Below are 288,358 nucleotides of genomic sequence, written 5' to 3'. Positions count from 1 at the left end.
GCTGCAATATCATCGGCCATGGCTGGAAACACTGATGTGCCCCCACCCCACCCCACCGATCGCCCCCCCAGTCCTCCGATCTGTGCTCCGCTCCCCTCCGTCCTGTGCTCCACTCCCCTGTCCTCCTGCCCGCTCCCCCCGTGCTCCTATGCCACCCCCCGTGCTCCGACACCCCACCGTGCCCCGATATCCCCCCCCTCATACTTACTGAGGCTCCCGGTGTCCATCCGTCTTCTTCATGGGCACCGCCATCTTCCAAAATGGCGGGCGCATGCGCAGTGCGCCTGCCGAATCTGCCAGCCGGCAGATTCGTTACATGTACATTTTGATCACTGTGATAAAACCTATCACAGTGATCAAAATAAAAAAAAAGTAAATGAACCCCCCCAATATCACCCCCATAGGTAGGAACAATAAAAAAATTAAGAATTTTTTTTTCCACTACAGTTAGAACTAGGGTTAGGGTTAGGGAATGTGCACACATATTCTGGTCCTCTGCGGATTTTTCCGCAGCGGTTTTTATAAATCCGCAGTGCAAAACCGCTGCAGATATATCGCGGATTTAACGCGGTTTTTCTGGTGATTTCACTGCAGTTTTCTATTGGAGCAGTTGTAAAACCGCTGCGGAATCCGCAGAAAGAAGTGAAATGTGCGGAATGTAAACCGCTGTGTTTCTGCGCAGTTTTTTCCGCAGCATGTGCGCAGCGTTTTTTGTAAACTCATGGGAAACTGCTGCGGACCCGCAGCGGCGGAAACGCTGTGGACCCGCTGCGTTTTCCGCATCGTGTGCACATACCCTTAGAATTAGGCTATGTGCACACGGTGCGGATTTGGCTGCGGATCCGCAGCGGATTGGCCGCTGCGGATTGGTAGCAGTTTTCCATCAGCTTTACAGTTCAATGTAAATCTATGGAAAACCAAATCCGCTGTGCCCATGGTGCGGAAAATACCGCGTGGAAACGCTGTGTTGTATTTTCCGCAGCATGTCAATTCTTTGTGCGGATTCCGCAGCGTTTTACACCTGTTCCTCAATAGGAATCCGCAGGTGAAATCTGCACAAAAACACTGGAAATCCATGGTAAATCCGCAGGTAAAACGCAGTGCCTTTTACCCGTGGATTTTTCAAAAATGGTGCGGAAAAATCTCACACGAATCCGCAACGTGGGCACATAGCCTTAGGGTTAGGGTTGGAATTAGAGTTAGGGTTGGAATTAGGGCTAGGGTTGGAAATAGCGTTAAGATTAGGCTTGTGGTTAGGGTTATGGTTAGGGGTGTGTTGGGGTTAGGGTTGTAGTTAGGGGTGTGTTGGGGTTAGGGTTTGGATTAGGGCTAGGTTTATGGTTAGGGTTGGGATTAGGGTTAGGGGTGTGTTGGGGTTAGGGCTGTGGTTAGGGGTGTGTTGGGGTTAGGGTTATGGCTAGAGTTGAGATTAGGGTTATTGGTGTGTTGGGGTTAGTGTTGGAGTTAGAATTGAGGGGTTTCCACTGTTTAGGCACGTCAGGAGTCTCCAAAACAGTGGTTTACCCCCACATACGGGGTACCAGCATACTCGGGACAAACTGGACAACAACTATTGGGGTCCAATTTCTCCTGCTACCCTTGTGAAAATAAAAAACTCCTTGCTAAAACATCATTTTTGAGGAAAGAAAAATTATTTTTTTATTTTCATGGCTCTGCGTTATAAACTTCTGTGAAGCACTTGGGGGTTCAAAGTGCTCACCACATATCTAGATAAGTTCCTTTGGGGGTCTAGTTTCCAAAATAGGGTTACTTGTGGGGTTTTTTACTGTTTAGGCACATCAGGGGCTCTGCAAATGCAATGTGACGCCCGCAGACCATTCCATCAAAGTCTGAATTTCAAAACGCCACTACTTCCCTTCCGAGCCCCGATGTGTGCCCAATCAGTAGGATACCCCCACATATGGGGTATCAGTGTACTCAGGACAAACTGGGCAACAATTATTAGGGTCCAATTTCTCCTGTTACCCTTGTGAAAATAAAAAATTGCTTGCTAAAACATCATTTTGAGGAAAGAAAAATTACTTTTTTAATTTCACGGCTCTGCGTTGTAAACTTCTGTGAAGCACTTGGGGGTTCAAAGTGCTCACCACATATCTAGATAAGTTCCTTGGGGGGTCTAGTTTCCAAAATGGGGTCACTTTTGGGGGGTTTCTACTGTTTAGACACATCAGGGGCTCTGCAAATGCAACATGATGCCCGCAGACCATTCCATCAAAGTCTGCAATTCAAAGCATCACTACTTCCCTTCCGAGCCCCGACTTGTGCCCAAACAGTGGTTTACCCACACATATGGGATACCAGCATACTCAGTGCAAACTGGACAACAACAATTGGGGTCCAATTTCTCCTGTTACCCTTGTGAAAATAAAAAAATGCTTGCTAAAACATCATTTTGAGGAAAGAAAAATTATTTTTTTATTTTCACGGCTCTGCGTTGTAAACTTCTGTGAAGCACTTGGGGGTTCAAAGTGCTCACCACATATCTACATAAGTTCCTTGGGGGGTCTAGTTTTCAAAATGGGGTCACTTGTGGGGGGTTTCTACTGTTTAGGCACATCCGTGGCTCTGCAAACGTAACATGATGCCTGCAGACCATTCCATCAAAGTCTGCATTCCAAAACGTCACTACTTCCCTTCTTAGCCCCGACGTGTGCCCAAACAGTGGTTCCCCCCCACATATGGGGTATCAACGTACTCAGGACAAACTGGACAACAACTTTTGGGGTCCAATTTCTCCTGTTATTCTTGTGAAAATAAAAAATTGCGGGCTAAAAAATAATTTTTGAGGAAAGAAAAATGATTTTTTATTTTCACGGCTCTGCGTTATAAACTTCTGTGAAGCACTTGGGGGTTTAAAGTGGTCACCGCACATCTAGGTTAGTTCCATGGGAGGTCTAGTTTCCAAAATGGGGTCAAATGTGGGGGAGCTCCAATGTTTAGGCACATCAGGGGCTCTCCAAACGCGACATGGTGTCCACTAACGATTGGAGCTAATTTTTCATTCAAAAAGTCAAATGGCGCTCCTTTCCTTCTGAGCCCTGCCGCGTGCCCACACAGTGGTTTACCCCCACATGTGAGGTATCAGTGTACCCAGGAGAAATTGCCCAATAAATTTTAGGATCCATCTTATCCTGTTGCCCATGTGGAAATGAACAAATTGAGGCTAAAAGAATTTGTTTGTGAAAAAAAGTACTTTTTCATTATTACGGATCAATTTGTGAAGCACCTGGGGGCTCAATGTGCTCACTATGCATCTAGATAAGTTCCTTGGGGGGTCTAGTTTCCAAAATGGGGTCACATGTGGGGGAGCTCCAATGTTTAGGCACGCAGGGGCTCTCCAAACGTGACATGGTGTCCGCTAACGATTGGAGCTAATTTTTCATTCAAAAAGTCAAATGGCGCTCCTTCCCTTCCGAGCGTTGCCGTGTGCCCAAACAGTGGTTTACCCCCACATGTGAGGTATCAGTGTACTCAGGAGAAATTGCCCAATAAATTTTAGGATCCATCTTATCCTGTTGCCCATGTGGAAATGAACAAATTGAGGCTAAAAGAATTTTTTTGTGAAAAAAAGGTACTTTTTCATTTTTACGGATCAATTTGTGAAGCACCTGGGGGTTCAAAGTGCTCACTATGCATCTAGATAAGTTCCTTGGGGGGTCTAGTTTCCAAAATGGGGTCACATGTGGGGGAGCTCCAATGTTTAGGCACGCAGGGGCTCTCCAAACGTGACATGGTGTCCGCTAACGATTGGAGCTAATTTTTCATTCAAAAAGTCAAATGGCGCTCCTTCCCTTCCGAGCGTTGCCGTGTGCCCAAACAGTGGTTTACCCCCACATGTGAGGTATCAGTGTACTCAGGAGAAATTGCCCAATAAATTTTAGGATCCATCTTATCCTGTTGCCCATGTGGAAATGAACAAATTGAGGCTAAAAGAATTTTTTTGTGAAAAAAAGGTACTTTTTCATTTTTACGGATCAATTTGTGAAGCACCTGGGGGTTCAAAGTGCTCACTATGCATCTAGATAAGTTCCTTGGGGGGTCTAGTTTCCAAAATGGGGTCACATGTGGGGGAGCTCTAATGTTTAGGCATACAGGGGCTCTCCAAACGCGACATGGTGTCTGCTAATGATTGGAGCTAATTTTTCATTCAAAAGTCAAATGGCGCTCCTTCCCTTCCGAGCCTTGCCGTGTGCACAAACAGTGGTTTATTGTTATGAACAGGTAATTCAGAACCAAAATGGACATTGAAGTTCAGAGCACACAAAGTGACCTGACAATTACCAAAAACAAAGGACGAGCTCTGAGACGTGGGAACTCTGCTGACCGCAATCCCTAATCCTAACACACCACACTAGAGGTAGCCGTGGATTGCGCCTAACGCTCCCTATGCAACTCGGCACAGCCTGAGAAACTAACTAGCCCTGAAGATAGAAAAATAAGCCTACCTTGCCTCAGAGAAATTCCCCAAAGGAAAAGGCAGCCCCCCACATATAATGACTGTGAGTAAGATGAAAATACAAACACAGAGATGAAATAGATTTAGCAAAGTGAGGCCCGACTTACTGAATAGACCGAGGATAGGAAAGATAGCTTTGCGGTCAACACAAAAACCTACAAACAACCACGCAGAGGGGCAAAAAGACCCTCCGCACCGACTAACGGTACGGAGGTGCTCCCTCTGCGTCTCAGAGCTTCCAGCAAGCAGGAGAAACCAAATATAGCAAGCTGGACAGAAAAAATAGCAAACAAAAATAAGACAAGCAAAACTTAGCTTATGCAGGATAGAGGCCACAGGAACGATCCAGGAGGAAGCAAGACCAATACTAGAACATTGACTGGAGGCCAGGATCAAAGCACCAGGAGGAGTTAAATAGAGCAGCACCTAACGACTTAACCTCATCACCTGAGGAAGGAAACTCAGAAGCCGCAGTACCACTCTCATCCACCAAAGGAAGCTCATAGACAGAACCAGCCGAAGTACCACTCTCGACCACAGGAGGGAGCTTGGCCACAGAATTCACAACAGTACCCCCCCCTTGAGGAGGGGTCACCGAACCCTCACCAGAGCCCCCAGGCCGACCAGGATGAGCCACATGAAAGGCACGAACCAGATTGGCAGCATGGACATCAGAGGCAAAGACCCAGGAATTATCTTCCTGACCATAACCTTTCCACTTAACCAGATACTGGAGTTTCCGTCTCGAAACACGAGAATCCAAAATCTTCTCCACTATATACTCCAATTCCCCTTCAACCAAAACCGGAGTAGGAGGATCAATAGATGGAACCACAGGTGCCACGTATCTCCGCAACAATGACCTATGGAACACGTTATGGATGGAAAAAGAAGCTGGAAGAGTCAAACGAAAAGACACAGGATTAAGAACCTCAGAAATCCTATATGGACCAATGAAACGAGGCTTAAATTTTGGAGAGGAAACCTTCATAGGAATATAACGAGATGACAACCAAACCAAATCCCCAACACGAAGTCGGAGACCCACACAGCGCCTGCGGTTAGCGAAACGTTAAGCCTTCTCCTGGGACAAAGTCAGATTGTCCACTACATGAGTCCAAATCTGCTGCAACCTATCCACCACAGTATCCACACCAGGACAGTCTGAAGACTCAACCTGCCCTGAAGAGAAACGAGGGTGCAACCCAGAATTGCAGAAAAATGGCGAAACCAAAGTAGCCGAGCTGGCCCGATTATTAAGGGCGAACTCAGCCAAAGGCAAAAAGGACACCCAATCATCCTGATCAGCAGAAACATAACATCTCAGATATGTTTCCAAGGTCTGATTGGTTCGTTCAGTCTGGCCATTTGTCTGAGGATGGAAAGCCGAGGAAAAAGACAAATCAATGCCCATCCTAGCACAAAAGGCTCGCCAAAACCTCGAAACAAACTGGGAACCTCTGTCAGAAACGATGTTCTCTGGAATGCCATGTAAACGAACCACATGCTGGAAAAACAACGGCACCAAATCAGAGGAGGAAGGCAATTTAGACAAGGGCACCAAATGGACCATCTAAGAGAAGCGATCACAAACCACCCAAATGACCGACATTCCTTGAGAGACGGGGAGATCCGAAATAAAATCCATAGAGATATGTGTCCAAGGCCTCTTCGGGACCGGCAAGGGCAAAAGCAACCCACTGGCATGAGAACAGCAGGGCTTAGCCCGAGCACAAATCCCACAGGACTGCACAAAAGAACGCGCATCCCGCGACAGAGATGGCCACCAAAAGGATCTAGCCACCAAATCTCTGGTACCAAAGATTCCAGGATGACCAGCCAACACCGAACAATGAACCTCAGAGATAACTTTATTCGTCCACCTATCAGGGACAAACAGTTTCTCCGCTGGGCAACGGTCAGGTCTATTAGCCTGAAATTTTTGCAGCACCTGCCGCAAATCAGGGGAGATGGCAGACAAAATTACCCCCTCTGTCGTGATCCCAATGGCAGGGGATCACAAAAGGACAAGCACAAAAACAAAACAAGCTCTAGGGTGATGGAACCTGAGCTGACCGCGATCCTGAACCTAAACACACAACTAGTAGTAGCCGGGGAACGTGCCTACGATGATTCCTAGACGTCTCGCGCCAGCCGAAGGATTAACTTCCCCTATAAGAAGAAACACAGACCTCACTTGCCTCCAGAGAAACACCCCACAGAAATAACAGCCCCCCATATGTAATAACGGTGAAATGAGAGGAAAGCACATACGTAGTTATGAAAATAGAATCAGCAAAAATGAGGCCCGCTAAAACTAGATAGCAGAGGATACAAAAGTGAACTGCCTGGTCAGCGAAAAACCCTTCAAAAAAACCATCCTGAAATTACTTGAACTCATGTGCCAACTCATGGAACATGAGGAGTAATTTCAGCCCACTAGAGCAACCAGCAGCAAGGAATCACATATCTGCAAGCTGGACTAAGACAAAAATTAAGCAAAAAGTGGAACAGGAAAATAAAAACTTAGCTTGTCCTGAAGATAACAGACGCAGGGAGCAGAGGTAAAAAGACACGCTGATTACATTGATAGCCGGCGAGGAAATGACAAAAAAGCCAGGTTAAATAGGAAACACCCATAACCTGATGGATCAGGTGGACACCAGAGACCGCAGAGAACACAAGTCACCCAGTACCATCAGTAACCACCAGAGGGAGCCCAAAAACAGAACTCACAACAGTACCCCCCCCTTGAGGAGGGGTCACCGAACCCTCACGAGAACCACCAGGGCGACCAGGATGAGCCCTATGAAAAGCACGGACCAAATCGGCAGCATGAACATCAGAGGCAATCACCCAAGAATTATCCTCCTGACCATAACCCTTCCACTTGACCAAATACTGGAGTTTCCGTCTGGAAACACGAGAATCCAAGATCTTCTCCACAACATACTCCAATTCACCCTCCACCAGCACCGGAGCAGGAGGCTCAAGCGAAGGAACGACAGGTACCTCATACTTCCGCAACAACGACCGATGGAACACATTATGAATAGCAAACGATGCCGGGAGATCCAAACGAAATGACACAGGGTTAAGAATTTCCAAGATCCTATAAGGACCGATGAACCGAGGCTTGAACTTAGGAGAAGAGACCTTCATAGGAACAAAACGAGAAGACAACCACACCAAGTCCCCAACAAGAAGTCGAGGACCCACGCGGCGACGGCGATTAGCAAACTGCTGAGCCCTCTCCTGGGACAACTTCAAATTGTCCACCACATGACTCCAAATCCGATGCAACCTATCCACCACCATGTCCACTCCAGGACAATCAGAAGGCTCCACCTGACCAGAGGAAAAACGAGGATGAAACCCCGAATTACAAAAGAAAGGAGAAACCAAGGTAGCAGAACTAGCCCGATTATTAAGGGCAAACTCGGCAAGCGGCAAAAAGGAAACCCAGTCATCTTGATCAGCAGAAACAAAACACTTTAAATAAGTTTCTAAAGTCTGATTAGTTCGTTCCGTCTGGCCATTCGTCTGGGGATGGAATGCAGACGAAAAGGACAAATCAATGCCCATCTTAGCACAGAACGTCCGCCAAAATCTAGACACAAACTGGGATCCCCTGTCAGAAACGATGTTCTCCGGAATGCCATGCAAACGGACCACGTTTTGAAAAAACAGAGGGACCAACTCAGAGGAGGAAGGTAACTTAGGCAAGGGTACCAGATGAACCATCTTAGAAAAGCGGTCACACACAACCCATATGACGGACATTTTTTGAGAGACAGGGAGATCCGAAATAAAGTCCATGGAAATGTGCGTCCAAGGCCTCTTCGGGATAGGCAAAGGTAACAACAATCCACTGGCCCGAGAACAGCAAGGCTTAGCCCGAGCGCAAACTCCACAAGACTGCACAAAAGAACGCACATCCCTCGACAAGGAAGGCCACCAAAAAGACCTGGCCACCAAGTCTCTAGTACCAAATATTCCAGGATGACCTGCCAACACAGAAGAATGGACCTCGGAGATGACTCTACTGGTCCAATTATCCGGAACAAACAGTCTTTCCGGCGGACAACGATCAGGTTTATCCGCCTGAAACTCCTGCAAAGCACGTCGCAAGTCTGGGGAGACAGCCGACAAAATCACCCCATCCCTAAGGATACCAGTGGCCTCAGAATTTCCAGGGGAGTCAGGCACAAAACTCCTAGAAAGAGCATCCGCCTTCACATTCTTTGAACCTGGCAGGTATGAAACCACAAAATTGAAACGGGAGAAAAACAGTGACCAACGAGCCTGTCTAGGATTCAGACGCTTGGCAGACTCAAGGTACATCAGATTTTTGTGATCAGTCAAGACCACCACACGATGTCTAGCACCCTCAAGCCAATGACGCCACTCCTCAAATGCCCACTTCATGGCCAAAAGCTCCCGATTACCAACATCATAATTCCGTTCAGCGGGCGAAAATTTTCTAGAAAAGAACGCACATGGCTTCATCACTGAGCCATCGGAGCTTCTCTGTGACAAAACCGCCCCCGCTCCGATCTCGGAAGCATCAACCTCAACCTGAAAAGGAAGCGACGTATCAGGCTGACACAACACAGGAGCAGAAGAAAACCGGCGCTTAAGTTCCTGAAAGGCCTCCACAGCCGCAGGAGACCAATCAGTAACATCAGCACCTTTTTAGTCAAATCCGTCAAAGGCTTAACAACACTAGAAAAATTAGTTATGAAGCGACGATAAAAATTAGCAAAGCCCAAGAACTTCTGTAGACTCTTAAGAGATGTAGGCTGCGTCCAGTCACAAATAGCCTGAACCTTGACGGGATCTATCTCAATAGTAGAAGGGGAAAAAATATACCCCAAAAAAGAAATCTTCTGGACTCCAAAGAGACATTTAGAACCCTTTACAAACAAAGAATTGGCCCGCAGGACCTGAAACACCTTCCTGACCTGCTGAACATGAGACTCCCAGTCATCAGAAAAAACCAAAACATCATCCAAATACACGATAATAAATTTATTTAGATATTCACGGAAAATATCGTGCATAAAAGACTGGAAGACAGAAGGAGCATTAGAAAGTCCAAAAGGCATCACCAAATACTCGAAATGGCCCTCAGGCATATTAAATGCGGTTTTCCACTCATCACCCTGCCTTATCCGCACAAGATTATACGCACCCCAAAGATCAATCTTAGTGAACCATTTAGCCCCCTTAATGCGAGCGAACAAATCAGTCAACAATGGCAAAGGATACTGATATTTGACTGTAATCTTATTCAAAAGACGATAATCTATGCAAGGCCTCAAGGAACCATCTTTTTTGGCCACAAAAAAAAAACCTGCTCCCAAAGGGGACGAAGATGGACGGATATGTCCCTTTTCCAAGGACTCCTTAACATAATTCCGCATAGCAGTATGCTCTGGCACTGACAGATTGAACAAACGACCTTTAGGGAATTTACTGCCAGGAATCAAATCTATAGCACAATCGCAATCCCTGTGAGGAGGAAGCGAACTGAGCTTAGGCTCCTCAAAAACCTCCCGATAATCAGACAAAAATACCGGAACCTCAGAAGGAGTAGATGAAGCGATAGAAATCGGAGATGCATCATCATGAACCCCCTGACATCCCCAGCTTAACACAGACATTGTTTTCCAGTCCAGGACTGGGTTATGAGTTTGTAACCATGGCAGACCAAGCACTAAGACATCATGTAAATTATACAGTACCAGGAAGCGAATCACCTCCTGATGAACGGGAGTCATACGCATGGTCACTTGTGTCCAGTACTGAGGTTTATTCATAGCCAAAGGTGTAGAGTCAATTCCTTTCAAAGGAATAGGAACTTCCAGAGGTTCCAGACTAAACCCACAGTGATTGGCAAATGACCAATCCATAAGACTCAGGGCAGCGCCTGAATCCACATAGGCATCGACGGAAATGGATGATAATGAACAAATCAACATCACAGACAGAATGAACTTAGACTGTAAAGTACCAATGGCAACAGACTTATCAACCTTTTTTGTGCGTTTAGAGCATGCTGATATAACATGAGCTGAATCACCACAATAAAAACACAATCCATTTTTCCGCCTATAATTTTGCCGTTCACTTCTGGACTGAATTCTATCACATTGCATTATCTCAGGTGCCTGTTCAGAAGACACCGCCAAATGGTGCACAGGTTTGCGCTCCCGTAAACGCCGATCAATCTGAATAGCCATAGTCATGGACTCATTCAGACCTGTAGGCGCCGGGAACCCCACCATAACATCTTTAATGGCCTCAGAAAGGCCATCTCTGAATTTTGCAGCCAGAGCGCACTCATTCCACTGAGTAAGTACCGACCATTTCCGAAATTTCTGACAATATATTTCTGCTTCATCTTGCCCCTGAGAGAGAGCCAATAAAGCTTTTTCAGCCTGAATCTCTAGGTTAGGTTCCTCATAGAGCAAACCCAATGCCAGAAAAAACGCATCCACATTGAGCAACGCAGGATCCCCTGGTGCCAATGCAAATGCCCAATTCTGAGGGTCACCCCGCAGGAAAGATATAACAATCTTGACCTGCTGAGCAGGGTCTCCAGAGGAGCGAGATTTCAAGGAAAGAAACAACTTGCAATTGTTCCTAAAATTCAGAAAACTAGATCTATCTCCAGAAAAAAACTCTGGGACAGGAATTCTAGGTTCAGACATAGGCGTATGTACAACAAAATCTTGTATATTTTGAACCTTAGCAGCAAGATTATTCAGGCTGGAAGCCAAACTCTGGACGTCCATAATAAACAGCTGAGGTCAGAGCCATTCAAGGATTAAGAGGAGGAAAGAAGCAGTCAAGCTGCAATTAAGGCTAGGCAGCAAACACTGAGGAGGAAAAAAAAAAACTTCCTCAGACTACTTTTCCTCCTACTTCAGCCAAAACGATGACCAATTTTTTAAGGCCGGCTATACTGTCATGATCCCAATGGCAGGGGATCACAAAAGGACAAGCACAAAAAAAAAACAAGCTCTAGGGTGATGGAACCTGAGCTGACCGCGATCCTGAACCTAAACACACAACTAGTAGTAGCCGGGGAACGTGCCTACGATGATTCCTAGACGTCTCGCGCCAGCCGAAGGATTAACTTCCCCTATAAGAAGAAACACAGACCTCACTTGCCTCCAGAGAAACACCCCACAGAAATAGCAGCCCCCCACATGTAATAACGGTGAAATGAGAGGAAAGCACATACGTAGTTATGAAAATAGAATCAGCAAAAATGAGGCCCGCTAAAACTAGATAGCAGAGGATACAAAAGTGAACTGCGCGGTCAGCGAAAAACCCTTCAAAAAAACCATCCTGAAATTACTTGAACTCATGTGCCAACTCATGGAACATGAGGAGTAATTTCAGCCCACTAGAGCAACCAGCAGCAAGGAATCACATATCTGCAAGCTGGACTAAGACAAAAATTAAGCAAAAAGTGGAACAGGAAAATAAAAACTTAGCTTGTCCTGAAGATAACAGACGCAGGGAGCAGAGGTAAAAAGACACGCTGATTACATTGATAGCCGGCGAGGAAATGACAAAAAAGCCAGGTTAAATAGGAAACACCCATAACCTGATGGAACAGGTGGATACCAGAGACCGCAGAGAACACAAGTCACCCAGTACCATCAGTAACCACCAGAGGGAGTCCAAAAACAGAACTCACAATACCCCTCTTTGAGAATACCCGCCGGCTCAGGCAAACCCGGAGAATCGGGCACAAAATTCCTAGACAGGGCATCCGCCTTCACATTTTTAGAGCCCGGAAGGTACGAAACCACAAAGTCAAAATGGGAGAAAAACAGCGACCAACGAGCCTGTCTAGGATTCAACCGTTTGGCAGACTCGAGATAAGTCAAGTTTTTGTGATCAGTCAAGACCACCACGCGATGCTTAGCTCCTTCAAGCCAATGACGCCACTCCTCGAATGCCCACTTCATGGCTAGCAACTCTCGATTGCCAACATCATAATTTCGCTCAGCAGGCGAAAATTTCCTGGAAAAGAAGGTGCATGGTTTCATCACCGAGCAATCAGAACTTCTCTGCGACAAAACAGCCCCTGCTCCAATTTCGGAAGCATCAACCTCGACCTGGAACGGAAGCGAAACATCTGGTTGGCACAACACAGGGGCAGAAGAAAAACGACGCTTCAACTCCTGAAAAGCTTCCACAGCAGCAGAAGACCAATTGACCACATCAGCACCCTTTTTGGTTAAATCAGTCAACGGTTTAGCAATGCTAGAAAAATTAGCGATGAAGCGACGATAAAAATTAGCAAAGCCCAGGAACTTCTGCAGACTCTTCAGAGATGTTGGCTGAGTCCAATCATAAATGGCCTGAACTTTAACAGGGTCCATCTCGATAGTAGAAGGAGAAAAAATGAACCCCAAAAATGAAATCTTCTGAACACCAAAGAGACACTTTGACCCCTTCACAAACAAAGAATTAGCACGCAGGACCTGGAACACCATTCTGACCTGCTTCACACGAGACTCCCAATCATCCGAGAAGACCAAAATATCATCCAAGTATACAATCAGGAATTTATCCAGGTACTCTCGGAAGATGTCATGCATAAAGGACTGAAACACTGATGGAGCATTAGAAAGTCCGAATGGCATAACCAGGTACTCAAAATGGCCTTCGGGCGTATTAAATGCTGTTTTCCATTCATCGCCCCGTTTAATACGCACAAGATTATACGCACCACGAAGATCTATCTTGGTGAACCAACTAGCCCCCTTAATCCGAGCAAACAAATCAGACAGCAGCGGCAAGGGGTACTGAAATTTGACCGTAATTTTATTTAGAAGGCGGTAATCAATACAAGGTCTCAGCGAACCATCCTTCTTGGCCATAAAAAAGAACCCCGCTCCCAATGGCGACGATGACGGGCGAATATGACCCTTCTCCAAAGACTCCTTCACATAACTCCACATAGCGGCGTGCTCAGGTACAGATAAATTAAACAGTCGACCCTTAGGAAACTTACTACCAGGAATCAAATCGATAGCACAATCACAATCCCTATGCGGAGGTAGGGCATTGGACTTGGGCTCATCGAATACATCCCGGTAATCAGACAAGAACTCTGGGACCTCAGAAGGGGTGGATGATGAGATAGACAGAAATGGAACATCACCATGTACCCCCTGACAACCCCAGCTGGACACAGACATTGATTTCCAATCTAATACTGGGTTATGGACTTGTAGCCATGGCAACCCCAACACGACCACATCATGCAGATTATGCAACACCAGAAAGCGAATATCCTCCTGGTGCGCAGGAGCCATGCACATGGTCAGCTGGGTCCAATACTGAGGCTTATTCTTGGCCAAAGGCGTAGCATCAATTCCTCTCAATGGAATAGGACACTGCAAGGGCTCCAAGACAAACCCACAGCTCCTAGCAAACTCCAAGTCCATCAAATTCAGGGCAGCGCCTGAATCCACAAATGCCATGACAGAATAGGAAGACAAAGAGCAGATCAAAGTAACGGACAAAAGAAATTTCGACTGTACCGTACCAATGGTGGCAGACCTAGCGAACCGCTTAGTGCGCTTAGGACAATCGGAGATAGCATGAGTGGAATCACCACAGTAGAAACACAGCCCATTCTGACGTCTGTGTTCTTGCCTTTCAGCTCTGGTCAAAGTCCTATCGCACTGCATAGGCTCAGGTTCATGCTCAGATAATACCGCCAAATGGTGCACAGATTTATGCTCGCGCAAGCGTCGACCGATCTGAATGGCCAAAGACATAGACTCATTCAGACCCGCAGGCATAGGAAATCCCACCATGACATCCTTAAGGGCTTCAGAGAGACCCTTTCTGAAAATAGCTGCCAGCGCACATTCATTCCATTGAGTGAGCACGGACCACTTTCTAAACTTCTGACAATAAATCTCTATCTCATCCTGACCCTGACACAGAGCCAGCAAATTTTTCTCTGCCTGATCCACTGAATTTGGTTCGTCGTACAGCAAAATTGCGAAATTTTCAAAATTGTAGCCAAATTTCCATTTTTTTAACAAATAAACACAAAAATTATCGACCTAAATTTACCACTAACATGAAGCCCAATATGTCTTGAAAAAACAATCTCAGAACCGCTAGGATTCGTTGACGCGTTCCTGAGTTATTACCTCATAAAGGGACACTGGTCAGAATTGCAAAAAACGGCCAGGTCATTAAGGTCAAAATAGGCTGGGTCATGAAGGGGTTAAATTCACAGTTTCCACAAAGCAATCTGCCATTATTAACTCCACGGGTTATCTCAGGATCACACCATAGATCCATACATCCTATTAGGCATTTGTACATTGTATGGAGGAATCTTTTGTTGGGAACCACCTTTATGTGGCAGAATCTCGAGCCACTTAGAAAAAAACAGATCCAGTCCATTCATTAAGCCCAATACAGGGAAAATATGTGCATAAGAAAAAAAAAAGATAGACTTGCATTGATCAGCTGATTGGCTGCGGGTTCACTCATGTGTGAAAAGCCTCTGATCTTGGTTTATGGGATAAATCTTGCCCTAATAGAGAGTACAGAATCGGCCCTAGTGTAGAGTGCAGAGACTTATAAATTATGCAATGTTCCTCATTGTCCTGACGCAAGGGTCCGTAAGTCCCTCAAATGTGTGAACCTTCTACTAATAAAAGTTTGTATTACTAATAAGTAGTCCAAAACTATTATTCTTGATTAGCAACGTAGCATGTGAATCTCTATTTTACATCTAATACATTATATGCAATGCTCCTCAGGCACTCTACACAAGGATAAACTTTACCCTTCATATCCCCATCAGAAAGTTATCACCCAGCCAATTCAATTCTTCTGATTTTTACTGATGAGGGACACACATTCCAAAACACATCTGAAAATGGAGTTTCTAGTTTGGCTGTATCCCAAGTTATCTGGCAAGGTGCGTTAAAGGTTCAATACTGACTTATAGGATTGTTACTACTAATAAGTGGCACTAGATTTCAAGACCTCTTCTTCCCTGAAAAGGCAATTTGCATATTTCATTTCCCAGAAGAGCATTGTTTCACCTGTAAGATTCTTCTTATCGACATGTTGAGCACGTCACCCTACAAAAGGAGAACTATCAACCCTTAGACCTGTCTCAGAGGCTTCTCATTGAGCCAAATCAGATCTCTAGCTTTGCATTGATGATGTGCAAACACCCTGAAAAACGTCTGCAAATAGCCAAACCAGGTACTCTATTATCCTAAGTCATGTGGCAAGACTCGTTAAAGGGTTGTTATTGACTATTAGGATTGTTATTTCCAATAGGTGGCACTGGAGTTCCTCTCCACTTCCTCTCTAAAAGGGCTATTTGCATATATATATTCCAAGAGAAGCATCGCATGGCATATAAATCTCCTTATGTCATCTTGACATTCTCCAAAAGGAGAAATTTTACCCCTTAGACCGCCTTTGTAAGAGCACAGAAAAAAGTACTCTGAAATAAACAAATACTAGAAAGGAGAAGGTAGAGCTAAAAAGTAAATGTGAATAGGAAAAAATGGTAATGACCCTTACACTAAGGTATGGACTGTGATTGAAATTCAGGCCTGGCATTTGACTCTTAACAGTATGGGGGTCTTGAGAACGTAGATTCTGTTAACAACAAAGCAGACAATGTGGCCCACAACCAGACAGGTCCTTCTGGCATTTGCCGGAATTGCCAGATGGCCAGTCCGGCCCTGCTTACAGTCATAGAAATACACAAAAACACAGTCAAAAATGAGAAACCAAACCAGTGGCTTGATTTCTGATATATACATCAATAGAACAACATTTTCAAGTTCACATCAATGATCTGGCAGCAGCATGGAACACACACAGCTCAACAATCTACTGTGTAATAATTACAAGCTCCATTGTGGAGGAGTACAGATGAGTTGAGCTCTGTTAGAAACCAGCTACGCTGATGAAGATGTCTGAAGGTAAAATTAGTCAGGCCTGGTACTGTACAAGAGCAGAATGCACAAAAGCATAAGGTGACTTCTACACTTAGATTAGCTTGATGATAACTCAGAGTGGAGCTCAGGGGAGGGAGTGTACTGCAGCACTGAGGAGAAGCAGTGTGCTACTGGGAAAGGTAGTTAAGGAGGTGTAAGAATATGACCAACCATTCTTGTATGGAAGGCTGGAAGTATGGAGGGGCAATTAGAGATTTAAAAAAAGACACAAAGGTGCAAGAAAGAAATGTTTCACAACAATTACAGTGCAGTTAGTGCAAGGCATTTATGCTATCCTGTAAAATCCATTGCTATATTAGGGCCAAACAATCTGATAAATTCAACATTAAAACATTGAAGCCAGTCTTCAGAGGGCGCTAGTTTCTCTGTCACTCTTTTACAGTACACATACAGTTGTGCTAAAAAGTTTACATACCCTGGCAGAATTTTTGCTTTCTTGGTCTTTTTTCAGAGGATATGAATGATAACACCAAAACATTTTCTCCACTCATCATTAGTGGTTGGGTAAAGCCATTTATTGTCAAACTACTGTGTAAACTTTTTAGCACAACTGTATACTTAATTACATAAAAACAAGCAAAAAAAACCTAAACAACCTACAGTACAGACCAAAGTTTTGGACACACCTTCTCATTTAAAGATTTTTCTGTATTTTCATGACTCTGAAAATTGTTCAATCACACTGAAGACATCAAAACTATGAATTAACACATGTGGAATTATATACTTAACTAAAAAGTGTGAAACAACTGAAATTATGTCTTATAGTCTAGGTTCTTCAAAGTAGCCACCTTTTGGTTTGATGACTGCTTTGCACACTCTTGGCATTCTCTTGATGAGCTTCAAGAGGTAGTCACCGGAAATGGTCTTCCAACAATCTTGAAGGAGTTCTCAGAGATGCTTAGCACTTGTTGGCCCTTTTGCCTTCACTCTACGGTCCAGCACACTCCAAACCATCTCGATTGGGTTCAGGTCTGGTGACTGTGGAGGCCAGGTCATCTGGCGTAGCATCCCATCACTCTCCTTCTTGTACAATGTACAATTTTCATAGTCATGAAAACACAGAAAAATCTTTAAATGAGAAGGAGTGTCCAAACTTTTGGTCTGTACTGTGTATAACCTACTCTACACTATGCTGCCACCAGTTTGGAATACATGTTCAATTTGGTGGATTAAGTTGTACTATAGTTTGATATTGATGACTTATCCATTGAATAGATTATCAATATCTGATCATTGGAGTCCAACACCCAAGACCTCCTCAGATCAGCTGTGGTTAGAAGTAGAGCTGTGGTTCTCAGATGCACCCACTAAACAATGTATGGAGCTGCACTTTTCTGGCTCTGTATATGGTGTACATTCAGCCACCATTTGAAACTGATAACAGCTGATTGATAGTGGTGCTGGGTGTTGGACTGCTACTAATTTAATATTAATATCCTTTCCTAATAATATGATATCAGTTTTAAAGCAGTGGAAAACCCCTATGGGTAGGTGAACAACAAATTAAGCAATTTTCCGGTTTGTCAAGGTCTACATGACAACAAGTCTCAGAATGGTTGCACTGCCAACACATTGGTGCTCCTTGTCAGCAACTTGAGGAAAATCACTAGCATTTTCATAACTATATTTTATTGGTATAAATGGTTACACACTTGTCCTTGGCTCCGCTTCCTTCACCTTGCACCGCTTCCCTTTGCTGTGCTCCACGTCGGGATATGTAGGTTGCCCGACGTGCCTCGATGAAGTTGTTTGTCTAATGCTATTTAAAGCGAATTTGTCAGCAGGATTTTGCTAAGTAACCTGCAGACACTGTCAGGTTGGTGATGTTAAACTGATTTAAATGGTACCTAGGGTGAAGAAATCCGTCTGGTGGTTCTTGTGTAATTTGTGTAAGAAATTTTCAGGTAATGAGATTCTCGAGTGGGCCTGTGGGCAGGTCTTTCCTTGGTTTCTCTGGCTTAGAGCAGGAAGATAAGACTTTGTCTACTGTTCTGCCCTGGAGCATGGGCATCTCATTAACTGTAAAACTTCTAACCCTGATTACACAAGAACCACAAAATGGATTTCTTCACCCTAGGTATCATTTTAGCAGCAGCAACCTGATAGTGTGTGTAGTTTACTTCCAAAAATCCTGCTGACAGTTTCACTTTAATGCCCATTATGACTCTCAAATATGTCTTAGAATTGAGAATGTAGACTTCTGTTTGGAGTTCTTCACTTTCTGTGCCTCTTTTTGCTTACATCCTTGCTGGGTTTCATTTCATGCATCCTGCTGCTCTTGAGATTCCCTAGAGTACCAATTCCTTGCTTCCTACCTGCTTTCCTGTTGGCTGCACCAAAGCCTGGGGTCTGATTGCTGCACTCCTGGTTTTGGCTTACAAATACTGATGTAAAATACTGACCAAATACTAAACATATGAATGTAGGCTTAGTGGAATATCAGGGGAACAACTAACTATATGTGTATGGAAAAGTCATTTTTGCTATATTTGGTTTATAGGAAGTGGATGTTATATTTTTGGGGGTATCTTATGTAGTACAGATTCACCGCCAGATGCTGTTGTTATTGACATACAGGAGCTTTTCACAAAATTAGAATATCATCTAAAAGTAAATTTATTTCAGCTCTTCAATACAAAAAGTGAAACTCATATATTATATAGAGTCATTACAAACAGAGTGATTTATTTCAAGTGTTTATTTCTGTTAATGTTGATGATTATGGCTTACAGTCAATGAAAACCCAAAAGTCATTATCTCAGTAAATTAGAATAATTAACAAAAAATACATGCAAAGGCTTCCTAAGTGTTTATAAAGGTCCCTTAGGCTGTTTCAGTGGGCTCCACAATCATGAGGAAGACTCCTGACTGACAGATGTCCAGAAGGCAGTCATTGACACACTCCACTAGGAGGGTAAGTCCCAAAAGTTTATTGCTAAAGAAGCCGGCTGTTCACAGAGTGCTGTATCCAAGCATATTATTGGAAAGTTGAGTGGAAGGAAAAAGGGGGTTTAAAAAAGGTGCACAAGCAACCGGGATAACCGCAGCCTTGAAAGGATTGGTAAGAAAAGACCATTAAAAAATTTGGGGGAGATTCACAAGGAGTGGACTGCTGCTGGAGTCATTGCTTCAAGAGCCACCACACACAGATGTATCCACGACATGGGCTGCAAGTGTCACATGCCTTGTGTGCCTCTGTGTTTGGTACTGTAACTCCAGTAAGCCTATATTCTTATTGAGGTGATTGACTACACAGTACAATACAATGCCACAATTTATCTGCGTACTTTCCAAAGGCAGCCATTATGGTACATTATGGGTCCAGACTATGGGTGGTGCAACTGTAGTCACAGCGACAGTCGTTCAAAAGATAAAAGGAAATTATATATATATATATCTATATATATAATTGTCTAAGGGTTTTTCCGTCTGTCTGTCTGTCTGTCTGTCTGTCCTGGAAATCCCGTGTCTCTGATTGGTCGAGGCCATCGTCACCATGGCAACCATTATGACATCATCATCACCATGGCAACCGTTATGACATCATCAGCACCATGGCAACCATTGTGAGATCATCATCGCCATGACAACCATTATGACATCATCATCGCCATGGCAACCATTATGACACAATCATCAAATGCAACCATTATGACACCATCGCCATGGCAACCATTATGACATCATCACCATGGCAACCATTATGACATCATCACCATGGCAACCATTATGACATCATCATCACCATGGCAACCATTATGACATCATCATCACCATGGCAACCTTTATGACATCATCACCATGGCAACCATTATGACATCATCATCGCCATGGCAACCATTATGACATCCTCACAATTGCAACCATAATGACATCATCGCCATGGCAACCATTATGACATCATCGCCATCGCAACCATTATGACATCATCATCACTATGGCAACCATTATGACATCATTATCACCATGGCAACCATTATGCCATCATCATCACCATGGCAACCTTTATGACATCATCATCACCATGGCAACCATTATAACATCATCGCCATGGCAACCATTATGACATTATCGACATGGCAACCATTATGACATAACTGTCACCATTGCAACCTATTATGACAACATCAACGCCGCGGCAACCATTATGACATCATCATCGCCATGGCAACCATTATGACATCATCATCACCATGGCAACCATTATGACATCATCATCACCATGGCAACCTATTATGACATCTTCATCGCCATGGCAACCTTTATGACATAACCGCTACCATTGCAACCGTCAAGATGGCAACTATTATGACATCATCGCCATGGCAACAACTTTGACATCATCATCGCCATGGCAACAACTGTGACATCATCATCGCCATGGCAACCATTATGACATCATCATTGCCATGGCAACCTATTATGACACCATCGCCTGGCGGCCTCGACCAATCAGCAACGGGCACAGCGACGATGATGTCATAAAGGACGTAGAAATCCCACGTTTCTGATTCAGCGACGGGCACAGTATCGACGATGTCATAATGGTTGCCATGGCGATGATGATGTCATAAAGGTTGCCTCGACCAATCAGCGACGGGCACAGTCTGCCGCGAATTCTGGAATCATCATTGTCCATATACTACGGGGACATGCATATTCTAGAATACCCGATGCGTTAGAATCGGGCCACAATCTAGTATATATATATATATATCTTTAGAGGGACTGCAACTAATAGACTGTTAAGGACCAATAATGTATTCCCTTGTGCAGATTTTCCAAGGTTCGTAGATACATTGTCCATCCAGCTCTGGTAGACATGTCCTGAACATACACTACCTGGTCACCTGTTTATTGGAATGAGCATCATATTTTAGTACATATTCCATGCATGTGGACCCTGTGGGAAACTAGCTGTAAACTTACAATATATTGACTGAGAGATCCTGAGGACACTTTCTGGATGACTTTTCGTCGGCATGCAGTGAACATCCTGTGTAATATCCCGATATATAGCAATAGTAAGGATAAACACTCGCAATGTGTCAGATTTGTCCCTCTTACACCGGGAGATGATGACGTAGGGTTCTGGCAGGATCAGCCGCCTGTGACACCGTCTCCTTGATACTAGACCCTCTAGTGGTTAACATGCTAACATTACTCACAACTACAAGAGATTAACCATGAAGAAATCACAATCGCAGCCGCTCCTTCCTTGTGTAACAGCAGGTTCCTTCAAGCAAAATGACATTTCCCAACCTGGCAGACAAAAGTCCGGCCACCTCAGATGTCTGGTTTGTCATTATTGTCCACATTGTTGCTTGTTTGATCTACTCAAATTATGAAATGTAGGTCAGGAGAAAGCCCCAAATCAGGATGTCTCATCATGTCCAACCCTATCAGGGTACATAGACATTAGATGTCTTGGTTACCTGTGCAGGGACTGTAAGGCGAAGTTTCCACCATGAGTATTTGGCGAGTTTTTGATGTTGCAGATTTTCTGCATTTATTAGCTAAATCCGGTTACTAGTGTTTTTCATTGCTTTTTTGCTTGTGTTTTTTAGTCTCTTTTTGCTCTTTCATGTTTTCGAAAAAACATTTTGCTTTTGATATGTCCTGATATTTGGCTTTGATAATAGTATAAATACAGCCATGTGCGGCTTACCCGCGTTTTCAGTACGTTTCCAATGCGGAAGTATATGATTTTTATTTTTTATCTGCATATTTTCCTTATTTTGTTCAAATCTTTGAAGAAAATCCACAAATGATATACATTTTTGCAGCACGAGAAATTGACATGTTGAGGATTGAAAAAACTTTCTGCAGCATTAAAATAGCACATTGGGCATGAGATTTCCATAAATCCCATCCACTTTGCTAGAGTTTTAATAAGCTATGTTTTTTTGTGCAATCAAAATACTCAGCTTGGGGCTATGTGCACACGTCAGGATTTATTGCGGATTTTTTGCATTTTTTTCGTTATGAAAATGCTGTAAAAACGCTTAAAATATGCATACATATGCATCCCATCATTTAGAATGCATTCCGCAGTTTTTGTGCATATGTTGCATTCTTTTACGCGAAAGAAACGCATCGCGGAAAAAAACTCAGCATGTTCATTATTTTGCGCATTTTTGAAGATTTTCCACTATATTATTGCATCCCAGAACCTCCGGAAAAATCCGCAAAAAATCCACAAAAAAAAAGTGCAAAAAACGCGAGAAAAACTTGAAAAATCTGCATGCGGATTTCTTGCAGAAAATGTCCGGTTTTGGTCAGGAAATTCCTGCAAGAAATCCTGACGTGTGCACATACCCGTAAGAACACATCAGATACTCATTGTGTGAACTTAGAATAAGACCTTATTAACAAGGTGAGTTATTTTTGCAAAAATTGTGCAGTTTTTCCATAATTTACAGTATAAATTGCTACTGGCAAATATTCGCCATATGTTAATAGAAATAAGTATAATGCTCTATAAAGAGTGCACTTTTCATGGCTCTTTTCATATTTTTGGTGCATTTTTTTGAGATTTTTTTCATATGTTTTCCAAAACACCATGCTAACAAAAAAGTGCATGAAATTTATGTTTTTTTATTTATTTCTTTTTTATTTATAAACAAGCAAAAAATTCTGTGTGGAAAGTCTTAGGATAAGCTTTCACTATGAGTATTTGCTGTATTTTTTTCCAGACTTACAGTTCCAGAAAAGTGCAGTGGATTTTTAAAAATGTCATGCCCATTGTGGGTTTTTTTGTGCTGTGACAATTGAACTCTGGTGCATTTTTCAAGTCAAGTCAATTTCACTTGCGGTAAATAGGCGTTTTGTTTGCAGATTATTTTTCCATAGACTTGAATGAGATTAAGGGCTTGTTTTCACTTGCGAGGAACACGTCCGTGTCTCGCATGTGGAAACGAAGCTCTGGCGCCGGCACTGTGGAGCGGAGCGTGCGGCCGCATAGCAACACATGCAGCCGCGCGCTCCTCGCATGTGGAAACGAAGCCAGAGCTTCGTTTCCACATGCGAGACACGGACGTGTTCCTCGCAAGTGAAAACAAGCCCTAAACAAAATTAAAAAGTCTGAAGATAAAAAACAGCATAAACGTTGTTAGTGCATTACCATGGTGGAAGCATGTAATTCATGCATAACTAGCAATAAAGTTTTATAAAAGTTAAGTAACAATAAGTATCCTAAATAAAGCTGTTTAATTTAAAACCTTACCAAAAAGAGAAAAATTGCAACAGAAAAACGCAATAAAAATGCATTTTAAAAATACACACTCAAAATGTAAAAAAGTAACCTATAAGTGCAAATTGCCTCTTCAGTAGTGTTGAGCATTCCGATACCGCAAGTATCGGGTATCGGCCGATACTTGCGGTATCGGAATTCCGATACCGAGATCCGATACTTTTGTGGTATCGGGTATCGGTATCGGATACATAGAGATGTGTAAAATAAAGAATTAAAATAAAAAATATTGATATATTTACCTCTCCGGCGGCCCCTGAACTCAGCGCGGGTAACCGGCAGGCTTCTTTGTTCAAAATCAGCGCTTTTAGGACCTGAGAATCACGTCCCGGCTTCTGATTGGTCGCGGGCCGCCCATGTGACCGCCACGCGACCAATCACAAGCCGCGACGTCACCGCAAGCTATTAGCGCGCTCTTTTTTGAAAAATGAGCGCGTTAATGACTTTCAAAGACGTAGCGGCTTGTGATTGGTCGCGGCCACGCGACCAATCACAAGCCGCGACGTCACCGCAAGCTATTAGCGTGCTCTTTTTTGAAAAATGAGCGCGTTAATGACTTTCAAAGACGTAGCGGCTTGTGATTGGTCGCGGCCACGCGACCAATCACAAGCCGCGACGTCACCGCAAGCTATTAACGCGCTCATTTTTAAAAATGAGCGCGTTAATAGCTTGCGGTGACGTCGCGGCTTGTGATTGGTCGCGGCCACGCGACCAATCACAAGCCGCTACGTCTTTGAAAGCCATTAACGCGCTCATTTTTAAAAATGAGCGCGTTAATAGCTTGCGGTGACGTCGCGGCTTGTGATTGGTCGCGTGGCCGCGACCAATCACAAGCCGCTACGTCTTTGAAAGCCATTAACGCGCTCATTTTTCAAAAAAGCGCGCTAATAGCTTGCGGTGACGTCGCGGCTTGTGATTGGTCGCATGGCGGTCACATGGGCGGCCCGCGACCAATCAGAAGCCGGGACGTGATTCTCAGGTCCTAAAAGCGCTGATTTTGAACAAAGAAGCCTGCCGGTTACCCGCACTGAGTTCAGGGGCCGCCGGAGAGGTAAATATATCAATATTTTTTATTTTAATTCTTTATTTTACACATCCCTATGGATCCCAGGGCCTGAAGGAGAGTTTCCTCTCCTTCAGACCCTGGGAACCATGAGAATACCTTCCGATACTTGATGTCCCATTGACTTGTATTGGTATCGGATATCGGTATCGGCGATATCCGATATTTTTCGGGTATCGGCCGATACTATCCGATACCGATACTTTCAAGTATCGGACGGTATCGCTCAACACTACTCTTCAGAGAAAAAGAGGATTTGAACTCTATAGCGCCACCTGTTGGAAGTAGCGATCCTACACGTCATAATCAACCCTTTAACGAGTCTTGCAATATGACTTAGAATAAATAGCCAAATCAGCACCTATAGGTGCAGAAATGCTGCAACATCAAAAATGCACCAAATAATAATAATAATCTTTATTTTTATATAGTGCTAACATATTCCACAGCGCTTTACAGTTTGCACACATTATCATCGCTGTCCCATTGGGGCACACAATTTAAATTCCCTATCAGTATGTCTTTGGTGGGAACCTAGGCCAAAGGGTTTTTATTGTGTGTCAATCAGATCAGATGTGTACAAACCTCAGGACAGATGTTGACCTCAATGGGGGGTCCAATTCATTTATTTATTTTTTTAATCAGGAGATGGTGGCAGCTAATCTTGAGCAGTTACTTCTATAGGAATAAAAGGGAGTTTAGAGTCTGAACAACCATCTAACAGAGAAAAAGCGCTCAGCATATATTAGGGATTGGTAGATGCCTCTAAAAATCTGACTTTTAGGACATGTCTGACATAAATATCTGGTGTTGGAAAAGTTATACAGTGCAGTATTAAACTCATTACTATTGTATGAAATCAATATGCTGCCCTACATATATTTGTCATCTATAATGCAACTTTTGAATACAAGGATGCTTCATTATTGAAGCATGTCTTAATCATTAAAATCAGGTTTTTCATCCAGTTCCATTACCTCGATGTATAACATCCAGGCCCTTCAATCCGGCGTATAACATCCAGGCCCTAGCCATGCTACTTGCCATCAAAAATGTGACAGAATGGATGGTGGTAGAGAGGTCACTGATACCAATGCGGTCCTGTATTAGGAGCCACCAATGTATCAAGTCTGCTCATGTCATGTCTTCCCTCATAAATATTCCTCCCTCACCTGTAAGAGACTTTATTGAGAAGTGGAAGGAACTGCAGCAACTCAGACATGAAGTGGAGACCCTGTTACGCTACAAAGCGTGGTCACCGATAAGCCCACGTTTGGTCAAAGCCAGGAGAAAGTTACCCGCCTGACTGCATTGTTCTTGCTGTACAGTTTGGAGGCGGAGGAATAATGCTATGGGGTGTTTTTCAGGGGTCAGCATCAGCCGTTAGTTCCTGTGAAATGTTAATGTTAAGCACAAGCCATTTTCGTCAATTGTAGATTCACAACTTTGTAGTAACAGTTTGGAGAAGGCTCTTTTCTGTTTCCTATGACTGTTCAAAGTATGTAAGAGGAAGTAGTGATACCCTTGGGGAATCCTTGCAGGCTGTGGCCATAGTGAGGATGGACCGCCATCTACTGGCCAGGTGTAATCAAGTGGAACCAGTTTGGACCGGAAGGGTTTGAGGGGGTGGGCAGCTTAATGTACTGGTCCTGGCCAGGTGACACACGGATCAAAGTGCTGGGGTATAAAAACCTTGCTCACCAAACAGTGTGTTTGAGTCAGTGTGACTTCATCGGGAAGTCTACACCACCAGTGTGCTTGCCACTTCCTGTTAAGGGTCAGACCATGCTTGAGAGGTCCCAGAGACTGGTCTTTTGAGTCGCAGTCCTCTCCGCTTCAGGTCTGGCAGATATTCATCGAGGGTCAAGCCGCGAGGATCTGCGAGGAGATGATGGCATCTGCAGTGAGGCAGCGCGAATGAGCAGGGCAGTAACTTCCACCTTGGGCACATGATTCTGGGGTTGGACAATGTAAAGATGACAGGTTTGGAGGGGGCTGTTTGAGACACGGAATGCTCAACGAGCATTAATAGACTTGAGACCTAGCGGGAAAACCCGGTGATCCCTGCTAGGGCCAGAATTCCAGAGAGAGAGCGAGAGCACCTACGTGGTAAATCCCTTCAGAATTGCACAGTGAAGAAATTCTGTTGCTTATCTACTCATAGCAGTATCTGGTTTATTGTTCGATTTACCTTGTTACTATTACAAACTGTCCAAGATTACTGTACATTACTGTTGCATTTAAAAGCAATGTTATATTGTTCACTGACTGTCCCTGCCTTGCGTTTTCTGTGTGTTGCGGTCGGTCACCTGCATCACAAGTGCACAAAGCAAGTTTCATAAAGACATGGTTGGGGGAGTTTGGTGTGGAAGAACTTGACCCACCACATAGAAACCCAACCTCAACCCCACCAGAAGCTTTTGGTATTGAACTAGAACACATGTTGTGAGCCCGGACCTCTCCTCCAACATCAGTGTCTGACCTCACAAATGTTGTCCTGGATGAATGGGTAAGAATTCCCAGAGACACCTCCAAGATCTTGCAGAAAATCTTCCCAGAAGAGCGGAAGGTGTTATAGCCACAAAGTGGAGTTATTAGGGTTTGTCGGAGGCTTATACTGCACTCCACTAAGTTGTTGTGTGTCTGCTTCTAGGCGATATCATAATCTGCTACAGGATGCAAAAGTTGCAGACCTTGGTTACTATTGTAATTAACAGAGGGGTCCAAAAACCCTCCTATCAGCTCAAGGTGCCTTACCATTTCCATCAAAAGTTTATATTGCATAAAAGTCTGGTCAGGATCTTTGGAATCCCAAAATCTGATAACGAAGTTCCTAGTGAAGAGCTTGCTTTTTGCTCTAGAGTATGCTGCCAATCCTATAGCCTAGGGGGGGGGGGACCCATTCTTCCAAGTCCTATACGAAGTTAAAAGCACCGTCATTGACATGTCATCTCTAGGGGTATTTACAAGTTTTGTCTATGGTCACCCCTTATAGTAAAGATGAAAGGAGTTCAATGTGATCCCATTAATCGGACTCCCAATTTATACCATAGGGAAAAAAACATGAGGATCACTTTAATATGGCATTGAAGTGGAAAACTTTATATCCATCAACCCATTTAAGAAGTCCTTTTTGCATGTCCTAGGGGATGAGGTAAGATCCAATTTTACATAGTGATATCACCTAATCAATTCTGTACAAATGCTGACTGCATCACTGGAGCGATCAAAATCTAATGTTCTGTAATATATCTAATATATTTTACTACTCCAGAACAAACCCCTTCAGCTTCCAAATGAGCCTCACTTCTCCTGTGTAGCATCCATTAAATTTCCTCTTAGTTGCCCAGCATTGAGGAAGCAAGCTGATTATACCACCCCGAGCCTTTGTCATGCTCTATAAACTTAATTCATTAACATCCACTCTTTAAAACACTCCCCAAATGCTGCTTAAATGCTCAGATGTTGATGTGGCCGCGATTGTTTCTTTTACCTACGAGTGTCCGTTGCTTAGTCTTGCAGGGATGTTTGTATTTTCATGTTAATCCAATTATATGGCTGCGCACAATCTAACGCTCATTTACATAATAAAAATAGGCATTGAAAAGCGTTGCTTATGTAAACAAGACCTCCATCTCCGCTGTGGAGTGGGGGGGTGCAGGCTCCTCAATGCCATGGCCATGCTTGGAATTAAAGGACTAGCCCAAGTGGATGGACTTATGTTCTCTGGTAATGGTAATTTATCAATTCTTCCTTTGAAGACTGGATTCACATGTTGCAGTTGGGATTTATTGCAGCATTCTGCATGCCATCATCTGGACTTTGTTGTGCAGCAATGTGTGAACTCAGCCTGAACAGTAGGTTTTCCAACAAGAAAATCTTCTTTCGTAGAACCTGCAGCAAAATTTGACCCTGACTGCTAATTTGTCACATGCAAATCAGTAAATGCAATGAATTTCACTATGACTTTTACCTTCTGCAATACATGGGTTGATATTTGGGTTCAGGCTTAGCCAGATTTAATGTTTTTCACAGATAGCACTCTCGTACAGGGTTAGTTCACATGACTGATTTTTCCTAGGACCGAGTGGTCCATACAACAGCTCGGAGACTTGTCTGATATTGATCCAAGAGTAAGATTGAATTCACCAATGCCAAAAGGATCATCTCGTTTATGGATCCATGACAAAAAAAAGCCGAAAAACTGGACAGCACCCAAATGCCTTCCGTGTGATGTCCACTTTTCATGGACCATTTGAGCGGACAACCTTAAGAAACCTCCATCAGTTTTGTTTGTTTTTTCATCTGAGAAAAACTGATGAAACCCTGACCAAATTCTAATGGTAATAATTGACAGTGACCGAACTTTGATGACACTCTGATAAAAAACACTGATGAAACTCAAACCATTTTTGGGGTCTGAAAGAAATCACCGATGTGTGAATGATGCCCTAAGTTTGCTCAAGATGCTGAAGTCAAATGCTGGTGACTACCTTGCCACTCTTGATTTCACTGCTGATTTGCCATTAGAATAAGTGAAGTGTAGATGTGAAAGTTTTTTGGTCTCATCATGGTCAATAGTCATCCATATGGTCTCCCAGAAGAGAAAACTCGAGTCTTCCGAGCATGTTTGGGTGATCTCCGAGTATCTTGGGCGTGCTCGTAGATTGTGTTTGAGTCCCCACAGCTGCATGATATGAGGCTGCTGACAACCTCAATACATGTAGGGATTCCCTAACAAACAGGCAATCCTTGCATGTGTTCAGGTTGTCTAACAGCAGCAAATCATGCAGCTGCGGGGACACAAACATAATCTACGAGCACGCCCAAGATACTCAGAGAGCCCCTGAGCATGCTTGGAAAACCCGAGGAACAAGCACACTCGCTCATTGCTAGTGATGACCAAACATGCTCGAATAAGGTGCTAACTTGAGTGCTAACTGAGTGTCTTCGGCGTGCTCGAGAATTACGGTATGTTTGAGACCCTGCTGTTGCATTGCCTGTTAGTTAGGCAATCCCCTGCATGTGTCGTGGCTGTCGAACAGCCACAAGACATGCAATTCCGGGGATTCGAAGATATTTTTTGAGTACACTGAAGACACTCCGTTAGCAGCTTATCTGAGCACGCTCGCTCATCACTATCACCTAGTAAAAGATGAGTGAAACAGATAGTAGATGAAGGTTCTTAGAACTTTCCTGGCATTACTGCTATTTTTATGCAGCCATTATCTGGGGTAATGAAGGTCAGTGGTATATGCTAGTAATACATTACCAATGTTTGTGATGACACAACTGCACTAAGGCTCCTTCACATGATGACATGGCATATTAAAAAGCTTTGTTTTTTTTATGAAATATCCATTTGTATGCCATTTTTCCAAGTGTTTTGGTAGCCTTTTCGAGGTAAATTTCTGGAGAAAAATACCATAGCCACAGCCTGATATGTTTTGCAAAAAATGCCACAAACTAAAATAATGGGAAAAATTTATTAAGGGATTTTTGTGCCAGCCATCAAAATGTTTTGTTGCCTAAAACGTCTGACTCTTTTAGCTTACATGCGGGTGAAGTGGTAGAGCTGGGGCCACCGTAAATCCGATGTTATCCGTGTGCCCGCCGTATCTTAATGGGTAGGAGAAGCTAGGGATTTTTCTTCTTCATATAATAAAAACAGATGCAACAAGGTTTGTAAAAACTTAAAGGAAGGCCAAAAATGGATTCAGGCTGGCGTCACACTCAGCGTAGGGAAATATGGTCCGTTTTTTACAGCCGTAATACGCAGAAAAAATCCAAAAATAGTGTTCCGTATGTAATCCGTTGGCAAGGTGTGGTCGCGCATGTCATGTTGCGTATGTAATCTGTACGACATCCGTAATGCGTTTTTTCCACGCAACCTGACAAAATGGACATTTAACGGTTTTGGAGGCTGAAATTAATTTAAATCAGCATCAGCAACCCTATTTAAGGCCTCTACAACAGGTGGCACACTCCACCACTCCAAATGGTCATTTTGTGATTGTGCATCTGTTGGTGTGTTGTGGTAACGTTTGCACCATGTCTGACCTACTGCACTTCACCCCAACTCAGCGGGTTTTGTTTAACTGGGTCTTGTCACGTCGGTTTGCCAGCTATACCCTGCGATTGTAGATCCGCGAAGGAGGAGAAGAAGAAAGTGGGTGATAGGGTTTGGCGGAACGCACTGAATATATTTATTAGCTGAGAAAGGTGCGTTCGCAACCCGGGATCTACCGTGCAGGAAAGAACCTGCTGCTAAGCAAGGCGGCGAAGCAAACTAGTACAAACGGACTCTGTTACTTCACAGAGCCCGTAGTAAAGAGAACGCTGTGCCCTGTTTAGCTCACAGGCGACACAGCTACTGTGTAGAGCCGACAGTGGTCATGCAGTCCAACCAACATGCAGCTCCTCTCCGGTGGAGCCGGAATTCTAATGACTTATTTCAGCCGGGTCCCTGACTGCATACACAAAACTCCTCGCCAGCATTCTAGGGGTTTATTTAAGCCGGTCCCTGACCACACACACGACCACACTGGCGCTGAGCTCGTACATATTTGATACTAGCGCATGGCCATGCGGTCATGAGAACCTTTTATAGCTGTAGCACCTACAGGACCTTCCAACAAGGACCAATGGAAGGCTGCCACAGAACTTGATCAGGTACAGGGCCTTCCTGGAGGACTAATGGAAGTTGCTGCAGTACCTGAGCATGTGACCCTTGATCTCCACTGAGAGGTCTTACCCTGGGCATGCTCAGTGTGGGCAAAGCAGGACTTAGTCCCAGAAAAGCCTGCTCGCAGCAGACCAGTGCAGGGTACAATAGTAGAGCCTGGAGAGGCAGCAGTAACTCTTTGCACAGTATCAGATTCAGTGAGACGCTGGGACCGACGTCTCTGCTGAGCAGGCTCCACTGCGGCCGATGCAGAATGGGAGACCGCAGCAGACATGGTTCGAGATTCCCCCTGTGCAGCGGCGGGAACTCGACTCCTAACAGTGGGTGCATCCTCTTTTGACCCAACACCTCACTAAAGGCCATTTCCAGAGGCTCTATACAGCTCTGCGTGCACATCCTGATAAGTTTTACCTATACTGTCGAATGACAATACCAACATTTGATATCTTGTTGGAGACTCATGTATCAGGACACCAGGATGCGAAAAAGCATATCCGCAGAGGAGCGTCTTCTCCTTACCTTATGGTATGTATTCAACATCTTCACATACTGTATGTTGATGATGATTTTTTTTCAGGGTTGTTTGCTAGCAGCTATTTTAAAATATATGTGTTACTTTGGAGAAAACCAAAATGAAAATATGTATTTTTAATGTTCTACTTATGTACACTAGGTAAATCTCGATTAATTTCTATGATATTACTGTGTTTTTTAGTAAACAACATGCTTGCGCTTTCTCATGTTTTATCAAAACTATTGTTACATAATTAATATGATTTTTTTGTGTCCTTTTAGCTTCCTGTCAACTGGATTGTCTTATGCGGGACTACACCTGGAGTTTCTCATTGGTCGCTCCACGATTTCTGGCATTGTTCACTCAACATGTATTGAAATATGGGCGAAACTACATGATGTTTTCATGCCTGAGCCAAAAATGGCAGATTGGCTCAAAATAGCCCGTGGGTTCAATGACACTTGTGACTTCCCACACTGCATTGGAGCCCTGGATGGGAAACATCAGGGTACGTAAGCCGCCGAACTCTGGGTCCCAATTCTACAATTATAAGCAGTTTTTCTCTGTAGTTCTGTTAGCTGTAATTGACAGTAACTACAGGTTTATAATTGTAGACATTGGGGCCTATGGGTGAACAGGAGACTCTAGGGTGTTCAATTCCTCCATTATGGGTCGGCGGATACGTGACAACCAGTTAGACCTCCCACCACCACAACAACTCCCAGGCTCCAATGCTGAAGCAGTGCCATATGTTCTTGTGAGAGATGAGGCCTTCCAATTGACAAGGAATGTCATGAGGCCTTATCCCAGGCGCAACCTGGATCACCGGCAGCGTGTTTTTAATTTGAGGCTTTCCAGGGCGCGTAGACTGGTGGGGTGTGCCTTTGGGATTCTGTGTGCCAAATGGCGTCTCCTCCAGTCTGCCATTCAGCTGAGTGAGGCTACTATTAATGACATGATTAAAGCGTGTGTTGTTTTGCACAATTTTACTAGACTTCATGATTGCCCATCATCTGTTATTGGTAAAGAAATGTTGCCCAATGTGAGTAGGCCTACACCACATCGCCTTCCTCCACGCCGTCCCCTTTCTGGAATAAAAGTGAGAGATATTTTCACAAATTATTTTGTTTCTCCTCAGGGTGCTACTCCCTGGCAAGATAATGCTATTTCTCAGTTGTGATTTCCTTATTTTCAAAATATATTATCACCATAAAATATTTTATGCCTATAGAAACTGTACTCTGTGTGTTGTATTTACTTAATTACCAGATGTTTATGAACAGAGCATATGTGTGTGTGATGTAAGAATGATTGTCCCACAAACGTCAATTGGCTTTTGACAACATTTTTTACTTATTGCAGAAGCCCTTTGGTCTTAACTTTAAACCATATTTGTTTCATATGGTTTTTTGTTTTTGTTTTCGTTTTTTTTTAAACCACAACAGAACAAAGTTCAATTACAGCACAAAGTTAAGCAAAACATGGTTATGCTGCAAAAAAATAAACAAAAATAACTTTGGCTTACAGATTTCTGTAAGTTGGTGGAGGTGATGGCGGCAGCTCAGGGTCCTGCCTTTGTTGGGCCAATTGTCCTTCACCCTGTGTGGATGCTGTATGTGGCGGATCTAAATAAAGGCCTTGCTCATATTGGCCAGTTGGGTATTGGCCATAAGGGAATTGTCTTTGCCCCTCATGCTGCTGAACATATTGGCTGGATTCATAGCCATCCCCAATATGGCCATGTCGTCCAAACCCAGATTGGGACCAGCCTACAGCACTGGGTCTGGAAAAGTGGCCATATTGGGAAGGTTGGTTGTAGGCTGCCATATAGTATGGTGCTGGCCTTGGTTGATTATGGGTGGGGAGGGGTTGAGGTGTAGGCACACGTGGAGGAGGTGCTTCAAATCCTGATTGACCATGCACCTGTTGAGGTCGTGGAAGGCGCAAGAGGTTATGTGGTGAAAGCTGCCTTCTCTCAATAAATTCCAAAACTTCATAGGGGTCATTTGGGGAGGTGCATAAATCAATCAGGATTTGAATACACCCTCTCACACGTAGCCTCACCTCACAGGAAGGGGATGAAGGTACCGGGCAAGGCTGCGAGCAAAGGCCTCCTCTCCATCATCCATGGCTGCCCTGGCCAAATAATTGAGGACCCCAGCATCCACATCCCTCCTATTGGCTTGCAGCTCTCTCCTTCTGCGGCCTCTGCGTAAAGGCCCAGCTGCCTGTGGGGAGGACTCCAGTGGGACAGTAGGGCTGCTGCTGTGACCATGCTCTTCCTGGCTTCCAGAATCAGGTGCTGCTGAGGGTGGTGGTGCTGCATCTTGGACACTTGCTGCTGTCTCTTGTGATGCAGAAGCCGATGGTCAAGGAAGGATGGAGGTAGAAGAGGTCAAAGATGGACCTGCCACCTCTTCTTCAACACCAATGGGATCGATGAGACCCTCCGACTCCGACCCGGTCTCCCTCTCAGTGAGGTTGGACTGTGTTCTGTTATTAAACAATAAACCAAAACAAAAAAATTAATAGTTGAGTCATTTGCTGACATAAGTTTATTATACATCTGTGACCTCGTCTCCCGGTAATTACCTACACACAACCTCCGATCCTCACAAGATCTCCTTCTCTACTCCCCTATTATCTCCTCTTCCCACAATCGTATACAAGATTTATCTCGTGTATGAATCCTACTCTGGAATCCTCTACCACAACACATCAGACTCTCGCCTACCATCGAAACCTTCAAAAAGAGCCTGAAGACCCACCTCTTCCGACAAGCATATAACCTGCAGTAACCACCGATCAACCAAACCGCTGCATGACCAGCTCTACCCTCGCCTACTGTATTCTCACCCATCCCTCGTAGATTATGAGGCTTCGCGGGCAGGGTCCTCTCTCCTCCTGTACCAGCTATGATTTGTATTGTTTAAGATTATTGTACTTGTTTTTATTATGTATACCCCTCCTCACATGTAAAGCGCCATGGAATAAATGGCGCTACAACAATCAAAAATAATAATAACAATAATAATATTAATAATAATTGTGTTGTGATGTTTTTACTTACGGTCTTAGTTCCATACTGGGATCCAAAAAGGAAAGTCGATGTTAGTATATGTACTTTCGCTTTTTTGGTGGAGCTGCTGACCCACTTCTTGCCCGCTGCTGCTTTTCCCGGCGATATTGGTCTCTGATGCTGCGCCATCGTGTCATAGAATCTTCCACTACAATGACATGGTAAAAAATATTCTATAAGCTCATTCTGCACATTGCTTTAAAAAGTTGGCATTGATTGATCATATTTTAACGATGTGAAAAAAATGCCTTCTTAAATGAATTTCCTAAAGTTTAAATTGCTTAAAAGCAAAAAAGCATTATACACAATAAAATGAAACAACACAAGGCCAGGGTCCACGCCCCTCTGTACTAGTCTGGCGCTAACAAAAATAGTACCCAACGCAACATCTATATTATGTATGTACGTAAACACTTTCTCATGTTCAGCATCTTTGTTTTTGTCAAAAAAATGTAAAAAAAAATACCAGACTAAGCACCCCAAAAATTGGCATGAAATCATGTAGGTCAAGCATTTTTTAAGGTTAATTAATGTCGCAACATGAGTGTACTTACAAAGTTGTTTCTGCTCCGCACGTGTGCGTTGGTCAAAATCTGGGAATAGGTTCCCACAGATGGTCCTCCAAGCTGCCTCTTTCCTGGCCCGGTTGGAGTAGTTTGGATCCCGCTGGTCCCAGATTTCTGGCCTTTCTTGGACCAGGATGAGGAGCATATCCACGTTAATGATGGATGCCATGCTGCTTGCAACTCCCTGGAGGCGAGTGCCAGACTTCCGGGATGTCTGTCTGGCTTTTTCAGCTAATTAGCATGTCTGAGCTTCCTGATTGAGGGCTTGGCACATTTCCTGGCACCTGGAGATGTCTGGCGTATTTCTCGCAAGTCACACTGCTGGTCCGTGTGTAATCCGTATTTTTCTCACCCCCATTGACTTTCATTGGTGGATTTTTTGCGCAATACGCTGACAAACGCTGCATGCTGCGATTTTCTTCGGCCGTACAAGACAGCATAATATGGATCCTTAAAATACGGCAGGTAGGAGCTGGGCCATAGAGAATCACTGTACCGTATGCAATTCGTATTTTCTGCGCCTCTCATACGTCCGTAAAACTCGCTAGTGTGACGCCGGACTAAAAGTGCTGAAAAAACAAAACAAAGAAAACCATAGACCGAATGAGAAAAAAGTGATGCGTGAAACCAACTATAGGCTGAATTCCTAGGTCAGTGATTTCTCTCGTTGGGGAAAAACAGACTATTTTTCATCAGTGCGATGGATCTGATCAGTCTTCGCGTTTGGACCACATGTCCATTTTTACCACCCACTTGTCATCCATTTGCATCGGGATGCCATCACTGTGCTGTCCATTTTTTTTCTCCGACCCAGGAAAAAAAAAACAAGTGAATGGCCACATAGAACATAACAAAACACTGACAGACAGGACACTACTCTATGTGAAAAACTGTCATGTGAATGGGCCCTAAGCTGAAGTTTTCATATTGGTACCTAGAGGTTTAAAATATAACTGGGAGCTGAAACTTTAGCACCACAATAATGGGCAGTAATTGGAGTAAAGCAATGTGCTGTAGGTCAATGAATGGACAGGGAGGGCTGAAATTTATAGTTATGACACATGTATATAAACCACCACCCAGACCAGCAGGCACGGAGCACGGGAGTTCGTCCTGACCCAGACGTCCAGCAGCAGCAAATCCAAATAGAAGATAGATACTCCAGCTCCGATAAAAATGTGAAATCTTTATTAACCCCTATCTGACCTCGGACGGGATAGTACGTCCGCGGTCAGATCCCCTGCTTTGATGCAGGGCTCCGCGGTGAGCCCGCATCAAAGCCCGGACATGTCATCTGCTTTGAACAGCTGACATGTGCCCGTAATAGGCGCGGGCAGAATCGCGATCTACCCGCACCTATTAACTAGTTAAATGCCGCTGTCAAACGCAGACAGCGGCATTTAACCACCGCTTCCGGCCGGGCGGCCGGAAATGACGTCATCGCCGACCCCCGTCACATGATCGGAGGTCGGCGATGCTTCAGAATAGTAACCATAGAGGTCCTAGAGACTTCTATGGTTACTGATCACCGGTGGATGTGAGCGCCACCCTGTTGTCGGCGCTCACAGCACACCTGCAATTCTGCTACATAGCAGTGAACAGCAGATCGCTGCTATGTAGCAGAGCCGATCGGGTTGTGCCTGCTTCTAGCCTCCCATGGAGGCTATTGAAGCATGGCAAAAGTAAAAAAAAAAAAGTAAAAAAAAATGTGAAAAAAATAAAAAAAATATAAAAGTTTAAATCACCCCCCTTTTGCCCCAATCAAAATAAATCAATAAAAAAAAAATCAAATCTACACATATTTGGTATCGCCACGCTCAGAATCGCCCGATCTATCAATTAAAAAAAAGCATTAACCTGATCGCTAAACGGCGTAGTGAGAAAAAAATTTGAAACGCCAGAATTACGTTTTTTAGGTCGCCGCGACATTGCATTAAAATGCAATAACGGGCGATCAAAAGAACGTATCTGCACCAAAATGCTATCATTAAAAATGCCAGCTCAGCACGCAAAAAATAAGCCCTCAACCGACCCCAGATCACGAAAAATGGAGACGCTACGAGTATCGGAAAATGGTGCAATTTTTTTTTTTTTTTTTTTTTTTAGCAAAGTTTGGAATTTTTTTTCACCACTTAGATAAAAAATAACCTAGTCATGTTAGGTGTCTATGAACTCGTACTGACCTGGAGAATCATAATGGCAGGTTAGTTTTAGCATTTATTGAACCTAGCAAAAAAGCCAAACAAAAAACAAGTGTGGGATTGCACTTTTTTTTGCAATTTCACCGCACTTGGAATTTTTTTCCCGTTTTCTAGTACACGACATGGTAAAACCAATGTTGTCGTTCAAAAGTACAACTCGTCCTGCAAAAAATAAGCCCCCACATTGCCATATTGATGGAAAAATAAAAAAGTTATGGCTCTGGGAAGGAGGGGAGTGAAAAGCGAACACGGAAAAACGAAAAATCCCAAGGTCATGAAGGGGTTAATCCAAATGGTTAAAATAGAAAATCCTTACATGCGATGGACCAAACAGGTGTTTGCAATGGTATTGCCAATACCGTTGCAAACACCTGTTTGGTCCATCGCATGTAAGGATTTTCTATTTTAACCATTTGGATTAATAAAGATTTCACATTTTTATCGGAGCTGGAGTATCTATCTTCTATTTGGATTTGCTGAAATTTATAGTACCACATTTAGGCCGGGATCACACATGCGAGAAACATGTCCGTGTCTCGCATGTGAAATCCAAGCTCTGGCGCCGGCACTCCAGAGCGGAGCGTGCGGCTCCATGTGTTGCTAGGCGGCCGCACGCTCCACTCCACAGTGCCGGCACCAGAGCTTGGATTTCACATGCGAGACACGGACGTGTTTCTCGCATGTGTGATCCCGGCCTTAATGGGGCAATATATGCTGCCCATTGTAATGCTGTAATAATAGGCATTTATAGGATTTCCCTACCTGCAGTACTGGACACAGATTTCTAACCAGCCAGTATCACATTAGCAAAAACCACAAAAACTGGGAAATTGGTAAAAAATGTAACGGAAAGAAAGTAGTTAAATGGAACCTGTCAGCACATTCCCCAGCATTTAGCTGCAGTGGTCTGACTGTGTAGGATTTCACCCCCGCCCCAATAAAAATAATCCCTTTTTTTGGTAGAGATCCGATGTGCTAGTGACAAGAAATCTAGTTTAGAAGCCATATTCTAATGAGGTTGCGAGTGGGGACGGTCCATAGGCCTTGGCTGCTATGCTCCCCTGATTTGGAAATGGCTTCTTCTCTCTCTCTAAAAAAAATTAAAAAATTAACATATAAGACTGGGGCTTGAAGGACACGTGTCACACCGCCAGGGCTTGTCAGGTGTCACTGCCAATTCACAGAGCAATAGAAGTGAATGGCGTTGCATTGTGACCAGCAAGTCGAAAAAAATCTAAACCGGTTTGATACTTTTGCATCTTGCTGATCACAGTCCCCTTGGGGTCCCATTACGGCTCCATCCACTTGTATTGCTGTGTGAAGTGGCAGTGACGCATAGCAAGCTATGGTGGTGTGACCTGTGTCACGGCCAAAGAGGTCTCTTACAGGCGTCCGTGAAAATTGGTCCAAGTATGGAGTGCAATGCATTGACTGTTTGGGGGTCTCCCAACCCAAGCTCAATAGCCTCATAAGCATATATGAGGGCGTTGTGGTCCGGTCGGGAGACCCACGGACAGTCCATGCATTGAAGTCCGTGCTTGGCCCGTGTCTCACAGACGTCTATATGAGCCCTTAGACTGCATTCCTACCATGAGCTTTTGATGTTGCAGATTTTCCGCACCCATTATGTAAGATAGGTTACTTGTAGTTTTTAAAAAAAAAAAATACGCAGTTTATAAAAAAACTCACTAAAAACTCATTGTGGGAATATAGCCTAAAGATTTCTGGGTGATGAGCGTCTATGCAGCTGTACCGCTACTAACATATGTCAAAACTCGTTAACAACTTCCTTGATCTCCTTCACACATCCATGTTTAATCACATACGTGAAAAACTGGTACCAGTGCCATCAGTGTTTGCCATCAATGTGTCACCTGTGTGGCTGTGTATACCATCAGTATGGTCAAAGAAAGAAATTACAAAACTTCTTCTATACTTTGCAATGTTAAACACAGACAACACACTGACGACACTATCGGCATATGGATGACCCACAAACAACACACTGACGGCACACGGGTTACCCACTGATGACACACGGATGACCCATTGATGACACACGGATGACCCACTGATGACACACGGATGGCCCACTGATGACACACGGATGACCCACTGATGACACACGGATGACCCACTGATGACACACGGATGGTACACTGATGACATCCGTGTGCTGTATGTGTTTTTCATGGACCCATAGACTTGTATCGGTCGTGGTCATCCATGCTGCTGAAAAAAATCAGACGTGCACAGCAACATAAGTGATAATGTAATGTAATCTGTGAACAAAAAAACAGATGACATATGTACTGGAAACACGGATGTGTGAAGGAGGTCTAAGGCCATGTTCACACGGTCAGTATTTGGTCAGTATTTTCCATCAGTATTTGTAAGCCAAAATCAGGAGTGGAACAATCAGTGGAACAGTACATTAGAAACACATCACCACTTCTGCATTTATCACCCACTCCTGGTTTTGGCTTATAAATACTGATGTAAAATACTGACCAAATACTTCAGTGTGAACGTCGCCTTAAAGCTATGCATGGACGCAATTCATGTTGGAACGTTTATGCTGTGTTCCCACAATGAGGTTTTGGTGAGTTTTTCATGCTGCAAGTAACCTATTTTGCTTATTAAGTGCAGAAATTGCACAGGAAATCTGTAATATCAAAACTCCCCAAAATCTCATCATGGGAACATACTATTAGAAATGGTGACATATGATGAGGGTACTGTACTATCAGAAATGGTGACATAAGAGGAGAAGACAGCACTATCAGAAATGGTGACATATGTTGAGAGGAGAGCACTATCAGAAATGGTGACATATGATGAGTGTACAGTACTATCAGAAATGGTGACATATGATGAGGGTACAGCAGTATCAGAAATGGTGACATATGATGAGAGTACAGTACTATCAGAAATGGTGACATATGATGACGGGACAGTACTATCAGAAATGGTGACATATGATGAGTGTACAGTACTATCAGAAATGGTGACATATGATGAGCAGACAGTGCAATCAGAAATGGTGACATATGATGAGCGGACAGTACTATCAGAAATCGTGACATATGATGAGCAGACAGTACTATCAGAAATGGTGACATATGATGACGGGACAGTACTATCAGAAATGGTGACATATGATGAGTGTACAGTACTATCAGAAATGGTGACATATGATGAGCAGACAGTACTATTAGAAATGGTGACATATGATGAGGGTACAGCAGTATCAGAAATGGTGACATATGATGAGCAGACAGTACTATCAGAAATGGTGACATATGCCGAGCGGACAGTACTATCAGAAATGGTGACATGTGATAAGCGGACAGTACTATCAAAAATGGTGACATATGATGAGCGTACAGTACTATAAGAAATGGTGAAATATGATGAGCAGACAGCACTATTAGAAATGGTGACATATGATGAGGATGCAGTACTATCAGAAATGGTGACATATGATGAGCAGACAGTGCAATCAGAAATGGTGACATGATGAACGGACAGTACTATCAGAAATGGTGACATATGATGAGTGTACAGTACTATCAGAAATGGTGGCATATGATGAGCAGACAGCACTATCAGAAATGATGACATACTGTATGATGAGCGGACAGTACTATCAGAAATGGTGACATATGATGAACAGACAGCACTTTCAGAAATGGTGACATATGATGAGAGTACGTACTATCAGAAATGGTGACATATGATGAGCGCACAGTACTATCAGAAATGGTGACATATGATTAGTGTACAGTACTATCAGAAATGGTGACATATGATGAGCGCACAGTACTATCAGAAATGGTGACATATGATGAGCATACAGTACTATCAGAAATGGTGACATATGGTGAGCGGACAGTACTATCAGAAATGGTGACATATGATTAGTGTACGGTACTATCAGAAGTGGTGACATATGATGAGCAGACAGTACTGTCAGAAATGGTGACCTATGGTGAGCGGACAGCACTATCAGAAATGGTGACATATGATGAGCATACAGTACTATCAGAAATGGTGACATATGATGAGCAGACAGTACAATCAGAAATGGTGACATATGATGAGCAGACAGCACTATCAGAAATGGTGACATATGATGAGTGTACAGTACTATCAGAAATGGTGACATATGGTGAGCGGACAGTACTATCAGAAATGATGACCTATGGTGAGCGGACAGTACTATCAGAAATGGTGACATATGATGAGCGTACAGTACTATCAGAAATGGTGACATATGATGAGCAGACAGCACTATCAGAAATGGTGACATATGATGAGCATACAGTACTATCAGAAATGGTGACATAGGATGAGTATACAGTACTATCAGAAATGGTGACATATGATGAGCAGAAAATGGTGGTCACCAACACCGGAGCTACCACCTCACCAACACCGGAGCTACCGCCTCACCAACACCGGAGCTACCGCCTCACCAACACCGGAGCTCCTGCAACCCTCAACCTACTGTCTCCTTCCCCATAATCCTGTAGAATGTAAGCCCGCAAGGGCAGGGTCCTCGCCCCTCTGTATCAGTCCGTCATTGTTAGTTTGCTTACTGTATGTGATATTTGTAACTTGTATGTAACCCCTTCTCATGTACAGCACCATGGAATCAATGGTGCTATATAAATAAATAAATAATAATAATAATAATGGTGAGCGGACAGCACTATCAGAAATGGTGACATATGATGAGCATACAGTACTATCAGAAATGGTGACATATGATGAGCAGACAGTACTGTCAGAAATGGTGACCTATGGTGAGCGGACAGTACTATCAGAAATGGTGGCATATGGTGAGCGGACAGCACTATCAGAAATGGTGACATATGATGAGCGGACAGTACTATCAGAAATGGTGACATATGATGAGCGGACAGTACTATCAGAAATGGTGACATATGATGAGCAGACAGTACAATCAGAAATGGTGACATATGATGAGCAGACAGTACAATCAGAAATGGTGACATATGATGAGCAGACAGTACAATCAGAAATGGTGACATATGATGAGCAGACAGTACAATCAGAAATGGTGACATATGATGAGCAGACAGTACAATCAGAAATGGTGACATATGATGAGCAGACAGTTCAATCAGAAATGGTGACATATGATGAGCAGACAGCACTATCAGAAATGGTGACATATGATGAGCAGACAGCACTATCAGAAATGGTGACATATGATGAGCAGACAGTACAATCAGAAATGGTGACATATGATGAGCAGACAGTTCAATCAGAAATGGTGACATATGATGAGCAGACAGTACAATCAGAAATGGTGACATATGATGAGTGTACAGTACTATCAGAAATGGTGACATATGATGAGCAGACAGCACAATCAGAAATGATGACCTATGGTGAGCGGACAGTACTATCAGAAATGGTGACCTATGGTGAGCAGACAGTACTATCAGAAATGGTGACATATGATGAGCGGACAGTACTATCAGAAATGGTGACATATGATGAGCGGACAGTACTATCAGAAATGGTGACATATGATGAGCGTACAGTACTATCAGAAATGGTGACATATGATGAGTGTACAGTACTATCAGAAATGGTGACATATGATGAGCAGACAGTACTATCAGAAATGGTGACCTATGGTGAGCGGACAGTACTATCAGAAATGGTGACATATGATGAGCAGAAAATGGTGGTCACCAACACCGGAGCTACCACCTCACCAACACCGGAGCTACCGCCTCACCAACACCGGAGCTCCTGCAACCCTCAACCTACTGTCTCCTTCCCCATAATCCTGTAGAATGTAAGCCCGCAAGGGCAGGGTCCTCGCCCCTCTGTATCAGTCCGTCATTGTTAGTTTGTTTACTGTATGTGATATTTGTAACTTGTATGTAACCCCTTCTCATGTACAGCACCATGGAATCAATGGTGCTATATAAATAAATAAATAATAATAATAATAATGGTGAGCGGACAGCACTATCAGAAATGGTGACATATGATGAGCATACAGTACTATCAGAAATGGTGACATATGATGAGCAGACAGTACTATCAGAAATGGTGACATGTGATAAGCGGACAGTACTATCAAAAATGGTGACATATGATGAGCGTACAGTACTATAAGAAATGGTGAAATATGATGAGCAGACAGTACTATTAGAAATGGTGACATATGATGAGGGTGCAGTACTATCAGAAATGGTGACATATGATGAGCAGACAGTGCAATCAGAAATGGTGACATGATGAACGGACAGTACTATCAGAAATGGTGACATATGATGAGTGTACAGTACTATCAGAAATGGTGGCATATGATGAGCAGACAGCACTATCAGAAATGATGACATACTGTATGATGAGCGGACAGTACTATCAGAAATGGTGACATATGATGAACAGACAGCACTTTCAGAAATGGTGACATATGATGAGAGTACGTACTATCAGAAATGGTGACATATGATGAGCGCACAGTACTATCAGAAATGGTGACATATGATTAGTGTACAGTACTATCAGAAATGGTGACATATGATGAGCGCACAGTACTATCAGAAATGGTGACATATGATGAGCATACAGTACTATCAGAAATGGTGACATATGGTGAGCGGACAGTACTATCAGAAATGGTGACATATGATTAGTGTACGGTACTATCAGAAGTGGTGACATATGATGAGCAGACAGTACTGTCAGAAATGGTGACCTATGGTGAGCGGACAGCACTATCAGAAATGGTGACATATGATGAGCATACAGTACTATCAGAAATGGTGACATATGATGAGCAGACAGTACAATCAGAAATGGTGACATATGATGAGCAGACAGCACTATCAGAAATGGTGACATATGATGAGTCTACAGTACTATCAGAAATGGTGACATATGGTGAGCGGACAGTACTATCAGAAATGATGACCTATGGTGAGCGGACAGTACTATCAGAAATGGTGACATATGATGAGCGTACAGTACTATCAGAAATGGTGACATATGATGAGCAGACAGCACTATCAGAAATGGTGACATATGATGAGCATACAGTACTATCAGAAATGGTGACATAGGATGAGTATACAGTACTATCAGAAATGGTGACATATGATGAGCAGAAAATGGTGGTCACCAACACCGGAGCTACCACCTCACCAACACCGGAGCTACCGCCTCACCAACACCGGAGCTACCGCCTCACCAACACCGGAGCTCCTGCAACCCTCAACCTACTGTCTCCTTCCCCATAATCCTGTAGAATGTAAGCCCGCAAGGGCAGGGTCCTCGCCCCTCTGTATCAGTCCGTCATTGTTAGTTTGCTTACTGTATGTGATATTTGTAACTTGTATGTAACCCCTTCTCATGTACAGCACCATGGAATCAATGGTGCTATATAAATAAATAAATAATAATAATAATAATGGTGAGCGGACAGCACTATCAGAAATGGTGACATATGATGAGCATACAGTACTATCAGAAATGGTGACATATGATGAGCAGACAGTACTGTCAGAAATGGTGACCTATGGTGAGCGGACAGTACTATCAGAAATGGTGGCATATGGTGAGCGGACAGCACTATCAGAAATGGTGACATATGATGAGCGGACAGTACTATCAGAAATGGTGACATATGATGAGCGGACAGTACTATCAGAAATGGTGACATATGATGAGCAGACAGTACAATCAGAAATGGTGACATATGATGAGCAGACAGTACAATCAGAAATGGTGACATATGATGAGCAGACAGTACAATCAGAAATGGTGACATATGATGAGCAGACAGTACAATCAGAAATGGTGACATATGATGAGCAGACAGTACAATCAGAAATGGTGACATATGATGAGCAGACAGTTCAATCAGAAATGGTGACATATGATGAGCAGACAGCACTATCAGAAATGGTGACATATGATGAGCAGACAGCACTATCAGAAATGGTGACATATGATGAGCAGACAGTACAATCAGAAATGGTGACATATGATGAGCAGACAGTTCAATCAGAAATGGTGACATATGATGAGCAGACAGTACAATCAGAAATGGTGACATATGATGAGTGTACAGTACTATCAGAAATGGTGACATATGATGAGCAGACAGCACAATCAGAAATGATGACCTATGGTGAGCGGACAGTACTATCAGAAATGGTGACCTATGGTGAGCAGACAGTACTATCAGAAATGGTGACATATGATGAGCGGACAGTACTATCAGAAATGGTGACATATGATGAGCGGACAGTACTATCAGAAATGGTGACATATGATGAGCGTACAGTACTATCAGAAATGGTGACATATGATGAGTGTACAGTACTATCAGAAATGGTGACATATGATGAGCAGACAGTACTATCAGAAATGGTGACCTATGGTGAGCGGACAGTACTATCAGAAATGGTGACATATGATGAGCAGAAAATGGTGGTCACCAACACCGGAGCTACCACCTCACCAACACCGGAGCTACCGCCTCACCAACACCGGAGCTCCTGCAACCCTCAACCTACTGTCTCCTTCCCCATAATCCTGTAGAATGTAAGCCCGCAAGGGCAGGGTCCTCGCCCCTCTGTATCAGTCCGTCATTGTTAGTTTGTTTACTGTATGTGATATTTGTAACTTGTATGTAACCCCTTCTCATGTACAGCACCATGGAATCAATGGTGCTATATAAATAAATAAATAATAATAATAATAATGGTGAGCGGACAGCACTATCAGAAATGGTGACATATGATGAGCATACAGTACTATCAGAAATGGTGACATATGATGAGCAGACAGTACTATCAGAAATGGTGACATGTGATAAGCGGACAGTACTATCAAAAATGGTGACATATGATGAGCGTACAGTACTATAAGAAATGGTGAAATATGATGAGCAGACAGTACTATTAGAAATGGTGACATATGATGAGGGTGCAGTACTATCAGAAATGGTGACATATGATGAGCAGACAGTGCAATCAGAAATGGTGACATGATGAACGGACAGTACTATCAGAAATGGTGACATATGATGAGTGTACAGTACTATCAGAAATGGTGGCATATGATGAGCAGACAGCACTATCAGAAATGATGACATACTGTATGATGAGCGGACAGTACTATCAGAAATGGTGACATATGATGAACAGACAGCACTTTCAGAAATGGTGACATATGATGAGAGTACGTACTATCAGAAATGGTGACATATGATGAGCGCACAGTACTATCAGAAATGGTGACATATGATTAGTGTACAGTACTATCAGAAATGGTGACATATGATGAGCGCACAGTACTATCAGAAATGGTGACATATGATGAGCATACAGTACTATCAGAAATGGTGACATATGGTGAGCGGACAGTACTATCAGAAATGGTGACATATGATTAGTGTACGGTACTATCAGAAGTGGTGACATATGATGAGCAGACAGTACTGTCAGAAATGGTGACCTATGGTGAGCGGACAGCACTATCAGAAATGGTGACATATGATGAGCATACAGTACTATCAGAAATGGTGACATATGATGAGCAGACAGTACAATCAGAAATGGTGACATATGATGAGCAGACAGCACTATCAGAAATGGTGACATATGATGAGTCTACAGTACTATCAGAAATGGTGACATATGGTGAGCGGACAGTACTATCAGAAATGATGACCTATGGTGAGCGGACAGTACTATCAGAAATGGTGACATATGATGAGCGTACAGTACTATCAGAAATGGTGACATATGATGAGCAGACAGCACTATCAGAAATGGTGACATATGATGAGCATACAGTACTATCAGAAATGGTGACATAGGATGAGTATACAGTACTATCAGAAATGGTGACATATGATGAGCAGAAAATGGTGGTCACCAACACCGGAGCTACCACCTCACCAACACCGGAGCTACCGCCTCACCAACACCGGAGCTACCGCCTCACCAACACCGGAGCTCCTGCAACCCTCAACCTACTGTCTCCTTCCCCATAATCCTGTAGAATGTAAGCCCGCAAGGGCAGGGTCCTCGCCCCTCTGTATCAGTCCGTCATTGTTAGTTTGTTTACTGTATGTGATATTTGTAACTTGTATGTAACCCCTTCTCATGTACAGCACCATGGAATCAATGGTGCTATATAAATAAATAAATAATAATAATAATAATGGTGAGCGGACAGCACTATCAGAAATGGTGACATATGATGAGCATACAGTACTATCAGAAATGGTGACATATGATGAGCAGACAGTACTGTCAGAAATGGTGACCTATGGTGAGCGGACAGTACTATCAGAAATGGTGGCATATGGTGAGCGGACAGCACTATCAGAAATGGTGACATATGATGAGCGGACAGTACTATCAGAAATGGTGACCTATGGTGAGCGGACAGTACAATCAGAAATGGTGACATATGATGAGCGGACAGTACTATCAGAAATGGTGACCTATGGTGAGCGGACAGTACTATCAGAATTGGTGGCATATGAGCAGACAGTACAATCAGAAATGGTGACATATGATGAGCAGACAGTACAATCAGAAATGGTGACATATGATGAGCAGACAGTACAATCAGAAATGGTGACATATGATGAGCAGACAGTTCAATCAGAAATGGTGACATATGATGAGCAGACAGCACTATCAGAAATGGTGACATATGATGAGCAGACAGTACAATCAGAAATGGTGACATATGATGAGCAGACAGTTCAATCAGAAATGGTGACATATGATGAGCAGACAGTACAATCAGAAATGGTGACATATGATGAGTGTACAGTACTATCAGAAATGGTGACATATGATGAGCAGACAGCACAATCAGAAATGATGACCTATGGTGAGCGGACAGTACTATCAGAAATGGTGACCTATGGTGAGCAGACAGTACTATCAGAAATGGTGACATATGATGAGCGGACAGTACTATCAGAAATGGTGACATATGATGAGCGGACAGTACTATCAGAAATGGTGACATATGATGAGCAGAAAATGGTGGTCACCAACACCGGAGCTACCACCTCACCAACACCGGAGCTACCGCCTCACCAACACCGGAGCTACCGCCTCACCAACACCGGAGCTCCTGCAACCCTCAACCTACTGTCTCCTTCCCCATAATCCTGTAGAATGTAAGCCCGCAAGGGCAGGGTCCTCGCCCCTCTGTATCAGTCCGTCATTGTTAGTTTGTTTACTGTATGTGATATTTGTAACTTGTATGTAACCCCTTCTCATGTACAGCACCATGGAATCAATGGTGCTATATAAATAAATAAATAATAATAATAATAATGGTGAGCGGACAGCACTATCAGAAATGGTGACATATGATGAGCATACAGTACTATCAGAAATGGTGACATATGATGAGCAGACAGTACTGTCAGAAATGGTGACCTATGGTGAGCGGACAGTACTATCAGAAATGGTGGCATATGGTGAGCGGACAGCACTATCAGAAATGGTGACATATGATGAGCGGACAGTACTATCAGAAATGGTGACCTATGGTGAGCGGACAGTACAATCAGAAATGGTGACATATGATGAGCGGACAGTACTATCAGAAATGGTGACCTATGGTGAGCGGACAGTACTATCAGAATTGGTGGCATATGAGCAGACAGTACAATCAGAAATGGTGACATATGATGAGCAGACAGTACAATCAGAAATGGTGACATATGATGAGCAGACAGTACAATCAGAAATGGTGACATATGATGAGCAGACAGTACAATCAGAAATGGTGACATATGATGAGCAGACAGTTCAATCAGAAATGGTGACATATGATGAGCAGACAGCACTATCAGAAATGGTGACATATGATGAGCAGACAGCACTATCAGAAATGGTGACATATGATGAGCAGACAGTACAATCAGAAATGGTGACATATGATGAGCAGACAGTACAATCAGAAATGGTGACATATGATGAGTGTACAGTACTATCAGAAATGGTGACATATGATGAGCAGACAGCACAATCAGAAATGATGACCTATGGTGAGCGGACAGTACTATCAGAAATGGTGACCTATGGTGAGCAGACAGTACTATCAGAAATGGTGACATATGATGAGCGGACAGTACTATCAGAAATGGTGACATATGATGAGCGGACAGTACTATCAGAAATGGTGACATATGATGAGCGGACAGTACTATCAGAAATGGTGACATATGATGAGTGTACAGTACTATCAGAAATGGTGACATATGATGAGCGGACAGCACTATCAGAAATGGTGACATATGATGAGCGGACAGTACTATCAGAAATGGTGACATATGATGAGCGTACAGTACTATCAGAAATGGTGACACATGATGAGTGTACAGTACTATCAGAAATGGTGACATATGATGAGCGGACAGTACTATCAGAAATGGTGACATATGATGAGCGGACAGTACTATCAGAAATGGTGACATATGATGAGTGTACAGTACTATCAGAAATGGTGACATATGATGAGTGTACAGTACTATCAGAAATGGTGACATATGATGAGCGTACAGTACTATCAGAAATGGTGACATATGATGAGCGGACAGTACTATCAGAAATGGTGACATATGATGAGCGGACAGTACAATCAGAAATGGTGACATATGATGAGCGGACAGTACTATCAGAAATGGTGACATATGATGAGCGTACAGTACTATCAGAAATGGTGACATATGATGAGCGTACAGTACTATCAGAAATGGTGACATATGATGAGCGGACAGTACAATCAGAAATGGTGACATATGATGAGCGGACAGTACTATCAGAAATGGTGACATATGATGAGCGGACAGTACTATCAGAAATGGTGACATATGATGAGCGGACAGTACTATGAGGACAGACAGATTGATGCAGGGAACGCTGGACTATTCAGTCTGCTGCACACTATGGAGGTCAGTGCGCAATGCAAGGGGTTCCTAGGGTTAACACATGCAGTCATTTAATGATAGGACAGATGGGCTGCTCACAGGCAGGGTGTGCTGAAAGCTGTGGTACTACAAGGTGAAGGGTGGAGTGGCTCCTGTTCCGATCTCCTAGACTCGGTGCCAGTGTGGGCATTAGAGGGTTAAAGTGGTGAGCCCGGAGCAGCTGCCGGGAGTTGTGTAGGTGCAGGCTGTGCACACTGTGCTGGCTCAGGCAGGGGAGGGAGCAGGAGCAGGGGGAGGATCACTGTGCCGGGCATTGCTTTATTTAGGACTCCTGGATGCTGTTTGCGGAGGACCAGAGGACTTCATACATTACTGGAGCATCAGAGCTGCCTGCAGATCACCACAAGTCACACAAGACCTCACTGTCCACCAGCCACTGCTCCCTCTTTGGATGGAAATTGTCAGGATCCCAAATTGTTGCACCTCCAACTAGGATCCCAACCTCTGGACCTCAGCTGGTCTCCAAACTTTCAGCACCCCATGTGCCACCCACTGATGTGACCCTCAGGTCCCCGACTACAAGGTGAGTCCAGCCTTTGGAGGAAGTGTCGCAGGTGGATGACTTTCCCTGGGACCCTTTAATGACTCCCCCCTCCCTAATTAGGCAGATTAGCGCTATAAAGACATTTGTCCCAAGTGCTTAATTGGCTGAGGGTGGGATAATGGGAGTGCAAGTGGTGGAAAGGTCAATTCTTCTTTTTGTCCTTCCAGGTTGCACTGATTTACCCCAGAGATGGAAGTTTGGATGAGTGATTGGACCCTGTTCACCCTCCTCAGTGTGTAATCTCTGCCCCCCCAGGACAGTCCCATTGACATTCTTCCATTATTTGCTCTGATCACCTGCACAAATGCAGTTCAGACTCTTTTCATTTGCTCTCATCATCCTGAACTGTGTGGATTACAGCCACTGCCAACCCAACCGCTGGAAGAGGAGCAAAAGAGGTCAGTGTTGGGGTGACACTTATGGTTTTGGGGTCTGGCTGCGAGGATATGGGGTCCCCCCCATACAGCCCCCTGTAGTGCTAATTCCATGGCTGCACTTCTGCTCCTACCATGGAAAGCTCAGGCTGCTCTTACTATGAGATGTAGCAGAGCTGAGCTGCTAATTGCCCACATCTGGCTCAGTGTGAGATGCTGCTGCCTGTAAACTGGCGGATCTATCCTAGGAGGAGAGTGCATTTCTCAGTGGGGACAATAGGTGGAGTATTGCCATGTAACAACCTAGGATCTAGTGGGAATGCACTTGTATCACGGCTGGGATTTCTTATCATGGTCACATTGACACCCAAGAGCTTTATTCAGGTGGTGATGGATAGGAGCCTTAATAGCATTGTCCACCTCTGGGAACAGTCCATTATTATTGTTATTTTCTTTTTTGCTTAAATGTGTATATATTTAAGGCTAATAATCATTTTTACACTTTAGTGCCACCACTTCTCTTTTTTTTTTTTTTTTTTTTTTTTTTTTTTTTTTTTCCTTCTTCACCATTTAGCTTTGTTTCCTGTGCATTTAACTTCAGTGTGTTTTGTGGTCCTAAATCAGCTGTGAGGAGCTCAGAGAAAAGTGTCAGGAACTCTCCCTTTTGGATTCTCAGTGTGAACTCGCATTCTGCAGCCAGTATTATACACTGTACGCTAACTTCCCACATTGAGTTTTCGGCAAGGATATATATATATATATATATATATATATATATATATATATATATATATATATATATATATATATATATATATATTACTTTACAAGGCAAACGGTGCAATATTTTTACCGAAACCCTATTCGGATGCGTTCCCACAACAAACTTTTCACGAGTTTCTGTTGCAGATATTCTGCATCCATTACGTTAAAATTCATGCAAAAGTGGACAACCTTCTTTAAAAAATTTTTATGCAAGATTATTCCCTGTAAAATGGCATGTAATACTTCTATGTTTTGTGTCATCTGCCCTATGACTTTTCCTACTGAGGATTATTCATATCTTCTTGAACCCTTTATTTTCTATTAAGCCGTCTTCTCCAGGTTATTTCCCCATGGGGAATAAGGCTACATTGCCGCAATGAGATTTTTTTTTTTTTTTTTTTTTTTTTGAAAAAGAGAAAAATGTACGTAACCACTTTTACTTAATGGGTGCAGAAAATCTGCAACATCAAAAGCTCATTGTGGGAACGTAGCCTAAGGGCAAGTTCACACTAACTTTTTTTTTTTTTTTTTTTTTTAAGCATTTTTTGCTGTGATTTTAGCATGCTAGATTTCTCTTGTGCATGCTGATGAAGTTTAGTGTTGGGGGGGAATGTCCTATTCTATAAAATAACGTTTTGGCAAAAAAAAAAAAAAAACTCATCAAAATCTGATACCTGCATTTTTTTTCACCACCCATTCAAGTGAAAGAGTATATCACTTCTTTCAGTGAAAAATGTCCAAAAAAACCATGCAAAGCACAAAATGTTGATGACAAAATGTGTTGGAGATTTCTGAAATCTCATAGGATTTGCTGGTGCTTTAAAACGCAGCTGAAAATTAGCATAAAAACGCCCAGTGTGAACTTGGCCTTAAAGTGCTTGTCGCCTTTTAAGTGATGACCCCAATATCTGCACCATATGAATGTAGCAGTGCTGGAATTGTCAGATTCTATGGAGCAACAAGTGATACTGTATGTAGGAGGCTCTTGCAGTCCCATCTAATAACGCAGATAATCTGGCTTCATCTCCATAAATTATGTCGCCTTTAATTTTTACTGTTATGAGTATGGAGAACCTAGTTTTTATTTCATGCACCCAAGTGTTTTTGAGGGATGTTTTTGTAGCTCCACTTGTATCGTGAAACTATATCCTCCTGTAGGGGCTACAAACCTCTCCAGTCTAGATCTCTGGGAAGGTCACTGATGTGTAACTCTAAAAGTACCTATTGCCTGCAGGCGGTTTTGTGTGGGGTGTACTTGCATATCACAGTAATATCCTACCATTGTCTTTATCTGTAAAGAATTGGTTCCAGTATCCTATTTTTAGGGTGACCACTAGGATCCCTGTTGAGTCCTCCTCCATTTCTGGAGAAGAGGTGCTCACATATTTACAAAGGCTATGTGGTTCCTCTGTGCTGCTCATGAAGATCCAATGGAGAAATCCATTAGACCACATAAACCGTGGTAGACACCTCCTCCTCCTCTTCTTCTTGAAACAGTGACCACTGACCAGGCGTCATTACTAGAGTGAACTTGCTCAGATAGGGTGTTGTCAGAGCATGCTTGGGTGCTAACCGAATGACTTTGGTATGCTTGAAAAATAAGCTCGAGTCCCCGCAGCTGTATGTTTTGTGGCTGTCGAACGCCCGCAAGACATGGAGCCGCAGGGACTCGAACATATATTTCGAGCATGCCAAAGTCACTTGCTTAGCACCAGAGCATGCTCGGATAGTACCTTATACCAGCACCTTTGCTCATCACTAGTCCTTATATTTAAGAATGGGATTTTGGAGGTTGTACTTCTACCAGCATCTGATTGATGCCATGCTGTAAATCAGTGGTCCCCAACTCTGGTCCTCAACAGGTCATGTTTTCAGGATTTCCTTAGTATTGCACAGGTGATGCAACTATAACCTGTGCAATACTAAGGACATACAGAAAACATGACCTGTTGTTGGCTCTTAAGGACCGAAGTTGGGGAACACTGCTGTAGGTGTTGGTTGCAGAACACGGCATGGCGGGTGGATTGACTAACGATGCACCTGTTTAGTTATGCTGAGCAATAATCAGATCTGTTGACTTGCCAATCAATCAAACCTCCTTGGTTGTAGCAGCTACAATTATCTAGATAAAATGAGATGTAAGGAATCTGTGACACTGTCCTTGTAGGGGTTCTATTTGGCAAAATCTGCTGTAGAGTCACTAAGGCTTTTCTTTGACGTTGATGGTTATGTATCTTTTTTTTTTTTTTTTTTTCGTTGCATTTCTTTGTGCAAACTGTATACTAAAGCTTGCAGGATTCTATGAAACATTTCCCCTTCTAGTCCACCACACATTCTTAGAACTTGTGATGAAGCTTTTGGCTTTAGCGTAAAAACTCACAGAAAATCTCGATCTGGGGAAAAAAAATGATCCAAAACCTGAAATTCATAGAAGTAACATGATCAAGTAATGCGTTGATGTGGTTTTTGAGAGAGTGGAGGTCCCAGTTGGTAACTGTAGACTCTATTGGACTACGGTCTAGGCAGTCACTCTTAGATCACTATCGTGTTGTTCCCCTTTCCAGCGAAATATTGCTTTTTCCCCATGAAGGTTTCTGTAATCACCTGCTAAATTAAATAAATAGATCTCGATGAAAGCTTGTTCTTTAGTTGAGTTTCTCTGGCAGGCTGTTCAGATAGAGGCAGTAAAGAAAAGTGAAAATCTACAAAGTAATATTTAAATGCTGTCCATAATCGTGAGCGAGGTAGGACAATGTCAAGGAATTGGCTCCTTGCATCCTCATTTAAGTGTTTTGTATCATAGGTGTAATTTCTGGAGCCAGTATGGGGATGATCGAAGTTTGGAACATGTTCTCCATTGAAAGGTGACGGTGGCATGTGTCTGAGTATAGATGGCAAATATTTTATCTGCTTGGGTGGCCATTGTTAATCTCCTACAAAAGAAGTGTTCCTGCCTTAGAGAAGCAGCAAGTTCGTGTGGCGTTCCTGACAAACTCTACACGAGTCTGCTGCTGGGAATACTGTTGATGGCAAGGGGATCATTAATCTCAATGACCGAAGCCTCTGCTGCCAGCTTCAGTTCCCTCTGATGTTCAGATGAACACTCTACGTGGGCTCTACACGCCATGAGCTTTACACATTACTTAGCACAATACTGGAGAAATGTCTTTTTGCAGTTATGAAATAATTGGTGAATATTCATCTGTTTGTAATAATCTGGTAGACTTGCATGAGAAATGGTGTCTGCTAAGATGTCAACACTTATGATGATGCATTACAATGATCTAGATGGACTTAATATTTGTGGTTGCAGATTGACCTTGCATTTTGCGCTTTTCCAGTGTAGTGCCTCCAAGGGGCTTCAGTAACAAATACTGTAATACTAGGAATAGACAAAGAGGACTGTTGCCATTTCTACATTGGTCATAGACCTACTCTATTGAGACCCCCCCCCCTTTTTTTTTTTTTTAATTTTAAATTGTAGTTTTGGGGGATTTCTGGAGGTCAAATCATACAGCCATCTGTAAAGCTAAGCTCTTCCTTATGTTCAACCCTCATTTGTCTAGTAGGGGAAACCCATGATGAGCGAATATTTGTATGCCAGAGTGAACTAATATATATATAATTTTTTTTTTCTTAAGTAAAGATTAGGAAATGTTATGAAAAAATAAGCATTACTTATGACCCCCCTTTACTATGGAAAAGTAAAGGGGTCATAAGTAATGCTCCCCACTCTGGTAGTCCCTGTTTGTCCTGCAGTGATGAAGATTATTCAGTGTTCACAAGTCTGATAGACTCAATGTAATCTTTTAGAACAGGTGGGCACACCAGAGAGGAAGGAGAGAGAATAGATATGGAAATGCTCCCCACTAGAATTTAGATCAGGAGTTTGTCTTAATATCCCAAAACAATATTTAGACTCTCCCCTCTCATAGTAGACTTTTTGATTTGTGAATTCCCTTTCGAATAGGGCAAGGTTGGCTTGACAATCTGGCTTTTCAATGGGCAGAGAAGATAGAGCTGCTTCCTTTCAAATGTTAAGATTGGGCATTGCAGTGTCAACCTGCCCGATCCTCATCTGTGACTGCCGGGAAAGTTGGGAGGCTTCAATGTGCATCACATGGTCATCTGTTCCAGACCGAATCTTCAGCTTTGGCAGACTCTCTCATGTAGTGTGTAGGTGTGTTTAATCCCCAACATAAAGATTAGCAGAGATAATTTACTTCATACGAATCAAGCCTGAGGCTTTTTTTTTTTTTTAAATCATTTCCTACTTTTCTCCCACTTAGAGAAAACCCCTTCAAATTTATTATAAGTAAATTTTGGTTTCATGAGTTTGACGAGTCAAATACTGTGATATGACAATGGTAGAGGAAATGAAAACCTTAGATCTTCTGAGCCATTTACCGAATAGAGACCATCATTTGTGCAACTCCATTGTTCCTGCTGTATGGGGGAATGTGCTGAATTACAAGTTGACATGGCTCTGCTCTTGTATAAGGAATCTTACTTCCACTTTGTATATATTACTACATGTACCGATCTCATAGGTTCATTGGATTCACCAAAGGTGGTCCTGAGGTCTAGTCCAAGTAGACGTTGCACGTAATGTAAGTGGCACCCAACCTTCTCCTCACCCCACCCCTCCCCCCACACTCCACTTCCCAAACTTTTATTTCAAGATCTTTTGTAGTCCAAGACACCCAGGTAGCCACATTGATAATACTCACAAACCATTCTTATTTCCTAGGATTGACTTGGCTCAATCAGTTAACCTCTTCTTACTACAGATTGAATTCATGTAACTTTAAATGTATGGAACTTCGAATCATTTCTTTAATGTGAGGAGTTAATGTAACGGCGTTCCTTCAAATTTCATAGCCATTAACCATAAACGCATCTTTCTGAAGTCACCAAAGCGAGCAAATTGAAGACTTTTCGAACAAAGCAACGTATGTGTCCTTTGCGGGTTCTTGCATAAGTGACAATAAACCTTTTTGTCTTTCGAAAAGCCTGAAAAGACTTGGCTTTCTTACATCTTAGATGGAGCTAGGCATCTCCTCAATTAAAATATCATCACGACAATTCTCATTTTGTTTCCTTGGACTGTATGGAAATGTCTCAACATCTCGGCTGTATGGGAATTCTTTGTTCTTTTCTCATTAAAGTGGTACAAGCAGCTTTTAAGCCTCCTTTCTGGCTCTACCTTGAGCCTTCCTGGTTTTTAGGCTAATGCATTAGGTCTGCTAGTTCCAAGTCGTGACGGAACAATGATTTACAGTATTAATAATGGAGCTGTGTAAGATTTAGTAATGTCTTATGATGTGTATGTAGCATCAATAGACTCTTTGGGGTTTGACGTTGAAGTAAAACCATTAGTTTGCAGATTTTGCTGGCATGAGCACAATGCTTTAAATAATGTCTGAGACTTTTTTTTTTTGGGGGGGGGAGGTGGAGCAGACCTGACTTGTGGTCTCAGCTGGTAGGTTGCATCTTTTATAAATGTTTTCATCCCTTGGGCACTAAAGGAATATTCACAAAGGTAACTGTGCCATAATATTTGGCTAAATTGTTTTGCTTGACTATTTTGAAATGGGGATTTGGCTTTTGATGGGTCCTAAAATGTACCATATTTAGTAAAAGTTCATACCCCTCCAAGGTCAGCCAACATACTTAATACAAGAAACCGTTGTCTGCTCAACTCAAATTTTCAGGACATAATTTGTCTTCTCTGGCTTCTTTTCTGGCCTCCAAGTTCCATTTATTCTGATTTCTGTAAAGTAGGCTCACCATGTCAATCTCTAGCAGTGCTGTGAATCCACAGGTCATCTGGCTTACACTTGCAGGTTCCCGATGCTACTGTACCTGTACGTTGTCACTTTAGACCAGACTAGTTATAGGACTTCTGCAGATGCCTGGGAGCTATCCTATAAAAAAGGAAATCCGAGAAGACAATGGACTGAGTTACTGTGCCTACAAGAGCATGTGTGCTTCTTGGATCCTGTGTGTCCACACAGAGTGAAGGGGCCCTGCATGAAGAAGTATCTGGAGAATAGTAGATTTTAATTGATGCATTTGCCAAAGTGCGCATCTTTTTACGTTATCTGTTATTCTGACTCCATAGCTAGGCTGTGAGTGTGAGCCTCTTTAGGCCGGTTTCACATGTCAGTGGCTCCGGTACGTGAGGTGACAGTTTCCTCACGTACCGAAGCCACTGACACACGTAGACACAGTGAAATCAATGCATCTGTGCAGATGTCATTGATTTTTTTTTTTTTTTTGCGGACCGTGTGCCAAACACGGAGATATGTCAGTGTTCGTGGGAGCGCACGGATTACACGGACCCATTAAAGTCAATGTGTCCGTGTAAAACACGTACCGCACACGGACGTTGTCCGTGTGCCGTGCAGGAGACAGCGCTACAGTAAGCGCTGTCCCCCCCCCCCCCCCCCCCCCCCCACTGGTGCTGAAGCTGCGATTCATATATTCCCTGCAGCAGCGTTTGCTGTAGAGAAGATATGAATAATCGTGTTTAAAATAAATATCTGTGCGCCCCCCCGCTGTTATTAAAATACTGACCCGGCTCCCTCGCTGGCTGGCGCTGCTTCCTGTCCTGGCCGCACTTTCTACTGTATGAGCGGTCACGTGGGGCCGCCCATTACAATCATGAATATGCGGCTCCACCTCTCATAGGGGTGGAGCCGCATATTCATTACTGTAAATGAGCGGCCCCACATGACCGTTCATACAGTAGAAGGTGCGGTCAGGACAGGAAGCAGCACCGGCCAGCGAGGGAGCCGGGTGAGTATCGGGGAGGGGGGGGGGAGGCACACAGGGGGTGGGAGGGGGGGTGGGCACATGGATATTTATTTTAAACATGATTATTCATATCTTCTCTACAGCAAACGCTGCTGCAGGGAAGATATGAATCGCGGCTTCAGCACCAGATGCAGGGGACAGCGCTAAACTTTAGCGCTGTCTCCTGCACAGTGCGTGTGGTACCCAGTGGGCACATGGGTGGCACACGTGTGCCACACTGATGTGCCACAGAAACGTACCAGCACACGGACAATTCCGATACCGAATTTGTTTTTGTTTTTTTTTTGTTTTTTTCCGGTACCGGAATTATCTGGACGTGTGAGACTGGCCTTAGGCAGCGTTTCTGTGGATGTCTATATTGAACCAGTACTCCTACCAAGAACTTTGTCAGATGGCTTAACTCTGCTGCAGAGGCATGTATGAAGATTCAGAAGAGGTTTATTGTCAGGCTGAATTCTTGTCTTATGCACAATATTAACAGCAGGAGCTTCAGCAGATGAAAAGACCATTGTGAAACAGAGGTGAACCTGGAAAGATGGCTGGCAAACACCAACTGGGGAAGATAGGAGGGATTACTTGCACCAGAGCTAGGATATAGGGAGAGAAGAGACAAACTTCCAAAGGCAAACTGATTACATGACAGTGTAACAGCTATACAATGATGAAACAAAATTGCCAAACCATTAACATCTTTTTAATGACATGTCATTATTTTGGCCCTACATATTGGTCTAAAGTAGGCAAGCCAAGAGCTTCCTTAAAGGGACTCTGTCACCTGAATTTGGCGGGTTATATAAATGCCCTGTGTCCGGTCCGATGGGCGGTGTTTCCTCTTCTTTCATTCACCCCTTCCTTTCCCGCTGGCTGCAATATTTTCTTGAATTTCAGTAGGTTAACTCCGTAGTTCACACGTGCTCAATGCAATCTTGCCTTGCGCACACGCAGTATGCTTTGCCCAACTGTGTGCAAAGGCGAAAAGCATTAGTGCGCATGCTCCAGCGCGCTATGTCCCAAAAGTATTTCGCTGTGTTCTGGGACATATTAGTGCGCATGTGCTGCCGCACTGCCTTTCGGCTTTGCCCGCAGTTGGGCAAAGCATACTGCGAGTGCGCAAGGCAAGATTGCATTGCGCAAGCGTGAACTACGGAGGAAACCTACTGAAATTCAAGAAAATATTGCAGCCAGCAGGAAAGGAAGGGGTGAATGAAAGAAGAGGAAACACCGCCCATCAGACCGGACATAGGGCATTTACATAGCCAGCCAAATTCAGGTGACAGAGTTCCTTTAAAAAAAAAAAAAAATAGAAAACTTTCCAATAAGCCTGAAGCCTTGATTGGTCCCACCACAGAACCGTTTTAATAGTCTAGTCTGATTTATCCATTAGTAGGAACAACTTTGTTCTGTTAACACTAGTATTGGGGAGCAATTGTTGGTTTGATACTTTCTTCTCAGATTCAGAAGTTTAGCCGGCAATATATTTGGAGGCTCTCCCTTCACTAAGAAGAACCTTTGTTTCTGGGACTAGTCTATTGCATCCAATGTGCAGCGTAACATCTAGATTTTGTCAAAAAGCCAAAGGCTGACCTGCAAGAATCTGGCTTAATAATTGTCAGTCAGTTGATGATCATTCATGTGAACGATCTGGCCATCAATGTATCAGAATAAACTGGAAAGTTGAGACTTCTGTTAAAATGCCCCAATTAAGCTTATTGCGACATGCCCGTCATCTGGGGTTTCTAATTGAGCCTTTACATATAACCATGTGGATGTGTCATCTACTTTCGTTACTAACTAGTGCCTCTTGCGACATGTGTATATATTTCATGTGTTTTTTTTGGCCCCATGACTACTTGGCCTGTTTCAGACAGACATATTAGTCATTCATTATATACGGATTGAAATACAGTACTCATGTAAACCAAAAGCGCAGCATGTAATTCTTTACGGACATCAATACGGCCATCAAAGCCTATTGGAAGTGTTTAAAATACAGAAGCATCTATTTGCATTTTGCTAAAAAAAAAAAAATAGCAATAAAAAATACTGATGCAAATATCGTTTAAAATATTGATGCATTCTGCTTCATTACACATCCGTGTTGCGGATCCATATTACAGACATATAAAATACGTTTAAGGGAGGCCTTAGAGAATCCATCTCCTGTGCATGTTTTGATTTGTTCCTTTGCTAACTACATTACCACATCAAGGTATCTAGATAAAATTAATTGTATTAACAGGCGATCTCTCGCCTAGCTGAATAGCAAAGAAAAAAAAAAAAACTTGTTGGCTCATCCTCTATGCATGGCAAGTTCAACGTAGATTAAAAATAGTAAATTCACAACTGTCAGAATCGAATAGTATAGATGGAACAAAAGAAAAATGGTGTGGGGTCCCCCATATTTTTCTTAATTACCCAGCTTAGGGAAAGCTGGCAGGGGCTGATGTTTAAAGTCTGGGAAGGGGGTAATAAACATGTGGTTTCCCAGTCTATTATCAGCTCACAGCGGTCTACTTGGCCTTTACTGGTTGTTAACAGGTGATTTCTCACCCCCCCTCAAAAATGAAAACAAATGTATGGGTCCCCCCATTTTTATTAACCAGCAAAGGCTAGAAAGACAGACTGATATTAGCAGCCTAGGAAGGGGCCATGGATATTGGGTCCCTCCCAGACTAAGAACCTCAGCCCGCTCAACCACACCAGAAATGGTGCATCCATTAGATGCGTCCATTATGGCACTAGGCCTCAGCTCTTCCCACTTCCCCTGGTGCACAGGCAATTGGGGTAATAGTATTTGTATTAATCCCGTCAGTTTAAATTTAAATGGAAAAAACACACCCACACAGCAAAGTCCTTTTATTTAACCAAAAAAACCCAACCATCTTTTTTTACCCATTCTTTAATGCATAAAGAAAAATTTTAAAAACAAAAATCCTCATCTGTCTGCCAATAATCCATATGTCCTGCGACGAGCCCAGAGTTCAACTCATCACGGGACATATGGATTATTGGCGGATGAGTGAGTATTCATTATTTATTTTTTTTTTTTTTCAAATTGGTAAAATGGTGTTGCGGAGTCTTTGTTCAAATAAAGGACTTTGCTCTGTGTTTGGTTTTTAAATTAAACTGATGTGGTTAGAAATGGAGGTGTCTTATAGACATATCTCCATTACTAACCCCTGGGCTTAATGTCCGCTGACAATTCAAAGTTGACATCAACCCCAATACTATTATCCCACTTCGCCCATCTTCGGCTCTTCCCACTTACTTGTGTGTATTGGCATCTAATGAATGTGCCATTTCTGGGCTAGCTAAGGGCTGATGTTCTTTGTCTGGGAGGGGATCAATAACCATGGACCCTTCTTAGGCTGTTAAGATCAGTCTGCCTAGCCTTTGCTAGTTATTCAAAATAGGGGGGACCCCCACATTTTTTTTTTCGGGGGGAATCACCCCTTGTTAATAACCAGTAAAGGCTAAATACAACTCTGTGAGCTGATATTAATAGCCTGAGAAGCTCCATGTTGTATTGTTTTCATTGTCTGCACAAGTTCCTGCTGTGGCGTTTCCCTTACTTCGGGTCTTGGGGAACACTCTCTTTGCACGGGAATAACGCATACAGGCACGATATCTCACACAAATCAATCCATACGGTTTATTAATTGTCATAAACCGCACCGTATGTCATGTTGTACATCACCAGCTTACACGTAGTCTGTTGCTTTAACACATGTGGTTTAACAAAGCACTCAGTAGGCACGCCTGTAACTCTCCAGCGACCAGGTGACTGCACAGTTCCACAACTGTCGTATGTTTGCGCACAGTTCTTTTCCCCATACCAGGGGTTACCTCTCAGGAGCTCCTGCTCCACACGGACTGTCCAGGTCGATGGTCTGTCAGCGCTTCCAGGACCTCTCCACTGCCAGGAGACTCCAACACTGACCGTCCACTCAGTGCCAAAACCCAACCATGTGCTATTCAGGAATCCTATTCCCCAGGACTTCCCACATAGGCTTCCAGGGCCTTGCATCATTCAGATCCTCACACCGGAACCCACACGAACCACATTACATACCTGTAACCACTCCCCTGGGTGGGAGTGTGGGTGTATGTGGCTAGTTTGACCCTCCCATCTCTCATATCTAGCCCTGCCAGTCTCCCATAAGAACTACACCATTACTTGTGGGACTACAGGTCCCAGAACACAACATAACTTTAGACTGACAATGCAGAGTGTCTTCCTCTGCGACACACATAATGGCCATTTATAATCCTGCCGGACTTTGTCTCATCGCCACAGTTATACAACCAAGCGCATCTTGCAGCGCAGACACAGCACACACAGCACTCCCTGGCTGTCACATTGGTCACTGCACCACACTGCTTAATTGGAATGTGTTAGCACTAAATTTTAATGTATTTATAGTTACTGTTATCTGTATGTAAGGCTGTTTTATTAGTTAGAAAACTAAGGTAGCTTGAAATGACAAAGAATTACTGTATGTAAAAGCTGATGTTAAAAACACACTGCATAAGCATGTCATAGTTGGGTGGGGGGAAAAAGTGCCTCACACTCCAACTCTTTCTGGCTGAGAATCTCGGCTACTTTTTGTGAGCGCACCCCATTTTAATAACTGAACCAGTTTTCTAATTTACTTTAATGAGAAATTCCACACCGTCTACTCTACTCTAACTTCCGATGATGTTTCGTGATTGTCAAACAAGTCATCAGGGTTCCAGGGCTGCGCTCAATGCCCCCCCAACTGCTGTCGCCACCCTAAAATAATGAGTCATTAGTGATGTCTTTCAGGGGCTGGGCTAGTCACTGAGCATTCGCCAGTTGCCAACTACGACATATGTGCTCATTGCACTCACTCGCAAGGTCTAAGGAGTATTGACAAGTGGCAAGAGAGCACACTATCAATACACATTAGAAACAAGCTAATGTGGAAAGGAAAAATAAGACCAGCTCCTGACATGAACTTAACCACATTGAAACGAGACGTCATCAGTGCCGTCAGTACTAGGGTTGTCATTGTCTTTGGTCTCCCTGCTTGCCCCATTCTCTCGTTTCAATTTATTAATTTATATTCGCGCTGGTGAGGGAGCGCAATGTTGGCGCACATACGAAAGACTATAGAACAAGGCAAGGGGTGCATAGTTGGCATGCTTCAGAATTAATCTCAGTAGAGTGGTGACTACCTCAGCCCCTGAGACAGACTTCACTGACTCTTCCTTTCAGGGTTGTACCAGCAGCTGGGGCAGTGACCACAGCCTCAGCCACACCCACGCTTAATGAGGTCTCGTTTGAGAATCCCAAGTGCATGTTGGGCTACACAAATAAAACTTTAGGCTGGAGTCACACCAGCGTATAGCATCTGATGCCAGAGCTAATGATTCCCCCCCCCCAGCTCTTGCTCTGCTGTGAGCGGGAGCCGAGAGTCATGCTACTGTGTTCCGATCCTCTTGCAAGTAAATTAGAAGATTAAGTTTATTACATATACATTTATGAAATTCACCTTTTGGTTTCTGACAACACAACCACTTTTATTTAAAACCAAAAATTAAAACCTCTCTCAGGTTTACAAAACTCAGAAGAGGAGCGATTTTTGTTTTTGTTTTTTTTTTTTTTTTCCTGAAACGCCTTCTGCTCGAATATTTTTATTTATTTTTTTTTCCCTGACCACCACATAAATTCGCAGTGACTGTACCCTGTAATGGTGTGAATAACTTGCATAAAATACAATAGGTTTGTGCAAAGTATCCAAATGATCAACCAAATTCAGCTAATGCCATAAGCGTCTAGTTTCAGCAAAAAGGATGGTAACGTACAGTTATCAATTTAATACATTTCCAGAAGGAAAGTGTTCCAAAATTGAGATTACATAGGTGACACAAGTCTGCATGAAAGAAAACTTGTGTGGCGAGTTGACCTCTACCTAAATTTGTCAACTTTATTCCCATGAAATTCAGATTTTATTGCCCTATTGTGGCATATTGCTAGCATTATGTTTTTGATTTCTTATTTTCTGAATTAATTTTGTTTAAAAAAAAAAAAAAAATACTTAACAGTAAAAAATGGCTGTTAGAAAATGATCCACATAGTCTATCATGGGTACAAAGTGACTAAAAAAACTTAATCAAAAAGTTGACAAACGGCTTTAAGTGCCTAGTTTTTTGACAGGGGTGAAATGACAAGTGTCCGAAATGTAATCTGTCCTAATATAATTTTCCCTCAAACAGTCTGGTTTACTAAATAGTTTCACACTTCAACTTTTACTCTACATCTGGGTAAGAAATTCTTCGATTTGGGAATGCATATTCAAAATGTCTTTCAACCAACATCTAATTGTCTGACTGTTATTGGTAACCAGATCATTACTTACCTGCACTTTTAAACTTTTTATTTATTTTCGGGCTCGTGATAAACCTTCCAGTACTTACACGTACCGATCTCTCATAAAATGCCCTAGCAAAACGGTTTATACAATTTAAGGTCTCGTAAATTTTTTTTTTTTTTTTTGAGTAACTAAAACATTAGATTATAAAGTAGTTTTTATTTTGAAGTTGTTCCAACAGATGTTTTGTAGAATTCTAAACTTTTTTTTTTTTTTCTTCTCCGGCTTGAATTTGATTGCAAATGCTTAAAAGTGACCTGACAATCTGTGCCAACAAAGGGTATACTGTGTCTTTAATTAAATGTGGAACTACTTAAAGTGCTGGCTAGACGGTGAAGGGTGATAGATGCTTTACTGCCCGGCTTAAGTATTTGTATTGTGAGTGAGAGAAATGAATAGAGATCTAACCCGACTTGTGTGAATTGTCCCATTTACAATAACCTAAGCTGGTTTTAATTGATCTCCTACCAAACTGAACAAGTGGATTAACCAAAGGAGCATGGGTTGAATCTGCTCAATGGCGGACATTTGATTACTTTGCGAAAAGCCCCTCAATATTTATGGTAAGCACATTCACGGGTGGGTATACACTGTCAACATTTTCTCTTCTCATTTTGTCTAAATCCCTACTTGATTCCCCTTCTTTTATTTGAGTTATTAGGAACTCTTTTCTTTTTAAAGGAATTTGGGGGAACAAAAGTTTTTCATTTGTCTGCACGGCCAACGGAAGACGATTCAATTTGTAGGGATTGTATCTGTTGGTAATGACAAAAAATGATTTTTTTTATTTTTGCATTCTTTGTGAAGAGTCTAACCCATCCTTCAAAATTCAGGGGGCAGAATGACTACGTTCAATGGCTGTTTGTTCAAATCAGGAGTACGGTTGCAAATATTGGGGCTGATTTTTACTAAAGCTTTCTAATTTTTTTTTGGTGCATTTACACTGGCCGATCCATGGCTGTTGAACTGCTGCAATAGCCTGTTTTTAGACGGGCAAAACCATATTTCCATCTGCACAGAATGATTTTTAGCGATGATTCTTCTGTGCGTATAGAATATCCTTGTTCTCAGATGCACATGCCCTGTTGATACAGAAAGGTGTGCTGCCAAGAACCATTATTCCTTATACACACTTAGCAAAATTCCTGTTCTTTAGGTGGAAGGATTTTTTTTCAGTCATCTAATTTGGTACACTTCGTCAACTTATCTACTCTTAAGTGGTTCATGTTCAAGAAATTTGGTGAATCTTCAGACTTTCTAACATAACTTTCCACCTCTGCCAGTTGGTTATCCAAAGTCTATGCCAAATTTTGGCACCATTTTAGTTCACATTATTGCTGTTATAGGGCATGTCTTATCAAGCATGGTTGCGTTTTTTTCTTATTGTTAACTTTTAAATGACCACCATCCCTGGTCTCGTTGAAACAGAACTTTGGTTCAAATGTGTGGCAAAAAAAAGTGCACGGAATGTATAATTTTATTTTTTTTTGGCACCCATTTGAACCAAAGTTGTTTCAACGAGACCAGGGCAGGTGGTAGAAAAGGTCTAAAGTATTGTCATAGTGAGATAATATATTGGTCCTTACCTTTTGTGCACTGAGTCATTGAAAAGAAGGGTCACTGTTGGAGAGGCCAAGCCCTTGAGAGCAGGTCAAGACAGATTGGTATAGGACCATGTGAAGTAACAGTTCTGATTGTGGCTCCTATGAAGTGAATTTCAACCTAGTGAAGGTCACTCAATCTGTCTAGTGTACCATTAATTTGACTTGGTCTGTAAAATTTTAAATTATTCATTTTTTGTGTGTTTTGAAACCTCAATTAATAGTCAATCACCGTGAAAGACATTGGCTCCAAATCATCAAGACAGGTGACATCCACACTGGTCTTGATGGGTGGGGCATGCTGGAGTCAGAGGCGCCTGATTCATGAAGGGGTGCATGGCTCTTAATGATCAGGCGCATTTAAAATGGGCTGTGCTCCTCACCACAAATATAAGATTTGGTGTAAGGAACGAACAGCTCAAGAAATGGACTTGTGACATCATGCCTCTCATCCCTCACATTTTGGTAGAGGTCGAGTGAAAATGGCTTGAAAAAAAAAAATGCAAAAAGTCACAATGTTTGAACAACCTCGATTCACACAAATGTGGTACAACTTGTAAGTGTGTTTTCATGCTTCTGTCAAACACTCTGCTGAATTGTGGCCATTATTTTCTGTCAGTATTCATGAATTTCAATTTAAATTGGGGACTTTTGCTCTTTCCATTGACTTTCTGTGGGAGTCCTGAAAGTAGATGAAATGGCAGTCCCGATATCGGTCTTGTTCCAAAGAAGGAATTGAGTACTAGAAGTAGCCCCACCTTGTGCAGAGGATTCCTCAGTCCCTTTACTGGTATATTGACTACTTTCAGCGTTCCGATCAAAGTCCATGGAGAAAGCCGTACGTGTATAGCCACTGCGCTATGACTGAGGGACTGGAACAGGAGACCCTGTTCTTTAGTGTCTTGTTTAGTAATTTATGGTTTGTACTGAGAATGTTTGTTTGACTTGATTTCCCTCCCCCCCCCCCCCAACTCAAGGTATGAGTGAATATTGTGAGGCAAAATTTTGCACCGCAATGTGTAGTTTACTGCACAATGTGTTTTGTTTTTTTGCTATTCTAGGGAACATGACATAAATTGCTATATGAACGGTCATCCTTTAGAATTTTGAAGCGATGCTCAACCTTGGGACTGAAAAGTTCTAATACATTTCGCAGGTATAGTCTCCCTACCTGGTTCCCTCCACTGACTTCCTCTAGCCAGATTGACATTTTTTTTCCTCTTCTCCTTCTAAGATGGCACGGGGAGTGGTAAATGGGGATGAGCAGATTCGTGGAATTTCTGGTACCTGAACTTTGGAATAAGCCACTAGAGTTTGAACTCTATTCCAAAGTTTGGGTACCAGAACTGTAAACTAAGTTGAATCAGAACCCAAGCCCCATTGAAAACAATGGAGACCCAGACATTAGGTCTGGGTATGAGGAAGGAAAACAAAACTCTTGCTGAGCTGGACTTTGCCTGCAACTTCGAAGGCTGTTCTGGACTAAGCCTTGGAAAATCCAAGTTTGGCATTTAGCGCCGGACAGTAACTGTCCGGTATAAGTGTCAGACTCTTAAGTTCGGGATCGTTCATCTCTACTGGGTAGTTTAAATCTTCTTTCCTACCTTACCTATCCCACAGCATAGGAAAAATAGTGAAGGTGTGGTTCAGACTTGCCGCTGCACTCCCTATGCTACTAAAGCCACCATTTTGGAAGTTAGAGGTACGGAACACCGGTCTTGGCAGAGGAAGCAGCGAGAGGCAAACAGAGGATGGAGCGCCCACTAGGGCCTAGGGGACACTTTGTAATGGGTTCATGGCCCTTGGCGTCCAAGTTAAAGGGAAGGTCTTTAAAGAGGTTGTTTTGAATAAAGAATGTTCATGACGCTACCTGTGGTATTTTTGGTCAGGGATGACCGACGCTGCTTAAAGGGGTCCACTGGGGATTATGTTGTTGCAGCAGGGATATGGCTTCCCACAGGTAAAGCTTAGGCTACTTTCACACTAGCGTCGGTACGGACCCGTCGCAGTGCATCAGGCCGACGCATGCTATGAAGTAAAAGCACAACGGGGGTAGCGGATGCAGTTTTTCAACGCATCCGCTGCTCCATTGTAAGGTCCGGGGAGGAGGGGGCGGAGTTTCGGCCGCGCATGCGTGGTCGGAAATGGCGGACACGACGCACAAAAAAAGGTACATGTAGCGTTTTTTTTTTGTGCCGACGGTCCCCCAAAACTTGACGGATGCGACGTGTGGCAATCCGTCGCAATGCGTCGCTAATGAAAGTCTATGGAGAAAAAACGCATCCTGCAGGCATCTTTGTGCAGCGCCCCAGAAATCTGGTCGTTGCAGTATGACACTCTGCCACTAAGGGGAGTGATGGTACGTCTGATGGCACCGAAGGAATTCTCCTGACCAGGTATCACCAGCACACATTACACTTCACACTCCAGCCACTAGGGGGAGCAAAAGGCTTTATTTATTGGGCCCCTCCTCACACTGGTAAAACTAGGGGTTGGATAGAAAGTTAGGTAGAAGCTGACTGGGTTGGATTCAAGCAACATCCCGTGGCAGGGGGTGTTGCAGGGAGAAGACACAGGGGGGTCCCTGTCAGGCGTGGGAACCTGGCAGGTGCCTAGCGAACAGAGCAGAACGTAACGGAGCCGCACCTGCACCTCCTGCAGCGGTATCCTAAGAAAGAGACAAGAAAGGAAGGATATTGTGGAACAGTGTAAACGAGATCAAGCAAAAAGGAGTACCAGTAGAATTCGTGCCGTGAGACCGAGGCAACATCCTACTGAGGTGCGTAGCCGGTGGCCGGAACACCGCGGAAGTAACTGACTCTAGGCCTTACTTCAAACTCCGCAGGACAGTTAATTATAGGTTGGCTGTCTACCTTAAATTTCCTAAGACATAGGGGGCAATATTGGGAGAGGGGCATCTCTAGGGTTCCGGAAGACCTCCAAGCCTTCCCGTCATACGGGTGCGTCCTAGCCAAAACATACTGGGGGACGAGAAACTGGCAACATCTGGAACTAAAGAGAGAGAGAGCTGTAAAGAACAAACGAAAAAAGAACAGCAGTTGTGAGGACTATTCCGAATGCTCAGCAGGGTACTACTACAACACACAGGCGCTAGTGGTGGGCAACGATTTCCATCTGCGAGGGAAACTCTGGAAGTGCCCATCAGACCAGCCAGTCTCCGATAGCCCTGTTAAACGTGCTCTGGATTGAGGATCCTGAAGTCTACAGTAAAGAGACTGCAACCTTGTGTCCTCGTTATTCCTCGCACTACGCACCATCAACCTTTATTGGACGCCCCTTAGCAGGGTCACGGACCGGGTCCAGCCACCGTGACATCCCCAGAACTGAGCCAGCAGAGGACCGGTACCGAGTAACCCGTGGCCCTGCATCTGGGGGCGATCCATTTGCAGGATGCGTTTTTTTCTCCAAAACGACGCATTGCGACGGAGGCTAAACGACGCTAGTGTGAAAGTAGCCTTAGTCCCCCAGGGCACCCCGGTGTAGTGGCAAAGATGATAGATGGTATGGTGCCAGAAAGAATTAGGACACAAGGTTGCAGTCTCTTTACCTCTTACTGGTAGTATGCAGCCTCAGTCCAGATCACAGGTGGGTGATGGTGAGGTCAGGCCAGCCTGGAAGCGATTTGGAATCCCTCCTTACTGCGCTGTAGTGTGCGTCCCTCACTGCCTGATGCTTCATATAAGTCTCTCTCTTTCTCTCTTTCCTCCCTCCCCCACATGGCAGGGAACACCTCTACTCTTGGTGACTCTGGGCTCTATATGCTGCTGTGCCTTCGAGTGTAATGGTGGACAGGTGACTTGAAATCTCCTGCCCGCCGATTTCAGCTGTGGGGCATACAGTTGCCCCCACAACCTCAGGATTCCAGCCCCTGGTTTCTTGCGCTGATTCTGGAGTGAGCCCTCTCGCAGCTCCACTCCCAGTATCTTTCCTCTCCTTTGCCTCTTCTCCCCTCAGTCTCTCATAGACTGCTCTGTCAGGAGCTGCAGAACCTCACAGGTGCTGAAAAGTGATGTTTCAAATGGCAAAATGAGAATGGGTGTTTGTTTTTCCTCCACCTGTAATTATGCAGCTCATGTGCAGTGCGGACCATTCTCCTCAGCAGAAACATCCATAATAACTGTCTTGTAAGTGAGGTCTAATAAGGGATGGAGAACTATAATCTAGAAGGGACATAACCTGACATTTGTTCATGGAGAATATAAAACATTCCTAGATTCCTGCTGCTTGCTCTACAACATCTGCTAATGTTTAAATAATCACTGTGGGGCATCGGCCACAAAAAAAAATGTCTCTGGCGTTCTCGGCTCTATTACATGATCTCAGATGCGGTATAATAGAATTTTCTTAATGAAATAAAAAAAGTAAAAAAAAAAAAAAAATTGGCTCAGGTCCTGTTTTTAACTCAGGAGAAATCAATTGCATCCAGGCTGAAATGGAAATCAGATCGATCATTTCACTTCATTTAATGTTTTACTTTAAAACCAATTTAACAAGATGCCTAAATGGCTTTCAGATCCTGTGTTAATGCCCCGTGTGTACAGAGCGGCCCGTGTAATAAACAGTCCAATCACAGACTCTTTTATTAAGTTGTAGAGTAGAGGCCTTACCAATTAGTTTGAGTAAAACCCTGTATTATACGATTATGGAAAGCCCTCCAAAGTTTTCTGTGGAAGAAAAGCCTTGTGCTTGCTCTGATCCATGAAACTGACTTTTGCTAAAGTTTTAAACTACTTCTGGTGCCCATACCAGTCTGTCCAGAAACTACCTAGATTCTCATTGAAGCACATACCCTTCAGCAAGTAAATGGTAATAGTAAATAACATTGGGTACTTGGTTAATGCTATTATGATCAAAAAAGCATAAAATCCATCACACTGCGAGGTTGGTCAGGATGGTCCTATCCTGTCTGTAGTATTAATAAAACCTTACATTTTAGTAATTGACTGAATAGAAATTCTGTAATTCTGTGTTGGAGATATCATGACAGTGGCCATAGGAAATGCTGCTTTCTTTCCGAAAAGGAGCTCTAAGCAGTTGGTACCCAATTTCTATGATGGATCCAGTATTGCCTAAATGATTGCTGACAATTGGAAGCTGGTATCCTTCTAATGGCCTGTTGAATAATAATTAGTCTTCCATATAAATTGTAAAGGGTTTTTGAAAAGAACATTGTTTAAAACAAATATGGTTAAAAAAGGGGGGGGGGGGGGGGAAGTAGTCTCAGCAATCTGAAACCCATACGTCCACACGCTGCCAGCGTACAGCAGGAACTGTAGTGTGAGCGCAATGCTGCCCAGCGACCAAAGCAAGGGTTACAGCAGCATGTTCAGACATGATGCGATCATATGACTGTAGTTGATGATCGTATGTCTCATATGCTTTAACGTTTGTTGCAATAATTTTGAAATGAGAAAAGGTGGGAAAAAAAATATATATACAGACAGACAGACAGTCAGTCATGGCCAAAAGTATTGACACCCCTGCAATTCTGTCAGATAATACTCAGTTTCTTCTTGAAAATGATTGCATACACAAATTCTTTGGTATTATTATCTTAATTTAATTTGTCTTAAATGAAAAAACACAAGAGAATGAAGCAAAAAGCAAAACATTGATCATTTCACACACAACTCCAAAAATGGGCCAGACAAAAGTATTGGCACCGTCAGCCTAATACTTGGTTGCACAACCTTTAGCCAAAATAACTGCGACCAACCGCTTCCGGTAACCATCAATGAGTTTCTTACAATTCTCTGCTGGAATTTTAGACCATTCTTCTTTGGCAAACTGCTCCAGGTCCCTGATATTTGAAGAGTGCCTTCTCCAAACTGCCATTTTTAGATCTCTCCACAGGTGTTCTATGGGATTCAGGTCTGGACTCATTGCTGGCCACCTTAGAAGTCTCCAGTGCTTTCTCTCAAACCATTTTATAGGGCTTTTTGAAGTGTGTTTTGGGTCATTGTCCTGCTGGAAGACCCATGACCTCTGAGGGAGACCCAGCTTTCTCACACTCGGCCCTACATTATGCTGCAAAATTTGTTGGTAGTCTTCAGACTTCATAATGCCATGCACATGGTCAAGCAGTCCAGTGCCAGAGGCAGCAAAGCAGCCCCAAAACATCAGGGAACCTCCACCATGTTTGACTGTAGGGACCGTGTTCTTTTCTTTGAATACCTCTTTTCTCCTGTAAACTCTATGTTGATGCCTTTGCCCAAAAAGCTCTACTTTTGTCTCATCTGACCAGAGAACATTCTTCCAAAATGTTTTAGGCTTTTTCAGGTAAGTTTTGGCAAACTCCAGCCTGGCTTTTTTGTGTCTCTGGGTAAGAAGTGGGGTCTTCCTGGGTCTCCTACCATACAGTCCCTTTTCATTCAGACGCCAACGGATAGTACGGGTTGACACTGTTGTACCCTCGGACTGCAGGGCAGCTTGAACTTGTTTGGATGTTAGTCGAGGTTCTTTATCCAACATCCGCACAATCTTGCATTGAAATCTCTTGTCAATTTTTATTTTCGGTCCACATCTAGGGAGCTTGGCCACAGTGCCATGGGCTTTAAACTTCTTGATGACACTGCGCACGGTAGACACAGGAACATTCAGGTCTTTGGAGATGGACTTGTAGCCTTGAGATTGCTCATGCTTCCTTACAATTTGGTTTCTCAAGTCCTCAGATAGTTCTTTGGTCTTCTTTCTTTTCTCCATGCTCAATGTGGTACACACAAGGACAGAGGTTGAGTCAACTTTAATCCATGTCAACTGGCTGCAAGTGTGATTTAGTTATTGCCAACACCTGTTAGGTGCCACAGGTAAGTTACAGGTGCTGTTAATTACACAAATTAGAGAAGCATCACATGATTTTTCGAACAGTGCCAATACTTTTGTCCACCCCCTTTTTTATGTTTGGTGTGGAATTATATCCAATTTGGCTTTAGGACAATTCTTTTTGTGGTTGTTTTTTTTTTTTTTTTTTATTTAAGACAAATTAAATGAAGATAATACCAAACCATTTGCGTTTGCAATAATTTTCAGGAAGAAAATGAGTATTATCTGACAGAATTGCAGGGGTGTCAAGACTTTTGGCCATGACTGTATATATAAAAAAAAAATGTAAGTTATTTGCGATGGTTGGCACTGATAGGAGTGCACATAATGTAGGATTGTACTATGAAAGATGGTTTTCAGCATTTCCAACAGAGCACTGGAAGCCTTACTGAATGTGTTGCCCAGCTAAAGCGCAGGGCTGTGTGTTTGCTTGGGCCCCTCTGAGCTGATTTACTGCACACTGACTGCTACGGTTTGCCAGTCGGAATGTTTGCTTGCTCTCAGAAGCCGCAGCACAGGATCTTTCCAGAGATATATAGTTCAAGTGTCTGTAAGCTGAGCCCTGTTATTGCTATGTATAGTTATGCGAACATCAATTTTATAGATTTTTTTTATTTTTTTTTGTCTTCAATACATTTGCATTGCATGTTGTGTATTTGAAGTGTTTCCGAAAAGACCATTTGGCTTCAGAGCCTTGTGTCTGATCTGTATAATATGACACGGAGAAATCTATATGCCAGACGTCTTAATGGCACTTTGAAAGTTGGCCTCTTGTAGAGGTACAAGTTAATAGGTTTATTTTTAAGAGGCACAGAAATGGGAAGAATTCTATGCTTTTTTTTTTTTTTTTTTTTTTTTTTTCCCTTTTCAAAATACATTAAACAGTGTGACAGTTCTCGATGTTAATTCCATGTTTTTTTTTTAAATAAAGTGGTGATGGAATGGGCCAGAAAGCAGGGCCCATCTCCAGGTTTTCTTTGGGCCCTGGGCGAAAGAGTCCCAGTGGGCCCCTTTAACACATACCACAATTCATAATGCACCGATACGGCAGAGAAATATAGGTATAGTACAATGCCAAAGATTTCACTTCTTACATTACATGAGTGATATCTATTGTACATTCTACATTAGCTCAGAAACCGGACCGTATAGTCCGCTATACAGAATAATGAGCCTCATATAATGCTCCATACAGTACAATGGGCACCCCAGAGTGCTCCATACAGAATGAGCCGCATATATTGCTCCATATGGAATTGACCCCATATAGTGCTCCATACAGAATAGTGAGCCACATATAATTCTCCATGGGGCCCATGATGGGCCCCATCTATTGCTCCATATATAATGGGCCTCATATAATGCTCCATATATAATTGGCCATATAAAATGCTCCATATATAATTGGTCCCATAAGATGCTTCATATATTATTGGCCCCATATACTGCTCCATATTGAAATGGCCCCATAAGATGCTCCCTATTAAATTGGCCCCATAAGATGCTCCCTATATTAGCCCCATATAATGCTCCTTATATGGTCCCCCCATATATTGCTCCAAATATTAAAAAAGAAAACATTAAAAAAAAACTCACCTATCATTGCTTGACTCTGCTCTGGACTCCTCACCGTCGGCGTCTTCCTGCTCTGTGCTGTGACTTCTCAGGCAGAGGGCGCGCACTGGTGACGTCATCGCGCCCTCTGAACCTGAACGTCAGTCAGAGGATGGAAGACGCTGCAGCGCTGGAATCTGGAGAGGTAAGTATCGCAAGTGTCGGGGCACGGAGCAGGCGGGGGTCCACTCGCGGGGGCCGGCACTATAGCAAGCCAGTGTCTCCAACGGCGAGTGGACCCCCTGCCTGCTCAGGGCCCCGGCACTTGCCCGAGTGCTGACACCAGCCCTGACGGAAAGTGTACGAAAAATCTAGTTTTTGAGTTGCTCTTATGGTTGCATGGTCTAAGGAAAGCTGTTCAACCAGAGAATTCTCAATATTTCTACAGCTTCTTTCCATACTTGTCTATGTCTTACCAGCACCGAAGGTCGGTGAGTGTCCAGGCGCGGTGTGCATAAAATCCAAATCTTCCCAATATATTCATCTCGGTGTGATCACACGTTTGGCACCATTTGGACATGAAGATGCAACTCCATTCCCCAGTTATGTTGGGCAGTGTTATTTTAGTACCTGAAGTTTAATGTTGTTTATACACTAAACAATTGTATTAACTGGACAGTATATATTGCACAGTCTCTCATATTGGCCAAAGCACTAGATTGGACCTCTATGACATAATCAGAATTGGCAGCTCTCAAAGCAAAACACATGACTTTTTTTTTTTTTTTTTTTTTTTTTTTTTTGGGGGGGGGGGGGGGGAACCTCCTAGGAGACCTCCTAGGAGACCTCCAAGAAGACCTCGACTAAAAAGTTGTCAAAGCTCCCAGATACCAAATGCACTTTCTATGGGCAAGGAATAGGTGATAAAGAGGTATGATATGAGATGTGTGGTGTCACGGAGTTACCGCAACAGCAGTACCAGAAGACCGCAGCGTCTGATGGCTCCTGTTTCGCCACTGAAAAGAAGCACTTCTCTGGTGTATTTAAGTTTGTTTTCTTTCAGCAGGACAGGGATTAATCGAGCATGTGGAAATCCCTGCTTTCCGCTGTGCTAGGTTAGCCACTCCTTTCCTATAAAAGCTAGGCCTTCTGGCCAGATCCTTGTCCGAGTTAGCACTTGCTAGATAGACCTGGAGAGTGAAGAGCTGGTGTCTAGCTACGCGACCCCCCGCAGTCGAGGGGTTCAAGAGAGGCCTGGATGTCTTCCTGGAGCAGAACAATATTGTATCATACAATTATTAGGTTCTGTAGAAGGACGTAGATCTGGGGATTTATTATGATGGAATATAGGCTGAACTGGATGGACAAATGTCTTTTTTCGGCCTTACTAACTATGTTACTATGTTACTATGTCTGGAGAGCTGGAGGAGTTTATTGTGCGACTGTTGCTTGGTTTGTATGCTTGGTAATTCCTCATCCTTACCTGCTTTATTTTCTTCCCCCGTCCTTCACACTCTGGTGAATACCTCTGTTATTTGTGAGAATATATTTGTGAGTGGAATTTTGTTTTACCCTTGTCTTTGTTCTCCTGTGTGTCTTGTTAGTGTACTGCGGTACACGGTAGCGCCTCTCTTCTCCGGGTCGAGGAAGGGAACAGACGCAGGGCTGCAATTAGGAGACAGGGCAAGGGCGGTGGCCCCGGCATCCTCGCCATCTGAGGTATCCTGAGGAACAGGGCGAGTTAGACCTTTCACACTTCCGTCATTTAGCTCCTGTCGAAATCCGTCTTTTTTTGCATGCCTGGAAACCTTTTCTTGCCAGGGGAATATCTCTCTCTCTCTCAAACAATAAAACATAAAAATGATCAATATAAATCAAAATGACTATCCCATGGAGGTCTGGATTTGGAATGATACTGAAAATCAAAGTGGAAAATCAAATTACAGGCTGATCCAACTTCAGTGGAAATGCCTGAAGACAAGGAAATGATGTTCAGTTGTGTGTTTGTGTTGCCACCATGTGCCTGTATGACCTCCTACAATGCCTGGGCATGCTCCTGATGAGGCGACAGATGGTCTCCTGAGGGATCTTCTCCCAGACCTGGACTAAAGCATCCGCCAACTCCTGGACATTCTGGGGGCAATGTGGCGTTGGTGGATGGTGCGAGACATGATGTCCCAGAGGTGTTCAATTGGATTCAATTCTGGGGAACAGGCAGCCCAGTTCATAACTTCAATGCCTTCATCTTGCAGGAACTGCTGACACACTCCAGCCACATGAGGTCTGGCATTGTCCTGCATTAGGAGGAACCCAGAGCCAACCGCACCAGCATATGGTCTCACAAGTTGTTTGAGAGCACATCTCTGTACCTAATGGCAGTCGGGCTACTTCTGGCACGCACATGGAGGGCTGTGTGGCCCTCCAAAGAAATGCCACCCCACACCGTTACTGACTCCCTGCCAAACTGGTCATGCTGAAGGATGTTGCAGGCTGCATATCAGTCTCCAGACTCTGTCATGTCTGTCACATGTGCTCAGTGTGAACCTGCTTTCATCTGGGAAGAGCACAGGGGGCCAGTGGCGAATTTGCCAATCCTTTTGTTCTGTGGCAAATGCTAATCATCCTGCACGGTGTTGGGCTATGAGCACAACCCCCGTCTGTGGACGTCGGGCACTCAGACCATCCTCATTGAGTCGGTTTCTAATCGTTTGTGCTGACAGATGCACATTTGTGGCGTGCTGGAGGTCATTTTGCAGGGCTCTGGCAGTGCTCCTCCTGTTCCTCCTTGCACAAAGGCAGAAGTAACGGTCAGGCTGCTGGGTTGTTGCCCTCCTACAGCCCCCTCCACATCTCCTGGTGTACTGGCCTGTCTCCTGGTAGCCCCTCCATAATCTGGACACTAAGATGAGACACAGCAAACCTTCTTGCCACAGCTCGCATTGATGTGCCATCCTGGATGAGCAACACTACCTGAGCCACTTGTGTGGGTTGTAGAGTCCGTCTCATGCTACCATGAGTGTGAAAGTACAACCAACATTCAATAGCGACCAAAACATCAGCCAGAAAGCATTGGTACTGAGATGTGGTCTGTGGTCCCCACCTGCAGAACCACTCCTTTATTGAGGGTGTCTTGATGATTGCCAATAATTTCCATCTGTTGTCTATTCCATTTCCATGTGAAATTGATTGTCAAACAGTGTTGCTTCCCAAGTGGACAGTTTGATTCCACAGAAGTTTGATTTACTTGGAGCTATATTCTGTTTAAGTGTTCCCTTTATTTATTTATTTTTGAGCAGTGTATATTTTTGGCCAGTTAGATATTTGAAGAGGCATGTATCGGCAGCATATACTGGCTTTGTTGGTGGAGGGAATGATTTGAAATTTGAATTCACTAGTTTACATAATTTTTTTTTTTTTTTCCCCAAAAATTTTTTATTCTCCACAAATTTGAAAAGCCTGCAACTTACCTGAAGAGATGAATAAAGCCCCCCCCCCCCCATACTGCTGCCAAACAAATGTGCTAACTACTGAGCCACTTTGCTGCCCTTATGTTGAGATTACTTTGACATTACTAACGCTGTATTTGCGTTACGTGCTTTTTATGGGGTTGGATACAACAAAAAGCAACATTTGCAAATAATTTGTGACTTTCTTCCCACACTTAAGACTTACTGATGGGTAATATAGATTGTAAGGCCCAATGGGGACAGTGATGATTAAGTCTAAAACGCCATAGAATCTGATGCTGTATAAGTAAAAAAAAAACAAAAAAAACCTCTAAATCTGTATGATACGGTTTTCCTCCTCATGCCAAACTTTAGTGATGTCCAGTTGCACACTGTCTATACATTTTCTTAGGCTAGTTTCACACTAGCGTTTATCCGGGCTGCGGACTTCCTCCGTGAACCCTGCCCATTGCCACGCCTCTTCGTTCAGCTCTGCCTACAGCTGCATGCGGCGTGCGCACCCGATCTTTAACATTGGGTATGCAGGCCATGCCGCTGTATGCGGATGCCGCTGCATGCGTCGTTTTGACGGTGCAGCATCTTCACGAAAATGCAACATGTTGCGTTCGGCGCAGGTCATCGCACCCTCAAAACGATGCATGCAGCGGCATCCGCATACAGCGTCATGGCCTGCGTACCCAATGTTAAAGATAGGGTGCACATGCAGCCGTAGACGGAGCTGAACGAAGAGGTGCAGCAGTGGGCGGGGCTTCAGAGGAAGTCCGAAACCCTCCACAGCCAGGATAAATGCTAGTGTGAAACTAGCCTTAAGTGTTTATCTCTATGGCTAAGCTGTGAGCTGTGACGTCCTCTTTCCAGATTTACAACAAAATGGCTGCTGCATTCCCTGCCTTTGCTTTTATACAGGTTATTGCTATACCTTGTGATCTGATGCCTGCATGACTGCTCCTGAGATCTGTGAGTCTTCTATGGCTGATGCAATGTGTTGCATGACCGTGTGAATTTTGGGCGATATGGGCCAATTTATGCGCTAAGCATTCTCAATTTTTCATATTTCTAGTGCAGTAATGCAATTCAATTTTCATATTTTATGTTTGCATGCTATAGCGCTACAGAGTGCTGCCTTATCTGTTTGATTGTGTGTGATTTGGCGACTCTAAGTAAGCGCCTGTTCAGACCTGATTTATGTTTTGATGTTCGATTTGTGCCAAGTGTCGCATTTTATTCGAATTCCGTAAATTCCTGCGATTCACTGAAAAGAATGAAGTGGACATTTTTTTTTTTTTTTTTGCCCTTTATTATCTATTTTATATACTGTCAAACTATGCCACATGCACCTTTGCTGTCTCTGGTATTGCAGCTCATCCTTTTTCAGGTGATTTAAAGGGAACCTGTCACCCCGAAAATCGCGGGTGAGGTAAGCCCACCGGCATCAGGGGCTTATCTGCAGCATTCTGTAATGCTGTAGATAAGCCCCCGATGTTACCTGAAAGAGGAGAAAAAGACGTTAGATTATACTCACCCAGGGGCGGTCCCGCTGCTGGTCAGGTCGGATGGGCGTCTCTGGTCCGCTGCGGCGCCTCCCATCTTCTTTCCATGACGTCCTCTTCTGATCTTCAGCCACGGCTCCGGCGCAGGCGTACTTTGTCTGCCCTGTTGAGGGCAGAGCAAAGTACTGCAGTGCGCAGGCGCCGGGCCTCTGACCTTTCCGGCGCCTGCACACTGCAGTACTTTGTTGTGCCCTCAACAGGGCAGACAAAGTACGCCTGCGCCGGAGCCGTGGCTGAAAATCAGAAGAGGACGTCATGGAAAGAAGATGGGAGGCGCCGCAGCGGACCAGAGACACCCATCTGACCTGACCAGCAGCGGGACCGCCCCTGGGTGAGTATAATATAACGTCTTTTTCTCCTCTTTCAGGTAACATCGGGGGCTTATCTACAGCATTACAGAATGCTGTAGATAAGCCCTTGATGCCGGTGGGCTTACCTCACGCGCGATTTTCGGGGTGACAGGTTCCCTTTAAGATAACTGTGGTATACTAATGACAACCCATAGAAAGGGAAGGTACTGTTTATGGGGAAAAAACTTTTGATAGACGTAGAATCGCCTTTTAATCCCTTCACGCTCAATAATATGCGTGTGTGTGTGTATATATCACAGGTTGTATCCCTGCACTCAATGCTGGCTTCAATGATTTGATCAGCTGACCTGTTATTTAAAACTAAAACTCGTATCACAAAAATAAACAAGCCTGAGAAGACAGGGAGCAAAAATCTGAACAACCCCCCCCCCAAGGTTGTGAAGAGGTTAAAGCATGTGCTTTCAGCCAGTGAAAATTCCCAATAAGTCTCTTTCGACCACTAAGGCCGGGATCACACATTCGAGAAATGCGTCCGAGTCTCTCATGGTAATACCCGGCATTGCCGCCGTCTCTCTGGAGCGGAGCGTGCGGCTGCATGTATTGCTACCATTGGTTTTACCAGAAAACAGGAATAAAATGCAAAGTGCGGTGAAATTGAAAGAAAAAAAAAGTGCAAGTTGACTTTTTTTTTTTTTTGCTGACCGGCCATTATGATTCCCCAGGTCATTCCAAGTTCATGGATACTAAACATGTACAAGCAATTCTTTATTTAAATCAGTGAAAAAAAGAGCCATTTTCAGATTTCAGAGAAACGTAGCGTCTCCATTTTTCAGAATCTGGGGCTGAAAACCTATTTTTGTGCGCTAAGCTGACATTTTTATTAATACTATTTTGGGGTAGATCCCATCTTTTGATTGCCTGTTATTGCAATGTTGCGGCTACTAAAAACAAAAAACAAAACAACAAACAAGCGTCACTCTGTCCGAAGCCTTTATAGACTGCGCAAGTGCCGGCGCAGTCTGGGCCTCAGAGTGATGCTCCCGGGAGATCGCGGTATGCGTTAACACTGAACGCACACCGCGATCTCCACCGGAGAGTCAGGGACCGCCAGGAGGGTGAGTATCGGCTATATTCACCTGTCCCGCTCCACCGCTGCGCGCCGCCATCTTCCCGGTCCTCGGCCTGTGACCTTCAGTTCAGAGGGCGCGATGACGCGCTTAATGCGCGCCGGCGCCGCCCTCTGACTGAACAGTCACAGCCAGAGGACCGGGAAGATGGCGGCACGCAGCGGCGGAACGGAGGACAGGTGAATATAGTAAGTGCTGGGGGGCCTGAGCTGGCGGCGATACCGGCACCTGACCCCCACAGCGCGCCGGTGTCCCCCGCCTGCTCAGGCCCCCCAGCACTCGGCGCCGAGCGGGTCAGAGGGAGCGGGTCAGAGGCAGCGGGGCCGAGCGGGTCAGAGCAGAGTGTGGCATATGTAGCAGGCAGGGTGTGGCAGAAGTAGTAGAGCAGAGTGTGGAAGATGTAGCAGAGCTGAGTGTGGCAGGATGGGAGCAGCCCATGTCAGAATGGGGGCGCAGGATGGAGCAGCGCATGACAGGATGGGGACGCAGGATGGGAGCAGCACATACCAGGATGGAGACCATATACCAATACAAATGCTCGCCACCCGGGCGTAGAACGGGTTCAATAGTGTGTGTATATATATATGTATGTGTGTATGTGTATATATATATATATATATATATATATATATATATATATATATATATATATATATATATATATATATATATATATATAATTTTTTTATTTTTTTTAACTCGATACAACGTTTTCCAGATCGAATTCATTAATTTGATAGATCGGATATATCTCGACGCAACAATACCAAATATGTGCATTTTTAATTTGTATTGTTTTATTTTGAATGGGTCATTTTTAACTTTCAGACTTATATTGTTACATTTTTTTTTTACTGCTTACTTTATTCAAGAATCACCATCATCAGATTGCCTGTGCTACACGCTAGATGAAGTTAGAATGATCATCTAATCTCATAGCCGTTCTGCAATGACAACCACAGGCTTATCATGTCAACCCATCTGCACCCTGCGGTCATGTGGCACATGCCGATGGGCAAGATTAGACATGTTAAATACCGCTGTCAGATTAATACCCGGCATTGCCGCCATCTCTCTGGAGCGGAGCGTGCGGCTGCATGTATTGCTATGCCCCAGAGAGACGGCGGCAATGCCGAGTATTACCATGCGAGACTCGGACGTATTTCTCGCATGTGTGATCCCGGCCTAAGGAGCGGGACAGCAGGGGCCCTGCAATGTTCTGCATAGACCAAATGATGAGCATGACTTGCGGCTTAAGCTTGCTACTGTGTAAAATAAATGGCAGCTGGACAAACATTGTTGTTGAGGGTTAACACTGAAAACAAGTGTCTTTCTGTTCCTCCTTGCATGTAACTAATCTTGATTATTGTGGTATTTCTTGGATTTTCTCATACAGAAGATCCCTTCAGCCAATTACAGGGAGACACTACTGCAGCGGCAGATAAGCGTTGTTTTATTTGCTTGCAGATGTACAATTTTTTTTTAATTTTTTTTTTTAGTAGAGGCATTTGTTTCTAGCTCGGATCAAGATTGAGAACCTGTGTCTAGGTGTCATGTTTTCATGACACTGTTAACCCCTTCCCGACCTTTGACGCATACGCTGCGTCATGAAAGTCGGTGCCATTCCGACCCATGACGCAGCATATGCGTCATGGAAAGATCGCGTCCCTGCAGAGCGGGTGAAAGGGTTAACTCCCATTTCACCCGATCTGCAGGGACAGGGGGAGTGGTAGTTTAGCCCAGGGGGGGTGGCTTCACCCCCTCGTGGCTACGATCGCTCTGATTGGCTGTTGAAAGTGAAACTGCCAATCAGAGCGATTTGTAATATTTCACCTATTATAACGGGTGAAATATTACAATCCAGCCATGGCCGATGCTGAAATATCATCGGCCATGGCTGGAAATACTAGTGTGCCCCCACCCCACCGATCGCCCCCCCCCAGCCCTCCGATCTGGCCGGTACACTGCTCCGGCTCCCCTCCGTCCAGTGCTCCGCTCCCCCCCGTGCTCTTGTCCGCTCCCCCCGTGCTCCAATCACCCCCCCTCCACTCCGATCCACCCCGCCCGGTGCTCCGTTCCACCCCCCCCCGTGCTCCATTCCAGCCCCCCCCGTGCTCCGTTCCACGCCCCCCGTGCTCCGTTCCACCCCTCCCGCGCTCCGATTCCCCCCCCCCCCCCGTGCTCCGATTCACCCCCCCCCCCACCCCATCATACTTACCGATCCAGCCGGGGTCCCGTCCGTCTTCTCCCTGGGCGCCGCCATCTTCCAAAATGGCGGGCGCATGCGCAGTTCGCCCGCCGAATCTGCCGGCCGGCAGATTCGTTCCAAAGTGCATTTTGATCACTGAGATAGATTATATCTCAGTGATCAAAATAAAAAAAATAATAAATGACCCCCCCCCCTTTGTCACCCCCATAGGTAGGGACAATAAAAAAATAAAGAAATTTTTTTTTTCCACTAATGTTAGAATAGGGTTAGGGGTAGGGTTTCGGTATGTGCACACGTATTCTGGTCCTCTGCGGATTTTTCCGCTGCGGATTTGATAAATCCGCAGTGCTAAACCGCTGCGGATTTACTGCGTTTTTTCTGCGCATTTCACTGCGGTTTTACAACTGCGATTTTCTATTTGAGCAGTTGTAAAACTGCTGCGGAATCCGCACAAAAGTGACATGCTGCGGAATGTAAACCGCTGCGTTTCCGTGCAGTTTTTCCGCAGCATGGGCACAGCGATTTTTGTTTCCCGTAGGTTTACATTGAACTGTAAACTCATGGGAAACAGCTGCGGATCCGCAGCGTTTTCCGCAGCGTGTGCACATACCTTTAGAATTAGGCTATGTGCACACGGTGCGGATTTGGCTGCGGATTGGCCGCTGCGGATTCGCAGCAGTGTTCCATCAGGTTTACAGTACCATGTAAACATATGAAAAACCAAATCCGCTGTGCCCATGGTGCGGAAAATACCGCGCGGAAACGCTGCGTTGTATTTTCCGCAGCATGTCAATTCTTTGTGCGGATTCCGCAGTGTTTTACACCTGTTCCTCAATAGGAATCCGCAGGTGAAATCCGCACAAAAAACACTGGAAATCCGCGGAAAATCCGCAGGTAAAACGCAGTGCCTTTTACCCGCCGATTTTTCAAAAATGGTGCGGAAATATCTCACACGAATCCGCAACGTGGGCACATAGCCTTAGGGTTAGGGTTGGAATTAGGGTTGTGGTTAGGGTTGTGATTAGGGTTATGGCTACAGTTGGGATTAGGGTTAGTTGTGTGGGGGGGTTAGTGTTGGAGTTAGAATTGAGGGGTTACCACTGTTTAGGCACATCAGGGGTCTCCAAACGCAACATGGCGCCACCATTGATTCCAGCCAATCTCGTATTCAAAAAGTCAAATGGTGCTCCCTCACTTCCGAGCCCTGACGTGTGCCCAAACAGTGGTTTACCCCCACATGTGGGTTACCAGCATACTCAGGACAAACTGCGCAACAATTACTGGGGTCCAATTTCTCCTGTTACCCTTGTGAATCAAAAAAAATGCTTGCTAAAACATAATTTTTGAGGAAAGAAAAATGATTTTTTATTTTCACGGCTCTGCGTTGTAAACGTCTGTGAAGCACTTGGGGGTTCAAAGTGCTCACCACATATCTAGATAAGTTCCTTGGGGGGTCTAGTTTCTAAAATGGGGTCCCTTGTGGGGGGTTTCTACTGTTAAGCCACATCAGGGGCTCTGCAAACGCAACGTGACGCCCACAGAGCATTCCATCAAAGTCTGCATTTCAAAACGTCACTACTTCACTTCCGAGCCCCGGCATGTGCCCAAACAGTGATTTACCCCCACATATGGGGTATCAGTGTACTCAGGAGAAATTTGACGCCAAAAGTTGTTGTCCAGTTTCTCCTGTTACCCTTGGGAAAATAAAAAATTGCAGGCTAAAAGATCATTTTTGAGAAAATAATTTTTTTTTTTATTTTCATGGCTCTGCGTTATAAACTTCTGTGAAGCACCTGGGGGTTTAAAGTGCTCAATATGCATCTAGATAAGTTCCTTGGGGGGTCTAGTTTCTAAAATGGTGTCATTTCTGGGGGATCTCCAATGTTTAGGCACACAGGGGCTCTCCAAACGTGACATGGTGTCCGCTAATGATTGGAGCTAATTTTCCATTTAAAAAGCCAAATGGCGTGCCATCCCTTCCGAGCCCTGCCTTGCGCCCAAACAGTGGTTTACCCCCACATATGGGGTATCAGCGTACTCAGGACAAACTGGACAACAATATTTGGGGTCCAATTTCTCCTATTATCCTTGGCAAAATAGGAAATTCCAGGCTAAAAAATCATTTTTGAGGAAAGAAATTTTTGTTTTTTATTTTCATGGCTTTGCGTTATAAACTTCTGTGAAGCACCTGGGGGTTTAAAGTGCTCAATATGCATCTAGATAAGTACCTTGGGGGGTCTAGTTTCCAAAATGGGGTCACTTGTGGGGGAGCTCCAATGTTTAGGCACACAGGGGCTCTCCAAACGCGACATGGTGTCCGCTAACAATTGGAGCTAATTTTCCATTCAAAAAGTCAAATGGCGCGCCTTCCCTTCCGAGCCCTGCCGAGTGCCCAAACAGTGGTTTACCCCCACATATGAGGTATCGACGTACTCGGGAGAAATTGCCCAACAAATTTTATGATCCATTTTATCCTACTGCCCATGTGAAAATGAAAAAATTGAGGCGAAAAGAATTTTTTTGTGAAAAAAAAGTCCTTTTTCATTTTTACGGATCAATTTGTGAAGCACCTGAGGGTTTAAAGTGCTCACTAGGCATCTAAATAAGTTCCTTAGGGGGTCTAGTTTCCAAAATGGGGTCACTTGTGGGGGAGCGCCAATGTTTAGGCACACAGGGTCTCTCCAAACGTGACATGGTGTCCGCTAAAGAGCGGAGCCAATTTTTGATTCAAAAAGTCAAATGGCGCTCCTTCCCTTCCAAGCCCTGCCGTGCGCCCAAACAGTGGTTTACCCCCACATATGAGGTATCAGCGTACTCAGGACAAATTGGACAACAACTTTCGTGGTTCAGTTTCTCCTTTTACCATTGGGAAAATAAAAAAAATTGTTGCTAAAAGATAATTTTTGTGACTAAAAAGTTAAATGTTCATTTTTTCCTTCCATGTTGCTTCTGCTGCTGTGAAGCACCTGAAGGGTTAATAAACTTCTTGAATGTGGTTTTGAGTACCTTGAGGGGTGCAGTTTTTAGAATGGTGTCACTTTTGGGTATTTTCAGCCATATAGACCCCTCAAACTGACTTCAAATGTGAGGTGGTCCCTAAAAAAAATGGTTTTGTAAATTTCGTTGTAAAAATGACAAATCGCTGGTCAAATTTTAACCCTTATAACTTCCTAACAAAAAAAATTTTGTTTCCAAAATTGTGCTGATGTAAAGTAAACATGTGGGAAATGTTATTTATTAACTATTTTGTGTCACATAACTCTCTGGTTTAACAGAATAAAAATTCAAAATGTGACAATTGCGAAATTTTCAAAATTTTCGCCAAATTTCCGTTTTTATCAGAAACGCAGAATTTGTTGACCTAAATTTACCACTAACATGAAGCCCAATATGTCACGAAAAAACAATCTCAGAACCGCTAGGATCCGTTGAAGCGTTCCTGAGTTATTACCTCATAAAGGGACACTGGTCAGAATTGCAAAAAACGGCAAGGTCTTTAAGGTCAAAATAGGCTGGGTCATGAAGGGGTTAATCTAGAGCAGGGATGAGGAACCTTCTAATGCCAAGGGCCGCTTCGATATACCATCATTCAGGGGCCGTACATAAAAATTGTCAACTCGAAAATGATCCCACTATATTTGATCAAACAATGAACACTCCCTAATTTGCTTCTCGTTGGTGAGCTGTGGTATTGATGTTGCCGCTCATAACTGTGTCTTCCAGGTTCCAGGTGAGTCTGAAGCACAGTTTCCAATATATTTTGTAGGGAAATTCATCACTGCTCATGTTGTATGTATCAAACTCAAGCAGCGGGATGTCTGCTGTATATACATCACATAGGAGACAGAGACTTCTGTACATATGTCACATAGGAGACACTGAGACTACTGTACATAAATCACATAGGAGACACTGACTGCTGGCTTTGTCATCAGAGGGTCTGGAGCGCAGTGTGCATTAATTCTGCCCACAAAGAACTCATCCAGCATCAGGACTTAACCCTTTCTTGTATGTACCACAGCAATCAGTCATGAATGTTGTGTGCTCCGTGTAGGGAGTAATTGAAAGGTCTGCAAAACTGGGCTGGTGGACAAAGCACTGCGGTCCACGGACGGGAATCGGTTCGGTGGCCGGAGAAAAAGCTTTTTCCGCTTAGTGACCACAGCTCTTGTTGTATACTGTGCATAGGCATAGCTAGCTGTTCAGCTTGGAAATGGCAAAACATCTAGGTGGGCCCATAACTGGTAATCCAGGGTGGGTATAGTGGAACCTCGGCAAATAAACCAGCTGTTACTAAAAAAAAAATCTATACACAATGACCAACACCAATATTGCCACCAAACGATGACATATGGTGGCAGAGACCAGTCCTGCAGAACATAAGAGATTACAGCACAGTTATAGATGGAACGTTAGCTGTAAGTTACCTTCTGATGGAGTCGTTCACTTTTCTCATCTCTTCCACTTGGCCCAGACCAATGTGACCACTTCATGTGGCCACATCTCGTCTGCAGAGAACACAATAAAGACACATCTGATTTCTCACATTCTGCACATTCTGCTCTCAACCCAATATTGAGCCGCTGCTGCCATATTTGTCCCTATTACTGCACCTGCTGTTTGGTACAATAACAGTACTCCTCTTGCTATCCAACATAATGATGGCCACCACTGTGTCCCTTATGTAATGCCTCCTTTGTGACCGCTAGATAGTAAAATTGCCCCTAGAAAATATTAATGCCTTAAGAAACCATGTCCTAGAATAATGCTCCCTGTGGACCTTTGATGGTAACTGGACTCTTGAGTGCTTCTACTATAAGAATACTTTGTAAGTGCCCACTTAACACCTAATGTTGCTGGAGTCACCCAATGTACAGCTACCCTATACAGAATATGATGTCCCCACAGCTCTCCTATACAACTTATAATGCACCCACAGCTTCCTTAAATACGGTATAATGCCCCCACAATTTCCCTATACACACTATAATAGGCCAACAGCTCCCCTATACACAGTATAATAGCGCAATGTCTGAAGCGCGGCGCAATGATGTCACCAATCTTGCGATTTAGTTAAGTGTAGCTCCGGGTGGGCACCTCTGAGCCCGGGGCTCCCCCTGTAGCTACACTACTGATGCTACCTTACGGATGTCTGTAGTTTTGTGCAGTGGCTGAGTGTTCCATTTTCCAGGAAGTTTACTTCATGTTGGTCTCTACCAAAGCTGGATTTAGACTGTGTGGTCCCAAATGCTAACATATTGTACCAACAGAACCACACACTGCCTTTTTGAATTGGCTAAAGATGGCAAAGCGCAGTAGTGCTGATCTCTAGCACTTCAGGAACATTGCTAGGGTTGGAAATGATAAGGGACACTTGCCTGAAGGCAACATTTTTAATACATAGAACCATAGAATATAATCATTGGAAGTGACCTCAATGATCATTGTGTCTAACGCCCTGCTCAATGCAGGATTCACTAAACCATCTCAGACAGATGTCTGTCCTGCCTCTGTTTGAAAACTTCCATTGAAGGAGAACTCACCATCTCTCCATGGCAGCCTGTCCCACTCCTTGATCACCCTCAGTGTCAAACTGTTTCTAATATGCAATCTGTATCTTCCCTTTTTTTCATTCCATTGCTTCTTGTGTTTTCATGTGCAAATGAGAATGATCCCTCTACACTGTGACATCCCTCCAGATATTTGTAGACAGCTATTAAGGTCTCCAAGACAAACACTACCAGATCCTTTAACCATTCCTCATAGATTATAGTTTGTAGTCCGCTAACCATCCTGGTAGCTCTTCTCTGAAGTTGCTCCAAATTTTCATTTTTTTTTTTTTTTTTTCTAAATGTGATTCCCAGAACTGGACACAGTATTCCAGATGAGGCCTGGCCAAGGAGGAGTAGTGGGAGATAATTACATGATCTAGACTCTATGCTTCTCTTAATACATCCTAGAACTCTTTGCCTTTTTTTTTTTTTTTTTTTGCTGCTGTCACACTGACTCATGTACAGTCTGTGATCTATTAGTATCTGCAAGTTTAGTTTTTTTTTTTTGTTTTTTTTACACGTGCTGTTGCTTAGTTCTATTCCTCCAATTCTGTAGATGTAATTTTCTTTTACTGTATCTTGCCCAGATGTAGAATCTTGCATTTCACCCTGTTAAATACCATTCAGTTAGTCGCTGCCTATTGTTCAAGCTTATCTAGATCCCTCTGAATCCTTTGTCTTCTCTAGTGTTAAGGTACCTTCACACATAACGATTTCGTTAACGATATCGTTGCAACATCACGCTTTTTGTGACGTAGCAACGATCCCGCTAACGATCTCGTTATGTGTGACAGCGACCAACGATCAGGCCCCTGCTGGGAGATCGTTGGTCACTGGGGAATGATCAGGACCTTTTTTGGTCGCTGATCAGCCGCTGTCATCGCTGGATCGGCATGTGTGACGCCGATCCAGCGATGTGTTCACTTGTAACCAGGGTAAATATCGGGTTACTAAGCGCAGGGCCGCGTTTAGTAACCCGATATTTACCCTGGTTACCATTGTAAAAGTTAAAAAAAAAAAAACACTACATACATACAAGCTACCTTAAGCTATCCCTCCTAGGTTTGCATCATCTGCAAATTTGATGAGTTTACCTTCAGTTCCCTTATCTAGAACATGTATTAAAATGTTGAGCAACACTGGGGCGAGGACAGTGCCTTGTGGTACCTCACTTGAAACACTGTTTAATTTGGATATGCAACCATTTATTACCACTCTTTGGTCACATTCACAAGTTCAGTATTTCACATCAGTATTTGTAAGCCAAAAGTAATTTCCTGGCTCAATCTGCTTTGCTTTTTTGAAGATGGGGAGGCATGTCCTACGGAGGACATAGAATGAACTTCAATCCAATATTGCAGCCAGCGGATAAGGAAAGGGTGAATCAAACACCCGAAAACCCCGCCTCTATGGCTGAAATTTGTTCCCTCCAAATTCAGGTGACAGTGTCCCTTTTAAAGGGGCTGTCCACCCTTGAGAGAATTTTCAGAAGGCCACACAACTAGCCGAATTTTATTGCAAAATTGAACAAAACTCTAGTAGGCATGTGACTACCACTGGAAGCAGAGCTGAATCTTGAATATGTACTTGAATATGTACCCAGGAGTAATCTCCAGGGTCCGTGGTATCCAATCACTGACTTTTTAGCCTCCACTGGATTAATGTGGCTACTCTAAAAGAATATATGTGCCGGAAGACTAACCCTTAGATATTGCCTACCTAGTCTTATGGCTTTTGTGAAAAAAAAGCAATGGAAGATTGATCCATTCTCCCTCCGATCACTTCAGTGGAGTTAAGCTGCAATTCCAGACAGTCAACACTGTTGTTGGAAGAGGCAGCCATGTTTTTTCTAATTCTCATATTTACAAATGGTGATGTAAGGACTGGAAGCGGCAATTCATATCTATGGTTTCAAGTAATTTATAAATCCTTTAACTTTTTTTTTTTTTAAGGAAAAAATTCAGAATTTGTTTGAACATTTGTACCACACCAAGGGATACATTTTAAGTTGAGCAATGAATGTATGCAGATAGTGAAGTCCTTAATGACAAATGTCTGTGTGCTTTACAGGGGAAATGCAATTAAACGGCTCAATTTAGAGCAAGTGCGTCTCAGGAAATGAGTAAGGTAGTTGTATAACGGAGATGACACAGATATGAATCTGGATCGCTGTTATCACTCTTAGACTTTCCCGGCTATTGCTCCATGATTATTGTTGTTTAGTCTGGTATTAGGTGTCCTTGGAAAAGGGGAGAATTAATACATGTCTATCTAATGTTTTGTTTTTGTTGCAATGGTGGTTGTAGTGTTATTGATAAAAATTTTGCATAAGGCTTATGATCTATGATATATCTAATCTGTTAGTGTAAATCAGATAATACTTATTCCATGCATTGTTGTACTAGGTAGATCCACTCTAAGGAGTCAGAATTGTTGAGACTTTCTTTTATGGAGATTGTAGATTTAAGGCGAACCCCTATATTAACCAGAACTGGTAAATGTGAAGCCTTTTAAGAGTGTTCTCTGCTTTAGTGTATGTATAATCCTAATTTGTTAGAAGGTTCCTGTGAAATTAAGTTTTTGACTGTTGGAGCCCTCTGCAAGAGGGAACCTGGCTACAATAGGGACTAGAGAGAACCTGTCAACCAAATTGTCCCTATGAACCATTTAATCGATAGTTTCACATGAAAAGATTTTTGAGGTTGTTTTAGTCAACTTTTCAAAAATACTTTACTCCTGTGTGAAGAGACCTGTGAGAGAAGGGAGGAGATCATCTAAGACCCATGTTCATTACTCTACTGGAAGTTCCATCTGACCTTCCCATAAACCAGGATGCAGAGGAGCACATGAGGAAGCCCCTGTAGAGCTCTTCACAATAAGGCAGATGAAGTCCCTTTGTATTTCTGTCTGGACTTGATTCTATCATTGTATGTCTTTTTTTTTTTTTCAATTGGCCAAGCTATTGTGTTTTTTTTTTTTTTTTTTTTTTTTAGTTTATTTTTGTGACTTACTACTTTGCAGTGTCCCTCCATTTCTCAGTTCCTGGTCATCCTTCTCTAATTGATTTGAATGACTCTTATCTTGATCAAACGATAATGATTTCATTTCTTTATTTGACCTGGCTCCCAGTTTCGGTTTGTGTACATTGAGAATATGTAAGTATCTATAAAATCTAGAAGTTATCTCTATCAATCACGGTTGTTATTTCAAGCAATTAATTGTTCCCAGAAAGGCCATGTTCAGCAAGAAGAGTAATGCATGCTCTTAAAGAGTAACTTTTTTATTCGCTTTCTCAGAAGGATGACTCTTACGTATGATCGTTTGGTGCTGTGGGGGCCATTAAGGTACTGACTGTTGTGATACCATTACATGCGTTTAGTATATATTGATAGAATACACATAGTTAGAATTAGTCAGGATAGCTGTTAATTGTATAGATTCTTATGAAAAACTGAAGTCCAATATTGCATGACAATTTGGCTCAGAACTGCCAACCGTCCAGAAATTCCAGGATATTCAACAAAAATGGGGCATGTCTTTGTCCTGTCCTTGAATAACATTAAAGGAGTCTGTAATTTTTTTAAATCAAAGAAACTCTTTAAAGATGACTGTAATTATCATTTTACACTAAATGCAGTTAATGTCTTATCAGAATTAAGGTCCGAAGATGTGCAAAACTTATCAATTTATTTATAGTTTTCCAGTATGTAAAATAGTCTTGTCCATGATTTTGTTTTTAATATGGTACAGAAAAACCCAGTTGGCAACACTGTTTTTGGTTAAAAAAAAAAAATTACCAAAGCTGTCAACAATTTTTTATTTTTTTTTCTAAAATGTTGCCATATTGTAGGATCTCAACTAACCAAGTATAAACAGGCATTAAATTATTAAAGGATGTTTTCTAGGCTAAAGTTTTTAGATGACCTTACCTTAGCGGTGGTGGACTAATACCATGCACCTCTACTGGTCGGCAGCAGCAGTATGTCAACATTGAATAGAGATGTATTGAGGTTCAGCTTATTTTCACTTCAATAGGAGCTGAGCTCCAGTACCGGAGACTGGCTCCTACACCATGAATGTATCAACCATTCTGCTCTGTTCACTATTTACATATGTCCACCGGATGCACCGAATATAGTTGATTGTTGGGGGTGCTGTCTTTGGGAGGAACCCTCATCGATCTGATATTGATAACCCATCAAAGAGGTTATCAATACATTTAGATATGGCACAATTAAAAAGGGACTTTCAAGGTTTTTCTACCATGCACTGAAACATTTGCTGAAAATTTGTTAATTTATGCACTTGTGGGAAAAGAAATCTTCATGGCATTAAAAAGCAATTAAATAACTGCATACATTAAATGCAATGTCTCAAAGTATATTGCTGCCTGTACTGTGCATAATTTTATTTTTAGTTGTTTGCTTTAAAAAACGGATCAGATGGTTTTCTTCCTGTAGACCTTTTTTTTTCCTTAAATAGTCAGATTCTTCTTACCCCAGTTCTGGTAACCATTAGGGCTCAATCCAGATGTCAGTTTTACTTGTAAGAGGGCAGTCTGTGTTTTTCATGAAGGGCACTGATGCCTATGATGGGCCTATAGGGTAATTCACATGTCTAATTTTTATTTTTTCCACAAACCGAGTGACCTGTACAAAAGCGAGGAATTGTCGAATATTGATCAGGGATCGGATCACATTTGTCAAAACAAGTCTTAAAATCCATTAAAAAAAATTAAATGGCATTCACCTGACAACATGTGATGCCTGTTTTTCATGGACTGTCAGGAAAGAGATTTTTTCAAGCTTCTCCTACCAATCATGTGTTTTTTGTTTCCAGATTTAAAAAAAAAAAAAAAAAAAACTGATGAAATACATTTGTGTGAAAATGATTTGCCCCTTCCTGATTTCTAATTCTTTTGCATGTTTGTCACACACAAATGTTTCAGATCACCAAACAAATTGAAATATTAGACAAAGATAACACAAGTAAACACAAAATGCAGTTTTTAAATGCAGGCCTTTTTTATTAAGGGAAAAAAATCCAAACCTACAGGACCTTGTGTGAAAAATTGATTGCTCCCTAAGCCGAATAACTATTTGGGCCAGCCTTAGCAGCAACAACAATCAAGCATTGCGATAACTTGCAATGATTCTTTTACAATGCTCTGGAGGTATTTTGGCCCACTCATCTTTGCAGAATTGTTGTAATTCAGCTACATTAGAGGGTTTCTGAGCATGAACTGCCTTTTTAAGGCCATGCCTTAGCATCTCAATTGGATTAAAGTCAGGACTGTGACTAGGTCACTCCAAAGTCTTAATTTTGTTTTTCTTTAGCCATTCAGCGGTGGATTTGTTGGTGTGTTTTGGATCATTGTCCTGCTGCATAACCAAAATGTGCTTCAGCTTGAGGTCCCGAACAGATGGCCGGACATTCTCATTCAGGATTTTTTTGGTAGATAGCAGAATTCATTGTTCAATTTACAACAGCAAGTCTTCCATGTCCTGAACCAGCAAAATGGCCACGGACCAGAACACTACGACCACCATATTTTACTGTTTGCATTATGTTCCTTTTCTGAAATGCTGTTACTTCTATGCCAGACATAATAAGACCTACACCTTCCAAAAAGCTCATCATTTTTGCCCAGCCTTTTTCTTATAGTGGATTCATGAACTCTGACCTTAACTGAGGGAAGTGAGACTTGCAGTTTGTTGGATGTTGTTGTGGGGCTCTTGTGATCTCTTGTATGAGTGGTTGCTGCACTCTTAGGGTAATTTTGGTTGGCCGGCCATTCCTGAGAAGATTCACCACTCTTCTGTGTTTTTGGCATTTATGAATAATGGTTCTTACTGTTTTTTTGCTGGAGTTCCAAAGCTTGAGAAATGGCTTTATAACCTTTTCCAGACTGAGAGATCTCAATTCGGTTTGTTTCTCATTTGCTCCAGAATTTCTTTGGGTCTCGGCATGATGGCTAGCTTTTGGGCATCTTGATCTACTTCACTTAGGCAGGCAGGTCCTATTTAAGTGAATTCATGATTGAGAACAGGTGTGGCAGTAATCAGGACTGGGGTGTGGCTAGGGAATTTAAATTCTGCTTCCCGAAGTTGTGATAAACCACAGTTAATTTGTTTTTTTTGGGGTGGGGGTGGTGGCAATTACTTTTTTTACACAGGGCCCTGTATGTTTGGATTTCTTTTTTCCCTTTAATAATAGAGACCTTCACTTAAAAACTGCATTTTGTTATCTTTGCCTAATTTAAATTTATTTGGTAATCTGAAACATTTAAGTGTGACCAACGTGCAAAAAAATAGGAAATCGGGAAGAGGATAAACCTTTTTTTCACACCAAAGTAGTTGTAAAACTCGGACCGTTTTTTGTATACAAGAAAAGTCACTGACTTGTGAAGGAACCCTTGAGTAAAAATATCCCATTATGTTTAGCTGTCATCTTGATATATACATACTTACCTCCAGTTTAATCTGATTTTCTCCATTTTTCATTCTTAAGATGAACACTCGGCAGTGTAACGATGTTCAGTTACTGAAATGCATTAGTTTCTACTACTTAAGTCTATCTGGAAGGCTTAAGGACTGAAGAAAGGAAAATATTTGAGGAGATCAGCTGTATTCTGTACCAAAGAAACATCATCACCTGAAAAGGATTACTGCATGCTAAAGCTTGACCTGAGCAAAGCTCTATCTGCTTTTTTTTTTTTTTCTTGTGTCCAGATCAGTGGCTGGTCCATTTTCTGCAGATGGCTGATCTTGCCTGGTTTTAAGAGTCTCATATATGCAGTCTAATATTGATTGCATCAGTTATGTAGATCTCTTTGGCTTATTCATCTCTCCTATTACATGTACTAGGTAGACCTAGTCAACTTTTCAGTCAAAGGGGTTGTCCAAAAAATCAGTTATCGCCCATCCACAGGATAGCATGAAAACTGGGCTTCCGAAGTTGCAGTATAGAGTGATGGTGATCGCTGTTTATGGTACGACTCCCTAACCTGTGCTTTTTATGTAGAAAATTGGATATCTGCTTTGGGACTGCAAAAATTCTGTACTGTTCCGGCATGGACACACTTCTCGTTTGTCACTCCGGCTCTATTCCTAGCCTACCGCTACCTTCTGTTTGACCGCTTAATAGCTTGAGGTCATACTGCAAAGTAGTGGGCAGTTGAGCAGGAGAAGACGGCACTGGGCTGAGAATAAATTTGGAGTGATAGACGCTTGAAGTGCTTTCACATGTCAAAAACACTTCAGCCTCATCTAAATATTGATTCAAACACTGATTTCTCCGTAATGGAGAAAGCGACTGGCTAACTAAAGGTGTGACTGGACTTGTCTTTTTAGGGGTTACTCTGAAGGGTTTGGGGGTAAAAACAAGCTCACTGGTTCTCTTTTTAGCTTGGTGAAGAAATTTCCAATATAGGTTAATAGTTGAGTCAAGAACTGTCTCATGAATCGCCTACATATCCACCTGGTAAAACGAGTACCCCATCTGTAAATGGGGCATTAGATTTGCACCACATATGCTCCAGTGAGTAATATCTTGAGGATATGACCATAACCAGTTTAGAAAGTAGGTTTAAAGTTTTCGAGAGTGCTCCTTACATGAGGCAACCCTGAGGATGCCATATGCACCCATGCGTTTTTTCTCATGCCATATTTTAAACCTTTATTAGTTGATGGGTTGTGGTGGGTGTTGTCATTATTTCCTAAATTAACCCTTTTGTTTATGGAATTTAAGATCAATCCCCCTAGATTCATCATAGTACCAGCTACAGGTAAGCAGGTATCCATGCGTAAGCCACCTGCTCTGTGGTGGACATGTCTATACTCCCGTATCTTAGAAGTTTGCGGTTCCGATAGATAGATAGATAGATAGATTAGTGAGGGTTGGCAGTAAATCATCAAATGTCTGTTTTGACATTTAAAAAAATAGTGTGCATGATAATTGGAAGTAAAAATTACTGCTCCTCTTAGGAGCACACCTTCTGGTTTAACAATGTCCTTCCTTCAGATGAGGGGGTTGGTGGTTTTGGGATTCACATTTTCGTAAATTATGGAGATCTAGTGTCAAGTGTACTGATTGATTTGGTAAAAGCTCATCGGGTGCGAGGGAAGATATAGATGCATCAAGACTTCTCTGTAACAAAAAAAGTTCTGAAGTGTGTGTCAAAATCCATATGTTGGAGACATGAGATATGACTTGTAATGTGTATGACACATGAGGTGAATTACATTAGTACATGGCATTTGACAGCTGTGAGGAAAACGTAGAACAGATTTGTTGTTCTCTGGTGTTTGATAAATCTCACCCTTTGACTTCCAGACAGGAGACATTTTACTCTGATATACTACAGTTTGTTTTAAAGATTTTATTATTTTTTTAATGCGTTTTTCAGTGTCTTGGGATGGTTATAGGGTTTTGATGGGTCTGTGAATCAAGCTACATAATATAACATACAAACGTAAAACAGATGTCAAAAAGGAAGATTGTAGTGTGCAGGTATTTACATATGTATCTCAAGATCTTTGGGGGTTTGGTATAGTTAATGTTTATAAAAGTGGTTTCATGAAGGAAAGGAATGAACATGGTGACTAATGAACTTGGAGGCCTCTATAACGAGTGTATGTAGAACACAGATGTGTTTTACCCAATCTGTGACTGGGGAAGGTTTTATGTCTTTGTTGTACAGTACATTATATAATGGTCTGACTATATGGGATGGGGTTAAGTTCCACATCTCTGTAATAGATTTTTGAAAATTTCCTCAAAAGTGAGAAGAGGGTTGCTTTCCATTTTTGGGGACATTGATCTGGAGGTATCATTGATGACTGTTGTTTACCACAGCTCTGTAGTAGATCAATGCTCGTCAATAGTAATGTGCTCCCAAAATACAATTAACCACTAATCATGGAAGGGTCTCTTTAACACCTTTAAAAAAAATTCTCCCTTGGAGTCCACAAGTGTATAACATCCAGTTTCTAGCTAGGAGTGGTATAATTGAAGGAACCGCAACAAGTCAGCCATAAAGTGTAGACCATGTAATGTTAGTGAGGTCCCTGATTGCTGAGGAAGATATCCGGGTCCGTCACTGTTAGCGCAGATAAAGCTAGCAGATGCTCTATCTGCGCTAGCGATGTGCCAAAGTCGGCACTTGTGTTACAGCAGCCCGTTTAACGTATGTGTTGAACGGGCTGCTGTAACGCAGTGTGAACCTGGCCTTTTCCAATACAATAAACCATGTAATAAAAATAACATATTACTAAACCATATTTTTCCACCCCATACAGCCCACAATTTGTTCATATTGTGCAGAAGTACTTACCACTGTGTTTGGAAGATGATATTCTTGCATCTATTCTACAAAGAAGCTGAGCAGTAATGGCAAATAAAGCACCTTCAATAGGCAACTGCCTCTCATCTAGCCTTTTTCCAAGTCTAATGTTCCTGGTCAGATGCTTAATTTTAAAGGATTTTTTTAAATGTGGTGCAAAACTTGTAAATTTGCCCAACAATGCACTACACAAATAATCAAAATTATAGCCTAAAACAATGTATTAATTACAACACGGAATATGTTATATATGCTATAAAATGCACAATGTGTAATAAATTGCACATTGAATGTACATATCGCAGATTGATATGTCATATTAATGCGAATTTTCAATCAGATCAATCAGAAAATATCCGCAGCTGAACATTTTACTACTACACATCAAAGAAATGTCTCCATTAGATTTTTGGTTTTGAGGGTTAACAAGCCTGTTCATGGTGGAGACCTGAGGAGACTCTGAGAGGATTTTTGATTTTTTGCCTAGGAACTCATTTCCTTCATGGCTTAAACTTAAGAAGTGAAATTGCATACCACTATTGAAATTGTATTGGTAAATCATTAATTTGTATTGCGAATATGCTTCTCCTTGTTTTTTTTTTTTTTATTCACACACATACATATGTTATATTTGTTGTATTCCTTGTCACGTGTTTGGGTTTTAATCAGATCCCCTGTGTATTTAAGTCTGACTTCCAGCCATTTCAAACAAGCTTTGACAAAGAACGGTCACATTCGAAACGCGTCACTTTTTGAGTTTAATGCCTTGAATACTATTTTAATCTTGACGGAATAAAGTTTGTTAAAAGTATTTTTTACACCAGGAGCTACACATTATTATTTTTTTCTTTGCCTTCTTCATGCACAAATGGTCAGATTGTGGTTTCTGTGAAGACTGGACTTTTCATGGTGAACTGGCATACTTTTTCCTTTTTTTTTTATGTAACCGCATTTACCTATTTGAGTTTTTGATGTGAATTTTCTGCACCAAAGGGAAGAGTCACAATGCCATATATCTTGGATGAGGACCGCAATGCGACAGCTACATAGATACACATGCGATCAAGCTCCTCTCGGGAGAGTTGACAGCCAGTCCAAGCATTGCATTGCGATCCTTGTCAGTTATACGGTTGTGTGACTCTCCCCTGTTATTCATAGTGGGATCATAGCCTTAAGGGAAATCTTTTATACTTCAGCCAAATGACATTTTGGACAATTGCATGATTCCAACTATGTTGGGTCCAATTAGGAGTAGAATTTCTGAAATGGCTAGAGTCCTCCACTAGCCACCTTTCTCAGAGGGGGCTTCAATAATACAATGTTAGAGTTGGAAGGGACCTCCAGGGTCATAATGTACAACTCAAAGCTCAATGCCAGGCAGGATTCACTAAACCATCTCGGTTGTCTGTCCAGCCTGTTTGAAGACTTCCATAGAAGGGGACCTCTCATGGAAGCCTGTTCCACTTATTAATCACCCTCACTGTCAACAAGTATTTTTTTTCTAATATCTAATCTGTATCTTCTTGCTTTCAGTTTCATTCCATTGCTTCTCGTGTTTCCATGTGCAAATGAGAATAAGGATGGTCCATCTACACGGTGATATCCCTTCAGATATTTGTAAACAACTATTAAGCCACTTCTTAGCCTTCTTTTTTGCAAGCTAAACATTCCCAGATCTTTTAACGGTTCCTAGTATGACATACTTTGCTGTCCGCTCACCATCCTGGAAAATCTTCTCTGAACTTGCTCCAAGTTTTTAATATACATTTATTTTATTTATTTTTTTTATGTGGTGCACAGAACTGGACACAGTATTACAGATGAGGCCTGACCAAGGAGAAGTATAGGGGATAATTATTTCATACAATCAAGACTCTATCTCTAAAAACATACTAGAACTGTTGGCCTTTTTTGCTGCTGCATCACACTGTTGACTCATGTGCAGCCTGTGATCTATTGGTATGCAAAAGTCTTTTCCACACATCCTGTCTTAGTGCTATTCCTCCCTATTCTGTAGATGTAATTTTTGTTTATCTTGCCCAGATGTAGAATCTTGCATTTTTCCCTATTAAATACAATTTTATTAGTCGCTGCTCATTGTTCAAGCTTATCTAGATCCTTGTCTTCTCTAGTGTTAGCTATCGCTCTTAAGGTACCGTCACACTCAGCGACGCTGCAGCGATATAGACAACGAGCCGATCGCTGGAGCGTCGCTGTTTAGGTCGCTGTAGAGACGTCAAACACAGCAGCTCCAGAACGATGCAGGAGCGATCCAGTGACGTAACGGCGACTCACTTATCGTTGTAGCTGGTTGTTGTCTCCATGTAAAACATTGCTGGCATCGTTGCTTTTGATGTCAAACACGACGATACACGCCGACCTGACAACCAAATAAAGTTCTGGACTTCTAGCTCCGACCAGCAATATCACAGCGGGATCCAGATGCGTGTCAAACACAACAAGATCGCTATCCAGGACGCTGCAACGTCACGGATCATTGTCGTTCTCGTTGTAAAGTTGCTGAGTGTGAAGGTACCTTAAGTGTACATCGTCTGGGAATTTGTTTAGTTTACCTTCAGTTCACTTTAAAACACTATTCCAATTGGATATGCAACCATTTATCACCACTCTGAGCCAAAAGTGACCAAATTGTACATACACATCAATATAACAAGGTGTGCATAGGGAAACCTCCCACACAGGATTATGCCTGTTTTGAGAACATGTTAATGTGGATACTATTATGTCCTTGTAAAGCTGGTCTCTCAGTAGTGGTGCCACATATATTTGTTTGGCTCACAGTTTGAGCATCCTTTTTGGCTACCAGATTTTAATCGTGTATGTTTCAATGGTTTTAAGGTAACACTTTTTTTTGTACTATAATAAAGATTGGTTCAAGATACGCATTTTTTTGTATGTTTTCTTCATATCTATAGCGTAGAACATGTGCTGACTACGTATTTATGTGGACGCTGTACTATCAATTCTTTCTAGTTTTGAAATATGCGTCCTATAGAATAAGGGGTATTTGTTAGGCTCTCTCACTGTCAGAGAGTTGCCTGTGTCATGTACTTACCTAAGCACTTTAAAATCTTGGATCTGTCCTTGTAGAGAAATACTATGGCATTAATGAGACCACTCAACTGCATTGAAAAGGATGCCTAAGGCCGGCGTCACACTAGCGAGTTTTACGGACATATGAGCGCATAAAATACGTCCGTAAAACATGCCTAACAAACGTCCCAATTATTCTCTATGCCCCTGCTCCTATCTGCCGTATTTTACTGATCAGTAAAAGGGCTCTAAAAGTGAACCTGGAAATTATAGGCCAGTAAGTCTAACCTCTATTGTTGGTAAAATATTTGAAGGGTTTCTGAGGGATGTTATTCTGGATTATCTCAATGAGAATAACTGTTTAACTCCATATGAGCATGGGTTTATGAGAAATCGCTCCTGTCAAACCAATCTAATCAGTTTTTATGAAGAGGTAAGCTATAGGCTGGACCACGGTGAGTCATTGGACGTGGTATATCTCGATTTTTCCAAAGCGTTTGATACCGTGCCGCACAAGAGGTTGGTACACAAAATGAGAATGCTTGGTCTGGGGGAAATTGTGTGTAAATGCGTTAGTAACTGGCTTAGTGATAGAAAGCAGAGGGTGGTTATAAATGGTATAGTCTCTAACTGGGTCGCTGTGACCAGTGGGGTACCGCAGGGGTCAGTATTGGGACCTGTTCTCTTCAACATATTCATTAATGATCTGGTAGAAGGTTTACACAGTAAAATATCGATATTTGCAGATGATACAAAACTATGTAAAGCAGTTAATACAAGAGAAGATGGTATTCTGCTACAGATGGATCTGGATAAGTTGGAAACTTGGGCTGAAAGGTGGCAGATGAGGTTTAACAATGATAAATGTAAGGTTATACACATGGGAAGAAGGAATCAATGTCACCATTACACACTGAATGGGGAAACCACTGGGTAAATCTGACAGGGAGAAGGACTTGGGGATCCTAGTTAATGATAAACTTACCTGGAGCAGCCAGTGCCAGGCAGCAGCTGCCAAGGCAAACAGGATCATGGGGTGCATTAAAAGAGGTCTGGATACACATGATGAGAGCATTATACTGCCTCTGTACAAATCCCTAGTTAGACCGCACATGGAGTACTGTGTCCAGTTTTGGGCACCGGTGCTTAGGAAGGATATAATGGAACTAGAGAGAGTACAAAGGAGGGCAACAAAATTAATAAAGGGGATGGGAGAACTACAATACCCAGATAGATTAGCGAAATTAGGATTATTTAGTCTAGAAAAAAGACGACTGAGGGGCGATCTAATAACCATGTATAAGTATATAAGGGGACAATACAAATATCTCGCTGAGGATCTGTTTATACCAAGGAAGGTGACGGGCACAACACAAGGGGGCATTCTTTGCGTCTGGAGGAGAGAAGGTTTTTCCACCAACATAGAAGAGGATTCTTTACTGTTAGGGCAGTGAGAATCTGGAATTGCTTGCCTGAGGAGGTGGTGATGGCGAACTCAGTCGAGGGGTTCAAGAGAGGCCTGGATGTCTTCCTGGAGCAGAACAATATTGTATCATACAATTAGGTTCTGTAGAAGGACGTAGATCTGGGGATTTATTATGATGGAATATAGGCTGAACTGGATGGACAAATGTCTTTTTTCGGCCTTACTAACTATGTTACTATGTTATGTAGTATTATACGGCTTTCTACGGCCGTAGAAAATCGCAGCATGCTGCGTTTGTCACCGTATTGCGCAAAATCTGGAAGATGCGCCTATTCTGGCACTTGGCCACTCTCTTCCCATTCCCGTGTAGCGGTGGGATATGGGGTAATAAAGGGTTAATGCCACCTTGCTATTGTAAGGTGACATTAAGCCAGATTAATAATGGAGGGGCGTCAATTATGACACCTATCCATTATTAATCCAATACTAGTAAAGGGTTAAAAAAACACACACATTATTAAAAATTATTTTATTGAAATAAAAACAAAGGTTGTTGTAGTAATTTTTTCTACGCTCAATCCTTCTTAAGACCCTCGCTCTGTAACAAAGTAAAAATAATAAACCAACAATATACATACCTTCTGAAGATCTGTAAGGTCCCACGATGTAAAGCCATCTGAAGGGGTTAAAACATTTTGCAGCCAGGAGCTCTGCTAATGCAAGTGCCAGAATAGGCGCATCTTCCAGATGTGCCTTTTCTGGGGTGGCTGGGGGCAGGTGTTTTTAGCCAGGGGGGGGGGCAATAACCATGGACCCTCTCCAGGCTATTAATATCTGCCCTCTGTCACTGGCTTTACTACTCTGGCGGAGAAAATTGCGCGGGAGCCCACGCCAATTTTTTCCGCCATTTAACCCTTTATTTTAATAGCTAGAACGGCTAAATTTTGCATATACACACTAACATTAGTAGTGTGGAATATGCAAAAAAAAGATATGAGATGGTTTACTGTATGTAAACCATGTCTCATATCATGTCGGGTTTTAGGAAGGAGATAGCAATAGCCGGTAATTGAATTACCGGCTTTAAAGCTATCTCGCGCTGTATGAATATAATAAATATATATATAATTAGTTTTTATATATATATATTTTTTTTTTTTTTTTTTACACATGGATCCCTTGTATAGCCGTATGTCGGTTTTGCAAGCCTGCGAGAAAAACAACACGCAGTACGGATGCCATACGGATTACATACGGAGGATGCCATGCGCAAAATACGCTGAAACACCCTGCCTACGGAGTAGCTACGGACCACTATTTTGGGGACTTTTCAGCGTATTACGGCCGTAATATACGGACCGTATTGTCTTACGCTGAGTGTGACGCCGGCCTAACACTCTTTTTCTGGCTTAATTAGCACCCCTTAATGAACAACTACACTGTGTGCAGAATTATTAGGCAAGTTGTATTTTGATCACATGATACTTTTTATACATGTTGTCCTACTCCAAGCTGTTCAGGCTTGAGAGCCAACAACCAATTAAGTAAATCAGGTGATGTGCATCTCTGTAATGAGGAGGGGTGTTGTCTAATGACATCAAAACCCTATATAAGGTGTGCTTAATTATTAGGCAACTTCCTTTCCTTTGGCAAAATGGGTCATGAGAGATTTGACGGGCTCTGAAAAGTCCAAAGTTGTGAGATGTCTTGCAGAGGGATGCAGCAGTCTTGAAATTGCCAAACTTTTCAAGCGTGATCACCAGTCAAACATTTTATGGCAAATAGCCAACAGGGTCGCAAGAAGCATGTTGGGCAAAAAAGGTGCAAAATAACTGTCCGTGAATTGAGGAACATCAAGCGTGAAACTGCCAAGATGCCATTTGCCACCAGTTTTGCCATATTTCAGAGCTGCAACGTTACTGGAGTAACAAAAAACACAAGGTGTGCGATACTCAGGGACATGGCCAAGGTAAAAAAGGCTGAAAAAACATCCACCTTTGAACAAGAAACATAAGATAAAACGTCACGACTGGGCTACAAAATATCTTATGACTGACTTTTCAAAGGTTTTATGGACTGACAAAATGAGATTGACTCTTGATGGGCCAGAGGCTGGATCAATAAAGGGCAGAGAGCTCCACTCCGACTCAGACACCAGCAAGGTGGAGGTGGGGTACTGGTATGGGCTGGTATCATCAAAGATGAACTTGTGGGACCTTTGGGTTGAGGATGGAGTGAAGCTCAACTCCCAGACCTACTGCCAGTTTCAAGAAGACCACTTCTTCAAGCAGTGGTACAGGAAAGTCAGTATCGTTGAAGAAAAACATGCTTTTCATGCAGGACAATGCTCCATCACATGCCTCCAACTAGTCCACAGCGTGGCTGGCCAGTAAAGGTCTCAAAGAAGAAAAAATGACATTGCCCCCTTGTTCACCTGATCTGAACTCCATAGATAATCTGTGTTGCCTCATAAAATGTGAGATCTACAGGGAGGGAAAACAGTCCACCTCTCGAACAGTGTCTGGGAGGCTGTGGTGGCTGCTGCACGCAATGTTGATCGTAAACAGATCAAGCAACTGACAATCTATGGATGGAAGGCTGCTGAGTGTCATCATAAAGAAAGGTGGCTATATTGGTCACTAATGTTTTGGGGGTTTTGTTTTTGCATGTCAGAAATGTTTATTTTCACCAGGTAAACCAATATCACTGCACAAAATTTAGAAATAAACAAGTGAGATGGGAATGTTTGGTTTTTATTACGTTGCCTGATAATTCTGCACAGTAATAGTTACCTGCACAAACAGATATCCTCCTAAGATAGCCAAATCTAAAAAAAAAAAAACCCACTCCAACTTCCAAAAATATTAAGCTTTGATATTTGAGTCTTTTGGGTTGATTGAGAACACAGTTGTTGATCAATAATAAAAATAATACTCTAAAATACAACTTGCCTAATAATTCTGCACACAGCGTAATAACAATGTTTTTGGGAATGTATGGCTTTTTCATACTTTACTTTGCTTATTTTTTGTGCACTAGCATATAAGGGCCATGACTAGTAAAATTGTGGAATTTATCACTAAATGGCACAAGATAACAATGCCAATTGTAATAGGCAGCTGTGATTTTCAAAAAGGAATAACTCTTATGTAACCTACCAATATAAAAATTGATGGGTGGCTTGTTGCATGTAACAAGGGTCTTCTAAGGAAGTGTCAGGAGAAAGACGTCAAGGTGGACCCATCCCTGGTTTTATACACTTGCCACTAACCATCCATATTTGGTTTGTACCTAAAAATAAAACTCCATGAACAATTAACACCCTGTCCTTGCTGTAAGCATATGCCTATCCTATACATGTGGTCCTACAGAATACACAAGGACCTTTTGTATCATCAGTTGGTGAGAAACGACGGTCGTCATGCAAGTATTCCATTCACTGGCAGTAAGAGAAATAAACATGCCCCGATGGGCACAGCGGCATACGGGATCCAAGACAATGGGCCAGTGGATGCAGCTATAGGCCTTCCATATGTATTAAGCTGGATATGGACATCCTCGCCATTAGCTGGGTAAGAGGAACTATATATCACTATGATAATTATTGGCTGGTGCTCTCTATTTCAGACGATCACCTAGTATGACCCAGCGATGGCACTAACAACATGCTAGCAATTGAGTAAGTCCAGAATCTAATACTCTAAACTTAATACAGGAATCCTCACCACTAGCTGGGTTAAGAGAACCATATATCAATGTGATTCTTAGTGACTGGTGCTGTCCAATTCAAATATTCAACCAGTGTGGCCCAGCAGTGGCAGTAGCATCATGCTGACAATTAGTTAAGTCCAGAGTCTAGTAATAAATGTAACAGATCATATTGCTTTACCTTGGGACATAGTGATCCTTGTGTGCCGCTGTGTCCGTAGGGCATGTAGTGCCTCGACGCGCGTTTCGCCGCCTACGGCTTCGTCAGGAGGCGTGGTTAAAAGATAGGGGTCATGGGTATATGTACCTGAAGAGTGAGACCTGATCAGAGCACTGCCGGACATGATGCCCTGCCCCGTGAGGGGGCGGCCCGGCGCGCGGCATCAGTGATGGGAGGGAGGACTTACATCATCACGTCCCATCGCCGAGGCAACGCGTCCAAGCCTTCCCCAACACCCGGTCGGCGCAGTGCATGCAAAGCCGTAGGCGGCGAAACGCGCGTCGAGGCACTACATGCAGACACAGCGGCACACAAGGAACACTATGTCCCAAGGTAAAGCAATATGATCTGTTACATTTATTACTAGACTCTGGACTTAACTAATTGTCAGCATGATGCTACTGCCACTGCTGGGCCACACTGGGCGATTATTTGAATTGGTCAGCACCAGTCACTAAGAATCACATTGATATATGGTTCTCTTAACCCAGCTAGTGGTGAGGATTCCTGTATTAAGTTTAGAGTATTAGATTCTGGACTTACTCAATTGCTAGCATGTTGTTACTGCTATCGCTGGGTCATACTAGGTGATCGTCTGAAATAGAGAGCACCAGCCACTAATTATTATAGTGATATATAGTTCCTCTTACCCAGCTAATGGTGAGGATCTCCATATCCAGCTTAATACATATGGCAGGCCTATAACTGCTTCCACTGGCCCATTGTCTTGGGTCCCGTATGCCGCTGTGCCCATCGGGGCATGTTTATTTCTCTTACTGCCAGTATCCATATTGTTATCTTGTTGATATTGGCAATCTTTTAGTTGTTTTTCACTGCTTATCTTTCGTTTGAAATTGTCCCACCTTTGCATGATTTGTACTTAATAAAATTTATATTTATTCATTCAAAAAAACCCTTCTAATTTTGGGTTCCATAATCTACGTGTTTTACAGCACAGGGCTAATGTTTATGCTGTCTAATACTATTAACATAAGGACCCATTTGTTGCTCTTTTGAGTATCTGTCGGTAAAAATGATAGGCCTAAGGGGTTAATTTCCGTTTTGGCCACGGAAATCCTTTCTAGGTTATAAAAAAAGTCCAGAATAAAGAGAAAAAAATGCAATCGCACAGCCGCTATACGCTAGACCCTTACTGCTCCAGGGGCAGAAAAATGCATTATTAAAGCCTTTTGTCAGAAAACAAACTAAACAAAAAAACCGCTAAAAAGATTATACCTTGGTGCTGCTTAAGAAAAACAGATCCAACATGATACATAAGAAGAGACTGAAAGCGCACTCACCGGTATATGAACAATCAAAGCGGTTTATTCACATGAAATCATGCGGTGCAAGGAGGGTATGTGAATACAAAAGAGGATGACAGCTGTTTCATGCTAGGTGAGCACTTCAACAGATCCAAACCATAAAAAAAGTATTCCATTCACCTCTGCAAACTGTGTCTTAATTTTCTAATAAAGAAGAAACGTTTTAAAGGCCGATGAGTGCGATTCTTATCTTTTTCCCCATAGAATACGTCAGGCTCATCAATGCTTTTTCTACTAACCCAACCCTGCCAGTGGTTTTAGTTTTCTTACAAGACCACTGATGGTAGAAGCTGTGTTTTAAGTTTATAGAACTCCAAACTTTCTCAAAATAACAAAACCAAGCAATGATGCGAAAGCAGCATATCATATAATTTAGCATAAATTTAATTTGGCAGGATTATTCTAGCATATTGTTTTGCCTCCAAAAATGATCTTGATGGTTTTGAAAAATTCTATTCGATGCCAAAGTGTTGCATTGGCTGACCTCACGGGAGCGTGTTTAGTAATAAACATGAACTCTTGGTTTCGCTAAAATGATTTTCCTTCTGCCATCCAAAAACCATGCTCATATCGGATTATAAAGCATTTTATGGGGGGTGACTTCCCCTCCTCGCGACCCCCCCACAAGATTGAGTCAGTTCCTACTTGCATGGAATTAAGGTACGGTTTTTCTAATCATAGCAGAGGAACAGATTTCCCGGAATAGAAGATGGGTGGTAGGTCCATTTCTTGACGCAGAATGAAATTCAATTCTTAAATTCTAACTCAAGAACCAGTGCCCCAGATATGTCTGAAGCGTTATTGCTGAAGTTACAATGGACATTGGTAGTCATAGGAATGAAATATTCCTTGAGGGCAAAATACCAGATCGAAAACTTGGACAAAATATTCCCTGTCAATGCATTTTGTGCCCCCTCAACTAAATACAATGATCTATGCGTAATTTTCATATTCCTTTTTCTTTTTTAAATCTGAAACACATTTGACTTTTACCAACTTAAAAGCTAGGTTCACACTAACTAATTTTTTTTTTTTTAAAATGTGTTCAGTTTGATCCAGAAAAATGGGACTTTTTAAAAAAATTTGTTTTCTCACTTGTCATCCATGTGCAATCTGTGTATTCTGTTTTTACTGTAGCTGCTAATAATCATTTACAGGACCATTTACAGTCTCCAATGTCATGGAATGGCAATGTATTTATAAAAGTTGGATGCTATAATGTGGCATCTCATTAATTCCACCCCATACATTTTGTTGTCACAGGTGTGTCAGAGGCTGCAGACAGTCGCGCTGCATCTACCTGCAGAAGGTCTGTGATTGTCCTTGCAGACACCACCTTAACCCTTCTGACTCTGACCCAGTGGCAACCTTTCTCTGGCTATAATTGACACACCTGGACCTGACCTGGGTGTTTACAGACTCACAGCCTGCTGGGAGTTGCTGGTGATATTTCCATTTCCCCCTGCTGAGGCTTGAAGCTATAGCAGTCAGCTATCTTCCTCTTTGGTGTTGCTGGAGGATGTCTGTGTTACATCTGAGTCTACTCATAAGATAAGTGTTCCCCTTGTTTGTCTATCCCAGCTGTCTTTAGTGGTGGTGGGGATCTACTAGTGCACACCCCATCATTCCTTAAGTAGGGTTTATCGCCCAGGTCAGGCATCGACTAGGTTCCTGCCGGCGATTGGTGCAGAATCTATATTGTGATGTCTAGGGCAGACAGGATGACTTTAGATCTGCCTAGGGGTCTCTACTCCCCCTTCCCTAGTGTTGGGCTCCCCTCCCCTCATCCCTTCATGTTGCATTTAGTCTTTCCTACACTGTGCGTAACACTTGTAGACTTGAATGGGTTAGTCTCATCTGATTTACAGAGGAAAATGGTGCATGCTGCAAATATTTTCTTTCACGCACTGGTTTGGTCAGTGGAAAAAAAACAAAAAACAAAAATTAATCTGAACAGCCCTATTGGCTAACGTTGGTCCTAGTGCTGTCCATTTTTAGTTTTTATTTCAATGTTTTTAATGATGGCACTCTGATCCCAAATACATTCATGTGCATGAGCGCTAACTGAGCAGCAGATTCTAATGGCTTTTCTGCAATGTGTTGATATCTTTTCCCAACTTTTTACCAGATTGAACCTTGTGAGGAATGTAAGAGTTGATTTTGTTGCATAAGAATTTTTTTTTTTTAAACTCCATTTAACACAATCTGCACTTTTTTACTTGGGGCTGTAGAGATTTTTGGTGTAAGTGAAATTAATTTCCTATACATTAAAGAATCACTTCTCCTCCAATCAAGATTTTTATCCTCTTTAATATATTGCAGTCATCACATTATACTGCACTGTGTACTTACAATTGCTCATTTTGCCTTTCTACCCAGATAATTATTAGCTTTTCCATTGGGTCTATGACATAACGTAACTAAAAACTGACAAAGCTTCAAAGGATTCAGCTAGTCAATGTAGAAACAAGAGGTCAATTTTTCCTGCACAAGACATGAGTCACTGCAAAATTCTACGGCTGTGAGGAGGAGTGGAGTTGCACGGTACAAAGTTGAAGAGGTGAATAATAAATACAGGGACACGTGACTTCCTGGTTCTACACAGAGCAGAGAAAAGACAAGAATTATCTGGGTAGAAAGGCAAAATTAGCAATTGTAATGTGACTGCAATATATTATGAGGATAAAAACTTTGATAGAAGGATGAGTTCTTTAAATGGTTTGAAACAATAGAAGTTTAAATATTTTACAATTCAGTATTTCATACTTATATTTATAGGTTTGTGCTGCATTTCTCCTTTTTATTTTGTTGCTGGCAGATGCTGTTGCATGCCAGTCAAGGGAATCATCGATGCAATGACTAGGCATTCAGTGGGTATCATGCATGCTTCCACATGAAGTCACAGGTCTAATGCTTGCGTCCAATCAGACTTTTGCCTTGATAAGTGAAGAAATATGAAGCGCTGTGCATAGCCTTAGCATGCATGTAGCAATTTGAAATATTTTGTCACTTAGTGGCAGGCTATATGTTTAGACCACCACTAATTGCATCAAAATGTTATCAATTCACTTATGTAGGCACAATTGCATCGCAAACCCCCCCCCCAAAAAAAAAAAAACAAAACAAAAATAAAAAAACGAACGTATATTGCACACACTGCATGGAAAACGTACAGTATATATTAAAAAATAACCAGTGAATATTGTATTTTTTACCCTCTCTGTGCATGGCTTACCATGGTTTTTTTTTTTTTTTAACTCTTACAGTTGAATTGCTTCCAGTTACAAAACCCCCTGACTGTATTATATACATTTTAACATTTTATCTTAATTTACATTATAGAAAGAAATGTATAACAGCAGTTTAATGACTGACAGATGTTTGGGCTTCACTTTGGGCAAATTTTCCAAAAAACGTAAAATTCAGGTTTTTGGAATCCTATTAAAAATAAAGCTCCATAACATTTCACAAATCATTTCACTTTACTCAAAGGAGGAAATCTAAACCATGAAGCTAATGGTTCACATTCAATTCTACATTAGCATAGTTTTCTGATGATGAACATCGCTGCATAGAACTGAAACCTTTCAGTCTTGCGTATCAATTTTCTTGGGGGCACTGGGGGTCAAATCAGTACAAGTACTATTAATGATTGTCCCCTTCCCAAGTAAATAATTTATTTATTTATTTTTTTTTTTTTTTTTTTTTACATCTTCAAGTAGCGTTTCATTTAGTAATTGCCCAGCATACAGAATTACTGATGAGCTAAGAGGATAAAGCAATTATCACTTTTGTCATGGTTCTTTATTGGTGATGGAAACCAGAAAAAAAACTAAGCTAACTTTGCACTTGTAATATATATTGGTTGATTCATAAACTTGAGCTCCCCATTTCTAGACTCCCTTTAAAATATATTAATTTCTGCTGGAATCCTCAACAATCAGATGCAATCTGTGATTCAACCCTAGAACAAGGCTTTCCTCCCCCTGCAGCGCCTCCGGAGGAGAAACCAAACATTACACAGGTCCCATTGAAATTAAATAATGCATGGATGTGCGAAGTTTATAAGAAAGCAATAAGTGTGCGGTGTAAACAGTAAACGGGTGTTTAGAAGTAACATGCATATTTTATTACAAATGATCGGTCCTCGTTAACTGTAATTGTTAGAACTGGTGTAAATGCAAATGTTCTCCTGAATCTGATCTTGTTTTTCCTTTGTTACTCTGCTTCTTCATTCATGAGATATGGCAATGCCATCCCTTTTATGTAAATTTAGTCTCTCTAATTGACCATGGTCCTCAACTCTTCTGTGTCTGCTTGAGGACCACACCCAGTTGGCTAAGAATACTAGATTTTCATACTTCCTAAGCCTCTGACTCTGACCATTCCCTATTTAGTGCCTCCATTACTTTGCTAAACTTATAACCCGCTCTGTCGACAAATCGATGAAGCAGAAAAAAGGTAGCGCAAGTCAACCATTGGAGCCAGAGAGCTAGAGTCTCTGGAAGTGCTCTGGTAAACCCAAAGCACTTAAACCTTTTTTGTATATGGATTATCAATATGCAATTTTTTGTGCATACTGACACATTTTCTAAATTTAAAGATTGGCTTTAGATTACAAAAAACCCAGTGCTGATGGATTCCAATGATTTATTTTTTTTGGGGGGGAATGTTTTTTTCTTGCGTGTAAGACTTGGTCTTGATCATGCTATAAGGTACTAAAAATAGGTCTTCAGGAATGAGCGGTCGGCCATCTAAGGTCAGACAGCTCTTTTTCTCGGAGTGTAGTACATGAATCCCAATTACAGGATAATGTATCTCAATGGGCAAAAAACACCGGAGTATGTTTCATCAACAGCAGAGATCTTTTGAAATTCTCATCCAACAATTTTGACGAATTCTCGGCCAAAAATTGATTTGCGGGGAATAGGGGTCCACAGATCTCAATATTGGAAAACTTGCAATTGCTCAGAAATTACTTGTGGAAGAGGACAACCTGTTGGCCTTAATAGCTTACACTTTATATGTCAGACTTGTTCAGTGACTCTGCAGATGGAAAATGACGCTGACGTACAATTGTGCTCCACTGCGAATCATTGATCAATAATGGCCCGGGTACTGAGCACCACTGTACACGGTGTGATAATCCCCTAGATGTCATAGCTGCAGGGGGTTATGGGGAGGTTTGTGTGGTCAGGCAAAATGACAATGGTCTGCTCTGATGGGGTATGTGTGTGTTCCACCCCTTTCCATCCCACCCCTTCCCCTTTGAATCTCCTAATTTTAGGAAATTTTACTCTAACTTGATCCTCCATGAATCGATCCACTCATCTCTAGGAGTCAGATCTCAGTCTTCTCACTGCGGTAATTAACATTTCTCTGTGCACATTTAATTTCTTTACTGTGCGTAATAATACAGAAGAGAATAAAGCCACCTATATTTATGGATTTGCTCCATGTACCACCATTTGGTGCCTCCAAGAGTCTTGGCTTGAATTTTATATTTAATTTTTGTTTCAAAGATGGATAGCCATGTTGCCTCGGTGGGGAGACCAAAAGCTGATGAAATTAGAGCTGCAATATCTGTCAATAAGTGCTGCATCAATAATGCAATAATGTGCATGGGACCATTTTTAAGATGCAAACCTTCTCGTTTTGAATTTTACTACTGCCGTAATGGTTATAGCCTAAAAACTGTCCTTTGCATCAATGAAACAGGAACATATATAAGTGTTTTTTGTTTTGTTTTTTTTAGGGCGTTTTTAAATGAACTACTTATACGACATATTGGAATATATCAGTAAGGCCGGAGTCACACTAGACCGTAATACGGACGAGTGCAATGAGATAAAAAAATCACATAGCGCTCAGTTCAATGTTAATCTATGGGGCAGCTCCTATTATCTGTTGTTTTCTCTGCTGTATTCAGGATCCGAGTGAAATCGCAGCATGCTGTGACTGTCGGCGTATCTCGTATAATCGCCAATGCAAGTCTATAGGTGTGATAAAAAATCGGATTACACACTGACCATCAGTGTGACTTTTGAGAAATACGCAGCGGTGCTCTATAGAAAAGCCGGCAATTCAGTGCGGTGTACAGTAAAATCACACTGACATGTTAGAATAGAACAGATAACATTAATGTCTACACATAGTGTGTGTATATGTGTGTGTGTGTGTGTGTATATATGTATATATGTATATGTGTGTGTGTGTATATATATATATATATATATATATATATATATATATATATATATATATATATATATATTATATATCTCTATCTATATATCTCTATCTCTATCTATATAATTGCCTAAGGGTTTGTCTGTCTGTCTGTCTGTCCTGGAAATCCCGGCTCTCTGATTGGTCGAGGCCTGGCGGCCTCGACCAATCAATCAGAGACCGGCACAGCATCGACATAGAAATCCCGCGTCTGATTGGTCGAGGCCGCCAGGCCTCGACCAATCAGCAACGGGCACAGCGACGATGATGTCATAAAGGACGTAGACATCTCACGTTTCTGATTCAGCGACGGGCACAGTATCGACATAGATGTCATAATGGTTGCCATGGCGACGATGTCATAGGTTGCCTCGAACAATCAGCGACGGGCACAGTCCGCCGCGAATTCTGGAATCATCATTGTCCATATACTACGGGGACATGCATATTCTAGAATACCCGATGCGTTAGAATCGGGCCACAATCTAGTATATATATAATTGTCTAAGGGTTTTTCCGTCTGTCTGTCCTGGAAATCCCGCGTCTCTGATTGGTCGAGGCCTATCAGCAACGGGCACAGCGACGATGATGTCATAAAGGACGTAGACATCCCGCGTCTCTGATTGGTGGCCTCGAACAATCAGCGACGGGCACAGTCCGCCGCGAATTCTGGAATCATCATTGTCCATATACTACGGGGACATGCATATTCTAGAATACCCGATGCGTTAGAATCGGGCCACAATCTAGTGTGTGTATATATATATATATATATATATATATATATATATATATATATATATATATATATATATATATATATATATATATATATATATATATATATATATATATATATACATATATATATATATATATATATACATATATACATATATATATACATATATATACAGTGGGGCAAAAAAGTATTTAGTCAGTCAGCAATAGTGCAAGTTCCACCACTTAAAAAGATGAGAGGCGTCTGTAATTTACATCATAGGTAGACCTCAACTATGGGAGACGAACTGAGAAAAAAAATCCAGAAAATCACATTGTCTGTTTTTTTAGCATTTTATTTGCATATTATGGTGGAAAATAAGTATTTGGTCAGAAACAAAATTTAATCTCAATACTTTGTAATATATCCTTTGTTGGCAATGACAGAGGTCAAACGTTTTCTGTAAGTCTTCACAAGGTTGCCACACACTGTTGTTGGTATGTTGGCCCATTCCTCCATGCAGATCTCCTCTAGAGCAGTGATGTTTTTGGCTTTTCGCTTGGCAACACGGACTTTCAACTCCCTCCAAAGGTTTTCTATAGGGTTGAGATCTGGAGACTGGCTAGGCCACTCCAGGACCTTGAAATGCTTCTTACGAAGCCACTCCTTCGTTGCCCTGGCGGTGTGCTTTGGATCATTGTCATGTTGAAAGACCCAGCCACGTTTCATCTTCAATGCCCTTGCTGATGGAAGGAGGTTTGCACTCAAAATCTCACGATACATGGCCCCATTCATTCTTTCATGTACCCGGATCAGTCGTCCTGGCCCCTTTGCAGAGAAACAGCCCCAAAGCATGATGTTTCCACCACCATGCTTTACAGTAGGTATGGTGTTTGATGGATGCAACTCAGTATCCTTTTTCCTCCAAACACGACAAGTTGTGTTTCTACCAAACAGTTCCAGTTTAGTTTCATCAGACCATAGGACATTCTCCCAAAACTCCTCTGGATCATCCAAATGCTCTCTAGCAAACTTCAGACGGGCCCGGACATGTACTGGCTTAAGCAGTGGGACACGTCTGGCACTGCAGGATCTGAGTCCATGGTGGCGTAGTGTGTTACTTATGGTAGGCCTTGTTACATTGGTCCCAGCTCTCTGCAGTTCATTCACTAGGTCCCCCCGCGTGGTTCTGGGATTTTTGCTCACCGTTCTTGTGATCATTCTGACCCCACGGGGTGGGATTTTGCGTGGAGCCCCAGATCGAGGGAGATTATCAGTGGTCTTGTATGTCTTCCATTTTCGAATTATTGCTCCCACTGTTGATTTCTTCACTCCAAGCTGGTTGGCTATAGCAGATTCAGTCTTCCCAGCCTGGTGCAGGGCTACAATTTTGTTTCTGGTGTCCTTTGACAGCTCTTTTGTCTTCACCATAGTGGAGTTTGGAGTCAGACTGTTTGAGGGTGTGCACAGGTGTCTTTTTATACTGATAACAAGTTTAAACAGGTGCCATTACTACAGGTAATGAGTGGAGGAAAGAGTAGACTCTTAAAGAAGAAGTTACAGGTCTGTGAGAGCCAGAAATCTTGATTGTTTGTTTCTGACCAAATACTTATTTTCCACCATAATATGCAAATAAAATGATAAAAAAACAGACAATGTGATTTTCTGTTTTTTTTTTTTTCTCAGTTTGTCTCCCATAGTTGAGGTCTACCTATGATGTAAATTACAGACGCCTCTCATCTTTTTAAGTAGTGGAACTTGCACTATTGCTGACTGACTAAATACTTTTTTGCCCCACTGTATATATAGTAAACCATTTCATATCCCTTATTTTTTTACATATTCCTCACTACTAATGTTAGAAGTGTCTGTGTGCAAAATTTGGGGGCTCTAGCTGTTAAAATAAAGGGTTAAATCATGGGAAAAAAATGGCGTGGGCTCCTGCACAATTTTCTCCGCCAGTTAGTTATATACCAAATGCAGCCTCCAGTACAATATAGCACCAGGGTGTACATACTTGATGAAAAGCAGCTCAACATGGTATCAATGAAAGTCTTGATCAGATGCATACTTGGGTATCTTTGCAAGACGTCTGGAGTAGTAGCAGTTGTAGTAATTTTTCCAGAATTCTGGCATGTGATTTTTGTCATTTTCACTCCAGTTTTTTTTTTCCCACGTCTGCCAAGACGGGTGAAGGTGGAACAGGGCTGCAGTGGGTGCTCGACCCAGCTCATCTACTTCTCCATGATGAGCTGTGGTGACAAATCTTACTCCAGTGAAGAACTCCACTAAGATTTCTGCTGTGACACATGCCACTCCTTGGATGTTCCTAATCATTGAGATGTGTGCCTCTCAATGTATTAGGAATGTCTGATTCCAACATGCTCATGACCGGCAGACTTGATGAATTGAGACAAAAAAATTAACTTTTTTTTTTAAAGATTTGAGATTACATATAGGGTGGACATGATATTAAAGGGAACCTGACAGCTGATGCATGCTGCCTGAACCATCGGTGGCATGTATCAGGCACTTGATGTGTGTTGGACTTTTGTTGGGGTGTTTCAAAAAAAACAAAACACTCCGGTCCTCAAGAGCCACCAACAGGTCAGGTTTTCAGGATCTCCTTAGTATTGCATAGGTGATAATTGCATCACCTGCACAGGCAATAATTCCATCACCTGTTCAATACTAAGAAAATCCTGAAAACATGACCTGTTGGTGGTTCTTGAGGACCAGAGTTGGGGAACACTGCTCTAAAGGAAATCCGTGACTAGTTGGAAAGTTGGTCCTTGGAGTCTTCTTTCCGCACACTCCTCTTCAGTGACAAATCTTTCTATACATGCGACTAGGGAGAGATCTGTCTGTCATAGTCATCGGGTGAGTAGAATCCTCTAGGGACCCACCATTTCTACTAGTCTCCTGTGCAGCTCCGTTCCCGGAGGCTTTTCAGGTATAGTTTTTCTCTGAGACTCTGCTGAGTCAAACATACCTGGTTGAGATCATACAAGCAGTGCCTGATACATGCTGACTGTGGATCAGGCAGCATGTTTCATCTGACAGGTTCTCTTTTTAAAGACTGCAGACAAATTGTCTCGGCATTAGCAGTAAACACCAAATTGTCTCTTCAGAGGCAGACTAGAACTCTAGTGCCACCTATAGGAAGTACCAATCCTAAAAGTCAATATCGACCCTCTGACGAGCCTTGTCACATGACTTGGGCTAAAAGCCAAAACCTCGATATAAAGACACCTCTAACCCAGCCAAAGCAGATCTTGTTTCAGGGTACTGCCCCTAGGCAGTGTAAAGTGAGAAGTGTCAGATCTGGTTTCGCTGGGTGAACGGTGTCGTTAAATTGAGGTTTTGGCTTTTATCCGAAGTCATATGACAAGCCTCGTTAGATGGTCGACTTTGACTTCTAGGATTGCTACTTCCAATAGGTGGCACTAGTGTTCTAGTCCTCTTTCCCTCTGAAGAGACCATTTTCATGTTTCCTAGAGGAGCATTGCAAGGCTTAAGTCTCCCCCTCACCTTGGCACGTCAAGTTTGGCATGTCAGGTTTGACATGTCACTCTCCGCAAGGAGAAACGTTACTTCTTGAATCCCACTAAACACCAGTGACTGCGTTACTAAAAGAGTTAGTTGAGTGTCAATAGTGTAGAAATTGTACATAGCCCCTATGGAGAAAAACAGATTTGGCGTTGTACAGTCACAAAGAACACTGTCATGTATTTTTTTTTTTTTTCTTGTATACCTTTTAATTATTATTGACTTTTATTTTATTTTTTTTCTTTAGGATCAGAGCCATACATCAAAGCTGCGCTATAAACGTTCTGCAGTTATTGAACCTCAAGGCTGTAGTTTAGATCTAAACGCTCCAATTACTCACATTCTTGTTTAACATTTTATTACTGTGCAAGCAGTGATGAGAAGTTGTCACACTTCCAAAGTGAGCAGTACTTGAAAAAAAATAATAAAAAAGTCTTAAAATAAGGGTTAAACATGTCATTTAAAGAAAGCAGTAATTTTATTTTTTGTTTTTGAAGTGAAAAATAAAATAGCCCCAGCAGCCCTGAATTCAGGTAATGACCGCTCTCAGCACTATTCACACACTTAAGTGATCTTCCTTATTGCTGTCTTCTCTGTTGTACTTGCAGGCATTCATTTGCTATGATTTATTATTTTTCAGCTCTGAACATCAGAAACTGCCAAAGTTCAAAGCACATTTGACTCTCTAATTGTATATTCCATTGAATTAGTATGGCTTCAATGTCTGTATTGCTGGCCGATCCGGTGTTCAGCTTCTAGTGTCCCGGGCCCAGAAATTGTCATAAATGCCTATTAGATTTCCAAATTCCCAGTGTAACTGTAGACACTGACTAAACTTCATTGGATCTGAAAGTACACTTTTTTTTCACAATCTATAATTTATATATTGCATAAATTTTAAGCATGTGTGGAAATATTGCTGCAAAGTTAGAATGCTTTTAAAAGTGTGTTTTGTTAATTTTTATTAATATGCTAAATGAATAAAGTACGGTAATTGCTTCAAGTCAATATTTGGTGTGATCGCCCTTTGAACCTAGAAGAAGGCAAGCCATTTTGAAGGCACTTACACAGTTTTAAAGGAATTCTGCAGGGAGTTTCTTCCAAACATCTTTGTGAACTAACCACAGATCTTCTGTGGATGTTGGTTGTGCAAATCCTTCTGTCTCCATGTAATTCCACATGGACTTGATTTTGAAGCTCGGGGCTCTGTGATGTCATATTATAACTTCCGGGACTCCTTGTGCTTCTTTACATTGAAAATAGATGTTACGGACACTGGCTGTATATTTCAGGTCACTGTTCGGATGCAGAATACATTTGGGCTAATCTGGTGCCTCCCTGATAGTATTCCATGATGAATAAGTTTCTGCCTGTATTGAGGTCACCATTAATCTTGACCAAATCTCCAATTCAATTTCTCAAGTGCAACTCCCCCCGTTCTTCACTGCTGCCCGCAGACACTCATTATTATACCAAATTCCAGCCCTTTGGGGAGCAAATTGCTTCTGTTAAAGCACCTGCTGCCATTTTGCTGTACCCCAGTTCTTATGTTTTCACGCATAGCTTTCACTTAGTCTTTTCATCCATATTGAAGGTATGGCATTTTTGGCTAAAATTATCCCATGAAGACTAATTCTGGCCAGACTACTTTGAACAGTGAATGGATGCTACTAGTTGCTGCCTATTCATAGCTGATGGCACTGCTGACAATTTTCAAGTTTTTGATTAATCTTGAAGGGTAGATCTCGAAACCGAAGTCTAGTCTGAAATGTTTTCCTGGGAGAGACCATGCTGATGCAGTATAACTGCCTTAGTGTACGTTCACATTAGCGTTTTGTGTGTTTGAGTCGGGCGACGCATGCGTCATGCGCCCCTATATTTAACATGGGGGCGCATGGACATGCGTTGTGCTGCGTTGTGCGACGCATGCATTTTTTTTTTGCCACACGCGTCGGGCAAATAAAACGCAACACGTTGCATTTTTTTAGCGTCCAAATTTCGGCAAAAAAGGATGCATGCGTCGCAAAACGCAGCGTTTTGGTGCGTTTTTATTTGCGTTGTGCGTTGCGTTGCCGACGCAGCAGTGCACAACGCAAATGTGAACATAGCCTTATGCCTCATTGCTGTGCTCGGTCATGCGAGAGCATCTGACTGATTTTGCAAGTGATCCTCTGCCAGAGTCTGATCACCGTGTCTGTGCGCTGGGCTCCGATCCTCTGGCATGAGAGATTTGCAGAACAGGGGCAGAGGAGACTGAAAAAGTAATCTCTCAATTGCTGGTGTCAGCGGTAATCAGACTGTGCTCGAATGACATCAGAGTGCTGTCTGCTGTTTGATTTGCACCCATAAACTTGTATGGGTGCGTATGATCCAATTTCTGGATGTACCCATAGCATGCTGGGATTTTTTTTCATGATGAATAAACATGACAGAATGGCAAATCTGGACTGCCCCATAGTATAACAATGGGCCAAGGGCTATTGGATAAGATCGGATGGCACTCGGCCTTGTTTAACTTGGCTCTGTTTATATGTCAGTATGAGTGAGCTCTTTAAAAAAGAAGCAAAAAACCTATAGAGATAAAAGTATATGCCCAATAAATAAGGACAAGAAAACTTTTTATTGAATTACAAAAATACATAAAAGAAAAAATATAAAAATGGATAGTGTACAAAGAGAAACAGTAACTCGGGAGACCAAGTATGTAAAAAAGACCAGTGTCATTAAGGTGCTTGAAATCTAGGAATTCCCCCTCGAAGAAGCTATGCGCGAAACTCGCATTGTGATCTCTTTATTGTTCCTCTGCTTATTTCCCCAGCTCTGCCTTGTTTTGTTAGCATTCTGTTTGCATGCCTTTTGATCTTATCTTGCTGTCATAATATTTATTCTGACTTCATGACACTGATACTTTTTCCCCACTTGATAAATTATTAGTTTGTATGGCCACTTGGCCTAAATCTTGCACTTACCATTCCTTTTGCTATCGGCCATTAGATAATGCTGCATTGTTCAATGTGATTACCTATATGATCCTTTCATCATTATTTTCCGTTTCACTGTACATGCACTAGATTTTAATTCATCAAATATTGTCCGTTTATAGAAAAGCTGGCACTTCATACCATAACATATAAACACAAATTCGGGCTTGCATAACCATAGCCGATGAAGAGAAAAAGAAGGTGAAATCTAAAAATCAATTTTTAATTAACATACCAATAAAATCATGCAAACAAAAAAGTAATAAACTAGGTTTTAGGCAACTTAATGACACCATTCTTTATTCTACATTTGGGCCTCTACTCCATTTTTTTTATAAATGTTTTTGTCCTTTTTGTATTTCAATAATTGTTTTCTTTATCTTATTGGGCGCACACTTATCTCTGCAGGTTTTCGCGACAATTTAAGGTGTCTCCTATTTGTTTAGACCTTCTTAATATAGGAATTTTTTTCAGTCTTGCTGTTTTATTTTACACCGTTCATAAACCATCTTCCACAAACTCTCCTTTTTGGCAGTTTGGCTGTTCTTTACTCTGTTTTTAAGCCTCATACTCAACTGTTTGTTAATGAGAGTTTCAAAATGCACAAAGAAATAATTACCAGTTTTAGTATAATTGATCTGATCAATTATGCTAATCGTACTCTGCTCAAACTCTTAGCAGAACGTGATTAAACTTGGGTGTGTAGGCTCGTACAGAAGAGTTTGCAGCATGCCCGACTACAATCCTACAAAATCCCTGACTTTGTGCAAGTGGATCCAGAAGAATTGATGTTTTCTTTATCAATTAGCAAAATGCAAATTCACAAAAGTGAACTAAAACTTCTATCTTTTTTGTTTATACGGTCTTTACTTTTATATATTTACTAGATGGCAGCCCGATTCTAAAGAATCGGGAGTCTAGAATCCATATATACTTTATTTATTCAAATGTAAGAATAATACAATTAATAAATAATAGTAAGAAAGAACAAAAATAATAGGCAGTATATGGAGAAAACACCAAACAAAAGTTCAAAATTGGTGTGAAAATGTCACTGAACCACTTCACAACTAAATATATATAGTTTTGGTAAATGGTATTATAATTTTTTTGACGAAATTCGGCAGGAGCTTGAAGAGCAACGTCACTGGGCCCGCCTCCACGCAGTAGAAACTTGCTGTGAGGTAAAAATTCAAAAATCACACCAAAATGGCGGGCGGAGTGTGTCACAGTATGGCACGTTTCTGATTGGTCGCTCGCAGCAGGCGGCAACCAATCAGACACTGGACACTGTTGACGTCACTTAGCTCCGGACATTAGCTCCGGACATTAGCTCCGGACATTAGCTCCAGACAAAGCCACGGAAGTTGGCACAAATTGCAGGAAGTAGTATTCTAGGCAATTATATATTAGATATATATTTTTTCTCAAAGTGCCTAAAACTTTTTCACAGTGCTATGTGAAATAATTAATTACAGTTATCTTTTTATGAATTTCTTTTACTGGAAATACAGTTTCTGGGTTTTAGTTTTAATTTTACAAAGAAGCAATTTTTATTTTTTCCACTACAAAGTCTGCAGTCAAGGAGAATTCATAGTTGCTGTTTTTAGAACCCTCATCTACTACTATAAAATACCCTAATTGGATATTTTACTAGGGGTTATCTTTAAAGCAACCACCTCTTTTCCTCAGGATTTGCTGCTGTGGTTTTATAGTTGCACTCTCAAATTCTTCAGTGACTGCATTTTTGTTTTGTAAAGTGAATATTACAAATGAACGTAGATCAAACGGTACAGGGAAAGGAAATTATTTTCTTAAGTGAAATTTCTGTATAAAATGTTATATCTAAATGACTTTTGCAATTTTAAACATTTATTTGCTGTAAATGCATTTCATATGTGTCTGGTGTGTGAAGTGTTTATGTGCAGAAATTGTAAAGTAAAGTTCACTTTTGATTTGTTTTACAGTATTTCCTTACTAGATGTTGTCGTAGATTTCTGCCTGTTGCGGTCTAGCAGCCATTCTTGCTCTGGGTTGGGTTATGATTTCCATACGTTACTGATATATGTATACAGCATTTTTGGAATGGTTTTTTGCATTTTTTTACTTACTGCATAGTCTTAACTTGGTATCTGCACATTCTGCCTTTAAAACTAGATATTTGTGATCGGTATATGTAACCCTGCCTGTGGCAACCACATATGGCTATTTTTCTGCAATACTTGCACGTTTTGGATTACTGTGAGCCTTTTGACCAAATTGACATTTTTTTGAGAGTCATCAAAATAGGAAAATGCATTTAAAACTGTATAGAGTGCCCTACACCACCACCCATTCTCGTTCATCAAGCTTGGCCATGTTAAAATTGCCTATACTCCCCTCTGGTGCCGCACCTGTTCCTGCGGTGTCAGCACTTGCATTCCCTGGGCTCACATGAGGTTATGTTGCATGAGACCTACTCCCGATCAGCGTTGGTGCCACTTAACCTTCCTGTGATGTGACAACCACACGTGAGCTCCAGGAACGCGAGTGCAAACTCCGGTGGAACGACGTTGACACCAGAGGCGAGTATAGGTGTTTTTATATTAACTTGGTCAAATGTGAGGAATGTTTAAAGGTTGTCCTAGTAGTGGATAACCCCTTTTTAGGTAACTTAATTATTGTTTACATTTTACTGATCTTGAATGAAACAAAACGGGGTTCTTTAGCCATTACAGAACATACGTTTGCCCACATATCATACCATGCTCCTCCATTTGTGGTCAAGAGCACCTATTGCTGCTTCACTCACCCAACTACTCGTTCTTTGTATAAATAAGAGCTGGGAAAAGCCTCATCAGGTCTGGTGGGAATGACAGTAAAGATCAATTTCCAGGCACTTTCTTTTGGTTAATTCACATATCTGTCTGACCCAGCATAGTTTTACTGGCGTAGTGAAGAAATGTCAGCGAGAAACTAATACCAAAACCCGTAGTTTTCTATAGGCTCATTTCTGGCATGTAGAGTATCTGTCAGAACATAGTCTGTCTACAAGCCAGAACAAGAAGTGTTGAGGCTGGCATTTTTTGATGGGCTCACTGGCAGGTATGATGCCATAACCCATTCCAATCTGAAGCTCCAGAGGGAATGCTGAATTCACAGCACACAGCTTCCATTTGGAGCCACCATCATTGAGGCTTCATTTCAGAGAGCCATGGATTGTCAGGGTAATGGCATACAGTGATCTACAGGATATGAACTGCAATGTGCAGTGCCCTGTGTAAAGGCAAATTGCTAGAAAAAGTTCTTTTGCAGACCTTCGGGAAGCAGGGAATGCTGGGAGACTTCAGCTCTGGGGCCTGTATCATTGTGACTGTATTTTTTGGCTATAATTGGAGCTGTAGCTTAGGATGGGTATTAGATGACTGCTGAGACTTTGGTTTTCTTTAATGACCTATTCACTGCAGAATATATTGTGGAAAGTAGTAGTATTCCCCAACAAAACAGTTTGTAACATAGAAAGATTTAGCACTGTGAAGCAACTTTACAACTAGAGAATTTGGTTAATTACCATATCTCTATAGAATTACTTAATATACAGTTTGGTCTTCCAAGACCCACAATGCTCTCAGGTTAAGAGGTACCATAAATGTATATTTATGCAAACAGTCTTCCAGCAGAGCGCTCTGCATGGAAGGAGCCACTGTTACTGCAGCTGTTACTATGGTGTAAAATCCCACACTTGCGGGGAACTCTTCCTTGCATCTGTAAATTTGCCATCACATGCTCTTTTGACATTCGTCCAAATTAATTCTGTCTGCCAGGCTACATTCTTATATATTAGTGAAGTACAATATTCTGAAATGACTTTACATAATGCCTTCGGCATGACCCATCCCATTCACAGATAATGTTCACGATATGCCTTCATGGGTCTACTGGAGACTGGGATGTGAATAACCCACGATTGAAATCTCACCTTGAAAAAAACATGTAGATGGCTGTGATCATGAATCTCAGGAAGGGACATTCTGTAAGAAGCGCAGTATTTTTAAGAGTGGGCTGAAATTTACCTGGTATGGGCTGGTGTGTATGGATGGTATAAAGCTATTGATCACTCGACGTATATATCATACTACTTCCATCCATGAAATCTAGCTATGTGGATGTCGCCTAAATAAAAGACAGGTTCTCAGTGGCTAATTAAAGTAATTAATATTGATGTATTATAACTGTTTTCTACCTCAGAGTTGCAAGGAGCCATAATATGGAATCCATGCACTTCAGTGGTAAAAATACAGAGCTGGCACAGAGGTCTTGGGTCACCTTAGGCATCCAAACATTAATGTGGCTGTCATAGATACACTTCTAAGCCTGTTGGTACCTCAGCCTGTAATTTCACATGGAAGAACACACATGTGCTTCTCACACAATTAGAATATCATCAAAAAGTTAATGTATTTCAGTTCTTCAATACAAAACGTGAAACTCGCATATAGAGTCATTACAAACAGAGTGATCTATTTCAAGTGTTTATTTCTGTTACTCTTGATGATTATGGCTTACAGCCAATGAAAACCCCAAAGTCATTATCTCAGTAAATTAGAATAATTAACAAAACACCTGCAAAGGCTTTCTAAGCATTTAAAAAGGTCCCTTAGTCTGTTTCAGTAGGCTTCACAATCATGGGGAAGACTGCTGTCTTGACAGATGTCTAGAAGGCAGTCAATGACATACTCCACAAGTAGGTTAAGCAGAAAAGGTCATTGCTAAAGAAGCTGGCTGTTCAGAGTGCTGTATCCAAGCACATTAATGGAAAGTTGAGTGGAAGGAAAAAGTGTGATAGAAAAAGGTGCACAAGCAACCGGGATAACAGCAGCCTTGAAAGGATTGTTATGAAAAGGCCAATCAAAAAATTGGGGGAGATTCACAAGGAGTGGACTGCTGCTGGAGTAATTGCTTCAAGAGCCATCACACATAGATGTAGCTGTCTGTAGATCCACTGTATTTTGTCAAGACCAAAGTCAACGCAGACGTCTACCTGGAAATTTTTAGAGCACTTTATGCTTTCCTCTGCCGACAAGCTTTTTGGAGATGGAAATTTCATTCTCTAGCAGGACTTGGTACTTTTGGCAGTGTGGACAGGAGCCAATACCTGGTTTAAAAACAACAGTATCACTGTGCTTGATTGGCCAGCAAACTCGCCTGACTTTAAACTCAGAAAATTTATGAGGTATTATCAAGAGGAAGATCAGACACAAGACCTAACAATGCAGACGAGCTGAAGGCTGCTATCAAAGCAACCTGGGCTTCCATAACACCTGAGCAGTGCCACAGAATGATCACCTCCATGCCACGCTGCATTGATGCAGTAATTGATGCCCAAGTATTGAGTGCATTTACTGAACATACATTTCAGTAGGCCAACATTTTGGATTTTAAAATCTTTTTTTGAAGCTGTTGTTAAGTATTCTAATTAACTGAGATAATGACTTTTGGGTTTTCATTGGCTGTAAGCCATAATCATCAACATTAACAGAAATAAACACTTGAAATAGATCATTCTGTTTGTAATGACTCTAGGAGTTTCACTTTTTGTATTGAACTGAAAGAAATTAACTTTTTGATATTCTAATTCTGTGAGAAGCACCTGTAAATGTAGTGGATGTTCTTATTTTTTTCTTTTTTGTCATCTCTTTTTGTGGGAACCATTTGGATTCAAATTTAAAAAAAAGTACCATGTTACATAGGATAATCACAATGTTTGGACAAACATAACAAGTTCCCGAATGAAGAGATCCAGAACATGACCAAAAATACTAAAATTACAATGCTTTATTAATAATATTAAAGAAGTCAAAAACGCACATATTAAAACAAGGTAGACACTAGAGCACCCTATAACTAGGGGGGACACTGCATTATGTGGAAAATAATAACACATTACAAGCCCATGTCAAATGGCTAAGCAGATGTATTTCAAGTCACAACACTTACTCTGAAAATAAATAAACAATTACATATAATTGGCATGTGCCATACATCAGCAGCCAGGCTAAATAGCGGTTATTCAGGCATGCAATCATGAAACCTATAAATGGTACATATTACCAGAACGATAATGCAGCAATGAGGATTGCAGCCACACATAGATTTCAGCATCCCTCCTCACCCCAACACGCGTTTCGCATCCAGCTTCTTCCGGGGAGAAAATACATTAATAACACATTACAAGCCCATGTCAAATAGCTAAGCAGATGTATTTTCTCCCCGGAAGAAGCTGGATGCGAAACGCGCGTTGGGGTGAGGGACGCTGCAATCCTCATTGCTGCATTATTGTTCTGGTAATATGTACCATTTATAGGTTTCATGATTGCATGCCTGAATAACCGCTATTTAGCCTGGCTGCTGATGTATGGCACATGCCAATTATATGTCATTGTTTATTTACATTCAGAGTAAGTGTTGTGACTTGAAATACATCTGCTTAGCCATTTGACATGGGCTTGTATAGTGTTATTATTTTCCACATAATGCAGTGTCCCCCTAGTTAAAGCGCTCTAGTGTTTACCTTATTTTAACCCATTATCTACCAATGTCCTTTTTTGGGGGACGCCTAATCTTTAGCTTCTAGCAACTAAGATTTTATAATTGGGTCCAATGTTTTGTGTTGTGTTTGTAAAATGAATCTTTTCAAAATAGGAAATCATGTCATTGTCATTTTTAATTGAATATTGGGACGCCCTTTTCTGAAAAATCCGTACTTGTAAAAATTTTAATTTGGCAAGTAATGGGTTAATACAGTTAGGGCCAGAAATATTTGGACAGTGACACAATTTTCGCGAGTTGGGCTCTGCATGCCACCACATTGGATTTGAAATGAAACCTCTACAACAGAATTCAAGTGCAGATTGTAACGTTTAATTTGAAGGGTTGAACAAAAATATGTGATAGAAAATGTAGGAATTGTACACATTTCTTTACAAACACTCCACATTTTAGGAGGTCAAAAGTAATTGGACAAATAAACATAACCCAAACAAAATATTTTTATTTTCAATATTTTGTTGCAAATCCTTTGGAGGCAACCACTGCCTTAAGTCTGGAACCCATGGACATCACCAAACGCTGGGTTTCCTCCTTCTTAATGCTTTGCCAGGCCTTTACAGCCGCAGCCTTCAGGTCTTGCTTGTTTGTGGGTCTTTCCGTCTTAAGTCTGGATTTGAGCAAGTGAAATGCATGCTCAATTGGGTTTAGATCTGGAGATTGACTTGGCCATTGCAGAATGTTCCACTTTTTGGCACTCATGAACTCCTGGGTAGCTTTGGATGTATGCTTGGGGTCATTGTCCATCTGTACTATGAAGCGCCGTCCAATCAACTTTGCAGCATTTGGCTGAATCTGGGCTGAAAGTATATCCCGGTACACTTCAGAATTCATCCGGCTACTCTTGTCTGCTCTTATGTCATCAATAAACACAAGTGACCCAGTGCCATTGAAAGCCATGCATGCCCATGCCATCACGTTGCCTCCACCATGTTTTACAGAGGATGTGGTGTGCCTTGGATCATGTGCCGTTCCCTTTCTTCTCCAAACTTTTTTCTTCCCATCATTCTGGTACAGGTTGATCTTTGTCTCATCTGTCCATAGAATACTTTTCCAGAACTGAGCTGGCTTCTTGAGGTGTTTTTCTGCAAATTTAACTCTGGCCTATCTATTTTTGGTATTGATGAATGGTTTGCATCTAGATGTGAACCCTTTGTATTTACTGTCATGGAGTCTTCTCTTTACTGTTGACTTAGAGACAGATACACCTACTTCACTGAGAGTGTTCTGGACTTCAGTTGATGTTGTGAACGGGTTCTTCTTCACCAAATTAAGTATGCGGCGATCATCCACCACTGTTGTCATCCGTGGACGCCCAGGCCTTTTTGAGTTCCCAAGCTCACCAGTCAATTCCTTTTTTCTCAGAATGTACCCAACTGTTGATTTTGCTACTCCAAGCATGTCTGCATCTCTCTGATGGATTTTTTCTTTTTTTTTCAGCCTCAGGATGTTCTGCTTCTGGTCCAAAACTGCTTACTTATCCAAGTATGTTCGCTCAATGCCAATAGGGTGCCATATTACAGAGCTAGGACTCAAACAAGTTCAATGTTGTGTGGTGCAATGTGAATTGTGATGTGCTCTAAAGGTGTTGGTAATGGATTGTGATTGTTGAATTGTGTGTGTAGTTTGACAGTAGGGATAGTGAGAGTTGGATAGGTAAAGTAAACGACTCTTGAGTCAAGCTGTGTTTTGGTGAAGTGAGAAACAGTGGATAGTAAGAGTGGATAGGAAAGGAGAATAGAGAAATGAGTAGGAAAACTGTGTATAAAATGCTTTGTGTTGTAAAGGAAAGTTCATAAGACTATGTACCCGCTACCTGTTGTATATATTCCTTACCAAGTTCCCATTCAGTAAAAAGCTTATTTTCATATAGTGATTATCCTCATTAAACCGTAAAATGCCTGATCCTAGTAAACAGCAACATTGTGGTTTTATGCAATCTGCATGGGGGTAGCGCCCACACAGCATAAGTCCACACACTCAGCCCATAATGTGCAAGGTGAGTACCGCGCCCTACAGCTACTGCCCCGCCACGTTACACGAAGGCCACATCTGTAGTCTGTGGCTGCCATAACGGATCCCTCTAAACCCCCTGGCGCCTCTTCTGATTTGTAGTACCAGCATGACTTTATACATGTGGTGCTGGGGATTCTGGATTTTTTTTTTTTTTTTTTGACAACCACTTGCCTACCATTGCCTGGATGGCTTTTACTATTCTGTAAGATTGGAGAGCTGAAAAGCAAGACTGAAGATTCTTGACATAAGGTGGAGAGGCTATTCACAGGCAGATGGCCGGCATCTTGTGTCTTCTCCACCTTTTGATTCCAACTGTGTTCTGAGGCCACTTTGATATACTGTACCATTGACAGGCTTTCTTTCTTCCATTCCCTTACTTGAAGAATTGTATTTTTCTTGTCACCTCCATGCGGCAGATGGAACTTTTTGAAGTGGTCAAATCAAGATTTAAAAAAATAAAATAAAATGGAGAATCAATTGATCGCCAGTGCCATCTGTTCTGTCCTGCCTGTGGCTTTTTACTGTACAATAAATGAGGGAATATAATGAAACGCCTTTGCAATGCCTTATGCCAGAGCTTATTGTTTCTGTTTATGACTTTGACAGTTTTAGGCTCAACCTAAATTTTATATAATATTGTACACTTTATGGTAGTACTAACCAGTTCATAACTTGCTATCTTAAGCCAAGCCCACGACCAATCAGCGACGGACACAGTCCGGCGGAAAAATGGCAGCTCCTTCCTCCCCGCAGTCAGTGACCACTCCATAATCTCCTCCAGTCAGCGCTCACACAGGGTTAATGGCAGCGTTGACCGCGTTGTAACGCACTCGGTTAACGCTGCTATTAACCCTGTGTGACCAACTTTTTACTATTCATGCTGCCTTTGCAGCATCAATAGTAAAAAGATCTAATGTTAAAAATAATTAAAAAAAAAATAAAAATAGTTATATACTCACCATCCGTCGGCCCCCCAGATCCGGAACAGGCCTTTCCCGCTCCTCGCGACGCCCTGGTGACCGCTTCATGCGTTGCGGTCTCGCGAGATGATGACGTGCGGTCTCACGAGACCGCTACGTCATCTCGCGAGACTGCAATGCATTCTTCAGACCGGAGCGCGCGAGGAGCGTCGGTAACCGCTTCAATCCGGGGGCCAACGGAGGGTGAGTATATAACTATTTTTTATTTTAATTCTTTTTTTTTTTTTTTAACAGGGATATGATGCCCACATTGCTATATACTACGTGGGCTGTGCATTATACTACGTGGCTTCTATTTACTACGTGGGCTGCTATATACTACGTGGCCGGCCGCGAACAATCAGCGACAGGCGCAGTCTGGCCGAATCCTGTGTATTCAATGTATTATTCTAAAATCTTCTTAAATAAACTACATACATATTCTAGAATACCGGATGCGTTAGAATCGGGCCACCATCTAATATATATATATCTCCGGTCCATGCTCGACGTGTTACTGCAGAAAGAAATCATATTAGGAAGTTGGTCAGGGAATTATGCTCTAGTGAATCTATATCTAATTGCATATTTATTGGAAGACATGCATATGTATAGAATAAGTTTATCATTGTGCACCCCAAAGATTTAAGTAATTTCTTCTGTGATTACACAAGGGCAGAAAAGCAAAATTATCTTTCTAAATAGAAGTGAAAATCAATATTTGTATTGGTATGGAGATTCAGAGGGAAACTCTATCCCTTCAAATGGATTTCTGCCTTGGATTAAATACATGAGGTCATCATAATGGACTTATGGAAATGTAGAACTTATAACTCAATTCCAAGAGCTTTCTACATTTTTACCCAATACCTATTGGAAAATTTGAAAAGGGGAAATGTATATGCACAACTGGGGATTGTGGGTAATCATGTCAAGCAGGATGGAGATGGCTCATGGTAGTGATGTAGCTGCTTGTTTACTTCTTTTCTGTGTGGGTCATTGGCATAATGGATTTTATAAGTGCAACTGTAGTATAGGCTTTGACAGATGTGATTGAGCTGAGTTCGTCTTAGCACAATTCATGATATCTTGAGGAGTTTGATACAGTGAAATATACTAAATCCCAGCTTACTATGTTGATATGCTAATCATCCCAAGCTTAATGTGTGTGTGTGTGTGTGTATGTATGTAGGTGTATATTTATATATAAAATTAATATATACATATAATATATATATTTTATTATATTATCGTGTGTATGTGTGTATGTATGTGTGTGTGTGTGTGTATGTATATATATACATACATACATACATACATACATACATACATACATACATACATACATACATACATACATACATACATGATGGTAGCCCGATTCTAACGCATCGGGTATTCTAGAATATATATGTGACGCCCAGGAGACTGGGGTACCCAGCACCGGACCAATGGGGTCTGTCTCTTGAGGGGTATGTCACGGGTGGCTTGACCCGGTGCTGTGGCCTCAGGCAATGCACAGTGTAAGGGTATCGTGAGGGAACAGGCACCTACTTGATCAGCAGCAGGTTCTCCCAGCGGTGATGATCCCGATCCTGGATAGATGGCTATTGTCCAAATGAAAGACTGAGGCACTGAAACATTTAACCAGTTTACTTCAACATAAAGGGATTTACAACCAGTCCTGTCACCGGAGTCTGTATGGGAACTCTGAGTTACTTTGACCCTGCCGGGGTCTTCGCCTCTTATTGTACGCAGTTTCTGTATGGCCCTGCTGCTGTATGTGAACTGGCTGCCGGCCCAATCTGTCCCCTCCGGGTCCTGGTTCGACGGGCAACCCGAGTCCTTTTATCGGCTTACCCCCTCCGGGAGTACCGCTGAACTCTGTATCTGTTGCTGCGTCCGGCCCTAGTGAAGCTGATATCACCTCACGTTTTTCCGGTTGCTGTATTATATATAATGAATACAGCCACGGATCCGGTATCCGTCTTTGCACCTGTTCTGGGTAGTGATTAATGCTACCCAGTTCTCACAATGTCCTTTTTCTCTATCCCTCTTCTCCTCAGGCCGGTGATTTGGGCCTGGAAACCGTCATAGGGCTGTTAGAAATTCAGCTGTATGACCTCTCACTGTCAGCTCCTTAGCCCAACTGCCAGTTCTTTTCTCAGACCAGAATGGATCAAGGGGAGTCTCTGGAGCTCCCCCTTCTGGCCAGAGGTGGTAGTGCAGTCTTGCTATTTTAGTATTTGTATTTAGTGTCAGTAACTATTTTTGTGGCAAATACCCCTAGGGGTGCCACATATATGTAGTTTATTTATGAAGATTTTAGAATAATACATTCAATACACAGGATTCGGCCGGCTGCGACCAATTGGCAAAGCGTGGTTCAAATCCCGCACCAATTCGCGGCCGGACTGCGCCTGTCGCTGATTGATCATGGCCAGCCACGTAGTAAATAGCACAGCCCACGGAGTATATAGCACAGCCCACGGAGTGCATAGCAGCCCACATAGCATATAACACAGCCACGTAGTATATAACAGCCCACGCACGCAGTATATAACACAGGCCAGGTAGCGTCTAACACAGGCCAGGTAGTGTATTGCACAGTCCTGGGCACACACTGTACCTATAGATGCCCATCACTGGGCACATGCCATCTAGCGTGTGACCGTCCAGGTCCTGCAGCATATATACAGGTGGTTGTCCTCATCCCACGCCTTCTTACCTCTCCTCATAGTCCCAGCATTTAATAATAATGGAGACAACTTTAGAGAACAGTTCTTCCACCATGGTGCCGCCGTCCCCTCCTACATGTACATGTCCCGCCGGTTCCCGGGCTGGGGTCTCGCACAGACCGGCACCTGTCAGCAGCAGCAGTCAGGCCGTACAGTGCCGGCAGCACTGGGCTCCATGCTCGCCATGGCGACTGAGGTGCCTCACCTTGGCCGCTCTGCTCCTCCTCCCCCCCACGTTACCTTCCCCCTTCCAAGGCTCATAGCTTTGGCTCCCGTGGGGATTCGCGCCACCTTCCCACAGCCCTCTTGTTTTTCCTTGTCTCACTCTCGCGAGATGATGATGTAGCGGTCTCGCAAAACCGCTACGTCGTCATCTCGCGAGATCGCAATGCATGGACCGGTCAACGGAGCGTCGCGAGGAGCAGGAAAGGTGCCGGAAGGTGAGTATATGATGAATTTTTTTTTTTTTTAATTATTCTTAAAATTTGATCTTTTTACTATTGATGCTGCATAGGCAGCATCAATAGTAAAAAAAAAAGTTGGTCACACAGGGTTAATAGCAGCGTTAATGGAGTGCGTTACACCGTGGCATAACGCGGTCCATTAGGGCTGCCATTAACCCTGTGTGAGTGGTGACTGGAGGGGAGTATGGAGCGGGGAGGAAGGAGCGGCCATGTTGCCGCCGCACTGCGCCCATCACTGATTGTTCGTGGCAAAACGCTCACAACAATTGCTACGACCAATCAGCGACTTGGATTCCATGACCGACAGAGGCCGCGACCAATGAATATCCGTGACAGAAAGACAGACAAAGATGGAAGTGACCCCTAGACTATATATATATATATATATATATATATATATATATATATATATATATATATATATATATATATATATATATATATTTTATTTATTTTTTTTTCTGTATTCTCATGACTATGAAAATTGTACATTCACACTGAAGGCATCAAAGCTATGAATTAACACATGTGGAATTATATACTTAACAAAAAAGTGTGAAACAATTGAAAATATGTCTTATATTCTAGGTTCTTCAAAGTAGCCACCTTTTGCTTTGATGACTGCTTTGCACACTCTTGGCATTCTCTTGATGAGCTTCAAGAGGTAGTCACCGGAATGGTCTTCCAACAATCTTGAAGGAATCCCAGAGATGCTTAGCACTGTCTAGTATAGAAATGCATTGCAGTCTTCATAGATCTGCCATATTCAAACCGCAATCGCTATACTCATTGTAAACCATGAATGCTATGTGCAATATACGTAGTGCAGCCTCCTGGGGATAAGTTGCACAATATAAGCTTGCATTTTTCAGAAGAATTATTTGTCTTTGTGGTTAAAGAGGGGGGAAAAAAGGCATAAAAAGCCCACAATTGACATATTGTGGCTTCTGAAAGTATTCACCCCCACCACGTGCTTCTTTTTGCTTTTTATCTATTTTGTTACATTGCAACCTGTGTTTTAAATTTTTTTTTTGTAGTCCAATTTGTGTATGATGTATCGGTCTAAATGGTCGAAGCTGGTAAAGTGAGAAAAATAGAAGCATCAATTAAATTTATGGGTTAAAATTAACTTAAAATTTGCATGTGAATATTCACCCCTTTTTTTGCTATGCAGCTCCTAAAAAGTTCTGGTACAAGCAATTCTCTTTAGAAGTCACATGCTTGGTGAAAGTCCCACCTGTGTGCAATCGAAGTGTCACATGAAAGGCCACAGAGGCTGCAATACAAACAAACAGAAAAAAACCCAATCTCTGACCATCCCGTGGAGCATTATCAAATCCATTATCATCAAAAGGAAAGAACTTTGTACCACAACAAACCTGACAAGATAGGGCAACCACGAAAACAATCAGCCTGAACAAGGAGGGTATTAATCAAAAGGGGCAGAAGTACCTGTCCATATGGCCACAATAAGCCATACACTCATAGAGGTGGTCTTTTATATTTGAGTGGGCAGAAAAAAGCCTTCACTTGCACACAAACATTATAAAGCTCATTTTGAGTTTGCAAAAAGATGTGGGGTACTCTCCAAGTTGTAAGGAGGTGCTGTGGTCAGATGAGACAAAAATTGAACTTTTCGTCCACCAAGATAAACACTATGCCTGGCATCAAACCAACAAAGCTCATCATTCTCAAAGTGAAACATGGTGGTGGCTGTATCATGCTGTCGGGGTGTTTGGCAGCAGGCACAGGGAAAATGGTTTGCGTCAAGGGGAAGATGGATGGTGTGAAATACAGGGATATTCTTAAGCAAAACCTGTTTCAGTCTCAGTGATTTGAGACTTGGATGGAGATTCACCTTCCAACAAGACAATGACCTAGTGGCTTAGTCAAATTCCATACCTTAATCCGATTGAGAATCTGTGGTCAGACTGGAGGATTGCTGTTCACCGGAGGAAACGTCTAACTTGGAGGAACTGGAGCAGTTTTGCTTTGATGAATGGTCACAAATCCCAGTGGAAATCTCAGAGACTTATCCAAAGTAACTTGCAGCTGTTATTGCCACAAAAAAGGTTCTCCAAAGTACTGACATTAGGGGGGTGAATAGTTATGCAGTTTTCAATTATTTTGTCCTTTTTGTTTGCTTCATAATAAAAAGAAAACCAAATGTTCACAGTTGTAGTTATGTTCTTTACATTAACTGATGCAAACCATCAAAGCGGTGAAATTCCAAGTTGTGAGGTAGCAAAAGAAAAAAAAAAAAAAAAAAGCCAAGTAGGTGAATACTTTTGCAAGCCACTGTAGTTGGGTCCCCTTATTTGAAGAATCTATCTGGATACGAATCTAGAATACAAGACTGTTCATTGCTATCTTGGTATGTATTGTGCAACTACAGTTTTTGCTATAAGTGATCGTTTGACCATAAGGGGCAGAGGCATAGCTAGAGATTTCGTTCAGGTGGGGCGAAACTTCTGAGTGGGCCCCTAATGCTGGAGTCACACTTACCGTATGGAAAATTGGTCCGACTCTCCCTGCCGAGAGTCGCAGGAGTGTTCTCCGTATGGTCATCCGTGTGTAATCTGTTTGCAAGGCGATAATGCGACTTTTCTCGCACCTATGTATCCATATGACATCCGTATGCAGTGCGATTGCTATCTGATTGCAATGCGATTTTTAACATGAGCTTTTATATACAGCAATTCTGTCATTTACACATTGTTTTAAAAGGAATTATTTGTCAAAACACATGGTAATCTGCTGTGAAGACGCTGAGCTTGAACTGCTGTGACCTAATCACTGGCATTTTCCCACGGTCCGGAGGTCACCGCAGTTCAGCCTGGCTGGGAGCTCAACCTGTGACGTCACTGAGACTGCACTCGCAGCATCTCATTCACCAGTGATTTACAGCCTGGACTGTCGCATGTTGTCACCGTCCAGGTTGAAAACTAATTATCACCCAGACATGGATTATGGCGTGGGACAGATTGACCAACAGGTATGGTATATTGTTGCTTTTTTATTTTACATTTATTACAGGAGATCAAGGGCTTCGGTGGAATTAGGTGAGGCCATAAGTATGGTTTAATTAAAAATATTAAAGGAGTCTGTGTCTTTCTTTTAATTAACCCCTTCCCGACCTGTGACACCGCATATACGTCATGAAAGTCGGTGCCAATCCGACCTGTGACGCATATGCTGTGTCACAGAATGATCGCGTCCCTGCAGATCGGGTGAAAGGGTTAACTCCAATTTCACCCGCTCTGCAGGGACAGGGGGAGTGGTAGTACAGCGCCACCCCCCCCCCCCCCCCCGTGGCTACGATCGCTCTGATTGGCTGTTGAAAGTGAAACTGCCAATCAGAGCGATTTGTAATATTTCACCTATTAAAACTGGTGAAATATTACGATCCAACCATGGCCGATGCTGCAATATCATCGGCCATGGCTGGAAACACTGGTCGGATCCACAGCATTTTCCGCAGCGTGTGCACATACCTTTAGAAATAGGCTATGTGCACATAGTGTGGATTTGGCTGCGAATCTGCAGCAGATTTGGCTGCGGATCCGCAGCGGATTGGCCGCTGCAGATTCGCAGCAGTGTTCCATCAGGTTTACAGTACCATGTAAACATATGGAAAACCAAATCCGCTGTGCCCATGGTGCAGAAAATACCACGCGGAAACGTTGCGTTGTATTTTCTGCGGCATGACAATTCTTTGTGCGGATTCTGCAGTGTTTTACACCTGTTCCTCAATAGGAATCCGCAGGTGAAATCCGCACAAAAAACACTGGAAATCCATGGTAAATCCGCAGGTAAAATGCAGTGCCTTTTACCCGCAGATTTTTCAAAAATGGTGCTGAAAAATCTCACACGAATCCACAACGTGGGCACATAGCCTTAGGGCTAGGGTTGGAATTAGGGTTGTGGTTAGGGGTGTGTTGGGGTTAGGGTTGTGGTTAGGGTTATGGCTACAGTTGGGATTAGGGATAGGGGTGTGTTGGGGTTAGTGTTGGAGGTAGAATTGAGGTTTCCACTGTTACAGCACATCAGGGGTCTCCAAATGCAACATGGCGCCACCATTAATTCCAGCCAATCTTGTATTCAAAAAGTCAAATGGTGCTCCCTCACTTCCGAGCCCCGACGTGTGCCCAAACAGTGGTTTACCCCCACATATGTGGTACCAGCATACTCAGGACAAACTGTGCAACAATAACTGGGGTCCAATTTCTCCTGTTACCCTTGTGAAAATAAAAAATTCCTTGCTAAAACATTTTTGAGGAAAGAAAAATTATTTTTTATTTTCATGGCTCTGCGTTGTAAACGTCTGAAGCACTTGGGGGGTTCAAAGTGCTCACCACATATCTAGATAAGTTCTTTACGGGGGTCTAGTTTCCAAAATGGGGTCACTTGTGGGGGGTTTCTACTGTTTAGGCACACCAGGAGCTCTGCAAACGCAACGTGATGCCCGCAGACCATTCCATCAAAGTCTGCATTTCAAAAGTCACTACTTCACTTCCAAGCCCCGGCATGTGCCCAAACAGTGGTTTACCCCCACATATGGGGTATCAGCGTACTCAGGAGAAACTGGACGACAACTTTTGGGGTCAAATTTCTCCTGTTACCCTTGGGAAAATAAAAAATGGCGGGCTAAAAAATCATTTTTGAGAAAAGAAATTTTTGTTTTTTATTTTCATGGCTCTGCGTTATAAACTTCTGTGAAGTACCTGGGGGTTTAAAGTGCTCAATATGCATCTAGATAAGTTCCTTGGGGGGTCTAGTTTCTAAAATGGGGTCACTTGTGGGGGAGCTCCAATGTTTAGGCACACAGGGGCTCTCCAAACGCGACATGGTGTCCGCTAACAATTGGAGCTAATTTTCCATTCAAAAAGTCAAAAGGCGCGCCTTCCCTTCCGAGCCCTGCCGTGTGCCCAAACAGTGGTTTACCCCCACATATGAGGTATCGGCGTACTCGGGAGAAATTGCCCAACAAATTTTAGGATCAATTTTATCCTATTGCCCATGTGAAAATGAAAAAATTGAGGCGAAAAGAAATTTTTTGTGAAAAAAAAAAAGTACTTTTTCATTTTTACGGATCAATTTGTGAAGCACCTGAGGGTTTAAAGTGCTCACTAGGCATCTAGATAAGTTCCTTGGGGGGTCCAGTTTCCAAAGTGGGGTCACTTGTGGGGCAGCTCCAATTTTTAGGCACACGGGGGCTCTCCAAACGTGACATGGTGTCCGCTAAAGAGTGGAGCCAATTTTTCATTCAAAAAGTCAAATGGCGCTCCTTTCCTTCCAAGCCCTGCCGTGCGCCCAAACAGTGGTTTACCCCCACATATGATGTATCAGCGTACTCAGGACAAACTGGACAACAACTTTCGTGGTTCAGTTTCTCCTTTTATTATTACCATTGGGAAAATTAAAAAATTGTTGCTGAAATATCGTTTTTGTGCCTAAAAATTTAAATGTTCATTTTTTCCTTCCATGTTGCTTCTGCTGCTGTGAAGCACCTGAAGGGATAATAAACTTCTTGAATGTGGTTTTGTGCACCTTGAGGGGTGCAGTTTTTAGAATGGTGTCACTTTTGGGTATTTTCAGCCATATAGCCCCCTCAAACTGACTTCAAATGTGAGGTGGTCCCTAAAAAAAAAAAATGGTTTTGTAAATTTCGTTGTAAAAATGAGAAATTGCTGGTCAAATTTTAACCCTTATAACTTCCTAGCAAAAAAAAAAATTGTTTCCAAAATTGTGCTGATGTAAAGTAGACGTGTGGGAAATGTTATTTATTAAATATTTTGTGTCACATAACTCTCTGGTTTAACAGAAAAAAAATTCAAAATGTGCAAATTGCGAAATTTTCAAAATTTTCGCCAGATTTCTGTTTATCACAATTAAACACAGAATTTATTGACCTAAATTTACCACTAACATGAAGCCCAATATGTCACAAAAAAAAAACTCAAAACCGCTAGGATTCATTGAAGCGTTCCTGAGTTATTACCTCATAAAGGGACACTGGTCAGAATTGCAAAAAACGGCCAGGTCATTAAGGTCAAAATAGGCTGGGTCATTGTTAGCAGCGAGTTAATCAGCGTGATGTCCACAACGAGCAACAGAGAATGTTCATTTATTAAGAATTAAGAATATCCAGCTTAAAACATGAGAACAGGATCAATCTGGTTTCTGAGAGAGATCTGCTGTGAGTCCTTCTGCTTCAGCTACACACAAGAAATGTGCTCACAGGGAAGGGGAGGAGGAACATCCTGTCTGTAAATGAAGACTTTTTTTTTTTTTTTTTCTAACTTTGTTGACATGTGAACAATATGCATGCAGATATATAAATCACATCATATTAAACAAACAATAGTTGTTGCAATACATACAGATCAATATGCATTAGGCCAACACCCCCACTCAACAACTACTTATTCTGTCAGTCCCATAGTGGTTCTCAATTCTTGGAACCTAGGTCGTGGCAATGGCTTGGTCAAAATATCAGCTAACATTTTATCAGTTTCACAATAAACAAATTGAATTACGCCACGATCTATTAAATCACGTAGATGATGACATCTGACGTCGTTGTGCTTAGTTCTAGCACTGATCTTTTCACTGCATGCAAGTTTAATGCATCCTTGGTTGTCCTCATATATCACCGTTGGCTGAGTTAACGGTTTACCAAGATCGTCCTTCAGTTGTCTTAGCCAAATGATCTCCTGATTTGCATAGGCTGCGGATACATACTCAGCTTCTGTAGATGACAAAGCAAGAGACACTTGTTTTCTACTAGACCAGGAGATTGAACTTTCTCCAAGTTTAAATGCATATCCGCTTGTGGATTTACGATCTTGCGAATCACCAGCCCAATCTGAGTCAACATAGCCGGTGAGTTTTAGATTTCCTGCTGCAGATATTTTTAAATTTACACCTTGTGTCCCTTTTAAATATTGGAGAACTCTTTTAACGGCATTCCAGTCCTTTTGGCGCGGTTTCTCCACATATCTGCACAATATTCCAACTGCTGTTGTAATATCCGGTCGAGTCGTAGTTGATATATATAGAAGTGCCCCCACTGCCTGTCGATATTTCTCATTGTTAGGCAACAGGTCATCTTCTTCCAGTTTCAGGTAGGATGATTCCATTGGCGTTGATACACCTTTGGCTTCCGTCATTCCGAACTGATCCAAAATTGAATTAATCTTTGCACTTTGATTTAAAAGAAAACTTCCATCTTCCTCTCTCTGGATGTGGATTCCTAGATATGTCACATTTCCTAGGTCTTTCGTTTCAAAATGCTTGTTCAAAATTTTAGTAATTTTCCCAATTTCAGCTTCTTCTTGATGAACTACAATTACATCGTCCACATATAAGAGAATATACATCCATTTTCCATCTGTATATCTCGTGTACAGGCATGGATCCGCTTGACCTCTTTTAAATCCTTCTTCTAACAAGACTTTGTTCATTTTAGAGTTCCATGCTCTCGCCGATTGCTTAAGACCATAAAGAGATTTTTGTAGTTTGCAAACAAGATTCTGTTCACCTTCCTTTACATAGCCTTCAGGTTGAGTCATGTATAAGTTCTCCTCAATGTCACCATTTAAAAATGCAGTTTTGATATCCAAATGTCTGACAAACATCCTTTGTACTGCAGCTACCGCCAACAATGCTCTAAATGTCTGCTTAGCGACCGGGGAAAAAGTAGTATCAGTCTTCGCCATATTTTTGAGAATATCCTTTTGCGACCAACCTCACTTTAAATCTGTGGACTTTAAAACCAAATATGATTCTGAAGGTAAATACCCATTTACACTTAATTGCCTTTTTATCTTGTGGTAACTGTTGTGAGTTCCGTTCTGGAGCTCCCTCCTGCGGTTGCTAATGGTATTTTTGCGAGTTCTGCCCTTGGGCTCCCTCTGGTAGTTTCAAGTGGAACTGCTGCTCCGTTAGGTAGCTGTAGCAGCTGTCTTCACTAATCGCCTTGCCTGAGTTTATTTAAACCTGCTCTGGGCTTTAGTCCATGCCTGCTGTCAATGTTCTTGGTTGGATTTGATTCTTCCCTTGGATTTCTCATATGGCCAGTCCTTGTCTGCAAAAGATAAGTTTTGCTAGTTTTGTTTGTCCATTTGTTTGGACTCTATTGCTTTGCATTTTGTCTCTTTTGTCCAGCTTGTCACTATGTCTTATTCAGGCTAGCTGGAAGCTCTGGGAAAGCAGATTTGCCCCACCACACCGTGAGTCGGTGTGGAGTTCATTTTTGTAAACTCTGCGTGGATTTTGTAGTTTTTAATACTGACCGCACAGTATCCTTTGCTCTCTGTCTAGTTTAGTTTTGGCCTCCCTTTGCTGAAATCTAATTTCATTTCTGTGTTCGTCATTTCCCTCTCCTTTCACAGTCAATATTTGTGGGGGCTGTCTTTCCTTTTGGGGGTTTCGCTGAGGCAAGATAGCTTTCTATTTCCTTCTTTAGGGGTAGTTATATCTGAGGCTGTGACGAGGTGTCTAGGGAGTGTCAGGAACATCCCACGGCTATTTCTAGTTGTGTTGTTAGGCTTAGGGACTGCGGTCAGTAGAGATACCACCTTCTCAGAGCTCGTTCCATGTTGCGTTTTAGCCACCAGGTCATTTCAGTGTGGCCTCTTAACCACCAGGTCATAACAGGTAACTCAGTGAGTTTCCAAGTTTGAAGTTGATGAAGCGAGTTCATTTCTTTATTCGCGGCATTGATACACTTTGTTCTTTCATGGGCGGGTAGTTTCTGCATTTCATCCCATGACTGTGGTTCTGACTCAGGCCGTGTCTTCACAATGTAGGATAAACGTTTAGCTGTTATTCCTTTGTTTGATCTTGACGACCGTCTAATTTCAGGTTCACTTAGGCATTTTGTTGTTCCTTCAGTGGTTGAAGAGTCCAGCCAGACTTCTACATTCTTTTCTTAGTTGTCTTGTAATTGTGATTGAGGTTGTTGTTGTTGTTGTTTCATCTGGACTACTGGCATAATGTCATAAAACTTGGGTGACATGAAGTTTTCATCAAACACTACATCTTTACTTATTGTGACCTTGTTTGTCTCTGGGTGTAAAATTCTATAACCTTTCTGGGTTTCACTGTAGCCTACCAGGATGCCTTCCTTGGCATGAGATTCCCACTTAGTTCGTTTTTCTTTGGGAACATGTGCAAATGCTTTACTTCCGAAAATCCTTATGTGTTGTAGTTTTGGTTTTGTACCATTCCATTGCTCAAATGGAGTTTTCTCTGTCGCTTTACTTGGTAGTCTGTTCTGAAGATAACAAGCCGTCATAATAGCTTCGCCCCAATATACTGTAGGCAAATTAGCATCAAATAACATACTCCTTGCGCTTTCACAGAGTGTCTGGTTCCTTCTTTCTGCTACACCATTTTGCTCAGGGTTGTATGATACAGTGGTTTGAAATATGATTCAATTTTTCTTTAAAATGCTCTGTTTCATTACTTGTGTACTCAGTTCCATTATCTGCACATAACAAGTTTGGAAGAATACCAAAAACTTTGTGTACTTCAGCTAGATATATTCCAAGTTTCTCTGGAACTTCATTTTTGCTGTGAAGTAAATAGATAACTGTATATCTTGAATTGTCATCAATAAATGTAAGAAAATATCTCTTCTTTCCAGGGGTCTGAGTACGCATTGGACCACAGATATCCGTGTGTACTAAATCTAGTGGTTGTTCTGTTCTTGTAGTACTTTTCTTAGGAAAGGCCTTTCTGGACATTTTCCCTTTTGATAAAGCTGGAACACCTCATTGATAATATTACAATTGATTCATGTAATCAGACAGCTAATTGTTCTTGAAATAACTTTCTTATTGCTTCTGGGTCTCTATGCGCAAGCCGCCTGTGCCATACATGAATACAGTTCTTGTGCAGTTCTTGCTTAGCTGTGCATACACACTCTTTACATTTCAACTGATACAGTTCATCTCTGATTTTTCCTTTTGCTAATGTGTGACCCTCCTTTGAGATGATGCAGCTATCTTCCTTAAATGCAACTTCATTACCTTGTTTTGTGAGCTTTTTCACAGATAGATTACTTTCAAGACTAGGCACATATAGTACATCTTTTACATGGATCCTTCTACTTTGTGTTGCAGAGATGTTACAATTAATATAACCGTCTCCTATGCCTTCTGAGTTCATGCACTGACCGTTTGCCATTATCACTTTCTCTGACTTATTTTGGTCAAGCTTAGTAAAGAAGTCTCTGTCATTGGTCATGTGACTGGTTGCACCAGAATCTATACACCACGCATGCTTTGATTTAAATGCATTGACTGATGTGAATGCAGCTTCAGTATTTGCCGAATCATTGTTTCCAGATACAGCACTCTTAACTCTGTTGGCTGTTTTGCTTTTTCAACTGACTCATTTTAGCTTTCCAGACTCTGCATTCAGCTTTTAAATGACCTGGCTTCTTGCATACAATATATTCACGTGTCTCTTTAGGGTGGTTTTTGCTGGTGGGTACATCATGTGTTTGTAAAGCAGTTTCCTTGTTACATATCTTGCTGCTCACATTTTCTGTCTTTCTCTTATATTCATCTACAAGCTTTCCTCTGACGTATTCCAATGTCAGCTCATCATCTGGGCGTGCATCTAGTGCAGTTACCAGAGTGTCATAGCTTTCTGGGAGACCACTAGGTAATAGTGCTGCTACATGGAAGTCCTTCATATCTTCCCCAATGCCCCGCAGGCGCTCTACGGTCTCCAGAGTATTTCTAATGTAGTCCTGCATGTCCTGGTCATTGTGTAGCTTAGACTGATACAGCTTTCTCATTAGATAGAGTTTATTACTTAAATTTATTCTCTCATGTACTTTCTGCAACTGCTCCCACATTTCGTTTGCAGATTCACACTTACACACATGCACAATCTGATTATCCTCTATACTGAGTGATATGGTGCTCTGTGCTTTCTGATCCATTTCTAGCCATTCCTGTGGTACTGGGTCAGGCTTAGGGTCCTGAGTGTATTTCCACGTACCTTCTCTTATCAGCAGCATCTTCAACTTGAATTTCCAGGATTGGTAGTTCTGGTTATTCAGGCTTGGCACTGTAAACTTTGTGGAGTTGCTGCTGGTGGCCATTTTACTTCTTCTCAGTTTGCTGTTGTCTTTCTATCTCTGTGCTCTGGAGGTTTGGGATTGCTTTGACTCCTGGGCCCATAACCTGTTAGCAGCGGGTTAATCAGCGTGATGTCCACAACGAGCAACAGAGAATGTTCATTTATTAAGAATTAAGAATATCCAGCTTAAAACATGAGAACAGGATCAATCTGGTTTCTGAGAGGGATCTGCTGTGAGTCCTTCTGCTTCAGCTGCACACAAGAAATGTGCTCACAGGGAAGGGGAGGAGGAACATCCTGTCTATAAATGAGGACTTTTTTTTTTTTTTTAACTTTGTTGACATGTGAACAATATGCATGCAGATATATAAATCACATCATATTAAACAAACAATAGTTGTTGCAATACATACAGATCAATATGCATTAGGCCAACAGTCATGAAGGGGTTATAACAGACATTATAACGTTTTTTTTGTCTGCGCCGAAATGGCGGTTCGCAACGGATCAGTCACGTCCGCCATTCAATAGAATGGCCGCCTATGGGCGACTGATCCGTAGCGGCCGTCATTTGGCAGATCCGTCGCCCCAATCTGCTTTTTCAATTGCGCATGTTCCAAAAAGCAGATACTTTTCCCAGACAACCCCCAAATAACGGATCCGTCAAAAAAGCGGATCCGTTAGAACCGTTTTCTCAACAATTGTGACGGATCCGTCTATTTGTCGGCGCAGACTGACGCAAAACAACTGAAGTGTGAAAGAAGCCTTAGAGATGCACCTTTTCTTGGGCGGCTGAGAGCTGATGTTTTTAGCCAGGGGGGACAGTATCCATGGCCTCTTCCTAGGCTATTTCTATCAGCCCGCAGCTGTCTGCATAGCCTTTGCTGGTTATTAATTATGGGGGGACCACACCATTTTTTGGGGGGTCCATCATTTTAATAGCCAGCAAAGGCCAAGTACACAGTTGTGAGAAGCTCTATGGATATTACCCACTTCCCAGGCTACAAACATTTGCTCCGAGTCATCGGCTTTCTCTCTGCTGGTTATGAAAATTGTGTTGAAAACCACGACATTTTTTTTTCACAAAAATAATCTGAGTACATGTCCAATAATTTGCACACTCTGTACTAATTGTATTTGTCATAGACATCTATATATCTACCTATTCTATTTGTATTTACTGTATGTAATCCATCTCTTCTATCCTGTCCGCTCCTGCAGTGATTTTACAGAACACGGAATTACCGGCTTTTCTTCTAATAGATAGATAGATAAATGTGTGTGTGTGTGTGTGTGTGTCACTGACAGAATACATATCTATTCTATTCTAACCTGTCAATGTGATTTTGCTGTACACCACATATGAATTGCTAGCTTTTCAAAGGACACTGGTGCGTGGACAGCACTCGTATGGTCCATGTGGTGTCCGATGTTTTCTCGCACTCATAAACTTGCATTGGCGAGACTCAGCTGATATACGCGTAAAATCGCAGCATGCTGCGATTTTACATGCACGTAGAATAGGCCCGAGGAAAAAAAGGTGATGTGAGCTGTCGCATAGATTAATACTGGTCTGAGTGCTATGCGATGTTTTCTCGCATAGCACTCATTCGTATCGTACGCTACTGTGACCCCCGGCCTTACCAGGTAACTTTGATTACAACTGGGTGATGCACCCTAAGGCCGGTTTCACACATCAGTGCCTCCGTACATGTAGCGACAGTTTCCCCACATACCGGAGACACGGACACACATAGACCCATGCACATGTCAGCAGGTTTTCACGGACCGTGTCCGTGTGCAAAACACGGAGACATGTTTGTTTTTTACCGGCGGCACGTCCCGCACACGGACAACAATGTGCACTCTCCTCCGTGCGCACTGACGGCAGCAGGAGAAACAGCGCTAGTGTAAGCACTGTTCCCCTGCGTGTGGTGCTGAAGCCGGCTGTCATCCCTCCTCCCCTGTTCGTCTGAATGCAGCGCGAGCAGGGGAGAAGGGATGAAAGAAAACCCAACGTGCGCCCCCCCCCCCTATATTTTCCAATCAACCCGGCAAAACTCACAGGTGCGGGCTGCTATTCTCAGGCTGGTAATGGGCCATGGCTATGGGCCCCCCAACCTTTAAAAAAGCAGCCCGCAGCTGCCCAGAAAAGGCGCATCTCTTAGATGCGTCAATTCTGGAGCTTTGCCTGGCTTTTCCCACTGCCCTGTGGCATTGGCATATGAGGTAATAAGGGGTTAATGTCACCTTGCTATTGTAAGGTGACATTAAGGTAATGGAGAGGTGTCAAAAAGACATCTATCCATTACTAATCCCACAGTTTGGTATTACCGCCATATGGTCGGTGGTAGATACTAGTGATGAGCAAATAGCATTGTTGTACGTGTCTCCCCCAAGCATGCTCGGGTGATCTCCGAGTATTTTGTAGTGCTCAGACATTTAGTTTTCATCGCCTCAGGTGCATGATTTACGGCTGCTGGACAGCCTGAATGCATGTGGGAATTCCCTAACAAACGGGCATTCCTCACATGTATTCAGCCTGGCTAGCAGACGTAAATCATGCAGCTGAGGCGAGAAACTAAATGTCCGAGTACTACAAAATACTCGGAGATCACCCGAGCAACAATGTTATTCACTCATCACTAGTAGATTCCAGTCCTACAGAACATGTATAAGAAGAAATTACAGCACATTTACAGATAATGACTTACCGCTGACGTTCTTTCTAATGGATTCGTTCACTTTTAACATCTTTTCCTTCTGGCCCAGACCGACATGACAACTTCTTCCAGCCACGAATTGGATGCAGAGATTATAACAAAAGACACATTTATTCAGTCGCCATGACAGCACAACGAGAGAGGGGATCCGCCCTTCAGGGACAGGAAACCTCAGACATAAAAGGGCGGCACCTCACTCCCCCGCCAGTTGGTTTCCTGTCCCTGACAGCGGAACCTCTTCAGACAGGCCCAGAGAAGAGGGTCGAAGATAGAAGCTATCCCACTCCTGACAGGCCGATGCAGGTAGCGGGGGTCCCCTACCTCGGCCTGATCAGGGGGATGGAAGCACCACACGGCAGGGGGACTGTCTGTGTAGGTGACAGCAGGAGGAAGCAGCCCTAAGCAGAGGGCTTGACTTCTGTGGTGCCGCTAGTCACCTGGTACATGGGGCCCATGTGCGCATCTGCCGGAGCCTCTGGGGTCGGTCCGCCGCTGGTGCTGGGGTCTGCGGTGGCTAGGTGAGCGCTGCCGTCCTTGTCGGCGCGTCTGCTCTCAGCGCCGCGGCCGCGTCCAGAAGGGGCGTGTCCTGATGACGCGGGTGCGGCGCGGGGCGATGACGCGGCCGCGCATGCGCGGTAGGGTCTTATTCTGGCTAATGGCGGCGCCCGGCGTCGCAGGGGGGGATTTCGGCCTCAGGGTGTCTGGCGCTCTACGGGCGCTAGCGGGGGCAGTACCAATGAGCGGTGCACCGAGGGATGTCCCTGCTGACCCCCCATCTGGGGGTGGTACCCAGGGGGATACATTTAAACGCTGCACTGAGGCTCAACATTGTTCCTGTCCACCATTTTGGAATGGAGTCTCTGGGAGGAACACCGCAGCTGGGCGGTGAGCAGCAGCAGTCACCTGAACAACCTTTGAGCAGCTCCCAGCGGCGTTCTAGTGGCAGTAGTCGCGCTGGTAGAGCCAAAGAAACTCAGAAGTCAACTAAGTCCTCTGGCCGTAAGGAATCTCCGGCTAAGAAGGACCCCCCGATCACGGTACCATTCACTGCAGGGATGGGTAAGTGAGCTTCGTGAAAGTACATTTCTGATAGCTGTCCCTCCTTGTATTCCCTCTCTCCTTATTAGGGGAGGAAATCTGTGTCCAAATCCAAACATAGAGAGTGTGCCATCTGTACGGAACCTCTTCCGGATGGACATAAAAAGAAATTGTGCAGCATCTGCATTCAACAATTAATTAAGGACGAGACCCCTGACCTTACGTCTACTCTTAGGGATCTGGTTAGACAGGAGGTCAGAGATTCCATAAGGTCTCAGAAGACAGTCTCAAAAAAGAGGAGGGAAATATTATCCCCAGCCTCGGATGTGGATTCAGACACGGGTGGTGTGAGTTCAGATTCCCATCCGTCATCATCATCAGAGGACGTCTCTCCCACCAGCGTTCAAAAGAAGATATCCCTTTGAGGAGGAAGCTTCTTCATCCTGGGACAAGGTTCCGAAATTAGATGCGGCAGTGGCTAAAGCGTGTAAAAAGACGTCTCTCCCGTTTGAGGATCTGGGGAGCCTAAAAGACCCGCTTGATGGGAAGGCTGAGGTATTCCTTAAAGGAGCTTGGGAAACATCAGCGGGTTCCCTGAGACCAGCGATTGCGGCCACCTGCACTGCCCGGTCGTTGATGGTATGGCTGGGTAATCTAGAAGACCAGCTCAAGGATAAGGTTCCTAGGGCCGAGATCCTATCATCCATGTCTATGATTCAGGATGCAGCAGCCTTCCTCTCGGATGCGTCAGCCGATTCCGTTAGGCTAGCGGCAAGGTCATCAGCACTGTCCAATGCGGCCCGTAGGGCTCTTTGGATAAAATGCTGGCCAGGAGACTTGCAGGCCAGATCAAAACTATGTGGCATCCCCTGTGAGGGGGTTCATTTGTTTGGCCCGGTACTGGATGAGCTTCTAGAAAAAGCAGGCGACAGTAAAAAGCGTTTCCCTCTCCTAACAAGACCCTTCTATAGACGGGACTATAACAGAGGAGGGCCATATCGCCGAAGATCGGACAGGGATTCAAATAGAGAATCGACCAGATACAACTCTTACAGGAGAAGAGGTAGAGGTTACATGTTTAACTCTTCTACAGACTCTAAAAAGCATCAATGACTGGCGGCCCAGGTGGGCGGTAGGCTTTTGGCCTTCTACCCTGCCTGGGTAAAAATCACCAATAGTCCATGGATACTCAGTATCATTAAAGAGGGGCTAAAGTTCCAATTTCACCATACCCCCCTGGACAAATTCAAATTAACTCCTATCCGTTCTTCTCCCGCAGAACAGTTGGCGTTGGAGTCAGAGGTTCGAGATCTCCAAAAAAAGGGGGTTCTCGTTAAAGTACCTACGGAGGAACAAGGTACGGGGTTTTACTCCCCTTTATTCCTGGTAAAGAAGCCAGATGGATCTTATCGTACCATCATCAATCTGAAGGGTCTGAATGTATTCCTGCTGGTCCCATCCTTTAAAATGGAATCTGTGAAATCGGCAATAAAGCTTCTTTTTCACAATTGCTTCATGGTTGTCTTGGATCTGAAAGACGCCTATTATCATGTCCCGATACATGCAACTCATCAGCGCTTTCTCAGGGTAGCAATTTCTCTTGCCGGCACAGTGGAGCACTTTCAATACCGGGCACTCCCCTTTGGTGTTGCAGTCGCACCTCGGGTGTTCACTAAGATTATGGTGGAGGTTATGGCACACCTTCATGAGCAAAATATACTAGTAATTCCCTATCTAGATGATTTATTGATCGTTGGGCGCTCAGAGATACACTGTAAGGAACAGTTCGGGAAAGTGATGGCGGCGTTACACAACTTAGGATGGATTATCAATCTCAAAAAGTCGCGTCTTCAGCCCTCGACATCACAGCAGTTCTTGGGTCTTACTGTGGATTCAGCTCAGCAGGAATGTCGCCTGCCAGACTCAAAAGTTGATACTATTCACCGGCTGGCCTCCAGAGCAATTAGTAATCCCGTAGTTTCCCTAAGAAGTGCTATGTCACTCTTAGGTTCACTTACCTCTTGTTTTCCGGCGGTGATGTGGGCTCAGTTTCACTCCAGGGCTCTGCAATGGGATGTTCTGCATAATTTTCGGCGTCTGGGCGCTAACCTTGACAAAAAATTTTCCCTATCTGTAGAGGCCACGGGTTCACTAAGGTGGTGGACACACATCCCTAATCTGCGTAGAGGGGTACCTTGGACATATCAGATATCACGGGTAATAACAACGGATGCTAGCCCCACGGGGTGGGGAGCACACTGGGAAGGCAATTGCGTTCAGGGTCTGTGGTCCCATTCTGAGCGAGACACGTCCTCCAATCTGAAGGAATTGATGGCGGTGGAACGCGCCTTAGATAGGTTTTCTTATACCTCTGCAGGGTAGACATGTTAGGCTACTCTCTGACAACCAGGTGACCGTTGCTTATGTGAACCACCAAGGAGGTACACGATCTAGGTCATTAATGAACGTTACGAATCATATCTTTCAGATGGCCGAGAATCACCTGCTCTCCCTTACGGCCCTTCATATAAAGGGAAATCTAAATACCATGGCCGATTACTTAAGCCGCAACGAGCTCAAACAAGGGGACTGGTCTCTAAAACCGGCTGTCTTCAACCAGATCGTGCGGTTGTGGGGATATCCAGAGATAGATCTGTTTGCCAGTCGAGAAAACAAGAAACTCCATCAATTCTGTTCCCTAGACCCAAGGGACAATCCATACGCAGTCGACGCTCTTCTGATCCCCTGGAATTTCAATCTCGCCTACGCTTTCCCTCCTCTGAATCTCATTCCTCTAGTTCTGAGAAAAATTCGGGAAGACTGAGCCCGAGTGGTTTTAATAGCCCCATTCTGGCCCAGAAGGTCTTGGTTCCCATGGTTGAGAAGCATGTCCATTTCCCAACCATGGATCCTCCCAGAAATACCGGACCTCCTTTCCCAGGGTCCAGTCTTCCATCCACGAGTAACCAACTTGCACCTGACAGCGTGGAACTTGAGAGGTCACTTCTGAAAGGAAAAGGATTCTCCCAGAATCTTGTAGATACTCTACTTAAAAGTAGGAAAGCCTCCACGACTAACATTTATGTTAGGGTATGGAGGAAGTTCCTATCAAGTTCAGGAGCACAGATCGATCAAAAACCTGATATTGCTCAAATCCTAGAGTTTTTACAGAAGGGCCTAGAGTTAGGCTTAGCCACCAGCACCCTTAGAGTTCAGGTTTCAGCTCTAGGGGCACTATATAATTCCAACATAGCCAATAATCACTGGATAACAAGGTTTTTCAAAGCGGTCACCAGATCCAGGCCGGTTATTAAACAGAGAATAGTTCCATGGGACCTAAATCTTGTGCTCTCGGCTCTAACACAAGCTCCGTTCGAGCCCATTGACTCTGTCCCGATCAAGATCCTGTCGGTCAAAACCGCCCTCTTAGTTGCCCTTACATCGGCAAGAAGGGTTAGTGATCTTCAGGCATTATCCAGGCAGCGCCCATATATGCAATTTTTGGAAGATAGAGTGGTGATGAGACCTGACCCTCTTTATCTTCCAAAGGTTGCCTCAAAATTTCATAGATCCCAGGAGGTGATCCTACCTTCATTTTGTCCTAATCCCTCTAACAATAAAGAGCAGAGATTTCATTGTTTGGACGTACGTAGGTGCCTTCTCAAATACATTTCAGTAACAGACACCTGGAAAAAAGACCACGCTTTATTTTTATCCTACCAGGGGGTTAGGAAGGGACTTAAAGTATCAAAAAATACCCTAGCCAGATGGATTAGGGAGGCGATATCTCTTGCTTATACCGCAGGTGGCGTGGAAATCCCAGAAGGTATAAAGGCTCACTCTACTCGTGCGGTGGCCACATCCTGGGCTGAGAGAGCAGAAGTATCGATTGAGGACATCTGTAAGGCGGCCACATGGTCTTCTCCATCCACCTTTCTTAGACACTATAGATTAGATCTAGGTGGCTCCTCCGACCTCACGTTTGGGAGAAGGGTGCTGGAAACTATTATCCCTCCCTAGTCACCTTTTCACTTCTCTGAAAGTCTCTCGTTGTGCTGTCATGGCGACTGAATAAATACGTACGCTACTCACCTGGTAGCAGTGTTTTTTCAGGAGCCATGACAGCACCCTTATATTCCCTACCCTCTTTGTTTATGGGTTTAACACTTCCTTTAGAGAAATTCCTAAGTTTATTCACTGGGTGAATTGTACCATATATTAATATTGTTTGTGCTACTAACCTAGAAGGTCCTTTCATACTCTGTAAACCAACTGGCGGGGGAGTGAGGTGCCGCCCTTTTATGTCTGAGGTTTCCTGTCCCTGAAGGGCGGATCCCCTCTCTCGTTGTGCTGTCATGGCTCCTGAAAAAACACTGCTACCAGGTGAGTAGCGTACGTATTTCACGTATTAAATTTTCAGCACCGTAACTATTGCCAACCTCCACAAACTCCTCATCCTACTGATACCCCAATACTGAGCCGCTGCTGCCGTATGTGTCCCTATTACTGCACCTAATACCCCAATACTGAGCCGCTGCTGCCGTATGTGTCCCTATTACTGCACATACTGTGTGATTCTCTGTGCCCTCTAAATTCTAAAGCAACCCTCTAGAATAAAGCAATGCTGGGTGAAAGTTTCCTAGACAACAGTGCTCACATTTTGCCCCCTAGAAAGTAATAATGCCCTGTGTGTCCCTTTGACAGTCACAGTAACCAAAGTTCCTCTACAACAATAAGTGCCCACTTTACATTTAATAATGTCCCACGTCTCCCCCCATGTACAGCTCCCCTATACACAGTATAATGCCCCCTCACTGTATATCTACTGACCCCTTAGTATCTCCCAAACTGTTTGATGGCTCAAACACTGTTTGATGGCCACCCTAGATGCACCATATAGTCCTCAATATAGTATAATGCACCCCCCATAGGCCTCCATATTGTATAATGCAACCCTCCCCATAGGCAGACTATGTATAGTATAATGCAGCCCCCCATAGGCAGATTATATATACGGTAGTTTAATGCAGCCCCCCCATTTATACCAATAATGTAGCAACCTGGACGGGTTAGAAAGGTACAGTTGCTTTTTTTCTTGCCTGAAGGTTGTTTTTTTTTTTTGTATTGGCAGTGACTAGGGCTGAAGTGCAATACTACACACATCCTGTGGACCAGCATGACGCTGTTTTTGTAAGAAGGTTGTCATGTTTTTCTTCACATGGTCTATAACTGTAAGGTTGATAATTAACATTTGGAGCCCCTGGAACGCTGTTCACGATGTGTTTTGGAACTGCAGCTTGGTGATTATATAAACCGACGATTGGAGAAGAGGGCTTCTTGGTTATGTTTTACAATCGATTGCCATTTCATTTATTTTTCACTCCCCTGTGGAGTTTAGAATAATCATTGCCTCTCTGTCATTTATCAATCGGCTGGGTGAGCTCACTAGTAGCACATCACATCAAAGGCCTTTAGCAGCCTCTTGACACTGTGCAGTGCCCTGTAATCCCTACAGGCTACGTGGAAATAAACAGCGGGAAGCACAATGCCTGACTGATAGAACGTGTTTTTTTTCTGAGTCTTTTTTTTTTTTTATTTTTTTTTTTATTATTATATGATGAGACTTTACAACCATTTGTGCTATTTGGAGATTTCTTGCAATTCAGAAAAAATTGTGCCATACAGATACAGGCCATCGAGCAAACCGCTTTGGCCTGATCAAAACTGTTTTATAGGGAAACTAGTCTTGTTATCCATAGCAACCAATCACAGTGCAACTTACATTTTACCAGAGCAGTTTATGAAATAAAAGCCGCGCTCTGATTGGCTGTTGTGAACAGCGTAACTATTTTTACTGTTCCACCGTCTTTATAAACAAGGCCTATGCGGTTTCCCCTATAGCATAGCAGACAAACTAGACTTGTCGTCCTTGACAACCAACAGACCTGCTTTAATTTTGTAAACTAAATCTACATTATGATTTGTTGCTATGAGAAATATATATATATATTTTTTAAAGAGACCCAATATGATTTTTATTGTCACTGCTCCTAGTGTGCAGCATTTTACAAATGGGCAACTCCTTTTTAAAGGAACACTACAGGCAAAATCTGGTACACTTGGGCCTCAATTATCAAGATTGTCTGAAAAGACACCAGTCCTAGTTTCCCATAGCAACCAATTTCTAAAACTTTATGGAGTCAAGAAGAACTTTTTTTTTTTTTTTCTTTTTCCCCTTCTCGACTTCATAAATTTGGCCCATAGTGTTCTTTTTAGAGCAGAGTTGTTGACTTTGGTGTTCTTTTCCATGTGTCTTGACCCACCTCTAACAGTTTTTTGCCTTACGTATTCCCTTGAAGATTGTGAAGATCATTGCTGTCTGATTGACGGAATCGATGGGTGATTGGTAAGGTGGGTGCTAAGTGATTCACACAACTTGGTTAATGAGCCACGTCTGTAATCTGTGGCCACTGAACGGGAGCTGTCAGAACCGACTCTTGCCTGGCTACATGCGCGCCTCCTCTTTTGATTAACCAGCCTGACACAACGTCGTCATTGTGGCGTGTCACTCGTGTGACGTCACTCCAGGCCACCTAATCAAAAGAATGGCTGTTGTCAAGACTATTCTCATAGCTCGCAGCCACAGATTACTGCTGGATGTGGCCAATGGACTAGGTTGTGTGAATCCGTATCTACCCACTCTAGTGATCTGGTGTTGCCTCGGATATGATGCCTTCCTGAATGCTTTGGTCTGCTGGGGACGACCAACCGATCCTGATAATAGAGCTCTAAAGAGTACTGTCTTTGTGGAGTAGAGGTCAATCATGTGCACCTCTGCAACGTTAACTCTCTATGGGGCAGCCGGAGATGGCCCCGTTCTCCAAACTTATGCGCGTTCCAGCAGTCAAACACTTTGGTCATAGTCCCAACAAGCTCCCCCATAGGTAGACTTCTCAAAGTGTTGGCAAACTCTTTCCCCAGAGAGTACAGTGTGTGAAAGAGGTGGGCAGGTTGGAGCGAACTTCTGTATATTTAACTAGCTGTTTTGTGGAGAAAAATCTCATTAACATCAAATATTAGTCTGTGTAAATCCAATGCACATTATCTATTGACAGGATTGTATTCCAATAAACACACTGATCCCTTCACCGGGTAATAAGTGCAGTATATCACACCCTATTGCTCCCTACATGAGTCCCTACCTGTTAGCGGAGGATGGAACCCAAGTGTTAAATGGTATGGCGCCATCGCTCGTGGCCGGCTGTTCCTTATGTCCTGAAGCTGCCCCTACTGTAAAGTGCAGTACAGTTAGGATTTATCTCCAATAGACAATCCTCATTCTGACAATGGATTGACAAAAATAGTCACAAGCTCAGAATATTGAATTTATTCCAGATAGTGTTTTATGATTACCCTATTGCTTTTCTCTGACTCCTATAGTCCATATAATGCAGCTGTCCTTGTCCTCCCTTCCAGGTCTTCTTAACTTGACTGTGCACATTTTATTTTACAGCTAGTTATGGAACGAATCCAGTATGCAAAGGTTGTCTGTCGTGCTCAAGAGACAACGGGTGCATCCGCTGCCAACCAAAACTGTTTTTCTTTCTGCGAAGAGAAGGGATGAGGCAGTATGGAGAATGTTTGCATTCCTGTCCTCCTGGATACTATGGACTAAGAGCACCTGACATGAACAGATGTTCAAGTAAGCAGTTTCGATTTATTGCGCATGTTTGTTTTCTCTAAATATAAATATATATACTACATGGTGGCCCGATTCTAACGGGTATTCTAGAATATGTATGTATATAGCAGCCACATAGTCTATAGCACAGGCCACATAGTATATAGGAGCCATGTAGTATATAGCAGACAAATACTATGTGGCCTATGCTATATACTATGTGGCTGATATGTATGTATGTATGTATGTGTATATATATATATATATATATATATATATATATATATATATATATATATATATATATATATATACATACATACATACATACATACATACATACATACATACATACATACATACATACATACATACAGTAGAATACCCGATGCGTTAATACAGGCCACGTAATATATAGCACAGCCCACACAGTATATAACACTGGCCACGTAATATATAGCACAGCCCACATAGTATCTAACACTGGCCAGGTAGTATATAGCAGCCACGCGGTATATAACACAGCCCATGTAGTATTTAGCAGTATGGGCACCATATCCTTGTTAAAAAAAAAAATATGTAAAATAAAAAATAGTTAGTTATATACTCACCCGCCTGGATCCAACGAAGCTCTGGCGATGCTTGCATGGCTGCCGCCATCTTCCGTTCCCAGGATGCATTGCGAAATTACCCAGATGAGTTGCGGTCTCGCGAGACTGCTAAGTCTTGTGGGTAATTTTGCAATGCATCTATAGGAACGGAAGCTGGCGGAGGCCACGCGCGGCTCGGCGGACTACGGAAGGTGAGAATAGCAGGTTTTTTGTTTTTTTTATTTTTAACATGACATTTCTCTTACCCCATGATGGCACGAACGAGAGAGGGATCCGCCCTCAGGGACAGGAAACCCACAGGTTAAAAAGGCGGGACCTCTCCTCCACCTCAGTTCGGTTTCCTGCCCCTGACGGGGAACCCACAGCTCACCGTTCGTCGCGGGATTCCAGGGACCATCGGACCGAATTCAGGCAGCGGGGGGCCCTGCCGCGGTTCCGGGTGGATATTCTCCCTGAGGACACATTCCGGGGTCGGCGGGCCCTGTCGGTATGTGTGGAGAAGAAGCAGTGAAGAGGAACAAGTCTGCTTCTCCTTTCCTACAAATCAGCCGGTAATAGGTAGCGGCGGTTACCTGGGAAACCGCCGGTCTGACGGAGCTCAGAGAAGGAGGTGACGCCGGTCACCAACAGGAGGCTTTGGTATGGGCAGCGGCGGCTGCGGGGATTCCTCCGTCCCTTCTGTGAAGCCGGCGGCTAATGGAGCGCGCGCGAGGCTGGCGCGTCTTACTGCGCAGGCGCGGGGGTCACTTCCGGGGCGGCGCAGGGGACCTCTGGGTAATCCGGAAGTCGCCTTGCGCCGCACTGTTGGTATATAGCAGGAAGAGAAGGGGCATACCGCTGCTCAGAAAACACCACCATGAGTGGAATAGAGCAGTCGGTGGAAGAAATTTCACAGGCCCCTGTGACTAAGAACCCGAAGGAGCGCCATTCGTCACGGAAACCTACGCAGCGCAGCAGCTCAGGATCCCAGCGCAGCAGAGGCTCTGGTGGATCCAGGAGGGAGACGGTGGTTCAAGTGGAGGAGGCATCCTCAAAGCCACAACCGGTATCTTCCTCACATTAGGAGGGTAAGTGACCTCCGTGAAAGTGTATATCCTAATAGGGGTTTATTGTTTCCTAGGGAAAGAAATGCCAAGGGAAAAGTAAACATAAAGTGTGCCCGCTTTGTTCAGCAGATTTGCCAGATTCATGGGTTAAAAAACTCTGTGCGTCATGTATTAGGAACACCATTAATGAGGAGGCGCCGAGTTTCACATCTGAATTAAAAGACTTAATTAAAACCCAAGTGGCAGACGCACTAAAAAGTGTAAAAAACCGTAAAAGAAAACGTACAGAAAAAACTCCAGATTACAGCTCCAGCGAGGGAGATGGCTCGAGTGAGGATTCAGATAGCTCTACAGCTTCAGCATCCTCCTCCGCATCGTCAGAAAGCGGTCGCAACTGTTTCCCAATAGATGAAACGGATGCGCTGGTAAAAATGGTTAGGGCGACAATGGGTCTGGCAGACACTCGTTCCAAAAAATCTGTACAAGATCTTATGTTTAGTGGCCTGGAACAAAAGAAGTACAGTGTTCCCATTAAACGAAAAAATTCAAGCCCTTCTAAAAAAGGAGTGGAAAAGGCCAGACAAAAAAGTACTATTGACACCCAAAAGGAAATGCCCATTTGACGACCCAGCCTGCGCATCATGGGGAAAGGCGCCAAAATTAGACGTCGCCATTGCGAAAGCCTCCAAAAAATTCGCTCTGCCTTTTGAGGACATGGGGACCCTCAAGGATCCTATGGATAAAAAGGCCGATGTTTTTCTAAAGGGGTCCTGGGAGGCCGCCAGCGGGGGGCTAAAACCCGGTATAGCTGCTACTTGTACAGCGAGAGCTCTGATGGTCTGGCTAGATCATTTAGAAACTCAATTAAAAAATAAAACCCCGAGAGAGTCTATACTGGACTCAGTGTCGGCAATGAGAGGTGCCGCTGCGTATCTAGCAGATGCCTCAATATACTCAGTTAGGCTGATGGCAAGATCAGCTTCTTTCTCAAATGCGGCTAGGAGAGCATTATGGCTGAAGTGCTGGCCGGGGGATCTGCAAACTAAAGCCAAGTTGTGTTCCATACCGTGTGAAGGTGAATATTTGTTCGGTCCCACCCTAGACGATGTCCTCGAAAAAGCGGTGGATAAAAAGAAAGCCTTTCCAGGATTCCCAAATCAGTCTTACAGGCGGCCCTTTCGAGGGAGAAGGTTCACACAAAGACGCCCCCCAAAAAAACCAAAAGGAGGGGTGGGAAGACAGAAAATTCAAAAAAGGAGGGTTTATGTTTAACAAACCAGATAATAAAAAAACAGCCACAATGAGGGTGCGCCCCAGGTAGGAGGAAGACTGACTCACTTTCTTCAAACCTGGGAAAAAATTTCTGGAAGTGCCTGGACTTTAAACATCATAAAGACGGGCCTAAAACCAGCTTTTCACAGATCTCAAGAGATAGCGTTACCATCTTTTTGCCCCAATCCAAAAAACAAAAAAGAGGAGGCTCTACACACACTAGACGTAAAGAGATGTCTAATACACTATCTGTCAGCCACAAGGGAGTGTAGGAAAGGGAGGGCTCTGTTTGTCTGCTTTCAGGGACCAAATAAGGGTCACAAGGCATCGAAAGCCACGTTGGCACGGTGGGTAAGAGATGCCATCAAGATGTCATATACCTCTTCCGGAGAACAAGCTCCGGACACAATTAAGGCCCATTCAACCAGGTCGGTGGCAACCTCTTGGGCTGAACGTGGTGGAGCATCAATAGATCAAATATGTAGAGCAGCCACTTGGTCTTCCCCCTCTACATTCTTCAAGCACTATCAGCTTAATCTATCTTCTCCCTCAGACATAACTTTTGGTAGGAGAGTTCTTGAGGCAGTAGTCCCACCCTAAAACTTTCATTCTTTGAAATTCTCTCGTTAGTGCCGTCATGGGGTAAGAGAATATCGTAGTTACTTACCGATAACGGTATTTCTCTGATCCCATGACGGCACCTGTATATTCCCTCCCTTCACGTATGGGTGTCCACACTACTAATAATTTAAGTTACGAGGTGTGCAAAAAAAAAAAAAAAAAATATATATATATACAGTGGGGCAAAAAAGTATTTAGTCAGTCAGCAATAGTGCAAGTTCCACCACTTAAAAAGATGAGAGGCGTCTGTAATTTACATCATAGGTAGACCTCAACTATGGGAGACAAACTGAGAAAAAAAAATCCAGAAAATCACATTGTCTGTTTTTTTAACATTTTATTTGCATATTATGGTGGAAAATAAGTATTTGGTCAGAAACAAAATTTCATCTCAATACTTTGTAATATATCCTTTGTTGGCAATGACAGAGGTCAAATGTTTTCTGTAAGTCTTCACAAGGTTGCCACACACTGTTGTTGGCATGTTGGCCCATTCCTCCATGCAGATCTCCTCTAGAGCAGTGATGTTTTTGGCTTTTCGCTTGGCAACACGGACGTTCAACTCCCTCCAAAGGTTTTCTATAGGGTTGAGATCTGGAGACTGGCTAGGCCACTCCAGGACCTTGAAATGCTTCTTACGAAGCCACTCCTTCGTTGCCCTGGCGGTGTGCTTTGGATCATTGTCATGTTGAAAGACCCAGCCACGTTTCATCTTCAATGCCCTTGCTGATGGAAGGAGGTTTGCACTCAAAATCTCACGATACATGGCCCCATTCATTCTTTCATGTACCCGGATCAGTCGTCCTGGCCCCTTTGCAGAGAAACAGCCCCAAAGCATGATGTTTCCACCACCATGCTTTACAGTAGGTATGGTGTTTGATGGATGCAACTCAGTATTCTTTTTCCTCCAAACACGACAAGTTGTGTTTCTACCAAACAGTTCCAGTTTGGTTTCATCAGACCATAGGACATTCTCCCAAAACTCCTCTGGATCATCCAAATGCTCTCTAGCAAACTTCAGACGGGCCCGGACATGTACTGGCTTAAGCAGTGGGACACGTCTGGCACTGCAGGATCTGAGTCCATGGTGGCGTAGTGTGTTACTTATGGTAGGCCTTGTTACATTGGTCCCAGCTCTCTGCAGTTCATTCACTAGGTCCCCCCGCGTGGTTCTGGGATTTTTGCTCACCGTTCTTGTGATCATTCTGACCCCACGGGGTGGGATTTTGCATGGAGCCCCAGATCGAGGGAGATTATCAGTGGTCTTGTATGTCTTCCATTTTCTAATTATTGCTCCCACTGTTGATTTCTTCACTCCAAGCTGGTTGGCTATTGCAGATTCAGTCTTCCCAGCCTGGTGCAGGGCTACAATTTTGTTTCTGGTGTCCTTTGACAGCTCTTTGGTCTTCACCATAGTGGAGTTTGGAGTCAGACTGTTTGAGAGTGTGCACAGGTGTCTTTTTATACTGATAACAAGTTTAAACAGGTGCCATTACTACAGGTAATGAGTGGAGGAAAGAGGAGACTCTTAAAGAAGAAGTTACAGGTCTGTGAGAGCCAGAAATCTTGATTGTTTGTTTCTGACCAAATACTTATTTTCCACCATAATATGCAAATAAAATGTTAAAAAAACAGACAATGTGATTTTCTGGATTTTTTTTTCTCAGTTTGTCTCCCATAGTTGAGGTCTACCTATGATGTAAATTACAGACGCCTCTCATCTTTTTAAGTGGTGGAACTTGCACTATTGCTGACTGACTAAATACTTTTTTGCCCCACTATATATATATATATATATATATATATGAGCTTATATAAGTTATATAGTTATGATTTGTTGTGTAAAAATAACCAATTAAGTTACAGCAGAAATTCCCTGCAAGGCTCTGTAAACCAACTGGGGTGGAGGAGAGGTCCCGCCTTTTTAACCTGTGGGTTTCCTGTCCCTGAGGGCGGATCCCTCTCTCGTTAGTGCCGTCATGGGATCAGAGAAATACCGTTATCGGTAAGTAACTACGATATTTTTTACTATTGATGCTGCATAGGCAGAATCAATAGTAAAAAGTTGGGGACACACAGGGTTAATAGCAGCGGTAACCGAGTGCATTAGCCGCGGCATAACGCAGTCCGTTACCGTTGGCATTAACCCTGTGTGAGCGGTGGCTGGAGGGGAGTATGCGGGCGCCGGGCACTGACTGCAGGGGAGTAGGGAGGGACTAATCGGACTGTGGCCGTCGCTGATTGGTCGCTGCAGCTTGACTGGCCTCACCAGTTGCCTATCAGCGACGCAGGATTTCTGTTACGAAGTTGCAGACAGAAAGACAGACAGACGTACCCCTTAGACAATTTTATATATATATATATATATATATATATATATATATATATATATATATATATATATATATATATATATATATATATATATATATATATATATATATATATATATATATACACAGTACAGACCAAAAGTTTGGACTCACCTCATTTAAAGATTTTTCTGTATGTTCATGACTATGAAAATTGTGCAGTCACACGGAAGGCATCAAAACTATGAATTAACATATGTGGAATTATATACTTAAAGTGTGAAACAACTGAAATTATGTCTTATATTCTTGGTTCTTCAAAGTAGCCATCTTTTGCTTTGACTGCTTTGCACACTCTTGGCATTCTCTTGATGAGCTTCAAAAGGTAGTCACCGTGAATAGTCTTCCAACAATCTTGAAGGAGTTCCCAGAGATGCTTAGCACTTGTTGGCTCTTTTGCCTTCACTCTGCGGTCCAGCTCACCCCAAACCATCTCGATTGGGTTCTGGTCTGGTGACTGTGGAGGCCAGGTCATCTGGCGTAGCACCCAATCACTTTCCTTCTTGGTCAAATAGCCCTTACACAGCCTGGAGGTGTGTTTGAGGACATTGTCCTGTTGAAAAATAAATGATGGTCCAAATAAATGCAAACCGGATGGAATAGCATGCCGCTGCAAGATGCTGTGGTAGCCATGCTGGTTCAGTATGCCTTCAATTTTGAATAAATCCCCAACAGTGTCACCAGCAAAGCTCCCCCACACCATCACACCTCCTCCTCCATGCTTCATGGTGGGAACCAGGCATGTGGAATTCATACGTTCACCTTTTCTGCCTCACACAAAGACACGGTGGTTGGAACCAAAGATCTCAAATTTGGACTCATCAGACCAAAGCACAGATTTCCATTGGTCTAATGTCCATTCCTTGTGTTCTTTAGCCAAAACAAGTCTCTTCTGCTTGTTGCCTATCCTTAACAGTGGTTTCCTAGCAGCGATTTTACCATGAAGGCCTGCTGCAAAAAAGTCTCCTCTTAACAGTTATTGTAGAGATGTGTCTGCTGCTAGAATTCTGTGTGACATTGACCTGGTCTCTATTATGATCTGCTGTTAACCTGCGATTTCTGAGGCTGGTGACTCTGATAAACTTATCCTCAGTAGCAGATGTGACTCTTGGTCTTCCTTTTCTGGGGTGGTCCTCATGTGAGCCAGTTTCTTTGTAGCGCTTGATGGTTTTTGCCATTGCACTTAGGGACACTTTCAAAGTTTTCCCAATTTGTGGGGACTGACTGACCTTCATTTCTTAAAGTAATGATGGCCACTCGTTTTTCTTTACTTAGCTGTGTTTTTCTTGCTTCTTGCCATAATACAAACTCTAACAGTCTATTCAGTAGGACTATCAGCTGTGTATTCACCAGACTTCTGCACAATACAACTGATGGTCCCAACACCATTTATAAGGCAAGAAATCCCACTTATTAAACCTGACAGGGCACACCTGTGAAGTGAATACCATTCCCGATGAGTACCCCTTGAAGTTCATCAAGAGAATGCCAAGAGTGTGCAAAGCAGTCATCAAAGCAAATGGTGTCTACTTTGAAGAACCTAGAATATAAGACATATTTTCAGTTGTTTCACACTTTTTTTAAGTATATAATTCCACATGTGTTAATTCATAGTTTTGATGCCTTCAGTGTGAATGTACAATTTTCATAGTCATGAAAATACAGAAAAATCTTTAAATGAGGTGTCCAAACTTTTGGTCTGTACTGTGTGCATGTATGTATGTGTGTGTATGTGTGGATATATATATATATATTAGCTGAAGAGCCCGGCGTTGCCTGGGCATAGTAAATATCTGTGGTTAGTTATAGCACGTCACTTCTCTTATTTTCCCATCACGCCTCTCATTTTCCCCCTCACATCTCTCATTTTCTCCCTCACTCCTCTCATTCCCCCCTAACACTTGTCATTTCGACCTCACATCTGTCATTTTCCGATCACTACACTATTTTCCCTCACTCCTCTCATTTTGCACTCACACCTTTTCATTTTCACCTCACACCTCTCATTTTCACCTCAGTATATACATGTTTGTCATCTCCCTTATATATAGTATACACCTGTGTCATCTCCTATATATAGTATATACCTGTATGTCATCTCCCCTGTATATAGTATATACCTGCTGTGTCATCTCCCCTGCATATAGTATATATCTGTCATCTCCTCCTGTATATAGTATATACCTGTATGTCATCTTCTATATATAGCATATACCTGTATGTCATCTCCTCCTGTATATAGTATATACCTGTAGGTAATCTGCTCCTGTATATAGTATATACCTGTGTCATCTCCTCCTGTATATAGTATGTACCTGAATGTCATCTCCTCCTTTATATAGTATATACCTGTGTCATCTCTCCTGTATATAGTATATATCTGTGTGTCATCTCCCCTGTATATAGTATATACCTGTGTGATCTCCTGTATTAGACCTCGTTAACATGTTATTTGCTCAGTATTTTTACCTCAGTATTTGTAAGATAAATTGGCAGCCTGATAAATCCCCAGCCAACAGGAAGCCCTCCCCCTGGCAGTATATATTAGCTCACACATACACATAATAGACAGGTCATGTGACTGACAGCTGCCGTATTTCCTATATGGTACATTTGTTGCTCTTGTAGTTTGTCTGCTTATTAATCAGATTTTTATTTTTGAAGGCTAATACCAGACTTGTGTGTGTTTTAGGGCGAGTTTCGTTTGTCAAGTTGTGTGTGGCGACATGCATGTAGCGACTTTTGTGAGATGAGTTTTGTGTGGCAACATGCGTGTAGCAACTTTTTGTGTGTCGAGTTGCATGTGACAGGTTAGTGTAGCAAGTTGTGTTCAGCAAGTTTTGCGCATGGCGAGTTTTGCGCGTGGTGAGTTTTATGTCTGGTGCCTTTTGAGTATCTGCAAGTTTTGTGTGAGGCAACTTTTGCATGTGTTGCAAATTTTGTGCATGTGGCAATTTTTCCGCATGCGCAAGTTTTGAGTGTGGCGAGTTTTCCATGAGGTGAGTTTTGCACTTGTGGCGAGTTTTGCGTGAACCTATTTTTTGCATGTGGCGAGTTTTGCGCGTGGTGAGTTTTGAGCGGCGACTTTTGTGTTTCGACTTTTATGTGGCGAGGTTGGTGTATGTGTGGTGAAATGTGTGCTGAGGGTGGTATGTGTTCAAGCTCGTGGTAGTGTGTGGCGCATTTTGTGTGTGTGTTCATATCCCCGTGTGTGGTGAGTATCCCATGTCGGGGCCCCACCTTAGCAACTGATCGGTATATACTCTTTGGCGCCATCGCTCTCATTCTTTAAGTCCCCCTTGTTCACATCTGGCAGCTGTCAATTTGCCTCCAACACTTTTCCTTTCACTTTTCCCCATTATGTAGATAGGGGCAAAATTGTTTGGTGAATTGGAAAGCGCGGGGTTAAAATTTCACCTCACAACGTAGCCTATGACGCTCTCAGGGTCCAGTCGTGTGACTGTGCAAAATTTTGTGGCTGTAGCTGCGACGGTGCAGATGCCAATCCCGGACATACACACACACACACACACACACACACACACACACACACACACACACACACACACACACACACACACACACACACACACACACACACACACACACACACACACACACACACACACACACACACTCAGATATATATATATATCACTTTTCTATCCCTCCCCTTATAGTGAGTGATAGGATAGAAGGGACAGTCAACGGTAAGCGGGGGCGCCATTGCGCAGGTCTAGGGTGCCAACCTCTGCTGTCAGGTAGGGCGTTGATAGGTGATCAGGGATAGGCACCTCCGTAGGTCTTTTTCTATTCAAGTGCTAAATTTCTATGGTGATGGTTTTGTGTGCACTAGCTTTTAACAAATAAGTTAATAAAGGTCTTTTTTTTTTTTTAGTAATTTGGGTTTTTTCTGTGAATTGTCTACGTGAATTTTACTCTATCAATTATTGATTTTTTTGCTGTAATATTCCTATGTTCATAAATATAGATTTTGTTGGACAGTGCGAAGTAATTTTGCAATTTACTGCTTTATTATAATTTTCAGCTGCTCTTGAGAACTTTTGATTACAGCTCGTTGCCTTGGAGACAGACCACTGGTTCTAGACAGCACAACATGTGCAGAGTTTACAAGTTCTTTTCTGATGAGCCTGTAAACACTGTTGTAAAGCTTGCCAGGATTACTGTAGCTTGCTGTTTATCGCTTAACCTCGGCCAACTTCCGCTCAGTGCATACAGGCTAGACAGCAGCGATTTATCAGTCTCTTTGGCAACGATTTGTAAACAAGTGTTAATCAAATTTTCAGCTATTCTAGAGATATTAAGAAGTAAATTGCATAAGTGCTTGGTTTTTTTTTTTGGTTTTTTTTTTTACCAGCGCTGTTTGACAACATCCATCCATGAAGATTGGAAGATCCTTTTTTATTTATTTAAAAAATAAAATAAAATGGGTGACCATACTGCCGTCTTTGGGTATTGTCTGCACTGTAGTCTGTGTGTATACTTTATGGCATCTGCAGGAACTGGGAATCAATTGACAGATGATTAGTTTCTAGGAAGTGATTACATTTAAGATTTATGTAGAGATTTTCCATGACCCTTGCAAATCTAAAACTGATAACTTATTTTGACACCTGACATCCTCACTGATCAGATGTTTGCAGCAGCTGTAAATAGAACCAGCACTGCTCTCTACACTGTGTAGTGGCCGTTCTTGGGTACTGCAGTTCCTATTAATTTGAATGGGAGCTAAGCTGCAATACCCCAAAACAGTGTACTGTGCTGAGGTATTATAGCTTTATACAATATGGTTAAATGTTTTACTATATAGTCATTATTAAGTGGAACGTCAATGCAAGGGATTTTCACATTTTTATGATTACATATAGCTGGGGTATGTCATCACTTTCTGATTAGTGTCGGGTTTAACTGACAACCGTCCCAATCTTGGGCTTTTTCCTGAACAGTGACATTTTCATTATGCAGGGAACTGCAATATAACATAGTAACATAGTAACATAGTTAGTAAGGCCGAAAAAAGACATTTGTCCATCCAGTTCAGCCTATATTCCATCATAATAAATCCCCAGATCTACGTCCTTCTACAGAACCTAATTGTATGATACAATATTGTTCTGCTCCAGGAAGACATCCAGGCCTCTCTTGAACCCCTCGACTGAGTTCGCCATCACCACCTCCTCAGGCAAGCAATTCCAGATTCTCACTGCACTAACAGTAAAGAATCCTCTTCTATGTTGGTGGAAAAACCTTCTCTCCTCCAGACGCAAAGAATGCCCCCTTGTGCCCGTCACCTTCCTTGGTATAAACAGATCCTCAGCGAGATATTTGTATTGTCCCCTTATATACTTATACATGGTTATTAGATCGCCCCTCAGTCGTCTTTTTTCTAGACTAAATAATCCTAATTTCGCTAATCTATCTGGGTATTGTAGTTCTCCCATCCCCTTTATTAATTTTGTTGCCCTCCTTTGTACTCTCTCTAGTTCCATTATATCCTTCCTGAGCACCGGTGCCCAAAACTGGACACAGTACTCCATGTGCGGTCTAACTAGGGATTTGTACAGAGGCAGTATAATGCTCTCATCATGTGTATCCAGACCTCTTTTAATGCACCCCATGATCCTGTTTGCCTTGGTAGCTGCTGCCTGGCACTGGCTGCTCCAGGTAAGTTTATCATTAACTAGGATCCCCAAGTCCTTCTCCCTGTCAGATTTACCCAGTGGTTTCCCGTTCAGTGTGTAATGGTGATATTGATTCCTTCTTCCCATGTGTATAACCTTACATTTATCATTGTTAAACCTCATCTGCCACCTTTCAGCCCAAGTTTCCAACTTATCCAGATCCATCTGTAGCAGAATACTATCTTCTCTTGTATTAACTGCTTTACATAGTTTTGTATCATCTGCAAATATCGATATTTTACTGTGTAAACCTTCTACCAGATCATTAATGAATATGTTGAAGAGAACAGGTCCCAATACTGACCCCTGCGGTACCCCACTGGTCACAGCGACCCAGTTAGAGACTATACCATTTATAACCACCCTCTGCTTTCTATCACTAAGCCAGTTACTAACCCATTTACACACAATTTCCCCCAGACCAAGCATTCTCATTTTGTGTACCAACCTCTTGTGCGGCACGGTATCAAACGCTTTGGAAAAATCGAGATATACCACATCCAATGACTCACCGTGGTCCAGCCTATAGCTTACCTCTTCATAAAAACTGATTAGATTGGTTTGACAGGAGCGATTTCTCATAAACCCATGCTGATATGGAGTTAAACAGCTATTCTCATTGAGATAATCCAGAATAACATCCCTCATAAACCCTTCAAATATTTTACCAACAATAGAGGTTAGACTTACTGGCCTATATTTTCCAGGTTCACTTTTAGAGCCCTTTTTGAATATTGGCACCACATTTGCTATGCGCCAATCCTGCGGAACAGACCCTGTCGCTATAGAGTCCCTACAAATAAGAAATAATGGTTTATCTATTACATTACTTAGTTCTCTTAGTACTCGTGGGTGTATGCCATCCGGACCCGGAGATTTATCTATTTTAATCTTATTTAGCCGGTTTCGCACCTCTTCTTGGGTTAGATTGGTGACCCTTAATATAGGGTTTTCATTGTTTCTTGGGATTTCACCTAGCATTTCATTTTCCACCGTGAATACCGTGGAGAAGAAGGTGTTTAATATGTTCGCTTTTTCCTCGTCATCTACAACCATTCTTTCCTCACTATTTTTTAAGGGGCCTACATTTTCAGTTTTTATTCTTTTACTATTGATATAGTTGAAGAACAGTTTGGGATTAGTTTTACTCTCCTTAGCAATGTGCTTCTCTGTTTCCTTTTTGGCAGCTTTAATTAGTTTTTTAGATAAAGTATTTTTCTCCCTATAGTTTTTTAGAGCTTCAATGGTGCCATCCTGCTTTAGTAGTGCAAATGCTTTCTTTTTACTGTTAATTGCCTGTCTTACTTCTTTGTTTAGCCACATTGGGTTTTTCCTATTTCTAGTCCTTTTATTCCCACAAGGTATAAACCGCTTACAGTGCCTATTTAGGATGTTCTTAAACATTTCCCATTTATTATCTGTATTCTTATTTCTGAGGATATTGTCCCAGTCTACCAGATTAAGGGCATCTCTAAGCTGGTCAAACTTTGCCTTCCTAAAGTTCAGTGTTTTTGTGACTCCCTGACAAGTCCCCCTAGTGAAAGACAGGTGAAACTGCACAATATTGTGGTCGCTATTTCCTAGATGCCCGACCACCTGCAGATTTGTTATTCTGTCAGGTCTATTAGATAGTATTAGGTCTAAAAGTGCTGCTCCTCTGGTTGGATTCTGCACCAATTGTGAAAGATAATTTTTCTTGGTTATTAGCAGAAACCTGTTGCCTTTATGGGTTTCACAGGTTTCTGTTTCCCAGTTAATATCCGGGTAGTTAAAGTCCCCCATAACCAGGACCTCATTATGGGTTGCAGCTTCATCTATCTGCTTTAGAAGTAGACTTTCCATGGTTTCTGTTATATTTGGGGGTTTGTAACAGACCCCAATGAGAATTTTGTTACCATTTTTCCCTCCATGAATTTCGACCCATATGGACTCGACATCCTCATTTCCTTCGCTAATATCCTCCCTTAAAGTGGACTTTAGACAAGACTTTACATAGAGACAAACCCCTCCTCCTCTCCGATTTTTACGATCCTTTCTAAACAGACTGTAACCCTGTAAGTTAACTGCCCAGTCATAGCTTTCATCTAACCAGGTCTCGGTTATTCCCACTATGTCAAAGTTACCTGTAGATATTTCTGCTTCTAGTTCTTCCATCTTGTTTGTCAGGCTTCTGGCGTTTGCGAGCATGCAGTTTAGAGGATTTTGTTTTGTTCCAATCTCCTCGCTGTGGATTGTTTTAGAAATGTTCTTACCTCCCTTCTGAGTATGTTTTCCTGGATCTTCTTTGTTCAAGTCTAATGTTTTTCTTCCCGTCCCCTCTTCTTCTAGTTTAACGCCCTCCTGATGAGTGTAGCGAGTCTTCTGGCGAATGTGTGTTTCCCAGGTTTGTTGAGGTGTAGTCCGTCTCTGGCGAGGAGTCCATCGTACAAGTAATTCACACCGTGGTCCAGGAATCCGAATCCTTGTTGTCTGCACCATCGTCTTAGCCAGTTGTTTGCATCAAGGATCCTGTTCCATCTCCTGGTGCCATGCCCGTCTACTGGAAGGATAGAAGAAAAAACTACCTGTGCATCCAGTTCCTTTACTTTCTTCCCCAACTCTTCAAAGTCTTTGCAGATTGTCGGTAGGTCTTTCCTTGCCGTGTCATTGGTGCCAACATGTATCAGAAGAAATGGGTGGACGTCCTTGGAGCTGAAGAGCTTTGGTATCCTATCGGTCACATCCTTGATCATCGCACCTGGAAGGCAGCATACTTCTCTTGCAGTTATGTCCGGTCTGCAGATGGCTGCTTCTGTGCCTCTCAGTAGTGAGTCTCCCACCACCACCACTCTTCGTTGCTTCTTGGCTATACTTTTTGCTGTCACTTGTTGCTGTGTGCCCTTTTCTTTTTTGCTTGCTGGTATTGCTTCATCCTTAGGTGTGCCATCTTCATCCTCTACAAAGATTTGATATCGGTTCTTCAGTTGTGTGGTTGGTGATTTCTCCATGGTCTTCTTGCTTCTTTTGGTCACATGCTTCCACTCATCTGCTTTTGGAGGTTCTCTGACACTTTTTTCACCTTCTGTGACCAGTAGAGATGCTTCTGTTCTGTCTAGAAAGTCTTCATTCTCTTTGATGAGTTTCAAAGTTGCTATTCTTTCTTCCAGACCCCGCACCTTTTCTTCTAAAAGGGCCACTAGTCTACACTTCTGACAGGTGAAATTTGATTCTTCTTCTGGTCGATCTGTGAACATGTAGCACATGCTGCAGCTCACCATGTAGGTTGTCAAATCTGCCATGTTGCACCTAGATCCTGCTGACTTGCTGTGTGTTATCCTTCTTGTGTAATCTACTCAGCCAAGCTCTCTTGCAATAATGTCCTACAGGCAAAAATTCGCGTGCCATAAGGCGTGCGGTTTGGTGATGCTTTTCAAGCAGCTGGTCCCGGCTGTACCCAACGATCTTCTAGCTTAGGGAGACTCTTCGCTCTTCCCAGGAGGCACCTGGAATATGCAAATTAGCCTCTTCAAGCTTGAATCCCTGGTTTGGTGATGCTTTTCAAGCAGCTGGTGTCGGCTGTACCCAACGATCTTCTAGCTTAGGGAGACTCTTCGCTCTTCCCAGAAGGCACCTGGAATATGCAAATTAGCCTCTTCAAGCTTGAATCCCTGGTTTGGTGATGCTTTTCAAGCAGCTGGTCCCGGCTGTACCCAACGATCTTCTAGCTTAGGGAGACTCTTCGCTCTTCCCAGGAGGCACCTGGAATATGCAAATTAGCCTCTTCAAGCTTGAATCCCTGGTTTGGTGATGCTTTTCAAGCTGCTGGTCCCGGCTGTACCCAACGATCTTCTAGCTTAGGGAGACTCTTCGCTCTTCCCAGGAGGCACCTGGAATATGCAAATTAGCCTCTTCAAGCTTGAATCCCTGGTTTGGTGATGCTTTTCAAGCAGCTGGTCCCGGCTGTACCCAACGATCTTCTAGCTTAGGGAGACTCTTCGCTCTTCCCAGGAGGCACCTGGAATATGCAAATTAGCCTCTTCAAGCTTGAATCCCTGGTTTGGTGATGCTTTTCAAGCAGCTGGTCCCGGCTGTACCCAACGATCTTCTAGCTTAGGGAGACTCTTCGCTCTTCCCAGGAGGCACCTGGAATATGCATATTAGCCTCTTCAAGCTTGAATCCCTGGTTTTGTGATGCTTTTCAAGCAGCTGGTCCCGGCTGTACCCAACGATCTTCTAGCTTAGGGAGACTCTTCGCTCTTCCCAGAAGGCACCTGGAATATGCAAATTAGCCTCTTCAAGCTTGAATTCCTGGTTTTGTGATGCTTTTCAAGCAGCTGGTCCCGGCTGTACCCAACGATCTTCTAGCTTAGGGAGACTCTTCGCTCTTCCCAGAAGGCACCTGGAATATGCAAATTAGCCTCTTCAAGCTTGAATCCCTGGTTAGGTGATGCTTTTCAAGCAGCTGGTCCCGGCTGTACCCAACGATCTTCTAGCTTAGGGAGACTCTTCGCTCTTCCCAGAAGGCACCTGGAATATGCAAATTAGCCTCTTCAAGCTTGAATCCCTGGTTAGGTGATGCTTTTCAAGCAGCTGGTCCCGGCTGTACCCAACGATCTTCTAGCTTAGGGAGACTCTTCGCTCTTCCCAGAAGGCACCTGGAATATGCAAATTAGCCTCTTCAAGCTTGAATCCCTGGTTAGGTGATGCTTTTCAAGCAGCTGGTCCCGGCTGTACCCAACGATCTTCTAGCTTAGGGAGACTCTTCGCTCTTCCCAGAAGGCACCTGGAATATGCAAATTAGCCTCTTCAAGCTTGAATCCCTGGTTTTAATATAACTTTATTAAACTCAATGGGATCCCAGGGTTGGATAGCAGTTCCACCAAGTTTGATAGAATTCTTCTAATGTTTCAGGGTATATCCTGAAAATGACGTGCCAGAGTATTTATCAGCTGGTACAGTGCATTGATGAGAGCATCATGTCTTGTAGGAATTATGAGGACAACTTGCCCACACTTGGTCAATGAAAGAATATAAAGGCAATTTGTTAAATAGTCCATAAATTAGTAAATTGTTTTGATCTTTCGCTCCTTCCATTAAAACCTGCCTTTACTAAATCCCAGAGCATAAAGAAACAAAATATTGTAAGGAATCTTTCCCAGAAATAAGTTTTTCACGTGATTTACCGACTTCATTCAGAGTACCAACTGTGTCTCTCACTTTCCATTACAATATCTTGAAGACGTCACTGCGCTGCTCTTACGGTTTGATGCGTATCAGACAAAACACTTATGACTTTATGCTGCTCCCATGAGACAAGAGGGGGCTCTATAAAGAGAGCTTCAGAATCCATAAAGCATAAGTGTCATTTGTGTGATGTTTGATGTGGTCAAGAATAACTTTCCACAATCAATGTTATCCATAAAAAATAAAAAAAATTAAAAATACATGCCGTACAAATGTATTGCATTGTGTTGAGCGTACGTGTATTAAGTTTTTGCTTTTAAGTGGAATCCACTACTTTTAATTTTTAAGCCAAAGAAATAAGCTGGAGCATAAGTTAGTATACGTGCAGTGTTTAAGAACACGTTAACGCTGACTATTGCACAGGCAAAACCCTAGAAAAAAAACCAAAATGAGCTGATAACAAGTACCCTAATGTTAATTAAATGTACTGTTAGTTACGTACTACAGGGTAACATTATTTTGTTTAAAAAAAAAAAAAAAAAAAGCAAAAGTCCCCAGACTATTTTGAGCCAGTGATCTTTGATGAATATTGAGATTTGCATCGATTCAATATTCATGGGAGATATATTTTGACGTCGTAGCAAAGGGACAAGCATGATTCATTCACTTAAATCACCATAACTCCATGATAACCCCTTCAACTTAATATTGATCTGATGGATGATGCTATCCATGCCATGTTTTTATATATATATATATATATATATATATATATATATATATATCTCTCACTGCCTACCTTTCTGGATGAAATATATAAAATTGAATAGCTCTGTAAACCACACTCCTAATGCCATATACAATCTGTAACGTGTGTCCAATCAGTCTGTGTAAACTATTGGAAGGTGGCAGCTTGTAGTTCCCTATTTATTATTTTTTGTTTGTTTTGTTGGCAGTGCCCATACTGGTGTGTGTGTGTGTGTGTGTGTGTGTGTGTGTGTGTGTGTGCAACAGATAGGTAGGAACCACAGGAAAGTTCAAAGCAAAGTGTCTTTAATGTAAAAAGTAACTCACAAATGGCATCCTCTGGATCACAGCCGAGTTGTCAAGGCAGTCCATATCCGAGACCGGTTCTCGTGGGCGACTGCACTACAGTGTCACACTGAGGGGTGCCAGGCATTTTGGCTTTGCTTGGCTCAGTGTTACTTCACACATAAGCCAGATGTTGCAGAGCCACCTGCACTGCAGTTTGCAAACCAAGACTGAGACGCTCAGTGTTTTTAGATGGAATCTGTGGCCATGGGCCACTTATAAGACCCGGCTGGAGAGGGTAAACTGCCTGACAAACACCCTGTAGTTCACTCCAAAAAATAAAAGCCCTTAACAGGTTTTCCTAAACATTGCCTTGTCCAAATAACTTGACCAGGTCCACACATACTTTTATTTTTCACTGCTATCACAGCTATGCCTGTGACTGCAATGCACTCCAGCCGCCTCAATACTCTTCTGTGCGCATCCTGGGGGATATACAGGTCCTTCTCAAAAAATTAGCATATAATGTTAAATTTCATTATTTACCATAATGTAATGATTACAATTAAACTTTCATATATTATAGATTCATTATCCACCAACTGAAATTTGTCAGGTCTTTTTATTGTTTTAATACTGATGATTTTGGCATACAACTCCTGATAACCCAAAAAACCTGTCTCAATAAATTAGCATATTTTACCCATCCAATCAAATAAGTGTTTTTTAATAACAAACAAAAAAACCATCAAATAATAATGTTCAGTTATGCACTCAATACTTGGTTGGGAATCCTTTGGCAGAAATGACTGCTTCAATGCGGCGTGGCATGGAGGCAATCAGCCTGTGACACTGCTGAGATGTTATGGAGGCCCAGGATGCTTCAATAGCGGCCTTAAGCTCATCCAGAGTGTTGGGTCTTGCGTCTCTCAACTTTCTCTTCACAATATCCCACAGATTCTCTATGGGGTTCAGGTCAGGAGAGTTGGCAGGCCAATTGAGCACAGTAATACCATGGTCAGTAAACCATTTACCAGTGGCTTTGGCACTGTGAGCAGGTGCCAGGTCGTGCTGAAAAATGAAATCTTCATCTCCATAAAGCATTTCAGCCGATGGAAGCATGAAGTGCTCCAAAATATCCTGATAGCTAGCTGCATTGACCCTGCCCTTGATGAAACACAGTGGACTAACACCAGCAGCTGACATGGCACCCCACACCATCACTGACTGTGGGTACTTGACACTGGACTTCAGGCATTTTGGCATTTCCTTCTCCCCAGTCTTCCTCCAGACTCTGGCACCTTGATTTCCGAATGACATGCAAAATTTGCTTTCATCAGAAAAAAGTACTTGGGACCACTTAGCAACAGTCCAGTGCTGCTTCTCTGTAGCCCAGGTCAGGCGCCTCTGCCGCTGTTTATGGTTCAAAAGTGGCTTTACCTGGGGAATGCGGCACCTGTAGCCCATTTCCTGCACACGCCTGTGCACGGTGGCTCTGGATGTTTCCACTTCTCCACAATCTTCCTCAGGGTCCGGTCTCCTCTTCTCGTTGTACAGCGTTTTCTGCCACATTGTTTCCTTCCAACAGACTTACCATTGAGGTGCCTTGATACAGCACTCTGGGAACAGCCTATTTGTTGAGAAATTTCTTTCTGGGTCTTAAGGTACCGTCACACATAGCGACGCTGCAGCGATACCGACAACGATCCGGATCGCTGCAGCGTCGCTGTTTGGTCGCTGGAGAGCTGTCACACAGACCGCTCTCCAGCGACCAACGATCCCGAGGTCCCCGGTAACCAGGGTAAACATCGGGTAACTAAGCGCAGGGCCGCGCTTAGTAACCCGATGTTTACCCTGGTTACCATCCTAAAAAGTAAAAAAACAAACGCTACATACTTACCTACAGCCGTCTGTCCTCGGCGCTCTGCTTCTCTGGTCTGGCTGTGAGCGCCGGGCAGCCAGAAAGCAGAGCGGTGACGTCACCGCTCTGCATTCCGGCTGACCGACGCTCACAGCCAGAGCAGGAGGAGTGCAGAGCACAGCGCTGGAGGACAGATGGCTGTAGGTAAGTATGTAGTGTTAGTAAAAAAACAAACACTACATACTTACCTACAGCCATCTGTCCTCCAGCGCTGTGCTCTGCACTCCTCCTGCTCTGGCTGTGAGCGTCGGTCAGCCGGAATGCAGAGCGGTGACGTCACCGCTCTGCTTTCTGGCTGCCCGGCGCTCACAGCCAGACCAGAGAAGCAGAGCGCCGAGGACAGACGGCTGTAGGTAAGTATGTAGCGTTTGTTTTTTTACTTTTTAGGATGGTAACCAGGGTAAACATCGGGTTACTAAGCGCGGCCCTGCGCTTAGTTACCCGATGTTTACCCTGGTTACCAGCGAAGACATCGCTGAATCGGTGTCACACACGCCGATTCAGCGATGTCTACGGGGAGTCCAGCGACGAAATAAAGTTCTGGACTTTCTTCCCCGACCAGCGATCTCCCAGCAGGGGCCTGATCGCTGCTGCCTGTCACACTGGACGATATCGCTAGTGAGGACGCTGCAACGTCACGGATCGCTAGCGATATCGTCTAGTGTGACAGTACCTTTACCCTCTTGCTTGAGGGTGTCAATGATGGCCTTCTTGACATCTGTCAGGTCGCTAGTCTTACCCATGATGGGGGTTTTGAGTAATGAACCAGGCAGGGAGTTTATAAAAGCCTCAGGTATCTTTTGCATGTGTTTAGAGTTAATTAGTTGATTCAGAAGATTAGGGTAATAGGTCGTTTAGAGAACCTTTTCTTGATATGCTAATTTATTGAGACAGGTTTTTTGGGTTATCAGGAGTTGTATGCCAAAATCATCAGTATTAAAACAATAAAAGACCTGACAAATTTCAGTTGGTGGATAACGAATCTATAATATATGAAAGTTTAATTGTAATCATTACATTATGGTAAATAATGAAATTTAACACTATATGCTAATTTTTTGAGAAGGACCTGTACATAGACCCTCGCATATGATTCCCCTCACTGCCTCACAATATATATACAAAGTGTGTGTGTGCCATGTTTTTCTCTTCCATCCAATGGGTTGGACATGTAATGTAAATTAAATCCAACTTCGATGTTCCAAATATTGCTTTATTCTCCTAGTGGTTCAGAAAGTATTAGTAGGTTCGGGTGTTCCTAGATTTCCCAGTCAGAAAGAAATCTCTTGATGTCACTTTGTTTCAATCATCTTTAGCAATCCTCTTTGATGTGACTGCAAGTTTAGCATAGTTTACTAATCCCGCCGTTGTTGAGCCCTGTGCAGTAACGCATCATTTATGTAATTTACTTGTAAAATGTCTAATTTTTCTTACTGTCATTCAACCTTTGAACAAATTGTTGCTGATTATTTGTGTCAAAGTTGTTACATGTAAACCTGAGTGTTCTTGGGATTAGAAGAAATGTTACAAACTAGTCCGCTGTGATGGAGAAAAAAAGTTGCTATACTAAAAATACCAGTAATTAAATGCATGTAAACTTCCATTTTTCTTCAAATGGAATTTGTCACCTGGTTTTTGCTTCCTCATCGGAGAGCAGCATAATGTAGGAAAAGACCCTGAATAGACCGATCTATCACTGTCGCCAATGCTGCACTCGGTAAACTGAGTTTTTAGATGTAGCGCATAGCAGAGCTCAGAAAGCTGACCCCGCCTACATGACAGCTTTCTGTGTACATTGTCTATGGACAGTGCACTGCTTATCAGAGGAGGGGGTGTGGTCAGACCAGGGCTAGCAGGAGCTGTAGTCCAGGCAGTGATAATATCCTGCTGAAAAAAATACATTGTATTGAAACCACACATAGCTTAATAAGTTCAGTTAGCCATTTTAAGGCCGGGATCACACATGCGAGAAACACGTCCGTGTCTCGCATGTGAAATCCAAGCTCTGGCGCCGGCACTGTGGAGCGGAGCGTGCGGCCGCATAGCAACACATGGAGCTGCACGCTCCGCTCTGTAGTGCCGGCGCCAGAGCTTGGATTTCGCATGCGAGACACGGACGTGTTTCTCGCATGTGTGATCCTGGCCTAAGTTAGCTAGTTTAATTCAGTTAGCCATTAAAAGGTATCAACCACTGAGGACTCTCAATTCTATATATTTTTCTATCTACTGGCTAACACGGTACCAACATATATATTTCTTTCCTGTAGCTTAATAAGTGACACATCCTGAAAATCAGTGTCTCAACCCCTACCTTATGCTGCCTTCAGATTACATAGCAAAAACTTGCTGACAGATTCTTGCATTGGTAGATTAGCTGAATTTTATCAGGGCTGTGTGTGGGTTTTTTTTTTTTTTTCTTCTTTGTGGGGCGCGGGGGCGGAGGTTCCAGGAAGGAAGCCATAATTTTCTAATTTTAGGGTGTTCTGTGCAGGTTGGGGTATTTTCACACATTGATTACCGTGTTTTTGTGGATAAGACGCACCCCAAATTTTGAGGAGAAAATTAGGAAAACTTTTTTTTTAAACAAAATGGTAGTGCTTCTTATAATCCATGGGTCTTAATGCTTACTGGGGGTAGTGGCTGCGGTGAAGCGGGGCCTGAGGGTCCCAGGGTCGCCGCTAAAGGAAGAAAGATTGGAGCGTTGCTGCAGGCCGCAGCGCTGAGATCCTGGTGCCAAGATCTCCATCTGCGCATGCACCGCCCCAGGACAGCAGCCATTTTCCCAGAGTCCAGTCCACCGCATAGGAAACCATGTCACTGCGGGGGCTCTGTGGTTTTACAAGATGTCGGCGGAGCCCCCGCAGCAGCGCACCACACTGCACATCCAAACACCCGCTCATCCCAGCCTGCGGCCAGGAAGGTATATCAGCATTATAAGACACACCCCCATTTTCCCCCCAAATTTTGGGGAATTAAATTGCGTCTTATAATCCGAAAAATACGGTATGTGCTGTGAAATTTGTTGCAGAAAGTTCTGCACCTTCTCATTCATCTAGATCCACCCTATTCAGAATCAAACATTTCTGCATCAAATTCACAATTTGGGACATTGCCACGCAACGTAAAGTATTGCAAGTTTTTGGAAAAGGAAAATGTTAATTTTCACGATCAGCCTTGTGCATGAGATTTGAAGAAATTGCATGTATATGCTCAGAAGAATACTGTATATTTAGAAGTGTATAAGTTTATCAGCCCTAAGAGTTTGAAATCCACAGCATGTCCATTTTCTCTTGTGGACGTCAGTGTCTTTGACTCTATAAAGTGCAAGAGTCAAAATGTGTGGATTTACCACTCCAATTTTGGAAACCATTACTCTGGTATTATCAAAGTTCTACCTGTGGGGATAGCAAATCATACCTCTTAACTATACCTCCCCTTAGTTACCAACCCTTAAAAATAAAACGGTGACACCAAACTTCTTTGTTTTAATAAAGACTGCTGTGGCCATACTTATCCAAATATACAATAATAAAACATCATATAATAAATAGCAATAACACGCTGGGAGGGGTCCTTGAAGCTCCCAAAATCTGGTGATTAACAACCATAAAAAGCGACAAAATTATATTATCAATTACTCTTAGCCATTACCCCACTAGCTCGGGAGCACCATAACCACAAGACTTCCAATGTTCACTTGAACTTCCTGGGGATCCAACAATAACTTGGCGTAACTCCCCTCCACAATTCACCAGATCAAGAACCATATTAATTCCAAATTGAGGAATCCATATCCCAATGGATCCCCCCAGACCAATTTATAACCAACTTCAAGGACCCTCCCAACCGCCAAGAGCCAACATGACCCCAAAAAATCCCTTAAAATCCACCAAAAATATACCAAAGAACAATGAAGGGTGGGTAGGACCAAACTTGACCCCAGTGAGGGGGGCCCCACCCATAACCTGGCCATATAAATGACCCCCAAAAAGTACCACCCCCTCCTAACTGATGCCCCACCTACACCAAGCCATTGTCATGCCGGCATCCGCCCACGCAATGTGGGGAAAGGGAGTCGGCTCTGATCCGGCCTTTACTTATCGGCTGTGGACTTGCCTCATGAGCATGTATTCTTGGACTAGGTTTACTTGGGGAGGATTTGAGGATTTTTTTTTTTTTGTTTTGTTTTGTGCATATCCACTCCAAAATACTATTTAAAAAAACATGTAAAAGTACAGAAAACTCTTCCTATTCATTTCTACGAGAGATGAAATCCACGTTGCTCTGATTATATGAGGAGTATTTGAGTTTTTTGTTTTCCCCGGAAGAGGTTTTTTCAAAATGCCTTGTAGTGAAAAAAAAGTGCGCGTGACTTCTTTGAAACAGTTTGACTACTCTCCATATTAGATGCGGTCATACCAAAAGGCTGCAAAAAATGCTTCAGGAGCAAAACTTAAATTTTTCAGGAAAAAAAAACTTCCAAACACTCCCTTGAACTATTAAAAACTCCCTGTGAATATAGCCTTAAGATCAGACTCCACTGAATGGAACCACTGAAAGCCAAGCAGTCATCAGTCACACCTGGGGCTCATTCAGATGTTATTATCATACGAGTGCTATCCGTGTTTTTTAACGTATGCACGCTTAGTCTATGAAGTAGTTACGTGTACAGTTTATCCTTTTTTCCTAGGAACTAGTGGGCTGCACAAAGGCATGGAGATTTATCAGATTTTATTGCTCTGAGTCAATGATTAACCTCTCCAATGCAAGTCGATTGATCCTTGGAAAAACAAAATCTGACTGCACTCGGGTGCCATCTATGTGTGGTCTGTTTTTCAGACAATTTGATTGAGGTTTTTCAAGCTTCTATTTTACCAGTTGTTGGGGTTTTTTTCTATGTTTTTTTTTTACCCGTTTAAGACCAAAATTGACCAAAAAATCCTTTGCAGAAATTCAGCAGCGTTGTAAGATCCCAATTAAGTAGATAAGGTCACAGAAAATCTCCAATACATATATATTGGAACCATCTGTGTGGGAATTGGGCTCCAATGTAGATTTTTAAGATCTGCACATTTTTTGATTCTTTCTGTGAATTCCAGTGTGACATCTCACGGGTCTACAAAAACATCTAAATAAAAAAAATTCCCGTATTCCGGTTTTGCAGAAATTGTTGATGCAGCAAAGGGCATGTTCACACATTAGCATATTTGCTGTGGATTTTAGATGCTTATTGGTGAGGAGCATATATGCACAGATAAGGGGCTCGGGTGCTAAGTGTCTCCGGCGTGCTCGAAAAATATGTTCAAGTCCCCGCAGCTTCATGACTTGCATGCAGGATTGCCTCACAGCCGTGAGACATGCTGTCGTGGGGAACATATTTTTCGAGCATGCTGAACACTCGGTTATCACCCAAGCATTGCGGATAACATCTTATCAGAGCACGTTTGCTTATATTTCATGTCGTTTTCACATGGCAAACAGAATATAGTTGGTGGTTTTACCATTCAATACTGTAGTTTTTCAATGTAGGTTATGGGTGCTCAGTTTTTACAAATTTTTTTGCCACGTTTTACAAGTGAATTGATGGGGCAATTGACAATAAAATTGCATGTGGTTTTGCTGTGCCAGATTACTGGCTAGTCAGTCTTAGGCTGCTGTCACACTATCAGTATTTGGTCAGTATTTTACATCAGTATTTGTAGCCAAAACCAGGAGTGGAACAAATAGAGGAAAAGTATAATAGAAACATATGCACCACTTCTGCATTTATCACCCACTCCTGGTTTTGGCTTACAAATACTGATGTATAATACTGACCAAATACTGTGACTGCAGCCTCATTGTTAAGTAGTCTGCTTTATTTCCTTACAAATTAGTTTATTCCTTCTTTAAGGTATTGTCAGAAAGAAAGCCTATAGTGATTTCGCCTCTCTGGAGGGCATCATGCATGACGTGAAATACTAGTGTAGTACAAGACTGAAGAACAAAGACTCCTTTTCAGCTTCTCATACATAAGACGTTGCCCATAGGTTTCCTCGTTGACCTTGACTGCTTTTGTATTTTTATATATGTATTTAAAAAAAAAAAAATCCTCGAAATTTATAAAGTTGGAAAAAGCCTCAGGGAGTTCACAAATGGTTATTTCAGAAGTTCTGTATTTCTCAGACACAATGAAACCAGAATGATTTATGCAATTGACCAAAGGAGCAAGTATTGTGCCATATGAAATGAGTTCCAAATGCACGGCGCTGTAACTCCGAATGTCTGCTGATAGTTTGCATTGATGCTGGATATAGTGTTTTAGAAATGAACCACATATTCCTCGTAATGTACCTGATTTATAACGTGTGTGTGCCCATTGTTCCATCAGGTATAACGTTCTTCTGCTGTTTAGACGATTGCGCCTTCCCCCTCCCCCATACATTAGGATAGCTATGAGGACAATTTTTATTTTTTTAAGACCACTTTTTTTTTCTGTTCTTTTTATATATTATGCTCGGTCTGTGGATTTGTTGTATTTTTCTTTCTAAGGGCTCACACTGAAATCGGTCCAATGTGGTTCCTGAAAAGTGGTGCGAGTACATGCGATTTTTTTTTTTTTTTTTTTTTTTTTTTTTTTTTTTTTTTTTCTTCTTCCTCACCTAGCGTCAGTATGACATATGTACGCAATGTGATTTAGGCAGAGTACAATCTGATTTTTTTAATTTTTTTTCTCTGATTGCATTAGTCCTTTATTTTTTCTAATAAGTATGAGCCCTCTGGATATGTTCTCACGATGAGTTTTGGGTGAGTCCCTCCCCCCTCCCCCTCCCAGAAATCACTTTGCTTTAACTGAAAATATAAAGAAAATTTCTAAAGGCAGTTCTAATATAACTTTCATGAAATTTAGTACAGTCCCATGCTGCTAGTTACAATGGTCTCCCTCTGCATCCCGTACAGTGTAGATGTGCCTTCCATGACCCTAGTAGTCAGCGATTGCTGCCTACATTGATGTGTTGCCAATAGCGTAGTGAACAATTACTATAATTAGACTTCCATTAGATTTTGAGCAGGTAAAAAGCAATACTAGATTAAGTTTCTATGATGATGAGTTTGACACTGTAGATCTTCACTGCGCAAAAAAGTCTTACAGTTCCAGCAAAGTGGATGGAATTTTTAGATATCAGATGCCCACTGTACTTTTTTTTTTTTTTTTATAATTTTTTTTTTTACGCAGCATAAACTGACCTGTTGATATGAGGGGTAGCCATGTATACATATGGCCCTGTTCACTGGTCTATGGTAATGATCAGGATGGTCAACTGAGCAACTTAAGAGCGGTTCTCCCAAATTTAGTTTATTTGAGGCCTTCTGTTATAAGCTATTTAGGACCACCAAATAGTCATCAGATGACTCTCAATTTTCATGAGAATTGGAATCTCAAAGCTGTTTCAACTTTCCAAAAAATGTTGGTTCTCCAGATCTTGTGATAATACGGTACACATCGGGCTTGGTTCTGATGCTCGGGGCCATTAACGGTGGCTGTTTCTGGCACACCAATGCAGTTGTGGGCACATGGCACCGTATCTGTGGGGGTGATGGCACATAAGCTTCGTGCTTACATGTCTGATACACTGAGGCACATTTCTTTAAAGAACAGGTTCCAATAACAGTAGTCAACAGAAACAGCCATACTGTGAATGAGTGGGGGAGTGCTAGGCAATGTGTCCTTCCAGGGCTGCCCGTAAGCCTTATGACATGTTGACGTCCTATGCTGACACTTTGGATCTCTTCTTCCTCTCCACAGGACTGTGATACCCCAGTGGCCCTCTATATCCCATCACATCCTATTTGTCATTAAATATAGGGTGGCATGGTTCCAGTCTTCACTATGGGTGACCTAATTCTGAGATTACTCCAGCATTAGTGATGAGCGAGTGTACTCTTTGCTCGGGTGGTATCCGAGTATTTGTGACTGCTCGGAGATTTTCATCGCTGCAGCTGAATGATTTACAGCTGTTGGCTAGCTTGAATACATATTCCCTAGCAACCAGGCAACCCCCACATCTACTCAAGCTGGCTAATAGCTGTAAATCATTCAGCTGCAGCGATGAAAACTAAATCTCCGAGCACTAACAAATACTCAGAAAACCCGAGCAATGAGTATACTCGCTCATCACTATCCAGCATCTATAGTAAACTGCATTTCTTCTACAGGGGCAGACATCCACAACAGCTGGGTTCAGCTAGGGCAGTGTTCCCCAAGTCCAGTCCTCAAGAGCCACCAACAGGTCATGTTTTCAGGATTTCTTTAGTATTGCACAGTTGATAATTGCATCACCTGGACAGGCAAGCATTCAATGACCTGTGCGATGCTAAGGAAATCCTGAAAACATGACCTGTTGGTGGCTCTTGAGGACCGGACTTGGGGACACTGAGCTAGGGATTTGATAATTAACCTTCCCTTTTTTTTTTTAGTTCTCCATGGTGTGCAATGTTTTGATTTTTTTTTTTTTTTTATCAGATACAGGTGCTTCTCACAAAATTAGAATATCATCAAAGAGTGAATTAATTTGAGTTTTTCAATACAAAGTGGTGAAACTCATATATTGTATAGTCATTACAAACAGAGTGATCTATTTCAAGTGTTTATTTCTGTTAATGTTGATGATTATGGCTTAAAGCCAATGAAGAAACAAGTCGTTATCTCAGTAAATTAAAATACTTTATAACAGCTTGAAAAATGATTTTAAAATCCAAAATGTTGGCCAACTGAAATGTATATTAAGTTAACGCAATCAATACTTGGTCGGGCCTCCGTTTACATCAATTACTGCATCAATGTGGCGTGGCATGGAGGCGATCAGCCTGTGGCACTGCTGAGGTGTTATGGAGGCCCAGGTTGTTTTGATAGCAGCCTTCAGCTCATCTGCATTGTTGGTTGTGGTATCTCCTCTTCCTCTTGACAATACCCCATAGATTCTCTATGGGGTTAATGTCAGGCGAGTTTGCTGGGCAGTCAAGCACAGTGATACTGTAGTTTTTAGACTAGGTATTGGTACTTTTGGCAGTGTGGACAGGTGCCAAGTCCTGCTGGAGAATTAAATTTCCATCTCCAAAAAGATTGTCAGCAAAGGGAAGCATGAAGTGCTCTAAAATTTCCTAGCAGACTTTGGTTTTGATAAAACACAGTGGACCTACACCAGGAGATGACATGGCTCCCAAACCATCACTGATTGTGGAAACTTCACACTAGACCTCCAGCAGCTTGGATTGTGGCCTCTCCACTCTTCCTCCACTCTGGGACCTTGATTTCCAAATGAAATGAAAAATTTACTTTCATCTGAAAACACCTTGGACCACTGAGCAACAGCCCAGTTCTTTTTCTCCTTGGCCCAGGTAAGACGCTTCTGGCGTTGTCTATTGGTCGAGAGGCTTGACACAAGGCATGTGACACTTGTAGCCCATGTCCTGGATTTGTCTGTGTGTGGTGGCCTTTGAAGCAATGACTCCAGCACCAGTCCACTCCTTATGAATCTCCCCCAAATTTTTGAATGGCCTTTTCTTAACAATCCTTTCAAGACTGTGGTTATCCCGGTTGCTTGGGCACCTTTTTCTACCACACTTTTTCCTTCCACTCAACTTTTCATTAATATGCTTGGAAACAGCACTCTGTGAACAGCCAGCTTCTTTAGCAATGACCTTTTATGGCTTACCCTCCTTGTGGAGTGTGTCAATGACTGCCTTCTGGACATCTGTCAAGTCAGCAGTCTTCCCCATGATTGTGGAGCTACTGAAACAGGCTAAGGGACCTTTTTAAACACTTAGGAAACCTTTTTCAGGTGTTTTCTGTTAATTTATTCTAATTTACTGAGATAATGACTTTTGGGTTTTCATTGGCTGTAAGCCATAATCATCAACATTAACAGAAATAAACACTGGAAATAGACCACTCTGTTTGTAATGACTCTATAGGAGTTTCACTTTTTGTATTGAAGAACTAAAATAAATTAACTTTTTGATGATATTCTAATTTTTTGAGAAGTACCTGTAGTTCTACTGTTGGCTTCCTGATACAGAGAAAGCTGCTCTCCTACATCCTTGCTGTGGCTGCCACACTGCTGCTACTCCATATTGGGCTATGTGCACACGTTGCGGATTTTGCTGCGGATCCACCGCGGATTTGACGATGTGGATCTGCAGCTGTTTTCAATGTGTTGTACAGTACCATGTAACTGTATGTAAAACAAAATCCAAAGTGCACATGCAGGAAAAAAAAGCGCAGAAATGCATCAGCGTTTTTTCCGCAGCATGTCAATTCTTTGTGCGGATTCCACAGTGGGTTTACACCTGCTCCTCAATAGGAATCCGCAGGTGTAAAACCGCAGGTGGAATCCGCACAAAAACGTTAATGTAATCCCCAACTTTGGGGTATTGCAAAAAGAGGTCTTGTAGGTGCCCAAGATGATGGAAGTCCAGGGTATCCTGGAAATTTGTGTGTAACGTCCAGTAAGGTATGCATAGAAGATATTGAATTTTTTTTTTTATAAGTTTTAAGTAAAGACTGAGCTTTGTAAAAGAGCAGCTTGTAATATACAAAAAAAGAAAATGCTAATTGTTAAATTTCTATTTCAGGGTGCAGAATCGAAAATTGTGACTCTTGCTTTAGCAGAGATTTTTGCACTAAGTGCAAACCAGGATTTTACTCTCACAAAGGACGTTGTTTTGAAGAATGTCCTGAGGGATTTGCAGCTTTGGATGACACTATGGAGTGTGTAGGTGAGCAACGCCTTCTCCTCTTTAAGGATTTCTGATGTCTACAGCCAACGTCTTTATTCCAACCTTTTGTTTGGGAACTACTGTATGTAGTTTCCATTCATGTCAATGTTCATCAGTGTTTTGGTTTGGACTGTATTTTTTTGGAAAAGCAGGCCATTTTTGGTAGTCTTAACTAAATATGCACTGACCAATCATTTGTTTTTTATCTCCATTCCCTTCAGATGGATGTGAGGTGGGACCATGGAGCGAATGGGGAACATGCAGTAGGAATAATAGGACGTGTGGATATAAATGGGGTCTGGAGACAAGGACTCGACAAATTGTAAAGAAACCAGCAAAAGATACAATCCCATGTCCAACCATTGCTGAATCTAGAAGATGTAAAATGGCATTAAGACACTGCCCTGGAGGTAAGATATCTCACTAGTCAAAAAGCAATTTCCCATTTACAGTGCGTTTTTTTTTTTTTTTATTTTGGTCATTCACTGTTCTCTACTCCTTTTCAGTTTCTGGCAATATGAGTTTTCCCATTCCAGACCTTTTTATGGCAAATTCAAAGGTTATGCAGGAAAATCTTTAAGACCCACACCTACTTTGAAGTTGGGGGCCTGTATATATATGCCATGAATGTCTGTTATAGAATTTTAAGGAGATAAAGCCCTGCTGTCTTGCATATACTAAAGGGAACCTGTCACCCCCCGAGGCGTTTGCTGCACAAGGTGGCTCTTTTAGTTACACTGATGCTGCATTCGGACAAGGTGGCTCATTTAGTTCGGGTTCCTGGCACTGCTGAAAGAATTGTTTATCAAATTTGTCCCTCATACCTCGAAATCGGCAGGCAGGCAGGTCTTTCCCCCCCCTAATTCAGATGCCTCCCAGCCGTCACTCCTGGCCTCTGCACGCCGGGCGCCGCCGCCTCTTCCTTCATTAGCTTTCCCGGCGCCTGCACTGTTTTTTTTTTTTTTTTTTCCGGGCATGCGCAGTCGTGCTGCCCTTCAAACTTACAGAGCAGATGCCAGGAACGCTAAGGCTACGTTCACACTAGCGTTGTGCGCCGCTGCGTCGGCGACGCAACGCACGCAAAAACGCTGCGTTTTGCGACGCATGCGTCGTTTTTTGCCGAAAATCAGATGCAAGAAAAATGCAACTTGTTGCGTTTTCTTGGTCCGACACTTGCGGCAAAAAAGACGCATGCGTCGCACAACGCAACAAACAAAAACGCATGCGTCCCCCATGTTAAACATAGGGGCGCATGACGCGTGCGTCGCCGCTGCGTCGCCCGACGCTAACCCGACGCACACTAGCATAACGCTAGTGTGAACGTTACCTAATAAAGGAAGAGGAGGTGGCGCCAACATGCAGAGGCCATGAGTGACAGCTGAGAGGCGTCTGGATTGGGGGGGAAAGACCTGCCTCACTGGCGATTTCACGGTATGAGGGACAAATTTCAAAAACTATTCTTTCAGCAGTGCCAGTTACCCGAACTAAAAGATCCACCTTGTCAGAATGCAGCATCAGTGCTGCACAAGGTGGCTCTTTTAGTTACAAGCGCCTGGGAGGGGGGTGCCAGGTTCCCTTTAATAATAGTACCAGTTCCATGACTTACTTGTCTATTTCATTTATTCAGAATCTGGATTATAAGTAATTTTGGTGGTTTCCAGGGCTTTTGTGTTCTGGATGTGACTCTCGCTAAACAAGTTAGACAGAGTAACCCTGACTACTATAAGAAGGTGGTCTATGAATCCTGTCATCCCTCCCACTAAAAAAAAGATGTTGAGATGAGATGTTGAAGGTTATTTTGTGTGTGACTATATTTCTATTACTAGATGGGTATTTCCTGAAGGAACTACAGATAGTGCTTTGGAATGGTGCCCGGGCTGCCCCTGCAAGACTTTCACACTTGGGTGCCCCTCAGGGTCCGATTTGGTGGGCGGGGCCACTCTGGGTCCGATTTGGTGGGCGGGGCCACTCTGGGTCCGATTTGGTGGGCGGGGCCACTCTGGGCCCCATTTGGTGGGCGGGGCCACTCTGGGCCCCATTTGGTGGGCGGGGCCACTCTGGGCCCCATTTGGTGGGCGGGGCCACTCTGGGCCCCATTTGGTGGGCGGGGCCACTCTGGGCCCCATTTGGTGGGCGGGGCCACTCTGGGCCCCATTTGGTGGGCGGGGCCACTCTGGGCCCCATTTGGTGGGCGGGGCCACTCTGGGCCCCATTTGGTGGGCGGGGCCACTCTGGGCCCCATTTGGTGGGCGGGGCCACTCTGGGCCCCATTTGGTGGGCGGGGCCACTCTGGGCCCCATTTGGTGGGCGGGGCCACTCTGGGCCCCATTTGGTGGGCGGGGCCACTCTGGGCCCCATTTGGTGGGCGGGGCCACTCTGGGCCCCATTTGGTGGGCGGGGCCACTCTGGGCCCCATTTGGTGGGCGGGGCACCTCAGGGTCCCATTTGGTGGGCGGGGCACCTCAGGGTCCCATTTGGTGGGCGGGGCACCTCAGGGTCCCATTTGGTGGGCGGGGCACCTCAGGGTCCCATTTGGTGGGCGGGGCACCTCAGGGTCCCATTTGGTGGGCGGGGCACCTCAGGGTCCCATTTGGTGGGCGGGGCACCTCAGGGTCCCATTTGGTGGGCGGGGCACCTCAGGGTCCCATTTGGTGGGCGGGGCACCTCAGGGTCCCATTTGGTGGGCGGGGCACCTCAGGGTCCCATTTGGTGGGCGGGGCACCTCAGGGTCCCATTTGGTGGGCGGGTCACTTTAAGAGCTGATATTATATGGCAAAACTGTGTCCTGGTGGGGTCATGTAGAGTTCGTAGGCGTTGGCATAGTAACTGGGTGTGACTGCACATAGCACTGAGCTAATCAGCCAGGTGGCAGTTGGCAGTTATTTTGAAATTGCCTCAGAAATCAGAAATACCTTATTGGAACAATTTCCCCATTGAAATGCATTGAGACAAAATTTTCAAACGCCAATTGCGCCAAAACTACAAATCCGATCGACACGAAAAATACTTAGCACACCTGCCAGGAACGCTGGCTTCGAAATGACACCTCACTGGAGTCTGTGCGTGCAGCGGTTCGGGCCGCATTAATTGCGGACTGAATAATAATAATAAGAAGAAGTTGACTATGGTGGAATAACAATATAGTGCTTTTTACAAAAGCACTATAATAAAGAAATATTTTTCGCTATGGCCGATCTGTCAGGTTCCTGTAGGGTTAACTGCAAGGCCGTCCCCAGGGAGTGTAGGAGGGCAGCCCTATATGGGAACCAGTGGGAAGGCTATAGAGATATAAGAAACAATTAGTTAGTGTTGAGTAGGCTGTGTTGGAGAGGAGGTGACAAGAGGACAGTTCATCATTTGGGGAACTACAAGGCTCCGCATGGAAGGAAGCTATTTACCGAAGCAGCAGGACATCAAAGGCAATTAGGTACCCTGTAGAAAGTAAATCTTGGCAGTCCGGAAATGTACGGTCCAGCAGAAAAAGGGGACCTTAGGAAAAGGTGTCGCTCTGCTGAGAGTACAAAACAGGGAGCATTGTCTCAATAAGAAGCCTCTGGGACTGACCTAGCTAATGACTACGTGGACCCATATGACCCTCCCCCCTAAGAAAACGCAAGCTATTCCAACTTTTCCCTATGCCCCCTGCGATATCTGTTGCCAGAAACAAAATACATATGGTAAATCTTGGGAATGGAGCTGGTGTATCATGTGGAAGATGGAAAAGGAGAATGTATAAACTGTTATTCCCTGTTGACCACCAGTTTGGTCGTATATAAAATGGACATTGTTTTTAAGGACTGGTCTGTCTTATTGATTGTAAAGGTAACTGCATCGGGGACGGCTATGGAAGCAGCAGATCCAGGTACAATGTCACACACGCGCGCACACACCCACCAGCAAAACAAAATTTCCTGTAGCTGGCTGCGGCGTGGTGAGGCGGCCCACTCGCATGCATACCGCCGGAGGGCAAGTTTACACTGTCGTGAGGTTGTCATGTTGATGTACTTCAAGTCTCTTTGGAATCCAATTTTTGACAATTTGCATATATTTCAACTCCCAATGGAATATATAGTATTATAGTTGCTATAAAAATTATTCAGCCCCATAGCAAAATGTACAAACTTTTTGCCATTTGCTATAAACTGATCATCAAAAAAACAAGTTATATACCTCAATGCAACTAATGTAAAACAAGTGATTTTTTTTTTTTTTTTTTTTTTTTTTTTTTTTTTCCCCCCCCTCCAAATTCAACAAAAAATGCCATGAAGGAATACTGCAGTCTCATAATTTTTTCAATCGATTCATGACGATCAGCTTTAGTACTAGATAAAGTCCCTTTAGCTGTTACAACCTTCTGCAAACCTGTTTCATTTCTGGCAGTGCGCTTAATCAATCTTATCCACTCCTCATGGACAATGGCTTCCAGTTTGATGCTAATCTTCAGAAACTGCGTTCTTCAGATCACACCAGACATTTTCTATGGGTTTCAAGACAGGTGACTGATGGGTACTCGAATCTTCTGAGACTGTTTAAAAAAAAAAAATCCTGGAAGATCTTGACGTACGCTTGAAATCACTATAATGATGAAAGATCCAATAATTCGAAAGCGCCAACTTCCTCACAGAAGACATGGTGCTTCCAACAAGGATTTCCTGATTTCTTTTGACCCTTCACACGCTACTGGTTTCCAGTTCCGGAAGAAGTAAAGAAGCTCCAGCGCATCACCGAGCCAATGCCATACTTTGCCGAAGGCCTCACTGAAACACTGCCATGCATTGCAGTATACATGCACGCAGGAAGAGGTCTGTCACTTCAGGGCAATGGCTGCGATGAAGCCACTGAGAACCCACAAGTCTGGCTAATCTCCTGTGCGACTCTGTCCTTTGCAGGTTTTAAAGTATGTTTTTCTCAAAAATACTGCAGTGTTTGAGTCAAACATACGTGGCTGAAATCATGCAGCCAGAGTCTGCAACATATGCTGTTCATGGATCAGGCATATGTATCAGCTGTTGGGTTACTTTTTAAGGCAGGTTTCAAATAACTCGATAAGATATGAAAAAAGATGATCGTCATTTTGCTTCGAGAGAGAAATGATTAAGTCTCAAAAGTTTTCTCAAATATTCATTCCATATCTTTGTTCTAATCTTCGTATACAGATATAGTTGCAGTGTTGACTCTGTAATCGCACAATCACGTTCCTGGGCTTAGTCTCCCATCAGCAGACTTGTCTTTATCACCTGATCCATTTTCTGTGCTTGCTGGCCAAACCACTGCAGATTTCTTTTATTCTTTTTCACCTGTTTTTTGTCCAAGTGTTCTCATCACGTTGTTGCCTAGAATTCTGGGATAAATTAAAGTATATTTTAAATTGGAAAAACCCAAACCTAGCTGTACATGTATTTTGTGCCTTTAACGTAATGACCAGAAAATGTGTACGGGGTTTAGGGATTTAAAGTGCAATCGAGATTATAAATATAATATATTCTAATCTAGATCACGAACCAGGCAACATGACGGTTTAGTGGAAAGCACTAAATTGTGCAAACAGGACCCCAAACCAGAAAAGATACCAACTCCACAATAATAAGGAGAAACAAAGAGTATATAGCTAAAAAGATACTATAATAAGTAAATAATAAATATAGACCATAAAAACGGAGTAAAGTGCACAAGGATAATGCTAAAGGATCACCAATAGTGATGAGTTATATACTCGTTACTCAAGATTTCCCGAGCACGCTCCGGTGACCTCCAAGTCTCTTTTAGTGCTCGGAGATTTAGTTATCACCGCAGCTGAATGATTTACATCTGATATACACATCTATATATATTATATTTTAAATTTATATTTTCATAGTCTAATATTTTCCTTGATGCATGTTAAGCTTGGACCTTTTGAGTGATAACTAGTCAAGGATCCTCAGTTGTGCAAAGGGTGATGGAAGTATCCTGCCTTGCTGATTACGTGGCAAGCCATGATGAGATGAAATGCTGGTTTGACCCACCTGCCAACCGACATACTATTCCGTCCATGTTACCTGGGACTTAATTCCCATGGATGGAATAGTGCGTCATAGGCGATCAGCTGCACTCATAGGGTGAGCGCAGCCAATCGCTGCTGGGTGTCAGCAGACTCTCACAGTGGACACCCGGCACTAAGTGCCAGGAGAGGTCATGGACCACTCCCAGCACTTTAACCCCTGCACTACTGCGATCAAACAAGATCGCTTCCTGCGTGCTTCCCTCAGAACAACGCGATGCCTGCAGACCCCCGATCCAAGATGGCTGCGGGGTCGTTCCAGGTCCTGTAGGGAGATGGCTTCTCAGTGCCTGCTGAGAGCAGGCACCAGTAAGCCTTTCACTGCCTGTCAGCTGATCTGACACAGTGCTGTACAAAGTGTCAGATCAGCAATCTGACTTTATGCAGTAGTGTCCCATCATGGACAATGTAAAAAAAAAAAAAACGGTGTAAAAAATATATTTTTAAAAAATTCCTTAATAAAGGAAAAAAAATAATTTTCCAATAAATACATTTCTTTATGTAAATAAAAAAAATAAATAAAAGTACACCTTTAGTATCGCTGCGTCCGTAATGGCCCGACCTATAAAACTGTCCCACTAGCTAACCCCTTCAGTGAACACCGTAAAAAAATAAAATAATAAAGCATTGCTTTTTGCCTCGTTTTTTTTATCATACCACTGAACAAAAAGTGGAATAACACGCAGTCAAAAATACGGATATAAATAAACATGGTACTGCTGAAAACGTCATTTTGTCCTACAAAAAATTAGCTGCCCTACAGCATTAGCGAAAAAATAAAAAGGTTATAGCCTTTAGGCTGCCATCACACTAGCAGTATTTGGTCAGTATTTTACATCAGTACCTGTAAGCCAAAACCAGGAGTGGGTGATAAATACAGAAGTGGTGCGTATGTTTCTATTATACTTTTCCTCTAATTGTTCCAATCCTGGTTTTGGCTTACAAATATTGATGTAAAATACTGACCAAATACTGCTAGTGTGACAGCAGCCTTAGAATAAAACGATGCAAAAATAATTTTTTTATATAAAATAGTTTTTATTGTATAAAAGCGCCAAAACATAAGATATAAATGAGGTATCACTGTAATCATACTGACCCGAAAAATAAAACTGCTTTATCAATTTTACCACACGTGGAACGGTATAAATGCCCCCCCAAAACAAATTCATGAATTGCTGTTTTTGTTAATTCTGCCTCCCAAAAATCATAAGAAAAAGCGATCAAAAAAAGGTACCAATCAACTCGTTCCGCAAAAAACGAGACCTCACATAACTCTGTGGGCCAAAATATGGAAAAATTATAGCTCTCAAAATGTGGTGATGCATTAACTATTTTTTGCAATAAGCATCTTAGCGTTTGAAAGCTGCCAAATATTAAAACCTGCTATAAAAACCCGCTATAAACAGTAAATCAACCCCCCCTTATCACCCCCTTAGTTAGGGGAAAAATAATAAAATTAAAAAAATGTATTTATTTCCATTTTCCCGTTCGGGTTAGGGTTGGAGTTAGAATTGTGGGGCTTTTCCACTGTTTAGGCACATCGGGGCTCTCCAAATGTGACATGGCGTCCGATGTCAATTCCAGCCATTTCTGTGTTGAAAAAGTCAAACGGTGCTCCTTCCCTTCCGAGCTCTGCTGTGCGCCTAAAGAGTGACTTACCCCCTCATATGGGGTATCGGCGTAATCGGGACAAATTGGACAACAACTATTGGGGTCTAATGTCTCATGTTACCCTTGGGAAAATAACAAATTGGTGGTGAAATTATCATTTTTGTTAAAAAGATTTTTTATTTTTACGGCTCTACGTTATAAACTTCGGTGAAGCACTTGGGAGTTCAAAGTGCTCACTACACATCTAGATAAGTTCCTTAGGGGGTCTAGTTTCCAAAATGGGGTCACTTTTGGGGTTTCTACTGTTTAGGCATATCAGTGGCTCGCCAAACACGACATGGCGTCCGATCTCAATTCCAGCCAATTTTAGTTTTAAAGTCAAACAACGCTCCTTCCCTTCCGAGCTCTGTTCATGCTCCAAAACACTGGTTCCCCCCAGATGTGGGGTATCCGCTTACTCGGGACAAATTAGACAACAACCTTTGAGGTCCAATTTCTCCTGTTAGGCCAGTCTCACACATCCAGATAATTCAGGTTCCGGAATTATCCGTGTCCATGTGCTCACGTTGCACATCAGTGTGGCACATGTGCGGCAGCCGTGTGCTGACTGAGGACCAAACGGACCGTGCAGGAGACAGCGCTACAGTTAAGTGCTGTCCCCTGCTTTTGGTGCTGAAGCTGGCATTCATTCCTTCTTCCCAGCAGCGTTCGCTGGCTAGAAGGAATGAAAAATCAAGGTTTTTTTTTTTTGTTAAAAATAAAGTTTGGGGTCACCTCCTACCTCCCACCCCTCGTGCGCCTGCTCCTGCGATGCCTCCTCTCAGCGCCGGCAGCTTGTCCTGTGTGAGCAGTCACGTGGTACCGCTCATTACAGTGATGAATATGCGGCTCCACCCCTATGGGAGGATGAGAAATCGCTGGTCAAATTTGTTCCAAAATTGTGCTGATAATAAGTAACATTTCCCACATGTCTACTTTATAAGTATTTTGTGTGATATATCTGTTATTTAAGGGCATGAAATTCAAACTTGGAACATTGTGAAAGTCATATCAAAGAAATTTTAAGTAAAATATGTGACAAAAAATCATTGTCAGAATCACAGGGATCCATGGAAGCATTCCAGAGTTATTACCTCATAAAGGGACAGTGGTCAGTATTGTAAAAATTGGCCTGTCATTAACGTGCAAACCACCCTTGGGGGTTAAGGGGTTACTGTCAAGGCGTTTCGGGATCACTCCGACTCCCCCTTCAGGACAACCACAAATATCCGAAAAGCATTTAGATTAAACCAGCATTTCTTCATATCAACTCAGCTTTTTTTTAAAAAGCCTAGGTGCCAGAATACATTTAGGAGATGACCAAGGTGTTGGGGGATAGATATAAGTGGTAGTGATATTACTGCAGGATCAGACTACACAACATTTGTTTGTAGTCTGTTACCATGGTGACAATAGCCTCTTTAGTAGGTGTAATAAGGCATCTAATTATATAAGTCCTTCATTTTTTTATATTTTATGCCTTGGATCAAAAATTGGATTAGTGTTGGCAAATGTGTGTTTTTTAACCCCTTAGTGACGGAGCCAAATTTTTGAAATCTGACCAGTGTCATTTTATGTGGTAATAATTCTGGAAAGCTTCAACAAATCCAAGTGATTTTGAGTTTGTTTTTTCGTGACACATCATACTTTATGATAATGATACATTTAGGTCGATATGTTTTGTGTTTATTTATAATATCAGAAATGTGAGAAAAATGTTAAAAGATTTGCAATTTTCAAACTTTGAATGATTATCACTTTAATCCAGATGGTCATACCACAGCAAGACATTAATAAATAACATTTCCACATGTCTGCTTTACATCAGCACCATTTATAAAATGTTTTTTTATTTTTTAGCATTTTAGGAGGTTTAAAAATGTAGCAGCAATTTTTCATTATTTCAAGGAAATTTGCAAAATGTATTTTTTTAGGGACCTATACATGTTTGAAGTGCCTTTAGGGGTCCCATATATTGAGAAACCCCCAAAAGTTATGCCATTTTAAAAACCGCACCCCCTCACATATTGAAAACTGCTGTCAGGTAGTTTATTAACCCTTCAGGTGCTCTTCAGGAATTAATGCAAAGTAGCACAGCAGAAATTAAAATTTGCATTTTTACCACATAAATGCCTCTAACGTCTGAACAGATTACTACAGACATCAGACTCTAAAGGTACCTTCACACATAACGATTTTGTTAATGATATCATTGCTTTTTGTGACGTAGCAACGATATCATTAACAAAATCGTTATGCGTGACAGCGACCAACGATCAGGCCCCTGCTGGGAGATCGTTGGTCGCTGGGAATGATCAGGACCTTTTTTTGGTCGCTGATCACCCGCTGTCATCGCTGAATCGGCGTGTGTGACGCCGATCCAGCGATGTGTTCACTGGTAACAAGGGTAAATATCGGGTTACTAATCGCAGGGCTGCGCTTAGTAACCCGATATTTACCCTGGTTACCATTGTGAAAGTTAAAAAAATAAAAACAGTACATACTCACATTCCTGTCATGTCCCCCAGCGTCAGCTTCCCGCACTGACTGTGTCAGCGCCGGCCGGCCGTGACGTCACCGCTCTGCTTTATGGCCGGCGCTTACACAGTGCAGGGAAGCTGACGCTGTGGGACGTGACAGGAATGTGAGTATGTACTTTTTTTTTTTTTTTTACTTTTACAATGGTAACCAAGGTAAATATCGGGTTACTAAGCGCGGCCCTGCACTTAGTAACCCGATGTTTACCCTGGTTACCCGGGGACTTCGGCATCGTTGAAGACAGTTTCAACGATGCCGAAGTTGTTCCCCTGCGTTGGTCGCTGGAGAGAGCTGTCTGTGTGACAGCTCCCCAGCGACCACACAACGACTTACCAACGATCACGGCCAGGTCGTATCGCTGGTCGTGATCGTTGGTAAATCGTTTAGTGTAACGGTACCTTAAGGCCGCTATGTGGCCGTGAATTGCCATGGCAAACATCAATACCACACAATCATGATCTGAGGGCACCAATTGGTATAAAGAGGAAGACCCCCACACTCTGTTAACCATTTATAATGATGTAGTCACTATTGCTAGCAGCATGTAAGGGGTTAAACAGATTTGGACGGTGTAAGTACTGATCATGGCTGATACAGCAAGTTGTCAGCTATAGTGTACAGCCAACAACTGCTGGGTTGTCACCAGTATGGGGAGGCTATTCTCTTACATCTCAGGTCAGTTAAAAGGCGTATTGGCTGTCATTAAGGGGTTAAGTTAGCATTTTATCTCTATGTACACCATGTGTACATTAACTTGTGATTCACATAACGGTAAAAATAATATACTGTGTAGAGCCAAATGCTAAATGGCAAAGATCAAGGAACGGTATTGGAATGCTTATTTGTACACTGCATTGGAGAGCGCACCATGACAAGACCTTGTGCTGGGCACTATCTGACACACATGATTACCTTAGCTGTATAGATATTGCAGTCATATGTGATTTCCATACTGGTAAAATGTAGTAAAAATATAGTCAAAGTAATGGGTATCTATAGGGGTTGTAGCATTGGCAATTGTGACCTGACCCCCAAAGCCTAGAGGGCAAACAGCTCTTGTTCAAGTCATTGTCCCTGCCGTCAAGCCTCATCTCCACATCTGATTATGCATCGGGATAGGTGGACTGTCCACTTGTTGGGTTGACTTTGGTTGCCATAAGTGGGGATGAAGTGGACCAAAAAAACACTAATGTCCATAGGCTGTAGTGAGGTGTGTGGGGCAGAAGCCCAAGCCGCGCTGCCATACTAGAGCCCATGAATCTGTAGCTGTGTCTCTGGGTAAAAATAGCACATTTTTACCAGGTGAGAACCCCTAGAATTTGGACAAGTTCCTCCTTGTTTTAAAACCTCGACAATGCCACCATCAACCATGTTGCATGTGTCAATGATCAGCAATAATTTCTACACTGGTGTAAAACCCTTCCTTCGTTCCCTGATTTGAAAGCCTGTCCTCGGCAATTATTCTCACACTAGATTAAAATACTTGAAGAGATTTTGTTTTCATGTATGACAAGATCAAAAGCATGCGTTTTCTGTCCGATAACATTTTGATAATTCCTCTTTCTACTGCAATGTCTAAATTGCTCATTTTTTTATTTTTGTACAAGATTATGTTTGACACATATACAATTAATTGAATGAAACATTCTGGCCAGCCTATGGACTTCCCATAAGATTAGAAGATAAAGTACTTGCCAGCGGCAGGTACCGTCAAGAAGCCAGGGCAGCCCTCACAGCTAGGTCATTGATGGGGTGGTTGCTTGGCAAAGACGTTGCAAAAGTATTCTTCAAAAAAAAAAATCAGGACTGTCGACTCTGCTGTATTTTGAGTAGAAGCTCTTGTTCTGTTATACTGAAATAACGATTTCCATTTAATACCTATGCTGTGCCCAAATTCTGTACCGATATAGGGGCAGGATACTTTTGTGGGCCATGTGGTAGGAACAAAATTTCACTTTCTAAAATTTAGAAACTTATAAAGTTATGCACCAGAGATGCAAAATCTGTAATGGGTCATCCACTTTTCATGTGCCATTTCTAATACTATAGAGGTAGGAACCTCCAGCACCATAAAAGCAAATGAGACTGTAGGTCTTGCTCCGGAGTAAATTTATTTTGATCTGACAAGAAGTCAAAAAGAGATTTAGTCCAACGTTTTGACTGAGTGCTGTCTTTGTCAAGGACATCTGTAGGCAAAATCTAGTAGAGCAATATTATAAATCCTAAGATCTTTCGTGTCAAGGACGACCTCTGTGAATCTGAAAATGTGGCATGTATGGTATAAGCACGTTATTGCTTTTCTAGGTTTTGCCTATTTGCACCCGCAACAGATGTCTTTGACAAAGACTGCTCCCTGTCGAAACGTTGGACTACATCTGTTTTTGACTCCTTGCCGGATCAAAATGAATTTACTCTGCAGCAAGACCTATGGTCATATGTTCTTTTGTGGTGCGGAGGTTCCTACCTCAAGAAGTCTGGACCATGAGCCCCTTCCTCAAGCACATCATTCTTTTTAAAAAAAAAAATGGTGTCCCGGCCTTTTTCCTTCCCATTTATATTAGCATTTAGAGATTAGCCAATTTATTCAAGAGGAATTGAATTTTCCTTACATTTTGCTAAAATTAATATTCTCCAGAATGCTGATTTTTTTTTTTTTTTTTTTTTTTTTTTTTTTTTGTAATTTGCTCAGCCTGAATTTGGCATATATACACCTCTATAATAATAGTTTTGAACAGTTATGAGACCTGACAAGTTAATTTCAAAGCAGTATTTCTATCTGACTTTTATGGCCATACCTGCAGGACACCCATCCCTATAGCCATGAATAGAGGAAGTCTTTTTTTTCACTTGGTTGGGAGTTAATGGGACTAATGAGGTGCTATGAGAGGAAGAGAGGCGATAGATGTGTTTTGTAATGTAAAATAAAACATTTGCAAAATAAGAGCTTTTGTTTTCGCTTTTCAACCACTGTCACATCCTCTGTCCAATTCAACTTAAAAAAAAATGGTGCAAGGTCCTTTTTCTAATTTTAATTTTTTTTTATTTTTAAGAATGGTATTCTGTAGTAATGCATACTAATTTCCACTCTAATATTTACTTTTTAAATATTACCCAATATGTCACGGTGAAATCCTTACCTTGAAATAAAAGATTAAAACCAGACTTCACTAATTCGATCATGGTCATTTTTCCTTTTGTGTCAGTCGGTTTACAAATTGTGCCAATCTTTCATCTTCACATTGCATCCTTCATGATGTTGTTCATTCATAGCCAGATGGTGTGACTTTTGGACATGGGAAGGGTTATTAAATTTAGATACATTCTTTGTACATATCATAATGTGGAAATTAGGGATACCGCTGACAGATTTTATAAATTTGTTGTAATGCCTTCAGCATGAGTCCGTCGAAGACTTCTTACTTGAAATGTTGTACATTAGGAAGCTACACATCATGAAAGAGTATAAATATTTCCTCCTATTTACATATGTTAACCTAAATGTTACCATTTGTATTAAAAACATGCCGTCAAACTGGTCAATCTAAGCTCAAAACGAGCTATGACCAGAGTGAAAAAAGCCTTCAGATTCCCAAGTAGAAAGTCAATCTGATTTTAATCCGCAATTAATTGGTATCATTTGTCAATCAATTTACAATGAGTGTTGTATAATTTGCTGTTCAGGCTTGATTTAAGCAACTTTGCAAAGAGAACGACAACAATCTGTGACGTTGCAGCGTCCTGGATAGCGATCTCGTTGTGTTTGACACGCAGCAGCGATCTGGATCCCACTGTGCCATCGCTGGTTGGAGCTAGAAGTCCAGAACTTTATTTGGTCGTCAGGTCGGCGTGTATCGTCATGTTTGACATCAAAAGCAACGACACCAGCAACGAGCATAGGGCCCCTAGATGTGTGTCGGATCGGTACACTCCGGCTGTTTGACATGGAGCTAACAACCAGCGAGAATGAGAAGTGAGTCGCCGTTACGTCACAGGATCGCTCCTGCATCGTTCTGGAGTTGCTGTGTTTGACGTCTCTACAGCGACCTAAATAGCGACGCTCCAGTGATCTAGTTTAGGTCGGCTCGTTGTCTATCGCTGCAGCGTCGCTGAGTGACGATACCTTTAAGCAAAGAGGATGAAGTCCTTGTTCAGTGTTTTATTTGGTAACACTTTTCAAAATTGGACTTAAAAAAAACAAAACTAAACAAAGAAGCAAACAAACAAGAAAAGTGCATTAGAAGTGTTTCCCTTATGTTTGCCTTCTCTTTAGAACCACCCTTCTGGCATTGGTGAAATAGAAGCAAAACATTCTCCAAATTTTTGTGTATGAATCTTGTCTTTACCAATTTTGTCCAATGTTGAGGTTTAATCAGTTGTGACTTTTGACTTTTTTTTTTGCTTTGCCCCAATGTCTTCTGAGTATAGTTCCCTGATAAATGAGTTGATTTACAAAGCTACATGAGCCAAAATTCGAGCTTAATTTGTGCCAGTAAACTGTTTTAGATGTTCATCATGTGTGTTTTAGCCTCCTATTTCAACTTGGAGAAAAAGGTGTGATTGATGGAGGTTTTTTTTTTTTTTTTTTTAAAGCTGTGACCCAAACCGCAATCCTTTTGTGCTTAAATTGTGCTAAAATTTAAAGACGCTCCAAAGAGCGAAAGTAATCCAACTAATGGTATAATTATGGATTGGACTGTCTCTAAAGAGGCATCACATGTATCAAATTGCATGAATCACTGGGCTAACTTTGGCCCCATTTAACCCCTTCACGACTAGAGATAAGTGAAAATGTTCGGAAAATGTTCACCTATCTTAAATTCAGCACAAATGTATCACATTTGTAGTCTGCTTCACAAGCATTTTTACTCAGTTGACAAAATTCAGTCACCGTTCGGTAAATCTTTGTGTCTCCTTATGCTTTTTTATGATTTTGGCTAGGATATTGGTGCTATTTTTGTAGGGGGGGATGTGTTTGAGGGTGGGGGTGTGTATAAGTCAGTAGCGCTGCAGAGTGTAATAATTATTTTTCTTTTAATAACTTAATGTGTACATTCTGGCAGCCAGTTAGAGTTCTCACACTCCTTACCCTGAGAGTCAGAGAGATTGATGAGGTTGCAGATTCCACTTGGTGTTAACCCAGAGATGTGCAGCTGAGTCCCTCAGCAGAGGAGATGGAGGAGGAAGACGACAAGGAGGTTACGTTGCGGCTTCGCACACAGACCCGAAGCAATGCACCCATAACAAGCACTGCATCCTCCGCCACAACTCTGGCTGTGGCCGACATCGGTTGCAAGTGTGCAGTTGGCAGGAGCTGCAAGGGTTGCCTAGCCTGGACCTTTTTTGAGACTGCAAAGAATGACCAACTTGCGTTGTCTGCCAAATTTGCAAAAACAAACCTCTAGAGTAAATTTTTTACAATTTTTGGCAACTACGTGCATGAACCAACACTTGCACGATTATAGAATGTAAGTCCGCAAGGATAGGGTTCTCTCTCCTCTGTACCAGTCTGTTACTGTAAACCTGTTTACTGTAAATGATATCTATAACCCTGTATATAACCCTTTCTCATGTACAGCACCATGGAATTAATGATGCTATATAAATAAATAAGAATAATAACATGACTTTGTCTGGGAATCTCACTGCCCTAAATGATGATTATTGGGTCTTTCAAACCACTGACTGTCCCATAAACCACATTTGCTGCTGATTCCTCCTCCATCATGGTGCAAAGTGTTCTCACACAGGTCTCCGGGCCCCAGAAACTCCTCTTGTTTACCCTCTGCAGTCAGGGCCAGGGAGAGCTCATCAGCTGTTATGGAAGTGGAGATGCCTGCTGTTTGTCACCTAGCACAATACTTTTTTCTCAATTCACCATAACATCTATGCTTGCACCTTGCTCTCAAACCAGCAGTTTTTCCTGTTCGCTCTACTCCACCCTCTCTCAAAACAGCAACCAGCCTTCTGTCCCACAATTGTGGTCACATAAAAGAATGTGTTCTCCTACCTATGCCAAAGCTAAGAGCTTGAACTCCACCATCTCCAATCTGTTGGCCACGTAAATGCTGCCTTTCTGTCCTGTGGATACAGACTGTTTTAGAAAGTTGATATTTGTTGCAGTCCCCCAGTACCAGTAATGGCTTTCTTCTAGAAGAAAGCTGTGCCTGTGCAGCACCAGCATGCCACAGATAACATCCCCCAATTCTTGAAAAAAATCTTTGTCTACCAGGGTGCATTTCACCATTGACACCTGGACTAGCAAACATGGGCAGGGGCATTACATCTTGCTGACTGGGCACTGGGTAACTCTGGTGGCTTTGGGGGCCAGTTGGTCAAGGGGCTGCTCCACAAGTCTTTAAATCCCAAAGGCTTATTGGAAAAACCTCTGTATCTATCGAACAGTTCGTCCGCTGCTTCTGGCTCCTCTAGGACCTCCACCTGTGTTGTCATACCCTCCCTTAGTCAGACACCTGTTCCAACAGTGCAGAGCTAATCCCCACCACCTTTGTACTGCACCGCTATGGCTCACCATAATCAGGCAGTCTTCAAATTTAATATGCCTTAGAGATTGAAGTAACACAGCTTAAGAGTTGTGGACAGCTATCCAGACAGAGTTAGAGCAATGGCTGTCTTCACTGAACCTGGATCTAGGGAAGGCCATGTGCGATACCAATGCAAACCTGGTGGTTGCACTATGCTGGAGCAACCATACACATGCCTTACATGGCTCAGGTCCACAACCTGGTGGTACAGCAATTTCTCCACTAATATCCTGGCCTGGATGTGCTGCTGCAGAAAGCATAGTTGCTGTGGCCTCACTTCTGATTGCACACCCCCAGGTCATCGACTTGCATCGCTATAGAGGTTTTTCGGCCTATCGGTTAACCATTTTATTTGTGATGTTCCGACAAGGCGGAATTCCACTCTACACATGTTGCATTGACACTGGCAACAGCAATGTGCCCTGGTACATGATTTTGTTTTTCATAGCCTGGGCCAACACAGTAGAGACGTGGTGCAAATCACGCTCGCGAAGTGGGCACAGATGAAGGACCTCTACGCTCTTCTGCACAGTTGTTAAATAGCTACTATGATGGTTAGTTCTGACAATGCAATCATCCCCATCACTATTCTGGGCATCTACATGCTGGAGCACACTGAGTAGACTGCATGAAGAGGTAGTGGTTCCAGAGGAGGATGTGGAAGAGATAATATCTCAAATTTCTTGCTTGTCTTTGCACAGGCGGGTGCTATGAGAGGGTGGATTACAGTGATGAAGGGAGGCTCGTGGTACCAGACAAACTTTTAGTGAAGGTGCTGGAGCCGAGGAAAAAATGGCGGTGGACGAGCTGATGGATGCGCAACAGTCAGGAGATTAAGAATATAACGATCCCCTCTCTTGTTCGTGGTTGCCAGGAGGGATGGAGGAAGTAAGCTTGACTGTTACACAAAGTAAATAAAAACACCCAAAAAACAATTGTGGAATTGCACTTTTTTGTAATTTCAACACACTAGGAATTTTAGTTTCCGCAGTTTAGTCCATCAAATGAAAAAGATCATTCAAAAACACTACTTGTACCACATAAAAAAGCACTAATATGGCTATGGGGATGGAAAATAAGTTATGGCTCCTGGAATAAGGGGAAGAAAAAACAAAAGCGCTAAGAGCCTGGAAAATCGCAAAGTCATGAAGGAGTTAAAGCTGCGTGGTCAAGCTGTGACTGCTGACTTATCAAATTGGACCAGACACTCCCTTCAAGAAAGTATAATCTGCCCTAAATCCCCATTCGCATCAATGTTTATATCGAACTGGAATAGTACTGGCTATATGTACAAATATTTGTGAACATTAGTGTGGATGGTGATCTAAATCCGTATATTGCTGAAAGATCACCGGTCTATAATTAAAGCACTTCTAGCTCGGAGTGGAACGAGATAAAATATTTTTAGGAATTCAATTGGGTTCCTCTTACCCTGTATTTGAACATTATAAAAGTCTCTGCATTTGCTAAAGCTCTAAAATTCTCAAATGGGTCTTCTGATGGCCACAGGCAGCAACTAGTTTTGCAGCTCTGCCCCATTCAAGTGCCTGGGCCTGAGCTGTAATACCATGTGAAGCCTATAGATTGACTCTTTAATGACATCTCAGACAATCCCTTTAAGATTCATGACCCTCAATTGATTTCAGTAGAGCAAGATGGCCCCACTAAAACTGGCACCTACCAATGACTACTCCTTTATTACTTGGCCCATCAAGGTTCTGAAGAGGTCCACCATTGTCTTCTGACATACTTAACCTTTTGTAGTCTGGAGGTACCCTATAAAAGTGCAGTAGAATTTAGTTTGAGTCTTAAGTATTAAAAAGAGTTGACTGCTCATTTTGTAAGTTGGTTCTCGAAATCTTCTCATTTTTTTTTTCTTTTTTTGTTAATTTCTGTAGAGATGTTTCTGTAAAGCCTTTTTATGTTTCAAGGTGAAACATCCATACACTTCAATATGTGAAAAATCTCACTGTAGGGCCTGTCCCCACCGAATGATCGACATCATTGTTGGAAAAGTCTTATTTAAAGAATTTGGCAAAGGTCCATAGACTGCAGGGGGCCTACACATTTATATTGAGTATAAAATATCATGTTACATTAGTAAAGAAGAACAGATGTGCTATTCTTAGAAATATCTATAGAAAAACTTAAGGTCACTGCCAGGTTAGGAAAAGAGAAAATGATCCCTGAGAAGTATTGCACAATAGAGATGGCAGCCTGTGTCTCGTTTTCAGATGACACAATCCTTTTCTGCCCTCCAGGAAAAAAGATATGCAACTTGATGTTACGTTTTCTAACAGGTAAAAGTTTTTGTGTTGTAGTTCAGTTTTATGGATGTATTCATTTTAAGATTCTAAGCTCAGCTACCCGATTGTAATTTAGCAATTATAGTACTGCTGTAGCCTTATGGACCTGAAGTTAAATACATACAGTATGTACCCCTAAAATGATGACCACCTGACACTCAGAACAGGGATGGAACAATTGAAAATTTTCACTTTCAGTAATCGGACCAAATCTGGGTTCTGAGTAATACATATTTGAGATGGTTTCCAAACTGGTATTTTAAATGTCTATATAACGGAAAATAGATTTGTATTTCTAAAACAAACTTGACTGCAACCTGAACGGTAATATTAAAGGAGTTGACCACTACTGTTTTTAAATATTAGTTACGCCCAACGGCGCATGTGGTTTTTTGGACCCACTGTGCTACATAGCTTGGCCTACCTAGGAAAGGGTGTAACTACCTGGTGTTCACTGGAGCTCTTGATGGCGGAGACAGATTGGGCTGCAGGTAGCCACCATTTACCACTCCTGGGCAGAGCCCGATGCTGCAGCTGCTGACCCTGGGGTTCAGGTACACTGACACTGATGTGCCTGAGCTAAGCCCTAATTCAGTCTATGGTACTGGAACAAGGACTAGCCACACACTGATTGGGGAATAAAGTTCAGGCCCTGTCTGCTTCTGGACCAGGGAACGAGGTTCAGTCCCTGGCTGCTTCGGGACCAGGGGAAGAGGTTCAGGTCCTAGCTGCTTTGGGACCAGGGGATAAGGTTCAGGCCCTGGCTCCTTTGGGACCAGGGGATGAGTTTTAGGGTCCTAGCTGCACCAGGATCAGAGAAACTCACTAGTAGAACAACTTATTCACTAATGATTCTACATGTTGCTTGGCCACTCCCTAGGGGAGTTTTTCATGCAAGTTGCCTCCCAACTATTGGCTGGGAGCCATCTTGCAGGTGTACACATTTATGCTAATGGCCTCTCCGCAACAGGATGAGCTGAGGCCACGGACCAGGAAGCAGGAGCACGCCGGGACGTGAGTAAGCCGCTGCCCCTGCATGGAGGGGCACCAGCAATAGTGCTACAATTAAAAATATACCAGGGGAGATATTTGAACATAAAACAGACCACGCCACTCTGGTATACAGTAAAGCAGAGTGATATCATGTGGCTGCTGAATAGCCACCGACCGGCTGCAGCTTTTACATTATCTAAGCTGAAAAAGGATTGCTTATTCTGGGTTAGATGGAATTCTTCAGAATAAGCAGTCATGTGATTTTATGATTTGAGGAATTACAATTTTTATGGCCTATAGATGGATACCTATGGTATCTATCTAGATACAGGCCATGAAAAGTATAATTTCTTTCAGAATTACATGACCTCCTACTCTGAAAAGTTACTTGATCGTGCATTTACAAATATATATATATATATATATATATATATATATATATATATATATATATATTCTATGCAAGCTATTAATATGAAACATGAAGATGTATTCCCAGATCTCGCTGTATTCATTTGTAAAGTGTTTGTGAAGCCTTGAGATTTTTCTGTATTTTTGTGAAAATTTGACTTAAAACTAAGGTACATCCGATTCTCGTAGAAGTCCTGAAGGTAAATAATTAACAAAATTAGTCAAACATAAGAGTTTGTCATTTTTAGCTGAGGAAACTTATCTGATGTTTCATGTCTTATTGGCAAAAGTATGCTAACATTTTAAGATTAACAGATAATTTAAAGATGAAATTAAAGTTTGGTGCTTTCAATCAAGGGGTTAACAATTGGGTGTGAGTGGTCAGCCTGTTGTATTTAAACTATATGGATCTATGAAATCCTGTTCTTAACAACACATGTTTGGAAGTATATCATGGCACAAACAAGAGATGTCTGAGGACCTCAGAAGGAAGGTTATTGATGCTCATAAGGCTGGTAAAGGTTACAAAACAATTTTTAAATTTACTTCAGTAATCCACCGACAAACAGGCTATGTACAAATGGAGGAAATTCAAGACCTTTATTACAATCCCCAGGAGGACCAACAAAAATAATTCCTGAAGTAAGGAGTATAATCTGTGAGGTTAAAAAGGTCTCTCACAATAGCTAATGTTCATTGGCTCAGAAACAACAATGGTGTGCATTGCAAGAAGAAAACCACTGCTCCTTTAAAACAAAATTCCTTCTCATCTGCAGTTTGCTTAAATTTACCTGATCAAGCCAGAAGGCCATTTTGGTTGAAATGAGAAGCGTTCTGTTTGAAGAACTCAAAACCCTGTATTACAGCACAAATCGTATCGCCTGTGAAATATGGAGGTGGTCACATCCTGGTTTTGGCTTTTTTTCTGCATCCAGACTGGATGACCTGACATAATTGCCATAAAGAATACCAAATTATACCAGTAAATTCAAATGTTAGGACATCTGTCCATAATCTGGATTTGACGAGAACATATGTTGACAGGACAGCAACCCAAAGTCTAAGTCATTCTACCAAAAAAAAAGTTAAAGATTGAGACCAAAGTTAAAGTTTTGGCATGGCCAAGGCAAAGTCTTGACCTTAAACCTATAGAAACATTGTGGAAGGACCTGAAATGAGCAGTTCATGGGAGATGAACAAAGTTCTAAGCTGGGTTGGACATGCAAACTGTCTCTTCAGAGTCAAATCAGAATCTCAATTTGCAGATAGTGTTTGGGTTTATTGCCCCTTGTCAGTACGAAGTCTGAGATCTGATTTGGCCAGGTAAGAGGCTCTGGACTGAGGTCTAAGAGATAATGTTTCTCCTTCTGGCCCTGGCATGCCAATGTATGTGGCTTATTTGCCATTCAATGATCCTCTGAGAAATTAAATAAGCAAGTTACCTCTTCAGAAAGGAAGAGGACTATAACTCTATAGTTCAACCTGTTGGAAGCAGCGATCATACAGGTCACTATCAACCCTTTAAGAAGCTTTGCAATATGACTTTAGATACATGCCAAATCTAAAACTCAGTTTGCACACACTCTGCTTCCGAGTATTACCCCTCATAAGTGCAAAGGCTGAGATCTGATTAGGCTAGGTGAGCAGTTCTAGAGTGAGGTCTAAGTAGTAATGTACCCTGAAACAATGTCTGCAAATTGATGCTTTGAAGTGTTATCCGCACCCCCGACAACCGTTGAGTCTATGACAAGTCATTGCTTTTTCAGTGACCCACCTCCACTGACTGAAATTTCATGCAGATAGCACATTGGCATAAAATTTCCGTAGCTTATTAAAGAAAGCAAAAACAGATTTCTTCAAAAAAGGAATAATATGAATCAATCTTTATAGCACTATTCTAGCCATGTCTTTAGACTCCAAGATCCTACTGACAAGTCCTCTTTAAATGGAGTACCCCAATTGGTGGTGCTCCACCGATCTTGGAATGGTTTTTCTTTTGCATAACTTATGTCCAGTCGTTCTAAAACTACACCACTCAAAGGAAAAAATGTTTTCCCTTCAACCAACTGGGCGTATGCTACAGAATGTCTGTGAGCATTTGCATTTTTTACTCCACTCTGACACTGGCCAATGAAAACACGGGTGCGCTCCTAGAAGTTCTGTGGTGTATGCCCAGTTGCTTGAAGGGAAAATTTGCTTTTTGCATCATTGCAGATTCAAAATCCAAAATCCTGCGGACAGGTCCTCTTTAAACTGCAGTCCAATCACTTAGTATAGCTAATGTCTTGTACAATCAAAATACTGTAGGTTGAAGGTCAATTGGCAGCGGGATCAGAAAGTGTAAAATTATCAATATTACATGAGGAGTGATGGCTAAATCCATAACTGCTATATCAAAATGGAAAACTATTTCTCTTGTTATAGTCTTGATGTCAGAAAGATTTATATTGCTTATTGACGTCTGGATTTACTATAAATGGTGATCAGTCATCAATGTCCAGCAATTTCCAGCAATGTGACTCATCCACTGTCATAAGGATCTGGAGGTTAGGTCATGGTCTTGATACATTAGAGGAAAGCTACAGTATATCAGATTAAAAAAAAACAAAAACTGTTTAATCCTTTGCTCTTTGAAGAGGACCCGTTGGCTCTTCTGTCATGTTTAGTAAATTGTATTACCAATTATGGAATATCTTTGCTAACGTCAAGTCCTGAGCAATGAAAGTGACATTCTTCTGCCGCTTCCTCCTGTTACTGGCATTTCGGTATGGTTCAATCCAAAAGGACCAGTACATGGTGGTAAGGCTAAGCCATGTCTGTCTTTCATTTGTTGAGGGATGGACACGTAATGAATACTCCTTTTTAGGAGTAAGGCAAGAGGGTCTCTTTAATGACTCGTCTCAAGGATTGTTCATCGATATCCTAGTCCTGGACAACCCCTCTTAATGTAACCCTATGGACATGTTTAGTGTCTGGCATTAGGAGCTTTCCGTGGAGACCATAAACATGATCTAAATGGGTTTTTTTTGTTTTTCATACTTTTGATTATTTTGAAATCTAGCAAAAGGGGAATGTCTTCTCCAGGTTTTTATGGCAAACCCAAACTCGCGTATCCTTTTACATGTCTAGTTGACGGTGCTGAATTGTCACGAGAAAGTTGGTACACTTGTACTAGTTAAGACTTTTCAGAAACTGGTGTCTCTTATGGAGCTATTGTTCTTTACATGTCGCTTTTATTTTGGTTAGTGTGCATTACTACCACTGGCTATATAATAGCATTTTATTTGCATTTAGTTTTTCATTTGTATGTCGACCCATGCTTTTTTTTTTTCGGCACGGATAAATAACCCCATTGTTAGGTACTGCTGTTTGTTGTTCTTAACATGTTCTGACTGCTCGGTTCAGAGAGGTTAATTTGTCAACATTATGTTCTTTCAGTGTAGTATTGCAGATGTTTTTCTTACATGATCCTTTGACAGGCTTCTGTGCTATTAGAAACACAAGACTGGTCATTCTCAAGGATCCCCGGAGACTGCTCTCTGCTGGATGTCATTTAGACAGGAACATATCCTGTAGCAAGTCTGTGGAAGTTACAATGTAATGTGACCAATGGTCTATGGTGTGTCGAATGGACTAAGGGCTCGGATTGAGAAGTTCAAGAAAAGGTCGTAACCTTGTGGGACCTTTTGGCTTTTGAGATGTCAGACATGTGGCAAAATGATCTTGGTCTTTCAGTGTCATAACATTCGCTCTGTCCTCAATGGTAACCGATAGCATTGGAAATGTTTGACCTTGCAAGCTTATTAGCAGCAATAATCTCTTGTTCTAATTGATACTGTTACATTTTCTACACAAATAGACAATCCAATTAGTACAGACGGCTCAATGGTTGCATCTCTGAGGTGGCTCCAGTGTTTCCTGCTCATCATCATCACACATGAGATTTACAATGGGTTGTAAAACGATTGAGTCAAACAAAGAGGGAATCTGAAACTTGTCATGTAGGAGGCATATGAAGCTGTCCATTCACAGAGTGGTCAGCTGAAAATGTCTTAATAATTTATATAGCGCCAACAAATTCTGCAGCACTTTACACTTCAGATGGGACCTGTACAAACAATATAGACATTAGCGTAACACATAATTCCATCGCAAGAGGAGTGAGGGCCATGCTCTCAAGCTTACAATCTGAGGAAATGGGGGAGACACAAAAAGGTAAATGGTAAAAAGTGCTTGTATTAAATGGTTTAGACATCGATCTAGTAAATGAGGTACTCAAGTAAGGCTGCATGAACCAGTCACCAGCCAGTATGTGTAAAAGTCCTATTAAGTGCATGGAGGATCTGTAGACATGAGGGACCAGATTCTGAAGAAAAACTTAGGAAGGGCAACAAGGGAATAGTTAGATTAGTGAGGGGATAAATGGGCATGTTTAGGGCACGCTTAAATCTGTATACAACAGGGGTGTCAAACTCCATTCCTCGAGGGCTGCAAACAGGTCATGTTTTTATGATTTCCTTGCATTGCACAGGTGATGATTTAATCAACTGCAGAGAATTGTTCCAGCACCTTGTGCAATGCTAAGGAAATCTTGAAAACACGCATGATTTGAGGCCCTTGAGGAATGCAGTTTGACACCCCTGGTATACAGGGAATTAATCGAATTTTCTATGGCAGTGCATTCCAGAGAAATCTTGGGCAGCCAAAGTAGGAAGTTTCATTATTATGCATGTTCGTGTTGGGTTATTAGAGGAGGGGAGGACATAGATAGGGTCATAGACAGACATGAGGGAGGAGATGTAGGGTGGTGCAGAATAGTTGAGGGCTTTGTGGGTGAGAGTGTCAAGTTTATATTGAACTCTATAACCAATGGGCAACCAGTGTAATGACTGGCACAGGGTGGAGGCCTTAGTATAGAGGTTGTGCAGAAATATATGATCCTGGCTTCTGCTTTCAGAAGAGTCGCAATAGTCCAGGCAAGAATAAATAGGAGCAACAGTACATTTTTACAGTGTCAAAGGTAGGAAAAGGTTGAGTTTTACAGATCTTTTTTGTGGTGCATGTGACCTGAACGAGCGAGTGATCTAATATAGGGAATGAAGGAAAGATAGGAGTCAAGTATAACCCAAAGACGGCAAGAGTGCTGCTCAGAAGTTATGCCAGAATCACACAATGAAATGGAAATTTGAAGTAGGATAGTGGAGGGAGGAATTATAAGGAGATCAGTTTTTACCAGATTCCGTTTTAGATAGAGGGACGACATGTTGGAGATAGTGGACATAAAATTTCAGTTATTTTGTCTGGAGGCACCTATATATACACATTACATGTGTACACATTAGATATTTTGTCCAAAACAGCGGGTTCGGCTCAGCTGACTTTCATCTAATGTGTATGAACTAAAAGATGTCTTTTTTGCTAAAGCCCAGCATACAAAGACAGTCTAATTACTGGACAAAGCCCATAAGTAAAAGTTGCAATGTTGTTGGATTGTATATAAAAATGTGCTGTCAGATTGGAAAGGATATACTTTTTTTTTTACCCCCAAGTCATAACGCGGTGGTCTTCTGCCTGGTACCACCTTCTTTATTAGGCAAAGCAAAGAGCTACAAGCAAGAGAAATAAAAATATATATTATAATTTTTTTTCTAATTTAGTGTATGCATCTGTGACAATATTATTCATGTGTTCTGCTGCAAATGCATTTATATAGCTCGGGTGCATCTGTTTTGTTTGCAAGGCGTCGGTAAATATGCAGACCTGTAAATGTTTATCCTTTGTTTGCCCATGCTCTGCAAATGAAATGTCTGGGCCCATGGTGGCAATGAGGCCCCATCTGCCCAGGTTTCATTTGGTGACCTCCACCGTTCATACATTGTAAATGTGTGTACTGCATGTACAGAGCGGGCTCCGGAGCTGCTTTGATGCAGCAAGCTCTGACTGCAACATTTTAACCTCCTTAGATGCCACTGTCAGACGTGAAAACCAAGTATTAATTCATTGGATAGGTGATAAAAGGGATAACCACAAGATTACAGGATACTAATGTTGTGATGGCTGAGATGGCCTACGGAGTCTCCCCATGTCTGCCATCTTTTTGTAAAATTCTAAAGCCTTATCTGTGGCTGTATGTCATAGCGGATAATATTACAGTATTGCAACGCATTGTACAAGTGATCACAGATTCAAGTCCCCTAGGATGACCAGGAAAAAATGGTGACTTTTATTATTTTAAAAAATGAATATATGTAATATATGTGTGTATGTATAATATAATTTGTTATATATTTTTTTTCAAATCCTCTCTGTCTCTATCTTCCATCCTGGAATATCAATAAAAACCTAAATCTGATAAATTAGGCTTATTGGCTCTACCAAAATATTAGAATATTTATCCTGGACACCGAAATGGAGGTAGAAAAAACATTAAAATAATAAAATCACCCATTTTTTGGAAGGTTTGCGTCCCCCCCCCCCCCCCAAACAATGGAATAAAATGTTGTAAGCACCCAAAAATGGTCATGATGCAAACTGAACGAAAGCTTGTACCAATGAAACCAAGCACCATACAACTCTATCACCAGAAAACTAAATGGGTAGAACTTTAATGTGAGAGGAGCTCAAGAGAGGCCCAGTGGCAATCTATTGGCCAAGGCCCTGTATCAACCAGGAGTATTTAGGGGATCAACTAAAGATTGGGTTGTCCAGTGCCTCATATTGATCCTCTTACTTAGTATTATTCGGGCACTACATGATACACAATCATACACTGGTATTTTTGTGCCATGTTATGAAAGTTTATTTGAACATCGGACACTTGGCTGAAACCTGCCCAGACACAGCAGTAGACTCTTGCCAACATGTCAACAGTTTCATTGATGGGACAACCTGTCTAAGATAATATCTGACATTTTATATAGGATAACACGAAAACCTTCTATAATCTATTGATATGGCTAGATGAGCCACTTGGCAAATCCGGCTTATCTACATCAGTACCTACATAATGATTGCCTTCTCTCTTGATGACTTTTCTTTGTATGATTGTTATGGACAAATTGTGAAACCAATATAATCTTCTAATACCAGAGCCCTAGATCCAGATCCGCAGAGGTTTCTGAGGCCCACTATTAAAAGTTGAGATGTGTGTTAAATTCATTAGATAGAAGCCTGAATGGAAGAGGAAAAACATAATCTGTACTTCATGGATAAGTGGAAGGCGATGACACCTTTCCCTTGTGACTGGGGAACAGGTAACATAATTCACAATGCATCCGACTCCTATGTATTGTCTTCCATAGGTGGATGCTGACTGATATTGATGATGTCTTCTGCTGGGTGGGATGGAAAAACAAACGACATAAGGTGATGATTGCACCTGTTTAGGTAGTTACAAGACCACTGTAGAAGAGGGATCTATAGATGCAGCACACTTGGGTTTTGTTAATATCCATTTATGTGCGTAGTCTTTTCTTGCCTAGAAGCAGATAGACAGGAGAGGGCCCCTGTGCATGAGCAATATATGGGCCCTTTGTACTCCAATGGCTCGAAACAAAGCAGAGTCTATATATTGACTGCAGGTCACATAGACGGTACCACTATAAATCATATATCTAACAAAGCATAAGTGGAAAAAATAAAACGTAACTTTTATTATAACTAAAGCCACACAAGAAAAAAACTTAAACCAAACACCCAAGTGAATAAAAACACTGGGGCAGAGTCTCAGACAAATGGTATGGTGACCACAGAGACTAGTTATCCCCAGAAAGGACAAGATGATATCCTCCACAGCATATTGGAGATATCATGAAAACTAGATATTGACATATGGGGCTGGAGTAGAATAACGTCAACAGCACACAACGTCAGGCTAGTTACATGAACGAACAATAAAAAAACCATCAATAGTCGCATATAGACAGTGCCACTGATGGCTATAAATAATGTAAAAAGGAACAATCTCACCGGTTCCAAGATGAGGGCCCAGGAGCGCCGGATAGTTTCTGGTCAGAAGATAATCCGGAAAAGTAGCGGAGACGACAGTCCCTATGTCAATCCCTATGGGGCTATCGATAGACTATCCTCAAAGCTCCTGCCCTTACAAGGGCAGTCCACAGCTACCCCTGTCCAAACATGCCCTGCACTCTCCCTGTATAGTCCGTCCCGACGCGTTTCATCCAAGCCAAATCTTCAGGGGACTTGCTTGTGCATGGAGATAGTGCCTGTATGCTAAAAAGGAGGGACACAAAGTCCTGCCACCCTCAATGCTGTCTTGCAGAGAGTGAACACGGCAATGGGCTAGTGCTTATATAGCAAAAAGGGGAGGCGGACAACATGTGTTAGTATGACCACTTCCCATAGGGAAATCAAATGGCAGCTAGAGGTAACCATGACGACTGGGTAAACCATATGGAAAAACCACTGTATACTGTCATACATTGTGCCAAGAGCGCACATTGCAAACCACAATCGTAGTGTGATCAAAATGCGGAATAAGTGCCTAACAAGAGGCCAGACAGTACAACCTTGGGTTATATGAATGGAGGCCCCTACTATACTGCGTGCTTATAACCGCGCTGTAAATTCAAAAGTGAGACGCCACCATACACAACATGGCGCCGCCAGTACATCCTGTGACACAGAACGCCCCAGAAGTTATGGTTACCGGGCAACCCACAGGACGCTGAGCGCAGGAATTAGCCAATGACACCAGCCATCCTCCATTGCGTGCACGAGCGCCGGAAGTGGGCGTTACCGGGCAACGGGGAACGCCAGACACAACCTCTAGCGGCCAGTGTGCAGCGGAAGATGAAATGGCCGGGCGACACATAGGGTACTAAGCGCCGCGATACCAGCCCACCCCCAAAGTGCACGCGCACCGGAAAGGACGATACCAGATAGCGGACGGTGCCTCCTGTAACCGACGTGCGCGCGCACCGGAAGTAGGGGTTGCTAAGCAACAAACGGGCGCAGAGAAAAGATATAGCGCTGGCGTACCCTAGTGTCTGTAGTAACCGGCATGAGCGCGTGCCGGAAGTTGTGATTACTAGGCAACAGACGGACGCTAGGCGCAGAAAAACAGTAAAGCGCTGGCGTGACAGTGACCCAGTATCAAGGGCTGGCAACATTAAGTGCACTTTCAGCAGAAGTGGACGTTGCAGGCAACGAAGTAATGATGGAGGGACCCTAAAAAAACCGCATAGGTGTACTGCGGTGCTAAAGATCACGCCACAGATCATTGTAATATGCCCCTATATAAGAACATACAAAATGACGGGCAGCACCCGCGTAAGACCACATGCCCAGTGTACGATGACAGTGTCCCTGAAAAAACAGGGATACAAAGCTACATATTGTGTGCCCACATATCGGCAGGTAGCAAAAAACTGAAATTGTACGCCACGTGCCCAGGCAAAAAATCCCAAAGAGACGGGGGCGCCATATTAGACGCTGGCTGGAACACACAAACCAGAGCACCTGTGCCAACAGTTAGAACAGCCCAGGAACAACTACCACCGAGCTGTATACACAGCCCACAATCAACATAAAGTGCTAAGAACAATGGAATAAACATCCAGAGAGATAGGCACCTCATAAGAAAGCGGGTATGGTATACTGCAGCCCTGGATCTCGGAGCTACAACTAATATAATTGGACACAATAAAGCCATATGTTTAACCAGATTACAACAAAAACATGGAAAATAAACATATGGCTTTATTGTGTCCAATTATATTAGTACTTTATGTTGATTGTGGGCTGTGTATACAGCTCGGTGGTAGTTGTTCCTGGGCTGTTCTAACTGTTGGCACAGGTGCTCTGGTTTGTGTGTTCCAGCCAGCGTCTAATATGGCGCCCCCGTCTCTTTGGGATTTTTTGCCTAGGCACGTGGCGTACAATTTCAGTTTTTTGCTACCTGCCGATATGTGGGCACACAATATGTAGCTTTGTATCCCTGTTTTTTCAGGGACACTGTCATCGTACACTGGGCATGTGGTCTTACGCGGGTGCTGCCCGTCATTTTGTATGTTCTTATATAGGGGCATATTACAATGATCTGTCTCGTGATCTTTAGCACCGCGGTACACCTATGCGGTTTTTTTAGGGTCCCTCCATCATTACTTCTGCTGAAAGTGCACTTAATGTTGCCAGCCCTTGATACTGGGTCACTGTCACGCCAGCGCTTTACTGTTTTTCTGCGCCTAGCGTCCGTCTGTTGCCTAGTAATCACAACTTCCGGCACGCGCTCATGCCGGTTACTACAGACACTAGGGTACGCCAGCGCTATATCTTTTCTCTGCGCCCGTTTGTTGCTTAGCAACCCCTACTTCCGGTGCGTGCGCAAGTCGGTTACAGGAGGTACCGTCCGCTATCTGGTATTGTCCTTTCCGGTGCGCGTGCACTTTGGGGGTGGGCTGGTATCGCGGCGCTTAGTACCCTATGTGTCGCCCGGCCATTTCAACTTCCGCTGCACACCGGCCGCTAGAGGTTGTGTCTGGCGTTCCCCGTTGCCCGGTAACGCCCACTTCCGGCGCTCGTGCACGCAATGGAGGATGGCTTGTGTCATTAGCTAATTCCTGCGCTCAGCGTCCTGTGGGTTGCCCGGTAACCATAACTTCTGGGGCGTTCTGTGTCACAGGATGTACTGGCGGCGCCATGTTGTGTATGGTGGCGTCTCACTTTTGAATTTACAGCGCGGTTATAAGCGCGCAGTATAGTAGGGGCCTCCATTCATATAACCCAAGGTTGTACTGTCTGGCCTCTTGTTAGGCACTTATTCCGCATTTTGATCACACTACGATTGTGGTTTGCAATGTGCGCTCTTGGCACAATGTATGACAGTATACAGTGGTTTTTCCATATGTTTTACCCAGTCGTCATGGTTACCTCTAGCTGCCATTTGATTTCCCTATGGGAAGTGGTCATACTAACACATGTTGTCCGCCTCCCCTTTTTGCTATATAAGCACTAGCCCATTGCAGTGTTCACTCTCTGCAAGACAGCATTGAGGGTGGCAGGACTTTGTGTCCCTCCTTTTTAGCATACAGGCACTATCTCCATGCACAAGCAAGTCCCCTGAAGATTTGGCTTGGATGAAACGCGTCGGGACGGACTATACAGGGAGAGTGCAGGGCATGTTTGGACAGGGGTAGCTGTGGACTGCCCTTGTAAGGGCAGGAGCTTTGGGGATAGTCTATCGATAGCCCCATAGGGATTGACATAGGGACTGTCGTCTCTGCTACTTTCACCGGATTATCTTCTGACCAGAAACTATCCGGCGCTCCTGGGCCCTCATCTTGGAACCGGTAAGATTGTTCCTTTTTACATTATTTATAGCCATCAGTGGCACTGTCTATATGCGACTATTGATGGTTTTTTTATTGTTCGTTCATGTAACTAGCCTGACGTTGTGTGCTGTTGACGTTATTCTACTCCAGCCCCATATGTCAATATCTAGTTTTCATGATATCTCCAATATGCTGTGGAGGATATCATCTTGTCCTTTCTGGGGATAACTAGTCTCTGTGGTCACCATACCATTTGTCTGAGACTCTGCCCCAGTGTTTTTATTCACTTGGGTGTTTGGTTTAAGTTTTTTTCTTGTGTGGCTTTAGTTATAATAAAAGTTACGTTTTATTTTTTCCACTTATGCTTTGTTAGATACTCCAATGGCTCATAATAATGCACAATTCCACTTTCTTTGGAGGTAGTAGCAGGCCCCTGTGTGGGCGCACAGTTTGCACATATGGTATGACCACCCCTGAGCATTACTATTTATCACCTATCCAATGGATTAATACTGGTGTCAATTCAAGACACAGCTATGACCTACACTGAATGGCAGAAAAGGGATCTTGTTCCCCCAGTGGAAAAACTGATGAAAGGAAGATTTTACTTTATTATAGTCTTTATTTTTTTTTTCCAGACCTATTTGGATAACCTGGAAATACATTTTGCAGGTAGTAAAAGTGTTCAGTAAAAGGCTCGCCTATTAATGTGTTTAGATTACAAAACTAATTGTTTATATTCTTATATTTGGTACTATATGGCAGTAACCTACATATTCAACCAAGGACATCATATCATATTCAATGTTTGTATGTTCTCCCCACGTTTGTGTGGGTTTCTCCAGGTTCTCTGGTTTCCTACAACCCTCCAAAGACATACTGATACGGAATGTTGATTGTGAGCCCCATATGGGGTTAGTGCTGATGTCTGTAAAGCTTTGTGGAATTATTGGCGCTGTATAAGCAAGTAAAATAAACATCCAAATATGTATACATGCTCACTGTTCCTCATTCCGGAGTTTGTTTTTGTCTGAAGGAGGTCTGACCATGACAACTGGACCCTATAGACTAAGAGTTGGTATCCTAATAGTACAACCTCCATAGTCTGATCAGACCGCCTATTGGCCACTTTGTGCAAGTCTTGGACCAGATTGAATTATGTAGACACAGACTTGGACTTTAGATTTTAGAGCTATGACCTCCCTACAACTATGGTCCCATGGACCGTGCCCAAACAGTGTGTGTCCCTGCTTACTTCAGCTGCCCTAATGATGCCAGCCACCAATTTTGACATATATATTGATATATAACAGGGACATGTTCACTCCAATATCCACCTTTAAAAAGCAAAAATTGAAGGCATCTGCTTCCAAATCCACATCAAAAACCTCCATATGGACATGCTCAAATGCATATCAGCCCATGTACTGTATATTAATATATTGGCAGCTTTTTAATAACCAGCATTTTAGTTTAGTGCCCTTTTTAAGACCTCACTCGAAAAGTTTACATCATGGAAAGATCTAGAGTCACATCTTGTAGGTATTTGGTAAAATATTAATGAAGTGATTGATATCTTGCATTAGAATCTCGCTGTCAGTGCACACACATCATATTTTGAGAACTCTGCTGACCGTCATAAAGCCGGAGGCATTTTTTTTCCATACACCAATATTGTAATGAATTATCCATCTACGAGTGCAATAACTGGCACTAGATATATTGGTATCATAATTTAATTCTCCTGGGCATCTTTTGTGGAGTTTTCGCTATTATTTGGACAGGTAACAAAAATATGTCTTGCTACCAGCTTCAGAGTAGTTACTATAGAAGGATGACTGATTTGTATGCAATGTATTGAATAGTTTGCAAAAGTATGCAAACTCCTAAAGTTAACAGATGTGTCTACATAACAAAACAAGGTCTAGGATGTAAAGTTTTTCATTATGAAAAGTTATAGGCTGTGCAATGCTCCCTTGGAAAATTAAATATGCAAATAGCCAGTGGCGTAACTGGAGTCCTATTGGCCCTAGTGCAAATCTGGGACGCCCCCCACCTGGAACCCATCTGCTGTAAAAGATTCTGTCTTGGTTCCAGTTGTGTAATAATGGCTCCTGTTGTAAATCCCATCCTGTCATAATGTTCCCCATCCAGACGCTATACTTCAATACATAAAAAAAAACAATGGGGGAGGGGGGAGGAAATGATTTCTTAGCTATCCCCACTCTCATGTCTCAAACCTTCATAGCTGGCATTGGGGGCAGGGCAGCGCATGTCTGTAATATCATTTGATGACTGCTTTGCACACTCTTGGCATTCTCTTGATGAGCTTCAAGAGGTAGTCACTGGAAATGGTCTTCTAACAATCTTGTAGGAGTTCCCAGAGATGCTTAGCACTTGTTGGCCCTTTTGCCTTCACTCTGCGGTCCAGCTCACCCCAAACCATCTCGATTGGGTTCATGTCTGGTGACTCTGGAGGCCAGGTCATCTGGCGTAGCACCCCATCACCCTCCTTCTAGGTCAAATAGCCCTTACACAGCCTGGAGGTGTGTTTGGGGTCATTGTCCTGTTGAAAAATAAATGATGGTCCAACTAAACGCAAACCGGATGGAATAGCATGCCGCTGCAAGATGCTGTGGTAGCCATGCTAGTTCAGTATGCCTTCAATTTTGAATAAATCCTCAACCGTGTCACCAGCAAAGCACCCTCACACCATCACACCTTCTCCTCCATGCTTCACGGTGGGAACCAGGCATGTAGAGTCCATCTGTTCACCTTTTCTGCGTCGCACAAAGACACGGTGCTTGGAACCAAAGATCTCAAATTTGGACTCATCAGACCAAAGCACAGATTTCCACTGGTCTAATGTCCATTCCTTGTGTTCTTTAGCCCAAACAAGTCTCTTCTGCTTGTTGCCTGTCCTTAGCAGTGGTTTCCTAGCAGCTATTTTACCATGAAGGCCTGCTGCACAAAGTGTCCTCTAAAGGGCTCATACTCGTGCGAAACTCTGAAGAGCTCGCATGGCAATACCCGGCACTGCACCTGGCGCAGAGGAGCAGAGTGTGCGGCTGCATGTATTCTTATGCAGCCGCACGCTCCGATCTGAGTGCCGGAAGCAACGCAGTGCCGGGTATTAACTTAACATGCGAGACTCATCCGAGTTTCACGCAAGTGAGTATGAGCCCTTACAGTTGTTGTAGAGATGTGTCTGCTGCTAGAACTGTGTAGCATTGACCTGGTCTCTAATCTGAGCTGCTGTCAACCTGCCATTTCTGAGGCTGGTGACTCTGATAAACTCATCCGCAGAAGCAGAGGTGACTCTTGGTCTTCCTTTTCTGGGGCGGCCCTCATGTGAGCCAGTTTCTTTGTAGCTCTTGATGGTTTTTGCAACTGCACATGGGGACACTTTCAAAGTTCTCCCAATTTTTCGCACTGACTGACCTTCATTTCTTAAAGTAATGATGGCCACTCATTTTTCTTTACTTAGCTGCTTTTTTCTTGCCATAATACAAATTCTAACAGTCTATTTAGTAGGACTATCAGCTGTGTATCCACCAGACTTCTGCACAACACAACTGATGGTCCCAACCCCATTTATAAGGCAAGAAATCCCACTTATTAAACCTGACAGGGCACACCTGTGAAGTGAAAACCATTCCCAGTGACTACCTCTTGAAGCTCATCAAGAGAATGCCAAGAGTGTGCAAAGCAGTCATCAAAGCAAAAGGTGGCTACTTTGAAGAACCTAGATTATGACATAATTTCAGTTGTTTCACACTTTTTTTTGTTAAGTATATAATTCCACATGTGTTAATTCATAATTTTGATGTCTTCAGTGTGAACTTACAATTTTCATAGTCATAAAAATACAGAAAAATCTTTAAATGTGTGTTTAAACTTTAGGTCTGTACTGTACATTCAGTTAAAAACTGCAGAATCTAAGGCACCTTGACTACATGGATGCAGTTCCAAGCTCTGACCATGATTGTTAGGCTGCGTGTCCATGATCAGGATGGTTTAGTCGGAGGGGCAAACCCGCTCTGCGCTAAGACCCGCCCCCTTCCGGGATGCGATGATGCCGGATGTGTTAATAGCACACATCCGGGATCATCGTACCCCACAATATGGCCCTGTGCTATATATTGCGGCGGCGCAGCGTTGCCGCAAGATATACGGACATGTGGCGATCTTAAGACGTGCCGCATGTCCGTAGTCGCAGGGCCGCCGCGTGCGTGTTACCACGCATAGTGGAGACAGGATTTCATTAAATCCCCTCCACTATGCTGTAACATCTGGACGCTTCGTGTTTGACGCTGCGTGTCTATGCGTTTCCTGCACGTGGACACACAGCCTTACACCCATGCAAATTGCTTCTACAGAGGAAGAGAGCAGAGTTTCTGGTGATGTCTATTGAAAGCTTCAGTCTGAAAAGGAAGCAGAAAACATTAAGAGCCTGGCCACCTGGATTGGCATGCACAGCCAAACTAGAAACTCAATTTCCAGGCACTGTTCAATATTTTGCCCTTCATCAGTACGAAGCAAGAGAACTGGTTGCCTGGGTGAGAGGTCTTCTTCCAATATGTGGCACAAGTTTTTACTTCACTTTCTCTGTGAAGAGGCCATTTGCAAATAGATTATAAAAGGCTCCCACTTGGTTCTACACAGGGACTTGCCTATCATGGATACAATTGAACCTGGGCCCTGGAAACCTAAAAGGTTCCTTTTGGCCCTATGAATAGACCAATACTAAAGACCCTTTATATTTTGGGTAATTGTTGAGGCACATGGGCCCCAATGAAGAATCTTCAAGTTGCGTCTCTGGTACTATACTGTATATGTCGTCAAAGTTTAAAACCGCAAATGTACATGAAGTATGAAGAAACTCATAACAAAACCAAAATGCAGTCCCTTTCTAGTGCCTCTCCTTGATTACAGCAGCACAAAATTGGATCCTGCTGATACACGTTTTGGGAAGATGGGCAACACCGAAAACTGAGTTATATTCTTCATTCTTGGGTGCACTCTAGTGATGACGAGCAAGTGTGCTCGAATAAGGTATAATCCAAGCATGCTTGTATGCTAACTTGGTGTCTTCGAAGTGCTTGAAAAATATGTTCATGTCCCTGCGGCTGCATGTCTCGCGTCTGTTCGACAGCCACAAGACATACAGAAGTGGGAACTCTAACCTATTTTTCAAGCATGCTGAAAACTCTTGGTTAGCAATCGAGAATGCTTGGATAACACCTTATCTGAGCACATGCGCGCATCACTAGTTCACTCCTTTCTATGAGTTAGAACAAAGCAAATACTAGTCGGGGACTTGAGTTGTAATTGTCTGGGTGGCCATTCATTTGTACAGTACAAAGTACAGGTCCTTGTCAAAAAATTAGCATATAGTGTTAAATTTCATTATTTACCATAATGTAATGATTACAATTAAACTTTCATATATTATAGATTCATTATCCACCAACTGAAATTTGTCAGGTCTTTTATTGTTTTAATACTGATGATTTTGGCATACAACTCCTGATAACCCAAAAAACCTGTCTCAATAAATTAGCATATTTCACCCATCCAATCAAATAAAAGTGTTTTTTAATAACAAACAAAAAAACCAACAAATAATAATGTTCAGTTATGCACTCAATACTTGGTCGGGAATCCTTTGGCAGAAATGACTGCCTCCATGCCACGCTGCATTGAAGCAATCAGCCTGTGACACTGCTGAGATGTTATGGAGGCCCAGGATGCTTCAATAGCGGCCTTAAGCTCATCCAGAGTGTTGGGTCTTGCGTCTCTCAACTTTCTCTTCACAATATCCCACAGATTCTCTATGGGGTTCAGGTCAGGAGAGTTGGCAGGCCAATTGAGCACAGTAATACCATGGTCCGTAAACCATTTACCAGTGGTTTTGGCACTGTGAGCAGGTGCCAGGTCGTGCTGAAAAATGAAATCTTCATCTCCATAAAGCATTTCAGCCGATGGAAGCATGAAGTGCTCCAAAATCTCCTGATGGCTAGCTGCATTGACCCTGCCCTTGATGAAACACAGTGGACCAACACCAGCAGCTGACATGGCACCCCACACCATCACTGACTGTGGGTACTTGACACTGGACTTCAGGCATTTTGGCATTTCCTTCTCCCCAGTCTTCCTCCAGACTCTGGCACCTTGATTTCCGAATGACATGCAAAATTTGCTTTCATCAGAAAAAAGTACTTGGGACCACTTAGCAACAGTCCAGTGCTGCTTCTCTGTAGCCCAGGTCAGGCGCCTCTGCCGCTGTTTATGGTTCAAAAGTGGCTTTACCTGGGGAATGCGGCACCTGTAGCCCATTTCCTGCACACGCCTGTGCACGGTGGCTCTGGATGTTTCCACACCAGACTCAGTCCACTGCTTCCTCAGGTTCCCCAAGGTCTGGAATCGGTCCTTCTCCACAATCTTCCTCAGGGTCCGGTCTCCTCTTCTTGTTGTACAGCGTTTTCTGCCACATTGTTTCCTTCCAACAGACTTACCATTGAGGTGCCTTGATACAGCACTCTGGGAACAGCCTATTTGTTGAGAAATTTCTTTCTGGGTCTTACCCTCTTGCTTGAGGGTGTCAATGATGGCCTTCTTGACATCTGTCAGGTCGCTAGTCTTACCCATGATGGGGGTTTTGAGTAATGAACCAGGCAGGGAGTTTATAAAAGCCTCAGGTATCTTTTGCATGTGTTTAGAGTTAATTAGTTGATTCAGAAGATTAGGGTAATAGGTCGTTTAGAGAACCTTTTCTTGATATGCTAATTTATTGAGACAGGTTTTTTGGGTTATCAGGAGTTGTATGCCAAAATCATCAGTATTAAAACAATAAAAGACCTGACAAATTTCAGTTGGTGGATAATGAATCTATAATATATGAAAGTTTAATTGTAATCATTACATTATGGTAAATAATGAAATTTAACACTATATGCTAATTTTTGGAGAAGGACCTGTAATGCTACTGAGAAACTTCTTGGCTGATCATGGATTCCCTCAGCAAAATTAGTGATCTGCTAGAGGTGCTGGGAGTGGGACCTGTTATGTACTGCTGATCAAATTCAATAAGCAAAGCCGTTTACAGGATCTGACAAGAAATAGATAAATTTAGCAATGGATGCCCATCATATATTAAAACTTAACCTTTACTAAGTTTATAGTTAAAAATGACTAAATGTAATCATATGTACAAAACATAGTGTCAAAGTGCACCGTGCAAAGTGAAAAAAGCAACCAAAAAACCTTATTTAAACGAAACATGCAGGGTACTGAAGAACCCGCCACTACCACGGAGTACAAATCCAGAAAAAAACTATATGGGGTTGATATCGATTATTACAACCCTGCATCTTAAATTCTTCCTGAAACAACGGACCCTTTCGTATCAGGGTACCATCTATCATGTGCATATGCGGGCACTCTAATGTGACCATATCTTCTTTTTGGCAAACACTATATTCTTATTAGGTCCGTTATGCACTTCAAATCCGTATTTATCATGGAACTGTAACCATATAGATAATAGTACATCAGTGGTGTGTACATACTATACTCCTTAGAGTGTACCGTTACCACAATCTCATCAGTAAAGAAATTTAAAAAAAAGAAAATATCGCCCCTATATATATTTAGAATGCATCAATGCCCCAGAATATATTGGCATGGGTTCAAAATAGTGGGCTAATGATTATCTAATTACTTTACATATATTTCTGTAGAGATATTTTTAGACGGTAACAACTCGTGCTAGCCGCAGATTCCTGCCCCTCACCACTTTGAATACATCAATGCCTTCAGATACAATGGCATGGTTCCATATAGCGGGTTAGAGAATCATTCTGCATAGGAAATGTATACTCATCTGGGTCTGCAATACATCGTTCTGAGCTACCCTTCAGCTTAAAGTATACTTTCCACCGGCACTCTTCCTTATCGCATTCTTGGCCGGTTCCATATCCATACAATGTCTTCCCGACGCGTTTCGTCACACTGACTCTTCAGGGGATCGTGACATTTTGAATTGAGCAGAGTACGCGCACTCCCTTAATTACCTGCCTTATATGCACTGTAGCGCCTTACTTCCGGACGCCAGGACTCATCGTTTCTGGGTTCCATAGCGCATGCGTCACTTGTAGCTACATTGCGCCGGCCGCTGGAACGCAAGCGGTTCAGAGTGAACCACTGACGTCATTTAAAACGGCCGGGAGACTCACCGCTCACTAGTTCTCTGCGCATGCGTCCTTCGGGCGATATTCGCTCTGTTCTGGACAGCATACTGATTTACTAGTGGGTGATTCCTTTGTAAGCTTTTTCTTTATTTCTTTACTGATGAGATTTTTCCGGATTTGTACTCAGTGGTAGTGGCGGGTTCTTCAGTACCCTGCATGTTTCGTTTAAATAAGGTTTTTTGGTTGCTTTTTTCACTTTGCACGTTGCACTTTGACACTATGTTTTGTACATATGATTAAATTTAGTCATTTTTAACTATAAACTTAGTAAAGGTTAAGTTTTAATATATGATGGGCATCCATTGCTAAATTTATTTACTGCTGATCAAAGCAGAAACTTGTTTCTGAAAATGTCGTTCTGTGTTGAAACAACCCCTTTAAAACTCCATGGGCAGAGAGAAAGATCTACTGATTTTTTTTTTTTTTTTTTTTTTTTATGCCTGGAAGGCAACATTTTTTCAGAAATGCTTAGATGTCTTAAATGTTTTTACATTTTTTTTCTTTTTAATACAATTATGTAAAACTACTAAATCATCTGCTATCTGTCTTGTAAACTCTTGGCTCAAAAAAGGAGATAAATTGAAATCACTACATATTGGCCAAAGGTGAAATTTGGCTCGCATTAAAAAATCCATAATATTGGACACATTTTGAACCCCTCGTGAGATTCCATTCATTCTCGGTGGGGTTATATAACCCTCTCGTGCAAGTGCTGAATGCATTAGCCTGCACATAGGCCAGTATTGTTACAGGTGGAGGCCTTCTGTACCAGTGGGTGCTGAGATTTGTAGTTAAAAATTGCTCTAAACCACAGCTATAGTTGTAACAGATGAAGAACAGTCTACATTCTGAACATAAGATCCGTACTTTACTTCATGCTACACATTTTCAGATTCTTTGGTAATGGTACGCTCTTGTTTTCTAAGGATCCAAATTTCGATTTGCTAATCTACTATATAATTGTCTAAGAGTCACTTCCGTCTGTGTCTGTCTGTCTGTCATGGATATTCATTGGTCGCGGCCTCTGTCTGTCATGGAAATCCAAGTCGCTGATTGGTCGTGGCTGTTTTGCCGCCACCAATCAGCGACGGGCACAGTCCGGAAGAAAATGGCCGCTCCTTACTCCCCGCAGTCAGTACCTGTCGCCCGCATACTCCCCTCCGGTCACCGCTCACACAGGGTTAATGCCAGCGGTAACGGACCGCGTTATGCCGCGGGTAATGCACTCCGTTACCACCGCTATTAACCCTGTGTGTCCCCAACTTTTTACTATTGATACTGTTAAAAAATGTAATGTTAAAAATAATAAAAAAACCAAAAAACCTGCTATACTCACCCTCCGTAGTCCGCCGAGCCGCTTGCACCTGCGTGACCGCTAAGTCATCTGGGTAATTTCACAATGCATCCTGGGAACGGAAGATGGCGGCAGCCGTGCGTGTATCTCCAGAGCTTCGCTGGATCCCAGGGGTGAGTATATAACTATTTTTTATTTTAATAATTTTTTTAACAGGGATATGGTGCCCACACTGCTGTATACTACGTGGGCTGTGTTACATACCGCTTGGCTCTGTGCTGTATACTACATAGGCAGTGTTATATGGTATGTGGGCTGTGTGATATACTCCGTGGGCTGTGCTAGATATTACGTGGCCACTGTTATATACTGTGTGGGCAGTGTTATATACTACGTGACTAGGCAATATACTACGTGGCTCTGTGCTGTATACTACGTGGCTCTGTGCTGTATACTACGTGGCTCTGTGCTGTATACTACGTGGCTCTGTGCTGTATACTACGTGGCTCTGTGCTGTATACTACGTGGCTCTGTGCTGTATACTAGGTGGCTCTGTGCTGTATACTAGGTGGCTCTGTGCTGTATACTAGGTGGCTCTGTGCTGTATACTATGTCGCTGGGCAATATACTACGTGGCTGGGCAATATACTACGTGGCTCTGTGCTGTATACTACGTGACTGGGCAATATTCTATATCGCTGGGCAATATTCTATGTGGCTGGGCAATATACTATGTGGCTGGGCAATATACTATGTGGCTGGGCAATATACTACGTGACTGGGCAATATACTACGTGACTGGGCAATATACTACGTGACTGGGCAATATACTACGCGGACATGCATATTCTAGAATACCCGATGCGTTAGAATCGGGCCACCATCTAGTGTGCTAAATAATTCTTCACATAACAAGCTTTATTTTTCTTTTTTTTTTTTATCCCTACCTCTATTATGCTCTGGGATCTGGAGAGATATTGGAGCATAATTCGGCACATTTGATTTTCTGCAGATTCGTTCATCCCTATTTGCCATACAAAATGGTGTTTTTTAATAAAGCAAAACAAAAAACCTATTGAATGATCTGGTGGTCAACCCTGTTTGTTATTGTAACCTTCATCTGTATTTATCCTATGGTTTTTGTGCTTTTTTTTTCTTCTCCTATCTGCCCTTAAGCTCACAGCATTTAGCAGGAAGCTTACATTTTAGTACATATCGCAGAGCTACTATGTGGAAACTCTAAAGAACTTTCTTTCTCTATCAAGTGCTGTGTCACAACTAGCATCTCCAACCCTGTCCAACCTCAAGGCAGGTGCTTCTACTCAATGAAAATGGCTACATTGGTAAGGATCTAGTCCTCGTCCCGTCCGGCATTTGTAAGTGACAGTCCTGTTCTATTTTTCTTTCTACATTGAAATTCTGCTCCTGTTTTTGGTTTCCCAGTCACTTCCTAGACTTATTATAGTAATTTATGCTGAATCCTCTGTGAGGTTAAGATCGTAGCCTTTGCCCCATGTAACTCTAGGCTTTTGTTTTGGTAGCCGGCACCCTAGATAATTTGGGTCTGTTTCTTGCCTAATCGGGAACATTTATGAAAACATTTCTATAAGTAATCCATGGGAACTAGTGTCAATAAATGGAATTTTTTTTTATTTGCTGTGAGACTTTTTGAATACCTGATTTTTAAATGAATACAAGTAGACTGCGTGTAGACAACAAACCACAAATGTGTCCCACACCGGCCATTACACTGTACTTCTACTTTTAAAAAGAAATGAGGTTTGTGAGGAGGTTCATGCTGTAAGAGAGAAAACACTTGGCGCTGAAAACACGTTGGCCAGTAATACTTGGTTTGACTGACCATAAGGAGCTGTAAATGCATATGTAGGAGTGTGGATCCTCTTTAAGAAACCATTTTCAGACATTCAGTTCTATACTTTCCTTTCTTCACACTTCTGCAATGCAAGAAATTAAATGGCGATGATATACTTATATAGTGCACAAGAGCCTGGTGGTTCCAGCTCGCCCGAGGTAGGCCAATTGGTTGAACGTTTCAGAACACCGCAGTCTTCTATTTTGCGTGTTTCACACCGCTCTCACGACGACATCAAAATTAACAGTAGCTCAGATACCTCACAATGAAGAGTGCAATCACTGGAGAAGGACATCATGGCTAGAAGAATAGAAGGAGCATAGAGAGGAAGACCAACAACCCAATGGCTTGATAGAATTAAAATGACACCAGAGAAGACCCTTGCTGATCAGTGGATGGCTCTCCACCAGGACACTCACCGTTCATCAGAGGAACCTATAGCTGGTTGGACACCTGGCAGCTACTCCATTCATTCACTGTGGGACGGCTAGAAAAAGCTGACTGCAGTGCTCTGTAGCTCAATAGGGAATGCGTGGAGCAATGGTCTAACTTATGCATTGCTGCTCCATTTAAACAGGGATAAAAGTTCCCAGTTTTTTAGATGTTTGGTTCCAAGATGTCAGACAACCAGTAAACAGGTGATAACTTATTTTCACCATACAATCCCTTTTTAATGATGTGATCGGAGACAGTGATCAAACTGCCTTTTGTAAGCTGCATAAATTATATTGTCAACTTTGCTATTAGTTGTCAGCTTCTGTGCTTTTACTGTGTAACCTCCAAGCCCTGTGCCCTACTATGGTGTGTAACCTCCAAGCTCCATGCCTCATTATGTATAACCCCCATTGCTGGTTGCATCATACTAAATTTAAAACTCCAATCTAGCTGAAATTTCCTGTGTCCTGGTGTGATACTGTGCCTTCCTCAAGTGGGGGACTGAGCTAAAGAGATCCTGTCACTTTTGCTAACGCTTAACGTGCAGATATGAGGTTAACCTGCAGGGAATATAGTTAAAAAGGTGCTTGGCTGCCGTACTGAAAGTGCAGCTACAGGGAGATAAAGCCAGTGAGGAAAAAATATTATTAACTCATAGTCCATGCCTCCACAGCTACAGTCACTGCTCATGTCACTGATTGTGAGCCAAAGACACAAGGCGTATTTACAGCCGCCGCTCAGTGACTGCAGCCGCTTTTTGTACAATTCCATGACTGAAAGCCAGCAGCACCTGGGAGGAATAAAGATTAATTTTCTCCCAATAGCTGCACTTTCAGTGTGATAGCAGGGCAACTTCGTAATACTTTGACCCTATATCTAAAGGTGAATAGTGTTCTCCAATGAGACTGGTTCCCTTATAAGAGTCATAAGCCGCACGCTGAATTGACTCTCTTGCACATCGAAACTACAGGGCTCAAGAGTGGGATCAGGTTTTTTTTTTTTACCTGATGCAAGTTGGTAAATTACTTTTTTCATTGCTAAATTTTAAAAGAAATTCTCTGTCCAATATATTTGGCGAGTCTGCAATGCAAGATGAGCACAAATAAGCTTAGCTATTGCCTCTTAAATGCATGGTCGTTCCTAATGGAGCTTAATCTAATTTCTTACTCTAAAATCAAATCTTCTTGGCGCCAGATTCTGTGTGCGCTTATTTTTCTGTTTGGTCAAGAGAGCAACGTTTTTTATTTACAAGACCATGATACGAAACTGTGAGTTGCTGCAATCCCTTTATCAACAGTCAATATCTAATACAGATAAAGTTCTACAGAAAAAATATCTCTTTAGTCTATATGTGACTTTTGTAGTAATTTTTAATATAAATTTCCTAAAATTGGAATCTTTTGAATTGTGCATGTTTTTTACCGATTGCAAAATCAACTCCATTTGTTTGTGTGGCATTAAAGCAATGATCCGGTGTGGCACGATTTCCTTTAGACCATTTCTTTGCTAGACGTTGTACAATTAGTCTAGGTAACAAGCTTTTTTCCAACGACAGATCAAGAAGACCTTCCCTCCAATAAGCCTAGATCATAGCTTCCCTGCTGACTTTTACCTGCTGTAATATCCTGAATTCTCATGTGTTCACTTGATTTGGGATTTTAGTATAAGGCCGGGATCACACATGCGAGAAACACGTCCGTGTCTCGCATGTGAAATCCAAGCTCTGGCGCCGGCACTTGGGAGCGGAGCGTGCGGCCACATAGCAACAAATGGAGCCGCACGCTCCGCTCTGGAGTGCCGGCGCCAGAGCTTGGATTTCACATGCGAGACATGGACGTGTTTCTCGCATGTGTGATCCCAGCCTAAATCAGATTTTCTGGGTTCTTGAACCCCCCGGAGAGGTTAAGCAGATAGGTTATTCCTCTATTCCATCATACTCTATCAAAGTACACAGTTAAACTTTCACACAATCCGTATTTGGTCAGTATTTTACATCTGCATTTTTCGACCACTCCTGGTCTTGGCTTACAAATGTAGAAGTGGTGCATATGTTTATTATACTTTTCCTTTGATTGCTCCACTCCTGATTTCTGGCATAGAAATACTGATGTAATATACTGACCAAATACTGAACGTGTGAATGTGGCCTGAAGGGTCTGTAATATGTTTATTACTGCCAGCTATTCCTTATAATAAAAATCACTATGCCAAGTTGACGTTTATGCCCCATTAGATGAAATGAGCAGATTTAGCGATTACATTATGTATGGGGGAAAAAAAAGAGCCCCAGCAAAGCTATGGGCAGAGTGACACATGACTCGGCTTTGTAGGGGCAACAAGGGGTTAAATGCTATGCATGTAGCCTGAGAAATGGGGTCAAGTTAGAGGGGGTTGTTAATTTTAATGTGTAGTTAGATATAAATAGGGTGGGAAGGGCTGTGGGGCATTCATCCGAAATGGAGGTACCACAAAACAAATGTCCCACCCTTATTTTCTCCTTTTTTGCTAGTTCGGAATATGGACACAGCTAGGATGGTCATGGTGTCATTTCGTCTTGGCAGTGTAAAGGGGTTATTGGAGTTTGTGGAATATTGTGGTGGGGGTTTTGTGCATCTAGTAGTTTGGGATTTGGGAATGGCCTGGCGGAGTTTTTGTGATTCTTCAAGGTGGGGTCCCTGGGGGGTCGGTGGCATGGTAAAGGTTTACCATGGATGATTGTGCCCTCGAGCTGGTGGTCGTGGCTGAGGGTAATGACGGAAGATTTTAAAAAAATATTTTGGGTAACATTTGGTGCTCCAAGAACCTCCTTCAACCAAAAGTTATTGCTATGATCGTTATATAATAAAGGCCAACCTGGCCAATTTTAAATCCAACACTCGGGTCTGTCGTTATTTCACGAGGGTAAAAGATTGTTGAAGGAAAAGTCATGGAGGAAAGACAGCCTCTACAATTCCCGTAGTCGTGCTATTCTCTGATTTCCAGCAAAACATCACCACCTTGTGGAGGGCTCTGTGCTGTTGCTATGAACCAGTGGTGGTCACTGATTAAAGGAAATGCTTAAAATGTGATATAAAATATAAAAAAATTGAAAGATGTCTGAAAACAAAAGATTTGACACCGATGATGATGATTCATTGCTGGAATATTAAAACTACTACATGTGAAACTACTCTACCATTACTTAATGAAAAATCACATATCAAATATTATATTCGTTTCTTGCTATGGCCATGTTTGCTGTATACGTATAAAAACTGCTATGAGCAATGTGTGTGTGGTTGTGTTTTTTTTTTTTTTTTTTTCTTTCCCGGAACTGGTTCCAAGCTATGGTGATGTGAAGTTTTTCCATAAACTTCTCCATAGCACTTCTCCAAAAAAAGAAAAAAAAAATGCCAGGTATGTGCACATAGTCTTTTTCATGTGGATTCTGCCTGGAACTTGCCGAAAGAACACATTGCAAAACCAACGCTGAAAGTAAACATAACGTACAGCAATGAAAAAATGACTTGACTCGTTTTAAATACAAAGAGTTAACGTGTACAGCCAAAGTCGCTATTGGTAAAAAAAAATGTATATATATATACAAAATTGTGTGCTTTCCATGGGAATATATATTCAGGGTTGAGCAAAAAGATTCTCTGGACTCTGGTTCAGTGGCTAAGTCTGTAGTCCATGGTCTAAGAACCCTGCAGACTTCATAACTGCTGGCATTCATGATCCCTCTTTTCATTAGTATGGTTGCGTTGGTTTGCACCCATGACTGCTCACTGTTGCTACTAATCAGAAGAGTCGCCAATACTAGTGGCAGGTAGGAGGAGGTTCATCAGGCTCTCAACCGGGGACCATGGACTACCAACATTGCCACTGGACCAGGGTCCTGTGAATCCTTTTGCTCAACTATTTTCAACTTTGACCTTACGATCAGTGACAATTAGTGATGAGCGAATATACTCGTTTCTCGAGCATGCTCGGGTGTCCTCCGAGTATTTTTTAGTGTTCGGAGATTGTTTTTCTTGCCGCAGCTGAATGATTTACATCTGATAGCCAGCATAAGTACATGTGGGGGTTGCCTGGTTGGTAGGGAATCCCCACATCTACTTATGCTGGTTAACAGATGTAAATCATTCAGCTGCGGCAAGAAAAACTAAATCTCCGAGCACTGAAAAATACTCTGAGGTTACCCGAGCGTGCTCGAGAAATCTCGAGTAACGAGTATATTCGCTCATCACTAGTGTCTATGAATAGGCAGTCTGTGGTGCTTGGAATTGCGTAGGTCATATATTCCAGTTAGCTATGAAATTTTTTGAAATTTAAGTAGAATAAAATTGATAGTTTCACCTTTTATATTTTTAAATTGGTGCTGTGGATTACAACCCTTGTTCTGTGAATTGTTTGCCCAAAAACCAGTGTGGGGTTTCCGTGCATCACATCATTTACATAGTGGTGAGCTGACTGTATCGTAATTTTGCTTGTAGTGATCAGTGAGGTCTGTCCTCTTGGACCTCCGTGATCAGTGGCACTAGGGAGTCACAGATAGTGCTGAGAGGCTCTTGATATTTACAGTGATGGCATTTTTATGGCCCTGTGGTCAGAATCCATAGAATGGGTATAACTACCTCTCTGCATATCCGTTATGTCGTATCACTTTTGCTAACACAGGCTAGGCAAGAAGAATGCCTTCTATAGATGTGTGGTCCATGAAATAATGTGCTTCGTATAAGAAAAGCTTTGATAAAGTACGGAAAACTGCATTCGGAGTGTCACTTTTTTTGCTCATTTTACCTACCGTGTACTTTTTTTTGGAATATAATTTTAAATACTTGAATAAAAATGTCCTTTTTTTTTAATCCAAAAGCTGGAACACCTTCATTTTCTTGTTTTTTCTCGCATCTAGTCAGGACATTATTCCATGTTCACTGGACTTGACTTATCTGTGGTGATCTGGCATTTTTTCTACCCTTTTTTTTTTTTTTTTGGCTTATTGTAGGTCCCAAATGCCTGGTGGCACCATTTCTCATAAGGGTCATCACTGTACGCATAGCCCATCTACGTACAGTACTAGACAACAAATCTCAGTCATGTGTTTTTGATTCGGACTGCAAACTATTGTTCAGGATTTAATGGATTGTTATAAAGAACGGCTTCATTAAAATATTAACTACATCCAGATTTTTGGCTGACATTACAAATAGCTTGGGATCAAAATCGTTAATATGTTTCATGACTCCGATCAGAATATTACAGGATTTGGTTTAGTAAACTACTGTTCTGTGGCAAAATAATTCTATCCAGCGGCAGCATCAGTTCCATTAAGCACTGCAGTGATGGTAGCAGATATAGCATTATTGAGCATCGGGTACTTCATGGTTATTAGTGATGAGCGAGTATACTCGTTGCTCGAGTTTTCCTGAGGACGCTCAGGTGTCCTCAAGTATTTGTTAGTGTTCCGAGATTTAGCTTTCTTCGCTGCAGCTGAATGATTTACAGCTACTAGCCAGGCTGAGTACATGTGGGGGTTGCCTGGTTGATAGGGAATCCCCTCATGTAATCAAGCTGGCTAGTAGCCATAAATCATTCAGCTGAGGTGATGAAAACTAAATCTCCGAACACTAACAAATACTCGGAGGTCACCCGAGCAACGAGTATACTCCCTCATCACTAATAGTTATCAAAATTCGCAAATAATGAAGAGGGTTTTCCTTTGTGGTGGTGGTTTCTGCGAATCCTATTGACCTGAATTTTGAAAGTCATGACCAGTAGTGATGAGCGAGTATACTCGTTGCTCGGGTTTTCCCAAACACGCTCGGGTGACCTCCGAGTTTATGACTGCTCAGAGATTTAGTTTTCATCGCAGCAGCTGAATGATTTACAGCTACTAGCCTGCTTGATTACATGTGGGGATTCCCTAGCAACCAGGCAACCCCCACATGTGCTTAGGCTGGGTAGTACCTGTAAATCATTCAGCTGCGGCGATGAAAACTAAATCTCCGAGCAGTCATAAATACTTGGAGGTCACCCGAGTGTGCTCAGGAAAACCCAAGCAACGAGTATACTCGCTCATCACTAATGATGATCTCTCCATTCATCCACCTGGATGCACCACAACAGCCAAAATTGCAGACTTGTATTGCACGGCTTTTGTCACACTGCTTGTCTTCTGAATGGGACTGTGATGACCTCGTTTTAACTTTACAAAGGTAAAGAATGTTTGAAAACTTTCAGCATGATACAGCCTCCTTTTCAGAAGTTGTGACTTTGGTTGCTTTAAAAACAGATAGAACCACTTTTCGAAGTACAGCATTGTATAGATGCAAAATGTCTGAGCCAGTATATTACTCAAGCTCCAAGGGTCAACTGAGTTTCTGCCCCTTAATTTCAGTGATTGGTAGGCGCCCGTATCTCACCATTCCTTCTGATCGAAATTTTAACATGATAAACATGGTCAAACCAAGAAAACAAAATCACACACCTTTTACCAAGATTAGAAAAACATGGCTACTTTATTCCAGAAACTGTGCCGCACCTTTCTTTTTGGTGATGTTGGATATTGAAGCTTGACTCAACTGACATGACTGACCTTCATACCTACGTGTCACGTGTGGAGAGATGTGGCCATGCTTTAAAAAAAAAAAACCAGTGATGTTTTCTAATCCTGTACAATTCCTTTTACAAGTGTATCCCTAGAATCCAAACCATCTTTCGTATAGGTTTTGTCAATTTTATTTCCATTTCTACTTTTATTTTTTTTATATTCAGCGCGTAATCTATCATGAAGTCGAGATCTGGGACCCAAAAAAAACCTTGATCATCACTGAAAAGCTGAAAGATGCTTGCATAGTACTTGGATGTCCATGGGGTTCTTGATCTTCCAAGCAGCAGTTGTCATGAGCTGCCCAGCTACTTGAAGTTTGGGAAAATTCTATATATTTTTTTAATAACCTATATAATTTTAGTTTATTTTCTTTTGTATTCATTTTGGACATGTTGTCTTCATGTCTCACAGCTACTGTTACAAACTTGGAGAAACAAAGATCTGTGGTACTTTTTTTTTATGTTTAAGATGACTTTTTTTGCAGCTTGACTTTTTGTTGCCCTCATTACCGGTAGCTCCTGTCTGTCACTTCCTAGGACCATGATCTTGTGATGTCGTAGGCTCTAGGAAGCGACAGAGGTGCCCAGGAAATGCTGATCGCAGAATTGAAGTTCGCCTGTAACAAAGGGCCATACTGGAGATCGGAACAAGTCTTTTGCTCGTTTGTATCAATGGAAACCAGTCTGATCTACCAATTGTGATGCATACCTTCCAAGATTTAAACTGCTGTCTGCGACATATTAAGTCCCACCCTTGGCCTCGTCAGGAGCCCAAATTTAGGGACACTAACCGTACCCCATTTATGGTACAATCTTCCTAAAATGGGTCAGTTGGGAGCCATGCTGCAGTTTTAGGTTTGTTTCTTCTGCACTGCCTTATACTACAGACTAAGAAAAGGTAAAAGGTGATTTGCTTTAAAGTACATCAGTAATTCAGAGACTATATTGTAGGATTTGCCATAAATGAGGGACCCTGCTGATGCTGTGAAGCGAGTTGTATATTTTATATATATATAAAAATAATCCTAATGATGTCATCTCTTCCAGGAAAAAGAACAATGAAGAAGGACAAAAGGAACAAAAAGAAGAAAAAGAAGTTGCTTGAAAGGGCTCAGGAGCAGCACAGTGTTTTCCTCGCCACAGACAGGACCAGTCAGTAAAGAGACTATATATTATTATTTTTTTTTTATATTTTCATTTGCGAAGTGCACAAAGGCTGCTACATGCTCTTGCACACAGATGGACTGCAGAATGGCTGCTTTATTGGTTACTAATATTTTGTGAGTATATCACAAGCTTATTTGTGTTATTTATACTTTTTTTTTTAACTTTTTTTAGTTTTTCCTTAAAAAGAACACCAACAGTTGGAAATACTGAGTTGAATCAGTGACCCGGTGTAGATGTGTCAAAGACTCACTCGCATTTTTTTTTTCAATTTTTTTTTTTAATTCAGTGCCTATGATGGAAACCGACAGTATTTTGGATCGGAACTGTTAACAGGACGTCATACAAAAAAAAAACAAAAACAAAAAAAAAAAAAACGGACTTGTGTATATTTCTGTAAAGGACCAATGCGAAAAAAATGAACTGTTTGGAAGTAGAAATTTTAAATTAATTTTTTTATGTTTACGATTCCTATATTGTACATTTTAAAACAATTGTATTTGAGGTCTTTTTGTTCAGCTGTTGTTGGGTCTCGGTGCCTATTATAACCAAACAGTTCTGTATTAATACTGTTAATGCTAATATACAGTAACTGCTTAATGTCCCAAATGGCGCAGCAGTTATTCCTTGTACATAGTGCTGAGACACTACTTATAATAAACTTATTTACCGTGTATCCATTGCATTTATAGATTAGACTAGCAAACATTTAGATAGGGCTCAGCTGCAATTCCAGACAGAACCTAAAGTAGCACAGTTGCAAACAACTCCTTTAAAAGTCACATAAAGATGCGCTCTTCCATACTCTTTTGCTTGGTGTGACATATTCCAAGATGAATGGAGTGAGATGATCAGCTTTGGTTGGGGAAAGAAAAACAATATTTCTGGATACTCTGGTAGTGGCCACCCAATGATTGTGATTTCTCTAGTATATAAGAATAATGTATTTCATTTTTATCTTGAGAAGTTTGGAGCCGCAACTGTTTTTCAGCCAAAACCAAACATGGCCATAACAATAAATTTCTACACCATGTACTTAAAAGGGTTTACCACTACTTTTGTATCTATGGCCTATCCTTTACATAGGCCATCAATATCTGATCGGCTGAAGTGCGACACCCAGCACCCGCCGACAACCAGCTGCTAACAGTGGCAGCCGTAAGTTTTCAGATGCTGTCCAAACGCTCCATTTCTATAGTGGCCAAAGGTCAAGTACTGCAGATCCACCTCCTAGTCATAAGAATGTGGGGGGGCTTCAGTATCCGGCCGTGGCCACTATAGTTTGACAGAGCTGCTGTGTTCCAGCAGCATTTGAGAATTTCCGGCTGGCAACGGTAACTGTAGATGGGTGGGAGTGTGGGGTGCAACACCACCAGTAAGGATAGGCCTTCAATAGAAAAAACGAATGGTCAACTTCTTTAAAGACTGCTATACCATACATGCTCATAGCTGTTGCCCATAATGCATTCCCCCATTCCTCCAATAAACTGTGAATGTGCATTGTAGATATAAAATTCACACTTGTAGGCATGCTACAATTAAACAAACTTTCAGTGTCATGAGAAATAACCAGATAACCATGTTTAGAGTTGGGACTGGTGGGACATTTGCCCTGGTAGTAAGAAAAGCACTTCACTTCTGGCCAAATGAATCCAACCCATTGTTTCGAGAATTGACAACCATTAAGGCCTGCAAATGACCAAAGAATTCACATCGTCTGCAGGTCCTTAAAGATATTCAATTTGCATTGCCAGATCTTTAATGGCTGCACACTTTAGACTATCTAGGGAACCACAGGCAACATAAATTGCTATAGTGTTTCAGAGAAAACTTACTGTAAAATGGCTGCTGGATCTGATGCTACTTTGATGCCAAATCCAAGAGGAGGTCCAAGTAACTTCTCCATACTCCATTGCTGTATACCTACGGGTCTCTCTGTGTGTGTGTGTGTGTGTATATAAGAAGAAACCTGGACTAGTAATCTGAGTCTCATTATTACTGGCTGCTCTTTCAATGTAGGTGTACTCTGAAATATCGGTCTATGATTCGTGCAGCCCATGAATTGAAATCATTCGTCAGCTGACTGATTCTCTTTGTTAAACTTTGCATTTATTTTACTAGACTGTCTTCACAAAACAAATTTGAAAGAAAAAAAAAATTCCTTAAGGTAAAAATTATAGGTCATATAATGGACAGATGTACTTGTTCCTCCAGAATAATATCTGAGCATCATCAACTAGGAACTAAGGGGATGGGGAGAGAATGTCCTCCAAAACAGTAGTTATGTATTCTCTTCATTTGTTTAAAAAGGTTTGGTGGATCCTGCTCTGGTCACTTACCGAGGTGAAGGTACTATGGTGATCCAAGGAAAAATCAACTAATCTGTTTTTTATTCATCACTAGGACCAGAAGGTACAAGCTTTCTCCAACCTCACACCATGGTAGTTCTAGTGCTGGTCAAAAAGATTCTGCTTCTCACAATTGATCTGCAGCAAAATTAGAGGGCCAAAGGCAAATAGACATATGTGCAAGAAGTACATTTAGGTTGGAGCTACAAGGTGACCTTGGCTGTGTCTCAGGTTGTCAGGACAAAGGTAATTGTGTCACTGCTACGTCGCAGGATGATACCCACATTACCTCAAACCCAACAAACAAGATGCAAAAATCCAACCCTGTTGTGTATTTTTTTTTTTTTTGTATGTCTTGCTTGTTGCATTCGCTGCAACCCCATTAAATAATATTGCGCTGAGTTGTAGCAGCTACGCATAACTATCTTTGGCTTCATTTCCTGAGTCACAGCCAAAAGTTGCTAATTAGCCCCAGCCTTAGGCTGCCGTCACACTAGCAGTATTTGGTCAGTATTTTACCTCAGTATTTGTAGCCAAAACCAGGAGTGGGTGATAAATAGAGAAGTGGTGCGTATGTTTCTATTATACTTTTCCTCTATTTGTTCCACTCCTGATTTTGGCTTACAAATACTGATGTCAAATACTGACCAAATAGATGTAAAATACTGACCAAATACTGCTAGTGTGATGGCAGCCTTACTCTTACATGGGGGACCCTTTGCTGGTTGCGAATTGTTAAGCTGGCAGTAAACTTTAGACCTGTGTCAGGCAGTGATCTGTGTATGGGGGCACTGGCCAAATGATTGGGAGAGATCGATCAGACATGTCGGATTTCAGATTACTGATCTCATTGCCCTTTCTGAAATAAGTTGCTGGCCAATGGCTTTCTCATAGAGCACACAGGAGCTTTCCTGTGTATGGGAGAGTTAGCTGAGGTGACGGTCAACTGGACGATTTTATGGCCAACAGCCATCTAATGTGTACGGCTGTTCTTATGGGGTATGTTGGAATGGTTCGCCACAATTTTAACCACAGTGAAAACCAGAAAAGCCATCTTTTATATTGTTAGTTTTCTACTGTGGTCATTATATATACCCTAATCCGTCCTTCTTTTTGACCTGAACCTACATGTTCTCCCTATTTACCCAGAAGAAAGCACTATGAATCTGAAAACTAAAAGGAAAAAAACACAAAGTGTATGGGCAGCAAAATCTTCAAAATTTGGTTAATACATTTTTTTTCCTTCTTTTTGAACTCTAATGCCCATCTATAAAGCAAGGCTGGCTGGTGGTATGGAATATGATTCTGCTGCTCAGGATTAATTTACATTGACTTGGTTGTGCCTTGTGAGGACAAGTAATATGGGAATCATTATATATGGCAAGTGGAAGATGAGGGAAAGCATTCCTTGTTCATATATGATCATTATACGGAGACATTTTTGCATCTGTTACTAATATTTATCTTCGCGTCTTGCGTGCATTGTTTTCAGAAATCTCTTTAAATCCCGCAGCCGTACTGCTGTAGATTGTTATCAGCTGTTCTTTTTACAAGGCTGCACTTTTAGATTATTCTTAAAGTCAATCAATGACTTTCTGGCTAACATTTGATATGGTTCATAATACCACCTCCGTTATTTCAGCGGCAATGATGTCTTAATTTTCTTGACTTTTTCAAAGGTTTTTATGGGACTCTTGCAATTTCACAATAATATAGATGTGGTTTCCATTTAGTCATTATTTGTCGGCCCTGTTTAAGGTAAATACATTCAAAACAACAGACGGACTGGAATAGCTTAAGGCATAAATATCATGTGAAATGTTCGAGACAGACACTTTAAATTCATTATAGCCAGATTCACTTGTGTTTCAGTCTGATGCATATATACCATTGTTTCTGAAATCGAAATCCCTGGACATTCCCAGTTTTGTAGTGTAAACTTCATGTGAGGTGAATGGAGGGATCTAAGGTTGTAGTTTATAAAAAAAACAAAAACAAACTATAACTAGATAACAATTAAAAAAAAAAAAAAAAAATATATATATATATATATATATATATACATATATATATATATATATATATATATATATATATATATATATATATATATATATATATATATATATATATATATATATATATATATCTTTCTGCATCTTTATGGTAATTGAACTGGCCAGCTGCTACACTGGCAATTCTTCATCATAGGCACACCTAAAAATGTCAGGATTTACCATTTCTACCTAGGCCTTGGAGATGCCCAAAGGTCCCTCCACAGCATAAGACGCCAGTGTTATAGATGGCACATGGTAAAGACCTGCCTCTAGTTTTGTCTTGGGGATGTAGAAGGTCTTCAACCTTTTTAGAGGGTCACCAAGGTTACCTATGCTTGAATGGCATGGATTTGGGGCAGAAATGTATCTAAAAGGCTTGCTCTGGCTTCTCTTTTTTAGGATTTGGGATGGAAACTAAGATGTCACATGAAATGCATGAATTACATCTACAGCGTTGCATGGCATGATTAAAGTTGCATTGTTAATAATGGGGTTGGTCCTGTTGCAGTCTAATGGGACTTGTGATGTGACGACACAAAAAAACACCTCAAGGTGTTGGATTTTTAGCCTCAAATTTCATGTAAATTTGCCCCCTTAGATTTTTATTCCATCTAGTTAACATAGGGGGGGATTTTTTGAAGCTCAGCATGCCATGTCATCCGAGATTATAGGCTGAAATGTGTGTTTCGGGTGCCGGTCCTGCTGGTGAAGTTCAGCCAAAGGTTCAAGGAGAAGGAAGTAAGCGGCACATCTGTCCATGATATATATAAAAATTTAGTTCATACTTTATTCAAGATTCATTAAAAACATGAAATCTAAAAAACATATGTATATAAAAACCTGACGCGTTTCTGGCATGCAAGCGCTCTTAGTCTTATCCTATGAACTAAATTTTTACATATCGTGGACAGATACGCCACTTATTTCATTTTCCTTGAACCTTTAGTTACATACCCATAGTGTATATTGATACCTGACAAATAAACTGTGGATTTATGGGGTGGGAGAGCAAGAAATTCACAGCATATAGCAGTGCAAGCAAAATGGATGCTACTTTACCAAATCTCACCCACATTATTTGGAAGCTGGCCTATGTTGTGAAACTTAAAACCTGCATAATATCAATGCATTGAGTGACATAAATAGCAAAATTTGTAGAACAGGTAGTACCGTAGAGTACAATGACATACAAGTCTATAAAAAAATCCATAATATTTGATGTAGTAGAAATATGGGCACTAAGTATCAGTCCTTATGCTTACTGGAGAAAAAACAAATATCACAAAGTCCCTTATGATATACCAACACAAAGTAGCAAGTATTTGTGAAGAGTAATAAAAATGATACATGGTTTTCTAAATGTTTGAAAATTTTTTTTTAAATCTAAATCTTAAAATTGTGACTTACATTTATATTCAGTCTCCTGTAGTCTAATCATTCTAAATAAAAATCCTGAGTGACAAATTGCCTCCAGAAGTCCAATATTTAGTAAATTGAGTCCACCTGTGTATAACTTTATTCTCAGTATGACTATGATTGTTCTGTGAAGGCCCTTAGAAGTTTGATTCTTAAATGTTCTCAAACACACATAATTATGACGCCAATGAACACAAGATACAGATCGAGGATAAAGTTGTGTGAAAAAGTGAAACCGGGTTAGGTAAAAAAAAAAACATAACATATAGCCCAAGCTCTGAACATCTCACGAAGCACTGTTCAATGGGTCATTTAAAAATGGAAGGCATTTGGCACAAATGCAAACCGATCACAACATGGCTGTCTACCTAAAGACAGCATAAGCAAGGAAAGTACTAAACAGAGAAGCAGCCAAGAGGCTCATGCTCACTAGATATTCACAGACGAATCTGTCCACAGGACAATTATTGGGGTTCGTTAACATCTGCATTTAAGCTCTGTGAGAACCTCAAATTATAGGCAGTGTTTATCTGCTAGATTTTCCTCACCTGGGATTGGGGTGAGGAACAATTTGCAGCATGCTGTGTATGACCACATAAAATGGCAGAATCTCATCAATGATAGTCAATGGGTGCGAGAAAAAAGTCGTACGGCACTCGGAGAACCTGGCTTCCTGGATCGAGCTCAACAAAGTTTCTGCATGCATGCATGCGTTGTGACAGTGACACAGACGTGACACATGCAGCTGCTGCACCGATCAGCTGATCAGGCGGCACGATCCAGGAAGCCGGGTTCCCATGACTAAGACCGTGTAGGTTGAAACATGTAGGATTCATTCCTTGCACTGGGATTGCCCATATCTGCATATTATTATTATTAATTTATATAGCACCATTCATTCCATGGTGCTGTACATGAGAAAGAGGTTACATACAGGGTTATAGATATCGATTACAGTAAGCAGGTTTACAGTGACAGACTGGTACAGAGGGGAGAGGACCCTGTCCTTGCGGACTTACATTCTATGTGAAAGGGGGAAGAGACAGAAGGTAGGGGCGAGGCGGCAGCTCTGGCGATGGCAAGGTGGCAGCTCTGGCGATGGTGAGGCGGCAGCATGGTTATTGCATGCTGTAGGCTTTCTTGAAGAGATGGGTTTTCAGGTTCTGTCTGAAGGAGCCGAGGGTGGTGGATAGTCGGACGTGTTGAGGCATGGAATTCCAGAGGATGGGGGATATTCGGGAGAAATCTTGGAGGCGGTTTTGTGAGGAACGAATAAGTGTGGAGGAGAGTAGGAGGTCTTGGGAGGATCGAAGATTACGTGAGGGAAGATATTGGGAGATTAGTTCAGAGATATAGGGAGGGGACAGGTGGATGGCTTTGTAGATCAGTGTTAGTAGTCTGAACTGGATTCGTTGGGGAATGGGAGCCAGTGGGGGATGTGCAGAGGGGAGAAGCAGGGGAGTAGCAAGGAGAGAGGTGGATTAGCCAGGCAGCAGAGTTGAGGACAGACTGGAGTGGTGCAAGAGAGTTCGCAGGGAGGCCACAGAGGAGGGTGTTGCAGTAGTCGAGGCAGGAGATGATGAGGGCATGCACAAGAGTTTTGGTAGTTTATGGGCTGAGGAAGGAACGGATTCTGGCAATATTTTTGAGTTGGAGGTGGCAAGAGTTTGGACATTTGGTTTGAAGGACAGGGCAGAGTTTGATAGTTACCCCGAGGCAGCGGATTTCAGGAGAGGGAGAGCGTGATGCCGTTTACCATAATAGATCGGTCAGGTAGGGGGATACGTGAGATGGGGAAAGATGATGAGTTCGGTTTTGTCTACATTGAGTTTTAGGAAGCGAGAGTTGAAGGAGAATATGGCTGACAGACACTTCGGGATTCTGGACAGCAGAGAGGTGACATCTGGGCCAGAGAGGTAGATCTGAGTGTCGTCCGCATACAGGTGGTACTGGAAGCCGTGGGACTTTGAGTTGTCCTAGGCCAAGAGTATAGATGGAAAAAAGTAGGGGCCCTAGGGCAGAGCCCTGAGGGACTCCAACAGAGAGAGGGCGGGATGAGGGGGTGGTGTGGGAGTGGGAAACGCTAAATGTGCAGTCGGAAAGATATGAGGCAATCCAGGACAGGGCAAGGTCTTTGATGCCAAGAGAAGAAAGAATCTGTAGCAGTAGGCAGTGATTGACTGTGTCGAAAACAGAGGACAGGTCAAGAAGGAGGAGGATGGAGAACTGTCTGTTAGCTTTGGCTGTAAGTCATTAGTTATTTTTGTCAGGGCAGTTTCGGTGGAGTGGTGGGGGCGGAAGCCAGATTGGAGGTTGTCAAGGAGAGAGTTAGATGAGAGGTGGGAGGAAATTTGAGCATGGACATGCTGCTCAAGGAGTTTTGAAGCAAACGGGAGCAGTGATATGGGGCGGAAGCTGGGCATAGCAGTTGGGTCAATGTTAGTTTTTTTGAGGATGGGTGTGATGGAGGCATGTTTGAAGGCTGAGGGGAAGGTACCAGAAGATAGCGATAGGTTGAAGAGATGGGTTAGGGCTTGAATGATCATGTTAGTGACGTTGGGGAGCAGGTGGGAGGGGATGGGGTCAAGTGCACAGGTGGTGAGGTGCGATTTGGAGAAGAGGCGAGTAAGCTCTCCTTCAGTGATGTTGGAGAGGGAGGTTATTAAGGAAGGGCAGAGGTCTGGTATATGGAGTGGTTGGGGTGATGGAACTGTAAAGGTTAGCCTTGTTTGGTCAACCTTGTTTTTGAAGTAGGTGGCAAAGACCTCGGAGGAGATGAGGGGAGTTGGAGGTGGCAGTGGTGGGTGGAGGAGGGAGGTAAATGTGCTGAATAGTTGTTTTGGGTTGTAGGATAGTGAAGATACAAGGTTCATGAAATAGGTCTGTTTAGCGGAGGTGAGGGCAGATTTGAAGTCAAATGTAGCTTGTTTGAAAGCAGTGAAGCCGTCTGGCAGGCGTGTTTTCTTCCAATGCTGCTCCGCAACCCTGGATGCTTGTCGAAGTTTTTTTGTGAGATTGTTATGCCAAGGATGCCTATTGGTTCGTCGCACTGTGCCATGCATGAGAGGGGCGACGGAGTCTATGGCTGATGTGAGGGTGGAGTTATAGAAAGCGGTGGCCCTGTCCATGTCGTGGAGTGAAGATATGGAGGACAGGGGTAGGAGAGAGTCTGAGAGTCTGTGAATGTCTAGATGTGCGAGGTTTCTGCGAGGATGTGGTAATGGCTGGACATGGGGCGCAGGTGAGGAGGACAAGGATGAGAAGGTGAGTAGATGGTGGTCAGAGAGGGGGAAGGGAGAGGTTGTGAGATTAGATAAGGAGCAGAGGCGGGTGAAGATGAGGTCTAGTGTATGTCCGTCTGTGTGGGTGGCTGTGGGGGGCCACTGAGTGAGTCCAAAGGATGAAGTAAGGGCCAGGAGCTTGGAGGCCGCTGGCTGGCGGGTGTCAGTAGGGATATTAAAGTCGCCCATGATGATGGTGGGGATGTCAGCAGAGAAAGTGAAGGAGCCAGGTGGAGAATTGGTCGATGAAGGCAGTGGCTGAGCCCGGTGGTCGGTATGACAGCCATTTGGAGATTGGAGGGAGAGTAGATACGGACAGAGTGAACCTCGAAAGAAGGGAGGATAAGGGAGGGTGGAGGTTGGATAGGGTTGAAGGAACAGTTTTTAGAAAAAAGGATACCCACTCCTCCACCATGTCTGTTGCCAGAGCGAGGAGTATGGGTAAATTGGAGGCCACCGTAGCTCCGTGCTGCAGGCGAGGCCGTGTCATGGGGCGTCAGCCAGGTTTCAGTGAGGGCCAGGAAGGAAATGTTGCGGGAAGTAAAGAGATCGTGGATCACATGGAGTTTGTTGCATATAGACTGGGCATTCCAAAGTGCCCCAGAGAGAGGAAGCAGGGTGGTGGGGGTCACAGAATTTAAGTGTGAGGGGTTACGATAGTTTCTCATAGTGTGAGAAGGATAGAGGTGAGGATTAGAGATGAATGAGGTGGGGGGGCAGGATTGGGGGGGATGTGTCGCCAGCAGTAAGAATAAGCAGAGAAAGAAGCAGGTGGGTGAAGGACAGTGATTGGCTTATATTATATTTTGGTGGTAGAGGTCTGAGGTTATAGAGCAGGTCTGCAGATGAAGCGAGGTGGGGGTAAGAGAGAGGGGGAGATAGTTATGTGGTTTGAGGGTGCAAGGGTATGGGATTAGTGGAGGAGAGTGAGGATTAGTGGATGGAGAAAAAACAGTGGGGGTGCATATCTGTGCTTTTTAACCCCTTAGCGACCGCCGATACGCCCTTTAACGGCGGCCGCTAAGGTTACTTAAACCACAGCGCCGATAAAAGTAAATAGAGCCCCCCAGAGTCGGATTTTCTCCAGGGTCTCGGCTGCCGGGGGTAGCCGAGACCCCAGAGAACATGATTCGGGGGGTTTTTAACCCACCCCGCATTTGCGGTCGCCGGTAATTAACCGTTTACCGGCGATCGCAAAAAAAAAAAAAAAAACGCGATCTCTTTTTAATTTCTCTATCCTCCGATGTGATCGCACATCGGAGGATAGAGAAAATGGGTCCCAGGTAGCCCCCCAATACTTACCTATCTCCCCCGATGCTCCTCGTGGCTCCCGGTGGGTGCCGCCATCTTGAAAATGGCGGGCGCATGCGCAGTGCGCCCGCCGGCCGGCCCCGCGAGAATCTTTGGGGTCTCGGCTGACGGGGGTAGCCGAGACCCCAAAGAGCATGATCGGGGGTCGGTTTTAGCGACCCCTGTTTTGCGATCGCCGGTAATTAACTGTTTACCGGCGACCGCAAAAAAAAAAGAAAAAAAAAAGCTAAGTGTAATTCTCTGTCCTCTGATGTGATCGCACATCAGAGGACAGAGAAATAGGGGGATTCGGGGACCCTATCATACTCACCTGTGTCCCTGGATCCTCCTGCTGCTCCTCCTGGCCGCCGGCATCTTCTGGGCAAAAGAAAATGGCGGGCGCATGTGCAGTGCGCCCGCCATCTGTCTCCATCTGCCGGCAGGAGAAGAGCAGTTGGGGTTAGGGGTAGGGTTAGGGGTAGGGCTAAATTTAAGGTTAGGGTTGGCGCAAAATTTAGGGTTAGGCTTCTTTCACACTTACGTCGGTACGGGGCCGTCGCAATGCATCGGCCCGACATACCGACGCACGTTGTGAAAATTGTGCACAACGTGGGCAGCGGAAGTAGTTTTTCAACGCATCCGCTGCCCAATCTATGTCCTGGGGAGGAGGGGGCGGAGTTACGGCCACGCATGCGCGGTCAGAAATGGCGGATGCGACGTACAAAAAAACGTTACATTGAACGTTTTTTTGTGTTGACGGTCCGCCAAAACACTGATCCAGTGCACTACGGACGCGACGTGTGGCCATCCGTCACGATCCGTCGGCAATACAAGTCTATGGGCAAAAAACTCATCCTGCGGGCACATTTGCAGGATCCGTTTCTTGTCCAAAATGACGGATTGCGACGGATGCCAAACGACGCAAGTGTGAAAGTAGCCTTAGGGCTAGGGTTAGGGTTGGGGCTAAAGTTAGGGTTAGAGTTGGGATTAGGGTTAGGGTTTGGATTAGGGTTGGTATTAGGGTTAGGGTTGGTATTAGGGTTACGCTTGGGATTAGGATTAGGTTTGGGATTAGGGTTAAGATTAGGGTTGTGATTAGGGGTGTATTGGGATTAGGGTTAGGTTTGAGGTTAGTGTTGAGATTAGGATTAGGGGTGTGTTGGATTTAGGGTTTTGATTAGGGTTATGGTTAGGGTTGACACTAGGGTTGTTTTGGGGTAAGGGTTGGGATTATCGTTAGGGTTAGTGATTATGGATCGGGTTGGGATTAGGGTTAGGGGTGTGTTGGAGTTGGGTTGGAGCTAGAATTGGGGGTTTCCACTGTTTAGGTACATCAGGGGGTCTCCAAACACGACAGCCAATTTTGCGCTCAAAAAGTCAAATGGTGCTCCCTCCCTTCTGAGCTCTGCCGTGCGCCCAAACAGTGGGTTACCCCCACATATTTGGCATCAGCATACTCGGGATAAATTGGACAACAACTTCTGGGGTCCAATTTCTCTTGTTACCCTTGTGAAAATAAAAACTTGGGGGCTACAAAATCCTTTTTGTGGAAAAATATATATATATATTTTTTTTATGACTCTGCATTATAAACTTCTGTGAAGCACTTAGGCATTCAAAGTTCTCACCACACATCTATATAAGTTCCTTGTGGGGTCTAGTTTCCAAAACGAGGTCACTTGTGGGGGGTTACTACTGTTTAGGTACATCAGGGGCTCTGCAAACGCAACATAACGCCCACAGACCATTCTATCTAAGTCTGCATTCCAAAACGGCGCTCCTTCCCTTCCGAGCTCTGCCGTGCGCCCAAGCAGTGGTTTACCCCCACATGTGGGGCATCAGCGTACTTGGGATAAATTGTGCAACAACTATTGCAGTCCCATTTCTCCTGTTACCCTTGTGAAAATAAAAACTTGGGGGCTAAAAAATCTTTTTTGTGTAAAAAAAAATAAAATATTTTTTATTTTCACGACTCTGCATTATAAACTTCTGTGAAGCACTTGGGCATTCAAAGTTCTCACCACACATGTAGATAAGTTCCATGGGGGTCTAGTTTCCACAATGGGGTCACTTGTGGGGGATTTCTACTGTTTAGGCACATCAGGGGCTCTCCAAACGCGACATGGCTTCCAATCTCAATTCCAGCCAATTCTACATTGAAAAAGTAAAACGGCACTCCTTCTCTTCCAAGCTCTGCGGTGCGCCCTAACAGTGGTTTACCCCCACATATTGGGTATCAGCGTACTCAGGAGAAATTGCACAACAACTTTTGTGGTCTAATTTATCCTGTTACCCTTGTGAAAATAAGAATTTGTGGGCGAAAAGATCATTTTTGTGTAAACAAAAGCGATTTTTTATTTTCACGTCTCTACGTTATAAACTTCTGTGAAGCACTTGGGGGTTCAAAGTGCTCACCACACATCTAGATAAGTTCCTTAAGGGGTCTAGTTTCCAAAATGGTGTCACTTGTGGGGGGTTTCCACTATTTAGGCACATCAGGGGCTCTCTAAACGTGACATGGTGTCCGATCTCAATTCCAGCCAATTTTGCATTGAAAAAGTCAAACGGCGCTCCTTCATTTCTAAGTTCTACGGTGCGCCCAAAAAGTGGTTTACCCCCACATATAGGGTATTGGTGTATTCAGGAGAAATTGCCTTACATTTCTGTTTTTACACTTGTGAAAATAAAAAAAAATGGTTCTGAATTAAGATGTTTGCAAAAAAAAGTTAAATGTTCATTTTTTCCTTCCACATTGTTTCAGTTCCTGTGAAGCACGTAAAGGGTTAATAAACTTCTTGAATGTGGTATTGAGCACCTTGAGGGGTGTAGTTTTTAGAATGGTGTCACACTTCATTATTTTCTATCATATAGACCCCTCAAAATGACTTCAAATGTGATGTGGTCCCTAAAAAAAATGGTGTTGTAAAAATGAGAAATTGCTGGTCAACTTTTAACCCTTAAAAACTCCCTAACAAAAAAAAATTTTGTTTCCAAAATTGTGCTGATGTAAAGTAGACATGTGGGAAATGTTATTTATTAACTATTTTTCATGACATATCTCTCTGATTTAAGGGAATAAAAATACAAAGTTTGAAAATTGCAAAATTTTAAAATTTTTTGCCATATTTCCGTTTTTTCATAAATAATCACAAGTAATATCGAAGAAATGTTACCACTAACATGAAGTACAATATGTCACGAAAAAACAGTCTCCGAATCAGCGGGATCCATTGAAGCGTTCCAGAGTTATAACCTCATAAAGTGACAGTGGTCAGAATTGCAAAAATTGGCCCGGTCCTTAAGTACCAAATTGGCTCTGTCACTAAGGGGTTAATATGATGATAAACAAATGTCAAGTTTTAAGAATCATTTCTCCTGTGGTCGCTGGAGACAACTTTTCTTGCACATTGGATTCCCCTTGCAATGGTGTGGTGTCAAGTATTGGGGTTGATGTAAGCTTTCTAATGTCAGTTGACATCAAGCCCAGGGGTTAGTATTGAATAGGCATGTATAAAACACCCCCTCATCAGTTTAAGTTGAAAAACACAAACAGAGCAAAGTCCTTTATGTGAACAAAAAACTTTCTGACCATCTAAACCATTTATTAAAATCCAAAGAATAATAAAAAAAAAATACTCACCTGTCTGCAAATAATACATATGTCCTGCAATGAGCCCAACTCTGCTAAATCTGGATACAAGGTGACTGGAGTTCATAGCATATAGATGCTTTTAACTAGCTGCCTCACAACCCTAGTGATGTTTTTCGAGTGTTTATTTCTGTTAATGATGATAATTATGGCTTACAGCCAATGAAAACCCAAAAATCATTATCTCAGTAAATTAGAATACTTTAAAACATCAGCTTGAAAAATGATTTTAAAATCCAAAATGTTGTCCTACTGAAATGTATGTTGAGTAAATGCTCTCAATACTTGGTCAGGGCTCCTTTTGCATCAATTACTGCATCAATGTGGCTTGGCATGGAGTCGATCAGCCTGTGGCACTGATTAGGTGTTATGGAAGACCAGGTTGCTTTGACAACAAAAAAAACCAAATCACAGGCAAAGATGCCTGTCCATGCCGCTAAACAAGTGCAGCAGACCCAAGTAAAGATGGCAACTACACAGGTGAAGTAATACCTGCACCTTGTTGTTTGAGTAGGACTGGCAATTGTGAGGACCCTTGAAGTGGGTTGCTAGCTTACGTATTGTGGCCATATCAACTAATGCCTTACATAAACATATATTATGTGTTTTTGTGCACTTTATTTATTTTTGGGGGCGCAGCTGGGCCTAAATGGCTCTGTAAACTGTGGCCTCTGTTCACACAGGAAGCATTATAGTTAGCACTGGTCAGCCCACCATAGGGCGTCATTAATAGGCTGTGAGCCAGATGCTCTGCATTTTCTGTGTGAACATCGCCACATACACATTATTTATTCAGTCGCCAATGACAGCACAACGAGAGAGGGGATCCACCCTTCAGGGACAGGAAACCTACAGACATAAAAAGGGCGGTACCTCTCTCCCACGTCAGTTGGTTTCCTGTCCCTGACAGCGGAACCTCTTCAGACAGGCCTGTGAAGAAGGTCAAAGGTATGAAGACGTCCCCACTCCTGGCAGGCCGGTGCAGGTAGCGGGGGTCCCCTACCTCGGCCTGATCAGGAGGCAGGAAGCACCACACGGCAGGGGGACTGTTTGTGTAGGTGGCAGCAGGAGGAAGCAGCCTCAGACATATAGGCTGGCTTCTGTGGTGTCCGCAGCAAGGGGGTACCTGTGGGAGTCTATGCTTGGTGCGGTCTGCTGGGTCCTCGGGAGCCCGTCTGTGCCCTGCGGGGGAGCGACGTCGGTCCGGTGAGGAGTCCGCTGCCGTCCTGGTCCACGTGTCTGCTTAGCGCCGCTGCCGCGTCCGGAAGGGGCGTGTCCGGATGACGCCGCGAGCGCCGCGGCCGAATGACGTGGCCGGGCATGCGCAGTGGCGCCGTTTCCGGCCAATGGCGGCGCCCGGCTGCAGTGACGGTCACTGCTTCTGGGGATGGTCTGATGGTTTTTCTGTCGGGCGGGGGCAGTGCAGCACGGAGCGGTGGCGGTCCCTCATCGATGAAAAGCTAATGCGGTAATCAGCACCTGGGATTCCCTGCTGACCCCCATCCGGGGGCGGTACCCTGGGGGCCTTATTTAATGCTGCACGCATGGGTTGCTGGTGTTCCTTGTTCATTCCATAATGGAGTCGCCAGAAGGAACTAACAGCAGCAACAGCAGCAGCAGCAGTCAGAAAAGCCTCGAAGGAGCTCCCAGCGTCGGTCTAGTGGCAGTAGCCGCACTGGTGGAGCTAAGGAGGCTCAGACTTCTAAACCAAAGTCCTCAAGCCGTAAGGAATTGCCGGCTACAAAGGACCCCCCATCTACGGTACCACTCATTACTGGTGGGGTAAGTGATCTTCGTGAAAGTTCACTATGGCTACGTTCAGATTAGCGTTTCCCGACGCTGCGTCGGGAAACGCAGCGGCGACGCACGCGTCATGCGCCCCTATGTTTTACATGGGGGACGCATGCGTTTTTCTTGTTGCGTTTTCCGACACGTGCGTCGTTTTTGACGCTAGCGTCGGACGCAAGAAAACGCAACAAGTTGCATTTTTCTTGCGTCCGATTTCGTCAAAAAAACGACGCACGCGTCGCAAAACGCAGCGTTTTTGCATGCGTTTGCACGCGTTTTTTCGTGCGTCGTGCGTTGCGTCGCCGACGCAGCGGCGCGCAACGCTAATCTGAACGTAGCCTTAGTGATTGTTGTGTTCCCCTTATTTTCCCTCTCTCCTTACTAGGGGAGGAAAAGTTCAACTAAGGCCAAACATAGGCAATGTGCCGAATACGCAGAGCCGCTTCCGGATGGGCATTTAAAAAAGTTGTGCAAGACATGTATACAACGTTTGCTGGAGGAAGAGGCTCCTGCTCTGACCTCTACAATAAGAGACATGGTTAGACAAGAAGTCAGAAGTTCTGTAAAATCCAGGTCTCGGGTGACGGAAGTTAAAAGGTCATCCCCTTTATCTGATGTGAATTCGGACTCTGTTGAGCTGAGCTCTGGGTCCCTCCCGTCTTTCTCCTCCTCTGAGGATCTGGAGTCTAGTCGGGCCTGTTTGTCCCTGGATACGGTTAACCATCTAGTTAATGCAGTTAACAGTACAATGGGGATAGAGGATACCCAGTTGGAATGCTCCATTCAAGATGTTATGTTCAAGGGTATTGAGCGGAAATCCCGAAGAGCCTTTCCAGTGATTGACAAGATTAAATCGCTAATTTCAAAGGAATGGAAGAAGCCCGAGAGGAAAGGGTCACTTTCGCCTGCATTTAAAAGAAGATATTCCTTTGAGGAGGAGGCTTCATCCTCATGGGATAAAGTTCCGAAGCTGGATGCGGCAGTCGCCAAAGCATGCAAGAAAACATCTCTCCTTTTTGACGACTTGGGAAACCTGAAGGACCCATTACACAGGAAAGCTGATATCTTCCTTAAAGGGGCTTGGGAGACTTCGGCTGGGTCCTTGAGACCAGCTATAGCAGCCACCTGTACAGCTCGGTCCTTGATGGTATGGTTAGGTCACCTTGAAGAACAGCTCAGGGATAAAGTCCCCAGAACTGAAATATTATCCTCTATGCCTATAATCCAGGATGCAGCAGCTTTCCTTTCGGACGCATCAGCAGACTCTGTCAGGTTGGCCGCCAGGTCCTCGGCATTATCTAACGCAGCCTGGAGAGCGCTATGGATAAAATGCTGGCCAGGGGACTTACAAGCCAGGACGAAGTTATGTAGCATTCCCTGTGAAGGAGCTCACTTATTCGGACCGGTCCTAGATGAATTATTGGAAAAGGCAGGGGATAATAAAAAACGCTTCCCTTTCCTAGGAAGACCCTTCTACAGACGGGACTATAATAGAGGATGGTCTAACCGCAGAAGGCCATATAGAGATTCTAACAGGGAATCTACCAGATACGACAGCAACAGAAGGAGGGGTAAAGGATTTATGTTTAATCTTTCACGAGATTTTAAGAAACCGCAATGACTGGCGGACCAGGTGGGGGGTAGGCTTTCGGCCTTCTACCCGGCCTGGGTACGGATCACGAGCAGCCCATGGATTCTAGGCATTGTGGAAAAGGGCCTAACCTTTGACTTCCACCATATTCCTCGGGACAAGTTTATGTTGACACCTGTTCGTTCCTCCTCTACAGAACAGTTGGCGCTGGAGTCTGAGGTCCGGGAGCTTCAACAGAAGAAAGTTCTAATCAGAGTCCCTACGGGAGAGGAAGGTAGGGGGTTTTATTCCCCTCTATTCCTGATCAAAAAACCTGACGGTTCATATCGCACCATTATTAATTTGAAAGGTCTAAACAATTTTTTGTTGGTTCCCTCCTTCAAGATGGGGTCAGTTAAGACGGCAATAAAATTACTCTTTAACCATTGTTTTATGGTTGTCTTAGATCTCAAAGACGCCTACTACCATGTTCCAATACATGTAGATCATCAAAGGTTTCTTAGGGTGGCGGTTTCACTAGCCGGCACGATAGAGCATTTTCAATATCAGGCACTTCCCTTCGGAGTCGCAGTTGCACCCCGGGTGTTCACAAAAATCATGGTGGAGGTTATGGCGCACTTGCATGAACAAGACATATTAGTAATCCCATACCTGGATGATTTACTAATTGTGGGTCATTCAGAATCACATTGCAAGGACCAGCTAGAGAAAGTGATGAGAGCTTTGCACGGGATGGGCTGGATAATCAATTTCAAAAAGTCGCGTCTTCAGCCCCTAAAATTACAAGAGTTTCTGGGATTTATTATAGACTCTAGTCGGCAGGAGTGTCGCCTGCCGGACGCAAAAGTAGCTAAGGTTCAACGGCTGGTCACCAGGGCAATTGGCAATCCCTTAGTGTCGGTTAGAAGTGCAATGTCTCTCTTGGGTTGTCTTACGTCTTGCATCCCGACGGTTCTCTGGGCCCAGTTCCACACAAGGACACTACAATGGGACGTTTTACACAATTCCCGTCGTCTAGGGGCTCACCTCGATAGTAAATTTACACTTTCTGCGGAGACTACACATTCCCTTGTTTGGTGGACTCACACTTCAAATCTACATAGGGGGGTCCCTTGGATAAATCATGTATCTAGAGTATTGACTACGGATGCTAGCCCTAAGGGTTGGGGGGCTCACTTAGGGGAGGATTGGGTTCAGGGGCTATGGCCTCAGTCTGAACAGGGTTCTTGGGGAGCTAATTGCTTTCACCCCGGCTGTTTCATCTTGATTTTTCTTTCCGGATCTTTCTATATATATTTTTGGTAAGATCATCATCATCATTATTATGATGTGGCCATGTCTTCATTTCTTTTCCAGTTCTGCTATTGGATCCAGTTCGTTGGTTTTCGCCCATATTAGTTGGGTTTTGGATGTCTGCTCTTCTGTACATGACCTGGTGGGAGTATGGACCTCTGGATATCTATATTATATTAAGACTTTGGAAAACCACTCAGGATACGACCATTGGACATCTATGAGAGGTGTCATAGGTGGTGTTTAATGGAGGACGGTTGAGTATACCCGACCGCTGGATGGATAAAGACTTTCATCTCATCTATGGGTACATCTTTTTGGACCCCTGGTGTATTACCCACTGGACCTTTATTCATGGAATTCATATGGAGTAATGGACTTGGATAATCACTCACTGCACCTTCCATTTTATTGTGTTACCTTTCTTGGCATTCGGATTGGAGTTTATGGGAGGGCGAGGGTTTCTTTATTATTTTTATTATTATTATTTTCATTTCATTATTGTTTTCCCTTTTATTATTATTCTCTTTATTTCTCTGATTATTTCTCTGATTATTTTTCATTAATGCATGTTTATTTATGTATTATTATTATTTATTACTTATTTTTATTTTTATTTTTTATTTTTTTATTTTTTTTATTTTTTGTTTGTCTTTTATTATTATTATTATTTTTCATTATTATATACTTATTTTTCATTCATTTATGGTTGCATGTGTGTTTGTTTAATGAGTTATATTCCCTCCATGTAGGTTTACATATATCATCGGTGCCTGTTGTTTTTGGCTGTATGCCAGCTTTTTTCATGACCTTATGTCCCTGAGTTTCCGTATGCTATGTGGATCACATGGTTATCGAGTATTCCTTTAAACATGATATGCATTCCTTTACATGGGTTTGCGCACGCAGTTGCGTTGGCATTTTTCATCTGCATGCCCCATACGTCACCGGGTTTACGTGGTCTCTACTGCCTCCCTCTAGACGCTTGTGCAGCGCGGCTCAGTACCCAGAGCCGCGTCTGCGCATGCGTCATCTTTCTCCATGGAGATTCTCTGTGTCTTTCCATTCTGCCGCTCGTCACTTCCGGCCAGCGCGACTTCCGGTCCACGTCTCTCTCCCTGTGTAACGGCACGGCTGGCACACACTCCGGCTAATTTGATCCTCTATTTAAATGTAAGTGATCGTCCACAGCAACTACTTCCCCTGACGAAGCCGCTGCGGCGGCGATACGCGTGGGGCTCTTGTCTGACACCCTGCCTACTCTGCTTCATGCCGTCTACACTTAGGCAATGATACCTGTTTTCAGATTCGGCATTGTCGTCATAGGTCTGGGTCCTAGCCTGCTATTTCCCTCCGTGTTTCAGCTGAGTATGCCGGGCATTACATGGCCCTTTCTTTATAATTATGGGTTTTTTCTCTTTTGGTCATTTATTGGGCATTTTGTTATTGTTCATTGAATAGGACTTGGTATGGACATTTATTCTACCAGGTTCCTCGTGCGCTCTGACATTTGTTAACCCATAGTATTTTGCACCTGTGTTCTTTATTGGTGCGCTTATAGCATTCTTGGATGTGTTATTTTATTAGGAGGTTTTTGTTCCATCTATATTATGTGATATACATCAGGCGGACCGAGGACATTATGTCATGTTCTATATCGACTGCACATTATTTGTAGGATATTTATATCAGGGTGCTATGTACACTATTTGTACATTTTAATTGTTTTTATGTGTTTTTGCTGTAGTGTTCAATAAAACATTTGTTATTTTTCTATTTTTGTTGGTTGTGCGTGCCTGCTTTATAGTCCATTCTGTTCTCTTTGTTTTTTAGTTCAGTCTGAACAGGACTCATCCTCCAATCTGAAAGAGCTGTTGGCTGTAAAACATGCCTTAAATAAATTCCTTGTACCCCTACAGGGTCGACACGTCCGGCTATTATCGGACAATCGGGTAACCGTGGCCTACATTAATCGTCAAGGTGGTACACGATCCAGTTCATTGATGAAGGTCGCAAATCATATTTTTCAGGTGGCCGAAGAACATCTTCTCTCTCTGACGGCTCTTCATATAAGAGGAAGTATCAATACCAAAGCCGACTATCTAAGCCGCAACAAACTCAGAGAGGGAGAGTGGTCGCTAAATCCAGCTGTCTTCAATCAGATCAATATTTAGAATTGAGAGTCCTCAGATCATTCAGTTATGGGGTTGTCCAGAAATAGACCTTTTTGCCAGCAGGGGGAACAAAAAATTACACCAATTCTGCTCTCTAAATCCAAAAGACAACCCATATGCTGTGGACGCTCTGCTGATATCTTGGCGCTTCAGTCTCGCATATGCCTTTCCCCCTCTAAACCTAATTCCTTTAGTTCTAAGGAAGATTTGGGAGGACAGGGCCCAGGTAATCTTGATAGCCCCATTCTGGCCCAAGAGGTCATGTTTTCCTTGGCTGAGGAAGATGTCTGTCTGCCAACCATGGATTCTTCCAGAATTATCCAGATCTGCTCTCCCAAGGCCCAATCCTCCATTCACGAGTGGCCAACTTACACCTAGCGGCGTGGAATTTGAGAGGTCTTTACTGAGGGGGAAGGGATTCTCTCAGAATTTAATAAATACACTCCTTAAAAGTAGGAAACCCTCTACAACGAACATCTATGTTAGAGTGTGGAGAAAATTTCTATCATGTTCAGGGGCTCAAATTGACCAGAAACAATGTATAAACCAGATTCTTGAATTTTTACAGAAAGGTCTAGAGATGGGCTTGGCCACAAGTACTCTCAGAGTTCAAGTGTCGGCTCTGGGAGCACTATATAATCTTAACTTAGCCAGTAATCACTGGATATCTAGATTTTTCAAAGCAGTCACTAGGTCCAGACCAATCATTAAACAAAGGTTAGTCCCATGGGATCTAAATCTTGTTCTCTCAGCCCTAACGCAAGCCCCATTCGAGCCTATTGATACCATCCCTGTAAAAATAATTTCAATTAAAACAGCCCTCTTGGTTGCACTCACATCTGCTAGAAGGGTTAGTGATCTGCAGGCACTTTCCAGACATCCACCATACATGCAGATCAGGGAGGATAGAGTAATCTTGAAACCCGATCCCCTCTATCTTCCAAAAGTTGCGTCAAAATTCCACAGGGTACAGGAGGTAGTCCTACCCTCATTTTGCTCCAACCCTGCTAATGATAAAGAACGTAAATTTCATTCCTTAGATGTAAGAAGAATCCTCCTTAGATATATTTCAGTTTCAGATGCCTGGAAAAAAGATAACTCTCTGTTCGTAGCCTATCAAGGGGTGAGAAAGGGTCTTAGAGTATCTAAAAACACTCTAGCCAGATGGATCAGGGAGGCGATCTCTCTCGCTTATACAGCAGGTGGCAACGAAGTTCCAGATGGTATAAAGGCACACTCCACGCGGGCCGTAGCATCTTCCTGGGCGGAGAGGTCAGAAGTATCGATCGAAGGCATATGTAAGGCGGCCACATGGTCTTCTCCTTCTACCTTTCTTAGACACTACAGATTAGATCTGGGTAGTTCCTCGGACCTTGGGAGAAGGGTGCTGGAGGCTATTATCCCCCCCTAATCTTCCTTACTTCTCTGAAAGTCTCTCGTTGTGATGTCATGGCGACTGAATAAATACGTACGCTACTCACCTGGTAGCAGTGTTTTTTCAGGAGCCATGACAGCACCCTTAGATTCCCTACCCTATTTTTTGGATGATTCAACACCCTTTCGGCTTTTCCTTTAAATTCCATGCTCACTTACATAATAAAATGTATTTATTTATATGCTGCATCTGTGTTACTAACCAAGGTGGTCCTCTCATGCTCTGGAACCAACTGACGTGGGAGAGAGGCACCGCCCTTTTTATGTCTGTAGGTTTCCTGTCCCTGAAGGACGGATCCCCTCTCTCGTTGTGCTGTCATGGCTCCTGAAAAAACACTGCTACCAGATGAGTAGCGTACGTATTTTTTTTTTGCACTAGTGTGCAATCCCTGATTGTAGGCTGGCTTTCTCATTGGTGTTACTGTGCCTGTGTAGTTGCCATCTTTACTTGTGTCCGCTGCACCCAGTGCATTTGTTTAGAGGCCTGGACAGGTAAGTATCTTTGCCTGTGTTTTTATGTTTTTTTTTTCAATAATAGTGGAGGATTTTTCCTATTTTGGTTGTTTTTGTTGCTTTGATATCAGCCTTCAGCTCTTCCGCATAGTTGGATTTGGTATCTCTCATCTTCCTCTTGACAATACCCCATAGATTCTCTATGGGGTTAAGGTCAGATAAGTTTGCTGGTCAATCAAGCACAGTGATATTATTGTTTTTAAACCCAGTATTGGTACTTTTGGCAGTGCGGACAGGTGCCAAGTCCTGCTGGAGAATGAAATTTCCATCTCCAAAAAGACCTACGTGAGCAGATGACATGGCTCCCTAAACCATCATGGAACTTCACACTAGACCTCAAGCAGCTTGGATTGTGGCCTCTCTACTTTTCCTACAGACTCTGGGACATTGGTTTCCAAATGAAATGCAAAATTTACTTTCATCTGAAAAAACACCTTGGACCACTGAGCACAGTCCAGTTCTTTTTCTCCTTGGCCCAAGTAAGACGCTTCTGGTGTTGTCAATTGGTCATGAGTGGCTTGACACAAGGAATGCGACACTGGTAGCCCATGTCCTGATAAATCTGTTTGTGGTGGCTCTTGAATCAATGACTCCAGCAGCAGTCCATTCCTTTTGAATCTCTCTAAAATTTTTGAGTGGTCTTTTCTCAACAATCCTTTCAAGGCTGTAGTTATTCCAGTTGTTTATGCACCTTTTTTACCACACCTTTTCCTTCCACTCAACTTTCCATTAATATGCTTGGATACAGCACTATGTGAACAGCCAGTTTCTTTAGCAATGACCTTTTGTGGCTTACCCTACTTGTGAAGTATGTCAATGACTGTCTTCTGGACATGTCAAGTCAGCAGTCTTCTCCATGATTGTGGAGCCTACTGAAACAGACTAAGGGACCTTTTTAAGTGCTTAGGAAGCCTTTGCAGGCTATTTTATTAATTACTCTAATTTTACTGAGATAATGACTTTTGGGTTTTCATTGGCTGTAAGCCATAATTATCAATAGGGTTGAGCGACTTTTACTTTTATAGGATCGGGTCAGGTTTCACGAAACCCGACTTTCTCAAAAGTCGGGTCGAGTAAAATCGGCCGATCCTATAGAAAAGTCGGGGTCGGCCGAAACACGAAATCCAATGCAGTGCAATGGGATACTATGGTTCCCAGGGTCTGAAGGAGAAGAAACTCTCCTTCAGGCCCTGGGATCCATATTTAAGTGTAAAATAAAGAATTAAAATAAAAAATATTGCTATACTCACCCTCTGACGCGCCCTGGTACTAACTGGCAACCTTCCTTCCTTAGAATCAGCGCGTGAAGGACCTTAGATGACGTCGCGGCTTGTGATTGGTCGCGCGACCGCCCATGTGACCGCTCACGCGACCAATCACAAGCCTCCACGTCACCGAAGGTCTTTCAAGCGCTGATTCTTAGGAAGGAAGGCTGCCGGTTAGTACCAGGGCGCGTCAGAGGGTGAATATAGCAATATTTATTTTAATTCTTTATTTTACACTTAAATATGGATTCCGATACCGATTTCCAATATTGCAAACATATCGGAACTCGGTATCGGAATTCCGATACCAGATTCAGAAGATCGCCGACCTCATGGCCGACCCCACACTGGGGTCGGGTCGGGTTTCATGAAACCCGACTTTGCCAAAAGTCGGCGACTTCTGAAAATGTCCGACCCGTTTCGCTCAACCCTAATCATCAACATTAACAGAAATAAACACTTGAAATAGATCACTGTTTGTAATGACTTTATATGAGTTTCACTTTTTGTAATGAAGAACTGAAATTAACTTCTTGATATTCTAATTTTGTGAGACGCACCTGTATTTGCTAAAATAGTGTAGTGAGACCACATAATTTTCACAAAAGATTTAGATGCTGAAATGTGGACTGATGTCTGGACCACACCATTGGCAGAAAGGAATTAGATGCTGAAATGTATACTGCTGGCTGGACCACACAATTAGGAGAATGGATTTAAATTCTGAAATGTGTACTCCTGGCTGGACCACACTATTATCAGAAAAGAATTAGATACTGAAATGTGGACTCCTGGTTCACCACAGTGGTTGGCTGCCGATATCTCAACAATAGGGTTGGGCGAAACGGGTCGTTCATTTTCAAAAGTCGCCGACTTTTGGCAAAGTCGGGTTTCATGAAACCCGATCCGACCCCTGTGCGGGGTCGGCCATGCGGTACGCGACTTTCGCGCCAAAGTCGCGTTTCAATGACGCGAAAAGCGCCATTTCTCAGCCAATGAAGGTAAACGCAGAGTGTGGGCAGCGTGATGACATAAGTCCTGGTCCCCACCATCTTAGAGAAGGGCATTGCAGTGATTGGCTTGCTGTCTGCGGCGTCACAGTGGCTATAAAGGGGCGTTCCCGCCGACCGCCATGTTACTGCTGCTGATCTGAGCTTAGGGAGAGGTTGCTGCCGCTTCGTCAGAAGCAGGGATAGCGTTAGGCAGGGTCCATTAACCACCAAACCGCTTGTGCTGTAGCGATTTCCACTGTCCAACACCACCTTCGGTGTGCAGGGACAGTGGAAGCTACATTTTATTTTTTTTTTTCCCTCAGCGCTGTAGCTCATTGGGCTGCCCTAGAAGGCTCCCTGATAGCTCCATTGCTGTGTGTACGCCACTGTGCAAACCAACTGCTTTTTTTAAAGCACAAATCCTCTTGTTCCTTCCTTTCTGCACAGCTATCTTGTTTGTTTGTCCACACTTTTTATTTAATTTGTGCATCAGTCCACTCCTTATTGCTGCCTGCCATACCTGGCTGAGATTACTGCAGGGAGATAGTAATTGAAGGACAGTTACTTTTTTTTTTTTTTTTGTGGGAGATTAAGATTGGCATTTCTGCTAGAGTGCCATCCCTGTCTGTGCCATCTCTCACTCAGTGGGCCATAGAAAGCCTATTTATTTTTTTGCTTGATTTGGGTTCCAAAATCTACCTGAAAAAATCACTACATCAATCAGTGGGAGAAAAATATTGGCCTCAGGGCTTGTGTGCCACTCCTGACTCCTGTGTGTGCCATTTCTCACTCAGTGGGCCATAGAAAGCCTATTTATTTTTTTCCTTGATTTGGGTTCTAAATTCTACCTGAAAAAATCAATAAATCAATCAGTGGGAGAAAAATATTGGCCTCAGGGCTTGTGTGCCACTCCTGACTCCTGTGCGCATCATCACTCACTCAGTGGGCCATAGAAAGCCTTTTTTTTTTTTTGCTTTATTTGGGTTCTAAATTCTACCTGAAAAAATCAATAAATCAATCAGTGGGAGAAAAATATTGGCCTCAGGGCTTGTGTGCCACTCCTGACTCCTGTGTGTGCCATTTCTCACTCAGTGGGCCATAGAAAGCCTATTTATTTTTTTGCTTGATTTGGGTTCTAAAATCTACCTGAAAAAATCACTACATCAATCAGTGGGAAAAAAATATTGGCCTCAGGGCTTGTGTGCCACTCCTGACTCCTGTGTGTGCCATTTCTCACTCAGTGGGCCATAGAAAGCCTATTTATTTTTTTGCTTGATTTGGGTTCCAAAATCTACCTGAAAAAATCACTACATCAATCAGTGTGAGAAAAATATTGGCCTCAGGGCTTGTGTGCCACTCCTGACTCCTGTGTGCATCATCACTCACTCAGTGGGCCATAGAAAGCCTATTTTTTTTTTTGCTTTATTTGGGTTCTAAATTCTACCTGAAAAAATCAATAAATCAATCAGTGGGAGATTAATATTGGCCTCTGGGCTCGTGTGCCAGTCCTGAGCGTGCCATCTCTCTCACAAATAGTGGGCCATAGAAAGCCTATTTATTTATTTTTTTTTGGTTTTATAAATTCTCCCTGAAAAAAAAAGGGAGATTAACATTGGCCTTTGGGCTTGTGTGCCAGTCCTAAGCGTGCCATCTCTCTCTCTCAGATAGTGGGCCATAGAAAGCCTATTTATTTATTTTATTGGGTTTATAAATTTTCCCTGAAAAAAAAAAAAAGTGGGAGATTAATATTGGCCTCTGGGTTTGTGTGCCAGTCCTGAGCGTGCCATCTCTCTCACAAATAGTGGGCCATAGAAAGCCTATTTATTTTTTTGGTTGATTTGGGTTCTAAATTCTACCTGAAAAAATCAATAAATCAATCAGTGGGAGATAAATATTGGCCTCTGGGCTTGTGTGCCACTCCTGACTCCTGTGTGCGTCATCTCTCACTCAGTGGGCCATAGAAAGCCTATTTTTTGCTTTATTTGGTTTCTAAAGTCTCCCTGAAAAAAAAAAAAAAAATCAAATCAGTGGGAGATTAATATTGCCCTTTCTGCTTGTGTGCCAGTCTTGACTCCTGGGTGTGCCATCTCTCTCTCTCTCCAATTGTGGGCCATAGAAAGCCTATTATTTTTTTAGCTTGATTTGGGTTCCAAAATCTACCTGAAAAAATCACTACATCAATCATTGGGAGAACAATATTGGCCTCTGGGCTTGTGTGCCACTCCTTACTCCTGTGTGCGTCATCTCTCACTCAGTGGGTCATAGAAAGCCTATTTTTTGTTTTATTTGTTTTCTAAATTCTCCCTGAAGAAATCATTTTATTTTATTTGGTTTCTAAATTCTTCCTTAAAAAATCATTTTATTCTATTATTTTTTTTTCTAAAGTCTCCCTGGAAAAAAAAAAAAAAACAAATCAGTGGGAGATTAATATTTACATTTGTGCTTCAGTGACAGTCCTGCGTGTGTGGCATCTCTCTCATTTGTTGCCACCAAAAACAGAATGTGTAACATTGTGCCTGATTTTCCTTGCGGTCTCACCCACCTGTAAAGGGGTAGCTAAATCATACAGAAGTTATAGCTCACCGTGTAAGTTGTGTGACAGCAACAAATACCGTTAGTTTGGTTACGTTTTTAAAACAATGAGGAAGTCTGGTGGAAGAGGTCGTGGCCGGGGGCGTTCATTGTCATCTGGTAATGAGGGTAGTGGTAGTGGTGGAGCATCAGGTGGTCGCTTTTAAAGCCGGAGCAGCAAGAGCAAGTTTTGGCTTATCTTGCTGACTCAGCCTCTAGCTCTTTTGCCTCCTCTCGTGAAACTGGTAAATGTAAAAGCAGCGCGTCGTTAGTGGATGTTCACGGTCAGGGACAAGTCGCTTCCTTGTCCTCTTCAGCAAAAACAACAACAGAGAAGAATGCAGCAGGCGACACAACGGGTTACTCCATGGAGCTCTTTACACATACCGTCCCTGGCTTAGAAAGTGAAGCAGTTAACAGTCCATGCCCATTACAAGTTGAATCTGACATGGAGTGCACTGATGCACAGCCACAGCCAGACTACTATGCTGGTCCTTTGACTCAGACCACAACATTGCCCTCGCAGGGTAATGATCAAGAATCAGACCCTGATGAGACTATGTTGCCCCATCACGAACGCTATACCACCGACCGACACGGTGACACAGACGAAGTTGCACACGAGCTACAAGAAGAGGTAATAGATGACCCAGTTCTTGACCCCGATTGGCAGCCATTGGGGGACCAGGGTGCAGGCGGCAGCAGTTCTGAAGCGGAGGAGGAGGGGCCGCAGCAGGCATCAACATCGCAACAGGTTCCATCTGCTGGGCCCGTATCTTGCCCAAAACGCGTGGCAAAGCCAAAACCTGTTGGAGGACAGCGTGGCCATCCGGTTAAAGCTCAGTCTGCAATGCCTGAAAAGGTATCCGATGCTAGAAAGAGTGCAGTCTGGCATTTTTTTAAACAACATCCAATTGATCAGCGCAAAGTCATCTGTCAAAAATGTTCAACTACCTTAAGCAGAGGACAGAATCTGAAAAGTCTCAATACAAGTTGCATGCATAGACATGCATTTGCAAGCTTGGACTAACTACCAAACGTCCCTTAAGGTTGTAGCACCCTCGGCCAGTGAAGCTAGTCATCAACGCAACATCCCTTCCGGCAGTGTAGGGCCACCATTTTCCGCACCACCTGCAGTATCTGTGCAGGTTTCTTTGCCAGGCCAAAGCAGTCAGGGTCAGGGAATCACCAGTTTCGTAGTAGGAAACACTGCATCTAGGGCACCGGCGGCAACAATACCATCTCCCACCGTCTCTCAGTCTGCACCCCCGCTAGTTCCACGATCTCCAGCTCTCCAGTCCAGCTCACCCTACATGAGACTATGGTTAGAAAAAGAAAGTACTTAGCCTCGCATCCGTGTACACAGGGTTTGAACGTCCACATAGCTAGACTAATCTCGTTAGAGATGATGCCCTACCGGTTAGTTGAAAGCGAAGCTTTCAAAGCCCTGATGGACTACGCTGTACCACGCTACGAGCTACCCAGTCGACACTTTTTTTCCAGAAAAGCCATCCCAGCCCTCCACCAGCATGTTAAAGAGCGCATCGTCCATGCACTCAGGCAATCTGTGAGCACAAAGGTGCACCTGACAACAGATGCATGGACCAGTAGGCATGGCCAGGGACGTTACGTGTCCATCACGGCACACTGGGTGAATGTTGTTGATGCAGGGTCCACAGGGGACAGCAATTTTGGGACAGTTCTGCCTAGCCCACGGTCTAGGAAACAGTTGGCTGTAGCCGTTCGCACCCCCTCCTCCTCCTCCTCGTCCTTCTGCAGAAGCGAGAGCTCGTCCACAGACCGCAGTCGCACAACCACTCCATCCGCAGCTGCCACTGTTGCACACCAGGTCTCCCATTATGGGGCAGCTACTGGCAAACGTCAGCAGGCTGTATTGGCTATGAAGTGTTTGGGCGACAACAGACACACCGCGGAAGTTCTGTCCGAGTTCTTGCAGAAAGAAACGCAGTCGTGGCTGGGCACTGTAGATCTTGAGGCAGGCAAGGTAGTGAGTGATAACGGAAGGAATTTCATGGCTGCCATCTCCCTTTCCCAAATGAAACACATTCCTTGCCTGGCTCACACCTTAAACCTGGTGGTGCAGTGCTTCCTGAAAAGTTATCCGGGGTTATCCGACCTGCTCCTCAAAGTGCGTGGACTTTGCTCACATATCCGCCGTTCGCCCGTACACTCCAGCCGTATGCAGACCTATCAGCGTTCTTTGAACCTTCCCCAGCATCGCCTAATCATAGACGTTGCAACAAGGTGGAACTCAACACTGCACATGCTTCAGAGACTGTGCGAACAGAGGCGGGCTGTTATGTTTTTGTGGGAGGATACACATACACGGGCAGGCAGTAGGATGGCAGACATGGAGTTGTCAGGTGTGCAGTGGTCGAAGATTCAAGACATGTGTCAAGTCCTTCAGTGTTTTGAGGAATGCACACGGCTGGTTAGTGCAGACAACGCCATAATAAGCATGAGCATCCCCCTAATGCGTCTGCTGATGCAAAGTTTGACGCACATAAAGGATCAGGCGTCTGCAGCTGAGGAAGAGGAAAGCCTTGATGACAGTCAGCCATTGTCTGGCCAGGGCAGTGTACAGGACGAGGTAGCGGGCGAAGAGGAGGAGGAGGACGAGGAGGATGATGGGGATGATTATATTTTTAATGAGGAAGCTTTTCCGGGGCCAGTGGAAATTGTTGGCGCGGCAAGGCCGGGTTCTGGTTTTTGGAGGGACACAAGTGACGTGGATTTGCCTGAAACTGCCCCTCAACCAAGCACAACCGCAGATTTGAGAACTGGAACTTTGGCCCACATGGCGGATTATGCCTTACGTATCCTCAAAAGGGACACACGCATTACTAAAATGATGAACGATGATGATTACTGGTTGGCCTGCCTCCTTGATCCTCGCTATAAAGGCAAATTGCAAAATATAATGCCACATGAGAACTTGGAAATAATATTAGCAACCAAACAATCAACTCTTGTTGACCGTTTGCTTCTGGCATTCCCTGCACACAGCGCCCGTGATCGTTCTCACACGAGCTGCAGGGGCCAGCAGACCAGAGGTGTTAGAGGGGCAGAAATCAGAAGTGGCGTTGGCCAGAGGGGTTTTCTGACCAGGTTGTGGAGTGATTTTGCTATGACCGCAGACAGGACAGGTACTGCAGCATCAATTCAAAGTGACAGGAGACAACATTTGTCCAGTATGGTTACAAACTATTTTTCATCCCTTATCGACGTTCTCCCTCAACCGTCATTCCCATTTGATTACTGGGCATCCAAATTAGACACCTGGCCAGAATTGGCAGAATATGCATTGCAGGAGCTTGCTTGCCCGGCAGCTAGTGTCCTATCAGAAAGAGTATTCAGTGCTGCAGGTTCAATACTAACAGAAAAAATGACTCGTCTGGCTACCCAAAATGTAGATGATCTAACCTTCATTAAAATGAACCACAACTGGATTTCGAAATCTTTTGCCCCACCTTGCCCGGCTGACACCTAACTTTCCTATGAAAAGGTCTTGCCTGTGGACTATTATGAATGACTTTTCCAATATCGTAATTTGCTGCACCTGATTGTCCAGCATACGACATGTTTACACCTCACTAAATGGCCAAACTCCCCACACGGGGCCGTGGTATCGCCACTTGGCGCCAGCACCCGTGAGAGTGCTGTTTTTTTTCTGAAGAGGTGGGTGTGCCCGCTTTTGGTCGACGGCACTGCCACTGGGTCCCTCATAGTACAATAAAGTGTCTCTGGCGGTGGTGGTGCGCACCCAACGTCAGACACACCGTTGTAATATGAGGGGCCCTGGGCCTGTACCGCCGGCCACAAGACAGTTCCCCCCCCCCCCAGCTCAAACAGTGCTCTACCACTTGCAAAATTATCTCTCACAGCTCCACCAATGTTTAGTCTATGCGCTGACATCCTTCAATGCCTGGCACTGACAATACCATTGTATTGACATTTTTGTTATGTTAGGCCTTCGAAGCCTGTCTGCGGTCCCTCCTTCCACTAGGCCTCCACTGACCATTGTACTGCTGCCCGTGTACCCCTGGAACCAATTTTAAATTGCCAACAGCCCAATTTTGTTATGTTAGGCCTTCGAAGCCTGTCTGCAGTCCCTTCTTTCTACTACTACTACACTGACCAGACCACTGCTGCCCGTGTACCCCTGGAACCAATTTTAAATTGCCAACAGCCCAATTTTGTTATGTTAGGCCTTCGAAGCCTGTCTGCGGTCCCTCCTTCCACTAGGCCTCCACTGACCACACCACTGCTGCCCGTGTACCCACGGAACCAATTTAAAATTGCCTACAGCCATGTGTTATGTTAGGCCTCCGATGCCTGTCTGCGGTAACTCCTTCCACTAGGCCTCCACTGACCACACCACTGCTGCCCGTGTACCCCTGGAACCAATTTAAAATTGCCTACAGCCAGCCCAATTTTTTTATTTTAGGCCTTCGATGCCTGTCTGCGGTCCGTTCTTTCTACTACTACTACACTGACCAGGCCACTGCTGCCAGTGTTCCCCTGGAACCAATTTAAAATTGCCAACAGCAATCTGTTTTTATGTTAGGCCTTCGATGCCTGTTTGCGGTCACTCCTTCCACTAGGCCTCCACTGACCACACCACTGCTGCCCGTGTACCCACGGAACCAATTTTAAATTGCCTACAGCCATGTGTTATTATGTTAGGCCTTCGATGCCTGTCTGCGGTCACTCCTTCCACTAGGCCTCCACTGACCACACCACTGCTGCCCGTGTACCCCTGGAACCAATTTAAAATTGCCTACAGCCAGCCCAATTTTTTTATTTTAGGCCTTCGATGCCTGTCTGCGGTCCATTCTTTCTACTGCTACTACACTGACCAGGCCACTGCTGCCCGTGTTCCCCTGGAACCAATTTAAAATTGCCAACAGCAATGTGTTATTATGTTAGGCCTTCGATGCCTGTCTGCGGTCCCTCCTTCCAATACTCGTCCACTGACCACACCACTGCTGCCCGTGGACCCCTGGAACCTATTTTTAATTGCATAGAGCATCCTTTTTTTAATAGTAGGCGTACAAAGTCTGTCTGCGGTCCACTATTGAAATTGTCCTCCACTGCCCAGAGCAATGCTGCCTGTGTACCCCTGTAACTTTTTTAAGCTGCAGTGAGCCACATTTTTGGTTTAAGTCCTACTACCTGTGTCTGTCTGCGCCACTCAATTCAGCTGTGTTCCTTTGAAAAAAGCTGAGCGTCAATAGTCTTGTTTTCAGCCTCTAGGAATTTTAAAACTGCATTGGGGGTACAACTTTGGTAGGGCCTACTAACGGTGTCTGCCTCCCCAAGGTGTTCCCCAGGTTTCCTCTCCATTGCTTCGATCTTCATGCTCTCGTTTAGTAGTTGTTGGAAACTACGCTGCATTAGGCCTACAAATTGGGTATGGGGTGTAGAGAGATGGTGTGTTCCACTCCACGGTGTTCTCCAGGTTGCCTTTCCTGAGCTTCGATCTTCCGGCTCTCGTTTAGTAGTTGTTGGAAACTACACTGCATTAGGCCTACAAATTGGGTATGGGGTGTAGAGAGATGGTGTGTTCCACTCCAAGGTGTTCCCCAGGTTTCCTATCCATTGCTTCGATCTTCATGCTCTCGTTTAGTAGTTGTTGGAAACTACGCTGCATTAGACCTACAAATTGGGTATGGGGTGTAGAGAGATGGTGTGTTCCACTCCAAGGTGTTCTCCAGGTTGCCTTTCCTGAGCTTCGATCTTCCGGCTCTCGTTTAGTAGTTCTTGGAAACTACACTGCATTAGGCCTACAAATTGGGTATTGGGTGTAGAGAGATGGTGTGTTCCACTCCAAGGTGTTCTCCAGGTTGCCTTTCCTGAGCTTCGATCTTCCGGCTCTCGTTTAGTAGTTCTTGGAAACTACACTGCATTAGGCCTACAGATTGGGTATGGGGTGTAGAGAGATGGTGTGTTCCACTCCAAGATGTTCTCCAGGTTGCCTTTCCTGAGCTTCAATCTTACGGCTCTCGTTTAGTAGTTGTTGGAAACTACGCTGCATTAGGCCTACAAATTGGGTATGGGGTGTAGAGAGATGGTGTGTTCCACTCAAAGGTGTTCCCCAGGTTTCCTATCCATTGCTTCGATCTTCATGCTCTCGTTTAGTAGTTGTTGGAAACTACTCTGCATTAGACCTACAAATTGGGTATGGGGTGTAGAGAGATGGTGTGTTCCACTCCAAGGTGTTCTCCAGGTTGCCTTTCCTGAGCTTCGATCTTCCGGCTCTCGTTTAGTAGTTCTTGGAAACTACACTGCATTAGGCATACAAATTGGGTATTGGGTGTAGAGAGATGGTGTGTTCCACTCCAAGGTGTTCTCCAGGTTGCCTTTCCTGAGCTTCGATCTTCCGGCTCTCATTTAGTAGTTCTTGGAAACTACACTGCATTAGGCCTACAAATTGGTTATGGGGTGTAGAGAGATGGTGTGTTCCACTCCAAGGTGTTCTCCAGGTTGCCTTTCCTGAGCTTCAATCTTACGGCTCTCGTTTAGTAGTTGTTGGAAACTACGCTGCATTAGGCCTACAAATTGGGTATGGGGTGTAGAGAGATGGTGTGTTCCACTCCAAGGTGTTCCCCAGGTTTCCTCGCCAATGCTTCGATCTTCATGCTCTCGTTTAGTAGTTGTTGGAAACTACACTGCATTAGGCCTACAAATTGGGTATGCGGTGTAGAGAGATGGTGTGTTCCACTCCAAGGTGTTCCCCAGGTTTCCTCTCCATTGCTTCGATCTTCATGCTCTCGTTTAGTAGTTGTTGGAAACTACGCTGCATTAGGCCTACAAATTGGGTATGGGGTGTAGAGAGATGGTGTGTTCCACTCCAAGGTGTTCTCCAGGTTGCCTTTCCTGAGCTTCGATCTTCCGGCTCTCGTTTAGTAGTTCTTGGAAACTACACTGCATTAGGCCTACAAATTGGGTATGGGGTGTAGAGAGATGGTGTTTTCCACTCCAAGGTGTTCTCCAGGTTGCCTTTCCTGAGCTTCAATCTTACGGCTCTCGTTTAGTAGTTGTTGGAAACTACGCTGCATTAGGCCTACAAATTGGGTATGGGGTGTAGAGAGATGGTGTGTTCCACTCCAAGGTGTTCCCCAGGTTTCCTCGCCAATGCTTCGATCTTCATGCTCTCGTTTAGTAGTTGTTGGAAACTACACTGCATTAGGCCTACAAATTGGGTATGGGGTGTAGAGAGATGGTGTGTTCCACTCCAAGGTGTTCCCCAGGTTTCCTCTCCATTGCTTCGATCTTCATGCTCTCGTTTAGTAGTTGTTGGAAACTACGCTGCATTAGGCCTACAAATTGGGTATGGGGTGTAGAGAGATGGTGTGTTCCACTCCAAGGTGTTCTCCAGGTTGCCTTTCCTGAGCTTCGATCTTCCGGCTCTCGTTTAGTAGTTCTTGGAAACTACTCTGCATTAGGCCTACAAATTGGGTATGGGGTGTAGAGAGATGGTGTGTTCCACTCCAAGGTGTTCTCCAGGTTGCCTTTCCTGAGCTTCAATCTTCTGGCTCTCGTTTAGTAGTTGTTGGAAACTATGCTGCATTAGGCCTACAAATTGGGTATGGGGTGTAGAGAGATGGTGTGTTCCACTCCAAGGTGTTCCCCAGGTTTCCTCGCCAATGCTTCGATCTTCATGCTCTCATTTAGTAGTTGTTGGAAACTACACTGCATTAGGCCTACAAATTGGGTATGGGGTAGTGTTGAGCGATACCGTCCGATACTTGGAAGTATCGGTATCGGATAGTATCGGCCGATACCCGAAAAATATCGGATATCGCCGATACCGATATCCGATACCAATACAAGTCAATGGGACATCAAGTATCGGAAGGTATTCTCATGGTTCCCAGGGTCTGAAGGAGAGGAAACTCTCCTTCAGGCCCTGGGATCCATAGGGATGTGTAAAATAAAGAATTAAAATAAAAAATATTGATATGCTCACCTCTCCGGTGGCCCCTGGACTTCACGCTGCTAACCGGGAGGCTTCTTTGTTTAAAAAGCGCGCCTTTCGGACCTGTGAATGACGTCCCGGCTTCTGATTGGTCGCGTGCCGCCCATGTGACCGGCACGCGACCAATCAGAGGCCGCGACGTCATTCGCAGGTCCTCAATTCCTAGAATTAGCAGTTTTGTGAATGAGAATGACGTCGCGGCTTCTGATTGGCCGCGTGCCGCCCATGTGACCAGCACGCGGCCAATCAGAAGCCGCGACGTCATTCTCATTGGATAATTTACCAAACTTTTGCCAAATTTTGCCAGTTTGAAGGAAAATGATCAGGAATCCGAATACAAATGTGCAATGTTTGTGACGAATTTGAGATTGGAAGATGTTTTCTGAACAAGTTTGCTTATCTCTTCTGGTGACAACTGCGCTTTGGGTCTTGACCAGCGAAGTCTGGGCTTTGGTACTTGACAAATTTGTCTCTCCTGTCCCAGTCTCCAGCCACTCTTTGTTTGATCTGCCTTTGCATTCCACCGCTCACACAGCCTCTTACATGCTAGCAATAACTGCCTTCCCAACTTATTACCTCTGCCTTTTATATTTGACAACCCTACAGCTACCACCTGACCTGGCACCCCCTTCAAGTTCTTCCCTCCAGAAATGCTTCCTCCGTATTTTAATTCCGGCCTTCTCGGTTTGCTCAACAGATGGCAACATTTGGTCCTAAGTGCCATAGAACATCAATGAACCACATCTTCTGCTCTCCACCTCTTTATGGTGGCAGCATCATGCAGTGGGGATGATTTTCTTCAGCATGAACAGGGAAGCTGGTCAGTTGATGGGAAGATTGATGGAGCTAAATACAGGGAAATCCCTTGAAAACCTGTTAGAGGCTGCAAAAGGCTTGAGACTCAGGCATAGTCTCAACTTCCAGCAGGACAACGATTCTAAACATACTGCCAAAGCTACAACAGAATAGTTTCAAATCCATGTGTTTGGTCCAGTCAAAGTCCAGACCTAAATTCTATTGAGAATCTGCGTCAAGATTTGAAAATTGCTGTTCAGACACACTCCGTCCAATATCTTAGCAAGAGCTAGTTTGCAAAGATGACTGGGCGAAATGATCCGCCTCTAGATGTGCAAAGCTGGTAGACGGACCCCAAAAGACTTGTAGCAATAATTGCAGACAGTTAATGGTGCCCTTAGAACATATTGACTCCAAGGGGGTTGAATATGTAAGGTCTGTGGTCTGCAGAGGCATAATTGTAAGATAACAGCAGCACACACCTAGCCAGGACCTTCATTTTGCTGTAGCGTGGCAGATGCTCCCCTCACCCACGGCTTCCGTCTCTGCCCACTTTACAAATATAAATGCTTGTCACAATTTTCAGCTTTTTAAATATTTAGAAAAACTTTACATTTCACAAATACTTGCTACTTTGTGTATATATCACCTAAAATCCAAATAAATTACATTTGTTTGGAGGTATAATGGAAGCGGAAAGCCGTTTTCAAGGCACTGTATGTTTTTGCATGTACATATAATATAAATTATATCTAGGCTATTCCACCATGACCAAAATAATTCTTGCAACTGGTACATACATTTCAATAAAATGACCTTAGTAATGTCCACCTATTCTACGTTTTCTTAGACTAAGATTGTCATGCAGTTTATCCAGGTCTTCGGTGCAGGATTTTGACTGGAGCTCTCTACAGTGAATTAAATGGTAGGTGTATGCACTGTACAGTCCAAAATGTCAGCTCACTCTAAAGCCGTCATGGACATTTTGTAGATTTAGTGTTTAGGACAAGGACACTTTTTAACCCCTTAGTGACTGAGACAATTTTTACCTTTAATGGCCAGGCCAAATATTTAAAATCTGACCAGTGTCACTTTATGTGGCAATAACTCTGGGATGTTTCAACGGATCCGAGTGATTCTGAGATTTTTTTCAAGACCTTGTATTTTGTGATGGCAGTAAAATTTGTTTAATATAACTTAATTTTTTATGCCTTTAAACTAGAGCTATGTCACTCAAAATGGTTAATAAATAGCATTTTCCCATGTGCCCACTTTACACTTTCATCATTTTTTAAACATTATTTTATTTTTGTAAGGAAATTACAAGGGTTAGAAGTTGACTAGCAATTTCTCATTTTTGTAACAAAATTTCAGGTGACTTTGGGGGGCCGATAAGACAGAAAATACACAAAAATGGCTGAAATCGAAAGCGGACACCTTGTCGTGTTTGGAGAGCCCCTGATGTGTATGAGCAGTGGAAATCCCCCACAAATGACTGCATTTTGGAAACTAGACGTGTGGTGAAGACCCTGAACGTTTAGCCGTGAAAATAAAAAATCACATTTTTCAAACAAAAGTTTCAGCCCAACATTTATTTTCATAAGGGTAACAGAAGAAAATGGACCCAAAAATGTGTTGTACAATTTCTGTGTATGCCGATACCCCATACTAGGGTAAAACTATAGTTTAGGTGCTTGGAAAGGAAGGAGTGACATTTTGGAACCCAGGCTTGGTTGGAATTATATGCGGGCGTCATGTTACATTGGGAGAGCCCCTGATGTGCCTAATCCCTGGAAACTCCCAACAACTGACCTCATTTTGGAAACTACACCCCTCAAGGATTTTATCCAGGGTTATCGTGAGCTTTTTTAACCCACATGTACTACACAGAATTTTATAGCATTAGGTTGTCTTATTTTCATTTTTTGTTGTTTTAGCTCCAAATTTGTAATTTTCACAATGGATAACAGCAGAAACCTCCCACAAGTGACCCAATTTGGAAAACTATACCCCTGAAGGAATTCATCTAGGGGTGTATTGAGCATCTTAACCTACAGGTAATTCACATTGTGTCCCCATAAAGTGTAGAGCCCCCATATATTGTAGTGCCCCCATTAATTGTGTTCAGCTTTATGCTTCTGGAGACACGCACCCGTAAATTACCGTAAGTGCCTTCTCTCCCTGCTACAATAATGCCAAACATGGCTGCTTACTGCGGTTTATTTACAGTGGGGCTCAGAAGGATAGAGCATTTGGATTTGGGAGCGCAGAATTCACTGGATTTTATTTGAGGGGGTGGGAGCCATGATGCTTTTCTAGAGTCATTGTTCTAGCAGTAACGTGGGACCAACCTATAGTTGGAGTGACAGATGACGGACGTGAGTGAGGGCTGGTTTTGTGCGGGATAAATTAGGGCTTTTATAGGTAACATTTTGGGGTACATAGTCATTTTTCGATCACTTCCAGAAGAAGACTGGATAACATTCTTGTGCGCTACGCTGATCACTTGTGTTTGGGTTTCCGTGTAAATCCCGCAAAAATGCGATTCAGAAGCAATCCCCAACTGAACCATCCACCATAATGAGGCAAATGGAGACACCTTTGGAGTCCAAATATGCTTTGCTATTTTTACAGACTAAAAACAATATTTTACAAAAATGAGTTTTTCTGCATTTTCGTATTCTGAGAGCGCTAACTTTTATATTATTTTGCCGAATGAGCCATATTAGGGTTTGCTTTTTATGGGACAATTTGATATATATAATTATATATATTCTACAATTTTTTAACTTACGACTTTTTGATCACTTTCACTTTTTTGTGAGTCATTATGATGAAAAAAGCAAACTTTTTGGCATGTTTATTTTTTACAGCGTTCGCCATACTGAATATATAACGTGCCAGTTTTATAGAGCGTGTCGTTACGGATGCGGCAATACCAATAATGTGTTTTTTTGTTTGTTTCTTTTGCTTTATGACAAGCGCTGCATTTTGAGTGGCGAAATAACTTTTTGTGATTTGTGTGCACTTTGTTCTGTGTTTTTACTTTTTTCATTTTTTTTTTTTACATTTTTTTTTTCACCGTGGGACAAGCATAATTTTTTTCTGATTCCTGGTCTCATACACTGCAGTACTTTTGTACAAGAATGCATGAGAGCAGTCTGTGTCTCACTAACACAGCTTATAGCTGGATCTCACAGGTCACCGTATCCTGGGGTCATCACATAACCTTAGGGTACCATGGTAACCATTGGGACCCACGATTCTCATTTAGAGGTTCGATGGTTACTAAGGAGGTCTTGTGACCTCCTTGAAACAACTTACATATCACTGTCGCGATTGCCAGAGGTATTTAAGGGGTTAATTGGCACTGACTGGTCGCAAAACTGGCCAGGTCAGATAATGCAGGGTGTCAGCTGTCGTGTATGTGCAGCTGACACTCGCAGGAATTGCCACCACTGGGCGGCACTATACTCTTATTCCTCAGTGCCGTTAAAAGGCGTATTGGTGGTCATTAAGGGTTTGAAGAGATTCTCCAAGAATAGAAAAAAATAAAGGAAATATCATCCTAAATAAATTCTCAAATACCTTTTTTAATGAGCAAACCATGCTCATTATATCTAGGGATGTAATTGATATAGAATGGAAATAGATGATGCCTTGTTACAGTGAAGAAAGGCCGTACTGGCCCCTCGGGCCATCAGGGGAGGCCGCCATGACGGGGTCACATGCAAAATCAGGGCCACAGGGGGTTAATGGGCATTGCAGGGTTAAGTGGGCTGTGGGGAGTTTTTTGAATTGGTGAGGGGGAGGGACCCAGAAGGGCGGAGTGAGGGAGCTTTGGGCTGAGAGACTGCAGGGCAGTTATTGGAAAACTGCCAAAGGACAAGTCAGCATTCGGCTGGAGCACTTAATTACCTGCGGTCTGCCAGCAAGCGAAGCTCCGGTCTGCCGACAGCATGGAGGAGGAAGCGCTCCTGCCGAGCCTCCGAGACGCAGCCAGCATGCAGGGGACTGCGTGGCTGCAGCAAAATGTAAGCAGCCTTCTCCAGGGGGTGGCGAGCGGATCTCCCCAGGTCCCCACCGGAGGGCGCCGGCTGCGGTGGTCCCGGCCGCCGGCACGCTTAAGCCCTGATGTCCCCCCCGGGCCCGACGCCGAATTAGGAGCTCCTCCAGGGACCCTCCAGCTGGTGGCGTGTGCCGCGGGATTGCTGGGTCCCGAGGGCGAACTGGGAGGAATCCAGTCACGCGGCAGGGCCTGCAACAAGGGGAGGCGGCGGCCTCCTCCTCAACATCTGGACCACGCAGGGTGTCGGGAGCAGGAATGGCCGGAGCCACCGGGGCAGATGAGCCGGCTCAGCATATGACAGGCAGGCGAGACCATATACGGGGGCCTGATCCACAGGCGCCTCAGCGGGGGGCGCAACGCGGGCGGCTAACAGCTGGCCCTAGCAGCGCCGCCTTACCAAGCACAGCGCAGAGCAGCAGGGGGTCAAGCGTGGTGCGAGTCCTTGGGCCGGTGATCGGCGCTGCACAGGCCCCATCCCTCACTCCTGCATGCAGGGAGCACCAGCGGCGACAGTCCCCGGATAACGCGGGCTCCCAGTCCCCAGCACAGACTTCCGCGGATCTTCCGGTAACGCCAAGGAGAGCATCGCAGAGCAACTCCCACACGGACCACGGTGCACCAGACCACGACAGGAGGACGGAGAAGGAGAGGCAGCATCAGGCTACCGGACCGTCGGCTGCTGGGTCCACAGCGCTCGGGCAGCTTGGTGAGAAAATCTTTTTTTACCTTATCCCCCTTTGTTAACCTCGTCTGGTAGGGGTAGTCACGAGGGGGTCCCAGTGGGGTGGGGGGGGGTGGTTAGCGGGGGATTAAATATGCTTATGCACAGTTTAAGAGGTTTAGCTCTTCTGTGGGGGGCTGGGCAGACTGTTGCTCCACCATCTACTGCATGGCTGGGGTGTACAGGTAGGAGCTCTGGGCAAGGGGGCATGTTTGGTGAGGTATCTAATGTGCAGGAACAAAAGCGGAGGGGCTGGTGCGGCCGTTTCTTCCGCTACAGTATCAGTGGCCAGTCAGGTAGGAGACACGGAAAAGGAGAAGGAGGATACAGTGAGGTTAGACGATACAACACGTGGAGAGGTATACGTGTGTTTTGATGGCCCTTTAGGAGCTCATCTTAAAAACGAGACTAGGGAAAAAATATGGAAAGGGGAGTATGTGGAAATTTTTTCTTTATTGCCCCTAGAACGGTTTAATTTAGATAGAGTGAGAAGAGATAACTCTAAGAAAGAGGACGAGGAAAGGAGGAGGTATAGATTGATTCCGAGAACTTTTACAAATTGGCTGCAGGCATTTGCCATTTTGGCCAGTGTTATAGGTGAAAAGGCTCCCGAAAATTGTTCGGGATTATTCTGTTATATGGACGCTGTAGGGGAGGCTTATCGCGTTTACGGGGGTCAGGGGTGGTTGAGATATGATGAGCAATTTCATCAGATGAAGGCAGTTAGGCCTAACATTCGGTGGGATCATAAGGATATCACTCTGTGGATGCGGGTGATGGTCCCATCCAGAGCGGCGCCTAGCACTCAGTCCTTTCCCGGAAGCGCAGGAGGCTATAGTCAGTCAGGACATCCAACGGCCATACAGAAGGGTTTGTGCTTGGCATTCAACGAGGGGGCGTGTAGATTTGGCGCAAAATGCAAATTTAAGCATGAGTGTACAATCTGTGGAGGAGCACACGGATCATCTAAATGTTTCAGGGGAAACAGACAGAGAGGAGCGGAGGGATCTGAAAAAAGGGGTGACGCCAATTCGGCTGGGAGAGATGGTACACTACCTAAATAGGTACCCAGATAGGATGGTAGCTAGTTTGTTGGAAGAAGGTTTCAGGGATGGTTTTAGAATCCCGTCAGTTGATACGGAAGTAAATTTGTCTAAGAAAAATTTAAAGTTGGCGCGGCAATTTCCTGAGGTTGTCGGAAAAGTTAGAGAAGGAAGTCAGATTGGGTAGGATGGCAGGTCAGTTTGCTTGTCCTCCTTTGCAGAACTTAAGGGTATCGCCATTAGGTATAGTCCCTAAGAAGGAACCCAATAAATTTAGGATGATACATCTGTCATTTCCCAGGGGGTCGTCTGTAAATGATGGCATTGATCCGCTATTGTGCTCAGTGATGTATACTTCTTTTGATGCAGCCATGCATTGGGTGCGGGTGTACAGACAAGGTGCCAAGTTAGCAAAGACGGATATCGAAGCAGCGTTCAGGCTGTTACCTGTCCATCCTGATAGTATGCATTTGTTGGGTTGTTATTGGAATGGAGGTTATTTTGTCGACCGCTGTCTTCCCATGGGGTGCTCCCTATCTTGTGCGTGTTTTGAAACATTCAGCACGTTTTTGGAATGGGTGATAAAAGACGTGTCAAGTTTAAATGCATGTATACACTATCTTGATGATTTCTTGTTCATAGGGGCGGCTCAGACTGCAGACTGTTCAATATTATTGCATTCAATGGAGAAGATTGCTAAGAGTTTTGGGGTCCCATTAGCGGCAGATAAGACACTGGGCCCAGTTACTGTTTTAAGTTTTTTAGGTATTGAAATTAACACGATGGAAATGGTTTGCAGATTACCAGAGGAGAAAGTTGGCGCGCTGCGAGATGAAGTGTTTAACCCCTTTACCCCCAAGGGTGGTTTGCACGTTAATGACCGGGCCAATTTTTACAATTCTGACCACTGTCCCTTTATGAGGTTATAACTCTGGAACGCTTCAATGGATCCTGGTGATTCTGACATTGTTTTCTCGTGACATATTGTACTTCATGACAATGGTAAAAATTCTTTGATAGTACCTGCGTTTATTTGTGAAAAAAACTGAAATTTGGCGAAAATTATGAAAATTTCGCAATTTTCCAACTTTTAATTTTTATGCAATTAAATCACAGAGATATGTCACACAAAATACTTAATAAGTAACATTTCCCACATGTCTACTTTACATCAGCACAATTTTGGAACCAAATTTTTTTTTTGTTAGGGAGTTATAAGGGTTAAAAGTTGACCAGCAATTTCTCATCTCTACAACACCATTATATTTTAGGGACCACATCTCATTTGAAGTCATTTTGAGGGGTCTATATGATAGAAAATACCCAAGTGTGACACCATTCTAAAAACTACACCCCTCAAGGTGCTCAATACCATATTCAAGAAGTTTATTAACCCTTCTGGTGCTTCACAGGAATTTTTTGAATGTTTAAATAAAAATGAACATTTAACTTTTTTTCACAAAAAATTTAATTCAGCTCCAATTTGTTTTATTTTACCAAGGGTAACAGGAGAAAATGGACCCCAAACATTGTTGTACAATTTGTCCTGAGTATGCCAATACCCCACATGTGGGGGTAAACCACTGTTTGGGCGCATGGCAGAGCTCGGAAGCGAAGGAGTGCCATTTGACTTTTCAATGCAAAATTCACTGGAATTGAGATGGGACGCCATGTTTCGTTTGGAGAGCCCCTGATGTGGCTAAACATTGAAACCCCCCACAAGTGACACCATTTTAGAAAGTAGACCCCCTAAAGAACTTATCTAGAGGTGTGGTGAGCACTTTGACCCACCAAGTGCTTCACAGAAGTTTATAATGTAGAACCGTAAAAATAAAAAATCATATTTTATCACAAAAATTAACTTTTCGCCCCCAATTTTTATTTTCCCAAGGGTAAGAGAAGAAATTGGACCCCAAAAGTTGTTGTACAATTTGTCCTGAGTACGCTGATACCCCATATGTGGGGGTAAACCACTGTTTGGGCGGATGGGAGAGCTCGGAAGGGAAGGAGCGCCGTTTGACTTTTCAAAGCAAAATTGACAGGAATTGAGATAGAACGCCATGTTGCGTTTGAAGAGCCACTGTGCCTAAACATTGAAACCCCCCACAAGTGACACCATTTTAGAAAGTAGACCCCCTAAAGAACTTATCTAGAGGTGTGGTGAGCACTTTGACCCACCAAGTGCTTCACAGAAGTTTATAATGCAGAGCCGTAAAAATAAAACAAAATTTTTTTCCCACAAAAATTATTTTTTTAGCCCCCAGTTTTGTATTTTCCTGAGGGTAACAGGAGAAATTGGACCCCAAAATTTGTTGCCCAATTTGTCCTGAGTGCGATGATACACCATATGTGGGGGGAACCACTGTTTGGGCACATGGGAGGGCTCAGAAGGGAAGGAGTGCCATTTGAATGAAGACTTAGATGGAATGGTCTGCAGGTGTCACATTGCGTTTGCAGAGCCCCTAATGTACCTAAACAGTAGAAACCTCCCACAAGTGACACCATTTTGGAAACTAGACCCCCTAAGGAACTCATCTAGATGTGTTGTGATAGCTTTGAACCCCCAAGTGTTTCACTACAGTTTGTAACGCAGAGCCGTGAAAATTAAAAAAAAAAATCTTTCCCCCCAAAATTATTTTTTAGCCCCCAGTTTTGTATTTTCCCAAGGGTAAGAGGAGAAATTCGACCCCAAAAGTTGTTGTCCAATTTGTCCTGAGTACGCTGATACCCCGTATGTTGGGGGAAACCACCGTTTGAGCGCATGGCAGAGCTCGGAAGGGAAGGAGCGCCATTTGGAATGCAGACTTAGATGGAATGGTCTGCAGAAGTCACATTGCGTTTGCAGAACCCCTAATGTACCTAAACAGTAGAAACCCCCCACAAGTGACCCCATATTGGAAACTAGACCCCCAGGGAACTAATCTAGATGTGTTGTGAGAACTTTGAACCCCCAAGTGTTTCACTACAGTTTATAACGCAGAGCCGTGAAAATAAAAAATCTTTTTTTTCCCACAAAAAATATGTTTTAGCCCCGAGTTTTGTATTTTCCCAAGGGTAACAGGAGAAATTGGACCCCAAAAGTTGTTGTCCTATTTGTCCTGAGTACGCTGATACCCCATATGTTGGGGTAAACCCCTGTTTGGGCACACGGGAGAGCTCGTAAGGGAAGAAGCACTGTTTTACTTTTTCAACGCAGAATTGGCTGGAATTGAGATCGGACGCCATGTCGCGTTTGGAGAGCCCCTGATGTGCCTAAACAGTGGAAACCCCACAATTATAACTGAAACCCTAATCCAAACACATCCCTAACCCTAATCCCAACAGTAACCCTAACCACACCTCTAACCCAGACACACCCCTAACCCTAATCCCAACCCTATTCCCAACCGTAAATGTAATCTAAACCCTAACTGTAACTTTAGCCCCAACCCAAACTGTAGCCCTAGCCCTAACCCTAGCCCTAACCCTAATCCTAACCCTAGCCCTAACCCTAGCCCTAACCCTAGCCCTAGCCCTAACCCTAACCCTAGCCCTAACCCTAACCCTAGCCCTAACCCTAGCCCTAACCCTAGCCCTAACCCTAGCCCTAACCCTAGCCCTAACCCTAGCCCTAACCCTATCCCTAACCCTAACCCTAACCCTAGCCCTAACCCTAGCCCTAACCCTAACCCTAGCCCTAACCCTAGCCCTAGCCCTAACCCTAGCCCTAACTCTAACCCTAGCCCTAATGGGAAAATGGAAATAAATACATTTTTTTAATTTTTCCCTAACTAAGGGCGTGATGAAGGGGGGTTTGATTTACTTTTATAGCGGGTTTTTTAGCGGATTTTTATGATTGGCAGCCGTCACACACTGAAAGACGCTTTTTATTGCAAAAAATATTTTTTGCGTTACCACATTTTGAGAGTTATAATTTTTCTATATTTTGGCCCACAGAGTCATGTGAGGTCTTGTTTTTTGCGGGTCGAGTTGACGTTTTTATTGGTAACATTTTCGGGCACGTGACATTTTTTGATCGCTTTTTATTCCGATTTTTGTGAGGCAGAATGACCAAAAACCAGCTATTCATGAATTTCTTTTGGGGGAGGCGTTTATACCGTTCCGCGTTTGGTAAAATTGATAAAGCAGTTTTATTCTTTGGGTCAGTACGATTACAGCGACACCTCATATATATCATTTTTTTATGTTTTGGCACTTTTATACGATAAAAACTATTTTATAGAAAATATAATTATTTTGGCATCGCTTTATTCTCAGGACTATAACTTTTTTATTTTTTTGCTGATGATGCTGTATGGTGGCTCGTTTTTTGCGGGACAAGATGACGTTTTCAGCGGTACCATGGTTATTTATATCTGTCTTTTTGATCGCGTGTTATTCCACTTTTTGTTCGGCGGTATGATAATAAAGCGTTGTTTTTTGCCTCGTTTTTTTTTTTTTTCTTACGGTGTTTACTGAAGGGGTTAACTAGTGGACCAGTTTTATAGGTCGGGCCATTACGGACGCGGCGATACTAAATATGTGTACTTTTATTGTTTTTTTCTTATTTAGATAAAGAAATGTATTTATGGGAATAATATTTTTTTTTTTTTCATTATTTTGGAATATTTTTTTTTATTTTTTTTTTACACATTTGAAAATTTTTTTTTTTACTTTGTCCCAGGGGGGGACATCACAGATCAGTGATCTGACAGTGTGCACAGCACTCTGTCAGATCACTGATCTGACATGCAGCGCTGCAGCCTTCACAGTGCCTGCTCTGAGCAGGCTCTGTGAAGCCACCTCCCTCCCTGCAGGACCCGGATCCGCGGCCATCTTGGATCCGGGGCTCGAGCAGGGAGGGAGGGAGGTAAGACCCTCGCAGCAACGCGATCACATCGCGTTGCTGCGGGGGGCTCAGGGAAGCCCGCAGGGAGCCCCCTCCCTGCGCGGTGCTTCCCTGCACTGCCGGCACATCGCGATCATCTTTGATCGCGGTGTGCCAGGGGTTAATGTGCCAGGGGCGGTCCGTGACCGCTCCTGGCACATAGTGCCGGATGTCAGCTGCGATAGGCAGCTGACACCCGGCCGCGATCGGCCGCGCTCCCCCCGTGAGCGCCGCCGATCGCGCTGGACGTACTATCCCGTCCATGGTCATAGGGGCCCACCCCACATGGATGGGATAGTACGTCCGATGTCAGAAAGGGGTTAAGGCACAGGGCGAAGAAACTGAGATTAGGTGAAGTGCAGTCATTGTTGGGCAAGTTGAACTTCGCTTGTCGGATCATGCCGATGGGCCGAGCATTTTGCAGGAGGCTATCACTGTCAACAGCAAGTGTAAAATCTCCCGTTCATTTTATTAGATTGAGAAAAGAGTTACGGGATGATCTGGCAGTTTGGGTGAGATTTTTGGAGGATTACAATGGCAAGTCCATTTGGATTGAACCGGTGATAGACGCGGATGCTTTGGGTCTTTTTGTCGCAGTGGTAGACGGACGCGGTTTCGGATTGTTTTTTCAGGGAGCTTGGTTGTTGGCGGAATGGCCAGAATTTGGGAAGGAGCAAGGTTGGACAGCGAATCGGGTGTTGATGTACCAGTTTCCCATTTTGGTGGCCTTGTCGTTATGGGGCAAGGTTATCATGAACAAAAAGATACGTTTTCCATGCAGGTCAGAAAGCGAGGGTGATGAATTCATTGTCAGCGGATTCCCCGTTAGTGGTTAAAATTTTGCAACGTCTGGTTTTCTTGGGTTTATCGTATAACTTGTGGATTGTGGATGAAGTCAGGTCAATGGAGTGTAACTCAGTTGTTGTCGCTCTTTCTCATTTCCGGGAGGACCGGTTTCGAGAGCTGGTGCCTCAAGCGGACTCAACAGGCATGGAGTGTCCGGCGGATTTGTGGAATCTTCCTGGCGGGCTTTAGAGGGTTTATTGGTGAACTCCTTATCCGATAGGTCCTGGAAGCAATACGATCATGCATGGGGCGTTTGGGAGGAGTGGAAAGGTTGTTTAGGGGAGCGTTTACAAGATGAACCCAGATTGCTTTTGTTGATCAGTCACCTAAAAGAAAAAGGTTGGTCTGTTTCTAAGTTGAACAAGCTGCTAGCAGGGTTAGCTTTTGGTTTTAAGGCCCGTGGTTCAAAAGATGTCACAAAATCGTTTTTGGTGGGTCAAGCGGTAAAAGGATGGAGAAAGGGTTGGAAAGGTCAGGATTTAAGACGCCCGGTTTCGTACGAGGTATTGTTGGTTTTAGGCGCACAGTTGTTGACTGTTTGTGTATCACAATGGGAGATTAACCTTTTCAGAGTAGCATTCGCTTTAGCCTTTT

General features: G+C 42.9%; 1 protein-coding gene across 2 annotated transcripts; it reads left to right on the top strand.

Moving 5' to 3' along the window:
- Positions 1-51,194: 51,194 nt before the first annotated feature.
- RSPO2 (R-spondin 2) lies at positions 51,195-240,433 on the top strand. Of its 2 annotated transcripts, XM_069731775.1 has the most exons (7): positions 51,195-51,431; positions 51,620-51,850; positions 157,711-157,899; positions 188,233-188,376; positions 188,598-188,786; positions 239,643-239,747; positions 239,934-240,433. In XM_069731775.1, the coding sequence occupies exons 2-7, from the start codon at positions 51,757-51,759 to the stop codon at positions 239,942-239,944; spliced, it is 732 nt and encodes a 243-aa protein (XP_069587876.1). In that variant the 5' UTR covers positions 51,195-51,431; positions 51,620-51,756; the 3' UTR covers positions 239,945-240,433. The 2 variants fall into 2 exon arrangements, with proteins under 2 accessions (XP_069587876.1, XP_069587877.1); XM_069731776.1 differs by lacking the exons at positions 51,195-51,431; positions 239,934-240,433 and having other exon boundaries at positions 51,629-51,850; positions 239,643-239,889.
- Positions 240,434-288,358: the final 47,925 nt, after the last annotated feature.

The sequence above is a fragment of the Ranitomeya imitator genome, chromosome 6, assembly GCF_032444005.1.
Source record: "Ranitomeya imitator isolate aRanImi1 chromosome 6, aRanImi1.pri, whole genome shotgun sequence".
Taxonomy (NCBI): domain Eukaryota; kingdom Metazoa; phylum Chordata; class Amphibia; order Anura; family Dendrobatidae; genus Ranitomeya; species Ranitomeya imitator.
Note: the sequence above shows the minus strand (reverse complement) of the source record. Positions and strands in the feature narration are given on the sequence as shown.

Excerpts from the sequence above, each read along its gene's own strand:
- RSPO2 (XM_069731775.1), top strand. The coding sequence starts at position 51,757 with ATGCAGTTCAGACTCTTTTCATTTGCTCTCATCATCCTGAACTGTGTG. Across the intron at positions 157,900-188,232 it reads TGACATGAACAGATGTTCAA|GGTGCAGAATCGAAAATTGT; the intron begins GTAAGCAGTTTC and ends TTTCTATTTCAG. Across the intron at positions 188,377-188,597 it reads TGACACTATGGAGTGTGTAG|ATGGATGTGAGGTGGGACCA; the intron begins GTGAGCAACGCC and ends CATTCCCTTCAG.